This window comes from Schistocerca americana, chromosome 7 (assembly GCF_021461395.2).
Source record: "Schistocerca americana isolate TAMUIC-IGC-003095 chromosome 7, iqSchAmer2.1, whole genome shotgun sequence".
NCBI classification, from domain to species: Eukaryota; Metazoa; Arthropoda; class Insecta; order Orthoptera; family Acrididae; genus Schistocerca; species Schistocerca americana.
This window is the reverse complement of record NC_060125.1, coordinates 289,917,499-290,205,856: the sequence shown is the minus strand read 5'-3', so window position 1 is coordinate 290,205,856 and position 288,358 is coordinate 289,917,499. Positions and strand designations below refer to the sequence as shown.

Genomic DNA, 288,358 nt, shown 5'->3' with positions numbered 1-288,358 from the left:
CGTATCCCAGGGCATTATTCGCCATCAGTTCGATCGACTGCATGCCAGAGTCGGCGCCCGCATTGGTGCCGTGGAACATAGGCCAAGTACTAACACTGGTGCTTCAGCATGGATCGATAACTGTCAGCACAGAATTGCTTATGCTATTGATTTGTAAATGTAATCATTTCATGTATTTTAAATGTACTGTTGCCGCAATAAATGCTGAGTAAACTGGAAAACTATAAAAACGCCTACTTATTTTTACTCCTACTGTGTATAATCGTTCATATGATGGTTATAAAGCAAAACTGGTAGCAAGAATATAGAAAGTATCGACAGCTGAATGTGCTGCATTTCATGAAATTTAAGAAAAGAAAAGGTTTCTGCTGATGTCTGAGAATACACACTTCACCTTACTTTTCTTTTGTTTTAGGCAAACGTGTACCGATTCTCCATATCATGGCCACGAATTTTACCAAACGGGGATACCGATGTTATTAACCAGGCAGGCATCGACTACTATAACAATGTCATCAATCTGCTTTTAGAAAATGAGATTCAGCCGCTGGTGAGTAGTTCAGTTTCTTTTAACATTAATCAAGAAGGAAAAATATCAAATGACGCCTAGTTGCAATATACAGTTACCCTGATTTGACACTGTTTTGAAAAACTGAGTGTGATATCAGAGCGAGAAGACATACTCTGATTTGAAGAGTAAGAACGAACATTTCCTAGAAGTATGCCTTGAATGTTTGCTTGTGGTGCAACTGAATAATACTGAAATGCACTTTTTTGTGATGAAATCGAGTTATGTTGTGATGGGATCTGTTTATGGCACTTTTAGACCAATGGCATCATTAAACAAGATAATAGAGTTGCTTACTACTAGCTTCATTTACTTGCAAAACACATCAAAAAAAGTTTTGCATCACCCTGGTTCCCAGAACTCCTGAAGATAGGCATTGACTGTGGATATTTTATCACAGACACAGTCCCTTTGACTGTTTAGAGATGTCACTAAACCCGCCAAAAGATGTAAAGAACCATGCATGAGCAGCGCCCATTAGACGGAGGAGGACCGACAGCCGATCAGTTCCAGTCATTGCACCAGGAAGGAGGTACTCAGCTCGTGCCTAGACGGCCAATATCGCAGTTCGATCGCGTCCGCATTGTTACTTTGTGCCATGAAGGGCTCTCAACAAAGGAAATGTCCACGCGTCTCGGAGTGAACCAAACCGATGTTGTTCGGACATGAGGGAGATACAGAGAGACACGAACTGTCGATGACATGCCTCGCTCAGGCCGCCCAAGGGTTACCTACGGATTATGGCTCAGAGGAACACTGTCAGCAACGCCACCATATTGAATAATGCTTTTCGTGCAGCCACAGGACGTCATGTTACGACTCAAAATGTGCGCAATAGGCTGCGCGGAGTACAACTTCACTCCCGACGTCCATGGCGAGGTCCATCTTTGCAACCACGATACCACGGAGTGCGGTACAAATGGGCCCAACACCATACTGAATGGACCGCTCAGGATTGGCATCACGTTCTTTTCAACGATGAGTGTCACATGTGCTTTCAACCAGACAATCGTTGGAGACGTGTTTAGAGGCAACCCGGTCAGACTGAATGACTTAGACACACTGTCCAGCGAATGCAGCAAGGTCTAGGTTCCCTACTGTTTTCGGGTGGCATTATGTGGGGTCGACGTACGCTGCTAGTGATCATGGATGACGGCGTAGCGGCTGTACTCTACGTGAATCCCATCCTCCGACCGATAGTGCAACCATATCGGCAGCATTTTGGTGAGACATTCGTCTTCATGGTCGACAGTTCGCTCCCTCATCGTGCACATCTTGTGAATGACTTTCTTCAGGACAACGACATCGCTGGACTAGAGTAGCCAGCAAGCATGTTCTCCAGACATGAACCCTATTGAACACGCCTGGGATGGATTGAAAAGGGCTGACCCCCAACCACTCTGAGGGATCTATGCCAAATCGCCTTTGAGGAGTGGACCAACAGTATCTTGATGAACTTGTGGGCAGTATGTCAGGACGAATACAGGCATGCATCAAAGCAAGAGGACGGGATACTGGGTATTAGAGGTACCGGTATGTACAACAACCTGGACCGCTACCTCTGAAGGTCTCTGTATAGTGGTACGACATGCAATGTGTGGGTTTTATGAACAATAAAAAGAGCTAAAATGATGTTTATGTTGATATCAATTCCAATTTTCTGTACAAGTTTCGTAAGTCACAGAATCGAGGTGATGCAAAACTTTTTTGATGTGTGTATATAGGTTCCACAAGGGATTCTCGACCGTCATGTAACTACACTCCTGGAAATGGAAAAAAGAACACATTGACACCGGTGTGTCAGACCCACCATACTTGCTCCGGACACTGCGAGAGGGCTGTACAAGCAATGATCACACGCACGGCACAGCGGACACACCAGGAACCGCGGTGTTGGCCGTCGAATGGCGCTAGCTGCGCAGCATTTGTGCACCGCCGCCGTCAGTGTCAGCCAGTTTGCCGTGGCATACGGAGCTCCATCGCAGTCTTTAACACTGGTAGCATGCCGCGACAGCATGGACGTGAACCGTATGTGCAGTTGACGGACTTTGAGCGAGGGCGTATAGTGGGCATGCGGGAGGCCGGGTGGAAGTACCGCCGAATTGCTCAACACGTGGGGCGTGAGGTCTCCACAGTACATCGATGTTGTCGCCAGTGGTCGGCGGAAGGTGCACGTGCCCGTCGACCTGGGACCGGACCGCAGCAATGCACGGATGCACGCCAAGACCGTAGGATCCTACGCAGTGCCTTAGGGGACCGCACCGCCACTTCCCAGCAAATTAGGGACACTGTTGCTCCTGGGGTATCGGCGAGGACCATTCGCAACCGTCTCCATGAAGCTGGGCTACGGTCCCGCACACCGTTAGGCCGTCTTCCGCTCACGCCCCAACATCGTGCAGCCCGCCTCCAGTGGTGTCGCGACAGACGTGAATGGAGGGACGAATGGAGACGTGTCGTCTTCAGCGATGAGAGTCGCTTCTGCCTTGGTGCCAATGATGGTCGTATGCGTGTTTGGCGCCGTGCAGGTGAGCGCCACAATCAGGACTGCATACGACCGAGGCACACAGGGCCAACACCCGGCATCATGGTGTGGGGAGCGCTCTCCTACACTGGCCGTACACCACCGGTGATCGTCGAGGGGACACTGAATAGTGCACGATACATCCAAACCGTCATCGAACCCATCGTTCTACCATTCCTAGACCGGCAAGGGAACTTGCTGTTCCAACAGGACAATGCACTTCCGCATGTATCCCGTGCCACCCAACATGCTCTAGAAGGTGTAAGTCAACTACCCTGGGCAGCAAGATCTCCGGATCTGTCCCCAATTGAGCATGTTTGGGACTGGGTGAAGCGTCGTCTCACGCGGTCTGCACGTCCAGCACGAACGCTGGTCCAACTGAGGCGCCAGGTATAAATGGCATGGCAAGCCGTTCCACAGGACTACATCCAGCATCTGTACGATCGTCTCCATGGGAGAATAGCAGCCTGCATTGCTGCGAAAGGTGGATATACACTGTACTAGTGCCGACATTGTGCATGCTCTGTTGCCTGTGTCTATGTGCCTGTGGTTCTGTCAGTGTGATCATGTGATGTATCTGACCCCAGGAATGTGCCAATAAAGTTTCCCCTTCCTTGGACAATGAATTCACGGTGTTCTTATTTCAATTTCCAGGAGTGTATTTGTTAATAGTACTGTGTCCAAGGGTTCGGCCTGCAAAACTTAGAAAATTAACAGAGTGTTAGCACTATGGAATAATTCAAAATTAGGAAAGTTATACGTCTAGTCGGATGATTTAGAAAAACGTTGCATTTTCCTAGAGATGAAAAAAAAAGCCATTCGGGGTTTTCGTCACATGGAGCACTTCCAACTAACCGCTGTGGAGGTGGGAGGATGAGGTGGACAGAGATATACTGGTCGTGAGGCGATGATGTGGGAGATGGGGGAGTGGCGGACACAGAGTAGAAGGAAGTATGCACAATATATTTGTCGAGTGCATACGCGAGCGAAGCCACGGGGATTGGGCCAGTTCTGTCAATAAATGTCTTTAGACAGCTGTTAGATTTGCATACTTGGACACTCTTCAGCTTCACTTTACCAGTACTTGGGTATTTTTCACTTCTATTGGCCACATCTGAACATTCAGTATGTTAATGACGCAAGGCCGTAGAGATAAATGTAGGCCATGTACCTTTTCCTTGCAGGTGACAATGTATCACTGGGATCTTCCTCAAGCGCTGCAGTATATTGGCGGATGGCCAAATTCCATTCTAGCGGACTACTTTGTCGAATACGCGCGGGTGCTCTTCGAGAACTTTGGCGACAGGGTAAGTCTAATAAGATAAAACTACGAAATGACAATTTATTTCATTATGATATGAATTGTTTTCTGAAGGAATTTATTGATAATATACATGAAACAATTATAGTTTATGCTCCAGTTACGCCATTTATCCCTTATCTACCACTCTTTTTGACGGATACGCTACCATTATGGTGTGTAATGCGTCTTTTGTATCATCTCTGTGCAAATCACTGGCGGATTCTTGCACCAGCAGCGTAGTGAATCAAATAAAAACATCTTCCTGTTGTAGTCTCCCGTGGTTTTCTACTGAGACACAGAGTCATTTTCGACGATTTTCCTACCTAGTTGTTTAGCTGGTATTTCTATAAGATGTAATCGGCGAAACGTACTGAAAAAAACCTGTATTTTCATTAATAAAAGTCTGTTGAGTGTGCAGGATCGATAAAGGTATTCAAGTGGAAATTGACAGGCAGTCTCTTAATATTGATACATAAAGTACTAGTTTCAGATCGCTTAAATATTTGTTTGGATGTATGTATGTCACTAATCAAGAGTGACGGTTTGCGGAAGTTTCCTATGTGTGAACAACTTGAGATACAATGTCACTGAGAAACTGGTTAGAGTTGTTGCGAGAATATTTAACCCATAAATCTAACTTACTACAGTTTGTGGTGTGACAGAGTGTAATCGACATAGTCACAAAATAGCCGAGGAAAAACTGTGTACAAGCTCCTTGAAAGAACTGTCAAAAGCAGTTGAGAGCAAAAAGGATATCTCACACTTTTAGCTTGCTTAGAAACAGTAAGTGAGGAACACATAATTGACAACAACTTTAGGCTGCCTCCACACAGCATGCATTTACATCTAGAAACAATGTTAAAACCATACTACATTTCAGTTGTAGATCCAACTTCACAAAATCGAAGGAATAATGAACTTTAACAACTATTCGCTGTCTAGGTCGTTAGATATGAGTCAAAGGCACAACTGGGAAAGAGTTGCGGAAGTCATCAGTTTACATTCACGTGAAATGATTTGGGAAATCCACAGAAAATCAAAAACAGGATGGTCAGATGATTGTAATTCCCACTGGAAATTATAACAGTAGCATAAACAGGCTTGAAATGATGCGTTGTTACTATACTGCTTTCTCGAATAAGCTTTCTGGAGTCGTCATTTGGCATTTTGCCAAGGCCAAGGAGTTAAACGGCATAATCCGTAGTTAACATAATAAAAATAACAACGCGAATGACTAGACGTACTGTTAATGATACACAGAAGACAGATGTCACATTTTCGAAGTTTGAACTGTGGAACGATTCAAGATTACAGTAATGACATGGATGAAAAACTGCAGACATTTCGAGCAATATGTAAAACAGCTGACAGCACACTTAGAATTAAGCGTTATGAATGATGAAATGTCGACTATCGTGGTGTATTAGTACACCACGTGTGTGGAAACTGAAAAGTCGCGAGTTCGAATTCCGGTCAGACCACGGAATATTTCATTTGGCCTTAAAATTAGCCTTCACTTCTCAACGATGCGATGATTCGCCGGAAACGACACTTTGTGTGCATTCCACGTTAAATTTGCAGGTACCCCGTCTGCGGTAGGACTCCTGGGGTAGACTCAAAGACTTATACCAAGCCGTTGAGCCAAACGGAATAATCATCGTCGTCATTATTATTGCTATTATCATTATTACTATTATTATTACTAACCACGCTGAAATAACTGAATGCAGAAACATATGAAAAAAGAAAAAAAAGAGAATAAGAGATGAGACACTACCTTAACGAAATTTTGAAATGGAATAGCGACATGAATCGATCAAGGAAACGATGGATACAGATTTCCCTAGTGTCCCATCTGAAGATCAGAATATGTACGTTTCCACCTTTCCCATTCAAATTAAACTAATCCTAGAGACAGGAGCTATAGTTACATCACTCCCAACTATAGCGAGTGAAAACGGCTCGATAGTCACTGCCACCTATGGCTCACGACAACCTCAATTACAGAGACGAGTGGAAAGACGTAACAGTGAACTGAAATAATTGAAAAGACAGTATATACTGGAAGAGAAATTATTAATGAAACTGGAAATAGAGTTCTGTGAACGTATCAGCAGACAAGTAAAGAACATTCAATGGTTTAAAGTCCTTTTTTTGTTTGAGTCATTAGTCTTTTGACTGGTTTAACATGGCCCGCCACCAATTCCTCTCCTGTGCCAATCTCTTCGTCTCAGAGCAGCACTTGCAACTTATTAGCTTAGCTTCATAATTATTTGCAGAATGTATTCCAATCTCTGTCTTAATGTACAGTACTTACCCTCTACAGCTCCCTCTAGTGCCATAGTACCGATTCCGTGGTGTCTGAACTGATGTCCTACTATCCTCACCCTTCTTCTCGTCAGTGTTTTCCACGTAGTCCTTTCCTACCGAGTCTGCCCCTTCGTCTTGTCAGTGCTTTTCGTATATTCCTTTTGTCGCCGAGTCTACGGAGAACCTCCTCTTTCATTACTTTATCAGTCAACCTAATTTTCAACATTCTCCTGTAGCTCAACAGCTTCTCTTCTGAAATAGTACATGTTTCACAACCGTACAATGTTGTGCTGCAAATATACATTCTCAGAAATTTCTTCGTATCTGTAGTACTAGTAGGCTTCTCTTGGCCAGGACTAATATTTTTGCTGGTGCTAGTTTGCCTTTTATGTCCTTCCTGATCCGTCCGTCATGAGTTATTTTGGTGCCCATGAAGCAGAACTCGTTAACTTCATCTACCTCGTAATCTCCAATTCTAATGTTAAGTTTCTTGCTGTTGTGATTTCTGCTAGTCCTCATTACTTCCATTTTTCTTCAGTTTACTCTCAATGCACATTCTATACTTATTAGAGTGTTCATTCCATTCAGCAGATGCTGTATTTCTTCTTCACTTTCTCCACTGCAAATGTCATCAGCAAATCTTGTCATTGATATCCTTTCATCGTGAATTTTAATTAAATTCTTGAAGCTTTATATATTTCCGTTATTTCTGCTTCGACGTACAGATTGAAAAGTTGGGTCAAAAGTCTACATTCCTCTCTTACATCTTTTCAATCCGAGCACTTTGTTCTTGGTGCCGGCCGCAGTGGCCGAGCGGTTCTAGGCCTTTCAGTCTGGAACAACGCGACTGATGGCCTCAGATGTTAAGTCCCATAGTGCTCAGAACCATTTGAACCATTTTTTGTGCTTGGTCTTACACTATTATCGTTCCCTCTCATATGTTACCCGGCTTTCCCTATAGCTTAACCATGTTTTTCTCAGAATTTCGAATATCTAATATCATTTTACACTTTCCATCGCTTTTTCCAGGTCGATAAATCCTACGAAAGTGTGTTTATTTGTCTTTAGTCTTGCTTCAGTATCCAACGGTAAGTCAGAATTGCTTTTCTGGTGCCTTTACCTTTCTTGTAGTCAAACTGATCGTCATCTAACACATCTTCAGTTTTCTTTTCCGTTCTTCTGTATATTATTCTTGTCTGCAACTTGGATGCATGAGCTGTAAAGCTGATTGTGCGGTAAGTCTCGCACTTGTCGGCTCTTGCAATCTTGGTAATTCTGTGGATTATGGTGTTCTGGAAGTCAGATGTTATATCGCCAGATTTAAAAATTCTACACATCAACGTGAATAGTCGTTTTGTTGCCACTTCCGCACAATGATTTTAGAAATGTTATCTATCCTTTCTGCCTTATTTAATCTTTAGTTTTCGAAAGCTCTTTTAAATTCTAACTCTAAAACTGTAACCCTTGTCTCTTCTTTATCGACTACTATTTCTTCTTCTATCATGTCATTAGACAAGGCTTCTTCCTCATAGAGGCCTTCAGTGTACTTCTTCCACGTATCCGCACTCCCCCCTGCATTTAACAGTAGGTATCCCATTGTATCTTAATGTTACCACCTTTCCATTTAATTTCACAAAAGGCCGTTAACTTTTCTGTTTGCTGAGACAATCCTTACAACAATCATTTCTTTTCTGAATTCTTCATATTTTTCATGCAGCAATTTCGCCTTAGTTTCCCCGTACTTACAATTTATTTCGTTCCTAAATGGTTTGTCGGTTGATAAAGGGAGGGGGGAGGAGGGGCGGAGAGAACTGACCAAACTGGTAGGTCATCGATCCCCATTCCTAAATGACTTATACTTTTGTATTCCTGAGTTTCCAAGAACATTTTGGTACTTCCTTCTTTCACCGACGAACTGTGTTTCTACTGTTACCCATGGTTTCTTCTTAGTTTACTGCTGGAAAAAAAAAAAAGAAATTTGTACACCTTGTAAGAAGTTTCCAACTCACTCAAGATTTATTGTTGCAGCACTGTATACGGAGTACATAAAATGATTACTTTTATAGATCACTAGCACAAGCGGTTCTGAGGTACCACTTATCGACCCATGCTGAAACACAATATTAGTACGCAGTTTAACTTCCACGGGCGACACTGCACAAGCTGACTGTGGCATCTCGTCGATCATACAGAGGGGATATTATCGTGGGATACCTAATGTCACACCTGCTCGACCAGTTCACGTAATTGTATACCAGTTGTTGGCTGACGGGTTGCAAGAGCCTCTTCACGTCCCATCACATCACACATGCGTTCGATTGGAGAGAAGTCCGGAGAATGTGGTGGCTAGGGAAGTTGCTGCACTTGTTGCACAGCACGTTAAGTCGAAAGGGCAGTGTGTGCGCGAGCAGCACCTTCCTGTTGCAAGAACGACAAAATAACGGGTCTAACAACATTTACAATTACCAACCACTGGTTAGCATCCCCTCCACAAACAACAAATCTGAACGAGGTTTGTAGCTTATAGTACTCCAGACCACAACGCTTGGGGTGATGCCATTGTCTCTACGAGACAGCCCTCAGTGGATCTACGTCGAACGCACAAATGACCATCACTTGTGTGCAGGCAGAATCTGCTTCCATCGCTGAAGACCACGACACGCCATTACAAGTCACTCTCTGGCGGAACGAGTCGAGCCGTGCCCATCGATGCTGTGGCTCGATGGAAGACGGGCTAGAAGTCGGCGTAGTCCACTGCTAGTAATCGGTTCGCAACAGCTGGTGTTGACACGTCTGGGCTCATAAGCACTCTTATCTGTGTTGTGGCAGCTGTATGATCTGCCACTGATCTCGTTGCAATAAGACGATCCTGGCTTGTGTCCGTGCGGCGCGAACGTCCAGAACGTCGTCCACGGGTGTGAGAATGAAGACGTGACCACTGATACCAGCATCGTTGCACAACTGGCGCAGCATGTCCAACTTGTGTAGCAGTTCTCCTAAAGGATCATTCCGCCACTCTGGAGGCGACAATTTGGCCTCTTTCAAATTCTCTCGGTTGTAGGAAGTACGAGTGCATTTCCATGGCATGGTCACCTGCTTTCTTTACACTGAGCCTTCTGACTGTGAGTATTCCCCACTAGGCGGTAGACGCAGATGGCAATCTGGTAGCTATGCTGCTACGATACCTGTTGGCGGACAATTTCGAAACCATTATCAATACATCTACCATTCCTCTGGTGACATATTTCGTCATCGGATCACAATCTGTGCCGTCTTTCCAGATGCACATTTTTTTGCGGCAGTGTATTTTATTACTAAGTTCACGTTAACTTCCGCACTCACTGCCCCGTAACCAGTTCACCGAAGGGAACTATATTCTGTCTAATTCTGACATGATTAGTGGTTCGTAAGAGACCCTGACGCACACGGCAATCTGTGTCATAAAATATGGAAGCTTTATGGAGTAGGAAAAGCTTCATTATAGGAATCAAGAAGTATTCCGCAAACAGTGGTATTGCGAACCAGCTCACTCAGTTCAGTCACGAGGAAAATGAAATAGGTCTTTGTACAGGATATCCGAAAGTAATGTATATAGTCTTTCAAACTGCATATCTCTTTAATTATAAGAGATAGAAATAAAAAAATTTGGGTGTCATATGCAATAAGGTGTGGCTTAAGATAGTATATGCTTAAAATGACCATCTTCCACCACAATGAACCGTCAATAACGACTTAGAACAAGCACCATACCTTTTATTGTTTAGTATCTGCACAGGCGTTACATGGCTGTTACATTACATTGTCCGTGTTGGTACTTCGCGGGCCATGGGTTACCCACACCGACAGAGGCTCGATAATAATCGGGGAACAGAGTACCGCGAGAGGAAACATAACTTCACTGTGCAAGTCATTCCAAGAACAGCTTCACTCATCATATAAATGTAAACATTGGGATAAATGTGCGCTCTTATTACCTATTGCGGATTTCAACAACTGACAATAATTAAAGCAGTGGCATATAAGGAGACATGCCAAGTTCCACAGATACTTGAAATTCCTCACATCAGTTAAAGAATGTAAAGTAGAAGACATCATAAGAAAAGAATGTGTCAGCAATGAGCTTAAAATATTTGCAATAAGAGAAACAGTCGACACAGATAAGCAGACCTAGGAACAACATGTAGACAGAATGCAACAACATAATCCCAAAAAAGGTTTTGCTATGTATACCACAGAGATAAGGAACATAGATCGAACCGGAACCGTTGAAGCTAAGATGCTGAATCCGGAACAGCTTCCTCGGAGCTAATCCATGAATGCAGATGATGATGATGGTGGTGGTGATGATCTCTGAAGTATCGTAAGAGGCAGCTCCGTGAAGTTGTTTGCGGATTGTGCAAGTGTTAACCACAAGGTTGACCAAGGCGTGATAAACTTTCATAGGTACACAATGTGCTGATGGCATGCAGTCCAAAACTCGGCCCGTCTCGGCATTACTCGGTACATCTGGGTTTTGTTCGGTCTTTCTCGGTATAGCGCGATATTTCTTTTAGCAGTTCGATGCTACTCTTTGCTCCAACATTTTGTGAGACTTATGGTGATCGGCACGACTTTCTCCTATTGTGCACAATCGTGGTGTGACTCCAGTTTATCCTTCGCTGTTTGGTCATCGTATAAAGAAAATTCATAGATCCAGTGGTTGTTGGCGCAAAAGGAGACACTCCAGCTATCTATCTTCACAATCGTTTACAAATGAATTGGAGCCACAGAGGACGAGAACTCTCAGTACCTGTTATACACAGTATAATCGGCGAGTACCGAAAAAAGCCACATTACAACTCCATGTAGAAGATTTACTTGACGTGAAAGAGCTAAAAATTATAAAGATCGATAGATGACTTGTACGAGATTCATGGCACTGTGCATCAAGAACAACTTTGAATTAAATATGCAGGCCCGGAACACGTGATAGAATTGGTGGCGCAGACAGTAAATTTTCTGATGTGGCACACATTATGACATCGTCATTTGCAACAGATTCTGATGGAGCTGAACGCAGAGTATGGAGACGTTATATATTACAACAAGTCATTAAACATGCATGGAACGAGTTTTCGATTAGATCCCCTACTATTATTGAATTTCTGATGAGAGGAAAAAGTAAGATCAAAAATTACAAAGTTCGGACTTCATTCGAAACCTTGAATTTTAAATATAGTTGACTGAGACTTCGCTCAGTAAGGCATTGCAAGGTGAGGAACAACACGATTCTGATTTCATCGGTGAAGTGGAAAATCACATTTTGGATGGGACAACTACTAACTAGAAACACTGCCCATTTCTCTAAGTAGAAACTCTTTCTACTTCCCTAAGCTCGGTGGCATTAAGGAAAATGTGAATTTTGAATAATCCACTGTGGCTTTGAATTAATTAGAGGACTAGATTTCCACACCCTCGATGAAACTGCAAATCAATTTTTGTGCTGTTTTAGAGACCATTCGCCATTTCAGTTGGAAGTGCCGCTGTACATCTTGCACATGGAATCGGTCGATCTGCAATGTAATTCCCGTTTAAAAGACAAATCCTTTTACGTTAACACTGTCCAGGATTTGTACATTGTTTTCGTTGGTAAGTGTTTTCACGTCTCTACAGTGAGACCTAAAAGCGTGATATAAGTTCTTTGATGGTTAAATTACTGTACTAAAATATTGTTTTGTTTATGATCTACACTCCTGGAAATTGAAATAAGAACACCGTGAATTCATTGTCCCAGGAAGGGGAAACTTTATTGACACATTCCTGGGGTCAGACACATCACATGATCACACTGACAGAACCACAGGCACATAGACACAGGCAACAGAGCATGCACAATGTCGCCACTAGTACAGTGTATATCCACCTTTCGCAGCAATGCAGGCTGCTATTCTCCCATGGAGACGATCGTAGAGATGCTGGATGTAGTCCTGTGGAACGGCTTGCCATGCCATTTCCACCTGGCGCCTCAGTTGGACCAGCGTTCGTGCTGGACCTGCAGACCGCGTGAGACGACGCTTCATCCAGTCCCAAACATGCTCAATGGGGGACAGATCCGGAGATCTTGCTGGCCAGGGTAGTTGACTTACACCTTCTAGAGCACGTTGGGTGGCACGGGATACATGCGGACGTGCATTATCCTGTTGGAACAGCAAGTACCCTTGCCGGTCTAGGAATGGTAAAACGATGGGTTCGATGACGGTTTGGATGTACCGTGCACTATTCAGTGTCCCCTCGACGATCACCAGTGGTGTACGGCCAGTGTAGGAGATCGCTCCCCACACCATGATGCCGGGTGTTGGCCCTGTGTGCCTCGGTCGTATGCAGTCCTGATTGTGGCGCTCACCTGCACGGCGCTAAACACGCATACGACCATCATTGGCACCAAGGCAGAAGCGACTCTCATCGCTGAAGACGACACGTCTCCATTCGTCCCTCCATTCACGCCTGTCGCGACACCACTGGAGGCGGGCTGCACGATGTTGGGGCGTGAGCGGAAGACGGCCTAACGGTGTGCGGGACCGTAGCCCAGCTTCATGGAGACGGTTGCGAATGGTCCTCGCCGATACCCCAGGAGCAACAGTGTCCCTAATTTGCTGGGAAGTGGCGGTGCGGTCCCCTACGGCACTGCGTAGGATCCTACGGTCTTGGCGTGCATCCGTGCGTCGCTGCGGTCCGGTCCCAGGTCGACGGGCACGTGCACCTTCCGCCGACCACTGGCGACAACATCGATGTACTGTGGAGACCTCACGCCCCACATGTTGAGCAATTCGGCGGTACGTCCACCCGGCCTCCCGCATGCCCACTATACGCCCTCGCTCAAAGTCCGTCAACTGCACATACGGTTCACGTCCACGCTGTCGCGGCATGCTACCAGTGTTAAAGACTGCGATGGAGCTCCGTATGCCACGGCAAACTGGCTGACACTGACGGCGGCGGTGCACAAATGCTGCGCAGCTAGCGCCATTCGACGGCCAACACCGCGGTTCCTGGTGTGTCCGCTGTGCCGTGCGTGTGATCATTGCTTGTACAGCCCTCTCGCAGTGTCCGGAGCAAGTATGGTGGGTCTGACACACCGGTGTCAATGTGTTCTTTTTTCCATTTCCAGGAGTGTATTTTGCTGACAAATATGAAGTACTGAAGAAAGCCACACGCCTCGTGGAGCACTTTCGCAGTATCACCTTCTTCTCCATCCACCCACGCAGACAATCTGGCATGATAGAGGTGGACGCCAGAAAGCTGTAGAGAAGTGTAAGAACACCTACTGAACACCCGAGGTTGTTGCAAGTACTGGCAGTGGAACTCAAATGAGTTGGTCATAAATATGTGGAAAGAAAAAACACTATTCGATTGCACTACAGGCTGTGCATTGCTGGAACCAGTAGCAAAATCTTACTATAGCTATGACTATCCGCCGAGAGCGACTTTGTGGAGAACGATCATACGAAGTAAGTTGTAGGAAAAGCGGATACCAATCGGAGATTAAGTCGAAAAACCCTAGGAAACGTAACTACGGGAGTGCCTCACAGAGCACTTGATAGACCGATTCTTGGATGTTAAACGTCAATTTGTAGCTCTTAACAGGTGGGATTAATGGAATGGACGCAGAAGATACAGAAAACGGGTACGTTTATTGAGCGGAGACGTTACAGAGGTGTCCAAGAAACGCCCGTAGCAGCCACTACAAGCAGAGAGGCATACGCAAACGGAAAAGCTCATTTTTGCAATTTAGAGCATGCGTCCCAAGCGAAGTCAGGAAACACGCTAATGTAGTCGAAACAAATCTCGTTTAATGATTGTATTCGGAAAACCAGAGAAATTATAACAAATTGTACGACGGCTTACCGAAAGTCGTTCAGAATTTTTTCTTCTCTCATCTTACAAGTCGCATTTGCATCCAGCGTCCTCAGCTATTTATATCTATTCCAATCTCTTCTTTCCCTACGGTTTTTACCCTCCACAGTTTCCACAAATACTATGGCAATCATTTGTTGGTTTCGTAACACGTGTCCTATGTTCATTCATTTCAGTGTTTTCCTCAAATTTTTGTCCTTTCCGATTCCATTTTTTATCAAAGTGGCCAGAATAATTGCCAACATCTCCTTCGTTTCGATTCTCTTCTTTTCTGATTCTCCCATAGACCATGCTGTGCTATGCAATGCTGCTACGCAATGCTGTGCTTCATACGCACATTCTGAAAAATTTCTTGCTCACATAAAGGACTATGTTATACTGTAGTAGATTTCTTTTGGTCAGGAATGTACTCTCGGCTTTTACAATTATGATTTTTGTATCGTCCCTGCTTCGTTCGTCATGGCTTACTTTGTTTCTACGACGACAGAATTTCTTCACTTCCTCTAATACGTGGTCCCGAATTTTCATGTTAAGCTTATCGATAGCCTCATTTCTGCTACTACCAAACAGTGTGTGGTCATTAGACTGCTCACTCGATTCAACAGATCGAGCAGTTCTTCCTCTCGCTGTGAAAAGTAATGCTATCAGCCAATACTATAACTGATGTCCTTTCGTACTGAATTTTGATCTCATTTTCCTCATTCCTGAAACTTTCTTTTGCGGCCTACAAAACAGTTGTCAATGGGACAGGAAAGGGTGATATCAGAGGTACCTTCCACCACGTACGATATGGTGTCTCGCAGATGTTCGGTTAAAAATTGAGAAAACGTATAAACATTGTGTATGTGAATATTCAAGGCGTGTCTGGTAATAGGACTTGTCACACTGTTTATGACTTGCCGTTCAGGTGAAGTTCTGGATAACATTCAACGAGCCTCCGGCGATTGTGAGCGGTTACGCCAACCAGGGCGGGGCTGCACCCAGCCAGCCCGCTCCAGGCATCGGAGACTACCTGGCGGCCCACACGCTCATCAAGGCGCATGCGCGGGTCTATCACATGTACCAAGAGCAATACAAGGCCTTGCAGCAAGGTGAGTTGCGCAGAAGATACTTTGTGATATGTTCTGCTGCGTCGTCATCCACTTACTACCGTCTTGTAGAGTTTTTTTAATACTTCTATTAGATTGGTGCACAAGCTCGCAGCGTTATGTTTTGCAAGTGAGTATTCCTATTGCTTTGGGTTTATTTATCGATTGTCATTTTTTATTTACAGTTCACTGTTGTTAGCTGAGTTTAGATATTATAATTTTGTCATTTAGAGATAGTGAGTGGAGTTGTGGACACTAGAAAATGGAGTGCTAAGTGGAGAAATAGGAACATTTCCGACGTATTCTTCTGTTTGAGTTCAGGAAGGGGGAGACAGCAGCGGAGGTGGTCAGAAACATTTGCACCGTGTATGGGGAAAATCCCAGTGCATAGAAAAATCCTCCATTAAAGGAGGATTGTTTGGACATTAGCGACCCTTCACGTTCAGGAAGACCTACGGGTTTGACAAACATCTTTTAAAAGCATTAATCCACAATAATTCACGTCGGTGTACTCGATAACTGGCAAATGTGATGAACTGTGTTCATTCCATCATGGCGCGACATTTGCATGTAGTGGGGACTGTTCAGAAATCGAGTGTGTGGGTACCGCATGCTCTAGACCGAAATCACAAACATCAGCGAGTGGCCATATGTGCATCTCTGCTTGGACATCATGAACTAGCTCTTGAACAAGACTGACGACTCCAGTCCTGTATCGTTACTGGCAATGAGGAATGATGTCTTTACGTTAACGTAAGGGAAATAAAGGAATGGATGAGCCAAAACAATGCAGCAAAGACCTGCACATAAAGACCTGCGCGCATTCACAAAAGATAATGCTATGTGTCTGGTGGAACAGCGACGATATGGTCTACTACGAACTGCTTTCCTGGTGTGTAACCATCACTGTTGACATTTGTTGTCAACAACTGAGACGTCTTACAGAGGCAGTCCAAGAACAACGAATAGAAAGACTGCGTCAAATGATGATATTACACGATAACGCCCACCCGCGTTCTGCTGTAGGGACAAAAAGCACTGTACAGGAGTTGGGTTGGGAAGTCATTCCGCACTCACCTTATTCACCTGATCTTGCGCCTTCAGATTTTAACCTTTTCCGTTATCTATCGTTAAATATTCACGGAACTTCATTTCGGGATGAAAATGCACTCCGAACACCGGCCGACGAGTGCTTCGACTCAAAGTCACGTAATTTAAGTAGTCGCAGAATCGAAAAGCTACCCAAATTCTGGCAGACTCTTTTGAATATTGTAGAAGAATAAGTTGATGATTAAAGACTCTGTTATGTGCATGTGTTGTGTTTATTAAACTTGCGGAGAAACGCTACGAACTTATCCGTCAAGCCAATAAGTTAACAATTGCGGTGTGTGTGAGGAAGGCCGCAGTGCCAACTGCTGTCTTACAAACCTCCCAAATAACTGAACGTACCAAAAACGCAGTCAGCAGTTGGCACCTAATGGGATACGCTTATGGTTACGGTCGTGAAGTACTTCAGATTCGGGGTCAAATAATAATTCGTACACATTAAATATGTCTACCATCTGAGCACGAACTGTTATTTACTGTCTGTCTAACACAAAGTTTTGATTTTTAAAATGGCTTCCATTCCGGCGCAATCACGTAATTTAAACAACAAATCTGCAGATGTACAAGATAGAAAACACGGTAAATATGTTACAAAGTTAATAATGAAACCATGTAGATTACTTCTAAATTATAATATGTAAAATAGAATGACGTCACAGCAGAAAAAGAAAGCAATGGGTCATCATCACAACTGAGAAAATTTCATTGTCAGTGACGTTGTCTACAATCAACAATGTGGTATTTTTTTGTGTTTGATAGTAGAAGACTGTTTCCTTCTTATGACAGAGCGGTATTGTATTTCACATATTTTAGTTATGACGAGATAAAGGATAACGTGTTTTTTTCAGTCTTTGATAGTGAAATACATGTTAAAATTTCGATTTAATTTGTGTCGGTCCCCTTTTAACTTTTAAGCTTATTTTCATTATTATCTGTCTTGAGAATGTGAAGACGACCTGTGACGGGTAACATCAAGTAAGGTTTATAATTGGGTTGTCAGTGTTGTGAGTGGTTTGAAACTCTCACTCACGCAAAATTTCAGGTGACGGTAATGGACACTTTTTTCTCCATTCCTTGCTATATCAGACTGCGATAGAATGATTTGTTTTACTTCTAGCTCTTTCATTGTCTTGTTTTCTCGAAATGGATGTTCTTACGTCCTTTTCTCCACATAACCAAATATTACTTTAATGTTCGATGGCTTTTCGTGGATGGGTGTCACTTCAACAACGAGCTATAGGTCGCAACTTTACGTGGAGTTACATGCTAATCATCATTATTACGTTCAAGATGTTCTTTCGAAGATTTTGTTAAAATAATAACTGGGTGGATTTCTTTTCTGCCGAATGTTCATCGTCTCTAGTGCTATTAGCTTCGCTTTGAGAAGTACTGTTTCCACCACTGCCACTAGTACTACAAAATTAAACACAGTTAATCGCGTTATCGTCTATAAAATAGTTTTCTTCATCCACTTTCCTATCCAATGTAACTTCAGTTGAGCATTCAAGTGTCTGAATAATCTACCAAAAACATTGTGGACTGGCGTGTTAACGCCCCCACTTCCCATCCCTCCACCTCCAAGACTGTAAGCATTGTTACGTACAAAATCAAGAGCAACACAATCGCACGCCATCGCAGATGTGGCTGTAAATGTGAGATGAGTCTGTGTACAAATACTTCAATACAAATTCCTAGTCGAGCCGAAAGGTGTCCCTTATTAGAGATGACGAGAAGCAGCACATACAAAAGATATTACAAAACTTTCCAATAATAATACTAATTACAATGAAGTGACTACCCCTAGCTGCATACAGGCGTTAATATAATTCAACCGGGGCAGCTGAAAAAGTGTGCCCCGACCGGGACCCGAACCTGGGGTCTCCTGCTTACATGGCAGATGCTCTATCCACCTTTTTCTTTTCTCTTTTTTGCGTTTTGTTCGTTGTTGATCTTTGTGTTTGGTTGTTGCAGACGTCACACGACATCAGTTCAAGTTCGTTGTTGGTCCTTTCACTCAGTTTTTTAGTATAGAGGCCAACCAGCTCTCTGATCGAACACGCTGAGCTGCTGTGCCGGCGCTTACTGCCGATTCCCGTGAGTTCGGGCGCTGTTTGTACATCCGCACAGAACATGATATTTAGATTTAGATTTAGATTTACTTTCATTCCAATTGATCAGTAGTGAGGAGGTCCTCCAATTATAACTAAACAAATAAACTAATGTACCATTCCACAGGTCCCAAGTGGAATGATCGTCATTTTTTAATGAACACTATAAGAAAGAGTCATTTTACAAATACTAATGCACTGAATTTAAAATAAAAAAGTTTTTTTATTTATTTATAAGGTAATAAACATGTAATACAACTATCATAATACTTATTTACAATGAACACACTACTGCACTGAAATGGTGCAGAAGTTAGATTGTACTTACACCCACCCACCCACTCATACTCCCACCCACCCACCCACCCACCCACCCATACACACACACACACACACACACACACACCCACACACACACACACACACACACACACACACACACACACACAAACACACACACACATTTTCAATGAACACATTACTGCACTGAAATTGTACAGAAGTTATATTGTACTTATATACAAATCAGTTGGTTTCACTGAGAAATTCATCAATGTAGTAGAAGGAGTTGGCCACCAATAAATTCTTTAGGGTTCTCTTAAACTGAACTTCATTGGTTGTTAAGCTTTTTATGGCTGCTGGCAAGTTATCGAAAATGTGTGTTCCTGAATAATGCACACCTTTTTGTACAAGACTAAGTGACTTTAAATCCTTGTGAAGATTATTCTTATTTCTAGTATTGATTCCATGAATTGAGCTGTTGGTTTGAAAAAGTGATATATTTTTAATGACAGATTTATTTAAGGAATAAATATATTGGGAAGCAGTAGTTAGTATCCCTGGTTCCCTAAACAGGCTTCTGGAGGATGTTCTTGAGATCACACCACATATAACTCTCACTGCACGTTTTTGTGCCTGGAAAACTTTAGCTTGGCTTGATGAATTACCCCAAAAAATAATCCCATATGACATTATGGAATGAAAGTAAGCATAGTACGCCAGATGTTTCATTTTTATATCTCCTATGTCTGACAAAATTTGCATTGCAAACAGAGATTTGTTAAGGCGCTTCAGCAGTTCTGTGGTGTGCTCCTCCCAGTTGAATTTATTATCAAGCTGTAATCCCAAGAATTTAACACTGTCCACTTCTTCTATCTTCTGGTCATCGTATGTAAGACATATACTTGTGGGACACCCCTTACAAGTTCTGAACTGCATGTAGTGTGTTTTTTCAAAGTTTAGTGACAAAGAATTGGCTAGGAACCAGTGATTAATGTCCACAAGTATTTTATTGGCTGATATTTCTAAGACTACACTTGATTTACTATTTATTGCAATGTTCGTATCATCGGCAAACAAAACGAACTTGGCATCTGGTAATGTTACTGATGAAAGGTTATTGACACACACAAGAAAAAGTAAGGGCCCTAAAATGGAACCTTGTGGAACCCCACATGTAATTAGTTCCCAGTTGGATGATGCCTGATAGCTTGATACATGTCTCTTTCCAAATAACACCCTTTGTTTCCTGCCAGAGATATAAGATTTGAACCATTTTGCATCATTTCCTGTTACACTATAATATTATAATTTACTTAAAAGGATATTGTGATTTACACAGTCAAATGTCTTTGACAGATCACAAAATATACCAGTTGCCTGCAATTTTTTGTCTAATAAATTAAGCACATTTTCACTGTAAGTGCAGATATCCTTCTCAATATCAGAACCTTTTAGAAAACCAAACTGTGACTTTGACAGTATGTTATTTGAGATAAGATGGTTATAAAGCCGACTGTAGATAACCATTTCGAAAATTTTTGAGAATTCTGGCAACAGTGAAATTGGACGGAAATTTTATGCTATTTCTTTATCTCCCTTCTTAAATAGTGGCTTAACTTCAGCATATTTCAGCCATTCAGGAAATATTCCACTGATAAACGATTGGTTACACAGATAGCTTAATATGTTACTTAGTTCAGAATCACATTTTTAAATTAACTTTGTTGATATTTCATCATACCCACTAGATGTTTTTGATTTTAAAGATTTTATGATGAACATTATTTCTGTTGGGATAGTGAGGGTCAAATTCATATTATGGAAGTTACTTGAAATGTCTGGTCTGAGGTATTCCATAGGAGCATCTACCGAACCTGACAACCCCATCTTTTCAGTAACAGTTATAAAATGTTTGTTAAAAAGTTCTGCAACACTATACATATCTGTCACCAATGTATCATTTACTCTTAATGCTATTTGTTCCTCCTCATGTCTGGTTCTACCGGTCTCCTCCTTCACTTTATCCCATATTGTCTTTATTTTGTTATCTGATGTGACTATCTTTTCCTTGTAATATATTTGCTTTGACATCCGTATTACAGTCTTTAATATTTTGCAGTATTTCTTATAATGTGCTATAGCATCAACATTGGAAATGTTTCGGATTGACAGATACAGTTTTCTTTTTGTTTTACAAGATACCCCTATTCCTCGAGTAATCCATGGCTTCTTTGTAGACTTTGCTCTGGCCTTGGTAAGTTTTGGGGGAAAGCAGTGTTCAAATAAGGTAAGCACTTTGTTAACAAAAGTGTTATATTTTTCAATCATGTCATGAGCACTGTAAACATCAGTCCAGTGAATGTCTCTGAGGAATGTCCTAAAAGAATCAATTTTTGGCTTACTGATTACCCTCTTGAGCTCAGATTTAACAGATTTTATATCCTGTTCAATATTAACATTTAACAGAAGGAACTGCATGTCATGGTCTGAGAGGCCATTGACTATTGGTTTTGTGATATAATTTTGTTCATTGGACTTTTCTATAAAGATATTATCAATGGCTGTTCGTGAGCAAGTGGCTATCCTAGTGGGGAACTTTACAGTTGGAATTAAGTTGAATGATAGTGTTACTAACTCAAATAAGTTCTTATTGGGAGAGTCTTTAAGGAAATTTACATTGAAATCATCAGCAACTACTATTTCTTTGTTTTTGGTTGTTAAATGGGCCAGTGCGGCTTCAAGGTGGTTTACAAACAGATTAAAGTTACCTGCAGGTGCTCGATATACACTTAATATTATGAAAGATTTTTTGTGAAATTCTAATTCTGTTGCACATGCTTCCATATGCTGTTCTAGGCAAAATTTATGAATGTCTATGTTCTTAAATTTATGACAGTTCCTGATGAATGTGGCAACTCCTCGTTTCTCCATTACTAATCTACAAAAGTGAGATGCTAACCTAAACTGTGTAGCACTTATCTGATACAAAGGGAAGGTTTGTATCAGATCTAACCTCTCTTAAAATTTGCTTTCTTTCTGTCCTCCCTACCCTAAAAATCGGTCTTTTCTGAACCCTATAACCACTGGTATTTTACCACTCTTGACAGTGCCTCCCCCCTTTAACTTTCCTGCTATTTCCCCAGCCAATTTACCCTTCCCCTTCCTGTTGAGGTGAAGGCCATGCCTAGTATAATCCCACCTACTGAGAGAATCAACAGGAACCACACCAATGTGTGACCCTGCACCCGACATGAGCAGCCGTTCCAGCTCCAAATTAACTCTCTTGACAGAAGAGTTCAAATGAGGTCGGTCATAGCGCCCAAGAACAGATACAAACTCAACACTAGACATCATTGCGGCCGGAAAAATATCCTGCAAGAACGGGACCAACGACGGCTAAAAAGTATTGTTCAACGTGACAGAAGTACAACCCTTCCGCAGGTTGCTGCAGATTTCAATGATGGACCACTAACAAGCGTCAGCTTGCGAACCACTCAACGAAACATTATCGATATGGGCTTCCGGAGCCGAAAGCCCACTCGTGTACCCTTGATGACAGCACTACACAAAGTTTTACGCCTCGCCTGGGCCCGTCAACACCGACATCGGACTGTTGACGACTGGAAACATGTTGTCTGGTCGCACGAGTCTCGTTTCAAATTGTATCGAGTGGATGGACGTGTACGGGTATGGAGACAACCTCATGAATCCATGGGCTATGCGTGTCAGTAGGGGACTGTTCAAGCTGGTGGAAGCTCTGTAATGGTGTGGGGCATGGAATGATATGGACCCCCTGATACGTCTAGATACAACTCTGACAGGTGAGGCGTACGTAAGCATCCTGTATGATCACCTGCATCCATTCATGCCCATTGTGCGTTCCGACGAACTTGGGCAATTCGAGCAGGACAGTGCGACACATCACCTGTCCAGAATTGCTACAGAGCGCCTCTGGGAACACTGCTCTGTGTTTAAACGCTTCCGCTGGCCACCAAACTCCCCAGACATGAACATTATTGAACTTATATTGGATGTCTAGCAACGCGCTGTTCGGAAGAGATCTCCACCTCTCGTACTTTTATGGATTTATGGACACCCCTGCAGGATTCATGGTCTCAGTTCCCTCCAGCACTATTCCAGACATTAGTCGACTGTATGCCACGTCTTGTTGAGGCACTTCTGCTTGCTCGCTGGGGCCCTACTCGATACTCGATATTAGGCAGGTATACCAGTTTCTTTGGCTCTTCAGTGTATAAATTCTTCAACCACTTTTTTTGAGGGGGGGGGGGGGGAGGGTGCGAGAAGAGACCATGTCATTTCACAATTGTATGTGATACGATACGATATGAATGCGTGGTTACTGTTCTTTAGGACATGTCCGAAAAAGCAGACACCATGTGAAATCCACAGCTGCGATACACATTACGTAAATTGAAGGTGGCGCTAGGTGGAAATGTGGACCAGCCGAAGGGTGTAGCGAGATAGTCCGCGCAATTGCAGTGAATAGTGTGTCAGGTGGCGCAGATGTTAACGCAACTACCTAGTAAGCAGAACATCTCGGATTCTAAACGCGGTGTGGTACCCATTTTCACACGTCATCACTGCATAAAATCCCGATGCAGCTGACATCATGAATTACTTCCCTTTACTTGCCCCTCTCTTTCCCCCTCGCCCCCCTTCCACCTCCTTCAATTCACCTGTCTTGATCTTCACAGCTTACCCACGAGACCTTCCCCCTCCTCCCCGCAAACCCTCCCTTCCCATCCATGCCTGATGGCCATATAACCTTACATATTCTGTTTCGAAGGCTGAACAACATTTTCAGTTTACAACTACTTCTAAGAAAAATTTTGTATGGTAGTTGACCTTCAGCTTTCACCAGTCTATCTCACGCTGATCTCAGTCATTGTTAGGACGCAAATGAGGAGCACTGTCTCATGTGTATTAAAAGTATAATAACCAGCTATATTCATTTTGTTAAAATGTCTGGAACGATAAAACGTACGTGTTTGTTGTTACAGGATACGTGGGCATCACGCTTAATTGTGACTGGTACGAACCAGTGACCAACTCAACTGAAGACGTAGAAGCAGCCGAGCGCGGCATTCAGTTCATGGTATTGTTCATTTTACACAGTTTGTACTCTAATTTGAGCGTCTCGTGATTGCTTCTGGTCTGAGATGCTATCTAATGTTCGGAACACGTAAGTCAGTTACCACTGAAACGTCCCCTTAGAAAAATTAATGAATTGCTGTGCTGGTAAACACCTTAAGTTATTTGATTTTCAAACAACTGAGGAAAACTGAACGTACTCAGACATTTCTCTCTTTACTTATTCTGATCGTCACTAAACTGACACACAATATTTTTAGCGCAACGCAATCTGACTTTCAATAATCCCTACAAAAGAATGGTCCTGACTAACAATAACCTATACCTCTCATGAATCACTTACCTCACAAAAATCTTCGTTACTCGAACTACTGCAATACAGCGAGCGCCAATACTGCCAGCTAAAGAAAGGATTCTAACTACTGAAGGCACAAACTACTGATAGGCATAGTTAGGGAATGAGAGATTTTGATAGAGAACAAACAATGTATTTACCTCAATAGTGTTCAAAAGTCATAATATATATATCAGTTCATGATGTCCAATATTACAAATTTACTCTTTCTGATGGACACACGTCCAGATCGTCCGCTCTCAAAATTCTGCCATCTCTCTCCCCACATCCACCACTGCTGGCGGCTCACCTCCAAATGCCCAACGCTATGTGCTGTTCACATCTAACTGCCCAACACTACAATAGCGAATATTCCAACAATGCCAACCAGCCACAGACTGCACACAGCACAGCCAGTGATTTTCACATAGAGTGCTACGTGACACTACCAATATAAAAACCTAAACAGCCTAATCACATAGCCCCCATGCTCCCCACACAAAAATTTTACAAATTGTTGTGGGCAGTGGCCAATACAGATATGAAAAAAATTTAATAATTACAATAAGAAAGATATCAAATGCACACACTTATTGATGCAATGTTGGTCAAAAGCATAAATTGTTCTCATAAAGATAGCCCTGATCATTGATCAGAATAGCAATTGCAGTTTTTTTTCAAAGTCTGAGCAGCAAAAGACAATGCACACGGAAGTAGTGGATTTCTATACAGTCTTGAAGAAGTAGTGTTGTCCTCCCAACGGAAAGACAATGCTGACTCTTGACATGCAGACAAGTAATGGGCCATAACAGAGCAAACCCAGGTAATGGGCCACAACAGAGCAAACCCACAGTAGAGTCAGTCGAAGTTTTGAAGAATATTGGTAGGTAGGTCATCACAGAGCAGACCCCTCTGTAGTCCTGGTAGAAATTATGGTACTGGTGGGCCACCAGAGGTGCACACCCACTGTAGTTCTTGTAGAGATGGCTAGCAGCCATCCGTTGTGACTGTGAAGGTGCACAGTCACCATTGAAGAGTCTTGCAGATAATATAGCAAGTCCATGAACCACCACTTGTGCACTCACAAAATTTTTTTTGAAATGTTCTTAGAACCAGCAATGCTGTTAACCAGTCCCTTGCTGAATTATCAACACACATGCGACCACTAACAGTCGTCTTTTTTCACATATTGTGCATATACTATGACCAACAGAAATGTGTGCAGTGAAATGAATGCTTACAAGTTACTTAATTTGATGAACTGGTGTCAATTACAATTTTATAACATGAGAATACAATAACAAAGGTACAAAATACATCATTAAAGAACATAACAATATAGATAACATTTGTAGTAATATGGGCTTTACAAAAGAATCGAAATAACAGATGCATCAGTGTTACAGGAATTATGACATAAGTACATACATAAAAGATCAGAACAACTTTTGAAACATCAACTTCACACATGAGCATTAAAAGAAAACAGAATAAATAATGTCTAAACATCTTTACAAAGTAAATAAAATATTATTAGAAAATTTCTACAACAAACTCTTATCAGCTAAACCCATAAAAACAGGAAAAACACAAATACACCAGAGTACACAAACAGATAGCGGAATAACACAAAAGGAAAGGACAGGGTTTATTTTCAGTGTAACATTTGGTACTGCAGTCCAACCCAAAACTTCATTCCATAGATCTTTCCTCTTATTTCAACATGTGTTTCCACCAAAAAAATCCTATCCAAGCATGCTTTCTGTATTTATATGTTCACTTAGTTCTTACCTTATTATTTATTTTCCATTATCTTACCTCATCATTTATTTTCAAGAAAATCTTAGCTAAACCTGTCGTCCCTAAAACCTACTGTTTGGTTCATATCCTCTTTCAAAATAATTATTTCTCATTGTACAATACACATTATGGCCCAAATCTTTTTCATATAATGCATTCTTTCCCTATTCTCCATAGTTAGTTTCTTATATTGTATCCCCCCCTCTTAAGCTAACTTAAATCTACTGAGCTCAGATATATATACCAACGGATGAGGCAATGCAGCAGCACATAACAAATTAACACAAACAGCAATGACAAAAAAATGCAAATTGGCAAAGCAAGCAGCAGTATATCTAAATTAACAAAGCAATTGCAATATTACAACTAATATAAAGCACTGTGCAGCAAACAAGAAAAATAAATCAGTAGTAAAACTGGCTTAACAGAGTAATACAAAGTGAAATTTAGTAGCACTATGCCTGGCAAACAGCAGCAGCAAATGCAATAACTTATACCTAAATATGACATAGCTCAAGCAGAAAAAATAGTATACTAAAGACAACAATGCAGATAAGGGAAACGTCTATTCACATCTTAGTGTCTATGTCATTAAAGTGGGGCACCACAACTTATTCTACAAAAAAAATTACCAAGTACTTGAATAGAAAATTATGTATGCAGTTACTGTTATTAGTCCCTTCTTATTGTTCTTTCCTTTCCAAGTGCTCCGTTTTCGAAAAATGTGGATCATAAAATTATTATTTAATAGATCTGTTGACAGAAAGTATTCACATTAGCAAATGCATTTAATTTTATTTTATAAAACCAATGCTGCGACACAGCTAGAAACCAGATATCAAATGAAATAAGCAACTATGTAAAGCAAAGCATAAAAATATCATTCAATAGTCATGTGGCATTTCATAAGTTAGTAGAAATTCTCTCAACTCTCGTAGAAAGACACTTGTCATAATCAGGTGTGCAGATGTAAGAATATTTCCCATCAGTTTATAAGCATTTCAGTAAGTAGCACAAAGTATGCGCTCCACAATATAATTATATGTTTCCAAGTAATGAACATGTCGTATTTGCGATGCTTTCTGTAAAAGAATGTCAATAGCGAGGTTAATGACCTCTTTTTGCTCCACCTAATGGCTTTTTCTCCAGGCAACTGGCCCAGGTGGGTGCCCACAATGCATTACGTCAATGTCACTTAGCTTTCTTACCGGAATATTTATGACAGCAGTTTGCACTACAGTGACAGTCTGATATAAAAAAAAAAATCACAGGTCGAGAATTTGCATTACAAATGTGTAGAAACAAAATCCTATAAATATAACAGTGTCCAAAAAATTTTCGGTGGCATTTTGATACATTCACGCATGTACACACATTTCATAACTCTTAAAGTACGATTCTTGGTTTCCAACGTCGTTTTTCACAAACCAGAGTCCCCAACTTCTATTCATTTTTCATATACGTGTAAACACGTAATCACATTCCTCGTATACGGTAGCATCATCTTATTGATCATAAAAATACCTCAACAGCTTAATACACATCGTCATTGTAATAATAACATCATAAAACCACAGCCAAATCTCAAAAACGTCGTAGCTTTCTGCAATAATTTCAAAACCTAAAAAAATTTTCTCTGCTCATTTCAATAGTGTCATCTACCTCAAACGTACTTTAAAAATCATGATCCCATACCAAATACATCATTCAAAGCTCACATAGTATCACAAAGGTTCCGAAAAAAATATTAACAGTTCACAAAGTACAGACAAAATACAATTTCATAAGTGTGAAGTCCCCCCATGAACCATGGACCTTGCCGTTGGTGGGGAGGCTTGCGTGCCTCAGCGATACAGATAGCCGTACCGTAGGTGCAACCACAACGGAGGGGTATCTGTTGAGAGGCCAGACAAACGTGTGGTTCCTGAAGAGGGGCAGCAGCCTTTTCAGTAGTTGCACGGGCAACAGTCTGGATGATTGACTGATCTGGCCTTGTAACAATAACCAAAACGGCCTTGCTGTGCTGGTACTGCGAACGGCTGAAAGCAAGGGGAAACTACAGCCGTAATTTTTCCCAAGGGCATGCAGCTTTACTGTATGATTACATGATGATGGCGTCCTCTTGGGTAAAATATTCTGGAGGTAAAATAGTCCCCCATTCGGATCTCCGGGCGGGGACTACTCAAGAGGATGTCGTTATCAGGAGAAAGAAAACTGGCGTTCTACGGATCGGAGCGTGGAATGTCAGATCCCTTAATCGGGCAGGTAGGTTAGAAAATTTAAAAAGGGAAATGGATAGGTTGAAGTTAGATATAGTGGGAATTAGTGAACTTCGGTGGCAGGAGGAACAAGACTTCTGGTCAGGTGACTACAGGGTTATAAACACAAAATCAAATAGGGGTAATGCGGGAGTAGGTTTAATAATGAATAGGAAAATAGGAATGCGGGTAAGCTACTACAAACAGCATAGTGAACGCATTATTGTGGCCAAGATAGATACGAAGCCCACACCTACTACAGTAGTACAAGTTTGTATGCCTACTAGCTCTGCAGATGACGAAGAAATTGAAGAAATGTATGATGAAATAAAAGAAATTATTCAGATTGTGAAGGGAGACGAAAATTTAATAGTCATGGGTGACTGGAATTCGAGTGTAGGAAAAGGGAGAGAAGGAAACATAGTAGGTGAATATGGATTGGGGGACAGAAATGAAAGAGGAAGCCGCCTGGTAGAATTTTGCACAGAGCACAACATAATCATAGCTAACACTTGGTTTAAGAATCATGAAAGAAGGTTGTATACATGGAAGAACCCTGGAGATACTAAAAGGTATCAGATAGATTATATAATGGTAAGACAGAGATTTAGGAACCAGGTTTTAAATTGTAAGACATTTCCAGGGGCAGATGTGGACTCTGACCACAATCTATTGGTTATGACCTGTAGATTAAAACTGAAGAAACTACAAAAAGGCGGGAATTTAAGGAGATGGGATCTGGATAAACTAAAAGGACCAGAGGTTGTACAGAGATTCAGGGAGAGCATAAGGGAGCAATTGACAGGAATGGGGGAAATAAATACAGCAGAAGAATAATGGGTAGCTTTGAGGGATGAAGTAGTGACAGCAGCAGAGGATCAAGTAGGTAAAAAGACGAGGGCTAGTAGAAATCCTTGGGTAACAGAAGAAATATTGAATTTAATTGATGAAAGGAGAAAATATAAAAATGCAGTAAGTGAAACAGGCAAAAAGGAATACAAACGTCTCAAAAATGAGATCGACAGGAAGTGCAAAATGGCTAAGCAGAGATGGCTAGAGGACAAATGTAAGGATGTAGAGGCCTATCTCACTAGGGGTAAGATAGATACCGCCTACAGGAAAGTTAAAGAGACCTTTGGAGATAAGAGAACGACTTGTATGAATATCAAGAGCTCAGATGGAAACCCAGTTCTAAGCAAAGAAGGGAAAGCAGATAGGTGGAAGGAGTATATAGATGGTCTATACAAGGGCGATGTACTCGAGGACAATATTATGGAAATGGAGGAGAATGTAGAGGAAGATGAAAGGGGAGATATGATACTGCGTGAAGAGTTTGACAGAGCACTGAAAGACCTGAGTCGAAACAAGGCCCCGGGAGTAGACAATATTCCATTGGAACTACTGACGGCCGTGGGAGAGCCAGTCCTGACAAAACTCTATCATCTGGTGAGCAAGATGTATGAAACAGGCGAAATACCCTCAGACTTCAAGAATAATATAATAATTCCAATCCCAAAGAAAGCAGGTGTTGACAGATGTGAAAATTACCGAACTATCAGCTTAATAAGTCACAGCTGCAAAATACTAACACGAATTCTTTACAGACGAATGGAAAAACTAGTAGAAGCCGACCTCGGGGAAGATCAGTTTGGATTCCGTAGAAACACTGGAACACGTGAGGCAATACTGACCTTACGACTTATCTTAGAAGAAAGATTAAGGAAAGGCAAACCTACGTTTCTAGCATTTGTAGACTTAGAGAAAGCTTTTGACAATGTTGACTGGAATACTCTCTTTCAAATTCTAAAGGTGGCAGGGGTAAAATACAGGGAGCGAAAGGCTATTTACAATTTGTACAGAAACCAGATGGCAGTTATAAGAGTCGAGGGGCATGAAAGGGAAGCAGTGGTTGGGAAGGGAGTGAGACAGGGTTGTAGCCTCTCCCCGATGTTGTTCAATCTGTATATTGAGCAAGGAGTAAAGGAAACAAAAGAAAAATTCGGAGTAGGTATTAAAATTCATAGAGAAGAAATAAAAACTTTGAGGTTCGCTGATGATATTGTAATTCTGTCAGAGACAGCAAAGGACTTGGAAGAGCAGTTGAATGGAATGGACAGTGTCTTGAAAGGAGGATATAAGATGAACATCAACAAAAGCAAAACAAGGATAATGGAATGTAGTCTAATTAAGTCGGGTGATGCTGAGGGAATTAGATTAGGAAATGAGGCACTTAAAGTAGTAAAGGAGTTTTGCTATTTGCGGAGCAAAATAACTGATGATGGTCGAAGTAGAGAGGATATAAAATGTAGGCTGGCAATGGCAAGGAAAGCGTTTCTGAAGAAGAGAAATTTGTTAACATCCAGTATTGATTTAAGTGTCAGGAAGTCATTTCTGAAAGTATTCGTATGGAGTGTAGCCATGTATGGAAGTGAAACATGGACGATAAATAGTTTGGACAAGAAGAGAATAGAAGCTTTCGAAATGTGGTGCTACAGAAGAATGCTAAAGATTAGATGGGTAGATCACATAACTAATGAGGAAGTATTGAATAGGATTGGGGAGAAGAGAAGTTTGTGGCACAAATTGACCAGAAGAAGGGATCGGTTGGTAGGACATGTTCTGAGGCATCAAGGGATCACCAATTTAGTATTGGAGGGCAGCGTGGAGGGTAAAAATCGTAGAGGGAGACCAAGAGATGAATACACTAAGCAGATTTAGAAGGATGTAGGTTGCAGTAGGTACTGGGAGATGAAAAAGCTTGCACAGGATAGAGTAGCATGGAGAGCTGCATCAAACCAGTCTCAGCACTGAAGACCACAACAACAACAAGTGTGAAGTTATACAATTGTGTAATTACATAAACATGTGTCACTGATGCAGTAAAAAATTCCTTATCTCTCTCAGTTAAACGATCAGATAGCTGTGTAATTTATGTGTTAGAAAAATATGATACCGATGTGTAAAGTTGTATAAGCAAATACCATATTAGCTAGGGCTCCTTGTGCTTGCCAAGCACATGGTACACAAAGTAAGCGTGTACCCCCCTGAGGATTAATGTAAGTATACCCTGAGGTCTTACAGATTACAGCAATTGAATCAAATGAATCACAGAAAATCTTTGTATCTTTGTAATTCAAAAATCTTTAAAAATAAATGTTTTAAGTACAAAATTAATCACTCAGATACGTGTACTGTAGCGCTAAACTGTGCGTCTTGTTGTAAGACAATCTCTGTTATTACTTAAGGGTAAAAAATGTGCCAAGTGTAATTATCGTCGTTGGTAAGCAAAGTTCTGTAGAAGTCAATGTACTTCCTTCGTAATAAACAAAAGTGAAATGCTATGCGTATACATATCATAGTCATTACGTACATTACCGTGCTCAAGGAAGTACTATGGTGTAACGTATTGCTGTGCTACGGGAAAGGCTGTCTCACTGAAGTGACACCACAAAAGTTACTACTAAATCATGTTTTACTTTCCAGAATAATTCAGAAAAACTGTGCAGATATAAAACAGATACAGCGCAAAAGCAATAATATAAATTGTGTCACTCATTAGTAGCGTCGTGATATAATCGTGTACCTGTCAAATAACTAACCACTGTGTCATCTGGTATCTCTCAGAAAGTACTTTAAATCCATAACGTATTTTCAAATAAACCAAAATGTTGCATTAAAGTCCTCATTAGCAGTAGCAGTAAATGTTCTAAGTATGTGAGCCTTATAGTCGTTACGTAATCGTGCAACTAACAAGCAAGAATGTACAAATAACAACACAATGCCGTCTGTTCACTATAACAATGCATTACTATAACAATGCAATTACTGTTTAAATAAGTTCTCTTGGTTCTTGACTGGTTAGTTAACTTACAACATTGTTGCATGATAACAGTTTCTAAGCCTGACAAAGCGTACTAGTAGCCTGAAATAAAAATTTTATGGCAGAGACTAAGTTAAAAAGCAGATTATCTCTCAATAAACGGTCTTACATATGAAATGTGGTGCAATCTTTAACTCTTCCTAGTACGCAGAGTTTCAACTTCAACGCAATTATCATGTTGTATACGTCAGTAAGGAATGCTAAAATTTTTCTCAGGGTTAGCGTCTATGTTATTTTTCTCAGAGCCAGCCGGTGCACGTGGCTGCCTGTGGTGCGAGTCATTGTCTGTTTCTTTGTTGGCGCGCGTCGTTATTAGGATTAGGAGTCCTAACTTCTGCAATTTCACCTTGTCGAGAGGGCCCTGCCCTGTTTGAACCACGCCAATTTTGATGAAATTCAGGTCTGTCGTTATGTCGGTAGTTTACATAGTTTCTTTTTTGTCGGTAATGTGGAGGAGAATTTCTCCCGGAATCGTAACTGCGCGGTGGACCGTTGCGTCTGAAGTTATTCTGTCTCCCTTGATAATAATTATTTTGGTTCCCATATTGTCTGTTTCTCTGATTGTCTCTGTGATAGTCATTACCACGGAGTGGTGATCTTTCTCTGTAATTATTACTACTCTGCCAACGGTTGTCATACGGGTGGTGTCTATTTTGGTCACGATTTATGTTGTAAGAATAGCCTTGTCGTGCCCAGGTATTATTTCTTTCATCGCGGAATTGTGACGGATGTGACCTGTAATTGTTGTGTTCCTGTTTTCGCGTCCCGCGATTGTCAGTGACAATTTCCAATTCTTGTAACAGTCCCTGAAAAGCTTCAGTGTCGTCTTTGCAACATCCTGCCAAAATAATATGTTGTAAATGTTCAGGAAATTTGATTAAGCAAATGCGGATGAGTTCTGAGGGGCTGTATGGGTTTGACAGGTACTGATTCTTGTGCAACATGTCTTCAAAATATTTCACAAGACTGGAAAATTACGATTGTTCTAAATGTTTCATCATTATGATGCTATGTTTTACACGGTCTTGAATAGCTTGAGACCAATATGCTGAGAGGAAGGCACGATAAAATTCTCCTTCACTGTGACAATCGTGAACGACCGATCGCATTCTTACAGCTGGTTCATTCTCTAAATAGCCACACATAAATTCTAATCTGTGCTCTAATGACCAGTTGGGAGGAAAACAATGAGAGAACTGATGAAGCCACACTTGTGGATGAATGTCGTTGCCGGAATTCTTAAATGTTTTGAATTTACGTGTAGTAATAAACAGCTTATAGTCAAAATCATCATATCGGCGAGTCGCATGTCGGTCATTGTTTCTTCGTTTCGGCGTTTCCATCTCAAAATTCGGTGTACTTTGCCAATTGCTTTCATAATTTCCGAAGTGCCCTGTGTTATTATTTTGTGGCTGTTCCGTATTTCCATGTCCCTCTCCCCGTATTGGAGCGCGAGTGTCCTCTGAAATATGTAATTCTTGAATTACTTGTGCCAACTGATCTTGTACTTCCCGGATTTTTCTTTTGTAGTGTGTATTGATTTGATTTTGAATGGCTTCAAATGGCTCTGAGCACTATGGGACTCAACTGCTGTGGTCATCAGTCCCCTAGAACTTAGAACTACTTAAACCTGACCAACCTAAGGACATCACACACACACATGCCAGAGGCAGGATTCGAACCTGCGACCGTAGCAGCAGCGCGGCTCCGGACTGGAGTGCCTAGAACCGCACGTCCACCGTGGCCGGCGATTTGATTTTGATTTTGTTTGAATTTTCTGATTTGTTCATACTCTTCTGTGTCAGTGAAGGCTACGGGTCTTGTGTCATTCAGATCATCATCTACCTTTGTAGATAAGTTAGTGAACTGATCTGAAAGTTCGGCTTCTTTCTCCGATAGTGAACTTATTTCCTCAATATGTTGTTCTGAACCAAGTTTCAGTGAGTCCATTTGTGTTGAAATCGCAACTACTGTGTCCTTTACGTTTTCCTGAGTTTTTGCAAGTTGCGTAACCGAATCGGTAGATACAACTGATTCAATTTTAGCTTGCAAGGTGTCGTGATTTTCATGAACAATAGTTTGCGGTTTTTTATGGCTGCTTTGTGATTCTGTAATGCATTTTCATGCCGCGAAAAAAATAGGTTGAAAATGGTCACAAATTTGTGTTTTTACGTCATTACAGACTTTTTGACATTTCGATTCGATGTTATGTAACTCAGTAGTTAAATCTTCACATGTTTGTTCAAGCGTGGTGTCTAACTTTTGAAAATTTTGTTCCATTGTGTCTAACTTTTGAAGATTCTGTTCCATTGTGTCTAACTTTTGAAGCCTTTGTCCCATTTGTTGTATTAATTGTAATAACAGTGCACTGGTGTCTGAAACATGTTCCTCAGTGCTATTCGGCAGTGCATTTGAACCGGCAATATTCGCACTCTGAAAAGCAGAAAATGTGTCTTGATTTATTTGAGAAAACGGTGAGGAAGCAAAACCTGAATCTACAGTATTTGCAAGATTGTGTCATGTCATTTCGGAATCCTGAGGCGAGCTGTTGCTGACCGATCGATCGATAATGCTTCACTGTTCACTAATTTTTTCACTGTCTACACCATTATTTGTTATTTGCCGCCCGCTCCATTTCCCTATGCACAATTACCAAATTACTACTTTGAATGTCTGTTAATTCATAATACAGTGGTGCTAATATGCTACGCTCGTCGTCACTATCATTTCTCAATTTACTTTGGAGCCTAGTTTTACGTTTTTCACACGCCATTATTCTCACAATATTTCACACGATAACATAGAAAAGCACAATTTGAAGAGCAAAATAAGAAAAAACATTAACATAGCACTGAAAATAATATCTAATTAATAGCAAGCACAGCTGCGAAATACTTGGTGCCGATATACGTGCATGCCACATCTGTTTTACTGTACAACAATGAAAAACTACAACTACAAAGAAGATTCTCTCTACAATCACGCGCTAGCAATAAACAATAGCTACACTAATTACACAAACTACAAGAAAAAATCAGAAGATTCCAGTGAGGTATCCTCCGCTAAGGGTCAACATATCAAACGTCCCCTTAGAAAAATTAATGAATTGCTGTGCTGGTAAACCCCTTACGTTATTTGATTTTCAAACAACTGAGCAAAACTGAACGTACTCAGACATTTCTCTCTTTACTTATTCTGATCGTCACTAAACTGACACACAATATTTTTAGCGCAACGCAATCTGACTTTCAATAATCCCTACAAAAGAATGGTCCTGACTAACAATAACTTATACCTCTCATGAATCACTTACCTCACAAAAATCTTCGTTACTCGAACTACTGCAATACAGCGAGCGCCAATACTGCCAGTTAAAGAAAGGATTCTAAGTACTGAAGGCACAAACTACTGATAGGCATAGTTTGCGAATGAGAGATTTTGATAGAGAACAAACAATGTATTTACCTCAATAGTGTTCAAAAGTCATAATATATATATATATCAGTTCATGATGTCTAATATTACAAATTTACTCTTTCTGATGGACACACGTCCAGATCGTCCGCTCTCAAAATTCTGCCATCTCTCTCCCCACATCCACCACTGCTGGCGGCTCACCTCTAACTGCCCAACGCTACGCGCTGTTCACATCCAACTGCCCAACACTACAATAGCGAATATTCCGACAATGAGACCAGCCACAGATAGCACACAGCACAGCCAGTGATTTTCACATAGAGTGCTACGTGGCGTTACCAATATGAAAACCTAAACAGCCTACTCACACCACCGTTCTCGGATAACTTGCAGGAAGTTTATCAGTCAGTTTTCAGAATATCTACAAATTCCGTGGAGTATTTTTTCACGATTGTCCTGGGTATGCAGGACTATATGTGCTTTGCAGAAACTGTACAAAAATTAAAAAGAAAAATTATCTCCGGAATGAACCAAGTTCTCTGGAAAGAAACTCCATTTTGAACATCCGCACTGCCTTGGATTATATGATCTGTAGAACACAGTATAACGGTACATCTTCTGCATGTTGAACCCTCTGAAAATTTAGGCACTGCATGAAAGTGGTTGCAGATGTAAGCGGTACAAGTGGTTTACGTTATTGATACTTCCCCACATTATTTCCTAAGTAGGAAAGTCAAACAATGGTGCCATTCCATTTCTCGCAACATATGCGAGATTTGAGGAGATAAGGTTCCTAGCAAATGGCTTTGTAAGTACTTAAGTGCCACCAAAAGGCTTTAGAACCTGAATTAAGAACCTGGATGAAGAAACCTATACGTTGCTGGCACTGCACGATTATTGGGCATGACCCCTACTCCGATGGTTTTGCCGGCTCGTGTTCTTGAACCGGAATTGACAATGTCACCATGCATCAGCGCTATATACTATGATATTACTTGTCATTTAAAAATAAAAACCACATGTAACAGAGCTCGGGCAACAGATTGTTGCAATGTAGAATGTTGCCGTGGTACATTCAATGAAATTGCCTGACATTTTCAAATGATTCAGATGGCTGTAAGCACTAAGGGACTTAGCATCTGAGGTCATCTGTCCCCTAGACTTAGAACTACTTAAACCTAACCTAAGGACATCACACACATCCAAGCCCGAGGTAGGATTCGAACCTCCGACCGTAGCAGCAGCGCGGTTCCGGACTGAAGCGCCTAGTACCGCTCGGCCACAGTGGCCGGCGCCTGACATTTTCACGCATTGTTAGAGCACATTAAAAATGAACGTGATTTTCTAAATGCTTGAAAGCATCATCTTTCCAGCCGTGATCAGGGTGAAATTAATTATGCAAAACAGATTTTCTAAAAGCAAATTGAATTCGATATTTTTATTGCAGTTATTACGAAAATCAATTTTGAAGTGATTTTGTAGAAGTTTAGAAATTAGTAGATGAATGATATTTTGCGCTGGAAAATCTTCTGTTACTAAGTTGTTGGGTTCAAAGTTTCATGTTTATCACACCCTTAATCAACGTTGTTTTGAATGAGACAGGTTTCGAAGCTTCAATATAAAACGGTATTTGTAACAGAGGTATCGAATGTACACTATTTACAACTTCTTACAAAAATTGTAGTCTATCAGACGAATCTGCAGATTATTCGCAAATAGTAGGTGAATAAAATTTTGTTTTCCACATTCTTGCGGTATCGAGCTATTGCGTATTAAGTTTCATGTTCAGCACGCGTTTACTCTGCGGAATGTAAGAATCCAAACTCTACATTTTTTCATACCACAATTTTCCCGTCCAGCTTTCATTAAAATTATCTAGTATTGTCTACCTCGATTGGATAATCAAACACAGTTTTTAGGTGGCTAAAACCATGGTAGTTCTAATGAGCCAGTTTGGAGAGTTTTCTATAACAGAATCTTTTGCAAAACTAGATGGAAAATAGCGCATTAATAATTTTTTTATAAATCTTCGACTTTTCACTTAATTTATTCAGTATCGGAAAGTGTTTCATAAGTAAAAGTTCATATTTGAGTACCTTGTCTGCATGCCATGTTTCACATTCTTCATAGCCTTATTCCCTGAGATATAAGAATCCAAATTTTGAAATATTTCGGGCGCCGATTTTTTCGGGTGATTTTATCGAAGAGTTTCTTGTTGAACATGACTGGTAAAACTCTTTTCATTACTTTTCATAAGAGAACGCTTACCGTGGAGCACGTACGCCAAATTTCATTTCTTCCAACAAAATATTGGCCAAGATATAGTGTAATGTAATAAAATAAAAATTATTTGTAACTCTTTTTCTTTGCTATCAGTGTAATATAATAAAATGAATATGAGCCGTGACTTATATAAAAAAGAAACACACATTAATGCATTGGCTCAGCATAAAAGAGAAATAACTAAAGTGGGAATATTATTAACAGTGTAAAATGTAGTTTAATTTTGCCCGACGTGTATAAGCACTCAATAACCTAGCTCAGTTCTCAGGGTAGTTACGTAATTGTCGATAATTAATTGTCCTTTTCTTATTTACCCGACACTACTGATATTATTCCAGGCTCATGAGAAGTTGTGTGCTTATTGCACCAGAGAATATTGGCCAAGTCTGTTCGATGTACACTACTGCAATACATAACTTAACGTTGTGGTTTCGTCTCGATTCCCCAATATAAGATAACACGAGTAGCATCTACAAATGAATTCCTATAATGGAACTGGAATCCTGTGACCAGACCTTTTCAGCCTGGGATGTTATCTCGTTATATAAAGAAAATCTGTAAGTAAAATTGTTAAATTATTAGTAGCTGCCTCCGGTCTCGTGGGATCCGAAGTAAAGTTAGTTGTCCTAACCGACGGCAAGTCTCGTAGATGAGCTAAAAGAAAAATGTTAAAGATTTTTCTCACATGGCGCCTAACAATGAAAATTCTTTGTTAAGGCCCATATCTACCTAAGGCCATCCAAGTATCAGACTACCAATTGATTGACCACATACAGAAATTCTTTTGACAAAATAACCATTACATTTTTCGGGTTTCAAGTACAACTTACATTATCAGCTAGTACAACAACATGAGCTTTACAAAAGAACGTCCTCTTAGGTCCGAATCCAAGCAGATATGATAAGTGACAAACAAAGGAAATATAGTTCATGCATATAAGCGCAAGAGTCCATGGAATAACATGTCCATTGTAGTTCTATCTCTTCTTCTTTGGCGTACTTGTAGATTAATGTTTAGTTTACTTTTTTTTTAACCCAAGTCCACCCAGGACAAACAGTACAATATAACAGCTCAAAGTCGCCAGAAATTCACGCACGCTCTGCGCATAGTCGTGTATGGGGTGAAAAAAGTGACTAATCTTGGCCAGTGTTGCTCTGACGAATGTCAAACATTGTCAGTATTCATCGGGGACATGTGCGAATGTTTCACAAAAAAATTTGCAGGCAACCACTTTTCACTGAAAAGTAGATTTCCTGGTTTTCCACTAGGCGGCCATGGCAGCACCTCCAGAGGTCGTTTGTCCCGAAAACCTACTTGTTTCCGTAATACATCTGACTGAAAATATATCCCCAGATATACTGCTACCAGACGGTATTTAGGCCGGCGCACGGTCATTCATCGGCAGCAGACTCCGAGCCAGGACTCCAGTCTTGACATCCAGCCCACGCGTACGCCACCTTCGCTGCCGCCGATCAAACGCTGCCGCTATAGAAAACACCCTGACGGATCTGTCTTCGTGGTTGTGGATGTTTTAAACTTGGTTCACATTTTTCCTCTAGTCATTGACTGTAGACTATTGTAAGGGAACTTTAAGTCTGTGTCCAGAAGGAGGAACTAAAATCATTTGCTGAACTTACTCTGCATTTTGTGTGCTCAAATTGTTTGGTCCTAAACTACAGCCTTCAGCCAATGCCTTTCACTTCTCAATTTTGTATTATTAGTCATCAGAGTGAACAAACAATGTTTATTGGTGTTTTAATAATCATTTTAAAGAATCCTTGACATTCATTGTGTCGCCCATGGTGTATACTTTATTGGCGATGGGGACGGGATGATTAAAAACATCGTCTGTGCACCAACAGCAACATCTAGGGTGTTGGCTGTGCTCTTGGATTGGAAAATCGTGGCAAGGTTAGGTTAGTCCAGATTTCAGGCGGTAAGAGCTGATGGGAGGGTTTTGGGCCGTCATTATGTGGAATGGACTGGGTCCTCTGGTCCAACTGAACCGACAATTAACTGGAAATGTTCATGTTTGGCTACTGGGAGACTGCTTTCTACCATTTATGGACTTCATGTTGCCCAAAAAAAGATGGAATGTTTATGAATGACAATGCACCGTGTCACCGGACTACAGGTGTTCGTGATTGATTTGAAGGACATTCTGGACAGTTTGAGAGAATAATTTGGCCACCCAGATCGACCGACATGAATCTCATCGAACATTTATGGACGTAATCAAGAGGTCAGTTCCTGCACAAAATCCTGCACCGGGAACACTTCCGCAGTTATTGACGGCTATCGAGGTAGGGGACTCGCTGAGTCCATGTCACGTCGAGTTGCTACACCAGGACATGCAAAAGAGGTCCGACACGATATGAATAAGTATCCCATGATTTTTAGTGACAGTGGTAAAGCCGAAAAACGCCATTTGTATATGTCATGACTGCAGAAACACCATAACAACCTAGTCCTTGGTGGACTCCTACTCAGTTCCTTAGTTGGAGAACATCTTCACCCGCTTCATGTGTGGAAATTTTTTGCTGAAATTGACCACAAAGATGCGTGTCTTTAGCTACACGTGTAAGCCGAATCCCAGCGGAAGCTAGCAACCTATACTCCATTTGGACTTACTAGTGCAACCGACTGCCATTCGGAGTAGCGAGCGCTCCAGCCATTTTCTAAAGATATCTCAAACACTTCATTCTTGAAATCCCACATACAGCAAGCTACACAGTCAACAACCTCGTAGCAGACAAAAGTGCTGAGTATATGCCAACCAAGAGATAGTTTCTTTAATATTTCGTAAAGCAAATTTTAGCTGCAAAAAGGAAAAGCGAAGCTTCTTTGTAGCACAGGTCGAAATTTCGGGCTTGTCCTCAATGCTGCACCCATTAACTCCTGTACATGGAGGCAGTACAAAAATTGTCCATACCAGAAGGTACTGGCCAATTCAAGTCGTTACTAATTCAATTGAACTGTTACTAGACAAGAATACCACAGGCAGCACAATCTCTCAAGCTTCACATAACTTTCTCTAGCAAAACAGTGGCACTGGATGCCAGCACGCGACGTGGCTTTCGGAGAACTTAAGCAGGCCCTCCTCCACCCCATTTGTGACACCTCCTACGACCCAACCCAATGACGCCAAATTCAGTAGGAGGCACTGACCGTGATCTTCGACATCAAAAAATTTCGTGATTATTTATATGGTAGAAAATTCCAATTGCTGATTGATCATAAGCCGTTGCTATTCATTTTGAAGGCATCACCATCGACACCCATCAATCTGTTCGCTGTCTACAGCGGTGGGCACTGTTTCTATCTGCACTTATATCTTCGACCTCAAAAAAATCATGATTATATTTATGGTACAAAATTCACATTTTTGTTTGATCATAAGCCGTTGTTGCTCTTTTTCAAGGCCTCTGCGTCCATATGCGCATCTATAACAGTGGGGACTACTTCTATCTACATATAATTATGAAATCCAATTCCACTGCACCACAACACAGGCTAATGGCGAACTTCTGTCAGGATTACCCAAAATTTGATGAAGTGCCAGAAGTATGTTTCCGATAAGACAACGAGGCAGAAGCAGTAGTACCCAGCCTTCCACTGGATGCGATGCTGGTGGGATGTCTTCCTCAAGGAACTCCTTCGTTGTGTCTCCGATCGGAGACACACGAACACAGGACACTGGCGCAAAGACAGAGCTTGCCACACTCCACGCCACCCTGCGCCTGCGTGGCGAGAACCACCATACAGGGACGCTTATTCCAACGTCACAACGACAGCGAGTGCTGGACTTGGTTGGGGGGAGGGGGGTTGATTCTAACAAAGAGACTGGCTCGTCAGCATATATACCGGCGTGATCTTGATGTTGCCATCATGCATATGGTTGTGAAATGCACAGCCTGCTAGAGGAAGAAGGCCAAGCAATGGTCGAGACTACACATACATTTTGCCGGACCATTCTGGGCCATACCTTGCTCTTGGCCATCCATGCAGTCTGACGAACATCTCGTCCAGTCACACCATCCAGTCTCTGGCAATTTATTTTTCAGTAGAAGGACTTCTAAAGACCTTGGTAACATTATAGGCCACAGTTCAAAAAATGGTTCAAGTGGCTCTAAGCACTATGGGTCTTAACATCTGAGGTCATCAGTCCCCTAGACTTTGAAGTACTTAAACCTAACTAACCTAAGGACACACACATCCATGCCCGAGGCAGGATTCGAACCTGAGACCGTAGCAGCAGCGCGATTCCGGATTGAAGCGCCTAGAACCGCTCGGCCACAACGGCCGGCGCCACAGTTCGCTTCAGTTGAATTTACTTCATTTGGCGTAAAGAATGACATCGCAATAACACATACTTAAGTTTACATCTGACTGCCATTATACTCTTCAAAATCATTTCTTGTTCTCATGGGCTCTAACAGTGGTTCCCTGTAACAGTAATTAAACTCCTCTACTGGGTCATGTCCGAAGTCATCCTGACGAACGGCATCGTTTCCTGAAAACATATAAAGCAACTGTAGTCCCAATGGAGGCAAAAATCCCTCACATGAAGCTTTACCTTCTGTTCCATTTCCAGAGATGGATACCCAGGAGGGGCCACAACGAATCAAACAAGGTCGTCTCAACTAAAATCGTCAAATAGTTCCGTGGACCAGCCTGAATCTACAGAACCAAAGCTGATGTAAGTTGGTGTAATTCCATATCCCTCCCTACACCATCTTCTCCCCTTCCGGGCAGGGGGCCGAGGAAGGGATAATAGGTCGCAACGTTACGTGTGCAAGATTGTCCCAGCATCAGGTGTTGCCCTCCTGCCAGACGACGCATGTCTAAGGAACCCAGTTTTTTTTTTACAAAACACGTTACAGGAAACAGATCCCAAGACATCTTACTGCTGGATAGTGTACAGGGTGGCGCATAGCCATCCACTGATAGCTGACCCTGAGCCAGGACTCCATTTCGGACATCTAGCCCACGCCGACAGCCACTGCCGTTATAGACAACACCCCAGATCACCACGACGCCACTGACGGATCTGTTTTCGTGGCGTTCACTTGACAGTTTTGTATATTAGTCGTCAGAGTAGACCTAGAGTGTTTCAAGGTTTCGTTAATAAATGTTTTGAATAATCTTTGACATTGTTTGTGTCACCTACGGCAAATTCTTCAGAAACATTTACGAAATCTCTAGGTTTGTAAACTGTTCACATGCAGTCATGGTTAAATTATACCGAGCGTGGAAAAACGACGCAGTCCACACATCGCCGAGCGATTGTGGTGCACCGCTGGCTGTAGATGCCTGAGGTGAACGACTGCTGGAGTTATGTGTACAGGCAAGTAGACTGCAACTGTTGAGCAACTGACCGTCCACCTCAACCAAGGGGCTACAAACGGTTTCTCTTGAACGGCTATTCAGAGAATATTGCTGCATATTGGTCTCCGCAGCAGGCGCCTGGGTCGGGCACCCTCGCTGGCAGTTGTTCATCAGCGACGATGACTGGAAGTAGCACGCCAGTATCGCAACTGGAAATCCATTGAGCGACGACTGGTGGCCCTTTCAGAAGACAGACTGCCATTGGCGTGTACGGCGAGAACGCCTCAAAGCAAGCACCCTGCAACAATCCAGGTCGTATGAGGAAACGTTGTGGCCTAGGGAGTGTTTCGTGCATCCCCTGTATGATCTCGTCATTCTGGAGGCCACAATGGATTAACTTGTCAATTGCATGATGGCATGTACCAGCATCATAGTGCGTTGTCACACAGTTTGCAGTGCACGTGCATGGTTCGGAAAGCACCAGGATAAGTTAACCGTATTCCGCCAGCCACCAATCTCCGCAGATGTAAACCCAGTCGAGAATCTTTTGGATTACCTCGATCGGGTTGTTCTGGCCGTGGATCTTCAGCCGAGAAACCTTAGTGCAGGTGGCCACGGCACTGGAGTTGGCTTGGCTACCTTCCTGAGTGGCACTGTTCGTTTTCTTCCACCTAGCTCAACGGTCCGCACAGCAAAAGATGGCTATTCAGGCTTTTGACTGGTAGTCTCATTAATGTGAACTGTCATCTACCTTTGATTCAACTGACCTATCTACGTCACTGTTTTCCGGTGCTAACGCCATCTGTATGTCAGAGTCAAAACCTTCAGCATTTACTCTACGTCATTCCCTATTGCTGGGTCAGTACTACTTTCCATATCGAAATTCATAACTACCTCTATGTCAACATACAAATTTCAGTTTTGCCACTCTCTTTCCTGTCTTGCTATTACATAAATACAGTCCAATAAAATTTTTCGTAACATTTTGGAATTAATTTTTGCCATTTTGCTAATTCGCCTTTTCGGACTTTCTCAAACTGTGGATAACTTATTTCGCAATGGAAACCTTCACAAATCTATTGTCTACAATGTTCTGTCATCGCCATGTGCGGCCGAACCTCAAAGCCCTTTTACTATTAGTAAGTATAACTGTTCCACTGCAAGGTGTTGTCCACGTATCTCCAAATACATTTAGGTTTTAAAACCATCCACTGAAGCGCTTCTTGCTTGACGTTTTCCATAACAAGGTTAGCTACTATGGAAAACAAACGACTGAAGTTATTGTTTATTAAATAAAAAAATGGCTCTGAGCACTATGGGACTTAACTTCTGAGGTCATCAGTCCCCTAGAACTTAGAACTACTTACACCTAACTAACCTAAGGACATCACACACGGTCGCGCGGTTCCAGATTGTAGCGCTTAGAACCGCTCGGTCACTCTGGCCGGATTAAATAAAAGTTAGGTGGAGGTAAGTACATGTTTCAATAAATGTAAGATGTCCTTCTCCTACTTAGTTCCCACAAGCTGAAGTGAATCCACCGGAGGTATTCGTGTGAACAGAGAGACAACATCGAAACTCACTAACACGTCGGTTGATTCAATACGCGAAGTCTTCAGACTCTGTATAAAATCTTCTGAGTTTCGAATATGACTTTCATATTTTCCTCCGAGCGTGGAGTAGTGTTTAGGCGGCCACTATAAGTACACAGTTTCGACCAGCAAGTGATTGTCATCGGACCAAAATCCCATTCTGCAGTCCGTGACATAGCGACCTCGCTGCATTGTCAGCGTAAGTGTACTCACACTACTTCACCGGTTGCAGCATATGCTGTTAGTGCGATGACGACCAGTGATTGATGGCGTGTACGGAGTCACACAGTACAAACTGATATCACCTGAAGGTGTCAAGAAGCAAGCACTCTCTACGTCAGGTTCCACTCAGTTCCTATTAATCATTTTTGTCGCCCATAAACCGGAACCTATTTAGGCTTCCTCCACAGAACCTCCAATGGGTCCACTCCTTCCACCTACAGCCAGGTTAGTTGAACAGAGGACGCTGCTTTCGCCAAAGAGATGTGGATTATTACGACTTTCGGTGATAAATGCGGCATGCAGCAAAACTTGGCCAGCTACGATTCATTACAACTGAAGACATAAAGACTGTATATGAGTCCGCGATCATTTTATTTTTAGCACTTTTATTTTCACAAGTCCGTCTTGATCATATAGGTTTCTTTACACTTTATGATCAGTTTCGCCTTATCTCCATCTTCAGATCGTTAAAATATTTTGATACAAATCATCGTCAAGTCAAACATGTTTAACTTGACGATTATATATGTCAGAATATTTTAACGATCTGAAGATGGCGATAAGTCGAAACCGGTCATAAAGTGTAAAGAAATCTATGCGATCAAGACGAACTCGTGAAAATAAAAGTACGATTCATAAGTTCACCATTAACAGGTACTTACATTCACTGCCCTCTGACGCTTGCCTTCAGTTGCTGCCGTTGTTATAAACGCGTGACTGTAAGGCAGTAGCCGCTGAGTTTGTAAGTGATATTCAAATGAGAGCCTATCTCACAGGCTGTAAGACGCGGTAGTCTACAGTGAAGTGTAGATTAGAAAGTTATCTTCCAAAGTTTTAGGTTAGAAAAGCATTTAGGTGTTGCTGACTAAAGCAGTCACACCAGGTTACTGCATTTGTAATTGTGGTAGGACTGATTTAAGCTGTGCGGTAACGTATGCTTTCAATTTTTTATTTAGTAAACCACATGTTGTTGTTGTGGTCTTCAGTGCTGAGACTGGTTTGATGCAGCTCTCCATGCTACTCTAGCCTGTGCAAGCCTCTTCATCTCCCAGTACCTACTGCAATCTACATCCTTCTGAATCTGCTTAGTGTGTTCATCTCTTGGTCTCCCTCTACGATTTTTACCCTTCACGCTGCCCTCCAATGCTAAATTTGTGATCCCTTGATGCCTCAGAACATGTCCTACGAACCGGTCCCTTCTTCTAGTCAAGTTGTGCCACAAACTTCTCTTCTCCCCAATCCTATTCAATACCTCCTCATTAGTTACGTTATCTACCCACCCAATCTTCAACATTTTTGTGCAACACCACATTTCGAAAGTTTCTATTCTCTTCTTGTCCAAACTATTTATCGTCCATGTTTCACTTCCATACATGGCTACACTCCATACAAATACATTCAGAAACGACTTCCTGACACTTAAATCTATACTCGATGTTAACAAATTTCTCTTCTTCAGAAACGCTTTCCTTACCATTGCCAGTCTACAATATTTTATATCCTCTCTACTTCGACCATCATCAGTTATTTTGCTCCGCAAATAGCAAAACTCATTTACTGCTTTAAGTGTCTCATTTCCTAATCTAATCCCCTCAGCATCACCCGACTTAATTCGACTACATTCCATTATCCTCGTTTTGCTGTTGTTGATGTTCATCTTATATCGTCCTTTCAAGACAGTGTCCATTCCGTTCAACTGCCCCTCCAAGTCCTTTGCTGTCTCTGACAGAATTACAATGTCATCGGCGAACCTCAAAGTTTTTATTTCTTCTCCATGGATTTTAATACCTACTCCGAATTTTACTTTTGTTTCCTTTACTGCTTGCTCAATATACAGATTGAATAACATCGGGGAGAGGCTACAACCCTGTCTCACTCCCTTCCCAACCACTGCTTCCCTTTCATGCCCCACGCTCTTATAACTGCCATCTGGTTTCTGTATTTTACCCCTTCCGCCTTTAGAATTTGAAAGAGAGTATTCCAGTCAACATTGTCAAAACCTCTAAGTCTATAAATGCTAGAAATGTAGGTTTGCCTTTCCATACTCTTTCTTCTAAGATAAATCGTAAGGTCAGTATTTCCTCACGTGTTCCAACATTTCTACTTAATCCAAACTGATCTTCCCCGAGGTCGGCTTCTACCAGTTTTCCATCAGTCTGTAAAGAATTCGCGTTAGTATTTTGCAGCTGTGACTTATTAAACTGATAGTTCAGTAATTTTCACATCTGTCAACACCTGCTTTCTTTGCGATTGGAATTATTATATTCTTCTTGAAGTCTGAGGGTATTTCGCCTGTCTCGTACATCTTGCTCACCAGATGGTAGAGTTTTGTCAGGACTGGCTCTCCCAAGGCCGTCAGTAGTTCTAATGGAATGTTGTCTACTCCCAGGGCCCTGTTTCGACTCAGGTCTTTCAGTGCTCTTGTCAAACTCTTCACGCAGTATCATATCTCCCCTTTCATCTTCCTCTACATTCTCCTCCATTTCCATAATATTGTCCTCGAGTACATCGCCCTTGTATAGACCATCTATATACTCCTTCCACCTATCTGCTTTCCCTTCTTTGCTTAGAACTGGGTTTCCATCTGAGATCTTGATGTTCATACAAGTGGTTCTCTTATCTCCAAAGGTCTCTTTAATTTTCCTGTAGGCAGTATCTATCTTAACCCTAGTGAGATAAGCATCTACATCCTTACATTTGTCCTCTAGCCATGCCAGCTTAGCCATTTTACACTTCCTGTCGATCTCATTTTTGAGACGTTTGTATTCCTTTTTGCCTGCTTCATTTACTGCATTATATAATTTATCCTTTCATCAATTAAATTCAATATTTCTTCTGTTACCCAAGGATTTCTACTAGCCCTCGTCATTTTTACCTACTTGATCGTCTGCTACCTTCACTACTTCAACCATCAGAGCTACCCATTCTTGTTCTACTGTATTTCTTCCCCCATTCCTGTCAATTGTTCCCTTATGTTCTCCCTGAAACTCTGTACAACCGCTGGTGTAGTCAGTTTATCCAGGTCCCATCTCCTTAAATTCCCACCTTTTTGCAATTTCTTCAGTTTTAATCTACAGTTCATAGCCAATAGATTGTGGTCAGAGTCCACATCTGCTCCTGGAAATTTCTTACAATTTAAAACCTGGTTCCTAAATCTCTGTCTTACCATTATATAATCTATCCGATACCTTTTAATATCTCCAGGATTCTTCCATGTATGCAACCTTCTTTTATGGTTCTTGAACCAAGTGTTAGCTATAATTGAGTTATGCTCTGTGCAAAATTCTACCAGACGGCTTCTTCTTTCATTTCTTACTCCCAATCCATATTCACCTACTATGTTTCCTTCTCTCCCTTTTCCTACTCTCGAATTCCAGTCACCCATGACTATTAAATTTTCGTCTCCCTTCACTACCTGAATAATTTCTTTTATCTCATCATACATTTCGTCAATTTCTTCGTCATCTGCAGAGCTAGTTGGCACCTAAACTTGTACTACTGTAGTAGGCATGGGCTTCGTGTCTATCTTGGCCACAATAATACGTTCACTATGCTGTTTGTAGTAGCTTACCGGCACTCCTATTTTTTTTCATTATTAAACCTATTCCTGCATTACCCCTATTTGATTTTGTATTTATAACCCTGTATTCACCTGATCAGAAGTCTTGTTCCTCCTGCCACCGAACTTCACTAATTCCCACTATATCTAACTTTAACCTATTCATTTCCCTTTTTAAATTTTCTAACCTACCTGCCCAATTAAGGGATCTGACATTCCACGGTCCGATCCGTAGAATGCCAGTTTTCTTTCTCCTGATAACGACGTCCTCTTGAGTAGTCCGCTCCCGGAGATCGGAATGGGGGACTATTTTTACCTCCGGAATATTTTACCCAGAAGGACGCCATCATTGTTTAACCATACAGTAAAGCTGCATGCCCTCGGGAAAAATTACTGCTGTAGTTTCCCCTTGCTTTCAGCCGTTCGCTGTACCAGCACAGCAAGGCCTTTTTGGTTAATGTTACATGGCCAGATCAGTCAATCAGGCAGACTGTTGCCCCTGCTACTGAAGAGGCTGCTGCCCCTCTTCAGGAACCATACGTTTGTCTGGCCTCTCAACAGATACCCCTCTGTTGTGGTTGCACCTACGGTACGGTTATCTGTATCGTTGAGGCACGCAAGCCTCCCCACCAGCTGCAGGGTCCATGGTTCGTGGTGGTGGTGGGGGGGGGGGGGGGCTGGAGACGGGAGGGGGGAGGGGGGAGGTAGTAAACTACATAAATACTCAGTTAACACAATTGCGTTAAAATGATTTTAGCTCTCGCAACACCAAGAGGAGAGGTGCACATTACGCCCATGTATCGGGTGATCAAAAAGTCAGTATAAATTTGAAAACTGAATAAATCATATAATAATGTAGATAGAGAGGTACAAATTGACACACATGCTTTGAATGACATGGTGTTTTATTAGAACAAAAAAAAAAAATACGAAAGTTCAAAAAATGTCCGACAGATGGCGCTTCATCTGATCAGAATAGCAATCATTAGCATAACAAAGTAAGACAAAGCAAAGGTGATGTTCTTTACAGGAAATGCTCAATATGTCCACCATCATTCCTCAACAATAGCTGTAGTCGAGGATATAATGTTGTGAACAGCACTGTAAAACATGTCCGGAGTTATGGTGAGGCATTGGCGTCGGATGTTGTATTTCAGCATCCCTAGAGATGTCGGTCGATCACGATACACTTGCGATTTCAGGTAACCCCAAAGCCAATAATCGCACGGACTGAGGTCTGGGGACCTGGGAGGCCAAGCATGACGAAAGTGGCGGGTAAGCACAAGATCATCACCAAACGACGCGCGCAAGAGATCTTTCACGCGTCTAGCAATATGGGGTGGAGCGCCATCCTGCATAAATATCGTACGTTCCAGCAGGTCTTTATCAGCCAGGCTGGGGATGATGCGATTCTGTACCATATCGGCGTACCTCTCACCCGTCACTGTAGCAGTTTTGCTGTCCAACGTCATCAGTCGGACATTTTGTGAACTTTGCTTTTTTCTGGTTCTAATAAAACCCCATGTCATTCCAAGCACGCGTGTCATTTTTTGCCTCTCTATCTACATTATTCCGTGATTTATTATAAAGTTTTCAAATTTATACTGACTTTTTGATCACTCGGTACATTACGCCCACCTTTTGAAAAAAATTGTGATGTACTCATGTACTTTATATTTTAAAATTATGAGAAAGTATTCATTGTGTTTATCAATTTATTATACCAGATTCTGTAATTATATTGAATTTTTCAGTGCAACGTAAATTATAGTACTAAATGTGACATTCATTTTTTCAAATCCACGATCCTTCTTAGACATCCATATATCTTAAAACAAAGTGTCGTGAGTAAACTCAACGATAGTTAACGAAATTCGTACTCTTTTAAACCTTCTTGTGGTGGTCATAAAGAGCCCCTCCCCTCCGCGTACACACTGCAGAACATGCGTTGGTACTGCTAGGACTCCGTTAAAAGATATTTTCAGTTTCTGGACCCTATTCGTGCTTCAGTACCGTATAAAGAGGGTGTTGTTAATGAAAGTTAAAATCATATAACGAATTTTTTTTGTGATGGTGTAATATATTCACCCCACCCCCCTCTTCTCGGTAATACGCTTAATGAAAAATACATTGCTATTGCTAAGTTTAATTTTGAGTCGACCACCTGTATATCCAGAATAACAGCGAAGATTTAATGACAAGACAACGGTTCCTCATAGACGTCAAACGAAAGAGATAGTAACAGGCAATTTAAACTCACAGTAATTGAGCAACGCCGGCCGAAGTGGCCGAGCGGTTAAAGGCGCTACAGTCTGGAACCGCACGACCGCTACGGTCGCAGGTTCGAATCCTGCCTCGGGCATGGATGTGTGTGATGCCCTTAGGTTAGTTAGGTTTAAGTAGTTCTAAGTTCTAGGGGACTTATGACCACAGCAGTTGAGTCCCATAGTGCTCAGAGCCATAATTGCGCAACACTAAAGAACAAAAGCGTTACCAATCAGAAATATTACTATCAGATAATGGCTTTATAGTATAATGAAGAGAAAGGCTAATAGAATTCCACTTTACAAAATATACTATGAATACACCAACACTTATATTATGGCAAGCAGAGGATTGCAGTTTTTGCCAGTGGACGCGGTGAATCAAATAAAATTATCCCATAGAATACGCTGGAATTTCAGCCTCAGTTAATAAAGGCCGTAGCCCTGTTATACACAGTGAAATAATCAGAATTACAACGACGCCTAGCCGGCCAGTGTGGCCGAGCGGTTCTAGGCGCTATAGTCTGGAACCGCGCGACCGCTACGGTCGCAGGTTCGAATCCTGCCTCGGGCATGGATGCGTGTGATGTCCTTACGTTAGTTAGGTTTAAGTAGTTCTAAATTCTAGGGGACTGATGACCACTGCAGTTAAGTCCCATAGTGCTCAAAGCCATTTGAACCATTTCTTGTGTTCCGGTTTTCCCACAGCATGTTTCAGTGTTGTACGATGCTGTGCTCCAAAGGAACAGTCTCAGAAATTTCTCCCTCAAGTTAACGCCTATTTTTGATACTAACAGACTTCTCTTAGCAAGGAATGCCCTTTTTCCCAGTGCTAGTCTGCTTTTGATGTCCTCCTTGCTCCTTCCGTTATTTTCTTGCCTAGGTAGTAGAATTCTTTCATCTACTTCATGGCAATCAATCCTGATTTTAAATTTCTCGCTGTCCTCATGTACGATACTTCTTATTACTTTCTCTTTCTTAGATTTACTCTTAATCCATATTATGTACTCATTAGACTGTTTATTCCATTCGGCAACCATGCAATTCTTCCTCACTTTCACTCAGAATAAAATTGTCATCAGCGAATCGTACCATTAATACACTTTCACCATGAATTTTAATTCCACTCTTAACCTTTCTTTCATTTCCCATCGTTCCTTCTTCGGTGTACAGATTGAACAGTAGGATCGAAAGACTGCATCCCTGTCTTCAACCCTTTTCAATACTAGCACTTAGTCCTTGTCATCCACTCTTATTATTCCCGCTTGTTTCTTGTACATGTTGCACACTACTGGCCATTAAAATTGCTACATCAAGAAGAAATGCAGATGATAAACGGGTATTCATTGAACGAATATATTATACTAGAACTGACATGGGATTACATTTTCACGCAATTTCGGTGGACAGATCCTGAGAAATCAGTACCCAGAACAACCACCTCTGGCCGTAATACGGGCCTTGATACGCCTGGGCATTGAGTCAAACAGAGCTTGGATGGCGTGTACAGGTACAGCTGCCAATGCAACTTCAACACAATACCACAGTTCACCAAGAGTTGTGACTGGCGTATTGTGACGAGCCAGTTGCTCGGCCACCATTGACCAGACGTTTTCAATTGGTGAGAGATCTGGAGAATGTGCTGGCTAGGGCAGCAGTCGGACATTTTCTGTATCCAGAAAGGCCCGTACAGGTCCTGCAACATGCGGTCGTGCATTATCCTGCTGAAATGTAGGGTATCGCAGCAATCGAATGAAGGGTAGAGCCACGGGTCGTAACACATCTGAAATGTAACGTCTATTGTTCAAAGCACTGTCAATGCGAACAAGAGGTGTCCGAGACGTGTAGCCAATAGCACCCCATACCATCACGCCGGGTGATACGCCAGTATGGCGATGACGAATACACGCTTCCCATGTGCGTTCACCGCGATGTCGCCAAACACGGATGCGACCATCATGATGCTGTCAATGGAACCTGGATTCATCCGAAAAAAATGATGTTTTGCCATTCGTGTACCCAGGTTCGTCGTTGAGCACACCATCCCAGGAGCTCCTGCCTGTGATGCAGCTTCAAGGGTAACCGCAGCCACGGTCTCCGAGCCGACAGTCCATGCTGCTGCAAAATTCGTCGAACTGTTTGTGCGGAAGGTCTTCCAAACGTCCGCATCTGTTGACTCAGGGATCGAGACGTGGCTGCACGATCCGTTACAGGCATGCGGATAAGTTGCCTGTCATCTCGACTGCTAGTGATACGAGGCCGTTGGGAAACAGCACAGCGTTCCGTATTACCCTCCTGAACCCACCGGTTCCATATTCTGCTAACACTCATTGGATCTCGACCAACGCGAGCAGCAATGTCGCGACACGATAAACCGCAATCGCGATAGGCTAAAATCCGACCTTTATCAAAGTTGTAAACGTGATGGTACACATTTCTCCTCCGTACACGAGGCTTCACAACAACGTTTCACCAGGCAACGCCGGTCAAATGCTGTTGGTGTATGAGAAATCGGTTGGAAACTTTTCTCATGTCAGCACGTTGTAGGTGTCACCACCGGTGTCAGCCTTGTGTCAATGCTCTGAAAAGCCAATCATTTACATATCACAGCATCTTCTTCCTGTCGGTTAAATTTCGCGTCTGTAGCACGTCATCTTCGTGGTGTAGCAATTTTAATGGCCAGTAGTGTATATTACCCGTCTCTCCCTATAGCTTATCCCTATTTTTCTCGGACATCTTGCACCATTTATCATAAAAAAGTACAAAAATCACATTGCATCACGAATCTCTATCCACAGTAGAGAGGGAATGTGAAAAAGAACCATACAAACTTGAAAATTCGTACGGACAAGTGCATACGATTCAACGTATTTTGCTGACTATAAGACGCCCTTTTTCCATAAAAAAAAATTGTCTCAAAAATTCAGGTACGTCTTATAAGCGAAATTAATATAAAAATGAGCAATGTTGGATTTAAAATTCTCTCTAATCTTACAAAAGGACGTATATTCGATGTCGCGGGAAACCTACATATAACTGGCAGCATTGGATTCAACTGGCAGCAGCAGTGCAGCGATGCGACGAACATGAGCTGCGGTGATTCTCAAGCTTGGTAACTCTGTCTTCCTCCAGCCTCCCACCACAAACCCGGAAAACTGTCTAGCCTATGATGCGTCACTGCAGTCTACGATGCCGGTGAACTTGAATTGAAAGTGATTTGTGTTATGGGTAACAGTACAACATTTTTGTTAGTAGCTAGTTTCGTAGCGGAAAAAATGAGAGGTGTTCATATGATGCAGGCTATAAATTGAAAGTAACAGCATATGCAGAAGAACATGGAAACAGAGCGGCTGTGCGGTATTTACGCCCTGCAACAGAGAAAAAAACCAATTACGATTGGCGGGCTAATAAAGAAGAACTGAAAAAAATGAGGCAGACTAAATGTGCAAATAGAGGACTGAATGCAAACTGGCCAAAACTAGAAGATGGCGTATTGTAATAGATTCAACGACACCGTGAAAATGGAACTTGAATTAGTATAAAAGTGATTCAAATACACGCTCGTAAGCTAGTGCTACAGTGGAAACAGGCTTTAAGGATGCAGTTTGTTGGTGCTACCTGTTTATGAGGCATCATGGATTTAGCATGCAAACCTAACCCAAAATCTCTCAGAAAATGCCACGAGACTATGGAGAGAAAATATTATCTTTCCATCACTTTATTATTCAACATCTAAAGAGAACTGGTGTGGAATTAAGCCAATAGCGAATACTGACGAAACTCGTCTGAGGTTTTTTGTGCCCTGTAACAGACCCGTTGCCATGAAAAGTGTTACAATCGTAATTATAAAAACAAGTGGACATGAAAAAATGTAATATACTGTTGCCCAGTTGTGCTGAAGGTACTAAACGTAATCCAATTATCATTTTCAAGCGCAAAACAATGCCAAAACCGTCTGAGATGCCGCCAGATGTTGTTGCTCACATACATGACAAGGGTAGGACGGACGAAAGTGGTATGAAATTATGGTTTGACAGAGTGTAGGAGAGAAGGAAAGGTGCTTTATTGAAGAAGAATTCTCTTCTTGTGCTAGATAGACATTTGAAAAATTCTGTGAAAGAGAAATTGAGACGGGGAAGTACAGAGATTGCTGTTATTCCGGGAGGAGGTACTTAACAACTGAAACCTCTTGATGTCTCCAAAAATCAACCGTTGAAAATGTTTATGAGAGAGGAATGGAACAAATGGATGATGGGTGAAACCCAACATGAAGTCACGCCGAATGGAGCTATAAAACGATCTACAATCAAACAATTGTGTCAGTGGATAAAACAGCCGTGTTCTAGATTGAGAGAAGACATTATTGTTAAATCTTTCAAGAAGTGGGGCGTAAGTAACGCTCTCCATGGTTATCAAGAACATCTTAAGTATGAAGATGTCAGCGAAGACGACTAAGAGGAAGAATAAGAAGAGGAGAAGAAGAAGAAAGTTCAGACAACTATTTTCAGGGATTTTAAAAGTCATGTCGGTTTTATAAACTAAGATTTTTTTTTTATTTTGGCTTTGCAATGTAATAATAACAATGGTAATTTTTTCTAAATTGCTTAAAAATTAAGGTGCCTCTTATAGTCTGTAGTATCTTGTAGCCCGTAAAATACGGTACATACTTGGCCTTGGTGTCATCTTGAAGGAAAACAAATCAAGTTTTGATCCACGTGGTACGCTAGTACAGAATCGCGCAACCGGGATCGCTAACGGTAGTTACAGCAAAGATGGCTACTCTTACCAGTCCCGGGTGTGCTTGCAGTGTATTTTGGTTCTAAGAGTCTATATGTGACAACTCTATATCGTCATTTGCGTACAGAGTAAGCTAAAGATCCATGCAATACGCATACTACTTATGAGTGGCGTGAGTGTTACATTGAAAGTGGATGCTTGTTAAGACAACACTGATCCTCAGGTCGTCCCCATGCATCCGACGACATTGTAGACAAGTGAGACGAAGCTTTATGAATAGTCGTACAAAACAGACCCATGGTGTTTCTCGAGACCTGGGCGTGCCCTCTACGACTGTTTGGCTTGTACTAAGAAAACACTTGCGTCTCCAACATCCGTGGTTTCCTGAAGAATGTCCGCTTTCCATGAAAGTGGAAGGGACGAGGTGCGCCAATCGCATGACCCCGCATTCACAGGGCTTGACACCCCTTGACATTTTCTTCTGGAAATTCACCAACGAGACCATATTTATTCCACACCTATAGGTTTCTTTACCAGGACTCGAAGCTAGAATCTACGACACCAGAGTGGTGCAGCGAGTTTGGCAAGAAATCGACTTCAGATGGGATGAGAACAGCGTAGCCAGTTGAAGTCACGTTGAACTTGTTTAGGTATTCGGTAAAAGAAAAAGATGTATTTTGATTTTGCTCCAAAATAAATCATTATACGTTTTCAAAGTTGTAAAGTCCTTTTTGATACATCCAGTTTATCGTCATAAGCCAATGCTAAATTTAAGTATGCTGTACATTAATTTCAGGATTACTTACATAAAGATCTTTGGCAAGTCTCGTAAGCTACAACGCTCTTCTAATTTGTTCCAACATCACTACGTAAAATGTGCCTACAATTAGGATATACAACACGATCATTCATCCATAACATCTGTTCTTGATGAACGTCGCCTGTCATACTTGTAGTCAGTGAAGGGCTACAGTGTTAGTTAAGAAGCAAAAACACATTAAAGTATATACAGAATTCTCGACCACACTAGAGACAGCTCACGCGGCGTGGTCGTTGTGAATTTAATAAGGATTCTGTGTGTATGTCTGTTCATCCCATCCCACAGATGGGACATTACGCGCACCCCATCTACAGTGAGGAGGGCGACTACCCTCCTGTGATGCGGCAGAGGGTGGACGCCAACAGCGCCGCAGAGGGGAGGCCACGCTCCAGGCTGCCTTCTTTCACCAGTGAGGAAGTCGCCTACATCAGGGGTGAGTGTCCACTTGGTAGCCACGACCAAACTCCCTGTTCTTACAAGGCGACCGCGCCTACCCGTTATTACCGATTTCGTTCAAGTTTATTGTACGTGCAGAGCTTGACTGCAAATGAAAGTGAGAGAAGTGGGAGCTCCAGATAGCCAAGCATTTAAAAAAAGCAGACCACTTACGTCCAAGCTATTTACACGCAGCGTTCGTCGCAGCGGAAAGAATGCAGAGCGATAATCCGAGGGTCACGGGTTCGAGTCACTATGCTGAAACTCTTGTTATTTTCTATTTTTAAGTTATTTTCACTTAAGATGAATCGAATAAAAGCTCAGTATATTGTAAACATTAATATTTTCATAAATAGCATGAGAAGGAAAAGGAAAAGAAAATCTGTGATTGTAAATAAATTTCCGGGAAACGGTGGTCTTTACGGCATCCACGCGATTATGATGATAACATTCCACGAAGGGATACTAATTAAAGCGAATTAGACCTTGTATTCTGTTAGTTTCATTTTGATTTTAAAGCAGTCCTCGGCAGCTAATGCAAATATGTGATATGTATTTGTATTCCAAGGTAATTTGATCAAGAAGCTGCTCTTGTCTCATCCAGAGTGACAAGGGAATCATTTTCCGAGTAGACTGCATCGAAACACATTAAATTGTACATCACCGATATCCTCGCCAAAATTTGGCGAAATGATACGTTATACGCGGTTTGCTGCCAATTGTCTCATGAAACAGACCTATTCTTGAATATAAACCAATGTATTTTTTTTTCTATAGGAACTTTAAAATGATCATGAACTTGGTAAAAATGCGACGTTTATAAAGTGTGCTAGATCTCTTGAAAATTACTATTTTCCCTGGTGTTACGATGAATATCACCCCAGTAGGTGTAAATCTTCAGCTACAAAATAATGGAAGTATATAATTTTATGTACTGTAATTTCATACACGCCTTACAATCCCTTCTTGGAAATTTATTTGCAATCGCAAAATTCTTTCGCCTTTGTTTCCATGGCTTGTATGAAAACATTAATGAATAAGATACACTGAGCATTATTTCGATTATTTGAAGTGCAAGTAATGTAAAATTCGAAAAAAAACCATTTCATAAGAACTGGAGCCTACGACTCTCGGATCAACGTTCTACATCCTTTTCACTGCTGCAACCGCTGCCGATGAACAGTACTAACATACATGGTTCTTTCCTCGCCCGCCCCAACACTATTTTTTTTCTGACCGTTAGGCATGTGGTGCTCCCATTTCTGTCGCTTTCACTTCTGACCAAGCCATGCACACGAGGTGTGGCTGTAAAATAACGGGACAATATACTCCGCTCCTCTGCCCCTACAAAGCTGCGTGCGAATTTTCCACCGATGAAAACAGTGCTGGATATGACATTAGGGGAACAGATAAAAGTCACATGGTGCTATGTCAGGCGAATAAGGTGAATAGTCTAACAATGAGCTGGTGTATTTCGCTTTTCCAGGGATTTTAGCACATAATTTGAATATAGCTTAGGGTACTGTATACACTTCATTTCGTCAAAATCGGCCCCGGAAAAAGAAGCTATCCCTTATTGTTATGAAAATGTATGTATATCACACATCTTCTCTGAAACCACTCCAGCGATTTCAGTTAAATATGGCACACGTATCACTTATTGTCTGGAAAGAATTGCTGTTGGGGCAGGAAAGACCCACCTAAGAAAGGGTGGATGTTGGGGTGGGAAAGCAGTGTAGGCCATGACTCACGAATGCCCAGATTTTATTCATCCAGTATTTGAGACGAGAGCACCTAGTGACTGACACGAACTTCAGAATGTGTATAGTATAAGATACTTATTGGTTTGAAGAATATTACGAGAAATAGGAAAAATAAATACTCTTTGACTTTTCAGCTTCCTCACATTTAGGAAATTGTTTTTATTGCTTTCTATGTGGCACATTATACGGTTCAAAGTATTGAATACAATGAATAATATAATACCTACAACTCAGTTATAGCTTGCATACCCTGAGGTCGAGATGACCCTGGCCTTGAGTTACATCCCACACTTCTACGAAGTAGATCAAGTAGCACATATTTTCCATTCTCCTAAGTTTTATATCCACATTATCCATGCACTGCTTGTATTTTTAATGCAAATCATTGCAAGGCTTGTTGTATCCATGTTATTATCCACATAGTAGCCCACATCTCACCCTTACTTCCATCTGTCTGTAACCCAGATCTTCGATTACTTGTCAAGTGTGTAAACCTTTCAAGTGATTTTTTTTAGCATGTAAACCACTTTTGAAGATTGACTTTCTCTAATTTTTATGTTGCATGTAACGTTCTATTACTGTCTTTGTTATGTACTTGGTCTTTTTAAGGTTTTAGGCAACTTTCTGCCTATTATGGAAACAACATTGACAAATTTTATATCAGCTTTACAAACTGTAATAACAAATTTTTTATTCAGCACTTAGGTAAATTCGCACATTGGCATAAGACCTTAATGAGATGTATCATGCCTTACCACAGCTTACGTTATTATTATGTTAACAACTTTAATATATCTGTTAAAACTCTTTTCACATTATCTAACATTGGTATGTAGTTAGTATTGCTATCTTTCTGCCTCTGGTGTGAAATGTTGACCACTGATAATTGTAGCTCCGTCTCTGTTGCTACATTACATATTATTATATAAGAGACTGTAGCCACCTGGTGGTACTCTGAAGCATTATCTAGTTCTTCTGACATCTCTCCAGCAGTAGCGAACTGGTTGTCAATATACACACATTCGACAGCAGGGGATGTGCTCTATCTGATGTATTTAATAACTTTGTGCGTTGCTGATACAGTTATGGCTTTTAGTTTAGTGTCCTTTCTGTGAGGTAAACGTTGTAGTAGTCTATGACTGTGGAGTTACCATAAACATTTGAGCGGCTTCTTTTACGAAATGTTGTTAATTCCACAGGTTATTTCCATGTTTTCAATACCAGATGGCAATGTGCCACATGAAGGGCTTTATAATTCACATAACTGAGTTAAAGTTTTATAGAATTTATAAACCTTCTAATACATTGGTAACACAGCTCTGAAGATGACAATATAGCATTTCAGAATCTAGTAATCAGAATATGTATCAACTGTGACCTGTGTGGTGAAACTTCTATTTTATAAGCCTATTTACATTGGTATAGAGGTCACTCTCCATCCGAGAATATCAGGTAATTACTATCTTCAGTATGTTTAATCCATACTACCACATTATTTAACAGCATGATTCATTGATGCACGCTCCTTTCCGTGCTCCTCTGTATGCCCTGCTCAGTAGAAACATTAGCATGGCGATGCGTTGTGCATTCAGACAGCTTTAGAGGGGGGGAGAGTGTGGAGCACATCGTGAGCCATTCTTACGCATGAGGGCAGCCGATGTTATAGTACATACAGCAGTTTACTTACTCAGCATCACACATCATTGCAAAGTTATTGTTATGCTAGGGCATTCAAAGATAACAGGTAGTGTAGATAATAGTAAGAGTGACAGCCAATGTTGTGGCTGTTATTGGTGTTAAGGTGGCCTGGCTAACTATGAACACTCCAAATATTTAGCAAATAAAACAACGACAATTTTATTTACAACTAGCTGTTACCCCTGGCTGCACTCACATATCAGAAGTTCTATTATACGGAGTGATGGTGAGTGATTAAGCTAGTGCACATGCAATAACGTCAGCTGAGTAAGCATAGCTTGTGATGTGCTCTCCACTCTCGCCTCTACCAAGCTGTCCCTACGCATGATCATGTGCAGCATCACTGCCCAGCAGAGGGAACGAGCAGAAACGTGTATCTGTGCATCGTGCTATTGAAGTGGCTGCACATTATACAACATGTACATTAAGCAACAAATGAAACATACTAAAGAATATATAAGAATTCTATTCATTAGTTTGAATCGCATCATGTAGCATGTATCATATAGCATGTATTGACAGCATTTCCACGAAAAGTTAAAAAGTCAAAGAGTAAATATTTTTTTAGAACAGTGTTACTCCCTAATTTGCGTAATAATCTTCAAAACAATAACTATCTTGTACTACACACTGTTTAAAGTAGCTTGTTTTTCGTCAAGTTTCAAACCATCTCGTTACCAAAATTTCGTCGATATCAGTTCAGAGGGTTAGTAAAAATCAATTTAAATATATTGCATTAATGGGAAGTTCCCATGTACAGTATCTCAGTGCTTATCTCCGGAACTATGGGTCGTACAAAGACATAATTTTGCAAGTACATTCAGTGGTATATGTGAACACTGTCTGCAGTATTTGTTGCGAATGCAGTTAGTAATAAAGAAGTAATAAATTTAAACTTATGCCTAATGCGAAAATGAACAGCGAAAATGAGCAGCGAAAATGTAGTAAGCGATAAACATTTTTCCTGTCATCATTTTGTGGGGGGGTTTGTGAGCAAGAAAACGTTTCGTAAGGGGAATCATAAGTGAAGTTCGTTCAAAGTCACTAACTGCTATCCTTCTCAAATACTGGGTGAATAAAATCTGAGTATCCACGTGTCGTGGAGTACACTTCTTTTCCACCCTCATCCTACCTCTTTGATAGGTACCTGGTTCTTACCCCAATGGCGAGTGTTTCCAGACAGTCTGTAGTATGTGTACCACCTTTGGTTGAAATCTGTCTAATGGTTTCGGAGGAGATGTGGGACATGCATAGACTTTTATCAAATGTATGGCTATCTTTTCTGATCTTATGTCCGATTTTAATGAAATAAACCTTAAACGCTGCTTCAAGCTATACTGAAGTTACCTGCGAAAGACCCATGAAAATTCGACTAGCATTTTGGAGATTAACCTATTCAAATAGACGGACAGACAGACGAGAAGGTTTGAGTAAGACTCTGCATCACGATTTCTTTTTCCTGTGATCAGATTTTGATGAACTAATGCCCGTGAGCTCCTTCTTCTGCTGAGATGTGAAAGACGTGGGCGATGCACAGCGCTCCGTCAGCGGGAGGATCGACACATAACGTCGATATGGTAGATTGTGAGTTGTTATATGGAAAACGCGTTTCTGTTTCTATGAGTATGTTTGAATTTTTCCTTTTGTATGCATGAGGAATGTGTGCTGAAAGATTGACCACGTCTTCCACTGGCGGGTGCTCCACAGTATAGAATCCTTCAGCCAGTTTTATGTTTTTATTTTCTCGTGGTTCTCCACTTGCAGTTTGATGTTAAATGACAGAAGGTAAAGAACTTGTACAGTTAATGGAGAAAATTTAGGTTTACGTATAAACTTCACCTATGCGAAAAATGTAAGCAAGCTTTCACGGCCTAGGTCCCTTGCATTGTGTTTAAGTAATGAAAAACTGCCATTCAGAGGAACAATACCTTCGGATGTCTTTAGAAATTATTCTTTCATAACGGATTAATGATAACGTCATCTATGGTCATCTATGAATATTTCTGTTAATTGGTACAGACTGAAAAATGTTTTAGGTTTGAAACATAAAACACGTAACGACGAAGTCAATAAAGATCAGAATTTATTTAACCTGAGATGGAAAAGAGGAAGTAGTCGTTGGCAAATTATATATGCCTTTCAGTTTTCAAAATTACTTGGCACAGGAAAGTTCAGTTTCATTGCATCTTCTTAGAGACTAATAGTCTGCTGGTAATTATACTTCCACTTCGTTTTAAGTAGGTTCGTAACGACGGTAGGTCTTCATCATCTTGGAAACCTGGTTGCCATATAACTCTACGGGTCCACGTGCTCTTCTAACAAGATAGTGAAATATTACGTACGATAGTCATCAAGTTGTACAGGTCCCTTTCCGATGGATTTAGAAATACATTACCAGGACTAAAAACTAATGGCAACATAACGGCTTGGGAGTAAGGTGTTAATAACTTTTGCGGTATGTTGTGCATTATCAGTCACAATGGATTTCTGTCGTACTTGTGTTACAGGTCTTCTTGTATTATAAGATACTGGTACATCTTGAAGAAACTGTGAAGGTAATACTTTTCAGGAACGTCCGACTTCTTCGGTCTCAATCACTACTCGACGCTGCTCGCTACATCCGGAGAGACTGGCAGCGTTCCGTCCAAGGAACACGACTCAGGCGTCATCAGCTACGGTGACGACTCTTATCCTCAAGGATCCGCTAGCTTTGTCAGGGTAATTCCACACTTATTCTAATCAAAATGTTGTTCCACATTTTGCTTTCATGTTTAGAATAGGAATATATTCTTGGTTTTACGAAGTCTCGACATAAAAATGTTTACTATCATGGAAGACATGCAATAACTGTTTAAATAACTTACGGCTGGATAATGTTATCGACAGTTGCCGTTATTTCGACGCGTGAAGTAGGTACAAATCACCGTGATCTTGCTTCCTATAAGCAGCATGTTTCAACCCACCACCGTCCTTTCTCCGGCCCGATATATCATAGTGAGGTGAATATGTAGATGGGATGAACTGAGATGTACTAAAAATCTGTAGAAATTGTCACCACCACGTAGCCAAAGACTAAAAGTGTCATCAAAATGTTTGAAAAAGGAAACCAGGTAAGTTTCAATGCCGCCAGCTCCGGGGAACTTTTTCTCGAAATACTCCATAAAAATATTGGCAAGATTAGGAAACAGAGGAGAGAGTGCCACATCCCAACTCCACCTGTCCGCTCGTAGTACAGGTAATTGTATAAATAGTTATTGCAAATCAATACGTATCCAGTCATGTCAGCTCAACATCAAACCAAAATCAGATAACGGTAATGAATCCGACAGGCAAATGCAGTGAAGAGAAAGACTACATCAAAACTTCGTATAACATAAGAGTCATTCCATGGCAATCTGTAATCTACGTATCAGTTCAGCCCGATTCCTAATGTCGTTTGGAAACTAACCTATCAGTATTCAGAACAGTGTAACAAGGTGCTGATCAGCATAGCGTTTTGCTGCAAGGTACATCGGTACATCTGTATTGCTGACAATACGCCTATGAGGAACATTCTTACGAATCTTCAGCAGTATCATCCAGTGGTGGAGCGGCACAGTAAGAGACTCTTGATAGTATCTTGCGACAAATGTAATTTCTTCAGGAGGTTGTCAGTTTTCCTCTCCACTTTCTCACGTCAGCATTGAGTCTGTAATTCGATGAATTGGATAATAAACAATAACATATTCTGAACATAAAATAGCTTATCTAGACCAACCGTAGCACTGCCCTTGTTCGCAGGCAAGACAAGCGTTTCAGATCTACGCTTAGAGAACGTAAAACAGGTTGATTGGTGCTGTAATATTTCTCTTGGACGAATGTATCCTCCTCATATCACGAAGAACGTCTCGTTGAGTATTTGACACGCCGGGAGAAGCTCAAGTTTCACATGAAATGGTTAACTGCAACCTAAAGCTCTACTTGTTTACAAAAACTGCGGCAAGTGACACTGCAATAGTGTTAAAGCAAAGGACTTTCTGATATATTAGCACGGTTCAGTTATTTTGATAATAATATGAAAATTATTTAATTAATTCGTTTATTAGTATGAGACAGGTAAAATTCTTTCTTTTATTTTCAATAAAAAGAAATTAGGAATAGCGTTTAGCAGCCCGTTGATGAAAATCTGATGAGAGACAGACCTTGGGTGGTGAGAGTATTCCACCTTATTTCTTCTAAAGGAACTGTCTCAGGTTTCATTCATCTCCATCAGTTTAAGGAAACGACAGAATGTCCTCATAACCGGTAGTAGGAAATAACCCAGATCTCCAGGAATGCGAGTCAACTGCATGTCATCGAGGTAAGCTCACCGGAAGAAAAATTAGTCACTTCGATACAAGCGCACACATAAATCATTAAGTCTTTACAGATGGCGCAACAATCGTGTCACGTGCTGAACCGTGCAGACACTCCCTCTACGTGAGCGTAAGGCAGTAACATCAATGCGACATTTAAGTTTCGAGCGGACATCATAACTTTACATGGGAAAATTTAAGGAGATGACAGTGTACCAAAGAAAGGGGAATTGTTTTTGGCCGTGTCTATGACCATATGGGTTGTCAACTATGGCGGACTGTTCATGTTGTTTACAAGCTGTGGAATAAAACACCTGGCCACGGTACACAACGTCAGGACTGTGTTCGGAAGAAGATCCTGACTGAGAGACGCGTTTCACAGCATATGAATCAAAATTGCTTCCAAACCCGACAGAAATTGCTGCCAGTAGTAAATGAAGGTCCATACCAAAGTGTTCACGAGAGAACATTGAGTTGGGTGCCGCATTCAATGAAGAACTAGAGTCGGTCACATCGTCAAAAACCATTGCTCACCCAGGCACATAAAGGCGACAACTGCTAAGTTCTTCTTGGTGGGAGAATATGTGAGTGGTTTTTTGGACACTTCCCCGCCTTACATCATCTTGATTGTCCTGGAGAATCACCCAACTTGAACCCCATAGTATGTCTCTGGAACGTGCTGGATAAAACATGAGCATTGGTCTCAAGACTTAGCTTGAATATGAACAGTTGCAGCAATTTTATTATCCTTCATATGTCAATGAAAGAGTCATTGTACTGTAGTTAAATATGAACATCTCGGCAATTTGTTGGAGTTGCGTGATCAGATCATCAACGACTGGCCTAGCCCGAGTGTCACCATGGCTGACAGTGCTGGCCGTAATGTGCGATCTCCAGATAGTGCACGATCTGTGTCACGACATCTGGACATTCCATGGCCCACCGTTTGAAAAATGCTGCAAACAATTGTAAAATAATATTTCTAGTATGGTGACAGGCTGACTTGGAAGCAGATGGTCATCTCACTGAGCAATGATTGTAACATGGAACGTAAACATGAAACGAAAGTGAGAAATATTAACCTGTCATGTAGAAATTAAAATGTGTTTCATTCAGCGGTTTATTCGTCATTTCTCTTTCATATGTTCTTAAAAATATTTCGACGTAGTTTAATTGTGCTACGAGCACTCGTTTTTCAAAAAGCAAAATATTAATTACAACAATGCTGTATATAATAGATGTCAAGTGGTCAAGATTTTGGCAGGTTAAACGAGCTCATAAATAAGCAGCACCAATTGTTATGATTTTGTGTGTTTGTGTGGATGTTATATGTATAAATTTCAAAAAAGTTACACCTTCCAAGTACAACGTATATCAAACACAAAAGTAAAACAAAATATAGCTGTAAATTGGTTCTGAAGTTATTCATCCGTTCGAAGACTTTTAGGATTATTTTCCATCCAATTTTCCTGACTGTACGTATGTGCAGTTCCTCTCCGATGTGCATTCTGCCCTATTTCCTGTACCTGCCCCGCCTACTACTTTTGAAGAAGGAATTCTACAACTCCTACAACAATTCAACGATTCCATACCTTACTCTAAATATGTCTTTTAATCGCAACTCGAACGACATATTAGTAATACAGTATGTTATGGGTATTAGTGCAGATATTGTGATGATTGGTACCTTAATGTGTACCCACTTCCTTGTATTAGCTGTTTTTTCTCTGTGTCCAACAGTATTCCCGCAAACAACTCTCATGATTTACTGCTTGCTGTTTTCAGCAGGGTCGTATCTGCTCCACTATGTGGACTACGTCTCTAAGGTATACATTAAACGTTTTGTCTCCACGTATCCACACTTGTTCACCTGACCCGCTGCCCAGGGGAAAATAAAGGATTAATGGTTTGGTCTCGCCACACGTACTTGCAGGTACTCACCAACCTAAAAACGTAATATTCCTAATATCTCTAATTATTAGTCTGGGAACGAAGCAAATGTTGTACAGTACAAAGTTCCCAGATAGCAATAAAAATTTCGGCACTTACATCTCTAACACACTGGTCGTCTAGATGCTCTAGACTTTTCAAAGGTTACCGTTCATTGCTTCATAAACGAGTTTCATTCAATTTACATTAACCAAGGTTTTTTCTAATGTGTGGCAACGTATAGAAGCATGCGGTTTATTTTTAAATTCACGTGCACTCGTTGTTAGCACACGACAGAAATAGCAGCCCTGTGAGGCACACAGAACTCTAGCGGCAGTGGCGAGAGTGGGAAGTGGTTTTGATGGAGACGTTTCTATCACAGGCTCAGCATGTAATCATTCGTTTTCTCTATTAGCGTTGTGTGAAGCCGACTGAAATCCATCGTCAGTTGAGTGAGACATGGGCTGATAGTGATAAGAGTGTTCGTGGGTGTGGAAATTCAGGGAAGGCAGAACATCGTGTGACAACAAACCAAAACCATATCGACCACGTAGCAGCCGGTCTGACGAAATGATCGACTCACTGGAATCGCCGAATGAGTGTAGAACTCATCCACAAGAAAGTTTCCACTTCCGCGTGATCTGCGCGCACAATTCATCATAAGGATCTGAAAAGAGAATGGTGTCCATGGGCTGAGTACGACGAATACTGACGAAGAATGAGACCGCTGTGGTTATGGCATACTGTCACACAATATTGACGCGTCGTGATGGCGTGAATCAGACTTTCTTTTCATGGATTATAAAAATGAATGAGCCATCGATGGCGTTTTCCAATCCTGAAACGAAGCATCAGTCAGAGTAATAGCACACATGCGTGCGCACACACACACACACACACACACACACACACACGCACACACACACACTCTGTCACGAAGAAAAATTCGGGTTAGCTCCAAAGGTGGAAAAATGGTGATAGCCACCTTCTTCGACAGGCTTGGGGTAACCCCAAGTCGCTGTATTCCAAACAGCACTACGGTACATCCCGCCGAGACGTCTTAAGGTATAAGCTCATTCCAGTATTGCCTAAAAAACGGTCGTAAAACGCTGCACATGATGCGTTCCACCAAAAAGCCGCCCCAGCGCGTCGGGCGAACGCGGCGCTGCAGTTTCTTCGTGACAAATTTGAATAATTTTTCATGCTTGCCACTCACCTGACCTGGCTTATAGGGATTTTTTCCTCTTTCCAAAGATGATGACACTCTCCGTGGTCGCACATTCAAGAACCGTGCCGCTATTCAATCAGCGATTTTCCAGTGGTCAAACCAGACACGTAAAAAACCGTTCACAGCGACTATGGAACAATGGCGTCGACGTTGTGAAAAATGTGTACGGCTATGCTACGTCGGGAACTGATCTTAGTTGCATGGTTTTCGTGTGATTAGTACTTGAGACCAAAACTCGTAGGTATTAAACGGAGATGCACCTGGTATATCTTCATTTGTTCAGGTACACACAGGGGACTATTTGTTGTAGACGACGTATTTCTTAACTTCATATAGAGAGCCTCATACTTCATATTTTAATAGTTAAGTGTTACACAGAATAAACAGCGAGGTGGTGGTTTTCACGGAACTGCTCCAGTAAACAGTCGCACGGTGTATTTTTACAGAGCAGAGAATATCTGACAGTAGCGCAGACGTACTGAAGCGCAGTAGGTTGTCTGTCATTAGGGAAAGCGGAAACTACTTACTCTAACTTTCCAGGTCAGTTACACGTTCTAGACTGCACTATTTCTTGTTCTTAAGCTGATGGCTATGTTATAGAGAGAATTCCCCTACAAGATAGTGCGACTGACAGTAACAACTGCTTCTCTGCTCCTGTTATTGCTTCTACTAAATAGCGCGATTTTCCTGACCTCTTGAACGTTAACGATATATATCTTTCTCTCACTCCAACAGGTAATCCCATGGGGTTTCCGCAAACTTCTCAACTGGATTGCAGCTGAATACCCAGGATACCCCATAATCGTGACAGAGAACGGCTACCCAGACTGGGGCGGTCTGGATGACAAAAATCGCACCAGCTACTACACGGTGAGTTGGCTTCACATCTATCATTACGTTCCTGTAACGTCTGACGGTGTAGTTGCAAACAAGAAGAACGGGTCTGCTGAAATTTTTCACATACAAATAACACTGTGACTGTCAGTACTCCAGAATTCATTTTAAAATACGACGTTGCTACTACCTGTATAAACATTTTAGCGGATTGACCCAAGAATTAAACTATTAACATTATACTAACGAGTTTTAGGGTATGTTTGCCGTATGCGCAACTAAATAAATGCAATTTACGTTTTACTACACACCACTGAAGAGTCTTCGGTGGCTTGAAACACGTACAAATTTTGACTTAAATACAGATATTTTAAATTATATAGTGCGCCATTGTATTTGTAAGATTCAAACATTCCTGTCCCTGGTTCTTTCTTGCCCAATGTATGCGTTCTGTTACTTACAATATGTTACTTAATCTGATAGCTGCTCTGCTTGTGACACTTCTTCTGCATACACCATTAGCAATTTCTGTCAGCAAAGGGTTCGAAAGTCGAACATACTTGGCCACCAGTTATCATGTTTGTTTTCTCTAATCTAGCCAATTGTAGAATGTTTTGATGTGATACCTATGGTTGAAGGTTTTATATTTATGTTTTGATGTATGATACACCTATTTCTTCCCTTTGGCTAGATTTGGCAATCAGATGTTTATTTGGATTGGATAATTTTTCAGTTGCTTTCTCTCTATGCCTTTTCCCATATGGAATTTCCCTTGCGTTAACGATAACTTAAATGTAATTATTCATTCTGGCAATTTCCATATCTTACTCTATGTTTGCTTGGTGATGGATATGTTCTTTTAGTTGTACAGTAAGCGTGAAGTAAATGAATAGTCGTCTATTCCAACACTTCAAAGATTCTTTACGTCAGAGTTTAAAATCCCTGCTCGTAATTTCTACAGACAGTGCGCTGCAGCTTTGGCAACTATGTTTGTCTGTGCTTGCTCCTTAGAATTTCCCTCTCTCGGGTAATGAATTGTTTAAATTTACTGGGAGTACATCGTTGTTTAGTATGTTATGTAGGGACCTTCCTCATTAGAGTGTTTTTGACTTTTGTGTTAACTTACACAAATGTGACTTAGTTAGCCTTGTATTCGTATTTTGTGAGCGTGTAGCGGGCGTATGTAAATGTTGTCTTTGTGTATGATCTCTTGTGCTGAATATTTACCGATGTATTTTTGTCCTGTATTTCATAGTTCCGCCTACCTACTGTGTTCCATACTCATTATTGACTAGTTATGATTTTTCTGTTTGCGTCTTCTCTCATAATTTCTGTTGTTGAATTAAGTCATATATATTCTAGTATACGACATGTGTCTAATTGTAGCGTTGCTTAGATATAGAGGATGATAGCATTTGAAGCGTAAAATCGTGTCTGTGGTAGTGGTTTCTCAATAGGTTTGTATGTTGAATGGGAATTTGTTACTTCTCTTTTCCTTTTTTTGTGTTTCATTTTTTTGTTGCACCATGTGTTTTTCGTAAATTTTGAGTGATTTTTGGTCATGTGGTGTCTTGGGTATTTCCTGCAGTTTATTACTTCTTTCACTTGTATATTGTGTTGATATGTTTGTGAGTGACTGCAGAATGATGGTGCTTGTGGGTTTTTCAGTTTAATATAGTGTTTCATTTTGTCAGTAAGTATGTGTACAATGGTCTTAAGGTTTCTTTTAAATTTGTTTGCAACTCAGTTGGTGAACTTCGTTGACATGACGTATACCTTGTCTATTCTGATGCACTAGTCTTTGGATGTCATTAGAGTTTCATTGCTGTTATCATTAAGATCACATTTTTAAAATCTGTCTTTGTTTTCAGATTGTCATGGTAGCTATTTGTATGTGATTTTGTCATCATTACGTCACTACTGCGCTTTTTTATTTTGTCACGTATTTTTTTATTCATTCTCTTGAGAACCCCACATTATCTCTTAGTTGTTTTGCTTGTCTCCCTGTGTTGAAATGTGTACCGTTTCTAGAGTCAGTTTTCCACATTTTAATTATTTATTATGCCACTGCGTTTCATTTCTTTTTCATCCAACACACATACACCTTTTCATCTAGTTTTGCTTTAGTGAATCTTATTAAGAATGGGTGAAAATGATGTCCCAGGAATGTTCATTTTGTATGGTGATATGATGCTCGCTTATTTTCAGTTGCTTGTGTCTTAATCTCATTTTAAAATCGCTGTACAGGATGAGTCACTAACTATTGCCAACTGATAGTAGCTGAAACGTTTGTGGGACAAATGTTGTATGGGACAACGGGGGCCCTAATATGACGTTGGTTTGTTGTTGCTAGGTGAGGTTGCGTCTGAGATATGAAGGTGAACTTTGTTTTTTTAAATGGGATGCTATAGTTTGGTACTTATTTTCTAATAGAGGCTATAGAAAGGAACCCATTGATGTGTAACAGTAAGGTCTTTGAAGGTCAACGAAGATCCCAAAGGTGGCATGAACGTCCATTTATAGAAGCTGTTCGAAGTGATGACCATTACTATCAATCCAGTGATGTAATCTTCTTGTCACGGATTGAGTGGTATTCGTCTCACTTCGGCACTTATCGAAGAACAAGGTCTGAAATTTTTTTCTGGTACATTGCAGAATTAGTAAATATTCGACGAATACGGCTTATCCATCTGACATGTAAACACCATTCGAAGGTTTCACAATACAACTCTAATAGGAACGGTAAGACCAGTATCGTCGAATCAAGAAAATGTGAATGATGTATTCCTTCGAAGAACAAGTCGATAGGATTCTCTTTTGCGGAGAATGCCAACGAAATTCATTGAGAGCTAGAGACTTATACGCTGAAAGATATCCTCAACTTACTCACCCTACACGTGGTACATTTAAATATGTGTATGATAAATTGAGAACAATTGTATCTTTAACGCATCGAAAACATATCCGGTAAAGGAAAGTTACTAACGAGGAAACGGAAATTGGTGCTCTTTGCCCTGTGGTTCGAGATCATTGTATTAGTTCGTCTCAAATCGCAAGGGAACCTGGTATAAGCCAGAGTAGTGTTGTTCGTGTTGTGCATCGCCATAAATATCATCCTTACTATGTCAGTCTCCACCGAGAATTATCTGGTACGAACTGTATGCGTCGCATTGTATTCTACCGATGGGCTCAACTCCAGATTCAGGGGGATTTAATTTGATTTTATTTACTGAGGAGGCTACATTCACGAACCATGGAAATGTTAATTTGCGTAACATGCATTACTGGGTAATTGTAAATCCGTGTTGGCTGCGGCAAGTTGCACACCAAAAACCGTCATCGGTGAATGTATGGTGTGGGAGGACAGAATTATGGGCTACTATTTCAACAAAGGAAATCTTAATGGTAGGAAGTACACTACGTTCCTGTACGAAACATTAGGTCTCCTATTGGAAGAAGTAATTTTAGCAGCAAGGAACGGAATGTGGTATCAACACGATGGGTGTCCGGCATATGTTTCGCTTATGGCTAGAAATGAGTTGCAGAGACAATTCCCAAATCGTTGGATTGGATGCAGAGGGGATGTGTCGTGACCGGCTCGTTCGCCAGACTTGACGTCCCCTGACATTGTTTATAAAGGCATTCCGACTACACCTGAAGATATGCGAGAGAGAATTGTCAGAGCATGTGATTCGATAAGTGGCAATGTGATAAGGAATATAACTCAATCCATGATAAGAAAATTGCACCACTGGATTGATACCAATGGTCATCACTTCGAACACCTTCTGTAAATGGATGTTCATGCCAACTTTGTGACGTTCGTTGACATTCAAAGACCTTACCGTTACACGTCACTGGATTCGTCTCGATAGCCGCTATCAGAAAATCAGTACCAAACTATAGCATTCCATTTTAAAAACAAAGTTGACCTTCATATCTCCGACGCGACCACACCTAGCAACAAAAAACCAACGTCGTATTATGGCCCCCGGTGTCCATGCAATTTTTGTCCCACAAACGTTTAAGCTCCTATCACACTTTTGGAGTTATTCTAGGTAGAAATAGTTTGTGACTCATCCTGTATAATGCGTCCACTGCTGTGAATGCTGAACCTTAAAAATAAATTATTAAAAACAAAGTGGGTTCACTTCTGTTACTCTGCTTATAGCAAACTGCTTGGTTCTCGATGTAGGTACTGTTTTCACAGAGTGTTCCAGCAGTTTTGTTGGTTATATTCATTTTAATATTTGAATCGCTGACACTCTGGAGCTGCTAAGATGCCGAAAAGTAATATTTTCAGTTACTGAAAAATCAAAAACTGTACATTATGACACAAAATAGTAGTACATTGAAATATTCTGTTTTTCACCCGTATCATTTAAGGTTAATAAATTGATTTATTCTACTTTGTGCTCGAGATACTTTAATATTAAGATTCAGAAATAAAAAATAATTAAGTGTGTGTGTTTGTGAGTGTGTTGCGTTGGATGTGTCGTAGGGCATATTTTGCGCTAATGTAACATGTTTCAATTAATCCAAGTTTTGAAGGAAGTGCCTATGAATGAGTAAAATTTGAGAAGTGTCCAAATGCCAATCAAGGAGATTATCTGCATTGAGGTGTTCATTCCTAGTTGCTCATTACCTCACGTTATTCCGTAGAAAATTTGTTTGATAGCAGATTAATTGTAAAAGTAATTAGTACCACATCAGATATGTATTCTGATTGCCAAAAGATACCTAAATGACTGTTTTCATCAGTAAGCTTACAGTAATTTGCTTTATGTGACAATGGAGGTCTTTTGTTGTAACAGGTATATGAAAACATCAGCCCAACTAAGTCAAGCTTCATCATAGACTTCACAGTCGTATTTGGAAACAAATTTTACGTGCAATAACGAAAACATTCTAGAAACACTACAGCTTTTCGCGAAAAGTATGAAATAGTACATAATTAATACATGTGAATATTTTTAACACGAGTTTTTAACTCAGGTGTCTGTGCAGTGCCTGATGTTATAACAGGCGGACAAGTTTAAAAAATGAAAAGCAGAGGAATAAGTAAAGAGTACTTTCGTGGGAAACGTTCAAGACTTTACATAAATGCACGTTCTTTGTACTTAGAAAAAAGAGAATGGAAGCATGCTATTGCCATATTCCTGTGCAGAAAAGAATTTACTGTGTACTTATTCTGTTCTTGGTCTAGATTTTCTCACAACCCTAAGACAATGCCAACGACTTCCATCCGATAAAAATATTCCTTCTTCAAAGGGTAATAAAGAAACCTAACACAGCTCTGTATACTCGCTTTCTTAGACGTACCTAAAGGTGTTTTCCGGCACCTTTATTGATATCATAATATACAAAAAAGGATTGAGTGATAATTTGATTTATTCTGTCACACGCATGGATGCATCGAGTGACATCTGAGTATCAAAACTGATCTGTTGTCTGTTTCTGTCTCTTTCTTCTGAATGTTATAATGTCAATAACTCGATCTTTTTAAGAGGGATTAGTAACTCTTGTTGACATATAACATGCACGCACCATCATGAGGAAATTACCTGAAAAGTCTCTCAACACCATCTAATAAGACCGGAAGCATGCTACTTCAGATTCAGAATCCAGTGCGTTACACACTGCTTGAACGCCATATAGCTGTTATATTTTATTAGCCGTGTTTGTCCGTGAGAGAAATTGGCTGCAATATGAAAACATAAATCAGTTTTGGGTAATTATGCAAATAAAACTTAAAAATATTTTCATAATTCGTCATTTTTCGATAAGATAGAAACATAATGGCAAAGAGTAACCTTTGAAACACTTAACCTTTCAGAGTTACCTAGCAGAAATGTTGAAAGCAATCAATACTGATGGCAATAACGTAATTGGTTACACGGCTTGGAGTCTACTTGGCAACCTGGAATGGTCCTCTGGCTTTACGTAAGTACTAAAATGTCTTTAATACGGATTAATAGTAATCCTATTATGAAAGTTTTTTGTTTATCGTCCATTGCTACTCGGTTTATGTTGTCCGAAATAAGAAGGCGAGTTTACGATGGTGCTCATCAACTCAGAGTAGCTGGCTGTACCATAACTGTTCATACTCTACTTTATGGAACTGAGGTATACGTTTTCACAAAGCAGAAGGTAGGAATCTCCCACATAACAGAAAAGGGACTTTTCAGAAGAATAGCAGGGCACACATGAAGAATCAGGAAAAGAAATGGGAAACGGGGGCAGATATACAAAATATGAGAAGTCTCTTACAGGACTATACAATAAAATACTGGGCGGAAAAAAGTGAAAGACCATTAGGACGCACGCATAGACTCGTTTATTATTACGGAACACTCTTTTAACACATGTATTATGAGTTATTTGCATAGGTGCTGTCGATAGCCAAACAGTTAAACAGGGTGGTTTTGGTCGTGCTTCTTAGGGCTTGTGGGTCTCTAGAGGCGTATCTAGGATCTCCGACCATCACATTCACACCACAGCAACACAGCAGTATTTTATTTTACAGAAACTGGTAATCTTTGTCATAGAATGCTGATAATGGAGACTCGGGTGCGAGAACTGAAACTTCCAGTTAATGTAGAGAAATATGTGTAATGAAGATAAATTGAGAAAAAAAGTCAATGATGAGTATCAATAAATACTGAAGATCTCAGAAGTGTCACTGAAGACAAACCCCTTGCAAGAGGTGAAATATTTTATGTACTTTGGATTATTGATAGGGGAAAACGGAAAGGAAGTTTCGTGATGGAAAATTGAATCTGTGTGAAGTAAAGGTAGTAGAATATTATGAGTAAAAAATATTTTGAGAAGATGAAAAGTATTTTGCATCAAAAATTTTAATAGAATTAATAAAAATAGTTGCGAATTGTTTGATCTAGAAAGCAATATTTTAGAGCTCTGAACATTGGAGAGACAAATAGAAATAAAAAAATACTTGGACAGATTTTAAGTATGGATTTTGAGAAAAATGGAAAATGTGAAGTTTGTGTGAAGTCTTAGAGAATACAACGTTTGACATATCAAGTAACCTAGTAGGCTCTATAATGACACTAGTGTTTTCCTAAAAATAGGGAAAGGTACGAAACGGTAGGAAACGCTTTTTTCAAAGACAAGGCTGAAGAGGTTATCCTCTTTCCACTATCCAATACACGCTGAAGCGACAAAGAAACTGGTATAGGTATGCGTATTCAAATACAGAGATATGTAAACACGCAGAAGACGGCGATGAGGTGGGGATTTTTCCGTACGACGATTTCACGAGTGTACCGTGAATATCAGGAATAGAAGTGCAACCCTTCAGCAAATTGCCGCATATTTCTATGCTGGGCAATCTACAAGTGTCCGCGTGCGAACCATTCAACGAAATATCATCGATATGGGCTTTCGGAGCCGAAGGCCCACTCGTGTACCCTAGATGACAGCACGACACAAAGCTTTACGCCTCACCTGAACCATTCAACACTGACATTGTACTGTTGATGACTGAAAACATGTTGGACAGTCGGACGAGTCTCATTTAAAATTATATCGAACTGATGGACGTGTGCGGGTATGGAGACAACCCCATAAATCCGTGGACCCTGCATATCAGCAGGGGACTGTTCAATCCGCTGGAGCCCCTGTAATGGTGTGGGGCGCACGCAGTTGGAGTGATGTGGGACCCCTGATATGTCTAGATACGATTTATGGTGTCAGTTCCCTCCAGCATAACTTCAAACAATAGTCGAATCCATGCCATGTCGTCTTGCGCACTTTTGTGTGCTCGCGGGGGCGCTACGCGATATTAGTCAGGTGTACCAGTTTCTTTGGCTCTTCAGTGTATAACACAGAACAAATCCAAATATCAGACATCTGGACTTCATTTTGTCTTTGGTAAAGATGATTCAGAACTATAAGAAGTTCTGTAAAGACAAGTGTTATACAATGGTAACATTAAGCTACTATGGAACTTTTTTTAAATGAAAATGTATATATAGAATGCAACTCAGCAATGTATTTTCTAGTGTTTTTATTTTGAACACCTCATGGTCCACTGTTTGTAAACACCGCTGGTTTTCCTACCAACAGTCTACGTGCCGGCTGACACATAGCAGAGATTACCACTGTCGGTCTCTGTTTAACCCTCGTTGGCTATTGTAGCCTAGAATTGTTGATTACCCACTTCCTACATTTTAATAACAAAAGCTGTTAGAGGCATACATTTTAAACTTGTGTCGTACAGAGTGCAACTGTATGTAGCAGCTCCCTAGACAACCGAAAACCGGTCGGTTGACCCGTCACACACCATTCCAGGAGATTTGGTGATAAAAGAAAACTTTAGTCACCGCCCTGGGTGTGGCATAAAAATTCCAACAATATTTTCACAACACGAGTGGCTTTGAAATTTAAATTTAGGTGTTTGGTGGTCAGTCTCTCCAACCAGATTGTAGCGCTCTCTCTCTTGGCCATGAATGGTCACAAAAAAGTCGTCGGCGATTTTTGGTTTATGGCAATGCAGTACGTCGCCATAATTTGCCGTCGTCTCCAAATACAGACGAACGGCACTGGGTTTGTCTTGAAAACAATAAAGTGAAAGCTTGGTTGCTACCGGGAAATAGGAACTCTTTTAAATTTAAGTCTGGGGCAATATTTTTTTTAAAAAAAATTAATGCCTGAAGTTTGTAAAGTGTATTCGTTTCTGTGTGTACTGAGTAAAGTCGCAGATTTACTCTGCTCATGCAATTTACCTGGTTCGTTATCGATCAACTTGTGATTTCAGTTGGTTAGATCGCAAGATAATTTTCCCAAAATGAGCAGTGACTTGCGCGTACTGATTCTACGCGTGACAACTGCAGAGGCACGACTTTCGCGTACAAGGTGTATTTGGAGGAGAAGCATCAAGAGTACAGTTACTCCTGTTGGCCAACAAATAATACTGTATCTTTACAAAATCCGTCCAGACTCCTCTTAGTGGACATTTGTACTGGGTTTGCGCATTCTTCTCCTGTACGAATCTGGTAGGGACTCTTTCGATGCGATATCTGAATGCCTGTGAAGGAGTGCCAGGCCATTCTTTCTCAAGAACCGGAATCAGAGAATGTGATGTTGGAGGTGATGCTGGACGTTGGGGTTCGAACTCATCCAAAAATTGTTCCGTTGGATTCAAGTTGACGCTCTGAGCAGGCCAGTCCATTTCGGGAATGTTTCCGATAAAACATTGCCTCACAGATGCTGCTTTATGACAGGCTACATTATCATGCTGATGTCATCATTGTCTCGGAACTGATCTTATATATACACCTATATGACTGCCTGCATTTGACGCTTTGGGTTCAGCCAACAGGTTCAAGAAAACTTGAATCTTCCACGTTAGCTTAGATTTCCCCTGTTTCATTTCGATAACTAAATAATTTGTTTGACGGAGAAAGGTAGCTACTGGAAATTTGTGAGAATATCTTGCCACAGAAAATAACGTCTTTAATTTAAGGACAGTTATTCCAACTCGTGTATCGTACCTTACTTTACACAATATACAGAGTTGTATAATTTATTCATGTCCTTTGACATTCAGCGTTTTCTTAAGTTCGAAAAGGGGACCACGTCCTAACCACTAGATGCAGCCCCGTACGGCAACAGCATCTCTTCCATAGGTCGGCGTTGGCTTAATACGTGATAGCTTGTAACGTTTTCAAGGCATTCACCCAACCTAAACCCTTCTATTGGATTGTCGCAGATATAGCGTGATGCATCACTCGAAATAACTCGTGTCCAGTCATCCACTGTCCAGTGGCGTCGCTTTTCATATGGCCTCAAATATCACTTGGCATTGACTACAGAAATGTACCGCTTATGAGGAAATGTTCGATCATTGTACGTCACGCCTTTCAACTCCCTAGGCACACTCACTGTACTAGATGCACATCTGGGAGCACTTTAGAAGCTTCGAGTGATTTATTCGGATAATAAATTCGATTTTTTAAATCACGTAGGACAAGAAGAACTACTTAGCTAAGATTGCTACAAATCACCTTCCGCAACGCTCAGTCGTCCCTGTCCGTCAGCACACGAGGTTTACCTGGCGTTGGTTTACTGTAGTTCTACCTTTGCGTTTACACGTCACAGGCACGTCACCTACAGACGACATGGGAAGCTTTAGGAGAGCTGCTATGTCCCTGACGGATCTGCTAGTCAGGTGACACCCAAAGATTAATCTGCGTTCGAAGTCACTGCCAGAGCCATTCTGCTAAGTCCTAGCTATTGGTCCCGAATCATATAGGAACATAAACTGTTAATCATAGATATTTAGCAAGCGGGCAACGTTTTACCAAGTGTCATCGAAATCGTGGAGGGAAAAAACGTCACTTTCAGCGAGAAAATTGTGTATCACTTCACTGACGTGTGGACAGGTGTTAAGTAGTTTTACTGAGGTTGGCTGGTTAGTGGATATGGGGGAGGTGATCAGACAGTGAGGTCATCGGTCCCTTCGGATGAGTGAAGAATGGGGAAAGAAATCGGCCATGTCCTTTCAAAGAAACCATCCAGGCATTTTCCTCAAGCGATTTAGGGATATGACGGAAAACCTATATCAAGATGACCGGACGCGGATTTGAACCCTCGTCCTTTCGAATGCGATCCCAGTATGCTAACTACTGCGCCACCTCGCTAGATAATTTACTAAGGTAAGGATGGAAATGTAGCCCCGAAATCAGGCGAATCTTTGAAATACAATCTTCAAAAACAGCAAAAGGCATACGCAAAATACAGAAAGCGTTTTTTTAATAGAAATAGGGGTCAACGAATTATTTTATAAGCAGTTACTGAACACAAACTGAACTTTTAGTAAGATGATCCAGTATACAATCTGTGGGAACGCACAAACAAGCTAACATTTCAAATGGTTCAAATAGCTCTGAGCACTATGGGACTTAACTTCTAAGGTCATCAGTCCCCTAGAACTTAGAACTACTTAAAGCTAACTAACCTAAGGACATCACACACATCCATGCCCGAGGCAGGATTCGAACCTGCGACCGTAGCGGTAGCGCGGCTAACATTTCAGACGAACTGTATTGAAGCCACACGCAGGCGAAGCTATTGCATAGGAATCTCATGGACCTTAGGGACTTAACTGCCAGCAATCACATTGTGAGAGAAAGACATGTATGACTTCTGAGATGGAAACTAAGTCAGAATATGTTTCATTCATGCAAATGTTTGTGTTTTGCGTCATAGTGAAGAAAACTGTAACAGATTTTATTGTTTACTATCAATATCGGAATAATGTAATTGCTTATTGTGGTATTTACTGTAACGATGGAAACAATGTGTTACTGCACATTGTCGATAAACAGTGATTATAAATGAAAATGTAATGGCAAACTAATGACGATGCATTACTCACATAAAGCGGGAAAGAACTGAGGTTATTTTATACACTACGTTGTCTGCAAACAAAAGGTGACTCACTTTACAAAACAGGTAACCTGAGAAGTTACCAATACATGAAAGCTCGTTGGAAAACCACTATCCTGAGGATTACGAAACACATTAGAAATATTACAAATAGAAAAAGGCCACACGAATTGTGAAAGGCACTTCCATAGCATCCCGAAAGCAGCCACTGTCTTGCTAGTCTGGCCCTACTAATAGGAGAACCGTGAACATCTGTTACGAGATACCAGTGAGAGAGAACACCACACAGGAGGCAAACGAAGTTGTTGCTTGCAGATATGGTTGGTGGAAGGTTTAAAACGGTGAGCGGTGAAACAAAATGAGAGTATAGGTAATCTAAATACTAACCAGGAAGAAAACCAGTACATATAAACACAAAACACGACAATGTGTAGCTACCACATTCATCAATGTTATAGAAACAAAATCAGACAAGTTAACAACATTAGTTGTAAGAAGAAATGCTTCAAAACAGACGAAATACAGAAACAACCTAACTTTAGCGGTAAGCTGAAGTATGTCGTAAGTAGTTAAAATATTTATACTTTACAAATAGCAATAGGACAGGATATGACATACATGGTGAGGACTATCCTATTGACTTAGTCCTGATGTGCCTTCTAACCACCCATATAATCACAAGACCGTTGCCTTTACGTCCTTTTTTGGCACCTTAATTAAGACGTTATCGGTTTACAAGCCACGCCATTTCGTTATCATACGTTACAATCACCGACTGCCGGTGTTGGCATGATGTTCTACTTATACATGGTGTTACAAAAAGGTATGGCCAAACTTTCAGGAAACATTCCTCACACACAACGAAAGAAAATATGTTACGTGGACATGTGTCCGGAAACGCTTACATTCCATGTTATAGCTCATTTTATTACTTCTCTTCTAATCACATTAATCATGGACTGGAAACACACAGCAACAGAACGTACCAGCGTGACTTCAAACACTATGTTACAGGAAATATTCAAAATGTCCTCCGTTAGCGAGGATACATGCATCCACCCTCCGTCGCATGGAATCCCTGATGCGCTGATGCAGCCCTGGAGAATGGCGTATTATATCACAGCCGTCCACAATACGAGCACGAAGAGTCTCTACGTTTGGTACCAGAGTTGTGTAGACAAGAGCTTTCAAATGCCCCCATAAATGAAAGTCAAGAGGTTTGAGGTCAGGAGAGCGTGGAGGCCATGGAATTGGTCCGCCTCTACCAATCCATTGGTCGCCAAATCTGTTGTTGAGAAGCGTACGAACACTTCGACTGAAATGTGCAGGAGCTCCATCGTGCATGAACCACATGTTGTGTCGTACTTGTAAAGGCACGTGTTCTAGCAGCACAGGTAGAGTATCCGTATGAAATCATAACGTGCTCCATTAAGCGTAGGTGGAAGAACATGGAGCCCAATCAAGACATCACCAACAATGCCTGCCCAAACGTTCACAGAAAATCTGTGTTGATGACGTGATTGCACAATGGCGTGCGGATTCTCGTCAGCCCACACATGTTGAATGTGAAAATTTACAATTTGATCACGTTGGAATGAAGCCTCATCCGTAAAGAGAACATTTGCACTGAAATGAGGATTGACACACTGTTGCATGAACCATTCGCAGAAGTGTACCCATGGAGGCCAATCAGCTGCTGATAGTGCCTGCACACGCTGTACATGGTACGGAAACAACTGGTTCTCCCGTAGCACTCTCCATACAGTGACGTGGTCAACGTTACCTTTCACAGCAGCAACTTCTCTGACGCTGACATTAGGGTTATCGTCAACTGCACGAAGAATTGCCTCGTCCATTGCAGGTGTCCTCGTCGTTCTAGGTCTTCCCCAGTCGCGAGTCATAGGCTGGAATGTTCCGTGCTCCCTAAGACGCCGATCAATTGCTTCGAACGTCTTCCTGTCGGGACACCTTCGTTCTGGAAATCTGTCTCGATACAAACTTACCGCGCCACGGCTATTGCCCCGTGCTAATCCATACATCAAATGGGCGTCTGCCAACTCCGCATTTGTAAACATTGCACTGACTGCAAAACCACGTTCGTGATGAACACTAACCTGTTGATGCTACGTTCTGATGTGCTTGATGCTAGTACTGTAGAGCAATGAGTCGCATGTCAACACAAGCACCGAAGTCAACATTACCTTCCATCAATTGGGCCAACTGGTGGTGAATCGAGGAAGTACAGTACATACTGACGAAACTAAAATGAGCTCTAACATGAAAATTAAGCGTTTCCGAACACATGTCCACATAACATCTTTTCTTTATTTGTGTGTGAGGAATGTTTCCTGAAAGTTTGGCCGTACCTTTTTGTAACACCCTGTGTAGAAGCAGCGTCTGGAACCTTCTAGAGAGGGACGGAGTGGCGCATGCGCGAAAAAACAAGTTGGGCAGCTCCCAGCGGCTCCGCCCCGCCGCGGGACCGAGTGACGTCACGTGGCACGAGGGGCCGACGCCACGTTTGAAACTATCGCTTCCACGTTCGTACATGCGTCCAGTCTACATCTTTGCTTTCGCTCAGTGTCCAAAGCCAACTCCCAAGCCCTGCTAAGTGTGTACCCCTGGTCTCCTTTGAAATTGTTGCTGGTTATCCTAATTGCGACCGCTCCTATGATAACAGAGTCACAGGACGTTGGTGCCCGGGACAAAACTCTCGTCTTGTCAATTTGCATTTTATGCTCGTCTTCCAGGCAATGTTCAGCACGACTGACTTCTCAAGTTCCCTTTCTTTAATTCGTCGTGAATGTTCTTCACAACGTTCGCCAGCAGTGTGAATAGTTGGCCCATGTAATGCTACCACAGGGGACACCATACACGCCTGAAATTCGAAGACATATGTTGTCTTTAACTGGACGTCTAATATCTCTTGTCCTGAAGACTGGCCGGAACACTGGTGTCAGTCCATGTCTCCTCAGTACGCGTCTCGTCTTGCTAGTAGTTGCTTTGCAGTGTGGAAGGCATGCACCTGACTTGGCCTATATGCATTATCTCTCTATAGGTGGCACGGTTTATTACACAGTACCTGTCCACTTCTATTGTGACTAGTGTGCACGGAACTAATTGCACAGTATTTTGACATGTGAGTCAGGGATCATAAAAACTTATGCGTAGTGACTTATTCTCTGCTGTTCCACAATACATAAGTAGTATTCATTTGTCTTTCCTTTTGTGCCATAACATGATTAGCAGCCTCAATATTAACAATAGCACCTTACTGATATGTCACAGATACAGAATTAATAGAAACGAATACCAATATACTAAAAAATATTAGCAGTAGGGTAAAACGTTGTTAAAGAAGTACTCTTGCTGCTCATATAGACGACTAGAAAGGTACGCCTACAGTGTCATCCGAATTGGATTTTATAATCATTGATTATATCTTAGGTATATCTCTTCCTTTTCTGTTTCTTACAATGCCTCTTTAACCTTCTAAAACGTTACCTGAGACACATTTCCACCTTCTCTTTATTATCAAAAGAACGATTTTAATCGATTTTTTCATAATGATTTGTACCTTTAATTGTAACTTATTTGTTGCATAAAATTATCTACATTTTTTTCAGAGGTTAGATGTAAATTATTCGACTGTTCGAAGTAGAACAAATTAACCACTTACACAGATTATAATTCAGAGTATTTGAGAAGTAGTACGTTATTCAGTGTATGCTGAAGGCCTTTTGTAATAAGTTGAAACATGAAAGTGTCAATACAATGTGGAGTGCTTAATTCTTATGGAAATCAATCACGATGTTCTTATTTTTATTTTCCAGCATTAAATTCGGCCTGTATCAGGTCGACTTCAACGACACTGAGCGACCCAGGACAGCGAAGGACTCGGTGCAGACTATATCTCAGATCTACTCTAACAAGGAGTTGCCCATAGAGTACTTCCCATGATAACATGTACATGGCTTTTATATGCTTCAAAAGACAATGTAATGCAACAGCAAAGATTAAAAGGCATAAACTTTGTACATGATTGTGGGTCTACGGCACACAACTCATATTCTATATAAATAAAATAAAAATAAATAAACTATCGTTTCATTTGTCTAATCAAGTGTCTACTTATGACATGGTCCTGGCGGTGCTTCGGCAAGGAGTGAGTTACATGTGCAGCTTAGTATGGTTTACTGGAAGGTATATAATGATTTCTGTTCCAAATGACCCATGATCAGAATAAAAATAATGTAAGACTTTTCCGTTAGTGCTAGATGGAGGAGTGATGATGTTCTACTATAGTTTCCCCTATGTTCCTCTAACAGGAGGAGGAGGACAAGGAGATTAGAGTTTAATGTCCCGTCGACAGCGAGCTCATAAGCGATTATCTGCAAGTGAGCTCGGTGTATACTCTGAAAATGCATAGGCAATCTAGTTTTGCACACCCAATATTTTTAAAGCTTTCGATTAGCTTAGTCTACCAACGAGAACCAATGAAGAAGGTAGAAATGAGGAAGTCGTTTAGGGCACGTATTTATGGGAATGTGAACTGGAACGCGTCTCATTGGGGAAGCTCACAGCAATAAATTAGATTCACAGCTGCACTAGCTGCTCCTGATGCAAGAAAAGGGCTAGTTGCTGTAATTTATCAGCCGCGATACAGTTTCTGTAGCACACGTCAAAATTAGCTGCCAGTTAGTAACATATTCCGTTAAATAATCTGTCATTATTCACTCATGCAGCCCATAGTTAAAGTTCGACGAAAGTTATTAATTACCCCAAGTCATTTCAAATATCTCGCTGAAAACAAGGTGGAGTTGCGTAAGAAGCTACGAGCAACGTATTCATTCACTGGTTGCTGTTTCATTGAAACTAAATCATTATTCACGGAGTCCATAAGATGTTTGCAAAATAAGAGTTACTGAATTTTTCTGTTACGTGAAGAACAGACTCTTAGTTTTTCGTGTGGAAATATTTCGAATTAGAACATCAAATTCTTTCAAATTAATGGGAAATCCAGGTTTTCCCAATCAATTGGTAGTCAGTCATGATAATGCAGATAATCGACATGTTTAGCAACGTTTGTAACCTGGAACATAAAAGTGGTATGCAATTAGCAAATGTTACCTTTTCATGTGGAAGTTAAAATGAGTTTATTTCAAAACTTCGTTGTCTTAAGATAACTCGTTTCTCGTTGCAGCCCTCTCAAGTAGCGATGGCGTAGTTACAACCACAGCGTATTAAAATTTCTTTCTAAAAATTGTTTGGCATTATTTTGCTTGCTTCCTCTGGCATGTGTTATTTAGTTTCCAGAATATCATTAGCCCTACTCCATCACTTAGTCTGCTGTGTAGTCCCCAGTTATGTCATTATGTTAATCGCAAATCTCATTCCGTCTTTCTTCCGTTCATTCTCATTTTACATTGTGCTCTCAGTAAACCGTGCTTTTCTTTCAGCAGGTTCAGTGCTTCTTCCTCACTTTCACAGTGGATAGCGAAGTTTTCAGTAAATTTATAGTTATTAACCTTTTACATGAATTTTAGTTTCATCTCCGAATCTTCCATTCATTTCTTTCGTTGCTTCACCTGTGTACGCAATGAACAGTATAAGAGGAAAGCTGTACCTCTGCTCTGCTCTCTTTAATACGAACAATTACCTAATGGTCTTCCATTCCTATTGTGTCCCATTAGTTCTTGCTCACATTGTCTTTCTCCGTGGCGTATCCCATTTTTTTCTGTGGATTTATAAAGTCTGCCATCTGTTTACAATGGCGAATGATTTCCCTATGTTGACGTATCCTAACAAAGATTTTTTGGTTTTTTAAAGTATTACTTCAATTGTCAAAGGTAATGTTGGAATTGCCTGTGTAGTGTCTTGACCTTCCTTAAAGGCATCGTCGTGCATCAGACCCTCAATTTTCTTATCCCTTCTGTTCCACATTATCTTGGTTAGAAACACTAGAAACTCTAAGTTAGGCAGCTTACTGTACGATAATGTTCGTACTTATCTGTCCCCGCTATCTTCGGGATTGCGTGGATGGTATTCTTCCATAATGACTACAACAATCGTTTGGTTAGCACTCACTCCTACGATTTTACAAATTCCGTTTTGCTATGTTTGATATCAAATCTTCCTTAGTTGTGTCAGCCTCTAATACCGGTTTACCTATGTCCCACTAATTCTTCTTCTGTCACTGTGACAGAGAGATCCTCTCCATGGGAGAAGTTCATAATATACGCTTCTTACACAGCCATGATCCCTCAATTTAACGTGCGTTGGACTGCCATTGGAGCCCTGGTGTGTGGTTAGCGCTTTTGAGTAGTAATTAAAAAGTCGTGGGTACCGGGTTTGGACCCAGCCACTGATTACCTGCTATGTAAAACTCATCAGTAACGGTGGCCGAAGACTTCCATCATAACAAGGTTAGTCAACCTCGTTCTGCCAAAGCCCTTGTCGAAGAGGGCGGATGAGCATAGAATTTCAGGACACTCTCTTGCGCTTGATGTGGGAAACTGTATTTGAAAGGCGGAAGAATCAGCAATGATCAACGAAATGAGCACGAATAAGGCAATGGAATCCCACCACATTAAAGACACAGAGCGTGTGGCCTGAAACTGAAAAAGTTCCATAATGATCTGTCCATAGGCAAAACACTCTGGCTTGACACTTTTTTCGGATTCCCGGGATGGGCCTTCCAAGGGAGAGGTGACCACGAGAAAAAGATGGAATAACCAACGAACGGATAACGTTCTACGAGTCGGAGCATGGAATGTCAGAAGTTTGAACGTGGTAGGGAAGCTATACAATATGAAAAGGGCAATACTAAGGCTGAATCTAAGGACGATAAGGGTCAGTGATATGAAATTGAGAGAAGATACGGACTTCTGGCTGGAAAATGTTGTACTGGGAGTGGGACTCGATATGAAAAGGAAAGAAGAGCAGAGAATGAGTTAAAGTAAAGTTAAGAGCTCATTGATAGTGTTGTTCTCATCAGATTTAACAGAAAAATCTATACTTCACGTATTAATGCCGATAAGCAGAATATGAAGAGATAGAGGAAGTACTTGAGGATACAGGACAGATGAATCAGTAAGGAAAAGGAGATGAAAATCTACACTACTGGCTACACCACGAAGATGACGTGCTACAGACGCGAAATTTAACCGACAGGAAGAAGATGCTGTGATATGCATATGATTAGCTTTTCAGAGCATTCACACAATGTAGACGCCGGTGGCGACACCTACAACGTGCTGACATGAGGATAGTATCCAACCGATTTCTCATACACAAACAGCAGTTGACAGGCGTTGCCTGGTGAAACGTTGTTGTGATGCCTCGTGTAAGGAGGAGAAATGCGTACCATCACGTTTCCGACTTTGATAAAGGTCGGATTCCAGCCTATCGCAATGGCGGTTTATCATATCGCGACATTGCTGCTCGCGTTCGCCGAGATTCAATGACTGTTAGCAGAATATGGAATTGGTGGGTTAAGGAGGGTAATACGGAACGCCGTGCTGGACCCCAATGGCCTCGTATTACTAGCAGTCAAGATGACAGGCATCTTATCCGCATGGCTGTAACGGATCGTGCAGTCACGTCTCGATCCATGAGTCAACAAAATGGTTCAAATGGCTCTGAGCACTATGGGACTTAACATCTGTGGTCATCAGTCCCCTAGAACTTAGAACTACTTAAACCTAACTAACCTAAAGACATCACACACATCCATGCACGAGGCAGGATTCGAACCTGCGACCGTAGCAGTCGCGCGGTTCCGGACTGAGCGCCTAGAACCGCTAGACCACCGCGGCCGGCCCTGAGTCAACAGATGGGGACGTTTGCAAGTCAACAACCATCTGCACGAACAGTTCGACGACGTTTGCAGCAGCATGGACTATCAGACCATGGCTGCGGCTACCATTGACGGGCAGACAGGAGCGCCTGCGATGGTGTATTCAACGACGAACCTGGATGCACGAACGGCAAAACGTCATTTTTTTCAGATGAATCCAGGTTCTGTTTACAGCATCATGATGGTCGCATCCGTGTTTGGCGACATCGCGGTGAACGGACATTGGAAGCGTGTATTCGTCATCGCCATACTGGCGTATCATCCGGCGTGATGGTATGGGATGCCATTGGTTACACGTCTCGGTCACCTCTCGTTCGCATTGACGGCACTTTGATCAGTGGACGTTACATTTCAGATGTGCTACGACCCGTGGCTCTACCCTTCATTCGATCCCTGCGAAACCCTACATTTCAGCAGGATAATGAACGACCGCATGTCGCAGGTCCTGTACGGGCCTTTCTGGATACAGAAAATGTTCTACTGCTGCCCTGGCCAGCACATTCTCCAGATCTCTCACCAATTGAAAACGTCTGGTCAATGGTGGCCGAGACTGATGACCTCAGATGTTAAGTCCAATAGTGCTCAGAGCCAATGGTGGCCGAGCGACTTGCTCGTCACAATACGCCAGTCACTACTCTTGATGAACTGCGGTATCGTGTTGAAGCTGCATGGGCAACTGTACCTGTACACGGCATCCAAACTCTGTTTGATTCAATGACCAGGCGTATCAAGGCCGTTATTACGGCCAGAGGTGCTTGTTCTGGGTACTGATTTCTCCGGATTTATGCAACCAAATTGGATGAAAATGTAATCACATGTTAGTTCCAGTATAATATATTTGTCCAACGAATACCCGTTTATAATCTGCATTCCATCTTGGTGTAGCAATTTTAATGGCCAGTAGTGTAATAATCATGGGGGATTGGAATGCAGTTGTACGGGGAGGAATAGAACAAAGGGCTACGTTCTGCAATGAATTGCAGTTAGTAATACCGAATGCTCTGTTCAAGAATCACATGAACGGGAGTCATAATCAAACAGAGATTCCGAAGTCAGATGTTGGACTGTAAGATGTACGTAGGAGCAGACGTAGACTCAGATCATAAATTAGTAATGATAAAAAGAATTTTAAGAAAATCGTACGGAAGCGGCAGTATGGAAGGAAATGGGACACTGAAGTAATGAGGAATAATGAGACGCAATGGATCTGGATAATGAGATTGGGAATACCACAGTAAGTAGCTAATTTGAGGAGGAGTGGAAATCTCTGAAAAGGGCACTTACAGATGATGGACAGCCAGACGTAGGTACAAGGGAGGTATCTCCGAAGAAAACTTGGGTAGCAGAAGAAATACTTTAGGAAGCACAAAAAAACTTGAGGGTTAGAAATGGTTCAAATGACTCTGAGCACTATGGGAGTTAACATCGGAGGTTATCCGTCCCCTAGAACTACTTAAACCTAGCTAACCTAAGGACATCACACACATCCATGCACGAAGCAGGGTTCGAACCTGCGACCGTAGCGATCGCGCGGTTCTAGACTGAAGCGTCTAGAACCGCTCGGCCTCACCGGCCGGCGGTTGAGGGTTAGAGAAAAATACAGCACTATAAACGAAATAAACAGGAAATTCAGGGAGATGAGGTGAAAAGTCTACAGGAAAAATGTGAAGAAATGGAAAACGAGTGATCGTGAGAAAGACTGACTTAACATATAGAAAAGTCAACACAACATTTGGTAAATATAAATGTAAGGGTGGTAACCTTAAGGAAGTACACACTGAAGGCCACTTTGAAGGGGGGAGATCTTGTCTGATGACTTGACAGAAGAGGAAACTGCAGTCGATAAGAAAGACGTAGGGAATATGATATTACATATACGTCTACATACATAGTCGTCAAGCCACCGTATGGTGCGTGACAGAGGTTACTTTGTGACACTATTAGCCACTTTCGCTTTTGCTCCACTTACAAACTGAGCGAGGGAAAAACTATTGTCTATATGCTTCCGTACGACCCCACTCTCTCTAATCTTATCTTCGTGGTCCTTACGCGAAATATACGTTTGCAGCAGCAGAATCGTTCAGCAGTCAGCCTGAAATGCCGATTTTCTAAATTTTCTCAATATTATTCCTCGAAAAGAACGTCGCCGTTCCTCCAGGGATTCCCATTTGAGTCCCTGAAGCACTTGCGTGAGGTTCGAACCTGCCGGTAAAAAACTAACAGTCCTCCTTTCAATTCCTTCGATATATTACTCTAATCCGACCTGGTGCGGTTGCCAAATCCTCGATCAGTACTCAAGTAATGGGTCACACTAGTGTCCTGTATGCAGTCTCCTTTCCTGATGATCCACACTTTCCTAAAATTCTCTCAATAAACCGAAGTCGACCATTTGCCTTCCCCGCTACAATTCTTACATGCTCATTCTATTTTATATTTCTTTACAACGTTACGCCTACATGTTTAATCGACGTAACTGTCTCAATCAGGTCACGCTTAATGCTGTACTCGAACATTATGAGATTGTTTTTGCGACTCATCTGCATTAACTTCGCGCTAGCGAAACTGTGAACATTCGTCTGCTGTGTTGTTTCCGAACTACTTTCATTGTTGATATGAGTTGCGTGAGGGACAGATTGGCCTGAAGTTAACGCAATGTTGGTGATACAGCGGTCCCACATAACAGAATTTAAAAGAGTTCTAGAACGTTATCAATTAGAGCAGAAGGGTTGTTAACCATTGCATCGAAATTTCTAAAATTATTGGGGAACTGAGAAGCAAATGACTATTGAAGTTGGTGTGTAGAATCCATGTGACTGGCGATGTATCTTTAGACATTCGGAAAAATATCATCCATACAACTCCGAAGATAGCAAGGGCAGTTAGGTGCGAAACGAAGAGCACACTCGGCTTTACACATGGCAATTAGGTTCGACACCAATAGCACACTCAGCTTATAATATGCATCCAAGCCATAGACGAGAATAATGTACAGAAGAAGAAGAAGGGACAAGAAAATTGGGGAAATGTTAAATGCGATCAGTTTGTCTTTAGGAAAGGTAAAGGTACTAGAGATGCAATTCTGACTTGGCGCTTCAGAGTGGAAGCAAGTCTGAAGAAAAATCAACATAAGCTGGCTTTTCACAGGTGGTCACTTCAATGTGACTGGAGAGTGTACATCAAAGTGCATGAGTGGAGATATGTATGTTGCTCTCCTGAATGATGGTCCAGTGTTAATCACTGTGCTACACTGCGATGTCCATTAAAGCTGTTTAACGCATGTAAAATAGATTCTAATATGACCACGAATGAAACAACAGGTTTACAGTTACCAGTCACTTTTTGTTATCTTCACGATGCGTTTCAAAGATTTGAACCTCCATCATTAGGTGGATTTACGTTTGTTAGTATGACGTATGTGTGTGATACTGTCTAGTGGAGACACAAAACTCTACTTCAGAACATGGTTTTGAGGTTTTTTTAACAAAAACTAAACGGATGTCTGAGTTAAAAGTAAAATAAGTGAAATGGAATACATCCAGTGGCCACAGGTTCCTTTCACTGTCGAACTTGACTGTAGACTGTAAGGAAGGAGAGGCACATTGCGAAACGTCTCTGTTTGATTCGTTTCATAGTATTTTACTTGTATTTCGTGGTGTCACGTTCGGTTGGTTGTGATTTACTTTTGTACTTCGTGTTTGCCCCACTCAGTGATACAGTAATCGTCTAGTCCTCTGTTCATCGCCTACATTTTTTCCTCCGAAATTTCCTTTCTCTCTTTATCATCTGTATGAATGGCTGAGTGAGTGTATTTGTTGATTCTGTCTTATGTTAGCAGTACAGCATCTGGCTGTCTGCTGTGGCATCACCAGTGTAGCCAACGCAGTTTTCTCTGTCAAGGCAAAGAGATTTGCGCCCCTTCGGTAGTCATTCGACAGTAATTAAATTTGTGGCGGTAAGGACCACTCCGGCCTCTTCCGGCTACCTGGGGGACATTCGTTCCAGGCCGAGCGTGCTCTCGTCACTGTGGATTGGATCTTTACCGACTAAATACAGTACTCTTAAGAGCGACTAGTGAGTGTGTTAATGTGTGAGGGTGGGCAGCTATTGTAATTAATGTAAACGTTTGAGCTGCTAATTCATTTTCAGATGCGGTAGTCGAATTTCTCAGAGTGTAATCACGAGTATATTTTTCTGTATGTAGTAAGTTTTTCCGGTCTTCGTTTTGTGTAGGCAGAACACGTGGTGTAGAAAGTTCGTTACTCCAGCACAGGTTTAAAATTCAGTTCTCTGACTAGTCGTTTAAGTTGAATGTATGTGTGAACTTTCCTCGTGTTTATGTCTTTTATTTATTTTACTTTTCATTTCGTTTCAATTTTAAGCTGGCGTAGCTTTTTTCGTACCACGTGATGGTAATTTCGTCGTGTGTAATTTCAGTATCATCTTGAATAATTTTATTCTTAACTCCTTGTGGTGTTTTATTGCTTTTTCTGTCTATACGGTTCGCATTTGTACTCTTGCAGTTTTCACGAGTCTTTGCTATTTTGCTTTGTTCATGAATATTCACGACCTTTGCGGGTGTTTCACGTCAGAGTACCTTAGTTTTATGTGCAAGGTGATGCAGACAAATTCCTTGGTCGGAAACTGTTCCATAGTATTCTTATTCACAATAATTTAATCAGAGCCGTAGGGATGAACCTCTGAGTCTTTGACTTATTGTGATGGACTAAAATCCTTTTATCTCTTATCGTGCGTGTGTGAATCCTGTATGTTTGTGAGTTTTTCAAGATCAAGACCTAAGATCTCCTTTTCATCTTTATTTAATAATCTATGTTAAACTGTGATGACTGTTTTTCAGACAAATCCTTCCCCTTTTGTAAGATTATTTTTAAGACATCCCACCTGGAGTTCCTGAAGCACAAAATCCAGGCCGTGTATTTGTATACTTTTGTCTCATTATGTTATTCTTTTTATTGAGGCTAAAACTTCAGCTTTCTCTGAATTATTTGATTTAACGTTGGTATTAAATTGTTTCCATTTGCTCAATCCATTTACTCACTTGGATCTTTTTGTTAATATTAACACTTTAGCTATACTTACCAAGTCAGCTGTTAACTCAGTTCTTATATTAAATTTTCCCAGTTTTAATTAAACTGGGTGGAGACCCAAAAAATTATGTGGCACTCGAAACTTACAGTGGCCCCCAGAGTTCCACTCTGGCTAACTTTTCCCAGTTTCTGTTTGCAAATCACTTTCCAGATAACCATTCACCCATTACAACCATTTAACTGTAGCCAGCTGCAATGCTACTAGCCCCCATTATTCTTGCAAATCCCTACTCCGGCTACAAATAGCCATTCTCAGTGCACCCTCGTTGCTCTTCAATAGACTCGCGGCAGCCCATGTTACCACAGGCTCTAAAAGATGTGTAGGCTGAAGGACCTGCGTCCTTCTGCCTATACTTGTGTGAGAGCGTGTGGTTACATTGACTGCCGCGAGTCTATTGAAGAGCAACGAGGGTGCACTGACGATGACTATTTGTAGCCGGGATCGGGATTTGCAAGGGTAATGGGGAGTAATGGGATTGCGGCCGGCTCCTTCCTTTATGGTCTCTATGCACAAAGGTTCGTGATGGAATATAAGTTCGCTAGTGTAAGTAACCAGTAACCTGTGACCACTGTAGATCTTCCATTCTTTTTTTTTACAGTCCTGTTGACCAACTAGGATCAAGTCGACAGCTTCAGTCCCTCTTCTTCCTTTGTCGTTGTTTCCTATTTTTCCAGTATTCCCTCATTTTCTCCCTATGAAGTCTCTTCCTATCTTCTGTCCATGTTGTTCCCGATTTTTTTTTTCTGCTTTGAAAGCCTTCCAAATTTAGTACATTATTTTTAAAACGGTTCCTTTCTGCTATTTCTGATTCTTTGACGTTATTTATTTCTAGATCTTTCCTTACTTCTGTAATCCAGGCTATTGTCGACTTCTTCTTCCAGAAATATAGGAGTATTTGTTTTGTTTGTTTTGTTAGTCTATTTTCACCCATTCGGTAGAGATGTCCGAAAAAGGTTAATTTTCGTTTGGCCATTACTTATACTATTTTGCTTTATTGTTATCGTTAGACACGTTTAGTTTTTGCCAAAAAAAAAGAAACAAAAAGAAACAAACGAAACCGTGTTCTGAAATAATTCTTCGCTTGCTCCATTAGACAGCGTCAGAAGTTACTTCAAAAATCGTAACACAACACACACAAATGTCATACTAACAGATGTAAATCCACCTGATGGTGGATATTAAAACCTTTCAAACGTGTCGTGGAGATAAATAAACAATGACTGGTAACAGTAAATTTGTGTTTCATTCGATGTCAATAACAGTCATGGTAAAGCCTAACATAGAATGTTCGCATTTAAAGCTAATATGACAAATTACTTTTATTTTGGCACAACTTTCCGGATCTGTATGTCTTCTTCAAAAATCAACTCTATATGCAGATAATTGGTAGCAATAAAACAACTACCGTTTTTTAAATGATTTTGTGATACCTCAAGCTGAAGTTTTCTTTATTGAATGTACAATTCCACAATATCGGCTTTAGGCATTTTTCAAGTAGCAAAAACGGAAGCATTATATGTTTGTGAATTACTATTACTTGTGAATATGACATGATGACAGGTCAACAATGGTATGTTATGTCATGTATGTCTTTACTCCTATGACTGCATGTTCCATAACGCCCTTTACCAAGGTGGGTGGATTATTTTATTTCCATCTGAAAAAAATTACAATGAAAACCAAAATACATTAGTTCGTAAATTATGACAACAATATAGTTTTTAGAGAGATCTAGATGTGTAATTAGTGTCCACAAATGAAAAAATCTTTCAACACACTCTTAGCAATAGCAATGCATTTTCAGTGACGTGTACAAACGACTTTATGACAACCACAAAAAGTAAACAAATGCAAATTTCGTTCATTATTGTTGACTTTTACTCTGAAGATACTTTTTAAAGAGATATTTATGTGTAGGTAAAACCCTGAACCTGAAAGTATTGAATACGACATTCATTGGGAAAGTGACATCTGCTAATGAGAATTAAATTTTTGGGTTAAGGTTAACTGAAAAATTTAATACAGTTATGGGATATGTTAGAAATATTCATTAAAAGCAATACATGTTTTTTTTCAAAATGTTAATATATAAAGTAACTGATTAGATTAAAATAATTTCAAACGGTGGACATAAAGTTATCTCCCTCCCCTAGCTATTGGTATTGCTTGGGTTAATTTTTATCAATACGATAATTCTTCCCATCACGCCTTACATGATAAGATGTGTCCAGACAGAATGGTTAGCCAACTCTCATTTTCTACAGTTAAAACCTAACTCTTATTTTTATTTTATATTACATTTTTTTGCGTGCTACCAGTTTCTAAATACAATTTATACCATGGAATAAAAGCTATTTCCCAGGAAAAATGGTTATAGATTGTATTTAAAACTTGCTTTACTTCTTTCAGATATATTATGTTACAGGACAGATGATAAAAATGTTTGTTGCTGCTTGCTAAACTTCTTGATGAATCACCAACAACATTTATAACAGGTAATAAAGGTAATTTTTACTATAGTGTTATATGTATGAACATCAGCATTCTTCTCAAATTGTGATAGATTATTTATGACGAATTTCATTAGCAAATGTATAAATTACGTTGTTTTTGTTAAAGGTCCTAAGTCTTTGAACAGTTACCTACATGACGACGGCCGCTGAAAGCCACATGTGATTCTTACTGCTTGATTTTATGGAATCACTACTTTCTTTCTGAGTGATCAGTTGCCACAGAAAAATATTCCATAACACATTATTGAGTGGAAATATGCAAAATAAGTAAAGAGGTTGATCCACCTGTTTCCAGGACTAGCAATTACAAGAAGAGCAGAAGTATGTGAGTTTTATTGTTTGAGAAATTTAGTCAAATGCTTTTTCCATTTCACGATTTCATCAACATGTATGCCAAAAATATGGAGCAATTATTGATTCTTGTTCTTGCTCTACATCACTTGTTGTTGTGACTATTTCTTGTTATAGAGAGGACCACTTCCTTTAAAGGACATCAAAACTGTTATTCAGGGTCAACGATTAACAATAGTAATACATCCTTGAGGCCTCACGTTTTGATGTACGTATGGATATTTTCCCTTAGAACTTCTATTGTGTTTAGTTTTGATTATGTGACCATGTCAATCGTCAGTCTATACCATTCTTTTAAAGTTTTGCAGCAGATGCACCTTTAGACGGGACACTTGTTCTGAAACAGGGTGGTGTTTTCCTTTTCAGAAATAAATAATTTTTACAACTGTAGTGATTTTTTCATTGGCAAGTCTAAGGTGATTCACATAGATAAGGAGCAGGAGCAGTTCAAATCATATGAAAGAACGAACAGTTTTTGCTGCAAAACTGAATTTTTTATTTTATTTATCCTCCAATGATGCGTTTCGTCTTATACAATGCATCTCCAGACTGGCTGGGAAAATATGACGTTAAACACATAGGATACCGCACATACAAATGTCCCATCAGGAAACCGCCGTGGTCAGAATGGAAACGCCTTATAATTGGTCCAAGTGTTTCCCAAGCAGTACAAATTAACATAGGAGCTTGTCTCTATACTATGTTGGTTAATCTTGAAATCATCACGTCAGGCTTAAGATATGTAAGCAGTGCTACTGTGAACAACTGCCGTAGTCCTTGGTGTTTTATCATTTCATTTTCCCCATGACGATTTTCTTGATTAGCAAAAGTTTGGAATAGTGTAACAGATCTTCGCCTGTCTTAATAGATTGTAGGTAACTCGCAGGGTACGTAGAAAGGATACCCTTCATGACAGATATCACTGTCAGAAAACACTGGATTTGATATCAAAAACACAAGAAGAATGTATTCAGAATAACTAAACGATACGATGCCAGTCTTACCTCACAAAATAAATTACGAGTAACGTAAGACACGACCGCTCCTGCGCCTGAGATTCCATCACCACCAAACAACGAGTGGTATGCGGGATGCCTCAACGTAGGCGCAGTGAAGTCAGAGCACATCAAAATAAACTCCACGTCTCGAAACACGTCTTCCGCCTGGAATATCATTGACTGTAGTAGAATTTGTAATGTTTTCAAACGTTTTCTGCCATTCTAAATAATTCACCTTTACTGTACAGATGAACGAACGTGTTGCACGAGTTGTGAACGCGGTCCTCGATTCTGTGTTTTTTTGTGAATCGCTTGCTCACCTGTAAGTCGTGAAGTACTGGGGGATTCTTATTTCGGGTGCAAACTGTTGCTCTTTTAGAGAAAGAGATTGGATATTTGTGGATCTGAGAGAAATTATCTGAAGTACTTTATTATGGAGGTGAAAACCATGTCATTAATGCTGCTGATGGAGAAGACTTTTTAGACGATTTTTTCTCTTAAACAGGTCACCTAACGTTTTTTTTCTCTGGGATTGTATTCTGCTCATCATTCACTACAATCTGCTACTCAAGCAGACTGAAGCTTCCTACGAAATTCACCTCCCCCATCAGTGACAGTAACCTTTCCGTGTAGTGTCGCCGGAAGTAGTATCGTTCATAGTACTATCTTGCAGTAGTTCGAGCGCTGCTATCTTCTTTCAGCTGGTGGAGATGTGGATATCGTCTTTAGCGTTTTGGATGCCACACAATAAAAATATATACTTCGAAGTGTTACCGCTCAATGGTGCGAACTCATATTTCAATTCTGAATAAATAGGTCAGTTCGTAATGCAAATGTTGAATTCCGCGTTCTTTATGTCTACTGATACAATCCAGTGTATTGTATTATGGTAGAAGAAATTTAGAAATGAACGTGTGTCATTTACTTGACGACGGCGCCGTTTTCCAGGTGCAAGAATATCGTAATCTGGTGACACAATTTCAAAGTAAAAATAAATATTCCAATATTAAAGACAGGATAGCAAGGTATAGGTTAACGATAGGTAAAGGTAGGTAAATATGGTATATAATGACATTCTCTTTTCAAATACATCGCGCACGAATCACCCCATTACGGCGCAGATAACATGGAGGTTACCCAAAATAATAAGGATATTTCTCAAATAAGGGGAAAAGAAATCGAACGAGTACATCTTCACTTTTCGCATATGATGGTTCAGTAGTGAGTTTATGGCGGGATATTGTAACAGTTGTTTACTATTGTTGTAACAATTCTCACGTCACCAAGTGTGACCTCACGATCGCCACGAGGAGTTCACGTTAGAATATAGGATGTGCCAATAAATAAAGGGAATTTTAGTTTTTGGAAAGAATTTCATTCACCTACATCAATCCTACCCGCCCATGGTACTCCCCATTATATATCATGGATTGATGCCCGTGCTTTCCCTGAAATTTCTTTATATTTGGCAATAGAAAAAGACGCATAGCTTTATGTATGTCGAATATGTGCTGAGTCATCATTACAGTAACTGTTTTGGCCAATAATTCACGAAAAAGCAGTTATGTGTGAAAACGTGTATTATTGTGGTGCAAAAGCTTTGAGGTGAATAGTCAAAGGTCCGACTGTTTTTGCCGGATTCCTGCAAGGAAGCAGTATTGAACTTGTAAGTAGCTCATCTTATTGATCCTTCAATCTTTCACCTAGAATAATGGTGCTCTATGCCATTAAAATCGAATAACACAGTAAACATGACCTTCACATTAGATCGCACTTACGGATCATTGTCCTGTCTTCCACTGGGACGATTGAGCCTTAATTTCGATGTCATACCCGTAACTCATGTTTACTCATTTCATAACTAGTTTCAGCAATTTTTTATCGTTTCTAAATCCTGAACAACTTGCTTTCGTCGCAAAATTTGTCCGAAACTCAACACTTCCGGAACAAGTGATGCTGTCATACTTTTCATTCACATAACGTCCTATAAACATTTCACAGTATGAGCTATTCGCTATGCCACCATCCTCAGCGACGTCTGTGGTTGTGATACGGTCTTTTTTAATTATCCGTTTTTTTTTATTTTTTTACACAGTTCCATTTCTTGATGAGATGGGATGTATAGGACAAATCTTCCAGAAACGAAATAGCATACGAACCATGAGCAGCATTCTGGAAATGTTTGTGGTCGGCCAAAGACGTTCACTAACCCCTTGAAAAAGAAAGAATATACGGAAGACTCAGCACTTTTGAGCACACGAAGATCAACAGGTTGATGCATATAAGGAAAGAGGAGCATAAAAAGAATAGATGGAGGGAACGGGAATGAATTAGCTACTGACTAATACGCTTTACAATCAAAAAACCTTGGGAATGACTTTCAAAAGACCCTGAGACTGTCAGTCACAGGCGGTCACTATAATAAACTATGCAGATCGGCACTGGAGGTTTGCTATACTTGATAATAATTTCACTCGGAAACAAAAAAAGCGTTGAATCTTCAGGTTTTCGCGGCGCAAAGACTGCTCCATTAAATTTCGGGAATGCAGCCGCATAAATTCTGCTTCTTCTTCTAATATTTCGGCTGTATATCTTTCAGCCATCTTCAGAGAGAGCCGTACGACTGACGCTCCAGCGCTCGCTCCATCCTTTTAAACTCGCGGACCGCGCCACTGCGCATGCGGCCACAGATGAACAAGGCGCCAGTGATGTTGATCGGCGGCAAAGACGTAACATATGCATGAGTTACGTCTGTGGCTGCGCATTCGATCCATGCTGGGAGATCGATGTATTACTGGGAGCTGAACTGTAGCGACGTCTTTGTAAGTTCAATATTGAAAGTGCCGGATTCCATGATCTATCTAATGTGAAACCGCTGTCTCTATTAATTAAATTCTTCGCCAAGCGGATTTCAATGGCCTCTTTTACTACGGAGTCCCAGAAAGATGACACAGAAGTCAGAATTTCGACATTTTCATATACCATAGAGTGACCTGAATCAATACAATGCTCTGCCACGGCCGATTTACTGGGTTGTAAGAGCCGAGTGTACCTGCGATGTTCCGTACACCTCTCTTGGACTGTACGATTCGTTTGTCCGATATATGAAAGGCCACATTCACATGGTATTTTGTAAACTCCAGGTTTGCGGAGTAGTAAGTCATCTTTAACGGAACCCAGGAGTGCAGCCGTCTTCGCCGGTGGACGAAAAATCACTTTTACTTTATGTTTAGTGAGGATCCGTCCTATTTTGGATGAAAGGCTTCCCACATACGGCAGGACAGCCATGGATTTAAATGTTTCCTCGTCATCTTCTGCATTCCTTACGGACACCTTAGGTTTTATTTGTAGTGCCTTACGTATCTGTTGTGGAGAATACCCGTTGTCCTCAAAAACTCTCTTCAAATGTAAAAGTTCGTCTTTTAAACTACTTTCATCAGATATGACGTGTGCTCGGTGTACCAAAGTTCTTAGAACACTACTCGTCTGCGAAGGATGGTGACAGCTATTTGCATGTAAATATAAGTCCGTATGGGTCGGTTTCCGATATACTGCATGACCCAGAGTGCCATCTTCTTTACGCCGAACCAAGACATCCAAAAATGGAAGACATCCCTCGTTTTCCACTTCCATTGTAAACTGAATTTGTCCATGGATGGAATTCAGATGGTTTAAGAAGTCCTGCAATTTGTCCTCGCCATGGGGCCACACTACAAAGGTGTCGTCAACGTACCTCCAAAAAACTGTAGGCTTCAAACTAGCAGACTCCAGGGCCTTCTCCTCGAAATCCTCCATAAATAAATTGGCCACCAAGGGTGACAAAGGACTACCCATGGCAACACCGTCAGTCTGTTCAAAAAAGTCGTTATTAAATAAAAAGTATGTGGAGGTCATCACATGGTGAAACAAAGCTAAAATCTCCTTATCAAAACTTTTTCCAATGAGATCTAAAGATTCAGAGAGAGGTACCTTAGTAAATAGCGACACTACATCAAAGCTGACTAATAGATCAGAGGTGTTCAGTTTCAAAGATTTTAATTTGCCAATGAAATCTGCAGAGTTCCTTATATGATGATCACATTTTCCCACAAGCGGCCTCAATAGTGACGCCAGGTGCTTGGCACAATCATAGTTGGGAGAACCAATATTGCTCACGATAGGACGTAGAGGAACGTCTTTCTTATGGATCTTTGGGAGACCATAAAGCCTTGGAGGCACTGCACCACTTGGTTTCAGTCTTCGTATGACTTCCGGTGGAAATGGGGAGGCATTCAAAAGCGACGCCGTCTTCCTTACCACCTTGTTGGTGGGGTCCTTACCGATCTTCCGGTACATACTATCATTCAGTAAGCTGTATATCTTATCATGGTAGTCGTCACGGGACATTAAAACAGTGGCATTACCTTTATCAGCAGGGAGAACCACCGTTTCGGTATCTTGGCGGAGCATACGTAGTGCAGTCCTCTCTGCCACTGATATATTGCTTCTTTGGGGGCGAGCCTTCATAACAGCTCGACAAGTTTCGCGTCTTATTTCATCTGCAGAATCCGTAGAGAGTGGTCGGACAGCTTCTTCAACGGCACTGATGAATGCAGGTATAGGCAAAACCTTTGGCGTGGGTGCAAAATTCAGTCCTTTGCTTAAGACCATCATCGTAGCGTCGTCCAAATCTCTATCCGTCATATTAATGACAGAGCGTCGAATGATACTTTCTTGCTGTGGAGATGGCTCAAGTCGGCTGAACTTTGCAGTCTGTCTTGATGTCGCTACCTCACGAGCCCAGTCTGATTTGGCCCATGTTGTACCCTCTATCCAGTTCCAAGAGTCCCTGGGTAACTCCACAGACATCTTCAGGTGCAGACGATACAGTTCTTGAGAAACAAGATCCAGCTTCCTTCGTGTAAATCGGATCCTCTCCTTAACGATAGCAGAACCAGCTTTAAATAAAATCTTATTCATGGAAGTCGATTTTATAAAATGTACTAACCTGGCAAACCTCGGAATTATGCCATGGTCACGGCACCTCAGTAAAAAACTTAAAGAGCTCAATAATCTCGCTCTCAAATGTCGTAGCTTGTCCAGTCGTCGAAAACATAAAATCATCTCCTCCCCGAAGAGGTACTTGATGTGAATCTTCAGGTTTTCGCGGCGCAAAGACTGCTCCATTAAATTTCGGGAATGCAGCCGCATAAATTCTGCTTCTTCTTCTAATATTTCGGCTGTATATCTTTAAAAGGATGGAGCGAGCGCTGGAGCGTCAGTCGTACGGCTCTCTCTGAAGATGGCTGAAAGATATACAGCCGAAATATTAGAAGAAGAAGCAGAATTTATGCGGCTGCATTCCCGAAATTTAATGGAGCAGTCTTTGCGCCGCGAAAACCTGAAGATTCACATCAAGTACCTCTTCGGGGAGGAGATGATTTTATGTTTTCGACGACTGGACAAGCTACGACATTTGAGAGCGAGATTATTGAGCTCTTTAAGTTTTTTACTGAGGTGCCGTGACCATGGCATAATTCCGAGGTTTGCCAGGTTAGTACATTTTATAAAATCGACTTCCATGAATAAGATTTTATTTAAAGCTGGTTCTGCTATCGTTAAGGAGAGGATCCGATTTACACGAAGGAAGCTGGATCTTGTTTCTCAAGAACTGTATCGTCTGCACCTGAAGATGTCTGTGGAGTTACCCAGGGACTCTTGGAACTGGATAGAGGGTACAACATGGGCCAAATCAGACTGGGCTCGTGAGGTAGCGACATCAAGACAGACTGCAAAGTTCAGCCGACTTGAGCCATCTCCACAGCAAGAAAGTATCATTCGACGCTCTGTCATTAATATGACGGATAGAGATTTGGACGACGCTACGATGATGGTCTTAAGCAAAGGACTGAATTTTGCACCCACGCCAAAGGTTTTGCCTATACCTGCATTCATCAGTGCCGTTGAAGAAGCTGTCCGACCACTCTCTACGGATTCTGCAGATGAAATAAGACGCGAAACTTGTCGAGCTGTTATGAAGGCTCGCCCCCAAAGAAGCAATATATCAGTGGCAGAGAGGACTGCACTACGTATGCTCCGCCAAGATACCGAAACGGTGGTTCTCCCTGCTGATAAAGGTAATGCCACTGTTTTAATGTCCCGTGACGACTACCATGATAAGATATACAGCTTACTGAATGATAGTATGTACCGGAAGATCGGTAAGGACCCCACCAACAAGGTGGTAAGGAAGACGGCGTCGCTTTTGAATGCCTCCCCATTTCCACCGGAAGTCATACGAAGACTGAAACCAAGTGGTGCAGTGCCTCCAAGGCTTTATGGTCTCCCAAAGATCCATAAGAAAGACGTTCCTCTACGTCCTATCGTGAGCAATATTGGTTCTCCCAACTATGATTGTGCCAAGCACCTGGCGTCACTATTGAGGCCGCTTGTGGGAAAATGTGATCATCATATAAGGAACTCTGCAGATTTCATTGGCAAATTAAAATCTTTGAAACTGAACACCTCTGATCTATTAGTCAGCTTTGATGTAGTGTCGCTATTTACTAAGGTACCTCTCTCTGAATCTTTAGATCTCATTGGAAAAAGTTTTGATAAGGAGATTTTAGCTTTGTTTCACCATGTGATGACCTCCACATACTTTTTATTTAATAACGACTTTTTTGAACAGACTGACGGTGTTGCCATGGGTAGTCCTTTGTCACCCTTGGTGGCCAATTTATTTATGGAGGATTTCGAGGAGAAGGCCCTGGAGTCTGCTAGTTTGAAGCCTACAGTTTTTTGGAGGTACGTTGACGACACCTTTGTAGTGTGGCCCCATGGCGAGGACAAATTGCAGGACTTCTTAAACCATCTGAATTCCATCCATGGACAAATTCAGTTTACAATGGAAGTGGAAAACGAGGGATGTCTTCCATTTTTGGATGTCTTGGTTCGGCGTAAAGAAGATGGCACTCTGGGTCATGCAGTATATCGGAAACCGACCCATACGGACTTATATTTACATGCAAATAGCTGTCACCATCCTTCGCAGACGAGTAGTGTTCTAAGAACTTTGGTACACCGAGCACACGTCATATCTGATGAAAGTAGTTTAAAAGACGAACTTTTACATTTGAAGAGAGTTTTTGAGGACAACGGGTATTCTCCACAACAGATACGTAAGGCACTACAAATAAAACCTAAGGTGTCCGTAAGGAATGCAGAAGATGACGAGGAAACATTTAAATCCATGGCTGTCCTGCCGTATGTGGGAAGCCTTTCATCCAAAATAGGACGGATCCTCACTAAACATAAAGTAAAAGTGATTTTTCGTCCACCGGCGAAGACGGCTGCACTCCTGGGTTCCGTTAAAGATGACTTACTACTCCGCAAACCTGGAGTTTACAAAATACCATGTGAATGTGGCCTTTCATATATCGGACAAACGAATCGTACAGTCCAAGAGAGGTGTACGGAACATCGCAGGTACACTCGGCTCTTACAACCCAGTAAATCGGCCGTGGCAGAGCATTGTATTGATTCAGGTCACTCTATGGTATATGAAAATGTCGAAATTCTGACTTCTGTGTCATCTTTCTGGGACTCCGTAGTAAAAGAGGCCATTGAAATCCGCTTGGCGAAGAATTTAATTAATAGAGACAGCGGTTTCACATTAGATAGATCATGGAATCCGGCACTTTCAATATTGAACTTACAAAGACGTCGCTACAGTTCAGCTCCCAGTAATACATCGATCTCCCAGCATGGATCGAATGCGCAGCCACAGACGTAACTCATGCATATGTTACGTCTTTGCCGCCGATCAACATCACTGGCGCCTTGTTCATCTGTGGCCGCATGCGCAGTGGCGCGGTCCGCGAGTTTAAAAGGATGGAGCGAAATATTAGAAGAAGAAGCAGAATTTATGCGGCTGCATTCCCGAAATTTAATGGAGCAAAAAAAGCGTTGTTTCGGAACGGAAGTGGAAATGCGCAATATTTCTCGCTATAAAACGGCAACGGTAGTGTATGACAACAATCCGACAATATCCAAGTGCTACGCTACTCACCAAGCGGCTGTATGTCGTAACGGAATATTAGTTAGTTTGCAGTGAAACGAATGCTCAGTCGCCCCTTCCCCTGCCCCCTGCCAGCCGCGGTGGCCGTGCGTTTCTGGCGCTGCAGTCCGGAACCGCGGGACTGCTACGGTCGCAGGTTCGAATCTTGCCTCGGGCATGGATGTGTGTGATGTCCTTAGGTTGGTTAGGGTTAAGTAGCTCTACGTTCTAGGGGACTGATGACCTACGATGTAAAGTCCCATAGTGCTCAGAGCCATTTGAACCATTTGAACCTGCCCCATCCCCCATTCTCGATCCCCTACGGAAACGGTAAGAAAAGCCACGGGACAAAGCCATCTTGATGATACGACGTAACAGTGAACGGTACTTACATTATAATTATTAATAAATCGTGATTTACATATATTTAGCTAGATGTTAAAACGGTCGAATGAGTGGGGAGATCAGTTACAGATAAAAAAAGTGATGATATTATATTACGAAGACAACACCAGGCGATCATTGTACAAAACATTTGGAGGGTGTCACAACAATTTATTAAAGTTTCTATATGCAAAAACTACGCAGAAGAATGTACAGAATACCCTCTGAAGTTGTTCGACACAGGACTTAAGTTCTCCATGACAGTGTGAACCTCCAACTTCGCAATCGAAAGCTTCCGCATACACGTTTCGGAAGTATTACCTCATGCACCATACAATCCATAGGACAGACGTGGTAGCGACAACCTAAGCTTATTCGTCATTTCTCTTTTCTGGAAGAGATTTTTCTCTGTCGTACATGAGCAATGAATGAGGAAGATTTTTGGGTGGAGTAGTAAATCTTCCCACGCGTAGTATTTAGGCGACTAAAATGCCGGTGACTGCCTCCTAGTACTGCAAAAAGTGACTAAAGTAAATAAATGTAACGATAAATAGAAAATTACGTTCATTACACGAGATGATTATTATAATTCGCCATGAGCTGTCCTCGAAATGTTTTATTTCCCAAAACTGGTTTTCGTATTTATAACTCACTATCAGTGGCATCTGATGGAGAGGAAAAACAAGTATGTGTACCGATTTCCACAAAATGATAACTGTATTATATAGCAGTAATATGAATCTACTTTACACTATTCACTTTTATAATAATGACATGGTTGTAATTTAATAAGATAGGATCTGAAATATGTCTTATAATTAATGAGGAGGTATTGAATAGAACTGGGGAGAAGAGGAGTTTGTGGCACAACTTGACTAGAAGAAGGGATAGGTTGGTAGGACATGTTCTGAGGCATCAAGGGATCACCAATTTAGTATCGGAGGGCAGAGTGGAGGGTAAAAATCGTAGAGGGAGACCAAGAGATGAATACACTAAGCAGCTTCAGAAGGATGTAGTCTGCAGTACGTACTGGGAGATGAAGGAGCTTGCACAGGATAGAGTAGCATGGAGAGCTGCATCAAACCAGTCTCAGGACTGAAGACCACAACAACAACAACAACATATACAGGTTGTAATGTATGTTACTGCTGCGAAATTTTAAGGAGTGACAATTCTTGGTAATGTTTGACGTAAATGCCATATAGAGTAGACTGGAACTTACAGGTCAAGAGTCCACATTACTTGTCTCTGTTATTTGTAACAACATATTTATATAGGTCTGTGACATGCATTCATATAATTATGTAAATTAAAATTTTTGACATTTGGCATGTGGAGGCAGAATACACAAAAGATGTAAGATTGGAAAATAATTCAACATATAACGTCAAATTATACAATTTTACTCTCAGGACCTAGAGTCCAAAATAAAGTTATTCACTTAAAACACTGATGAAATTTTTTATTTACAGCGTACTACGTAACTCTTTGTCAATTATGGTGCGCGGCTGTTTTGTGATATGGGTGTATATTTCAAGTTCTTCTAGAACATGTAATAATCTACCCTTTTCTCCCTTGTGGAGAATGGTGATGGTTTTGTTAATGTCATATACAGAATGCCTGTATTTTCTTACATGAGCACTGAATGTTAAGGGACGGGTTTCACTAACATTAGTATGTCCTCTAAATTCAGTAAGTTTCTCCCTCTTTCGACAACATAAAAAGTATGATGGCAGGTTAGTTGATTCCTTTCGTTCCACCCAAAATTTTGACATACGCTACCTGATCAGTAGTATTTTGACATCTATTAGTAGACATTAATGTGAAGTGTGTCTAAACTTCGATTTTATGACAGCTCCAAGTCTGCTGTGGACAATTTCAACGTGTGTCTGAATGTCTTTGGATGAATCGTTCTTCCTCAAGAGCGAGCCGAAGCCAGAAGAAGCAGAGTATTGAGCGAAGTGGACATTCTAATTAATCCAAAAACAATTCCATTGCGGTCAGGTCAGGAGCCCATTTCAGGAATATTGTTGACAAACCGTTGCCGTAGAGCGGCTGCTTGATGGCATGGTGTACTGTTATGCTGGTACCAACAGTCATCGTCTCAGAACTGTCCTTCTACTGTGCACAGTACACAATGCTATAGAACGTGTTTATAACCTTCCGAAATTCTTCGCATGAACACTGTAAGAAGGCTATACCCTAAGAAAAAAAAAAGCCGTAACACGACTTCCTTCGTACTTCACTGTTGGCACTATACATTCTGGCTGGTGACATTCTCTAATCATTCGCCAAACCGACGCCCTTCCATCGGACAGAAACAGGGTATAGCGCGATTCGTGACTCCAAACCACTCGTCTCTAGTCATCCAACGACCTGTGGCTATTTACATCACCTCAATCGTCGCTTAGCGTTGAATAAAGTACAAGGTGTTGCTCGTCCTTTGTCCCTCATTCCTTCTAATTCTTTAAGTACAGTCATAGTGCTGGCTGCATTGCTGGTACCAATTTTCAATTCACGAGTGATTTCTTCCGATGATTACACCTTCTGTAAGGCTCGACTTGCCCTGAGTAAATCTTGCTTACTCTTGCTTTAGTTGTAATTGTTACTTGGTTTTCACATTTAACAGTAACTTCACTAACAGTCGACTGGGAAAGCTTTGGCAGTGTGTAGATGTCCATGTGAATCCATCCCTCAGATGACATCTAATGACTAATCCTCATTCGAGGTCAGTAAACTCTCCTGACAGCCCCTTTCTGCTGTTACTGCTTCTTCACTAACAACTTCTCCGCCTTCATTTATTCTGGCGAGTCAGCCTCCCGCTTCATCTAGTCGCCGTTCCGCATTACTTAGGGCTCTACGAATACTTTTGGTCAGATAATGTGTACTCTCTGTTGTTTAGAGGAATGTCAGTACGACATGGAGTCACAATTGAAAAAAAAAAAAACTTTCCATAATATTTCTTTGCGTAACGGCATTTTAACACTAAGAAAATAAACAACTCGAAAGAGGCGTTGCAACAGCCATTATAAAACCCTCAGTAATTACAACAACGCAAAATGACACACCATTTATCAAAAAATTTTAAGTTTGTGCAAATGACTTTCAGGAAAGATAAACAGTAAGAGAATCATTGTTAACAAGCTTCCAAGTTTCTAAACAGTAACTCACAAAAGAGCTGAAAACAAATGGTGTGTTAACACAAGGCTACTAATAAATCACTCGATCCTTTCAAATCCAAAACAAACATAAAGTAACATTAAAACCAGATAGCAACAAATCGTTACGCCAGAAGGTCCTACAAGACCCTTACAACACTGACAAAAGAACTCTAGTCTGCGCAACTCGTCATTGTAATTACTGTAGCAATCTAAAGGAAAACATACAGTTTGAACACTTGGGCCGTTAACTGAAAGCACACAATCCCGGCTTGAAGTATTACAAGTAATGTTGATGCACATACATATCTACGACAAATTTAACAGTTATTGAAGAAAGATAAGCAATGTTATGCCCGAAAACCTAAACAAAATTAAGGAAGCAGAAATAAGTATCGTGCTGCCTCCGATGACGTAAACCTGCGACAATGATGACAGAGGGAAGCAATGATTCTTCAGCTGTCGTATGACCACGGTTTCGTTTGTACGCTAATTCTTCGCTGCAAATAAACATTGGCACCATGGCATCTTCAACCAAGGCAACCAAACAGGAAGGTGTTTACTCTGAAGACCAAATTCGCGACCAAACAAGCCGAGGGAAGCAACATTTCTTCAGCTGCCATACGATCGCCGTCTCCACAGCCATCGATAATACGACTTGTCGGCCCTCTGTCTACCGAGAGTGATCTCGTGACCCGAAGGTCAGACTATCACTGACTCCAGGAAAGAAAGACGATGCTTTTATGCGAGCCCGCCGAGCGACTCTGCACCTACAAGGGAGACGCTGGCCAACCAGTCACTTGGGAACGCCGACCAACGAAGTTTCGTGAGCGGCAGGAATCGATTCTAACACACGTACGGCTCAAGAACTTCTGACGATATTGTAAGGTACTCGCGTCTTCACTCCATCCAATATTTTCGATAAATTTTTCTTCGTTTGTTTATTTAGCAGTTTTTAATTCGCTTGACATACTTCGGAAGTGGTAAAATAACCAAAAATTTCTGGGAGAATTGCTTCATCATAATGTGGCATCAGGACGAAATACCACAGATAATGTGCAGGACTTGGTGGTGAGAGCCCGGCAGGATGTGTCAGTCCAGACAGGATGTGTGATAGAGGCGATAGTACTGTTAGTGAACACTTTAGCAGTTGCAGGAATTCCTAACCAAAAGTTTCTGGGAGAATTGCTTTATCATAATGTGGCATCAGGACGAAATAACACAGGTAATGTGCAGGACTTGGCGGTGAGAGCCCGGCGGGATGTGTCAGTTAAAAAAAAAAAATGGCTCTGAGCACTATGGAATTCAACTGCTGAGGTCATAAGTCACCTAGAACTTAGAACTACTTAAATCTAACTAACCTAAGGATATCACACACATCCATGCCCGAGGCAGGATTCGAACCTGCGACCGTAGCGGTCGTGCGATTCCAGACTGCAGCGCCTTTAACCGCTCGGCCACTCCGGCCGGCTGTGTCAGTTCAGACAGGATGTGTAATAGAGGCGAGAGTACTGTTAGTGAACACTTTAGCAGTTGCAAGAATTCCAGTCTACGGTAAACAGACAGCTAAGGTACTACTCTGTGGAGACGGAAAATGTTACACCATGAATACTTTGACCAAACATTACAACAATAGTACTCTTTTTTCAGAACTCCAAAAATATGGAAATGGCATGGGGAGTGCTCAGGACTGTATGGAGGATGTGTAAGGGCTTCCCAGCGAAACTTCAGCGAATTACTCGAAACAAACTTGGCAACGTGAGGGACTTACACGTCCTCCGGTTTTGGAAATTCAGGAATGTTTCGTCACTACTTTCCCATCATTTTACTTCGTATTCGAAAATGTGTTGTTGCTGAAACACGATTTACTTCATGCATGAAACTATACAGCCAAAGATGGCCAAAGTACCGGAAGACATTTTATACACTGACGGAGAAAAAAATCTCAAGAAATAATTAATATAGAGTAATGAAATTTCCTGAGTACATTTGCCTAAGTAAGATATTTAATTGATTAACGCTGCACAACCACAGGTTACTGTGCGCCTGAGAGAACCCACTGCAAATTTGAAATGCTGGTACATTAATAACCGGTGGAACAGCCAGAATGTTGAATGCAAGCATGCAAATGCATATGCATTGTTTTGTACATGTGCCGGATGTAATTTGTGGGATAGAGTTCCATGCCTGTTGCACTTGGTCAGTCAATACTGGGACGATTAATACAGGTTGTGGATAACGCTGGATGGTGACCCCTGCTCCACTGGAGGCAAGTATGGTGATCGATCAGGCCAAAGCAACATGTAGGTACTCCGTAGAGCATGTTGGATTACAACAGCGCTGTGTGCGGGAGGATTACGCTGTTGGAAAACATTTCCTAGAAAGCTCTTCGTGCATAGCTGCACAACAGGCCGAATGACCAATTTTACGTACAAATTTGCAGTCAGATTGATTGGGGTAACGACGAGAGTGCTCCTTCTGACATACGGATTCACACTGAATACCATAACTATAGGTGTAGGTCCAGTGTTTCTAGCACGTATAGAGGTTGGCAGCAGGCCCTCGACTGGCCTCTTTCCATCCACAACATGGTCATCAGTTGCACCGAAGGGAAACCAGCTCTAATTAGAAAACAAAACAATTCTCTACCCTCCCCTCCAACAAGCCCCCGCGCGACACCACTGGCGCCACTAGTAATCATAGTTTGGGGTCAGTGGAATGCGCTCTAAAGGGCGTCTTCCTCGTAACCGTCCTTGAAGAAACCGGTTGGTTGTGATGCAAAGTGATGCTCACATTCCTGCTGGAGATGCAGTACGATGCGCACCGATATACGCAGAACACGATTGTATCACCTTTCGCTAGTGCCAGGTGCCATCTTGAGCGTGGGTTTTTTGCGACCGTACACTCTTGCGACCATCGCAGCCAGGAATCGTGTACAGAGGCTACATTCTGCCAAGTCTTGCACAATATCGCAGAAGGAACATGCAGCTTCTCGTAGCCCTGTTAGACGACCTCGGTCAAGGTCGTGGGTGCTGATAATGACATCTTTGTTCCCTTAAAGGCGTCTTGACTAACAAGAACTTAGCACTCCAGTATCAGTGGTAACCAACGCTCCAGACCGTTACAGGGTGTGCTTAAAGCAAATCTCATATGCATGCTGTTAGTGGCGCTTCTACAGTAGTTGGTATAAGAATAGATTTCAGATGTAGAAACGCGCCTACCGATTTTCGTTTACATCGCGTAACTCCTTAGTGTTGCGACTTTTTTTTTTCGTCCGTGTATTTTCTGTGTGAACTCACAAACTTCGTGTTGGCTATTGTTCAGATTGTCTGTATTGTAACTCTGCCGTTCTTTTACATATATTCCATGAGGGGTTTTGTTTTTGACGGTATCGACTCATTCACAAGAGGCTGTAACATTCATACAGTTAATAATACTTACCTGCATAGTACCTCCTTAAGCATTGTACAGTAAGTTGCACAGTCTTCAACAAGTTTCATTTTCACTAGGTTTCCGTGAGACCGAAAAAACTGAGAGATGAACGCACAGGATTCGAGCCGAAGTTGAAAGATTTCCTTGTGACACACACTCCCTAATCTGTACAGGCGTTCGACGTAACATTTCAGAACATTTTTCTGTAATATGCTATTTAGTCGTGCACTCTTTCACATTATTTAGCGTTTTATTTTTTCGGTAATTATTTTATATGTGAACTGTCTAATCAGTATTCTCTGAACTAAGGACTGACTTGTTCCACAGGAACATCGAGAAGTTCATAAATCAATCAATAAATAAAATGTATATATCATTGAGCGTTACAAAGAAATGAAAAGAGTAGTATGATAAATCTGGCTGGAAGATCCTAGAGGGTTGTTCAGCAGCTTAGTGGAATGGACAAGTTTTTTTGCTCATATCGAAGCTCTTCGCAATTTGTTGGTATTGTGAAGCCAATGCTACTTTCTGACGCAAATAACTGCAGTAAACTCGTGTTGAGTGCAGCGCGTGTTGTTGATGGAGAGGTTGAAGTCACGAGTCGGTGAATAGCCTACTCGTAGTATCAGGAGAGCCGCCAAGCCTAACAGCACAATACTACGGACGGAGCTCTATAAAAGGTGTCGCATATTGTCACTCAACGAGACAATGCAATTGCGAATTTAACACAATCCATTAAATATAAGCTTTATCACTTGTCAGGTGAAAACGGCTACTTCCGTATCGAGCACCACTTGTGTTCTAGTTTCGGCATATGGGACAGCTCGTATCCTATTTCACGAGATTTCGGGAGAACTGCGAGATGTCGGTAACTTGCTGCTACGATATTTTGGCGCAGAGTCTTCTGGTTATCTTCAGGCGTGTATTGGCGAACGTAAACTATGCTCCCATCTTCCAGACCTACCAGCGCATGCACGGCATACCCGAATATTGCTGCGCAAGCGTTACTTGTGCGAATACACTTCAACTATAGCACAATGCGCTGCTCTGAGCGTCCTCTCTGAGTTCGTCTTATCGATATCAAATAGATTATGATGGAGTTTGAGTATTCCCTTTATAAGATTTTACGGACTCGTATTGAATCTTTAAAGCATCTACCTTGTGCAGCTTTAAGTCATCCATGACCAATCACAGGAACATCGAGATTTTGCTGGAGGACGAAAGACGACTTTAAACATATGTTTTTTGTAGCACTCTGTTTTCGCGGAAACATATCCAGTATATGGCAGGTAATTCTGTCGTCTTGAAGACCTCATCCATGTTTGGTCGTTCATGCACTTTAGTGTATCTGTTGAGACGAGTATCCATTTTATAGTAACGCAATTTCGAATTGTTCCAGTTCAACCAGCAGGTTATCGGCATCTGAGATGGTGTGGGCTAGGTGAGTGAAGATATTGAAAACGCCCACTGTCTGAGCCGGCTGGGGGCAAGTTAGCCTGTAAACAAAGATGCACGGAATGTCCGAGTCTGGCATCGCTTCTACATTTAAAAATCGGAAAATTCCTTCACCATCTCCATCAAAAAGTTACGTTATCGTGTGGAATTACATTGTTGAAGTACTCATGAGTTCAGGTCATCAATGTAGTGCCAACGTAACGCCAAAATGCTGTCAGCTTTAAAACTGCTGAGTCGAGGCTCTCCACTCCCATAAATATTCCATATAAAAATTGACCATCACGGGAGGCAAGCGAATCCTCATGATGGTCGGTGAGATGTGGCGAGTCTAGCAAACATACTGCTGTAAAGAGGGAAACTACATAAAAAGTTACCAATAAAGAGGCATTTTTCCAGATTAAGTGAATTAAATCTGCAGATAAAACCAGTAGCATTACATGTATGGTGGTAGACGCTTGGCTACAGTACATTTAGGTAAAGACGCCAGGTACTTGGCTAAATCATTGATAGCTGCTCCAGTATTCCGAGATGTTAAAGCCCGCTGCACAATATTATTGTGACATGCTGGAAAATACTATCCAGCTGATTCAATACAAATACTTACGGTAATATATGTATAACGACACTTCCCACACACCACACGGGGGCGAGCCACGTGGGGAGTAGAAACACTGTATTCCGCTTACATAAAAACAACAGCTTCATTGACACTATACACAGAAACGAATCACTAGTGCGGCCGACGTAGTATCTGGATTACCACCATTGAACTCATTAACGTACTTTACTCGCGGCATCCGCACCTTAAAGTACCTTCATCCGTTTTCTGTTCTATAATGTCCAGTTCTCTTATCATTATGAGGGCTGCCTCTCCATAAACATATATTACTTTGCATTTGTGCGCAATTCTTCAGCATTCGGCAGGGCTCCTGAAGATTTTGCTCTGGTACAAATGTTAGACGAGAGCGAATGCCCTCTTCGAAGGAGACGACAGACTCCAATTTTTATGTCCACCGCAACGAAATCCTCTTCTGTGGCAATCTTTTCATCTCAGAGTACCAATTGCAACCTACTTCCTCAGTTATTTGCTCGATGTATTCCAACCTCTGTCTTCCCCTACAGTTTTTACCGTCTGTAGCTCCTACTATTGCCATGGAACTTATTCCCTGACGTCTTAACAGACGTGCTATCATCATGCCCTTGTCCTTGTCAGTGTTTTCCGTATATTTTTTTCCTCGCCGATTCTCCGGACAACCTCGTTGCTTACCTTATCAGTCCGCCTAATTTTCAAAAATCTTATGTAGCACTACGTCTCAAATGATTCGATTCTCTTCTGTTCCGGTTTTTCCACAGTCCATGTTTCACTACCATACAATGCTGTGCCCCAAATGTACATTCTCAGAAATTTCTTCCTCAAATTAAGTCCTTTGTATAATACCAGTGGACTTCTAGTGACCAGGAATACCCACTTTATCTGTGCTTGTCTGCTTTTTATGTCCGACAGAGTACGACCATCAGTGTTATTTTGCTTCCACGGTAGCGGAATTGCTGCACTTCCACTACTTCGTGATCACCAGTTTTGATATTAAGTTTATCATTTTCCCATTTTTGATACTTATCATAACTTTTGTCTTTTTCTATTTTACTCTCAGTGCATATTCTGTACACATTAGACTCATTAGACTCATTCCATTCAACACATCTAGCCAATCTCCTTCACTTTCACTGAGGATAGCAATATCATCAGTGGGTCTTGTCACTGATATTCCTTTCAGCTTGAATTTTAATCCTGCTCTTGAAACTTTCTTTTATTTGCGACATTGCTTCTTCGACGTATAGATTCAACAGCATGGGCGAAAGAATACATCCCTTTCGTACTCCATTTCCAATCCGAGCATTTCATTCTTGGTCTTCCAGTCTTATAGTTACTTCTTGGTTCTTGTAACCTGCGTATTACCCGTCATTCCCTGTAGCTTATCCTACTCCTCTTAGAATTTTGAGCACCTTGCACAGTTTCACATTGTCGAACGCTTTTTCCAAGTGGACAAATCCTATGAACGTGTCTTGATTTTGCTTCAGTCTTACTTTCATTATCAACCTAAACGTGTGAGAACTACCTCTTTTGTGCCTTTACCTTTCCCGAAGCTAATATGTAGGTCAACTAACCGATCACAAACTTTCTTTTCCATTATTATGTATATTATCCTTGTTAGCAGCTTGGATACACGAGCTGTTAGACTGATTGTGCGATAATTACCACACTTGACGGTTCTTGTAATCCTCGAAATTGTGTGAATGATCTTTTTCTGAAAGTTAGATGATATGACTCCAGATCATACATTCTACACACCAAAATGAATAATGGTTTTGTTGCCATTGCCTCCAATAATTTTAGGAATTCCGAATAAATGTTATGTATCCCTTGAGCCTTCTTACATCTTAAGTAGTTCAAAGCACTTTTAAGTTCTGATTCTACTAGTCTTCCATGTCAACTCCTGATGCTTCTTCTACCACGTCATCAAACAAGTCGTCCCCCTTACGGAAGCCTTCACTGCTTCATCTATATCCCCTCTGTCTTCTGCATTTAACAGTGGAATTTACATTGCACTATTAATGTTACTGTCTTTGCTTTTAAGTTCACCGAAGGTTGTTCTGACTTTTCTCTATCTTGCGTCTGTTCTTCCGACAGTCATTTCGCTTTAGATTTCTTCACATTTTTCATGCAGCCATTTGGCCTTAGCTTCCCTGCACTTCCTATTTATTTCACTCTTAAGTGACTTCCATTTCTGTATTCCCGAATCTCCTTGAAGATTCTTTTTACTTTCTTCGTTCACCAGATGCTGTACTTCTTCTGTTACCCATGGTTTATTTCGCAATTATCTTCCTTGTATCCACGCTTTCTTTCCAGTTTACGTGATTGCCATTTTTAGAGATGTCCATGGCTACTGAGGCATTCATTATGTCAGTATGTGTAGCCTTAAAGAACTGCAAGCTTATCTCTTCATTTCTTAGTACTTCCTTATCCCATTTCGTGGCTCACTGATTCTTCCTCACTGTTGGTTACAACTAAATTCCGATCTGAGTCTACGTTTGGGCATGTCTCATCTGATTTCGAAATCTCTGCCTGTTCACGGTGTAATCCGACTGGAAGCTTCCCCTGTCTCCCAGCCTTATCCAAGTATACCTCCACCTCTTGTGATTCTTGAACAGAATATTCGCTATTACTAGCTCAAACGTATTGCGGAACTCAGTCTCTCAACTCTCTAATTCCCACTCCTTTTTTGATTCATCAGTCTTCTGACTGGTTTTATGCGGCTCGCCACGAATTCCTCTCCTGTGCCAACCTCTTCATCTCAGAGTACCTCTTACGACCTATGTCCTCAATTACTTACTGGATGTAGTCAAATCTCTGCCTTCCTCTACAGTTTTAGCCCTCTACAGCTCCCTGTAGTACCATGGAAGTCATTCCCTGATGTCTTAACAGATGTCCTATCATCCTGTCCCTTCTCCTGGTCAGTGTTTTCCACGTCTTTCTTTCCAATTTTCAATGTTTGTCTGCAGTACTATATCTCAAATGCTTCGATTCTCTTCTGTTTTTCCCATAGTCCATGTTTCACGACCACTCAATGTTGTGCAACTAACGTATATTCTCAGAAATTTCTTCCTCAAATTAAGGCTTCTGTTTGATACTAGTAGACCTGTCTGCACCAGAAATGCCTGCTTTCCAAGTGCTAGTATGGTTTTGATGTCCTGCTTGCTCTGTCCATCATCGGTTATTTTGCTGCCTAGGTAGAAGAATTCCTCAACTTCACCTAAGTTCTTCGCTGTTATCATTTATGCCGCTTCTCATTACGTTCCTCTTTCTTCGATTTACTCTCATTCCATACTCTATACTCATTAGACTGTTCATTCCATTCAGTAGATCATGTAGTTCTTCTTCACTTTCACTCATGATAGCAATGTCACCAGCGAATCATATCACTGATATCATTTCACCTTGAATTTTGATCCCACTCCTCACTCTTTCTTTAGTTTCCATAATTGTTTCTTCAGTGTACAGATTGAACAGTAGAGGCGAAAGACCACATCCCTGTCTTACACCCTGTTTAAACCGAGCACTACGTTCTTGATCGTCCACTCTTATTATTCCCCATTATCTCTTGTACATATTGTATATTATCGGTTTTTCCTTGTAGCTTACCTTTATTTTTCTCATAATTCGAACAACTTGCATCATTTTACAATGTCGAACTGTTTCTCCAGGCCCACAAATCCTATGAATGTGCTTTGCTTTTTCTTTAGTCCTGCTTCCATTATCAACCGCAACTCAGAATCTCTGGTGCCTTTACCTTTCATAACGTGAAACCGATAGCAACTAACGCATACTGAAGTTTCTTTCCCATTCTTATTTATATTATTCTTGTCAGCAAATTGGATGCAGGAGCTGTTAAGCTGATCCTCCGATAAATCTCGCTTTTTTCAGCTCTTGCAATCTTCAGAATTGTGTGAATGATATTTTTCCGAGTCAGATGGTATGTCGCCAGACGCATCAACGCAAACCAACGTGAATAGTCTTTTTGTTGACACTTCCCCCCAATGATTTTAGAAACTTCGATGGAATGCTATCTATCACTTCTGCCTTATTTGGTCTTAATTCCCCCAAAGCTCTCTTAAATTCTGATTCTAATACTGGATTCCCTAACACATCTGCTTTTTAATTAACCGAAGGTTATTTTGACTTTCCTATATGATGAATCAGACCTTCCGACAATCTTTTCTTTCTCGATATCTTCACATTTTTCATGCATCCATTTCGTCTTAGCTTCCCTGCATTTCCTATTTATTCAATACCAATTCGATTCTACACAGAGTACGCGAAAGAACTTGCCCCCCTTCTAACAGCCGTGTACCGCAAGTCTCTAGAGGAACGGAAGGACCCAAATGATTGGAAAAGAGCACAGGTAGTCCCAGTCTTCAAGAAGGGTCGTCGAGCAGATGCGCAAAACTATAGACCTATATCTCTGATGTCGATCTGTTGTAGAATTTTAGAACACGTTTTCTGCTCGAGTATCATGTCGTTTTTGGAAACCCAGAATCTACTCTGTAGGAATCAACATGGATTCCGGAAACAGCGATCGTGTGAGAACCAACTCGCTTTATTTGTTCATGAGACCCAGAAAATATTAGATACAGGCTCCCAAGTAGATGCCATTTTCCTTGACTTCCGGAAGGCGTTCGATACAGTTCCGCACTGTCGCCTGATAAACAAAGTAAGAGCCTACGAAATATCAGACAAGCTGTGTGGCTGGATTGAAGAGTTTTTAGCAAAAAGAACAGAGCAAGTTGTTATCAATGGAGAGACGTCTACAGACGTTAAAGTAACCTCTGGCGTGCCACAGGGGAGTGTTATGGGACCATTGCTTTTCACAATATATATAAATGAACTAGTAGATAGTGTCGGAAGTTCCATGCGGCTTTTCGCGGATGATGCTGTAGTATACAGAAAAGTTGCAGCATTAGAAAATTGTAGCGAAATGCAGGAAAATCTGCAGCGGATAGGCACTTGGTGCAGGGAGTGGCAACTGACCCTTAACATAGACAAATGTAATGTATTGCGAATACATAGAAAGAAGGATCCTTTATTGTATGATTATATGATAGCGGAACAATCACTGGTAGCAGTTACTTCTCTAAAATATCTGGGAGTATGCGTGCGGAACGATTTGAAGTGGAATGATCATATAAAATTAATTGTTGGTGAGGCGGGTACCAGGTTGAGATTCATTGGGAGAGTCCTTAGAAAATGTAGTCCATCAACAAAGGAGGTGGCTAGGTGGCTTACAAAACACTCGTTCGACCTATACTTGAGTTTTGCTCATCATTGTGGGATCCGTACCAGATCTGGTTGGCGGAGGAGGTAGAGAAGATCCAAAGAAGAGCGGCACGTTTCGTCACAGGGTTATTTGGTAACTGTGATAGCGTTACGGAGATGTTTAGCAAACTCAAGTGGCAGGCTCTGCAAGAGAGGCGCTCTGCATCGCGGTGTAGCTTGCTGTCCAGGTTTCGAGAGGGTGCGTTTCTGGATGAGGTATCGAATGTATTGCTTCCCCCTACTTATACCTCCCGAGGAGATCACGAATGTAAAATTAGAGAGATTCGAGCGCGCACGGAGGCTTTCAGACAGTCGTTCTTCTCGCGAACCATACGCGACTGGAACAGAAAAGGGAGGTAATGTCAGGGGCACGTAAAGTGCCCTCCGCCACACACCGTTGGGTGGCTTGCGGAGTATAAATGTAGATGTAGTAGATTTGATTCCTCAGCGACTTGTATTTCTGTATTCCTGATTTTCCCTGGACATTTTTTTACTGCCGTCTCCCATCGATGAACTTAAGTATTTCTTCTGTTAGCCGTGGTTACTTTGCAGTTACCTTTTTTGTACCTACGTTTTTATTTTCAGTTTCTGTGATTGCCCTTTTTAGAGATGTCCATTCCTCTTCAACTGTACTGCCTACTGAGGTGTTCCTTATTGCTGCATCTACATCTTTAGTGAACTTCAAGTGTATTTCGTAATTCCTTATTACTTCTGTATCCCTCTTCTTTGCGTATTGTTTCTTCTTGACTAATCTCTTAAACTTCAGCCTCTCTTCATCACTACTACATTGTGATCTGTGTCTACATCTGATTCTTGGTACGCCTTACAGTCCAATATCTGATTTCAGAATCTTTGTCTGACCATAATGTAATTTAACTGAAATTTTCCCTTATCACCCGGCCTTTTCCAAATAAACATTCTCCTCTCGTGATTCTTGAACAAAGTATTTGCTATTACTAGCTAAAATTTATTACAGAAAATTAGTCTTTGTCCTCTCCCATTTCATGTCCCAAGCTCTTATTCTCCAGTAACATTTTATTCTGCTTCTTCCACTACAACTGTATTCCAGTCCCCTATGACTATTAGACTTTTATCTCTCTGTATATACTATACTACCCTTTCAATATCATCCTATACTTTCTCTATCTTTTTATATTCAGTTTGCGCCATCGACATGTATACCTGAACTATCGTTGTCGGTGTCTGTTTGTTGTCGATTCTGATAAGAACAGTCCTCTCTATCCTACCTCCCTATTCATAAATAATCCTACTCCTGTTGTGTCATTTTCTGCTGCTGTTGATATCACCCTATACTCATCTGACCTACTGTATCTAGACTGAGCCTTTGCATTTCCCTTCTCAAATTTACTACTACCCTACCACGTTCAAGCTTCTCACATTCCACGTCCCGACTCGTAGAGTGCTATCACTTCTTTGATTACTCAATCTTTTTCTCACAGTGATCTCCCCCTAACCAGTCCCTTCTCGGAGATCCTAAAGGGGGATTATTACGGAATCTTTTGGCAATGGAGAGATCATAATGACACTTATTCATTTACAGGCCACTTGTCCTGTGGACACACGTTATTTTTCTTTAATGCAGTGGTTTGATGGTTCAAATGGCTCTGAGCACTATGGGACTTAAAATCTGAGGTCATCAGTCCCCTAGAACTGAAACCTAACTAACCTAAGGACATCACACACACCCACGCCCGAGGCAGGATTCGAACCTGCGACCGCAGCAGTAGCGCGGTTCTTGACTGAAGCGCCTAGAACCGCTTGGCCAACGCTGTCGACTGCATTGGTTTCCATTGCCTTTTGAATACTCATGCCGTTGATCATAGCTGATTCTTACGCTTTTAGGGGCAGCGTCCCACTCCAAGGACAAGAGGGGGCCCTTAACCGCTGTCGGCTCCTCTGCATTCTTTGACAAGGCCGATGGACCAATGAGCCTTCGGTCGCCAATGTTCATTATTTATGAAAATTTAAGCGGTGGCGGCCATTGAACCTGGGACCGATAACGTTTTGATTACTGTCCCTAGACCATGGTGCAAGTCCACTACCAAGCCTAGATTCTACCGTACCGCTTTCTCTTATTTCTTCCCTTACGACCGAATTCCAGTTCCTCATGACTATTAGATTTAGATCTCCCTTGAGGTACTGAATTATCCGTTCAGTAGCCTCATATGCTTTCTCAGGCTCTTCGCCTACTGCTTGCGACTCCGACATGTATACCTGAAGTGTTGTTGTCGGGGTTGACGTGCTGTCGATTCCGATGAGAACACTCCTGCCACTACCTGTTCACAGTAGCTCACTCTCTTCCCAAACTTCGTATTTGTAACGAATACTACTACCGTGATACCATTTTCTGCTACTGTAAATATTACCCTACACCTGTGTGATCAGAAACGCTTGTCTTCTTTCCATTAACTTCACTGACCCCCACTATGACCTTCACTATGTCTAGACTGAGTCTCTACAACTCCCTTTTCAGATTTCCTATCATTTCGACAGGTTGATAATCTGACATGATCATTAGTCAAAAACGCAACTCCTACAGAAGTAGTGGCGATCAAACAAGTGTAAGAGTAAATCATGCACCTCATGTCAGCACGGAAAGAGGCACGTCATAAGTAGATTTCCGAGTCAAACTGATACTGGAATTTGTCCTAATCGGGGCGTCATTTGTATGGTTTTATTGAACAGGTATTACAGAATCAAGGCACGTTACTCAAATTTCTTTTGTATTTTAATGAGAAAGCAGTTTTAAAACAATGTTAAAGAACAACAATGTTGACATCCACCTCCAGAGAAAGCAGCTAGGGATACCAAGGATATTTACGGAATTTGTGGTTTGGGGAATCGGGAAATGAACTTTCACTGTGGTTCGTTTATTTGCCAGAAGTAAAAATTATATTGATCTCAACATTACTCATTTTTTATTCGAGGTAGAAACAAGTGCATGGTATTAGGGGCAGTCAGTTGCCCCAGTGCAAGCATGGAATTCTTCCACTCAAAAGTAACCACCACACGCGACATGACATTTATCCCACTGGGAGATGAGGCGATCAAATCCTGTTTCGTAGATCGCGCCCGGCCGCTAACGGATCCACCACCACGCCAACTCTTGCACTTCCTCGTCCGGCTAAAACGATATCCACGGACGTATTTCTTCAGATGGCTAAATAGGTGAAAACCGCATGGTAAAGCATCCGGGCTGTACCAACGGCGTTTTAGTGTTTTCCAATCGACTCGCTGAAGGATAGCGTTCTTTCGAATGGCCATTTGTGGGCCGGCGTTATCGTGCAATAGGATGACGCCATCCGATAGCATTCCTGGGCGATTTGACTTTATGGTGTGTCACTTTTCTTGCAAAGTGTCTTCGTAGCGCTTCGCATTTATTGCGGTTTCATGACCGATGAATTCGAAGAACAGAGCGCCTCTGCAGTCGAAGAGGAGGGTTAGTATGACCTTACTGGAACTTGTGTGAACAGCTTTGGATTTCTTTGTCGGGAGGGATGTGTGATGTTTCCACTGTTGGATTTACCGTTAGTGGTAGGACTGTCGGAATGTTGTCGAACGGAATCATCCCGTTGCACGATAACGCATGCCCCAGCATTGGCAACTGGACGGATGCTATGATTCACCGACTTGGGCAGGAACACACTGCAGCATCCTCCGAACAGCCGGCATCTTTGACAGTGTGATTTTCACATCTTTGGCTACCTGAAAAATGAAAGTCCTGGAGATCAGTTTGAGTTGGACGAGAAACTGCGAGGGTAAATGCGGTTGCGGTTGCGTCAGCGGACCACCGCCTTCTATCAAACATGAACTGATTGTCATGTCTCCAAGGTGGATAAATATCTCAAAGCATGTAGAGATTACATTTAAATGGACTTATTTCATGGTGCTGTTATCGCGGATGTTACGTTTTTATTTGACTGCCCCTTAAAAGTACCGTTAAAAACAAATGAAATCAAGAATTGTCAAGCTACAGTACCTTCAATCGAAACCTGGCAGTTTCAGTTGCACCCGGAGTCGCAAGTAGATCTTCTTCTCTGCGAGATTGAAAGGATAGTTGACAATACAGTAAGTGCTCCATAACCACAGTTGGTGGTATCGACAGGGAATTGGAATTTCTGCAGCTTATTCATAGATGTTCCAACTCCAGAAGGATGACGAACGAGTGACCGGTCGATCCAGTTCTGTTCGTACCCAGGTGGGAGGGTTTCCGTAGAGGGAGACCAGGCACAGTTATTTCGCAGTCGAGAAATACGCAAATATTTTCTTGCTTTAGCTGCCGTTATTTGCAAGGCGGAAGTGGTATTGAGGAAACTTCTTCTAGACCTCAACCTTGTAACAGGCGGAACATGCCCTTATAAAGGATAGCAGTCCCACTGAGCCTGATTTGTTCTCTCCACGTCTGCAGCTAGTTGACGACTAATTTCTGGCGGCGCTATGCCAGCGAGCTGGTAAAACTTTATAACAGGCGTTGATTTCGAACAGCCTGTAATATGCCTATGCATTTCGCTTAGCACATTTCGTTTAGCGCCTTGTCAACTATGTCCTTGTGCTTAGAGTTGTATCACATTGGCCAGACATCTTGTGCAGCACCGTAATATGCTGCTGGTGCTATCGGTCTCACGGCTTGCGTCAGAAGCGCCACGTGCTACCACTGATCTTGCGAAGGATATTGTTTTTGGTTTCCACCTTCCGTCTCGTATTCTCACAATGTTTCCTTGTTAGGAGTACGATCCATAGTGACCCTCAGGTATTTTGGGTGTGTCGTGTTTACTAATTGTATTCTTTGCCATATGTTGCTACGTTTTCGACGTGGCCGCAGCCTGGTCTAAACGTAACGTTTTGTTCCAGCCTTGCATGATCATGCAAGACTGACGCAAATCGCGCAGCTAGACTATTCAAACGTTCACTCACTCTTTTGTTCAGTCTTTCGCTCTGTCGTTCCGAAATCGTCATCGAGGAAGAAATGTTTTTAGTGAGGACAGCTGCAGTATTTGCTCTTAAACCGAATAAGAAAGTAAAGTCAGCATGTCGTTTACGATGGTCCCGCAATCCCGGAATTGGTTACTAAACATAAAGATATTCTCCCATCTAAATCTTATCTGAGAACTACTTCAGAAACCTGAAGGTTGGCGCAATTGCGTACGTATTGTCGTAAAAATTTACTGTGAACTGTTTATGCTTGTAACCCCAGAAACTGAAAAAGAAGATGATGGCAGCTGTTAGCCCCCCCCCCCCCCCCCCCCAGAGACTCACCGCAACGTTAACGTTTTTAGCGAGTGGCTGGAGATACAAGAACCTGGAATTTAAAACTTTTTGAGCCTCATCATACTAGAAACTGTGACCGTGTGGGTGCTATTCTGTCATTCTGCGCAACGGATTAATCTGAGATGTACCCTTTACCCTGTGGCTCCTGCAAGATGCAATTTCCACCCCCACACTACTACAGAAGTCAGACAGACGCTCCTAACGTTCTAAAGAGAAATGCCTGAATAACTTTCAGCAATAAATATCTTCTGGAGTCGTCCGCTGTAAGGAAATGACACAAAAATTCACAAAATTTCTTACGTAACTAGTGGGATACTTGGGTACAGGAATAGTGCTAGTTAGTGTAGGAAAAACATGAAACTTCCGAAAATTATTATTTATTTTGCAAAAATTCTGAGAAATCACAATGGCACGTTTAGTTATGAACTGAACAAGTTATTTCCAGGTTATTTTCGGAATGTAAAGTTACCTCTTAAGGATAGGATTCGCTAATGAAATTTCTATACAAAGTTTAAGATTGTTATTGACTTGGCAGAATGGCTGAGAGCTGCGCCTACTCAACTTGAAAAATTATCCGTTAGAGTGTTGCTAGGTATGGTCGAGGCTGTCGCATGTGAAATGCAGTGAAGTGTACTGTTGTGGAGGAAATATGGGGCTCGCAAGAGCTGTAGCACATAACCTGCAATGACTCCTGTCTGCGCCGCTTGCTGCTGACAAATAAGATAACTCTCGTTCTATCTGGATAGACCTTCGCCAATCAAACTCTCCCTACGCCTTGATGAAGTCAAGGTCTCCTATTCGCCCCTAGTCTAACTATTGGCGTGGTACACCGGTCAGATAACCAGTCCACCGCTGTGCCACTCGAAAATTCGCTCGCAGGCGTTCAACTATAACTCTGTCCGTTCACACCACACAATAAGTGTGGCGGCCAACACAGTGAACAACGCTTAATCACAAGGACTCAATACAGAGTTGCACTCTGATTCGCTCTCGACAGAGTTGCTTTCCCAGTGAAGTACTGAGGAGAGACTTGCCCCTCGCTCTTTGAGTACACGTACAAGCGCACACGCTCTCGTTACATGTTCTCGCTCCAAGAGCGACAACAGAACGGCCCCTCTCCACACCAGACATGAAGGGGTATATCTTTCGGTCTCTTCCATTTCTCCTTCAGCTCAAGGCGTCAGGAATATCTTCCGCCAATCAGCATTGCTCTTCTAAAACGGGAGAATGGCGTTTCGTTTAAGGCGACCAATCTGGAAATCTGTAGGATCGGCGTTTGGCGTTTGCTGTCTCCCTATGAAAACCTCTGAAATTGCATGCTATGTCTGTATAGAATGCGTAGGCTGGGCGCTCCCACACAATGTAGCGGAATTTGCTTTTAAGCCGAACACAGGGTCGTTCTGCCTTTCACTCGGGCAAACGCTGTCTGCTCTACGGGCGGTCGCCGGCTGACGGAGATAGGTTGAATCATCCTCTGAAGGGACCGGCCTCCTGGCGCGCGGTTTGCTCTTCCAAACTAAAAGCCCCTGCGACCGTCGTGTCTTGAATGCGTGTGTGTACGTCAGCCTCGAGTTTTTCAATCTCGGTGCGCACTTGCGATTTACTAGTTGTTTGCATATCGTTTACATGAATTCATACAACATTGACTTTATCTTATCGAGTTTGGCTTCGAATGAAGCGTCTTTATGTGCGGAATATGATTGTGAGGGCGGAATATGTAAGCAGTGAAGGTCGGGAGACCACGACATCTTACAAAACCTGTGAAGGTATATACAGTGTTCTGAAAAAGGAATATGTACAAATGTTTCGCGTTTTAAAAGAAAAGATTTTAATAAAAATAAATGGAGATTGTACAAAAAAAAATTTCACAACAACACTTTAAGATTTTAAATAAAATATTAAGTAAACATTAACTGCTTCAAAAATTAAGACATATAGAAATAAGTAATAAGATATGTAGAAAATATTGTGTGGGTATTTTAGGATATACATAATTCTAGATATCATTCCCAAGATTAGCTAAGTTCTTAGATATTCCTGGTAAGCTCGAGGCATTATCTACATTTATTAAATTTGTGTTTGAAGTAGTAATAGGCTGAACTGGATCACTGGGTTGTGGATAATCCATCGTACTAGTGGGAAAATATGCCTCATAATTGTAAGGAAAGCTGAGGTGAATTAAACTCAGGTGGAAGGACCAGCATGGTTAACAACTGCAAAATCTTATGCAAATGCTTCCAGTTCAACTTCGAACATTACATTATTAACTAGCTAAAGCGCAAATAATTTGGTTCCCTTTAACTACATCAGATCATGTAATTTATGCCCCGTATTTTTCTCGTAAGCATCAGATCCATCATCAGGACTAAAAGTTTTCATTTTGTCTCCACGTAGTGTAAGTACTGAGCCGTGGGGCCATTGAATTAGTAGCCTGTTCTGTCTGGCGCCACTGGCTCGGGTGGAGTATCGACTATCGCTCTTGCGGTTCCATTGCCAATATCTATGAGGAATAGTTGGTATCTGTGGGTTATGTCCTTAGAAAGTCTTTGCTTGCCGATACATATACGGGGTTCGCTGGCCCGAGAGGGAGGCACGATGTTTGGGGACTGGCGGTAGCGCTGACACAAGACGTGTTCACGAGGTCCTAGCGCCCGAAGCCACGAGCTGCACAAGGAGGGCCTGCGCAGAGCGAAGATACCGGAGTACTTCACTGGGGTCAACCTCGACTACAAGCAGCAGGCCGACATACCGTCGGCTGGTTGGCAACATTCGTGTTGGACGACCGCTCGTTGCCTGGCTGCCCTCTTCTACCATCGGCACCACTCGGCAACCGCTGCGACGCGCCGTGGATCCATGGAACTGCTTGCTGATAAAGAGGAGTAATATTCTGTAATCCTCGTGGTGATTTGTTTCATTGCCTACCAGCCCTCATTATTTTCAGGTTTGTACCCGACCTCAGAGTTTTGCTCGGTCAGCTCTTTGGTAGGAATATAGGCAGTAGTATATTACTAAGAGACAATTTGTCGCTTGAATCTTTGTCCTGCTATTATATTGCCTTTCCTTTCTGGTTTGTACCCGATCATTAATGTGGTAATTAACCAGCTCTTGGTCGTAAATACAGCCGGAAAGATTGTACCAAGGCACAGGTTTTCATTAAACAAAAGAGGGGCCTTGTGGTTAGCTTCAGCTGGTAACCGGTTCAGCTCCTTGACTGTAATTGCATTTCTGAGTCATTAGTTATAATCTGAACTACCTGTTGTACTAACCTGTTCGTTACTGTGTTTGAAAGACCGGGTCATTATTGGCGTATTTTAGCTGGATCTTGTGGTTCCATCGAGTGAGTTCTCTTGTAATAAGCGCACAAGTAATGTTTTAAGACATTCTTTCAGAGCGGTCTTAATAACTGACAATCAGTTTTATTTTGAAAATATTAACAGACAACAGTCACCAGAGCTTTAGGCAAAATAAAGTTGTCAGAAGGGACGGGTGGGGATCCAGTCGCACCTTGGTTACCGATTGAAATTAAGGGGTTGATTGCTTTGAAGTAACCCTTATCATTGTCATATTGTTTGCTAATCTGTTTGACCTTTAAGCACAGGTGCGCATCTTAACCCCGAACCTTTCGACATGCAGCTTTCAAATTAAAAGTTTAGCCTCAGTTTTAATTCAATCACTCTAGTCATCAATGGTGCTTATATAGTTTTCATGCGCTGCAGAAGGGCATTTAATAAGACAATCTGTGTCCAGCGCGGTAGTAAACACCGCTGTTTCACCGGATAAAGGGCGGGTTGAAGGACAGGCGGTCTTGTAATCAATCTAATATTGTTTGCCGTTTTGCAACGCACAACTTCAGATTTCTTTTTCAGAGATTAAAAGCTTATTCAGCTTAAGATTTAAGGTTAAAAAAATTCTGCAAATTGTTCATTTTGTTAAAGAAAATTTTATGGTTAAATGCTTCAATTATTTGTAAAACACAGTTTATATATTGTTTAATAAACAGGTTGTGTCAAAAGAAAGTTATATTAGTGGGTCCTCCTTCCACGTTTTCCATTAGTGCCAGTAAGTTCCATGTATCAGGTACTTCTGTAGATATATCATTGCTTTTAAACTGGTTTCTCTTCCGTTTGGTCGAAAACTTGTCACTATACTGTGATCTGTCACTGCTTGATATAATTTTTATTGCAATTTCCGCTCTTCCCTCTCGTGGTGTTAGGGACAGAGTTAATAGAACCTCTATTTGCGACTCCTCTTCATATACGAATACTTGTTCATCTGCCTCCTAAATGAAATACTAAAAACCGTTTATTTCTATTTATGACACAAAATATAAACGAAAATGATTCAGCCTTTGTTCTTTTCCATCTACATAGAGCGGAAAACAATCGACGGGCATAGCTGAAGAATTCAAAACGAAATGACAATTTCTCCAATGTCTTGGTGTAGTTGACGGAATCGCACTACTAGGGCATAAAGGATCATAGTTCTCCAATTACAAAAACATTCTTGGCATTGCGCTTATGGCAATTGCCAGTGCTATTTGTGAATTCATCTACTGTGATGCTGGCACAAATGGCTGGATTTCGGATAGATGAACCACTGCAAACACAAAGTCTTATCATAAACGGAGGCAAGGTATTTTGAAGACTCCTAAAGCAGAGAAAGGTTCAAATAGTCATCAAATACTACTTCCCCCACGTGTTTGTCGGTGATGAAGTCTTTGGACTGCGATCAGATTTTCTTAAACCACATCCTAGAACCAGCTTAAACCGAGACACTCAAATTATTAACTTTCATTTTTGAAGAGCTCGACGGTTCGTTGAAAACAAACATTTGGAATTTTGCAAACTGCCGTAATTTTGATGTAAGAAACGTTGAAGGATAAGGACAGTGTGCTGTGTATTGCACAATTTTAGAAGAAGACTGTGTTCTGAAACTATTTATCCCCTGACATAACCGATGCAGAAAAAAAAGAGGTGGTTCTCCGGTATTCGGAGCGAGATGCAGCCCCGAAATTACACATCCTCAACTTGGCATACGTGAACTAATTCTAGAAAGCACAAAAATAGTGAAGGATAGCTTTAAAATGTGCTCCACGAATGAAGAATCAGAAACCTGGCAAGACAAAGCCATTGCGTAATTTGGAGCGTGCATGAAACAGTGAAATTCAAACTGGCGTTTATACCGTAATATTGTACTTACTACTCTTTCACTGTGCTTCTGATCCCGGCGGAGGTTCGAGTCCTCCCTCGGGCATGGGTGTGTGTGTTTGTCCATAGGTTAATTTAGGTTAAGTAGGGTGTAAGCTTAGGGACTGATGACCTTAGCAAATAAGTCCCATAAGATTTCACACAAATTTGAACATTTTGAAATACCCTTTCAAATATTTGATAATTATTTGACTCCATTGCGCTGTTTACATTGCACAGTATTTCCTTTAGTTAAAAATACAGTAAGAACCTCACAATAACTTACAGATGTTTATAATCCACATACAATTTGTAAGACCGCCCCGGTAGCTGAGTTGTCAGTGCGGCGGTCTATTACGCCAAGTAATAGACCGGCTGGGTCGGAGATTTTCTCCGCCCAGGAACTGGGTGTTCTCCTCATTATCATTTCATCATCATCAATGGAAGGTAATTCTGTATTACGAAAAGTAAAATTCTTTTTTATTACTTCTTTTCATAATCTTCTATGTTTGACTGTGATCTAGCCGGTTGTTGATCTTCGACCTCCAAGCAGGAAAGTAAATTAAAGTATCACAAAGAAGGTTTATAAATTTCCTCCCGTTCTAGATCCAGATCTCATGGACGCTTTTATTTTTGCACTCTTTTTTTGGTAAACTGTTCGAAATGAGTTGATCTTTTTTAGTGACAAATTCATTTGTTACTTTACGATCCAATTTCTTGTACTTACTTACCAAGGAGTCGTATGCATGGATTTTCTTGTCTCGGTTACTGTAAATCTTAGGTTTACTTGTCAGCGACAAGGAAAACTTTGATACAGCTCTATGGATTTCTTAAAAAAATTCATGAGTCTAATTTCGTAAACCAGCCATTTTGTTTCACTACTACACACACTAAAACACTTGGAACCTATAGCGCCGCCGAGAGTAGACTGATGGTTGTGTTAAGTTTGAGCGAAAGGACTGACGTGCGTCTGCATGCACAGACGTGTCGGTAGTCTTGCATGCACACATTAAGATCCAGCCGATCAGTTTTTTGAGACTTTGTCAAACTTCATTTAGTTTGTGCAAGACTATCGAACTTCCATTCTTTCGTAACATTCTATTTTACAAATCTTTCATGATGGTGCAACATTGACGACAAAACGTTGCGTGTAGACCAGATGAAATGCCAACAGTTGTTTTAGCTGGACTTAGGAGAAGTTGATTGTTAGAAAAACGCCCAGCTCTCTCAATGCATCTGTCATTTGGGCTTCGACATCTTTACAAGATTACTCTTGACTGGCTAAAGCCAAATCATCGGCATAAACGAATAGCTGATTTCTCTCGTGGTGCCCCTACATAGATACTAGGTTTAGAAAGTCAAGTACTGAACGGGTCATAGGCACTTCATAATCAATTCAGTCGTCAACATAGTAACTTTGAGGTGTCCGACAGTGTAGTTCCATTTTTTTCTGCTCGATATTTGATCGACGCAATAGTCTTCTTTAAGGACTGCGAGTCGTTTTATTTTGCATACTTCCTGCCTTGACTCCAACCAGACTGTGAGGCAGTGCTGATGGTGCGTCAATATTTGTACTCACATGACTACACACTTCGTTGCTCAGTTGCGGCTGGCTTGTTTTTGGAGCCTGAAGTGGTAGTCAATGAAATGTACGTTCTCTCAGTGTTTTCATTTTGATGCACGAGATGTCGAAGGAGATCTTAACAAAATGTTTTACCGGATCCTAAACTTACTTTAGATTACACCTTCGCTCTAGGTTTTAAGGTTTTCGAGGTCTTATTTTGGAACTCCTTAATTCCGCCGTCACAGGAGTACGAGGTGCAGTAATAAAGTTAATGAGACTGGTTTTCTTTGCAAGATGTGACAACTCTACAGGCTTGCGTAGGCACAATATCTTTGACCCTGGTATATAAGCTGTTTAGAGTCCAAGCGGCACATCGATGCAACTGCTCAGTCATGAGTTATGCTGTAGTAAGTTAACACATGTTTGTGTCTCTCGTCACGGATAAGGGACCGCATAATATTACGCAACGGTATGCCATTTATTTCTGCACTACATTGGATGAAAACGCGACGACAACTTACGGTAAGCTTCAGTAGGCTTTTGGAGAGGAGGTTATGTCAAGAGCTCAAGTTTTTCGTTAGCATAATATGTTTAGTGAAGGCAGAACGAATGTTGAAGATGAAGACCACAGTGGACGATCATAAACCTCACGGACGGATGTGAACTTGGTCAGGGTATGTGAAGTCGTACGATCAGATCAAAGATTATCCATTAAAATGATTGCAGAAGAACTTAACATCAATCGAGAAACGGTTCGTCTAATAATAACTGAAGATCTTGGTATGAGAAAGATTTGAGCAAAAATGGTCCCCAAAAATCTCACACCACAACAGGAAGAAACACGTAAAAATGTGGCAGTCGATCGGTTAGAACAAACGGAAATCAATCCATAATTGTTGAGCCGTGTTATCACTGGTAACGAAAGTGGGTTTTTTCAGTACGATCTAGAGACAAGACGCCAAAGTTCACAGTGGTGCTCAAAGGGATCACCCAGACCAAAAAAAGCTCGCATGTCAAAGTCAAAAGTGAAATGCATGCTTGTGTGCTTCTTTGATTCCAAGGGAATTGTTCATAAAGAGTGGGCGCCTCCTGGACAAACAGTTAACCAATATTACCACAAAGAAATTTTAGAAAGACTTCGTAAAAGAGTTCTTCGTATCCGTGCTGAAACTGGATTCTGCATCACGATAATGTGCTATCCCATACTGCTCTGTCAGCACAGCAATTTTTAACCTCAAAACAAATTTCAGTACTACCACAGCCACCTTATTCACCAGATATCGCTCAGTGCGACTTTTTTTTATTTTCAAGAGTCAAAACGGTGGTCAAGGGACACCATTTTCAAACAACACAGGATGTCCAAAAAGCTGTGGCGAGGGTCTTGGAGGATATTACAGAAGATGAGTTCCAGAAATGTTACCATCAATGGCAGAAGCGCTGGAAAAAGTGTGTGCAATCAGAAGGGAACTACTTTGAAGGAGACCACACTAAATTTGACTAAAACGGTAAGCAACATTTTTTTTCACATGAGTCTCATTACTTTATGGACGCACCTCGTATGTACCTCGATACTGGTCTCGTCGTATCTCATAACTCTGCTCTGCACAGTGCTCGAGATCATCGTACACGTTACATTGCCATGATTACACACCGCACACATTTCACCTTTTTTTTCAAAAGCATGCGCAACCGTGAATATCAACAATATTAACTTCCGGTCATGTACAACAGATTTTACACTAATACGGTTTCTGCGTATAAAGTGGAATGTTAATCCTTCTTGGGAATTTACAGCTTCATTTTCACTTACTCACTAACGAATTGAACTGTCACAGCTAAACTGTCAAACAATGGCTTGTATAGTTGCTAATGAAGTCTGTGATATTCAATAAAGTGCAGGGATCTACGTAAAAAGCTTCGTTCGGCTAGATATTCGTAACATACCGAAATGGTTCATCAATGTTGAAAGAAGTACAATGAAGCTTCCTGTTTTTTATTTGAATTTCTTTACATTTTTTGTAGGATTTTATCTTTTTTTCAGGTAACATTTCTGCGTGATGCCAGTCCCCGTGACCGGACACGTCTAACCACTGTGACTCATTGATGTCTGAATACATCTTGGAGATTAATTTCTCAGAGATGCCACAGATATAAAAATTATCGTTAGTAATCCGTCAAAGTCTAAGATGAGCACAGAGAAGCTCATTATCAAAATATTGTGTGCTATCGTCCAAAGCTATCAAAGCAGTCTTGTGGAGTGAGATACCATTCATAACGATTTTTCTCATAGATTGAGAGATGAAATACAGCACTCTTGACGTATTTCGATAGATGTCGGTTACTTATCTCCACCGGTTCCCATACTTTTTATTGTTCGGGACGAAATAACGCTTGTCGGTGGTGTAGTGGTGAATTCTTACCGACGGCCGTTGCGGTCGAGGGGCTCTAGGCGCTTCAGTCTGGAACCGCGAGACCGCTACGGTCGCAGGTTCGAATCCTGCCTCGGGCATGGATGTGTGTGATGTCCTTAGGTTAGTTAGGTCTAAGTAGTTCTAAGTTCTAGGGGATTGATGACCTCAGATGTTAAGTCCCATAGTGCCCAGAGACCTTTTAATTCTTACCTTTACTCCTAGATGGGACCGAGATGATACTATAAAGGTATAGTGATACCTCATAACATCGTGTCGGACCTCCTACTGCCCGGCGTACTGCAACAGGTCGACGTGGTATGGACTCTGTAAGTCGTTGTAAGGAAAACTGAACCATGTTTGTGTCTGTAGCCGTCCATAACTGATATAATGTCGTTGGTGCAGGATTTTGTGCTCCCGATTAGATACCATAAATGTTCGATGGGATTCATGTCGAGCAATCTGGCTGGTCAAATCATTCACCCAGATTGTCTAGAACATTACTCAAACAAATAGCGAACAACTGTGGCCCAATGACATGGCGCATTGTCATCCACAAAAATTCAGTCGTTGTTTGGGTACATGAAGCCCCTGAGTGGCTTCAAATGGTTTCCAGGTAGCCGAACATAGACAGAGGGCCCAATCCACTACACGTATACTCAGCCCACACGATTATGGAACCACCACCAGCTTGCACAGAGCCTTGTTGACGTCTTGGGTCCATGGCTACGTGCGATATGCGCCACAATTCGAACTCCGCCATCAGCAAATGCCAACTGAAATAGGGACTCATCATACCAGTCGTCCAGAGTCCAAACGATGTGGTCACGAACCAGGAGAGGTACTGCAAGGATGTCATGCAGTTAGTAAAGGCACTCGCGTCGGTCGTCAACTGCCATAGCCCACTAACTCCAAATTTCGCCTGATTGTCCTGAGGGCTAAGATCGTCGCACATCCCACATTGATTTCCTCGGTTATTTCACGCAGTGTTGCTTTCCTGCAGCACTGACAAATCTATGCTAACGTCGTTGCTCTCGGTCGTTAGGTGAAGGACATCGGCCACCATGTTGTCTGTGGTGAGAGTTAATGACAGATATTATTCTGGGCACACTGGCGATATTCTGGATTTCAGAATATTGAATTCTCTAACGATTTCCGAAATAAGAAGTCCCATGCGTCTAGCTCCATCTACCCTTACACTTTCAAAGTCTGTCAATACCTCTTCATTTACATACATTCAAAAATTCCTGTCGTTAATTCCTGTGAACTCGGGTTAATTCCTGTTAATTCATGTCGTGTGGCTGTAATTACGTCACAAACATTTTCACGTGAATTATCTGAGTACAAATGTCGCCTCCACAAATGCACTGCCATTTTATACCTTGTGTAGGCGACACTATCGCCGTATTTATACGTGCTAATTGCTATCCGATTACATTCGTCACCTGAGTGTTTAAGATATTACACTGAAGAGGAACTGGTACACCTGCCTAATATAATGTAGGGACCAAGCGAGCACGCAGAAATGCCGCAACACGACATAGCATGGACTCTACCACTGTCTGAAGTAGTGCTGGAGGGAACTGACATCATGAATCCTGCAGCGCTGTCCATAAATCCTTAGAAGTACGAAGGGTTGAGACATCTTCTGAACAGTACGTCGCAGGGCATTCCAGATATGCTCAATAATGTCTATGTCTAGGGAGTTTGGTGGCCAGCGGAAGTGTTTAAACTCAGAAGAGTCACCATGGAGCCACTATGTAGCTATTCTGGACATGTGTGGTGTCGCATTGTCCTACTGGTATTACCCAACCCCGTCGGAATGTAGAATGGACATGAATGGATACAGGTGATCAGGATTCCTACGTACGTGTCACCTGTCAGAGTCGTTTCTAGACGTATCAGAGATCCCCTGTCACTCCAACTGCACACGACCCACACCATTACAGAGCCTCCACCTGCTTGAACAGTGCCGGCCGGTGTGGCCGAGCGGTACTAGGCGCTTCAGTCTGGAACCGCGCAAGCGCTACGGTCGCAGGTTCGAATCCTGCCTTGGGCATGGATGTGTGTGATGTCCTTAGGTTAGTTAGGTTTAAGTAGTTCTAGGGGACTTATGACCTCAGATGTTGAGTCCCATAGTGCTCAGAGCCATTTGAACCATTTTTGAACCTGATGAAATATAACGGACCGTGAAAATAGGGTACAGCCTCCTGCCACAAAACATCTGAAATGTAACACCTGCTGTGTTTTGTACCCAATGGCACCTCCCATCAGCACTCGAAGTGCTGGGCCCACATAATGAAGGCAGTTTGGTAGCGGTCATTATCTTTCTAGCCTCCGGATACAATGTAAGTCCAAAATGATGCTACACGCAGATCCGCGACTACTCTCAACATACAACGTGGTACCGCTAATGAGCCCATTATTGCCGATGGGTGCACCAATGTCCACTGAGTGACTACAGGCGGCTTCTTCAGATTAATAACATTTTATTCTCCGTCGGATACATGTCTGTTGGCCTGTATGGCGTGAAACGTCTCGTTGGAAACGTCCTGCAGTAGTTATGGTGTTGAAAATATTTTAGTGGCATTTGCTTGGTGCTCTCGCCTTATGGGAAGGCACAATGGATCAACAAAAGTACGCATCTATCCTTGGAGACTATGTCCGCGCCTTTGGGCAGTTTGCCTTTCCTCGGCACGCTTTGGTGTACTAGCAGGACAAAGAAGCGTGTCACATAGCTCGCAGTGTGTTTGTGTGGTTTGAAGAAAACCAGGATGAATTTCCCATACTTCCCTGGCCACCAACCTTCCCGCAGTTAAACCCGATTGGTGAAGTGTGAGACCACCTCGATCGGGTTGTACTCACTGGAGATCCTCAGCCGAGAAACCTAGCGCCGCTGGCCAAGGCACTGGAGTCGGGAAGGCCCCACATCCCTGACGGCAACTTCCACAACCTCACTGACCATCTTCATGTACGCCTCGCAGCTGTCCTTGCCGCAAGAGGTCGTTATTCAAACTTTGGCAGGCGGTCACATTAATGTTTCTGGACAATGTATTTGAGCCGTGGTGGTCCCGTCTTATGCGTTGGTTTAAACCTTGACTGTTAATCTGCGTTTGGTTTCCCACGGTTATTGCGGTTATGCCGTGGTTCTTGCTCTTTCTACGTGTGGCAGCAGCGGTGTGTATCGATATTCGCACCTTGTACTATCTTTGGTCTGGCGCTTATAGTTTCCGGCTAGGCCGTGTGCGGCAGTCGGTCGGTTGGTGTGTATCAGCCAGGAAATCTCCGCACGGCGCATTGGGCCGGGCCCGATGGCGGTCTCTACGCAGTGTCGGAGTGCGTGGGAGCGCTTCCGATTGCTATCAGGTTCTTGGCTCACCGACCCAAGACATCAAAGTTGAGTTGTGATTTAAATACCGAAGCCAGTCTGTTCACATTGTGCCGTTGGTATTCATGGTTGGCTGTTGGGGATTTCCCGTGAGCAACAGCGAGTGTTCGATTTGCCGAAAGTTTGGCCACCGGTGGAGTTTAACTGTATTTTCGTTATTTGAAGTCCAAGTGCACCAGCCGAATTTTCCGTTAGCGTTCGGGTTACCTGCCCTGGCCGCTGAGGTAAAATTCAGGCAGTGTCCTTTCCACACCGTGTTGTCCCTGTCCAACACGTGTGTGTAGTTTTGACAGCTTATGCATCTTGGTTGTGGGCGGCTACGCCTTTTACGTTTTGGCATTGGAGTTCCTTGTGTACCTGTCGGGTGGAAAGCAAGTCGTCTTGTCGGTGGGTCCATTGACTGTTTCTTGGTTGGGTTGCTGGAGGATCGGATATAGTTGGGCCAACTACCTGTCTCCCCTAAGCGAACTTTAATATTTCAAGTGCAGAGCGACCACAGGAAACTTCTGAACGCCACTGGCTGTACTGCCTTTTCTTATTGGTGTTTGATTTTGTGTTTTAATGGCTTATAGCCGATAGTTTGAATTTGTACGCTTTTAGTTGGGTTTTAAATAATGCGCTTTCAGCCGTTTTAAAATTGAAAGTTCCTTACTTGTCAAGTCTTAGATTGTTTGGGCCTTCAGTCTCATTTGAAATATTATTTAAGGTTAAAACCTGGCGCTTTCTGCCTTTTGAAAATTTATTGTAGTTGTGTTTTAAATCATGGGTCTTCAGCCGTTTTAAAAATCAAACAGATTGTGCCCTTAGGCCATAAGATTGTGTGACATATTCAGTCGATAGTTAAGCTCCGAAATTTGCGCTGTAACGTTTGGGTAACTAAATAAAGTTATATGTGTTCGAGTGTAACTGACGGCCGCTCACTTTTGGCCCCTTTCCGCAATTCCAATTACCTGTTCTGCGGATTTAACCAGGCGTTTCAGTATTACAAACAAACAACATCCAAAAGCAGTTTCCGAATAACAAATCCGCTATATAATCGCTCCTTACATACAGAATGCAGATGGCGTTACTCCTACATAAACTGTGCAGTTGCCTGGAAATGCTGATCATTGGTACATTGAAGTATGTAGTACATTTCATGCTGTTTCCATTTGTATTGCATGCCGCCTTCATCATGTTACAGTTTTTATAGCTAATAGTATATCATTGCGTGACTCGCAGTAGTTAGAGGAAAGAGACTCACTTCCTAGTGTCTCTGCCTCAGGTGTCGGTAAAAAACGCTACGGTCGCAGGTTCGAATCCTGCCTTGGGCATGGATGTGTGTGATGTCCTTAGGTTAGTTAGGTTTAAGTAGTTCTACGATCTAGGGGACTGATGACCTCAGCTGTTAAGTCCCATAGTGCTCAGAGCCATCAGAACATTTTTTTGTTTGGACTGTCCCCTGCTGACATGCAGGGTCCATGGATACATGAGGTTCTGTCCATACCCGTACACCTCCATCCGCTGGATACAATTTGAAACGAGAATCGTCCGACAAGGCAATATGTTTCCAGTCACCAACAGTTCAGTGTCGATGTTGACAGGCCCAGGAGAGGCGTAAAGCTTTGTATTGTGCAGCTATAGAGGCTACACGAGTGGGCTTTCGGCTCCGAAAGCCCCTATCGATTATGTTTCCTTGAATGGTTCGCACGCTGACACTTGTTGATGCCCAGCATTCAAACCTGCCACAATTTTCCGTCATGTTGAACGATTCTCTTCAGTCGTCGTTGGTCCCGTTCCTGCAGAATCTTTTTTCGGTCGCAGCGATATCGGAAATGTGATGTTTTACCGGATTACTGATATTCATGGTACGCCTGTGAAACGGTCGTATGGCAAAATCTCCACTTCATCTCGGAGATTCTGTGTCCCATCGCGTGTGTGCTGAGTGTAACACCTTTTTCAAACTCCTTTAAATCTTGATAATCTGCGATTGTAGCAGCAGTAATCGATCTAAAAACTGCGCTAGACACTTGTTGTCTTATACAGGCGTTGCTGACCGCAGCGCCGTATTCTACCTGTTTACATATCTCTGTTCAAAAACGGTTCAAATGGCTCTGAGCACTATGGGTCTAAACTTCTGAGGTCATCAGCCCCTAGAACTTAGAACTACTTACACCTAACTAACCTAAGGACATCACACACATCCATGCCCGAGGCAGGATTCGAACCTGGGACTGTAGCGGTCACGCGGTTCCAGACTGTACCGCCTAGAACCGCTCGGTCATTCCAGCCGGCACATATCTCTGTATTTGAATATGAATGCCTATATCAGTTTCTTTGGCGCTTCAGTGATCCACGCGCTATACTAACTTTCATAGAAGCCATGTCCACAGGAATGTAATGAATATTTATTGCTGAAAGTTAATGGATCACATGTTTGCAGAGTTCTGGCTAATACAACTTATGCACTGCTGGCTCGGTACAGAGATGATGCTGTTGTCTTCTGCGACAAGTGCATACTGCACTGAGAGGCATTGCGCTCAGACGTAAGTGAGCGAGCTGATGAGGAGGCGGGTGGAAACCCTCCTGGGCGTGTCTGCACGAGCGTCTCTCATTCGTCGTTGTTTCTGGCACCGACTGTGTTTACTTGTGTTTCCGTCACGAGGTACTAACCTTCCCTTGGCACGTTACTCTTTGGAAGACACCATACTTAACATCCAACAAACATTAACCAAACGTAATAACGTAACATTGATGGGGTACCCAAAACATTAGGATAAAAAAATATATAGACGACAAGCTAAATAGGTTTTTTTGCGGTAAGGAGGAATACTTCGTTTCTATTGGCATAGATAACTTACCATTTATAGCAACTGGAGGCTAGAGAAAGTGTTCAAGGACAAGACTACGAGCTTCAGTGCATTCATTAAAATGGCGCATAAAATTGGGATGTAATAATACCCTCTTGTGTGTAATGGAATAGGCAGCGAGGACCACGGCGAACAGTTCCTTTTCAGCTTGGTTTCAAAACTCAGGTGCATATTCGAAGCGCGTTTTAGTATCATATTGCGATGCTTCACAGTCCTGTGGCAAAATTTCCGCTAACGGACAAGTACAAACTCCAAGAAACTGGCACAAGATATCTGATGAATACCGAGTGACATAGACGAGTTACACTGAGTGCCCCAAATTAAGGTCTAATTAGTTCTCGCACAGTTCCAGACGATGATATTACAGAAAAGCGATCCTGTTGAGGAGGGCGTGGTGCATCGATTTTCATCAGTTATATACTCGTACACACACACACACACACACACACACACACACACACACACACGCACACGAACGTTGTTCAGATTGTCTTCTACATCGTTTGTGTATATCGGGAACAGCAAAGGGCCTATAACATTTCCTTGGGGAACGCCAGATGTTACCTTTGTTTTACTGGATGACTTTCCGTCAGTTACTACGAACTGTGACTTTTCTAACAGAAGATCACGAATCCAGTCATACAACTGAGATGATACTCCGTAGGCAGGCATTATGATTAGAAGTTGCTTGTGAGGAACGGTGTCAGAGGCCTTCTGGAAAATTAAAAATATGCAATCAGTTTCACGTCCCTGTGGTGTAGCACTTATTACTTCGTGAGAAAAATGATGTAATCGTGTTTCACAAGAAAGACATCCGTGTTGGCTGTTTGTCAATTTTTGGTAATTGAAAATGTTCGAATAGAGCGTATTTTCCCAAATTGTTCTGCAGATCGATGTCAGCGAATAGGTCTGTAATTAAGTGGATCACCTGTATTGCCTTTACTGCCTGAGGCGCGACTTCTGCAACTTTTTACTCTTCGGGTACGGATCTTTCTACACTTGAGCTGTTTATAAGAATGATAACGATGGAGCTATTGTATGACCATACTCGGAAAGGAACCTGACTGTAATACAAACTCGACCGAAGGCCTTGCGTTTCGTGTTTTAAACTACATCGAGGGTATTTATTTCTATGTTACTTATGGTTGCAGTTGCTCTTGATTCGAATTCTGGAATATTTATTTCGTCTTCTTTTCTGAAGAAATTTCGGAAAATGTGTTCAGTAACTCTGCTTTAATAGTACTATGATCAAGAATGTCACCATTGTTATAGCGCAGTGAAGGTACTGGCAGCACCTTCCCGCTGGTATACTTTACATACGACAGTGAGATTTGGAGAGAGCGTGTAAACTATTAAATAGATCTCGCTTTGAAGTTCGTGCTAAATTTCAAGCTCTGTAAAACTTCGCCAGTCTTGGAGATTTTACGTTGTTTTAAATTTGGCATGCTGTTTTTTTTTTTTTTGCTTCTGCAAGAGTGTTCTGATCCGTTTTGTATACCATAGGGGATCAGTACCATCTCTTATTTGTTCGGTATTTATCGCTCAATTTCCGTTGATACTATTTTGATCGTACGGTATTCCGTCTAGCTACAACGACCTTGTTGTAATTTAACCCTGTATCTGCCATGGTGCTTGTTAACGATTATTTGTTTCTTAGAGTTTACGTACGTTTTCGCAATCATTAACACTTCGATTGGGCTTCTGAATTAACTGTTCAAAGTAATATTCTGAGAAAACATTTAGTACGACTTTGGATGACGTTGTATCCTGTTGTGGACTTTAAACATGTATTTTCGCCAACGTATCTAGGGCAGACTGAAATCGACACCAACTATAATTGTATGAGTGGGATACCAAATGGAAATGAGACTCAAGTTTTCTATGAACTGTTGGACAACTCTGTCTTGTGAGTATCAGGTCGGTAAAAGGAACCAATTATTAATTTATTACGGTTGCCAAGTATAACCTTCCTGTGTGTAGTGGACCCCTCATCTATTTAGCAGAACCCAGAAACCGATCATCCTTTACTGCAAGGCGAGGATTCTGCAATATACACAGTCACAGAACAAACTGAGCCTCTGATTCAGATCCTCCACTCGACTCTGTCCCAAACGACCGAAGGCGTTTCTGTCGACAGTGCTACACATGGTGAGATCTGCCTTCATCTCACAAGCAAGACTGGCCGTCCTTGCCACTTCAGCTAGCCATCCCAAATCAGAGAGAATCTCTTCTGAATCAAAGCGACACACATCCTTAGCACTAACACGAGACGCCACCTGCAGTTGACTGCACCATGTGCTCTTCATGGCAAAACGGAACCATCTGTTCCACATCACGATTGACTCCTTCCGGTAGGCACAGAGCCTGCACACTGGATTTCTTCCCCTCATTCGCAGCCATATCTCCTTATGTTCATCACGTACCTAATGCTGGATGTCCCATCTACCAGTAATCCCATCCTCCAGCCGTAAGGCTTCCTCTGGAAGAGGTTGAGCGACTTCATCTGGCTCATGGACTTCGTCAGCCACAGATAGGACACGAAAACTATTCATCAGATGAACTGGGAAGAAACTATCACCCGATAACCTCCCACCTAGCCCCCCCCCCCCCCCCCCCCCCAAGCAGAAGGTTTTTCACTGCTGGCCGCAACTTGGTACGACCTCCCATTCGACCACAGGTGAAGATTGAACCTCAGTGTGTGGGTATAACCTAGGGCAGCCATAGTAGCGAACCCATCGTGGTACACGTGGGCCGCCCTGGATGTCCCTGAGATACTCCCCACGCCCTCTCTTGCCCCCAGCGATGCCCATTGACCTCAGCCTCAGGCTGCGTTACCAGAACCAACACTGCTTGGAGATGTGAGCGAACGGTCACGAACTCAGTTCACATTTGAACGCAGCAGTGACAGATACTATTTATACTAAAGATGACCTGATAAATACTCAGAAACGTTAATATAAAGGCTGAAGAATACTTACGAAATTTAAGATAAGTCGTTTCTTTTAAGAAGCTGTGTCAACTCACGTACTCTGATGCACTGCCGCTACTATGAGAGGTACCATTCGATTGAGGGATCTAACTACTACAAGTGGCTCTTCAAACACAAAAACGACTGATGTAATGGGAACATTGACACAGCTGACCTCTGGGCTCAAAACTGTTTGGCTCCATTGCTTCCACGAGTTAATTATGCCTGGGGTTAAGTACTGCGATAACAATACGCCCCGTGCTGTATTCTTCGAATGTTCATATCACAGATAAGTTGATTGATGCTTTTCGATTAATCTTCTCTGACAGTCTACAACACGTACAAAATATGCAGTGTGATCAAATATTTGACCAGAAATTTAACGGCTGTCAGTAGCGTGAGCGACCCATTTTTTTCATAATTTTCAATCCACAGTAGTAAAATTTCCCATTTAAATTATACTCATTACGAAACTATGGTCTGTGCTTTTATTTGACTTTGCGAGTACCATATGTTAAATGCATGATGCCTAATTGTTACAATGACTAATGGTCCATCTTAAAAGCATGAACTATAAACAGTGGTATTCTCCGATGTGGACTCATCACAGACGATTCTCGTTTTTCGCGGCACTCGGATCAAAACCGCCGTGACGAGCACTTGTCAGGTTGGTTCTTATAAGCAGTTAACGTACATGTGCTTCACACACAGTGCTCGTTCAAGATGTTACAAGTCATTAAACATTTGTTTCCGCCCATTGGTTCCTTAGGTAAAAATAGTGTAATCAGCGTATTACATTCACCTTAAAATTTTTGGATGTTCTGTAGTCACACAAAGGTAACAACTTCATATTCGACAATACATACATAAGACTGCTGTTAATCGTAGCCAACAGCATGTGTTTCTCATACATAGAGAACAAGGTAACTCGGTCCCTGTGAATCAAAAGTTTCACCCCAGAAGCACTGCTTGTTTATTGTCTGTCACTAATGCTGTAAGCAGCCACTCAGAGAGAAAGCGAGACCGCTGCCGTTACCGGCGGTGGCACGTACTCGCAACAGGTATGCAGCGCTCCGCGACAGACCGGAGTGACGTCGTCCTCCGCCACCTCACGTCACGTGGCATGATCCCGTGGTGTCTGGAGCGCGATAAAGCTGCCTCCACAGCGACCACAAAGCAGTGCCGTACTCATTCCACTTTCTTATAGCACACGCATCGGCTACCCTCTTGTTGGCAACCTACGCTGTGAGCTCGAACTAAATTTTGTGTTTGGCTGCGGCTAGATTTCTTTGAGAAAAACAATGGACTTTGGGCTTTTTCATGAACTTGTAGTGTTTCCGTGTTCTTTCTTTGAGGAATCGCAGCGAACCAGGAGTTAGTGTTATATTCAGCTTTGTACCGCTCTTGTAACTAGCCGTTTTTTGAATATAAAGGGAACAGAGGGATCGTTCCAACAACTCTGAAATATTGGATTTCCATACGAACATACTAAATGGGCTCCTTAGCGAAAAAATCTTCCGCTGCATGGCTTAATGCTACATTGATGTACCTAGCAGAGGTCGACATCCTGTTGATGATTTCTATAGGTCTTCTGCAAAATGTTAACTATATCTTTGACTGCTTATGAGTCAGGAGTGTAAGCACTGACCTGAAGTGGAATAATGTGTTGTTGGCTTCTTCCTGTATACAGTACGCTTTTGGTAGGATGAATGTCAGCTGTTCTGTTAGAAATTTGATGTCATTTGGAAGCATAAATTTTCCATAGGCAACAGAAGGAGCGCAGCAAAGGTCCTCACATTCTCTTTCACAATTGAACTGCGTCACCTAGAAGGGTCACAAGCGCACGAACATGTTCTTGAAGTACTTGTATATAAAAAAAAACGGTGACATGAGTTACTTTGCATGCACGGCTGCGCGTCTCAACATGAAAAAATTTGAATGATGACCTGTTCGAGGTCTACTATTGGTACAAACCCCAGTAGTTAAAATAACTACGCTATATGACCAATGAACATGTTTCTGCTGACCTGATAGTGTTACACAGCTATTCAGGCTTCAGAGTGCTGGTGTGGGATAGCAATGAAGTAATCAAAGCAAATAGGAACAGAACAATGCGCACATAAGACTAAAGACACTTTTTCATTTTCAACCTACCTTTTCCTTTCAAGCAGGGAGAGTCTGGTAGGAAAACGCACTTAATGTACTTTTTACTTAAAAAAATTTATTTCAAAACAAATGAAAAATCTTTCAAAGTGTTCTTTATCTAATAGTCCAACATTATAAAATCTATGAAAACTGAAATCTAACTCCACGTTGTTTATTTTAGCGATATTTTAAAAGTTTACATTTGCGCAGTCTTTGCCGTCTTGTTGGGTAACGCTGAGCAGGATGGCGGTTAAGTCTGTGTAGTCGGTAAGTTTTAACAATGATCACACAAATAAAGTCCTGATGCTGCATAATCAGAACACGCCAAATGCCACCATTGTTGACAATGCCCACACTGGACCTAACGATCTTTAAAGTTTTCACTGTAACCAGTGCAATAAAATTCTTCTTCTTTTTTTATCTTCACGTCTCAGTTGGCATGTGGATTTGATCTGGCAGACATATTCTCCATGTTCTTGTCACCCTCACCCCGCACATTTTTAATCCACCATAATTTTAAATGACAAGCTTTATTGTATTTCAGACTTTTAGAATAGACTTGCCTTTTTTCAACTTTGCATTTCGGCAGGTAGTGAGAATAGACTTGCCTTTTTTCAACTTTGCATTTCGGCAGGTAGTGAATATGAAAGAAACTTAGTGGTTATTTTCTTCTTTGCATTGTCTTTAGTCTTATCAGGAACTCTTGAATAAACAAACTTCGTTTCCAGGTTTTGGATAGCTTTGAATGTCTCACTGCTGTTATTTTCAAATTTATCTTGTTTCCCTGTAAGTTTATCTTAGTCTTACCAGGAATTTCAGCACTAGCTAATCTTTGTGATAGACCTTCTTGAAGGGATGGATTCATTAAACTTCCGTTTAGAAACTTTTTGACTTTTTTGTCTCAATTACTTGGAAACGGAGTGCTGGTGTGGGATAGGAATGAAGTGATCAAAGCAAAACGGAACAGAACAATGCGCATGTAAGACTAAAGACACTTTTTCACTTTCAACCTATCTTTCTTGGACCGTAATAAACAGGGCTTTATCCGTTTCTCCAGGGGTTTCATCTCTGCTGGAATGAGAAATCTCTGGTATGTTTTCATCAGTGCCTACAGGTACACCAGATCAGTCATCAGGATTAAAGACAGCTGGATTGTCCTCTGCTTCTTCGTCTCCAGTGTAATATGGCATGCGATCAGGAGCAGGAGGATGTTTCCCAGTCGTTGAAGAAGGGACCCAGTCTTGCTGAGGAAACACATCTGGATTGAATGAGTATATTCCAGTTACCTGAAACCCCTTAATAGCTTTCTCAATAACTGAGACCCTGTTGTGTGCTCATCTAAATGTTGCACTAATGTTCGATTGCATCAGAGCAAGTACTGGATTGGTCAACCATCCATTTCTCCACCTCTACCAAGTATGGAGTCTTCATAGGACCAAAAATACTCATGACCAGATGTTGTATTGTATGACTATTATGTGACCGCACAAAAACCCACTGCCGTAAAATTTTCCCTACAAAAGTTCACAATTGGTTCAAAAGGCTCTGGGCACTATGGGACTTAACTTATGAGGTCATCAGTCCCCTAGAACGTAGAACTACTTAAACCTACCTAACCTAAGGATATCACGCACATCCATGCCCGAGGCAGGTTTCGAACCTACGACCGTAGCGGTCTCGCGGTTCCAGACTGTAACGCCTAGAACCGATCGGCCATCCCGGCCGACAAAAGTTCACAGGCAACGGACGTAGATAAGTAGTTTGATTATCAAGTACTAACAAATCTGGCTCTGTTTCACATGGTTTTGTATGATGAGAAAAGTGCTTCAGCCAATCAGCAATGAAATTAGGGCCGCACGGGGTAGCCGCGCGCTTTAAGGCACCTTGTCACGGCCCGTGCGGCTCTCCCCGTCGGAGGTTCGAGTCCTCCCTCGATCATGGGTGTATGTGATGTCCATAGCGTAAGTTAGTTTAAATTAGATTAAGTAGTGTGTAGGCTTAGGGACCGATGATCTGAGCAGTTTGGTCCCATAAGACCTAACCACAAATTTCCAATTTCCAAAGAAATCAGGAGTTTTATAGCCACTATCACAAATAAGTGGCAATGTTCCAGCGGGTGCTTCAGAATCAAGTTCCTGTCTCACCATCTTCCTGGCAAAACTCGTGGTTGGGGATACGCAGGATGTTTCAAACCTTTTGAGTCAAATTGAAACAGACGATAGTGGGTCTACATCCGATTGAGATAGGGAACCAATGTGGGAAATGCTTTATGGACATAAAAAGAATGAGATTAGTAGTAATTGTCGAAAGTGACGACGGCCATTCTCAATCCATGCATGGCAACGACGCATGAAGTTCTGCTGCACTCTCACAAAGATCTGTGGTGTCTGGTGTACCATGAGATAAGCAGCTTGGACCCTAATAAGCAGGTATTTATCCGTTTCTACAGAGGTTTCTTACACCGATGTCTTGACGAAACCCAGCGGATAAAGTCCAGAGATGTGAGATCCGGCGATCGCGCTGGCCATGAGACAGAACCTCCAAATCCAACAATGAGGGTACGTGCTATTCATGTGCTCGCGGACATTGACCTCGAAGAAGACAGGTGCTACGTCGCGTTGAAACCACATCCTTTTGCGGACAACAGGGTGTACAGTGTCCAAAAACTATGGCAGCATATCTCGCAGGAACACCATGTGAGGACCAATCAAAGCAAATAAGATCCCATTAGGTGAACGTGGACAATGTCCGCACATGAGTTGACAGAGTATCGTCACTGGTGGCTACGATGTGCGTGTAGGGGGATTGTCCTCACTCCAAACATGGCATCTTGCATTACGGGTGAATGAAGCGTTATCCGTGAACAATAAAAACTGTACGAATTTCGGCTCTGCGGATATGTGCTGGATAATCCATTGTCAGAAATTAACACAGGGCTCAAAATTCGTTGGCCCGAGTGCTGACAAACTTTATGGCAGTAGTGTAATACTTGCTCCACCAGTACTCTCCAGACTGTGTCCTTCGAAGTGTGCATTTCATGGGCAAGTTGACGGTTGCTTATTGCTGGACCACAAGGTCCAACACGAACTCCTCAAAGTCTGGTGTTCGAAGATGTCTTTGGCGGGAACTTTGGTCGGTTGTGTGCCATGAATGACCCTCTTCTCGTATGCTAAGTTGGCATGATGAACGTCTTCCAGTTACGCTGGCGCCTGAAATAGGAAAGCCTTCTCTGTACATTCGTACTGCTTTACTGCTAGTACGTCCTGCCGCACCGTACGTTAATGGCATGTCCGCCAACTCTCGTGGCGAGTGTCACTCCTATCTTGCGCTGTACACAGCAATACACCTCACCATGGACACATCACAAGCTGTCTGAAGGAACAGACAACTGACATCAGAGGTAGTGGTGTACGCCAGGCACAGGCTAATGCGTCGGTGCGATGCACGCGGTTTTATGTGACACACTTGCTGCGCGGTAAGATGAATACAGTAAGTCTGTTTGGTGGCCAGGGGGGTACGCTGTCACCCATCACCTGTTCCAGTATGTAATAGAAAACCGGGATCTTTGAGAGAGTGAGGCATAACTGCATGCGCCGTTACCACACATGCGTTAAGACTGGCGGTCGTCAATTTCAACAATTACTATGAGCTACATTGCAGTTATGTGATGCAGTTCCTGTATGTTCATAACACAATAAATAAGCCTTTCCGATCACTGGTTCTCAGTCTCAGTACAATCTGTTGTGGACCTTCCGTCACCAGTTTCAGTTTGACCCAGAGCTTTGTGTCACTCTGTACAAATACCTAAAGTAATAAAACAAGCAACAGTACCAACATTTTGGCCTATTTCTCCTGAAGGCAACTTACAGACCCTTTCTTCAACCTACTGGTTTAATTACTTTCGGTGTTCAGTTGAAACTGTTGATGGCCCCTTTTCAATACAGTCAAAGATATTATGAGGAGGAAAATTTTAAGTTGTTAGAAAACGTTTAACTTGTATTTTATTAAAGACGGTTGCCATTCCCTTACTATAACTTTCCGGATTTCTGAAGGACAGCCTATGTCTTTCAAAAACTCTTTGTCCCAATCTTTTCCATTCATTTCTTTTCGCTATTTGATCGGCGACTCAGCCCATTGTCTTTTGCAAATTGATAAGCAAGTTGCGTGATTTTCTGATCTGCCGAACAGAAAACCATGCATCCAGATCACTATATACTTAGCTTACATCTACTTCTTCGTGTTGCACGCTGTCAATTTCTCGGCCCAATACTGGGTTATGTAAAAAGCATCGGGATTGCTTAGCCAAATGTCGTCTAGAGAGGAACGTGCAGGACAATTTCGGCATATCAGAAGATGGTACAGGTTTTGTATTTCTCCGCAGTCGCACTTAATGTCAGCGGATTCTAACAGACCCAAATTTATGAGATTAGTTTTTACAGGGGTTAGACACCAGTTTTAATACGGCTCAACGGATAGCCGACAGGGGATTCATCCATGGACTATTGGAGGAACCGACAAATTATTATTTTGCTTACCGTATAGTGCATGACTCTCACCAGATATCATTTTGAATTGCTTGTTGTGTTCATGAGCTGCTCTACGATACTTCTGACTGCTGAAACTTGAAGCTTGATAGGTCTTTCCAGTTGAGTGGGATTGATGTATCCCATGACTAGCCTACAGGAATCATTAAGCGAATCATTAAGCGTATGTCCATCTCTTTTGCATGCGCCGATCTAGACCAGACAGGGCACGCGTACTTAGGTACGGAAAAGTTTTTCTTACACTTCATTAGAAAACATTTTCTTGAACCTCCCAAGAGGAGTAGAGACATTCCTCTGGAAAAAAAACAGGTTACTACACTTATTATCGAATAACACGTCGGCACTAACACCAGGGCGAAAAATCTGTAATTTAAAATCTTTCCTTTTTACGACAATCTCAAAAAGGCGACTCCCTCGTGCTAAAATATTTCGCAACTTGCCCATTGCTTTCACAATTTTCAAGTCTAGCACACCTCATTTAGTATTTCCTTAGCGAAAATTAACTTTTTCTTGATTTTTCTGATGTATTTGCCATTAGTACACCTGTAATAGGAATAGTTTAAATTATACATTGGTTAAAATTTAACACCACCATAAAAATCATAGCCTCATATCTCACTTTCCTTTACAAGCCCTATATTGCGGCATATTTAAACTGGTAGGAAGCGGGTGAAGTGAGTGATTCTGGGCACATTAAATCCTAAATACATAATTTAACACTTGATATTGAAACATTAATTAAAGGGTATTTGACCAAAACAATACAGGATGAATCAAGATGGAAAAGTTACTATGTGGCTTGTAACAATATTGAAGCAATTATTACATAACTCATTAGTCAAAAGATTAATTACAGTGTTGAAGTACAGATCCAAGAAACATTTTTTCCCCAACACTCACGGCCGTACAATTCTGTCTCTAGGCTAACTGACCATTAAGAAGTTTTAAATACTATGCCTTGACAACTAATCATTTTGAGATACAAGTCAGTACAAGAAAAAGTTGATATAAAGCAGCTACGGCGCTGCTACCTCCCACGGCTCCTCTGCCAGCATCAGAGGTAGGTATCACAGTAACAAAATAAAAAAAAGTAATTCATTTATGACGTAATCATGTTCATGAAAAGTCTGGTAAGTAACGGTTACCCTTTACAAAGGCTAATGGCCAGTTTCAGAACCAGAAGAAAGAACTTCCAAGACAAATAACCATCGTAAAGACAAAAGTTGATTTTGCTTATGCAGTGTAAACCTAAGCAGGGCTCAACTTTAAAAGTGTCGCAAGTTACTTCAAGCAATCTGTGCAATAGACAGAGGTACATAATAGCCACTTACAGTAACGGCCTAACGGCCCTTTATGTAAGGAGGTGAAAGTTTTAATTGTAGCCACTAACTAAACTGGGATCCGGACACTGCTGACCTCTAGCAGAGAGATATCAGAGGTAATTTTCAGTTATGTAATCCCTTATTCAGAGTAACAGCCAACTGCCAGTTTTAAGTTTTAGAAAAGAAGTGACTCAATGTCGTAAATAACACAGGATTGGTTACGGCCATAAAGTAACATCTTACTGTTAATTGCGTGGTTAGTAAGTATTCAGTAGATAACCGCAGCAGCAGAAGATAAAGAAATTTTAGGCGTTATTTACAAAATTTAAAGGGCACAACAGTATAGGAACAGATAGACTGGAGGAAAACGCGCATCATGCAAGCAAGAAGTGACGTCGACAGTAAACACATTTAATAATAATGATGGTATGGTCCTCCGTAAGAAAACAGGGCCCTGAGACTCACACAGTTAAATCACGTAAATCAGCTAGTAATTTACCTTAAAACTTACCTAAACACCATCCTCAACATACTAGATTTTTTTATTCGTGTCAGAAGCACCATGGATACAGGAATATAAAAAAATGAATAACACACAGAAAAAAAATTAATTACAGGCATATGAAAATATATGTAAATATATATACAAATATATGTGCACAGAAACAGAATGTTATATGCATTTGGCCCATAAGCGGGCTACGTCGACGGCATTTGGGGTTGCCAACACCAGATCCTCTAAAGTGCAGTGTGAAGGACATTCAGGGCAGTTATACATGTGCTGGGTCGTCTGCACCTCTTCACAGTCGGAGAGATTAGATGTAGTAGAATATCCTCACTTCAGAAGGTTATCTCTTGACCGTGCAGTGTTGGTGCGTAGCCTGTTTACTGATCTCCAGACCACCCAGTCCTCATCGTAACCTGGTGCCAATTCTTCCTTTGGTTCCATCCAGTGCCCTTCTCCCGACCGCTTCCATCTCTCCACCCTAGATCCAGGGTGGTCGCTAAAATCTTCGGTTGCTCTGAGAAAGCTGCGTCTAGATTTCAAGCGTTTGGTGGCTGGCTGAGTTTTGTGGAGGGGGTGGCTGTCTGCCATCTCAGCCCTCGCTCTTTCACTATAGGCTGCCGCTTCTCTTCGCACTGCAGGAGGTGCAATCCCAGCATGATGGTAGAGCTTGTCTGTTGGCGTCGGTTTCAGACATCCAGTGACGAGCCTGCAGGTCTCGTTCAGAGCAGTGTCGACCTGTTTAGCGTGGGTAGAGTTGTACCAGACACTGCTTGCATATTCGCCTGCTGGGAAGCAAACTGCTAGTGCTGTGGTCCTCACTACCTCTGGCTTTGCGCCCCAGCAGGAGTTCGTTATTTTCCGAAGAATATTATTTCTGCCGCTCACCTTCATTTTGGTGTTAATACAGTTCTGTTTATACGTCAGAGCCCTGTCTAGGGTTACTCCTAGGTATTTGGGGTTAACGCAGTGTTCGAGGAGTGTGTCTTTCCAGAAGACACGCAGCTTACGGGATGCCTGCTTGTTGCGGAGATGGAAGGCGCAAACTTGTGTTTTGCTAGGGTTCGGCTTGAGTTGATTGTCGGCGTAGTACTGACAGAGCATGTCTAGCGCATCCGTGAGCTTTGTCTCAACGTCCTCAAAGGAGTCACCCTGTACGGCCATAGCGCGGTCATCGGCATAGATATAGTTTTCCGTACCAGCTGGCAGTGGTTGATCGTTGGTGTATATGTTAAAAAGTAAGGGTGCCAGTATGCTGCCCTGAGGGAGACCATTTTTCTGGGCCCGCCACCTGCTATGCATCCCTTGGAATTCCACAGAGAACCTACGGTTCTCTAACAGACTTCTAACTGTGGATGTGAATTTAAAGTCCCTGGTAATGGCATACAGCTTCTTCATTAGCAGACGTAAGTTGACGGTGTCATATGCGGCTGTCACGTCTATAAAGGCGACACCGGTTATTTTCCGGTTCTCATAGCCGTCTTCAATCAGCTGCGTGAGGTTAATTACCTGAGATGTAGTGCTTTTCCCTGGGCGGAAACCTGCTTGTTGGGGGATTAGGAAGGGTTCTATGGCACTGGAGAGGCGATCCTGGAGTATTCTTTCAAAGATTTTAAAGATATGGCAGAGAAGTGATACGGGTCGGAAATTTCTGGGGTCATCAGCATTTTTGCCTGGTTTTAAAATGGCAATAACTTTAGCCTTCCTCCAGATTGTGGGAATCTGACCTGTTTCCATGCAATTGTTAAACAGTTTCAGTAGTCATTGTTTAACGTTGGGACCAAAGTGTTTAACCTGTTCAACAAAAATCCCGTCCAGGCCCGGGGCCTTCCTTAGCTTGCATTTCGCTATGGCTTTGTCCAGATTTGCCAATGTGAGAGGGGTGGCCAGAGTTGAATTTTCTTGGTGTTCAATCCTGTCTATTTTGGTCTCCGACTTCCTGATTTTGGTGTCGGGTTTCCCATTCTTGAGAAGCTGGTGGGCTGTTTGGTCGGCTGTGATGGGAGCATGTCCTGGAGAGAGAGTCGTGTCATTGTTGAGACGTTTAAGGAGTGTCCAGGCTTTCTGACTGCTCCTTTTCATGTCCAATTCCTCTATTGTCGTCAGCCATTTTAGCTAGTGACTCGGTTAGCTGCTCGCCCGCAGTGATAGTTTCCGCGGATAGAGGGTTTGCGTCAAACAGTGTCAGGTATTGCTGCAACTGATCCTCTAATTCTGGCGTAAGGCCTTCAACATAATTGCTTCTGCATCCTCTAGGGATCGATTGCTTGGAACACCACTGCACAGCCTTCACGAAATTGACATAGAATCTTGGTTCAGGTGGTAGATTGTTTACAGAATCTTCCATGAGGTTTTGAAAGGTTGACCATTCTGCTTTCTTAAAATTGTACCTACGGCGAGAAGGTACGCTATGGGGTTTAACAACAGATGTGATCTGGCACATTATTGGACGGTGCTGGGTGTTTGCTATTGGTGAGCAAACTCCTTTAGAGCATTGGGACGTTACTTGATGGCTAACGAAGATGAGGTCCGGGTTATAACCTCTCCCCCATCTGCCACTGTTGTAGGAAGCAGGCAGTTTGTCATGTATCAGTTTTAGGTTGTTTAGCTCGGTCCAGCAGATCACAGCCGTGCCATTGTCGTCGTCTTCTTGGTAGCCCCACTGCGTACTGTGGCTGTTGAAATCACCGATTACAAAATTAATTCTGTCTTTATTAAAATTGTTTACGTTGGAGCTGGGAAAGTCCACAGTTGGTGGTTTGTACACTGATGTAACAGTGCAGTCACTAAGTTCAATGGTTATTAGCACTTCAGTATCATTGATGTCGTTTATACTGCTTGAAAGGATCTGTATGTTTGGCCTGGTAAAGATTGCGCTGCCGTACTGTCGGTGTGGCCTTTCAGCTACTAGTCGCATGCCGTTTATCTTGGGTCTTTTGAGTGTGCTATCTCTGTGAGTTTCTTGTAGACACAGGACGTCACATTTCTCTTTCTGACAGAGGTCTTGTAGTAGACGTTCTTTGCATGCAGACAGGCCTTCAATATTTACAGAGATAATCGTCAGTGCTGGGCCTGATAAGGTCCTTTCTGTAGGATTGTCATGTTGCTTCTGGAGTGAAAGGATCAGCCGGTGTACAACCGCCCAGGGGACGCCCGAGTATGTGTATTGCGTTCACATACTCTTCGTGGAGGCTCCTTTCTTGTCCCCCATACTAGATTAAATACTAGATTAAATAATAGTACATGGTACAAAAGCATTCACCTTTTGCAATAGCGGCGGTTGTAATAAACAGCGGCGAACATACAATCAGCAAGACCACTCGTTTAAGACCGTCACAGAAAATGTTTCAGTTAGTAGTCTACTTACAAACAATAACAAATGTAACCTCACTTCATATTTCGTTTTGTATCCTGCTCCCTTTTTAGATTAAGAATCTATACGTATATTACTGATAGCAGAAAATAGTCTTTATTGCCGAATCACGTATGAGGCATAGAACACCAGCATTTGCAGTGGTAATAATGAATACTGCATAATTTTTCGCGTTGTTCTCAGCTCTCAAATTAAACTGTTTGAATCGTACAAGTCTTAGCGATGTCAGAACGATTTATATCAATTGGTAATTAGGCCATTAAGCCTTGAAGTTCAGTGAGTACGCTTCTTTTAGCAGAATGATGCACCTTATTCGTCAGGTGCTTATTGAGAGTTATTCTTGATTGACAGTTCTGAATATGTGGTGATGTTGCTAACTGATATGGGATACATATATAGCGTAGGTGATTCTGCTAACTGAAATATTGTCACCATTTTCTCATAATTTGCACAAGCATTCTTATTTAACTGAGAATACATTGTATACAATTTGGTCTGAAGTCTGAGTGCTTTCCTTGCCCTAATGAGAAGACTTTCTGTACTTAGTTCGTCTCATGTAATGGTGAATGCATAGCGCCATTTCTTATGCTACAGGAGTCTAAAGTGTGATACTGACATGTAAACTTATGATCCACACTGCTGGCCATCCAAAATGCAACAACAAGAAGGACCGAAGATATCACAGCCAAATTGATCAGGAAGACAAAATATTGTACAAAGATGACTGAAATACAGCCCCATGTGAAGTAAGGAAGATGATGAACTCAGTATTAGGTGTTGCCGCCATTGCTGGCTCTAACCGCTGCTACCCTTCTCGACACTGAATTAATGGATTTTTTGTTGGGTTATAGCATTCCATATAGCTCCCATGATGCTTCCACACATTGCCAAAGTTGATGTTGTGTAGCAGCGGGTGGCACATTCCGGGACAGTCGTTCTGCAGTCAGGCATCAGACGTTTTTGACAGGCGAGAGATCGAGGGAACAGGTCATCAGTTCCCTTGAACTTAGAACTACTTAAACTTAACCAACCTAAGGACATCACACACATCCATGCCAGTGGCAGGATGCGAACCTGCGACCGTAGTGGTCGCGCGGTACCAGACTGAAGCGCCTAGAACCGCTCGGCCACAACGGCCGGCTGCGTCCGACGTCCGGCATTCGGTACACAGGAGCCAAATTCTCATTCGGCGGTGACCACCAAACATGGCACTTAAGAGCCAATAGACAACAGAGGTTACGCTCTCCCTCCACCGCAATGACGTTTAAAATAAAGTTCCCTCTCCTTCTTCCTTAAGTGACCTATGAAACGAACTATCTTCTTAAAATTATGACGTAAAGGCATGCGCAGTGAACAGTAACAACAAAATATAGGGGACACTGCATAGCTGGAACGCACCAGTAGACCCAGAAAAAGGCCGCTGAAACCGTGGCCGAAACGTGGGTTTTTCTCCTGCAATAGTTTTATACATTATGACGCGGTACCATGCCCAGAATACTTTTTAGTCAGTGAAATGTTCAAGTAGTCTGTAAGTTTATATGTTTGGTTTGTATTTAGTACATGGCTAAGGAACTTCATTTTGGTCAGAGTTTGAGCTGTTATTTTAGGTTACTTACCATTAATATTGAGCTATTATTCATTGTACTTGACATATATATGAAGAAGTAAATAATATAATAAATGCTTTGTAAGTTGAATAAAAATCTCTCGGTGTACATGCCGCGTCAATTCAGGATAAAACTCCAAGCTTTCGACCACTACCTCCATGGTCGTCGTCAGGGCTAAAACTGACTGTCGTGAACTAGCGAGGTTCCCACTTTTATATGCCAAGGACGGCTTCTGATTGGCTGGAATACGTCATAGCAACAGCGATATGGCGCGTAGTGAAGTGGTGCCCTCTACTTCCACAGATGTAGTTTCTATCCTGCGTTGCTTACAGCGCCATCCCTTGAATCAGGAAGTAAAGTGCGGGAAGTTGTAAGTTGTTTACTAACGGGTTTTGTCGGTTGTGCAACTGATGTGTTAAATCTACCTGAATATTTTTGCCTTATACAAAGTTGTAGTCCATAATAAACGCATGTACATACAAAATATTTTTAAGATCTTGGAATGATAATATTGATTAAGGATGTAATGTTTCCACTTTCTCCTTCTATAATAGTGTTGTATCATGTAATGTAACACAAAGCTTTGTATGTTGTTAGTAGGTTGTTAGTTATCTACTGATGTGTTAATTTTTCTTAAATATTTTTATTTTGAACAATGTTTTAAGCAGCTGTCGTCACCTTCTCGAAGTAAAATAAGGCAATTACGGTTGACGCAAATATTCAGGATGAGTTTCTTGTAAGACTTCTAACAATAAAGTTGAATTTCATCGCTGAACGTACGCATTGCGAGCATATTGCCTGTTCTACTTCAAATTTTCTATTCTTCACCCAATTTTCTATGAATAAGAAATATTTTTTCCAGCTGTTATACATGTGGTAGAGAATCTTTGCAGCGTCAAAAACTCCTGTTTCAATCTGCCACTGCTGTCGCGTTTCTTCTTTCCTCATCACGAATCTAGGGGTGACAGGTATTATCAAAATACAACCCGCTTTCACTGATTATGAACTCTACTACTGCAGCCGCATATCCAGGGCTACGTTCGTTGGGAGAGGGGAAGGAGGGCGGCGAGCATAGTGTAGCACTTCCCTACTCTCTCTCCATAACCCCCTCCCAAAACTCGAAATTTAACTTTCCGTTATCACCAGATGCCTACCATTATATAGTAATAACAACAAAGGATATAACATATTTTAATACAATATTAACAATAATAGTAATTTGTTTACATCAGTCGTTAGTAAGTTAACTAAAACTCTAAAGAAATGGAGGAAGGTACAGTTTTTGAAGTGCATTTTCTGAGAGTTTGGAAACTGCAAGTGTCATGCAGTTGATTTTAGAACTATAGTTGTAACACTTACAGACAACTTTCACAACATAAAAATTTACACCATATACAATCAATGCGTGCATTCACCACTATCAGTTTTTCACGCGCCACTACGACTGTGAACCCAGGTCTATAATTACAGCTAAGCGTACACTTGCATGCGAGAAACTGCTATTTTTTTCGTTCGTCTCCACGTTCGGTAATACAGATCTTCTGTTACCTTTTCCTTACGCAACTTCCTGTGGTCTGCTCATCTTATCGAACCTTGTAGGACTTATTGGCGTCACCAGGGACGACCAGCACGTGGAAGCGCGCCTTTTGTGGACTGCAATACGTATCTTGTAATTTTTTAGAATTCCTGGGCATTTTACAGATCGTTAGCATTCATGCTGCATATCGTACTAAAATTATCTGAGACATTTGGATACTGATATATGTGCGAATATAAACCATTTTACGAAAGGTTTTTTGGCATCATGGCCCACTTGACACCACTGTCCCGTCCCCTCTTACACTCACTCTCCCCCATGCCCCCCCTCCACCCCCCCCCCCCCCGTCCCCTTCCAGATATCTGTTGGATCCGCTCTTGTTCTACTTCAGATCTTATTGTGAACGAGGATAACTCTCAGTTTATCTTTAAATAAAAGGTATGTAATGGAAGATTCCTGGCGACCTTCAACATACTGGTCAATTTATTTATTTATTTATTTATTTATTTATGCATTTATTTTACCTGGCAAGATTAGGGCCTTCAGGCCCTCTCTTACACCTAACCAGGCATACTCAGATTGAACGAATTTCAGTATCTACAGAACATTAAGGACATATAACGTGTTATACAGAATTAATGTTAAAGCAAAAAAATAGAGATTATAACAGTAGTACAATGATAATTATAACAATCAAAAAATAATTATAACAATCAAGAATAATAATAATAATAATAATAGTAATGACTATGTATATGAAAGTAAACATATTTTTCTTTTATGATTGTCAGTCCTATTGCTAGTTGGGAATTTTCTGGTTATGTTCTTGCAGCTTGTGAGTTATTCTCATCGAGCAGAGACATAAGACGATAGAATGGGGTGAAAGAGGTATAGAAGAGGTAGAAAGGTTAGAGGAAGAGAAATTTTACTGATATCATATGGTGCAACCTAACCACGGACACGTGATTCAACCGCCAAATGTTTTGTGTGCAATATACACAACATCTCGAAGCGACTGACCACTCAGACAACACTAGTTAAATGCTACATTGCTGTACAGTCATACTGAAAGGGTTATAGAAGTTACGATACTGTGGCACAAATCTTCGCTTCCTTCAGTTATCTCGTATCTTACAGCACCTGGAGATATCACGCCTTAAGAAAACCACTTTGCTGTTAACATTGCTTACCGTTTGATCTACAATAAAGTGCCTTATCAGAACTCGTAAAGTCTGTTGTCCATGTGAGCCTATCTTAGGATTTTATCTGAGTGTCTGACCTTCATTTATCTGTATGACTTGTTTGCCTAACACTCCCATTTTAAAACTCTTGCTACCATCAACGCAGTACTTTACAAGGTGCGATCGACTGCGCTCAGGAGTTGTACAATGATTCTATACTTTTCCCACGCTTCAAAAGCACTACTATAGCCCATTTCTGGAATTTAGCTGAGTTCTTCACCTTTGAGTTTCCATTACATTTGAGAGACAGAGCGATCAATACTTCAGCTTTAAACATACGGGAACGTGCTGAAAAGTAATGCCTCTGAACTTTTATTCTGTTCTCAGTATCGATTGAGGTACTGTATCTCATGCATTTCACTCGGCCGACTTTCCTGCTTTGCTGACGCAAGTTACAATCCTCTGACACTAGAGGGCTCCGAAGTGTAGCTTGTAGTATTCGGTAGGAGAGTAACAGTCTGCTGTTATCGAGTTTCCAAAACCTTATTTGAAATCCATCGAAGAATGAGGCGATGATTGTATCGACATCAATAACGTGCGATGTTGGGTTGTTCGTGCTTCAAATGACCCTGAAAATAAGACAGCATCTATGCAGTTCCGCCACGAAGTATCACCGACGGCAAAAGTTTCAAGACCATACCATCAGCAAACGTAGTCAAGCTCACAGTGTTTTGCTTTGTTCAAGGTGTGGTGCATTTGGAATTCATGAGTAAAGTTACCAACATAACTCTCACAAGGTACTGCGAGACCCTCAGAAAACTGAAACTACCAATTCGAAGAGTTCGTCCACCCTGAACCACCCTCTACTTCAGCATGACAATACCAGATCACACACGATTCTTGCAACACCTGCAACAATTGTGCACCGTGGGTTCATTGTTATCGATCAGCCTCCATACAGTACCAACGGCCAAATCCGATTTTCATCTTTTTTTGAACATAAAGAACACCGTCGAAGATTTCAAAAAAATGGTTCAAATGGCTCTGAGCACTATGGGACTCAACTGCTGAGGTCATTAGTCCCCTAGAACTTAGAACTAGTTAAACCTAACTAACCTAAGGACATCACAAACATCCATGCCCGAGGCAGGATTCGAACCTGCGACCGTAGCGGTCTTGCGGTTCCAGACTGCAGCGCCTTTAACCGCACGGCCACTTCGGCCGGCTTCGAAGATTTCACTTTGATAATAACGAAGTGGTGCAAGCGAAGGTGAGGTTGCGGTTCCGTCAATAAAGTCACGGTCTCGTCTCTCGGCAGTCTGGGTGACTATGCTCGGAAATAAATACGTAGACACGAAGGGTGAGGAGCTAGCCTCTTAATAACTATTTTTTTAAAAAACCTTTAAGAGTTTTGACTTGAAAAATTCGGATGCATTAATTTCAGTATACCGCAGTAATTGTAAAAAGAAGTAACGTGTGGCTACATATCTTCAATCGAGAAGACAGGTGATGCTAACCATGTGTGTGGTTGTCTGAATCTCTTTGGTTATAAGCTACATGCAGGCGCGCAGTATCTCTTATCTGGCATTTTGTAGCAGACCACCATGACAGAAAATAGTTTAACACTCCTCTTTTTCTTGTGTCTTAGTGCTGCAGGGTCGGCTTGGTGATTACGAATTTTGCATCGTCAATTTAACGGGTGGCCGAAAGCTACTCCTGTCGCCACCCTGTTACCATCCATCCCGACCCTCCTTCTCCCAGGACAGAACGGGTGTTCATCAACTATCTGCGTGCACAGTCATTCATGCGAAACTGTGCGAAAGTGTTCTAAATGTTTGCGAATCGTGTAAATGATGAGGATTTTTGGTACCAGCCTGGTATTCACCTAGTGGTATGCGGAAAACCGCCCAAAATCCACAACCCTCATTAATACGCTGGACAGATTCTATTTGGGCCCGGTGCATCAGCCCATCTCGGAAGCTGCGCCGCCATCCACGGAGTTTAATATTGACCTTGGTATCGAAGAAGACACTGACAGTCTCAAACTGAACTCATACTCTTCCCAACATTCGTTGGGATCGCTGGATTCTGTGTAGGTGCCGAGTGACGATGTTTTTTTCGGATTTAACCAAAAATAAAGAGATGAGAGCAATTACAGCTTACCCGTTCACAAAGATTGTCTACGACATCCACTAACGAGCCAAAACATGTTGATCACTATCCATGGCGAAACGGATCGCATCTGCTGGGGTGGCGGGCATATGATCGGGTAAAGCAGTATGTAAGCATAGCGGAGACAAATGAGGAATCATTTCGACGACGATACAAGTCTCCAATGGGAAAGTTTGCAGACTTAAGGGGCTTTGACAAAGGGCTGCTCTTGTCCTCATACGCCACCATCCAAGCGAATGGCTGACTGAAACATGCACTATGTGATTGCCGCAGGCCGGCGGGGACAGTATTATAATATCGAGAACATTCACCAGGGCTTCCATGGGATCCATGGCAGTAACTGAAGGCACCTCGATGCCAGTGCACTACGTGAACGTCATTTCATAACGCCGGCGTCCCTTTATGCTTGATGTTTTTCCCGATGCCATGATGAGGCGATATTCGTGCTAGAGTGCTTTGAGGGGTATGATAGTGAACTCTTTGCGTCCACATTCGGCTTATCTGCACCCAATGAAACACATCTAGGACGGAGGTCCTACAACTACTACAAACCATTGACTCATAATTTACTGAAAGTGCGTGGCCCGTGCTTAGACAGACGTCTGGAAAGCTACCAAAGATTTTCCGAATATATGCCACCCAGAATGGCTGCTACATTACGTTCCAAAGTGAAAACAAACACGTTGTGTAGCAGATGGAATAATGTCTGGACTCATTAGTGTATGTTTAGCATCCCCCAACGTTGAGAATTTTCGAAGCAAGGAAACCTGTGACTGAAATTACTACAAATTGTTCTATTGTGTACGAATGCAGCAGCGCCTTCTGGGCGGGTTTGTTTGGAGTAATCAGGTTGGCTCTGAGCACTATGGGACTCAAGTGCTGTGGTCATTAGTCCCCTAGAACTTAGAACTACTTAAACCTAACTAACCTAAGGACATCACACACACCCATGCCCGAGGCAGGATTCGAACCTGCGACAGTAGCAGCAGCGCGGCTCCGGACTGGAGCGCCTAGAACCGCACGGCCACCGCGGCCGGCGGGAGTAATCAGGGAGGTAGATGAAAGTTTCATGGTATATCGCTAACGTGCTTGAGCTACTACTAGGTCTTATTGACGCCAAACGGCGCCTTACGACTAAACTACTCCACTAAATGTGAGTGAGTGGTTGGCGTTAATGAACATGGTTAACTCTGAAATTAAGATCTGCTGGGTTGTTAGGCCGCGTCATATTTCTTCTAAATGATAGACATTTTGACCACTATGCTGGGATCTTATACCCTGTGGCGTCCACTGTTGACTGAACGCTGGCAGAGACCATTATCGTCTTCTCTTATAAAGGAAAGTTTTCCTGTGCATGTGCTTTGGGATTATTGGGTAAAATTCTTGTGGTCACTACTGGTGGGCCATCGTCATTGAATAGTACGTGAAGTATTTCCGCGCTAATGCTGCAGAAGGAGGTTATTGGCTAAATCTCTTCTGGTTGCTGTTGGTGGGCCTTCGTCATTGGGTAGAACAGGTGTTTTCCCGCACTTATGCTGGAGAAGAGGTATTGGTTAAAATTTATCCTGTTGCAATTGGTGGGTGATCATCATTGGCTAGAAGCGAAATGTGTAGAGCAAGAGAGAGGAATAATTATTCAAAGTATCGTTATCCAAAGAGGTAGCTTCCAGGGCGACGTTTGCATCGTTCACACGCTGAAGCCGCATATTCATTTCCTTGATGTTGGGAAGCTGCGATGCCAGACGGCTACAGGTTACATGCGTATTTAGAAATGCGAAACGCTTCTCGGACTTTTTTCCATAAATGTTGGTTTCCTTAGTTAGCATACGTACGTTATTGGAACCACTATCAAGGCGACAGTTCTCGTGATGTTCCGATGCTGCCAAATTTAAACTTTCTTTCAACCGTGTGTGGCGTTCATGTTCCTTAATACATTCTTTACCAGTCCCCCATTCGGATCTCCGGCAGGGGACTGCGATGGAGGAGGTGACAATGAGAAAAAGAGTGAATAACCAACGTGAGGATAACGTTCTACAAGTCAGGAGGTGAAATATCAGCAGTTTGAACGTTACACGGACGGTAGAAAACCTGAAAAGGGAAAAGCTGAGGCTCAATGTAGATACAATGGGCGTCAATGAAGTGAAATGGAAAGAAGACAAGGATTTCTGTTCATACGAATATAGTGTAATATCAACTGCAGCAGACTATTGTATAAAAGTAGTAAGATTCGTTACGAATTAGAAGGTACGACAGGGAGTGAATTACTGTGAACAGTTCAGTGATACGAATGTTGTCATCAGATTCGACAGCAAGCTGACACCAACAAAAATAGATCAGATATGCATTCCGACGTCGCAAACAGAAGGAGAACAGAGAGAGATAAAGTATATGAAGGTACTGTAAAGCTGATTCACTACGGTAAGGGAAATGAAAATCTATTAGTCCTGGGGGTTTGGAATGCGGTTGTAAGAGAAGGAATAGAGAGATAACGGAAGAATGTGGGACTGATACTAGGAATGAGTATCGAGGAAGAGTCACTCAGGTCAGCAATAAATTTCAGCTAGTAATACCGAATACTCTGTTCAAGAATCACAAGAGGAAGAGATACACGTGGAAAAGACCGAGAGATACAGGAAGACTAGAAATAGATTACATCACAATCAGGCAGAGAATGGACTCTAAGATGCACCGAAGGACAGATATAGACTTAAATTACAATTTAGTGATGATTAAGAGTAGCCTGAAGTTAAAGAAACTAATCAGGAAGAATCAGTACGTCAAGTACTACAGATACAATTGAAGTTCTCTGAACCTATAGATACTGCGATAATGAAGAGCTCAGAAGAAATACTTTAGTTGATTGATGAAAGAAGAGCGTACAAAAATGTTCAGAAAAATTCAGGAATACAGGAAAACGAATCACATACGAATGAAATACATAGGAAGTTTGGGAAACTAAAGCTAAACGGCTACATGACAAATGTGATCAAATTGAAAAAGAAGTGACTGTCGAAACACTGCCTCAGCATACAGAAAAATCAAAACAACATTCATTTAAATTAAAGAAAGGGCGGAACATTAAGAGTACAATGGAAATTCCACTTTTAAAGTCAGAGAACCGGTTGAATAGCTGGCAAGACCGCATTGAAGACTTCTATGAGGACGAGGTCTTATCTGCTTATTTGATAGAAGAAGAAACAGGCGTCAACTGCAGAAAGACGTAAGATCTAACAAGACGGAAGGGGTAGATAAATTTCAAGCGGAATTTCTAAAATCATCGACATAAATGGCAACAAAACGATTATTAACTTTTGTGTGTAATGTATGCGACTGGAGGTATACCATACGACTTTTGGAAAAACATCATCCACGCAATTACCAAGATTGCAAGAGCAGAAAGTATAAGAATTATCGCTCAGTCAGCATATCAGCTCATGCATCACAGCTACTGACAAGAATGATATACAGAAGACTTGAAAGAAAAGCTAAGGATCTATTACTTGACAAACAATTTGGTTTTAAGTAAAAGCGCGAGAGGAGTGGTTGTCATGTTGTTGATAATGGAAGGAAGACTGAAGAAAAATCAAGATATGTTCATGTGATTTGTCGACCTGGAAAATGCATTTGACAACGTAAAATGGTGCACGATGATCGAAATTCAAAGAAGAAAAGGGGTAAGCCATAGGAAAAGACGGGTAATGTACAATATGTACAATAACCAAGAGGGAACAATAAGAGTGGAAGACCAACGACGAGGTGCTAGGGTTATAAAGGGCGTAAGACAGGGACTTAGTCTTCTCCCCTACTGTGTCTTCCCCCCTACTCTTCAATCTACAATTGGGAGAAACTATAACGAAAATAAAAGAAAGGTTCAAGAGTCGGATTAAAATACAAGGTGAAAGAATATTAATGACTGGAATCGCTGATGGTATTGCTAACGTCAGTGAAACTGAAGAAAAATTATAGAATGTATGAAACAGTATGAAAAATTATTGAGTACAGAAACTGGAATGAAAGTATATTGAAAAAAGTAATGAGAAACACCAGAAACAGAATGGCGTGAAACGTAACCTCAGAATTGATCACGAAGTAGGTGAAGTTAAGGAATTCTGCTACCTAGGCAACAAAATATCCTATGTCAGACGGAGGAAGGAGGACATAAAAGCAGTCTATCATTGGTAAAAAGGGCATTCCTGGCCAACAGAAGCCTACTAGTATCAAACATAGGACCTAATTTGATGAAGAAATTTCTGAGAATGTACGTCTGGAGCACAGCAGTGCACAGTAGCGAAACATGAACTGTGGAGAAACCGGAACAGAAAAGAACTGAGGTGTTAGAGATGTGATGTTATAGACGAATGTTGAAAAGTAGGTCGACTGATAAGATAAGGAATGAGGACGTTCACCACAGAATCGACGTAGAAAGGAACATATGGAAAACACTAACAACAGAATTTGACGGAATAATGGGCCATCTGTTAAGACTGTAGGGGCTCTAAAGGACCCAACTGTGTTGAGAAAGAAAAGGTTATATATGGTTGGTGGTAGCATGTTTTTTCCTGTTATAATTAGTTTATCTTGTAGCGAAACTGAAGTATGTAAGTTCAGTGAGGTAGTGTGTGTTGAGGTCATACTTGACAAATGGAATAAATTAATGATTGGTTCCTTTTATGGATCCCCGACCCCACGACTCAAACGATGCAGTTTCTGAACAGCTCAATGAATACCTGAGTATCATGACAATCGTCTGCGAAAGTACATGTCCAAAACCGGTGATAGATGAAAACATCTTTAGAAACTGGACTCAAAGTATTTAGAGCAATTAGTTCCCGACATATTCGAAGCATAAATGATTGTGAGAACATCCTCTCAGCAACAAATAACCCAGACCAAATTGCAAGCATCGCGACGGATACAGGGATTAGTGATCACATGGTCTTTGTAGCGAGATTGACCAACGCAAGTTCGTTTTGTATTACCTCAGAGTAGGGGAGTAAGTGTCACGAGTATGACAAGCGAGTTGTGGTGACAATTATCATAACAAAGGCGTTTATTAATACGGTGAGATCTTCTCGCGAAATTTCAATCACCGACATTCTCCTCTGAATGCAAAAATATTTTATTATCGCCATTCTATTTAGGGAGCAATGATCATCGTAATAAAATAACAAAAGTCAGAGTTCGTACAGAAAGATTTAAGTATTAACTTTTTCCACGCGCCGTTAAAGAGTGGAGAGGTAGAGAAATTGTCTGAAGGTAATTCGAAGAATCCTCAGCCAGACACTTAAGTGTGAATTGCAAAGAAGTCACGTAGATGTAGATGCAAATGTAGAACATTGGTGGTGGCGCTCCGTTTCCCATAAACTTCAACCAGCCTATAAACTGCAGACTGGGAAGTGTTCTGTATCCTGAACAAAAGACAATTGGCAGTTGCAAAATTATTCAATGACAAGTGGAAAACTGGTAGATGCGCTACGATGGGAGTGCTTAAGAGCATGTCAGTTACCACATGGCAATAGTTCCCTTGGATGTAAAGTGTGTGTGAGAATCGGCCGACAGCATCTCCTAGCGGTGGCATGAATGTGTATAGTGATGTACGCCTTTCAGCTGCAACCATATTTGGATACAGTCTGGTGTCTCCGAGGTATGAACCACTGATCACCACTCCCCAGGAACCTGTGTACCGAGTGATATCCAAGCTACAATGAAGCCCCTCTCATGAAGGATCACATCGAAGTCTCTAGTCTGAAATCAAGCAATGAAGAACCTCATCCTATGGAGGTACTTGCCTAAACATTTTCCAAAGTTTTCAGGAGACATCATCATAAATCTCATTGGACATTTAAGACTATTCTTCTCAAAAATCGGATTATTTAGTAGCAAATTTAATAGCTGTTTCATTACCCTGTATTTTCCAATACCAAAACCAAACACAGACACGATGAAATCTTTCTTTGAATTTTTTCTTTTATAATGGCAAGTTAAATTTTGTCTAACACTTGTAAGCTTCATGTCTAACGGAGCTACCCCTTGTGAGCGTCGTCTTTGAAAAGACCCATAGTCCACAAATACCTTCATTCATTCATGTGGGTAGCCAAAATCCGTGCTAGTTCCATCCCATCCTGGAAGACCATGATGCTGCACAGTCCGGCTACAGCGCAGTATTGTAGTGTGACGTGGACTGTGGAAAACCAGAACAGAAGAGAATCGAAGCATATGAGATTTGGTGCTACTGAAGAATCACGATTGTAAACATGACAGCAGAAAAGGAAATAAATTTTCAAAATATAGAGTATTCAGTTAACAGGTTGCATAAGTTTGATGTAAAAACCTTGACCAGGATTCAATAGTAGTAAGCGTATACTCTTCAGAAGGAAGTCACCTATAATGTTTTTGAACATATTGAACCGTGGCAGCGTTCATTTTGGCACGCATGCCACTCCACTGACGCCACAAACTATTTGGGCTGCTGATATTGATCCTAGTCAAATGTCGGAGGCTAGAGTCTTTGGTTGAGAAGTGTGTTGTAGGTTTTTGGCGAGTGGTAGCACTAACAATTGGCTGGAGGGCTCGTGGCTGTCAAGTTCCTGATTCTGCGGGTCTCCCGCTCTCCGGTACGAGCCTCGGGATCCTGCGAGTGGTTAAATCGATCGAAAGCAAGCTTTGATGGCTGGATTAAGGATTGACAGCGGCGATTTGCATAAAGAGCAGCAGACGACGTGCGCATCCTGGTCAGAAAGTTCCAGGCCACTTCTGCAAGCTTAAATTTTACAACACATAGGGATCACCTGAATGGATTGGAGGCAATATTACCCTTGCTTGGAATTCTTTAAGTCATGGCTCCTTCACACCTAAGAGGAGTTACGTGTCGTTTTTTTTATCGGTATTTGTTATCGTAAGACTACACCTGTGTTAATGTGGAATTAGACCTGACGTATTAACGCACCTCCGGGTGATTGTGTGGGTGGTCATCGATCAGTATAACTGATATTAATTTGTTGTTCCAGGCCACAATCCGGTCACGTGTATGAAAATTCTCTCTTGCAAATTGAATTAATGAATTGAAATTGAAACGTAATCTGTGTCGAAGGCATGGCACCTGTTTTAGACGGGTATACCCTAGTGATTGGATTTGCAGGCGCTGATATTTCACCTTGTTAATTTTCAAGCCATTATAAGGAGTGTTAAACTTATAACTTGTATGTTTAGTCAATTCCGGAATAAGTTAACATTGCCTACATCCTAGACATTGTGCTGGGCATATTACTGCTCACCTCGCTTGTGTGTGGCAGGGTAGTTCTGGCCGGACACTTCCGTCGTAGCACGACATCTAGGTTGGCCCACAATCAGGCACCTCTACCAGCTGCCTCGTATTGGCTCAAGTTAAGTAAAATAGATTGTTTGATATATGCCACAGCGGAGTGTCTCCTATTAATGCCGGAACTGTACAGCTATTCAGCATTGTGAATTCAGTAAGGACATAAGCTTTAAAGCCTGTTCTGCAAGCACGTAGTTCCTTGTCATAGTATTTGTGATTTGTATTACAAAATAAACTTCTAAAATACTTATTACTTGAGAACACTGAAAAGGAGTACATGGAATAAAACTGATACTTACATAAATTACATGACGTTAAAATTGTAAACACACATGACGAGCTAAGGAAATCAAGTCAAACAGTGGCACTATGGAAAAAAGGGCCTTCATGGAAACAGTAAAACTTGTTACAGAGGTACAGTTTTTGAAAGACACTGGTGCGAACGTGAGGGTACCAGTAAACACGGCGTAGAGTACGCTACTTACTGGGCGCTAATAGCGTGATAAACGCTCAGCTGTGAGAAATACGCAACTAGTACAATACTGCATCGATACGAAACATATTTAGTTGTTTTAATAAAACAGGATGTATAAAAGATACAAAAGGAATAAAATAATTTTGTTAAAAATAACTACCACAATTTGTAGCAAAAATGAATAAAATGGTAATTACATATATGTACTGAGAATAAAGAACGTAGGCCCTACTGAACAGCATTTTTATCCAAATGCTACATCAAACAAAAAAAAAAAAACAAAAAAACGAAAAAGCAAAAATATTCTTTACACAAAATCTTGAAAGTTTGGTGGTCTGATAAGAAATAAGGAGATTCTCCGTGGAATCGGCGAGGAAAGGTATATCACGTAGAGAGGAAGACAGAAAATGAAAAACAGCCACCGAATAATTGAGGACTTCTATTGCGATTGCTACTCTCATACGAAAAGTTTGGCACAGGAGAGGAATCCGTGGTAGCCCACAGGAAACCAGGCAGTAGACTGATGACTCAAAAGTATACTATAGAGCTGAAACTTCCTGGCAGATTAAAACTGTGCGCCGGACCGAGACTCCTCGCAGGAGAGCTTCTGCAAAATTTGGAAGGTAGGAGACGAGGTACTGGCAGAAGTACAGCTGTGAGGACGGGGCATGAGTCGTGCTAGGGTTGCTCAGGTTGGTAGAGCACTTACCCGCGAAAGGCAAAGGTCCCGAGATCGAGTCTCGGTCCGGCACACAGTTTTAACCTGCCAGGAAGTTTGATATCAGCGCACACTCAACTGCAGAGTGAAAATCTTATTCTGGATACTATAGAGCTGTTTCTTTTGTATTGAAGCTTATGCCTATGTTCTGTTAAAGAATTTTGACACCTCACAACTCGTGATTAATCAGGTCATTTTCAAAATATTTCAAGTTTCATTATTTTCTGTCTATGTAATCTTCTTATTCAGGTATAGTTCTAGAACATAAAATTTTAAATATTCTCAATCCCTATTAATTATTAACGTTCTACTTCATTTAATTTTAGATCTGAAGTTGAAGAAGATTAAAAGTAATGAAAACTACTTATCAAGTGTGGCAATTTGCAACAGAGACTGTTACTATCAAAATACATATGTGACATACGTTAACCACAGACATTCAATTCAGGTTAAACTGTTATTATACTGTAAATACAGGACACACTTCATGTGGATGTATAATTATTAGATGAAAACTACACTCCTGGAAATTGAAATAAGAACACCGTGAATTCATTGTCCCAGGAAGGGGAAACTTTATTGACACATTCCTGGGGTCAGATACATCACATGATCACACTGACAGAACCACAGGCACATAGACACAGGCAACAGAGCATGCACAATGTCGGCACTAGTACAGTGTATATCCACCTTTCGCAGCAATGCAGGCTGCTATTCTCCCATGGGGACGATCGTAGAGATGCTGGATGTAGTCCTGTGGAACGGCTTGCATGCCATTTCCACCTGGCGCCTCAGTTGGACCAACGTTCGTGCTGGACGTGCAGACCGCGTGAGACGACGCTTCATCCAGTCCCAAACATGCTCAATGGGGGACAGATCCGGAGATCTTGCTGGCCAGGGTAGTTGACTTACACCTTCTAGAGCACGTTGGGTGGCACGGGATACATGCGGACGTGCATTGTCCTGTTGGAACAGCAAGTTCCCTTGCCGGTCTAGGAATGGTAGAACGATGGGTTCGATGACGGTTTGGATGTACCGTCCCCTCGACGATCACCAGTGGTGTACGGCCAGTGTAGGAGATCGCTCCCCACACCATGATGCCGGGTGTTGGCCCTGTGTGCCTCGGTCGTATGCAGTCCTGATTGTGGCGCTCACCTGCACGGCGCCAAACACGCATACGACCATCATTGGCACCAAGGCAGAAGCGACTCTCATCGCTGAAGACGACACGTCTCCATTCGTCCCTCCATTCACGCCTGTCGCGACACCACTGGAGGCGGGCTGCACGATGTTGGGGCGTGAGCGGAAGACGGCCTCACGGTGTGCGGGACCGTAGCCCAGCTTCATGGAGACGGTTGCGAATGGTCCTCGCCGATACCCCAGGAGCAACAGTGTCCCTAATTTGCTGGGAAGTGGCGGTGCGGTCCCCTACGGCACTGCGTAGGATCCTACGGTCTTGGCGTGCATCCGTGCGTCGCTGCGGTCCGGTCCCAGGTCGACGGGCACGTGCACCTTCCGCCGACCACTGGCGACAACATCGATGTACTGTGGAGACCTCAGGCCCCACGTGTTGAGCAATTCGGCGGTACGTCCACCCGGCCTCCCGCATGCCCACTATACGCCCTCGCTCAAAGTCCGTCAACTGCACATACGGTCCACGTCCACGCTGTCGCGGCATGCTACCAGTGTTAAAGACTGCGATGGAGCTCCGTATGCCACGGCAAACTGGCTGACACTGAAGGCGGCGGTGCACAAATGCTGCGCAGCTAGCGCCATTCGACGGCCAACACCGCGGTTCCTGGTGTGTCCGCTGTGCCGTGCGTGTGATCATTGCTTGTACAGCCCTCTCGCAGTGTCCGGAGCAAGTATGTTGGGTCTGACACACCGGTGTCAATGTGTTCTTTTTTCCATTTCCAGGAGTGTATTTGGTCGTGGTGGTCTAGAAGGTAGACCGCTGCACTCCAGCCTCTAGTAGGTGCAGGGACTTCTCATTCTAGTCCAGTATAAAAAGTGAAACATACATTTGTTGTAGTGACCTTGTCCCGGGAAAGAGGCGTTTGAAGTTATAAAGCGAATATCTGTACCTTCATGCGTTCGTTTGACATGTAACTCTGGCACTTTTATGTTCTTATGTCGAACATCAGAACTTAACTTCTCTGATCAGTAGTCAACTGTCAAAACATCGTTTGATACATTGTGTTACTTATACAGAAATTCAGTCTCACCGTGTGATTCACAGCACAAAAAAATCAAAGGCTAACTTTTTGGAAATCCAGTAATTTTCACCCAGAAAGAAGCAGAATTTTCAAATTCCGCTAAATATACTCTGTAATGGCGCAAAATCGTGGAGACCTGTTACATCACCCTCAGGTTCGGTGAGGCTTGTGCCAGCGATCTATCGACACATGCAAAAAAAGGGCCATAGCTCAGAAAATCATGTGAGGTTTACGGTGGGTTAGTGATATCACACTGGCACCACGTTTTGCAACGAATTCTGCCCAATATCACCATGGGCGTGTCACACGATGGAAGAGTCGTCACCCCTCATCTCTCATCTACACCTCACCCATGCTGTTGACCCTTCCTCGATGGAGGTCAAAGTCACCTTGTCCACCGAAGCCACACTGCAGTAGGAGGTGGCAGAAACGTCCTCAGTGTAAACGCCCCCTTCCTTGGGGTTTCTCATTTACACTCATTTCCTGTTGGGAAACCATACTTCGCAGTGCAGTGTGCAACAGAACGAAATTTTTAACTACCTTTGACACTGTACAGCCATTCATCGAAGGCTAGGCGCCTGCGTGCAGGCAAGCCTTAGATACATCCCGGAATCTGCGCGCACACAAACAGGCGCTATAGAAACAGCGTAATACTGTACCACTCAGCCGTAGAGTGTCGGCAATGTCGCCTGCGCGCAGTCGGTCAAGGATTGTCTCTATGGAGGTGCATATTTTTTTAAAATAATTAATAAAGGTGTGCAGATGGAACTGAGGGTGTTACGGAACTGTGGGGGCTGCTTCGGATCTAGTTCAAAATTCGTCCATTGGTTTTGAACGGTCTCTAGTAGTTCCGATCTGTACATCAGAGCAGAAATTGCAGTCGTGCTACATTCCAGAGGGATAAGATAAGGTGCAGTGTTGTTGCAGCGCCACAATGGCCTTAGAGAATGGTTGGGTGGTGAAGGGGGGCGGGGGGGGGGGGGGGGGAAGATAGTCAGCCGTATCAGTGGCTGACAACAACGGCGTTACTCTTGCACGTCGCACTACATATTAGCGTTTTCGACTGCGAACGCCCCAGTGGGAGCTGTGGTTTGATTATTGCTCCTTATACCACCTCTTGAGTCCTTTTCGTGTCGATACTGAGCAATGGTGTGCCTGAAAATTTCTCCTCAAGTACCAGTCAGGGAACCGTCTGATTTAAACGCAGGGTATCACTGTTTCGACCTCCATTGAGATAAGAAGTACATATGGCGTTTCTGGCCAGGATCCCCCACCTAGGGAATTTGGCCGCCTGGTGCCTACGTATGCCTTCCTCTTTAAACTAATTATCTGTACTTTCGTTGTTAAAATCTACAGTTTCCGTTCTCTTCTTCCACTTTCGTCTTATTTAAAAATTTTACCCTCTCCATCAACGAAGCATCAGCCATTTGATGGGGTGTATGAGAATCTTCCAAATTACAGACATCAATTGCAAACAGAATTAAAATTTCCGTCTGTGGCATTTCCAATTTTTTAGTTGGGAAACATTTACTGGTAGAAGCGGAATTGGTATGCGCGGAACAAGAGAATTAAATGGTAATCCTATAATTTTAGCCCCATTGTGACGCGTAAGTGTATAATTTGGCTCAAAGGTACCTTCAGCCTTCCGCTGGGACGTCAATTTCGGGTCGGCGAAGCTTCAAATAGCATGGGGTCGACAAAAGAAAAAAGGACAGAGGTCAGAAGATCATATGAGGTGTATGGTGCGTTAATGCCGTAACATCGTTACCAAATTTCCTCTCAATTCTGCACAATGACACTGTGGACGTGACACGTGACTGAAGTCCATCACATCCCACTCTCCCCTTTAACAACATCTCACCCCTTGTACTGATGCCTTTTGGAGAGAAGGTAAGTAGCTCACGGCCTTGTGGTCAGTGTTGCTGCCTCTCGATATCCGAGCTGCGAGTTCAATCCCCCGCCTGGTCGGGAATTTTCTTCTCTCGGAACTGGTTGTATATGTTGTCCTCATCAGCTTGTCATCACTATTAACGCTTAAGTCGTCGAAATGGCGGCGCACAAACCATTTCAGATGAGGATAGTTCGAGGTTCTACGTAGACCTTCTCACCTGAAATAGGTAGAAATAGGCCTTCATCAACCAACATGCTACTGAGACTATATTACACATCCAAATACAATATATCATTTCCCTCTACATATAGCAAATTATTTTCACCAAACTCATTGTATTAGAAATTCATTTTTTTTATTTTTATTTGACATTTGCATTATATAAATTATATTCTCATCAACTAGGCAGAAACAAATTATATACAACCATTTTTACAATTGTTAAGCATTCAATTCGCTGTAAGCTTAGAGAAATCTTTAAATATTATGTTCTTTATATTATTTTATAAAAAGCATTAACAACTGTATATCAATAAGACCGTAATAATGAGAAGTCTTTGCTCTAAGATTTAGAAGCCTCCGATCCACCTTACATTTGAAGGTGGTGGGTTACTCGTACTGTTAATGAAATAAATAAATATCAAAGAATTGCCACATTCGCACGGAATACTGTGAACACCTGCCTTTCAGAGTTCTATGTCGTTATTGACAGATCCCCTCGGCCGGCGGTGGTGGCCGTGCGGTTCTAGGCACTTCAGTCCGGAACCGCGTAACTGCTACGGTCGCAGGTTCGAATCCTGCCTCGGGCATGGATTTGTGTGTGATGTCCTTAGGTTAGTTAGGTTTAAATAGTTCTAAGTTCTAGGGGACTAATGACGTCAGATGTTGAGTCCCATTGTGCTCAGAGCGCCGGCCGTGGTGGTCTAGCGGTTCTAGGCGCTCAGTCCGGAGCTGCGCGAATGCTACGGTCGCAGGTCCGAATCCTGCCTCGGGCATAGATGTGTGTGATGTCCTTAGGTTAGTTAGGTTTAAGTAGTTTTAAGTTCTAGGGGACTGATGACCATAGATGTTAAGTCCCATAGTGCTCAGAGCCATTTGAACCATTTTGTGCTCAGAGCCATTTGAACCCCCCCAACAGCGACAAAATTTTTACTCCTAGGAAAAAAAATCGTTAGTGTTGGGATCGGCTAAATACGATCTATAGCTGCTACAGGCAGGCGTTTACAGGCTTCCGTGCGAATGAGGCAAATCTTACGAGTATATAGGGCAAACGACGCGTACTGTGTAAGATCGCACTATTGAACAACAGCGGCACACGCCTCCTTCAGCCTAGTTAGTCCGCCATCGCCGAGGATTGTATTTCCACTGGCCATGTAATGAATTACAGTGAGACAAAAACTGTCTAACGTCTAACTTTTGAAGTTCTATTGTTAATGAATCCTAGAGATGCGACTGACAGTGAATCTTCTGTTAATCGAGACGGCGGTTTTCAATTGAACTCGGCATGGAATCCAGTCGTTGAAAAACTTCGTGTCCTCCGTAGGTGGCGTAGCTCTGTGATCGCATCGCGGGGAGACAGTCGAATTGCTATCGATGCGGCGAGTTTTCACCACGGAGGGCGCGCGGCACAGCAGAATCGAACGCACTCAAGTAGCACATCCATGTGGCGGCGGGGCCTCAGATACCAGAGCTCAGAGCATTTTTGCCAGTATCACCTGAAGATGGCCTGAAGACTCTGTGCCGAAATACTGTGGCAGGATGTTACAGACATCCGGCGGTTTCCCGAAATTATGTGGAACAATAAGTACGCTGGGAAAGTTTTAAATCACAAAATATGTTATTGCTTAAAAGAATGTGGGAACCAGTTACTTCAATCCTCATTCCACCTTCCTTACAAAATACGTCGGCATGAAAACATATTTGCTCTTTATGGGCTAGAAGAGAGTAGCAGAGTGCCAGTGGCAGTAGAATAGACAGGAGATAGTGGCACTTGGAGAGAAAGAGAGAGGAGACAGTGATTGTGTGTGAGAAATAGTGGCAGTGAAGGAGAAAGAGAGGTGGACGAAGACAGTAGCACTACGATCCAGAGAGACAGGCGGTATTGATGGTCAGTGAGAGACAGAGGCAATGGAAACAAAAGAGAGAATCGAAACCAAAAATATAGATGAGTGACGACCATACGTAGGGTAGGGGGTGTAGACCCTCCAACCTGGCGAACTTTAGCAGAATGGTACACGGAAGGGCGTATTTTCGACAGAAATTTTAAACATGTAGGTAAAGAGGAACTTGGCGTCGGTGGGGAGGCTTGTTTGCTTCAGGAGCAGCAGCCTTTTCAATATTCTAAGGGGCAACAGTCTTGATGACTGACTGATCTGGCCTTGTAACGTCAACCAAAACAGCTTTACTTTGTCGGTACTGTGAACAGCTGAAAGAAGGGGAAACTATAGCCATACCTTTTCCAGAGAGGATGCACCTCTAATGCATGGTTAAATGATGATATCGTCCTCTTAGGTAAAATATCCCGGAGGCACAACAGTCCTCCATTCGGGTCTATGGGCGGGACTACTCTGGAGGATGTCGTTGTCAGGAGAAACAAAACTGGCGTTCTAGGTATCGCACAGTGGAATGTCAGATTCCTTAATCGGTCAGGCAGATTAGAAAATTTAGAAAGGGAAACGGATCGGTTAAAGTTATATATAGCGGTAACTAGCGAAGTTAGGTGGCAGGAGGAACAGGACTTCTAGTCAGGTGAATATTGGGCAATAAATACAAAATCAGATAGGGGTAATACAGGAGTAGGTTTAATAATAAGTAAGAAAATAGGAGCACTATGGAGCTACTACAAAAAGCTTAGTGAATCTATTATTGTAACCAAGATAGGCATGAAGCCCACACCCACCACAGTATACAAGATCATTTGACAACTACCTGTGCAGACGATGATGAGACTCAAGAAATTTATGATGAGATAAAACAAATTATTCAGAAACTTAAGGGAGACGAGAATTTAATGGTCATGGGGTCACGAATTCGATTGTAGGGAAAGGAAGAGAAAGAAAAATAATAAGTGAATATGGCCTCGGGGTGTGTGTGGGGGGGGGGGGGGGGGGGGAGGGAATCAAAGACGAAGCTGCCTGGTAGAATTTTGGGCAGAGTATAATTTAATCATCGTCAAAACTTGGTTTAACAGGCTTCAAACTGATTAAATAATGGTAAGATAGAGGTTTCGGAATCAGATTTAAAGTTGTAAGACTTTTCCAGGGGCAGATGTGGACTCTGACCACAATTTATTGGTTACGAACTGTACATAAAAACCGAATAAATTTCAAATATGTAGGAAATTAAGAAAATGGGACCTGGATAAACTGAAAGAAACAGAGGTTTTTGAGTGTTTCAGGAGTATTACAGAAAAATTTGTCAATAGTTCCCCAATACTGCTTCTGAAACTCTCAAAAATCTCTGTTTCTTTCAGTTTACCCAGTTCCATCTCCTCTATTTGCTACATTTTTGCAATTTCTTCAGTTTTTATGTACATTTCGTAACCAACAGTGGAAGGGAATACCGTAGAAGAAGATTGGGAAGCTTTGAGAGATGAAATAGTCAAGACAACAGAGGATCAAATAGGCAAAAAGACTAGGTCTAGCAGAAATCGTAGGGTAGCACGTAAGATATTGAGTTTAACTTATGAAAGGAGAATATTTAAAAATGCAGCATATGAAGCGGTGGAAAGAGAAAACAAACGTCTATGGAATGAGACTGACAGGGAGCGCAAAATGGCTAAGCAAGAACGAATAGACGACAAATGTAAGGATTTAGATGCATTTATCTCTAGGTCAAGGATAAATACTGTCTACAGGACGATCAAAGAGGCCTTCGGAGAAAAGAAAGCAGCAGCATGAATATCAAGAGCTCAGATGGAAAACCACTCTTAAGCAAAGAAGGGAAGACCGGAACGTGGAAAGAGTATACGGAAGGTCTATACGAGGGAGACGTACTTGAGGGCAGTATTATACATGAAGATGGTATGGGAGCTATGATACTGCGAGAAACACTAAGTAGAACACTGAAAGCCTTAAGTCGAAACAAGGCCCCAGGAGTAGACAACTTTCCGATAGACCTACTGATAGCCTTGGGAAGCATTTGTAGACTTAGACAAAGCAATACCTACCCTACAACTCCTCTGAGAAGATAAGGTCAAGGAAAGACAGATCTTCGTCTATAGTACTTGTAGACTTAGAGAAGGCTTTTGATAATGTTGACTGGAATACTCTCTTTGAAATTCTGAAGGTAGCAGGGTTACAGTACAGGGACCGAAAGGCTTTTTACAGCTAGTGTAGAAACCAGATGACTGTCGTAAGGGTTGAATGGCATGAGAGGGTTGCAGTGGTTGAAAAGGGAGTGAGACAGGGTTGTAGCCTATCCCCAAAGTTATTCAGTCTGTACATTGAGCAAGCAATAAAGCAAACAAAAGAAAAATTTGGAGGAGAGATTAAAGTCCGGAAGAAGTAATAAAAATCTGTGAGGTTTGCCAGTGACATTGTAATTCTGTCAGGGACAGCAAAGTGCTTGGAACGGTAGCTGAACGAATGGACAGTGTCTTGAAAGGAGGATATAACATGAACATTAGCAAAATCAAAATGAGGATAATGGAATGTAGTCGTATTAAATCATGTACTGCTGAGGGAATTAAATTAGGAAACGAGACACTTAAAGTGGTAGGTACGTTTTGTTATTTTGGCAGCTAAATAACTGAAAATTGCCGGGTTAAAGAGGATATAAAATGTAGACTGGCAATGGCAAGAAAAGCGTTTCTGAAGAAGAAAAATTGATTAACATCGAGTATAGTTTTAAGTGTCAGGAAGTCATTTCTGAAAGTATTTGTATGGAGTGTAGCCATGTGTGGAAGTGAAACATGGACGATAAATAGTTTGGACAAGAAGAGAGCAGAAGCTTTTGAAATGTGGTGCTACAGAAGTGTGAAGTGTAGCCATGTATGGAAGTGAAACATAGACGATACACAGTCTAGACAAGAAGAGACTATAAGCTTTTGAATCGTGGGGCTACAAAAGAGTACTGAAGATTAGTTGGGTAGAATATGTAACTATAGAGTTGGAGAACAAAGAAATTTGTAGCACAACCTGACTAGAAAGAAAGGTCGATTGGTAGGACATATTCTCAGACTTCAAAGGATCAGCAATTAAGTACTGGAGGGAAGTTTTGGAGGTAGGGAGTGAGGGTAAAAATCACAGAGAGAGACCAAGAGATGAATACAGTAAGCATTTCAGAAAGATGTAAGTAGTAGTAGTTAATTGGAGATAATGAGGCTTGCACAGGGTAGAGAAGCGTGGAGAGCTGCATCAAACCAGTTTCCGGACTGAAGACCACAAAAAAAAGGTAGAAATATAAGGTAGACTACCAGAATTTTTGAGATGCCGTGAAATGGTGGAAACAATGTAGTGGAAAGGGAGACAAAATGAGACAGCGTAAGAGTGACAGAGGAGACAGAGGCAGTAAGATACACCGTAAACGTGGGTAAAATTGAGGACTGCACCAGCCGGTTCCTCACTTATCTATCAGAGTCCTGTAAACAAGAACTTATTCGCCGTTTTTGTGCTCCGACAAAAGCATTTTACAGCTGGTACTAGTGCTGCCGTGGTCGTCAGTTAGCGTCTTTGATTAGTAAGGGAAACTTCATCGGTCCCGGGCTCGAAATCCACCACCGCTTGAAGTTTGACTAATAATCAGCGTTGGGGGCTGAAGACTTCCGGCATAAGAAGTCAACCCCCATCGTGCCAACTCCTTTGTCAAAGAGGGCGGAGGAGCGGACAGAGGCCAGTGTCTTGTCCTTGTTGTGGGGAAGTGCCCCTAAAGTTGGAAGAATCAGCAATTATTAACGGCATGAGGATCCAGAAGGCAATGGAATCCACTACATGAAAGACACATAACTTGTATCCACATGACACGTGGCCTCTTGTGTCATGTGTCTCTCCATTGGAAAAAGATCCCGGAATAGTCCTCCTTTCGGATCTCCACCAGGGGATTGCCAAGGGGGAGGTGATAATGAGAAAAAGGTTCAATAACCAAAGAAAGGATAGGATTCTACGAGTCGGGGTGTGGAATGTCAAAAGCTTGAACGTAGTAGGTCAGCTTGAAAATCTGAGAAGGAAAATGCTAAGGATCAAGCTAGTTATAGTAGGAGCCAGTGAAGTGAAGTGAAAAGAAGAAAAAGATTTCTGGTCAGACGAGGATAGGATGATATAAACAGCAGCAGAAAATGATATAACGGGAGTGGGATTGATTGTGAATAGGAGGGTAGAGCAGAGAGTGTGTTAGTGTGAACAGTTCAGTGATAGTGTCGTTCTGACAGCAAACCAACGCCGACAACGATGTCGCAATTGGAGGAGGATATAAATTATAGGAGGATACTAAACGAATAATATAGTATGTAAAGGGAGATTAAAATCTAATAGTCATCGGGGACGGGAATGCAGTTGAAGGGGAAGTAGTAAGAGAAAAGGTTACATGTGAATATGGACTTGGGACAAGAAATGAGAGAGGAGAAAGACTAACTTAGTTCTGTAACAGATTTCACCCAGCAGTGTTCATGAATCACAAGAGGAGGAGGTATACTAGGAAAAGACCGGGTGATACGGGAAGATTTCAGTTAGATTACGTCATGGTCAGACAGAGATTCCGTAATCAGATACTGGAATGTAAGGCTTACCTAGGAGCAGATGCAGAACCAGATCACAATGTACTAGCGACAAGAGTATGCTGAAGTTTAAGAGATTAGCCAGGACGAATCAATGTGCAAAGAAGTGGTATACGGAAGTACTAAGGAATGATGAGATATGCTTGAATTTCTCTAACGCTATAGATACAGCAACAAGTAATAGCTCATTAGGCAGTAGAGTTGCAGAGGAATGGACATCTCAGAAATGGACAATCACGGAAATTGGAAAGAAAAAATCGGTACAAAGAAGGTAACTGAGAAGAAACCATGGGTAACAAAAGAAATACTTCAGTTGATCGATGAAAGAAGAAAGTACAAAAATGTTCATTGCAATTCAGGAAGACATAAATACTAATCGCTGAGGAACGAAATAAATAAGAAGTGCAGGAAGTTAAGACGAAATTGCTGCATGAAAAATGAGAAGAAGTCGAAAAGGAAGCGATTGTCGGATGGACTGACTCAGCATATAAGTACTCGTAAAAACGACCTTCGGTGACATTAAAAGCAAGGGTGGTAACATGAAGATTGCATCGGGAATTCCACAGTTAAATGCAGAGGAGAGAGCGACCTCTGTGAAGGGAAAGTTGTTTCTGATGTGATGAAACCGAAGTCGATTTGGAAGAGATGGGGGATCCAGTATTAGAATCAGAATTTAAGACAGCTTTGGAGATCAAATAAGGCAAAAGGGATACATAACATTCCATCAGAATTTCTAATTTCATTGGAGAAAGTGACAACAAACCGACTATTCAATTTGGTGTGTACAACGGATGAGTCTGGCGACATACCATCTTACTTTCCAAAAAATATCATCAACTCCTAAGAGTGCAAAAGATGAGAAGAACGAGAATTACCGCACAATCAGCTTAACAGCTCATGCGTCCAATTTGCTGACAAGAATAGCATACGGAAGAACTGAGGATGTTTTAGAAAACAATGATTTCGGGTTTAGGAAAGGTAATGGCACAAGAGAATAAATTCTAACGTTGCGGTTGATAATGGAAGGAAGACTAAAGAAAAATCAAGACACTCTCAAAGGATTTGTCGATCTGGAAAAGCCGTTCGAAAATGTAAAATGGCGCAAGATATTCGAAATTCAGAAAAAATAGATGTAAGCTATAGGGAGAGATGGGTGATATATAATATGCACAGGAGCCAAGAGGGAATAATAAGAGTGGAGGACCAAGAACGAAGTGCTCTAATTAAAAACGGTGTAAGATACGGATCTATTCTTTCGCCCCTACTGTTCAATCTGTACATCGAAGAAGCAGTCATAGAATTCAAAGATAGGTTCAGGTGTAGAATTAAAATTCAGGGGGAGAGGATATCACTGATACGATTCGCTGATGACATTGCTATCCTGAGTCAAAGTGAAGAAGAACTACATGATCTGGTGAATGGAATGAACAGTTTAATGAGTACAGAGCGTGGATTGAGATTGATTCGAAGAAAGACGAAAGTAATGAGAAGCAGCGGAAATGAGAACTGCCAGAAACTTAACATCAGCATTGATGGTCACGAAGTAGATGAAGTTAAGGAATTCTGCTACCTAGGCAGCAAAATAACTAATGACGGAAGGAGCAAGGAGGACATCACAAGCAGACTAGCACTGGCAAGAAGAGCATTCCTGCCCGAGAGAAGTCTACTAGTATCAAACATAGGTCTTAAATGGCTCTGAGCACTATGGGACTCAACTGCTGAGGTCATTAGTCCCCTAGAACTTAGAACTAGTGAAACCTAACTAACCTAAGGACATCACAAACATCCATGCCCGAGGCAGGATTCGAACCTGCGACCGTAGCGGTCTTGCGGAAACATAGGTCTTAATTTGATGAAGAAATTTCTGTGAAATTGGCAGTGAAACATGGAGAGTGGGGAAACCGAAACTACAGAAAATGGAAGCATTTGAGATATGATGCTACATACGAATGTTGAAAATTTGGTGAGTGATAAGGTAAGCAATGAGGATGTTCTGCGCAGAATCGGAGAGGAACGGAATATGTGGAAAACACTGACAAGGTGAAGTAACAGGATTATAGGACATCTGTTAAGACATCAGGGAAGGACTTCCATGGTACTAGACGGAGCTGGAGGGGGAAAAACTGTAGTGTAAGACACAGATTGTAATGTATGCAGCAAATAATTGAGGGCGTAGGTTTCAAGCGTTACTCTGTGATGGAGAGGTTGTCACAGGAGAGGAATTCTTCGCCGGCCGCATGATACGAGTCAGAAAACTGACGAGTCAAAAAAGAAAAAAAAGTTATTATGCATGCTTGAGTCGTCAGCCCTGTGGTTGTTTTGTTGTACTTCTGAATTCATGTGGCTTACCAGCTATCCGTTTGGACGTAACCGCTGCATTCTACTTCAATGAGTACTTACGTCTAAGCCTGCCCCTCAAATTCTTTCCTTCCACTTTGTAACAGCCGAGGATCTCAGCAACGGCTCATATCGCAATACGTCTACAAACATTCTAGCTCATCGAATATTATTTTTACTGGCCAGTTATTTCTCGCTGGTTTCTTGTAGAATATGTTCACTACATATCTGCCTAGTTTAGCCCTTTTACAGCAATCTCTTGCTACACTAAAATTCTGTCAGGTTCCTCAATTGGCCATGTCTGAGACACATGCAGAAATGCTATCCAAACACACCTGTTCCATTAACTTTTCCCTGGTCTCAAGATTTATGCTTTTGGATATCGGCAGCTGCTTTCCTTTATAGATGTCTCTTGTACCTTGTTCAACCCTTTTTTTCTTTTTGGCATGTATTCCTTTATCCGTCCTTCTTCGAAGGTGACAAAATTTGTCTTCGTCTTCGATAGTTTCACGTTCAACATATGGCCATTTACAATGTCTATTTGCTGCTCACATCCTTCCATTTGCTTTTGTGTATGTGGACTGTTCAGCCATCATCTAGAGTACATTCAGTTTTACTACCCTCCCGACTCAGTTCTTGTTCACATTCAGCAACCACTGCCATGCCATCAGTACATGCAAAAAGGTTTGCAGCTATCCTTTAGAAATGTTTTTTTTTCTAAAATAATAAACATTTCTCATTACATACAAAGATTTCCTTCATGGTGTTAGTTATGACTTTGAGACAAGTGGAATATTCTTAGTGCACATTTACCTCGGTCTTCTAACGTCCTCAAATTAGTAATCAGGGATAACTAGAATGGTAAGAGTCATGCAAATATAAAAGTAGATGTTTCAAATGGCTCTTCGCACTATGGGACTTAACTTCTGAGCTCATCAGTCCCCTAGAACTTAGTACTTAAACCTAACTAACCTAAGGACATCACACACATCCATGCCCGAGGCGGGATTCGAACCTGCGACCGTAGCGGTCGCGTGGTTCCAGACTGTAGCGCCGAGAAGCGCTCGGCCACCCGGGGCGGCCTATAAAAGTAGACATTACATCTACATTAACCCAGTACTGGGGACTAAGCTTTGAGAATGGGAAACATCAGTCTTATAGAAGATTCGAGAATGTTATAACACTCCCGCTACAGGGAACGGTTGCTGCAAGAAAACCCACTATCGTATTGGCTTCCTGCCATCCTTGTTATGCAGCTGGAGCAAAGAAAAAGATGCGATTCACATGTCCTGTGTCTGTCGGGAGAGATACGATACCGGAATTCAACTAGTGCAATACATGGCCAACACAGGTGGACACCAGTCGAATGGCTTGAAAGGCAAGCCATAGTTGAGAAGAGAGTGGAACAGGGTTATACCCTGTCTAAGATGTTATTTGATCTGTACACCGAGAAAGTGCTACCACATGTCGCGGGCTGAAGATAGTTTACCCACGAATACCAAAAACTATTTCAAACTTATCTAATGTTGTATGCATCCTATAGATCTGAAGCGGGCGGTCCGCTTTCGCGACATACGAACAACTGAGGTGAATAGGAGAGGATTCTTACATTATTTTGCGATAAGAAAAGATGCTATCTCAAACTTAAGAAATTAAATATATTATGTAATTACTAGCGCTATTGCAAACTCTGTCATTAAAAAATCGAAAAACCCGAAACTTGTAAACACTTGACGCTGTCACTTGAATGTTGCTAAACGATACGGCAACGATAATTATCGACATGAGCAGCTGGCAGTTCACTACGTAGTATGGGACTTATAAAGGACGTGATAGCGTTTAGTTGTAACGCAGACGCCATGTTGTCTAAACGAGCGGTGTTGCTGCTAGCTGCGTGCTTGGCCTCCGTGGTAGAAGCCGCGCCGGGGGCAGTGGCAGCCGCCTCCCGCCGCCCCCGACTCCGCCTCCCGCGCGCTGACGCCGTCAACCAGTTCCCTGACGGCTTCATGCTGGGGGCGGCCACGGCCTCGTACCAGATCGAGGGCGGATGGGACGCCGACGGTGAGTGGCGGACGTTCTACGGGCAGCCAGTGGTAACGTGAGCGGGATGGAGGGAGAGGTCACTTAATTTCATTGTACCGGCCGTAAAAGCTCCTTAAGATCGCCGTACGACGGAGTTTTCCCTTTCTTATCACCACGTACTTGTAACATACCTGTTTCAGCCACCTATATGTACATATACAGCATGTCTCAAAGATTTTGGGTCAAGGCGTAACAGGTGCTATTGGCTTCTACATCTACATATATGCTCCGCAAGCCACCCAACGGTGTGTGGCGGAAGGAACTTTACGTGCCACTGTCATTACCTCCCTTTCCTGTTTCAGTCGCGTATGGTTTGCGGGAAGAACGACTGCCAGAATGCCTCCGTGAGCGCTCGACTCTCTAATTTTACATTCGTGATCTCCTCGGCAGGTATAAGTAGGGGGAAGCAATATATTCCATACCTCATCCAGAAACGCACCCTCTCGAAATCTGGACAGCAAGCTACAGCGCGGTGCAGAGCGCATCTCTTGCAGTGTCAGCCACTTTATTTTGCTAAACATCTCCGTAACGCTATCACGCTTACCAAATAACCCTGTGACGAAACGAGCTGCTCTTATTTGGATCTTCTCTATCTCCTCCATCAACCCGACCTGGTACGGATCCCACACTGATGAGCAATACTCAAGTATAGGTCGAACGAATGTTTTGTAAGCCACCTCCTTTGTTGATGGACTGCATTTTCTAAGGACTCTCCCAATGAATCTCAACCTGGTATCCGCCTTACCAACAATTAATTTTATATGATCATTCCACTTCAAATCGTTCCGCACGCACACTCCCAGATATTTTACTGAAGTAACCGCTACCAGTGTTTGTTCCGCTATCATATAATCATAAAGTAAAGGATCCTTCTTTCTATGTATTCGCAATACATTACATTTATCTATATTAAAGGTCAATTGCCACTCCCTGCACCAAGTGCCTATCCGCTGCAGATCTTCCTGCATTTCGCTGCAATTTTCTAATGCTACAGCTTCTCTGTATACTACAGCATCATCCGCGAAAAGCCGCATGGAACTTCCGACACTCTCTACTAGGTCATTTATATATATTTTGAAAAGCAATGTTGTTAAGAAAAGACACTACGTGCACCACCTAACAACAACATAGCTCATAGTAATCGTTCAAAGAGACGACCGCTAGTCTCTGGCGTTTGTGAGGGATGTGCTGCCATAATTCTTGGAGATTGTATCCCTTGTTGTCAGCGAAAGGATGTGTCTCTAAACCACTATACACCTGAACAACACGTACCCTCATCGTTGGTTTGGAAGGGGAGGTCCTGTCCAATGACCAGTGCGATAGCAGGATCTCACACATCTGTACTTTCTCCTGTGGGGCTACGTCAAGACGCTGCCGTATGAAGTCCCCGAGAAACATATAAAGACCTGCTTGCTAGAGTCCCTGCTGCCTGTCTCCTAGTGCAACAGGCACCAAGAATCTTTGAGAGAGTGCGGCAGAACTTCTTGCGCTGTTGCCATGCATGACTGAATGCACTGAGAATGGCGGTCATCACTTTGAACAATTACTGTGAGTCACGTCGTTCTTATGCGAGGAATGCGGGGTATACCTCGCATAAGAACGACGTCCATAACACAATAATGACGCATTTCCGACCATTGGTTCCCTGCCTCAATATAATGGGTTGTGGAGCCACTACCGCTCATTTCAGGTTTTATCCAAAAGGTACAGTAAACAGCGGAGAGTATCTTTTACCAGTGTTACCTATACACGTCCCAGGTCAGTTTGTGTATTGAGGGAAGGAACAATTATTGTCCCTGTGCCTCTGTACGTGCCCTAATCTTATTCTTAAGATTCCTGCTAGAGATACGCCATGGCAGGGGCACAGTGTCGCCCAGTTTACATGGAATAGAGATTCTCTACATTTACCCAGAAGGATTTCGGGAGGGCTACGTTGTATTTCTTCCAAGGATCCCAATTTGAGTTCTCTGAACATTATGTTACACTCTATTCTGGGCTATTCGCACCTGTTACGATCCTAGGAGCACATATCTGAATGACTACGATGTCTGCTACTCAATAAAAACAAGGTCACATTAGCGTTTTGTGTGTGGTTCGCTATATGAATGCATTGCATTTTCCCACGACCGTTGCTACGGATCTTTCATTTTCCTAATGCTGATTTCATGTGACTGGCTCATTTCATACCGCTTTCTGGTATTGTCCCTAAATTACTGTAGCAGTAGGTGAGAGTGGTGGTTCCACTTTGAGAGTTCTGCGCAGCAATATACCAAAAGACGATGTTTTTACTGTGAGGATTAAAAACGAAACTCATTAAAGAGAGGAACATTCAGCTAGCCTTACAACTTTGTTATCATAATTTATCATAACTCCAGCTCACAATCATTAAAGAAAAGAAAAACAAAGAAACTTACACAAGTGGCTTATTTACAAAAATTTAAACTATGACAATAGCTAATTGGTTGGACCAGAATTAAAAGAATTAGCCTTGAAATGGTAGGTTCACAGCATAATATACATCCCTTTAAAACAACGTCTTTATTAAGGGTGCAAAAACTGCTTACGGCAGCAATAATCTGACAACATTCAAAGAATCTTTTTCCTACCATATAAAACGTACAAGACTAAAAATTGACACTCTCAAACAATTGGTCTTCTCATATCAGATAAAAATATAATCTACCAGTAAAAATTACTTTTAATCTTTTTTAAATTGTTCCAAAATGGCCGCTGTTCAACGGGAGTATAGCAGCGGTTCCCTTATATCTGGTGTAGTTTTAAACTATTTAATGAAATGGTTACTTTATTGGCAAAATACGTATTTCAAATTATGAATTTAGATTTTTAGACTGTTTACATATTGTAACATATTTTAACTGCAAAGCTGTTCGACAGAATAACCTGATTATGCTTGATTCTGTGGACATACTCCAAAAATTTCAAAGCTTTACGTTATTTAGTTTTTGAGTCATAAGAGAAACGGATCAAGGAAATGTGAAGTACGGGAAACGAGCGATGAACATTGCTGATACATATTTCATACCTTTGTTGTACATATAATGTAGGTGTAGAGAAGAGCATCAACTTCACTCATATACAGATAATTAAATACTTTAACATATGCAGTATTCTGTCCTGCATTTTTCTGTGACGTATTCTTCCATAAGTATGTTATAAATAGCTTCCACCTGGGTGCCAGACTGGGACTCGAAGATGGGACCTTTGCGTTCCGCGGATAGTTGCTCAAATGACTGGGCTATCCAAGCACCACTCACGGCCCGCCGTCACAGCCTTATTTCTGGTGGTAACTCATTTCCTGCCGTCCAAACTTCACAGAGATTCTGTATATCCGGGGAACTCGCACTCCAAGATCAAAGGATCTTATGCGACTTCTCTGTCATAGGTTAGGAAATTGTTTCCACAACGAGTTTTCACTGTGTAGGGGAATGGGCACTGACTTAAAACTTCTTTTAAGATTAAAACTATGTGCCGGACCACTATTCGGACCTGGAACTACAGCTTGAGAGATTGTTTCGAGAATGATTTTTCACTCTGCACCGGAGTATGCACTGACTTGAAACTTCCCGGCAGATAAAAACGAGCACTTGATCGCAAAAGACACGAAGGCTCCACGTTTGAATCACGATCGGGCACACGGTTTTGGTCTACCAATGCACACTCCGCTGCAGACTAAAATTTAATTCTGGAAGTGTCATCTGTTTTTGTCCAGCTTATCTGTAGGTCATCCTTGGTTGTAAGGCAAATGCTGGAAATTAAAGTCCCGTAGCAAATATTGCAAAATTGTGCTTTCTCTTCCCCTAAACCAGTATGTGAAGAAACCATGATTCTATAAGAACTCAAAGAGCATGTTCCGTCTTGAGGGGTGGAAAACGAGAATTATAATAAAAGCCGAATGGCCACGACCATTGAAACACATTCATTCCACAAATTTATCTGGGTTTACTAAATTTGTTTTGGTATCTGCATTGTGTTTATGTTCTTGTCTTGTAACTGGACGGACCAATTATTATGCTGCTCCAACAGAGAGAGAACTTCGTGAATAGCACATGCACAAAGGACTCCACTAATCTGTCGTTTCACCACTTACAGGCAAGGGCGAGAACATATGGGACCGTATGTTGCACGAACATCCGGAATATGCCAAGGGCGAGAACGGGGACGTTGCCTGTGATTCTTACCACAAATACGCCGAGGACGTGCAAGCAGTCAAGAATCTGAACGTGAGTATGGAAAAAGAGTTCTTTTATTATTATGACTACAGTTAGTAACGTGAACAGTGCAGGACACTGTTTATGATCAGCGCTGAAAACTTTCGCCACATTATTTCGCCAGCACTACTTTATGCAGCTTTGAGTGAATTAATAAGCTTTGCTTTAGTAGGATCTGAACGAATGAAACCTCCGTTTTAAGTTCTTGGTAATGTAATCACATACGGTAAGCGACAGTCATCTAAAACCTGTAGCCTTGTCTCACTACAACGACGAAACCTAATAACTTTAAGACTGTCGAAAATCATGTTGTACTATCATCAATTGTTTTGAAAATCTTTATTATTGTTACTAATATCGGTTGCTACTAATCATTATCAGCCAATAGCTGTTCTTGGTCAAATGTTTGAGAGGAAAGAAAAAAAAGACTACCTATGAATTATGCAACGGATTTTCGTACAGAAACGAAGATTGGTTTATGAACAGATTGGGTGTACCAAACTGACCAGCAGTGATTGGAGTGAAATTTCGTAGCCAAACGACAAATGGATAAATGAGGTATCAATCTGACCAGAGTGAGGGGCAGTTTTCTCAAAAAAAAAAAAAAAAAAAAAAAAAAAAAAGTAATTATGGACGTAATCAGGATAATTAAGAAAAATCTATCAGACAAATATATTTTAGTACTTTTTAAAATTCTAAGTTGAACATTGAACATTGAATCTTCGTCCGACACCTCGTGTGCTTTCTCTTATCTATATTCTCTAAATAGTAATACTGTTGAATACCGATCGATATTTAAATATATTGTGATTCATACTTCCTGAACAAGACATGAAATAAAAAAAACAAAAATACAGTCATATGTTTTGTGAAATAATTTATCTAAAAGTAGGAAAGATTATAGAAACATTCGACGTGCCTTTGAATGATAATCGAAACCATAGCAGCAAATGACGTGCCTACTGAGAACTTAAGGTTCTATGTTAGAAGCACCTAAATTTAAACAATACTAGAGGATAGGTGTCTAGTGGATTATGTAGACCATAAAATCGGCTGTTGGGTCGATTTGACATATCATAATGGCTTTCACATGTTTCTGTCATCTATGCCCGAAGTTGTAAAAAAAGTTCAAACAAATTTTCAGTCTCAAACTTTTTCAATAGAAAATCCTTCGAACATCAGGAAAAAACATATACTTGGCGTAAGATGTAAGGTTTCTTTTACAAATGCTGTCGAAATGGTTGTTCTTGCTGAAAGACTTTTCGCGATAAAAATATAAATATGAAAATGGGAACCGTAAATCACAGAGCAGTTCCAGACGAACTGCGGATTCTACTTTGCGCTCTTTCTATCCAGCTAACATAAGAGGGTTCCAATTGATACGGTTCTTTGTTCACGATTTTCAAAATTTAAGTATTTGATTTTGCAAACCAGTCACATTTTTGCTTCGATGTTCGGATTGCTGCATGTGATTTCGAGAATTATTCAAAGGCCAGTCAAATTTATCTCTATCTATTTTCTTTCTTACGTTCGATAACTTATTTCACAAAACAGTTCTTAGATTATTTATTCTAGATTCATGGATTAACTATTTTTTTATTTACAGTATGTGAAGAATCCAAGACACAGAATTTTAACATTTTACAGACAATCCAATATGTCAGCAATATTTTTGTATACAGCACCCAACCTATGGGCACTTATATTAAGGCGTTTAACGGTAATGTTCTAACGGTTAAAATGTCTCCAGAACATAGATACGGTGTACTAATTTAGGATTCATATGTTTCATTTTGTAAACAATACGTAAACCGTATGTATTGAACACTGTTGTCCAGTTCATAGTCTTGTCTTTCTTACTGTGAGGGAACTCGTGTACGTATCCACACAGAAGTGTAATCGAAAATCTTTTTGTACCTGATGATCATTAAAAGCAATAGAAACTTCAAACAATAACAAAAATTTTCAATCATAACTGCCAGCTGTGGTCAACGACAGCTTTTATTTCCACGAAAAGGCGGCTGTGTCTCTCCAGTTTACGAGATGCTTACAAACGAAAGACGTGCGTTGTATTCCTTTGCAGATACACGGACCAGGCATATTGATGTTACCACTTCCTATGTTCGAGTATCCGTAGCTCGTGGTATACGGGCTAGCGTTGCTGCCTCTGGATCACGAGGTCCCGGGTTCCAATCGTGGCCGAGTTGGGGATTTTCTCTGCCCTGGGTATGGGTGTTTGTGTTGTCCTCATCATTTCATCATCATCAACATTTGTGAGAGTGACTAGAGTGGGCTGTGAAAAGAAAATGGACTGTGTTAACATTGGGACTTTGTACAGGCACTGGTAACCGCGCAGTCGAGCACCCCACAAACCAAACATCAGCATCATCATCATCTCATCATCATCATCATCATCATCATCATCATCCTATGTTGTTCGACGTCAACGTGCAATAACCACTGATAGAAGACAGATGGCAGCGCTAACCTTGAAGGGTATATGTCGGTGGAAGTGGTAAACAATACATTCGTTGTCCTAATGCGGAAACGAGGCGAGTTATATGACGTCCAGAAGGTTTTCATACGCAATGGAAACATTTCCGAAACGGCTAAGTTCGTAAACTGTTTACGTGTCACCGTACTTAAGGAATACGGTGCATGGGAAAATGGAGCTACCCGGAAACTGTGCCGACGCGACTGTAGCGAGCCATGGACCACGCTGGGGTGAGCGGCGTCTGCGAAGATGTTTACAGGCTGATGGATGTGCAGCTGTTGAGCAACTGACCGGCTAGATGAACCAAGGGGCTATCAACAGCGTCTCCTCAACGACTACTCAGTGGACGTTGTTGTGTAAGGCTTTTGCAGCAGGCGCCTGCTTCTTGCACCCATACTGATTACTGTTCATCAGCGACGAACGCAACTGGACGTCCATTGAGTGGCAGTAGGTGGCCTTTTCTGATGAATTATGTTTTATGTGCCATCGGACATATTGCCGTTAGAGTGTATGGCGTGAAACGTCCGAAAGCAAAACCGTGCTGCAGTCGTCGAAAGCATCCAGGATGGAGGGCTGGATGTTACTGTCTGGCCGGCCGAAGTGGTCGTGCGGTTCTAGGCGCTACAGTTTGGAACCGCGTGACCGCTACGGTCGCAGGTTCGAATCCTGCCTTGACATAGATGTGTGTGATGTCCTTAGGTTAGCTAGGTTTAAGTAGTTCTAAGTTCTAGGGGACTGATGACCACAGCAGTTAGCAGTTAAGTCCCGTAGTGCTCAGAGCCATTTGAACCGTTACTGTCTGGGGAATGTTATCGTGAAATTCCCTGGGTTGTCTCGTCGTTCTTGGCTCAGTGGATCAACATAATATGCATCTACTCTTGGGGATCATATTCATCCCTACCTGCGGTTTGTTTTTCCTCGGCATGAAGGCATCTGTCAGCAGAACAATCGAATATGTCACTGTGGTGTGCGTACTGTAAGACCTTCGGTACACACACCAAGTCAGACGATAGAAATGCCACTTGCACGCTTAGAGTAGCAGATTGACAGTGACCAACTTTAAACAGAACTTGATTAATTTCCACACACATTTATTAAAATAATAAAAATCATAGACCTTACTTAACTTGATTCTGGATGCTGTTTACAATTGACAATCTGAAGTTCCTTTGGTCTTGCTACGTTAATCTTATTCTCACATATCTCTGATACTTGACAAAGTGTCTATTCATTTATCTTCATGTCTATGTACAGGAATATGATAATCTTATTAGACGCAGACTGAAACTTGACTATAGACTGGTACAGACAAATGCAGACTGGTGCAGACTGATACAGACTAACGCAGACTGACTAATCGGAGGTCTGTACACTCGTTATAATACCTCGAGCGTTCAGGTATCACTGTGCGAGTGTGATCCGCGAGGATAAAAGGTTCTACGTTAGCAACAATCTCAATGTCTGCGTTACATATTAATACGTGGATCGGCGGAAGCAGAATTTGGTCCGTCTCTAAGACAGCGTCATCTCGTAGTGCGGAGACGGACGAGCGCTGCGCCTGCGCTGTTGTGCTTAGCGGGGCGAGCTCTAGTGGGAAAGTTGTGTACGCGCTGACTACGTGGAACTATGTACACAACAACACCTTTCTTAGTTCGAATATAATAAGCTTTCTTGGGACTAAGAAACTTATGTCCACGAGTCGGCATTGTTTTAAAAAGCATCGCTCGTGCGAAACTCAGCTTGCTTTTTTCTCACATGATATACTACGAACAACGGATGAAGGGCAACAGGCAAATGCCATATTTCTAGATTTCCTGAAGGTGTTTGACACGGAGCTTCATTGCAGGCTGTTAACTAAGATACAAGCATACGTAAATGGTTCCCAGATATGTGAGTGGCTCGAAGACGTTTTTAAGTAGCAGAACACAGTATGTTGTCTTCGACGGCGAGTGTTCATCAGAGACAAATGTGTCGTCAGGAGTGCCCAGGGAAGCGTGATAGGGCCGCTGTTGTTATCTATGTACACAAATGATTTGGCGGGCAAGGTGTTCAGCAATCTGCGGTTGTTTGCTGATGGTGCTGTGGTTTACGGTAAGGTGTCGAAGTTGAGTGACAGTAGGAATATACAAGGTGACTTAGACAAAATTTCTAATTGGTGCGATGAATGCACCTAGCTATAAATGTCGAAAAATGTAAGTTAAATGTTCAAATGTGTGTGAATTACTACGGGACCAAAGTGTTAAGCTCATCGGGCCTTAAGCTAACATACTACTTAATGTATCTTAAACTACGCAAAGTGCAACACACACATACATGCACGAGGGAGGACTCGAACCACCGATGGGGGACCCTTGCGAACCGGTACAAGGCGCCTAAGACCACGCGGTTACCCCGCGCGACAAATGTACGTTAATGCGGATGAATATGAAGAACAAACCTGTAACATTCGCATATAGTATTACTAGTGTCCTGATTGAAATAGTAATTTCGTTTAAACGTCTGAGAATAATGTTACAAAGCGATGTGAAATGCAACGAGCATGTGACAACTGTGGCAGGGATGGCGAATGGCCGCGCGGACTGGCCGCGCGGTTAGAGGCGCCATGTAACTAATTGCAGCGACCCTTCCCGCCGGAGGTTCAAGTTCTCCGTCGGACATGGGTGTCTGTGTTGGTCTTAACATATGTTAGTTAAGTAGTGTGTAAGTCTATGGACCGACGACCACAGCAGTTTGGTCCCCTAGGAATTCACACACATTTGAACATTTTTTGATGGCGAATGGTCGACTTCGGTTTATTGGGAGAATTTTTGGAAGAGTGATTCACCTGGAAAAAGAGGCCGCATATAGGACGCCGATGCCACCTATTTTTGAGTACTTTTCGAATGATTAGATCCGTACCAGGTCGCTTTGAAGGAAGACAATGAAGTGATTCAGAAGTGGGCTGTTAGATTTATTCACGGTAGTTTCGAACAACAGATAAGTCTTACTGAGATGCTTCAGGAACTCAAGTGGGTATCCCTGGAGGGATGGCGACGTTCTCTTCAACAAACGCTATTGAGAAAATTTAGAGAACCGGTATTTGAAGCTGACTGCCAGGCATCGCATAAGGACCACATAGATAAGATATGAGAAATCACTGCTCATATGGAGGCATATAGACGGTCGTCTTTCGAGTGGAACATGAAAAGAAATGACCAGTAGTGGTACAGGGTACCCTCTTCCAAGCAGCGTATGGTGGTTTGCCTACTATCTATGTAGATGTAGGCAATCGGTGACTTGCCCGTCGATGGGGATGAAATGATGATGATTAGGACAACACAACACGCAGTCCCTGAACGGAGAAAATCTCCGACCCAGCCGGGAATCGAACCCGTGCACTTAGGATTGACATTCTGTCGCTCTGACCACTTTTTTTTTAATCTCATTTTGTTCGCTTTTGCTCGTTGCATCTGCTCAGGGCGGACGTCTTAAGACATCCGTTTAAGTTCGTTGATGATCGATTAACTCAGTTTTTTTATTACAGAGGGCACGAACCCTCTGACCGAACACGCTGAGCTACCGTGCCGGCAACCACTCAGCTACCAGGGGCGGACGTCATACTTCGTTTGTATGTGACTTACCCTCTCGCTGTGTGTTCTACACCTATCAGTAAGCGTTGTACAGGACACCAATTAAATACCTCTGGCCGTCAGTGAGAGACAGTCGGTATGTATCGCATATCAGCGGGTAGCATTGTTTATAATTGGCAGGCGTGGTACACAGTCGTAAGTACCATATATTACCAGCATGATGTTATCACCGTAGATAGGCGAGGTATGCCGTCGGTATGCATTGAATACTCCCACAATACATTTTACACCGTCGGCGGGCGTTTAACACACACGGCAGACACTGTATAGCGTCGGCATGCGTTTTATACCGTCGGCAGGCGGTACGCACACATCGGGAGACAAACATTGCCCTAACGAAATATCACCGCCCATAGGCATTGTACACCATTGGTGGGCATATATCGTTGTATACAGGCGTCACGCATTTTACACTGTCGTCAGCATTGCATACCATTCACATGCATCAAATTCCATTACTAAGCGTTTTACACATTTGGTAGGTGATGTACATCGTCGGTAGGCGTTCTGTATCGTCAGGATTCACTATACACCAAGAGGAGGAGTTCTATAACGTCAGAATGCCTTCTACGCTTTTGGCAGGCATTGTAGACAATCGTCAGGAATTGTAGCCGACGGCATGTGGTGAAAATTTTCGGTAGGCTTCGCATACTCTCAGTAAGTATATATACAGTCCATAGGTTTTGTAAACCGTAGCGTACTTTTGCCATGCATCTTACACCCAATGTTGGCGTTACACACTAACGGTAGGCAGTATACACAGTCTGTAGTCGTTGAGCATTTTCAGTTAGTGTTGAATGAGATCGGTAGCTGTTGAGCCATACAGGTAGGCAGTGTATGCCGTAGCTACGCACTGTACACCGGCGTTGTAGAACATCGACAGGCGTTGTAAAACTTCGGCCGATTCAGTACACGTTTGGCAGACGTACAAGATAAGTATGGGTTTTTCCCCGTTGTTACTCATCGTATACTGTCAGTATGCTTTGTACCCGTTTAGAAAGCGATGTAATTCACAGGTAGGCAACGTAAATCATCTACAGCTGGTTTATACTCCCTGCAATAAGCACTGTACATTGACAGTAAGTGTCGCATGAATGACGAAACCTTAAGTCTAATGAGCAAATGTGAAAAATATTTGTAGGATGGCCTCAGTGTTTATCGTTTGTGGCACGTAGAAATTGCTGGTGTTCAGTCACAATCCGAGTGTAGTGATGTCATCAGCTGAAAAAAAGTGTCTGAGTAGCGAGTCGAAAATAAGGCGTAAAGACAAAAGAGTCCACTTGACACTTAGAATTTGTGGAGAGTCCTCCTACCCTTTCTACGTAGTAAATGGATGATGCAAGATAATGTGTGTAACTATTTTACATGCATTCATATTTCTCTGATTTTTGCTGTGATGTGATGGATATGACTTTTTGGAACACTAAGAGCAGGAAAGGAAAGGAAGATTACTGTCGGGTAAGAACAGATCTTGCCTCACTATTTATGTAGCATCTCTCATTCGAGGTGATCGAATGTACTGGTGGCAATCTCATACTTACTCTTCATGCCCACCACGTCGCGCAAAGCTCCTACTTCACCTTTCTTAAGCAGCTGTTCCAATTTGGTTAAGTTCCTACAGATGTAAAAATCACTCCAGAATGGATTTCAAGACAATTTTTTTTTTTGGCGATTTAAACCACAGATATACTGCTCTTGGCCACAAATGTTCAAATGTGTGTGAATTCCTAAGGGACCAAACTGCTTCGGTCATCGGTCCCTAGACTTACACACTACTTAAACTAACTTATGCTAAAAACAACACATACGTCCATGCCCGAGGGAGGACTCGAACCTCCGGCGGGAGTGGCCGCGCAGTCCGTGGCATTACGCCTCAAACCATGCGGCCGCTCCGCGCGGCTGACCACAAATCTTGGTGTGAACCACACTCCTACAAAAACGAAGAATTTTGTTCTGCTCTTACCAGACAGTACAAGCAACTTGACCTAGCGAAGGTACCTTCAGCGATTACTGTTGATATAATTAATATAGATTCTTGTTATTACCGTAGTAGTTTTCAATTCCCCCCCCCCCCCCAATGAACCATGGACTTTGCCCTTGGTGGGGTTGGTAGCGTGCTTCAATGATACAGACACATCGGCGTGATGTCTATTGAGAGGCCAGAAAAACGTGTGTTTCCTGAAGAGAGGCACAAGCCTGTTCAGTAGTTGTAGGTTCTGCAGTCTGGATGACTGGCTGATATTACCTTTTAACATCAACTACAATGGCCTCCTTGCTAGCACTGCGAATGGCTGAAAGTGAGGGGAAATTACAGCCGTAATATTTCCCGAGAGCATGCAGCTCTATTGATTGGTTAAATGCTGACGCGCCCTCTTAGGTAAACTCTTCGAGAGGCGGTCCCCATTTGGATCTCCGGGCGGGGCTACTCAGGAAGATATCGTCATAGGAAGAAACAAAACTAGCCTTCTACGGATCGGAGTGTGGTATGTTCGATCCCCTATTGATGGGTGGGTACGAAAATGTAAAAATGGAAACGGTTGTGTTGAAGCTAGATATAGTGGGAATGAGTGAAGTTCGGTGACAGGAGAAACAGGACATCTGTACAGGCTAATATGGGATTGTTTAACTGAAATAAAATGGGGGTGAGGCAGAAGTAGGTTTAACAATCAATAAGAAAAAATGAATGCAGGTAAACTAGTATGAACAGTATAGCGAATGTATTATCGAAGCCAAGATAGACACAATACCCCCAGCGACCACAGTAGTATAAGGTTGAATACCAGATGAAGACAGTGAAGGAATGAGTGACGAGACAAACGAAATTATTCAGATAGCTAAGAGAGATGAAAATTCAATTGAAATGGGGGACTGGCATCGATAATAAGAAAAAGAAGAGAAGCAAAAGGTGTAGCGGAGTATATTTTATTCATTCCTAAATCTTGGTTTATGTAATCTGAAAGAACGTTGTATATGTGGAAGAGACTTGGTGACACTGGAAAGTTTCAGATGATTATATAATAGTAAGATGGGGAAATTTACAAACACACGAGGAAATACAGACACTACGACTTATCTTAGAAGATAAGTTAAAGAAAGGATAATCGATGCCTGTCACATTTGTAAGTTTAATGTTTTTGACAGTGTTGACTGATGTACTCTCTTTGAAATTTTGAAGTTATCAGGGGTACAATGCAGAGACCGAAAGACTATTTACAACTTATGCAGAAATCAGGCGGAAGTAAAAGAGTCGTGGGGTATGAAAGGGAAGCAGTTGTTGAGAAGGGAGTGAGACAAGATCGAAGCCTACCTCCGATGTTATTGTATCTACTAACTGAACATACAGTAAAGGGAACCAAGAAAAGATTAGGGGTTTGAATTGAAGTCCAAGGACAAGAAATAAAAACATTGACATTCTCCCAGTTACACTATAATTTTGTCAGAGACAGCAAAGGACTTGGAGGAAAAGTTGAACGGGATGGACAGTGTCGTGAAAGGAGACTATAAGACTAGCATCAATAATAGCAAAACAAGGATAACAGAATGCAGAAGAACTAAATCAGGTGGTGCTGAGGGAACTAGGTTAGAAAACGAGGCACCAAAGTAGAAGACGAGTTTTATTATTTGGGCAGCAAAATATCTGATGACAGTCAAAGTGGAGAGGATATAAGATGCAGACTGGTAATGGCGAGACAACTTTTCCGAACAGGAGAAATTTGCTAACACTGAATATAGATTATGTACTAGCAGTCTTTTCTTAAAGTATGTGTATGGAGTGTAGCCATGTATGAAATAGAAACATGGACGATAAGCAGCTCAGACTAGAAGAGAACAGAAGTTTCTGAAATGTGGAGCTATAGAAGAATGGTAAGGATAGACCATATACCTAATAAGCTGTTACTTATTAGCTTTGGGGAGAAAAGAAATTTGTGGCATAACCAGACTAGATGAAGGAATCGGTTGATAGAACACATTCTGAGACATTAAGGGATCACCGATTTAGTTTTGGAGGGAAATGTGAGGATAAATATGGCAGAGGGAGACCAATAGATAAACACAGTAAGCAGATTCAGAAGGATGTAAGCTGCAGTAGTCATCCAGAGCTGAAGAGACTTACACAGGATAGACTAACTTGTTGAGTTGCATGAAGCCAGTTTTCAGATTGAAGACCATAACAACAAGTCTGAAGCCATTATCAAGTACAAAAATGCCGGGTATAACTAGACTTCATTAAGTGAAGTCATCGACAAGATCTATAAAACTGGATGTCCCAGCGTGTGGATAAGTATGTATTATTACGCTGGGACACCCTGTTAAGTCGATGTTGACAATGACCTCACTTAACAGAGTCAGATTATACCGAACTTTGTTGTACTTAGGTAACTGCGTAACGCCGAAATCATGACAGTAGCGTAAAACAAATAAGTTTGTTCAGTCAAATGGTATAAACATCAGTAAAGCAATGGTACTTCATTGTGCTGATGTAAATGCCTCTTCTAATATTTTAAGAGGAATTGTTGTCTTAATATGTTTTAACAAGCCTCTTCGATTTTTGGCCATTGACGACAGTTAATGGCGCTAGTCTAAATCAAGAACACGAGCCACAAAGAAAGTTATAATGTACTCCAAAAATAACTGCTGTCATAACAAAATATTGTCCACGCCGTCTACGCCATGTATCCACAGGCATTCGTGTGACGTCATGCGTTGTGACAAATCATTTCATAAACTCTTATCTCACTGTTCCACAGATAAATGAAGTCGTTTGAATTATTCGAAGGGACACCACGTAATCGCATTTCTCAAAAATGGATTACGGGCAACTGTATGAACATGAACATCCTCTCCTGTCGCATCTCTAATGTATTTCACTAACATCTGTAGCTCATTAGCAAGGGTAGTCCTCTGCCGTAGTTTGTGTTAGAAGCTCTGCCTGGCGGTCTCCTTCGTTCAAAAAACTACATTTATTCAAACAATAATTGCGATTCTCGACGTTTTCCCGGCGTAATGAGTACTACATGAAGTTTACTGCTTGCAGCCGGGTGACATAGACTTTTGATTACGATATTACGGCTGGCAAATATTCAGCCGTCATCAGAAGAATGTGTTACACTGTACATTGCTTTATACCAAATGTTGGTGCGGGGAAGCATGCTCATTAGTTGCCATTACATGAGCGCCCTATGCCGAATTATGCGTGCTCTTCGAATATTTCTCCATCTACGGCGCGCAGGCGTACGCGCGATGATGATTCGGCATACGTGCCCTTTATCGGAAAGCGGGTCTGCAAGGTTAAAATGCAAGTGTGAAATTAATAAAATGTTTTCTTCCTGAAGCTATTAAAAAAAATTACCGGGTCCCACACACTGTTAAGTTAAAATCCTCCAGAGTTGACAAAAGGGTAGATGGATGGGAAAGTAAACCAGCCGTATTCATCTCAAGTGAATTATCCCGACATTCATTTTAATTATCGTTACCACTACCAATCAGTATAACAGCGGGAAAACCTATTTCATACCTAGAAGAGTGCTTGGGAATGTGAAAATTGGTACATAATACTGCAAGACGTCAACAGACGGGATGATTGAAAGCTGTGTGGTCGAAGCGATAACAGGCCGGGAAATAACGCGCGCTTATCTGAACGTTTCGACGCGTTACGAGAGCGGTCGATAGTTGCACGCTTCGTACCATTCGTGAGAATGCCCCGCTGAGCTGGCGAGGTGTCCGACAGGCTGGCACGAGCCCAGTTTTTGTGATCAGTGTCTCCCGGTTTGTGGTTGTCTGACCAGTGCTACTGTAAAGCAGAAGGTTCTTTGTGATAAATGAGGGAAATTTAACAAGCAAAGTAACTAAAAAGGCATTTTCTTGAATGTATGGTTTTGACAGTGCTATGCTGTCGTCATCGGATCTACAAAAGGATGATAGTAAAATAGTTTACAACCGTGTATTACAAACCGATAAATTGTCATGTTACATAACCTATTGAATTTAACATAAGCTCATACTCTAAAAACTTTTACCACGGATTGACCATTAGTGCTGCAAGTCGCTTCACACTGCATAAGCATTTTCCATGATCATGAAGATCAGTACACGTAGGCATGCCAGTGACGTATTACTCACAAACATAAGCATAAATATAGTGCACCTATCACAAGTGTTCATGATCGTCACCAGCTGGCAAGTGACATAGAAGCGGTGTAAACACAATGACAACCATGTACGTACACTAGGTAGCCCTAGTACGGTTGACTGGATTCTTGTGTTGCATGTAGCGTAAAACCTTGACACATAATTCCATATAATTGATAATACTTCATAAAGGACCCATTTTTATTTACATTATGTCCGCCCCGATAGCTGAGTGGTCAGCGTGACGGATTGCTCTCCTATGGGCCCGAATTCGATTCCCGGCTGGGTCGGGGTTTTCCCCGCTCAGGGACTGGGTGTTGTGCTGTCTTCATCATTTCATCCTCATCCGGCACGCAAGTCGCCCAATGTGGCGTCGAATGTAATAAGACCTGCACCAAGGCGGCCGGACGCCAATGACGCCAAATGATCATTTCCATTTACATTATTATCCAAGAGATATAGAAATTGTACTTATAATCTCTGTATTTGCATAGATGGCTACGCCATGTCCCTGGAGAAGGATAAGTGTTATATCCCGCGACGACCGGAAGTGTGGCCAAGTTTACTTCCTGTAGCTGGGCGATATCGACGTACGACGCCCACATCATCTCTCGCAGTAGATGAATTTTCACGCGGTAGCTACTATTCGGTATGTTTCGAATCGTGCCCCGCCATGGAGGGAAGTTCCATCAGCGGAGGGTGAAGAGGGGCGAAGCAGCGCAGAGTCTCGCCATACGCCACCTGACGGCTTTATTGTTGTCGCCATTAGGTCCCCGTCTGCAGTAACTGCAGTAAGACATTTCCAGGGGCAGATGTGGACTCTGACCACAATCTATTGGTTATGCACTATAGATTAAAACTGAAGAAATTGCAAAAAGGTGGGAATTTAAGAAGATGGGACCATGACTAAACCGGAGGTTGTAGAGAGCTTCAGGAAGGGCATAAGGGAACAATTGACAGGAATGAGGGAAAGAAATATAGTAGAAGAAGAATGGGTAGCTCTTAGGGATGAAGTAGTGAAGGCAGCAGACGATCAAGTAGGTAAAAAGACGAGGGTTGGTAGAAATCCTTGGGTAACAGAAGAAATATTGAATTTAATTGATGAAAGGAGAAAATATAAAAATGCAGTAAATGAAGCAGGTAGAAAGAGTACAACCGTCTCAAGAATGAGATCGACAGGAAGTGCAAAACTGGTAAGCAGGGATGCCTGGAGGACAAATGTAAGGATGTAGAGGCTTATCTAATTAGGGGTAAGATAGATAATGCCTACAGGAAAATTAAAGAGACCTTTGGAGATAAGAGAACCACTGGCATGAACATCAAGAGTTCAGATGGAAATCCAGATCTAAGCAAAGAAGGGAAAGCAGAAAGGTGGAAGGAGTATATAGAGGATCTATACAAGGGCGATGTACTTGAGGACAATTTTATGGAAATGGAAGAGGATGTAGATGAAGCTGAAATGGGAGATACGATACTGCGTGAAGAGTTTGACAGAGCGCTGAAAGACCTCAGTCTAAACAAGGCCCCCGGAGTACACAACATTCCATTAGAACTACTGACGGCCGTGGGGCAGCCAGTCATGACAAAACTCTACCATCTGATGAACAACATGTATGAGACAGGCGAAATACCCTCAGACTTCAAGAAGAATATAATAATTCCAATCCCAAAGAAAGCAGGTGTTGACAGATGTGAAAATTACCGAACTATCAGTTTACTAAGTCACAGCTGCAAAATACTAACGAGAATTCTTTATAGACGAATGGAAAAACTGGTAGAAGTCGACCTCGGGGAAGATCAGTTTGGATTCCATAGAAATATTGGAACACGTGAGGCAATACTGACCTTACGCCTTGTCTTAGAAGAAAGATTAAGGAAAGGCAAACCTACGTTTCTAGCATTTGTAGACTTAGAGAAAGCTTTTGACAATGTTGACTGGAATACTCTCTTTCAAATTCTAAAGGTGGCAGGGGTAAATTACAGGGAGCGAAAGGCTATTTACAATTTGTACAGAAACCAGATGGTAGTTATAAGAGTCGAGGGACACGAAAGGGAAGCAGTAGTTGCAAAGGGAGTGAGACAGGGTTGTAGCCTCTCTCCGATGTTATTCAATCTGCATATTGAGCAAGCAGTAAAGCAAACAAAAGGAAAATTCGGAGTAGGTATTAAAATCCATGGAGAAGAAATAAAAACTTTGAGGTTCGCCGATGACATTGTAATTCTGTCAGAGACAGCAAAGGACTTGGAAGAGCAGTTGAACGGAATATACAGTGTCTTGAAAGAAGGGTATAAGATGAACATCAACAAAAGCAAAACGAACATAATGTAATGTAGTCGAATTAAGTCGGGTGATGCTGAGGGAATTAGATTAGGAAATGAGACACTTAAAGTAGTAAAGGAGTTTTGCTATCTGGGGAGCAAAATAACCGATGATGGTCGAGGTAGAGAGGATATAAAGTGTTGACAGGCAATGGAAAGGAAAGCGTTTCTGAAGAAGAGGAATTTGTTCATATCGAGCATAGATTTAAGTGTCAGGAAGTCGTTTCTGAAAATATTTATGTGGAGTTTAGCCATGTATGGAAGTGAAACATGGACGATAAATAGTTTGGACAAGAAGAGAATAGAAGTTTTCGAAATGTGGTGCTACAGAAGAATGCTGAAGATTAGATGGGTAGATCACGTAACTAATGAGGAGGTATTGAATAGCATAGGGGAGAAGAGGAGTTTGTGGCACAACTTGACAAGAAGAAGGGACCGGTTGGTAGGACATGTTCTGAGGCATCAAGGGATCACAAATTTAGCATTGGAGGGCAGCGTGGAGGGTAAAAATCTTATAGGAAGACCAAGAGATGAATACAGTAAGCAGATGCAGAAGGATGTAGGTTGCAGTAAGTACTGGGAGATGAAGAAACTTGCACAGGATGGAGTAGCATGGAGAGCTGCATCCAACCAGTCTCAGGACTGAAGACCGCAACAAAAACAACTGCAGTAACTCAGTCCCCAGAGTGTAGTTCGTGCCATCGTCGACATCGTCACTTACGCCATCAGCGGTGCTGTCGGTGTGGCGTTCTGACGTTCCTCCTTGTTCGTAAAAGAGGAGGAAGTCTCGGTGGCAGTCATAATGGTGGAGGCCGTTGGTTCAGGGGCACCCAGGGGAACCGGCACAGTAGGTACCGGCACAGCCAGAGCCGACGTTACGTTGTCGTCGTTCTTGTCGTCGCGCAGGTTCTCCGAGGCCTCGTCGTATTGGACGGCCTCGGAGCCTCAGGGGAAGTTAGTTTTGTCGGTCCGAGGCTCTACGTCGCCTCCTCTTGCGTCTTTTGGGTGAAAATTGTTTGCATGTCCGTCCCAGAAGACGGTCTTGGAAGATGGCCTTCGCATATCATTGACCGGGATGGGATCATAAGTCGTCGCTATTGGTAGTGGCGCCGGAGTATGGTCGATTTGTGAGCGTGACGAGTCGACCGCGGCGGTATCCGTAGCAACTTGAAAGGTTATCAATGCGTGATCCGACGGACGACGGTCGATAAGAGGAGAAGAGACGCCGATGCGTAAGTGGTCGGTAAAACAGAGTCGGAGGCGCTACAATAGCGGCTGGCAGTTGCGTGATGCGTGGGTAACACTCAGTTCTGAGGTGGCTTTCTTTGGAGCACTCGGAACAGGTATAGGGTTGGCCGTCGTGTACGATGATCTCGCGGCACCCGCTGATTTGCGGTTTAGATAGAACGTGGCAGCGGAGATTGATGGTGATCTGTCGTACACCGTTAAGAACGCGGGAACTGCACCCAGAGTTCGGCGGTGTGGCCATGTACAGTACCACGGGGGCGGAAGGCCGCGATAACGTCTTCCGCTAGGAGCTCGAAACGGTGATCGAAAACTCATATGGTGTGCATGCCCAAGTCTGCGTGGTCGACAGTGACCGCATGGACACTGCCGTCGGCGCGGCGAAAGCATAATCCATGTTTGGTGGCACAGAGCATTCTTTCGCACACCATGTCATTGACGAATCTGACGTTCACCGTGCTGCTTAAGATTGACGAATGGATGGCCAAAATGTCGGAAGCTGGGATCTTAGTTACGTTGCGCACGAGCCGTTCCATATCCAAGGTCTATGGTCGGGTGTAGTTATTGCAGAAGGTGACTAGTAGTGTGTGTTTTTTTGCCGCGCGGGATTAGCCGAGCCGTCTAAGGCGCTGCAATCATGGACTTTGCGGCTGGTCCCGGCGGAGGTTCGAGTCCTCCCTCGGGCATGGGTGTGTGTGTTTGTCCTTAGGATAATTTAGGTTAAGTAGTGTGTAAGCTTAGGGACTGATGACCTTAGCAGTTAAGTCCCATAATATTTCACACAGATTTGAACATTTTGAACAGTGTGGGTTTTCTGGAACAGTGGCCATGGTTCTAGTACACGTAAGTTATGGCCGCTCAAGGTAAACAGCAGCGTCCGCACTGCACAGCTGGTTAAGCCCGACGGCCGGCTCAACTTTCCAAGCATGACTCATGACCCGTCCTCACAGCCTTACTTCCGGCAGAAACTCATCTCCTACCTTCCATACTTCACAGACGTTCTCCGGCAAAACTTGCGGATATAGCACTCCAGGAAGAAAGGATACTGCGGAGACATAGCCATCGCGAAGACCCCGATTTCGAGTCTCCGTCTGCCAAACAGTTTTAATCTATGTTTCAAATCTTGGCCAGTTCCGAATCGGGGTGTACTACGCATGTATACTGCCATTGTTAACTAGGATTTATTTTGCTATTTCAGCTGTGCATGGCAGCTACACGAAACGGAATTTACTGTGGGGGAGACACTTGCTCCTACGTGGCGTCACGGAACCTCTGTGTAACGCTATACATAAATTTAGAATAATTGATTGTAGGAAAACATTATATCAATATATGTTTACTTCTTTCAGTAAGCAAATGCTGCGTGATTTGATTTGTGTCAATTTCAGACCAGTGGCAGGACAAAAATAACTAGAGACTGTTTTATTTGATTTTTTGCTGTCTCACTTTTCCAATCTTGGGTAGATCTTTTCACATATATTTACAAACTTCATGTTCACGTTTCATTCTTTGTCTGTATCTACTATTTTCCACTTCTACTGCTCATACCGTCACCAAGGTAACTATTCATGGACAAGGGTGCCCATACGACAATTTTTAGGGGGAGGAGGGGGGGGGGGCTAGACCTGGGGGTCCAGTCACATTAATGTGACCACCGCCTATGTTTGATGTCAGGCGGGAGCACTAGCAGTGGAAGTAAATAAAGTGTGTCAGGGGGTTGCGGGAAACAGTGGTCTATTTCGCTATGCGTGTTAGACACCCAAAATGGCATGAACATTAGGCTTCGGGTCGTGGCTGGAAGCATTTCCGGAAGTACTAAGTCTGTAAACTGTTTTCATGCTGCTGTGGTTAAAGTGTACTGCGCATGGTAAATCGCGTTATCCAAAACCAGTGGCGAGGCCACAGTGGTGGACCTCGGGCCGTAGGGGTGAACGACGGCAAACAGATTTGCAACCGTCGGGAAACTGACCTCTGAGAGGAACCAACTGTGTCTCCTCAAGAACTTTTCAGCAAACGTTGCTGTATATGGGCTCCCGCAGTACGTGTCTGCTTCACGCACCCTCACCGACTGCTGTACATCGGCGACGAAGGATGGGATTTGCGGCGGGTGGCCTTTTCAGGTGACTCACGTTTTATGCTCGATCGGGCAGATGATCGTTGTCATGTACGACGTGAAACGTCTGAGAGCAAACGTGTGAAAGCAGGTACCCCATGCGTTATCGTCTGGGACAGACAGGTTGATCTTGTCATTCTGGGAGGTTCAGTGGATCCACACAACAAGTACGCATCTATCTCTATAGACCATGTCCATTCATACACGCAGTTTGGACAGCTGGCCAAGGCACTGGAGTCGGCATGGCAGCACATCGATGGCTCTCGGTCTTCCACCATAACCGAGTCCATCAACATGACGTAGCAAATATGAGGTAGCCAAGAAGGTGGAAGCGTGGGTTCTACTATGCCAAGACTGCTTGGTAGCTACAACAGGAAAACACAATTAATTAGCAGGAGTACAAGATAAGAAAGGATTTATTACTTTATTGTAGTCCATGACCGGTTGGTTGACGATTATAGAAGACGCGACTAGATTAAGCGTCTGTAGAATGACACAATTTACAAGTCACAAATCTCAATTAACCTCTAGTTGGGCGCTGTGGCCGAGCGGTTCTAGGCGCTTTAGTCTGGAACCGTGCTGCTGCTACGGTCGCAGGTTCGAATCTTGCCACGGGCATGGATTTGTGTGATGTCCTTAGGTTAGTTGGGTTTAACCCTAGGACGCCCAAGCCTTTTTTTTCTATCTTGGATGCCTAAGGGGGGGATTCAGCGGGCTCACAGGTATTAAATAAGTTTACAGAAGAAAAATTACGACTTTCAAAATAGTTTATGTATTTTAACTAAGGCATCGGTTTATAAATGTTGTTAATTGTTATAATTATAGGATTGAGTGAATAAAAAATTGGCATATTACAATACAAAATACAGATGTGTTCATATAGAATAAACTACTCTGAGTCCTCAACTTCAAAGCAAGAGATAAACTTCACAATTTTTTCTGAATGTGTGTTACACACATGTTTATCATACTGTCCACAATACTGTTTTGGTTCAGTTAGATTGTTGTACTTCTGCTTCTTTGTTTTAGATTCTCATACAGAAATATGGCACCGACCTGTCCCTGCAGGAGGCTGACGTGCTTCTGTTGTCACTTCCTTGATTTTCTTTTGTAGAATAGTCTCCATTGATTGAACAATTTGGTTACATAACCCTCTTGCATTGGCACTTCTTTCTTCTACCTGCAATTTCACTAGTTCCATCCCAGCTTACAGAAGCTAAAGTTTCCATTTGTTGTGTTTCTTTCCATTCCATCTTGGATGTTCCTGGATGAATATGGTGGTTGCGTTGATAGCACAAATGTCGATGAGAGAGTAAGATACAGATGGAGGCAACCTCTTTGTTCCCCTCTTGCAGGTGTACATACGCACCATTTGATCAATGGTATCAATTCCACCTTTAGAGGAATTATAATATGCATTTATTTCGGTTGTATTCATCTCTCCTCCAACAGTGCCTTTATCTTGGTGCATTGTTGACAACATCAGTAAGTTTTTACTTGGTTTCGTTTTCACTGTGTATGACACCAAAATTACTGGAGGTCTACGTGTTGATGGGTCTGTGGAACATTGATGAATATACCTCTCGATTTGACGTGTTCTTCATTATGTCTGGAATATGCTTCCTGTTTGACTGGAGAGTTCCTACTGTAGTAACTTTGTAATCTTCGTGTAACTCTTCCGCCAAATCCACCGTTGTGTAGTATCGGTCTAGAGTAATATTTCGACCAGTATTTTTCACAGGTGCTACCAGACGTTTGATGACAGCTGCTGAACTCCGTTCTTCTTTCGACCAATTCTGAACATTAACTGCATAGGGTTCCATATTCAAGACGTATCTGTCAACTGCATCGGACATCATGCGTATAATGATGCCATACTTGCCCAGTTTGTCCTCCATAAATACTTTGAAGGGGCAGTGCCCTCTAAAGCAGCTGAGCATCTCATCAATGGTGAGGTGTACCCCTGGTTTATACAATAGTGGAAACCTATCATTCACTTTGTTGAAAATATCACGGATTGCTGTGACCTTGTTTGCTTCCCTTCTTAGCTGGCGGGTACTTTTGTCATCAAACCTTATGATTGCAATAAGTTCCTTGAAACGTTCTCTTGCCATAATACCCTTGTAAACTGGCCGACCAATTATGTCTGACGAAAGATCGTGTACACTGACAGAAGTGTCCTTATTTGCTCCCATAAGTATCAGGATTCCTATAAAGGCGTACAATTCTTTCTCATTAGTCAAAGTAACGTTTCACCTAACTGCCTCTTCATTTGAATGTTTTACTATAACATCCACGATGTCAGGCGTAAGAAGTAACTTCAAGGCTTCTCCAGACGAATGGTAAACACCAGCTGGAGTTACTCCTGCCTGCTCTCTTACTGTATTAGCAACAGACCTCCGAGAAATTCTAGGCTGTGTGGTTACGTACCTTCTTCCAGACTTGGCCACAATAACATCCTGATGGTCACTGCCTGAAGCTGCGCTATCTTCTCTAACATCCACATCACTTTCCCGATCTGAATCATACTCCATAACACCATCCTCATAGTCACTTTCACTCCCTGAGTCAGAATCTTCATCTAAAATTCCATTCAGAACTCTTTCTAAAGACGAGTCACATATTCTTTTAGTCATTTCTAAGTCTGGGTGTGAACAGTAGGGAACTGCACTAACTCACTGCAAGTTTACAAGATAAATAACAGCTGACTGACATCAACAATCACTAGCTCTGAAAGTAAACCGATTGTTGTGAATATCAAGAATACCAACCAACAAGAAACTAACTATCATTGTTGTAGACATGAGAAATACGAAATCCTACTAAGGGAAATTTTCTATAGCATGGAATCCTAAGGGAGGTGGGGTTTGTAGGACCCATAATAAGTTTATTTACTTTTTCTTTCAAAGCAGGAATTTTCTATAAACTATATTGACACTAACGTTTCATAAATAGCCAACAAACAATAACTGAAAGGGAATAGGCCTATGTAGTATGAATGTTACTTGGGCAAAAGCAGGGGACATAAAAAAATTGTGGGTTCAACGAACCCCCCTCCCCCCCTTAGGCGTCCTATGGTGTAGCTCTAAGTCTAGGGGACTGATGACCTCAGATATTAAGCCCCATAGTGCTTAGAGCTATTCGAACCATTCGAATTAATCTTTCGTAATCTTGAATTACAGTAGACAACATTCCATTAGAACTACTGACAGCCTTGGGAGAACCAGTCCTGACAAAACTCTACAATCTGGTGAGGAAGATGTATGAGACAGGCGAAATACCCTCAGACTTCAAGAAGAATATAATAATTCCAATCCCAAAGAAAGCAGGTGTTGACAGATGTGGAAATTACCAAACTATCAGTTTAATAAGTCACAGCTGCAAAATGCTAACACGAATTCTTTACAGACGAATGGAAAAACTGGTAGAAGCCGACATCGGGGAAGATCAAATTGGATTCCGTAGAAATATTGGAACACGTGAGGCAATACTGACCTAACGCCTTATCTTAGAAGAAAGACTAAGGAAAGGCAAACCTACGTTTCTAGCATTTGTAGACTTAGAGAAAGCTTTTGACAATGTTGACTGGAATACTTTCTTTCAAATTCTAAAGGTGGCGGGGGTAAAATACAGGGAGCGAAAGGCTATTTACAATTTCTACAGAAACCAGATGGCAATTATAAGAGTCGAGGGACATGGAAGGGAAGCAATGGTTGGGAAGGGAGTGAGACAGGGTTGTAGCCTCTCCCCCATGTTATTAAATGTGTATATTGAGCAAGCAGTAAACGAAACAAAAGAAAAATTCGGAGATGGTATTAAAATCCATGGAGACGAAATAAAAATTTTGAGGTTCGCTGATGACATTGTAATTCTGTCAGAGACAGAAAAGCACTTGGATGAGCAGTTGGATGGAATGGACAGTATCTTGAAAGGAGGATATAAGATGAACATTAACAAAAGCAGAACGAGGATAATGGAATGTAGTTGAATTTAGTCGGGTGATGCTGAGGGCATTAGATTAGGAAATGCGACACTTAAAGTAGTAAAGGAATTTTGCTATTTGAGGAGCAAAATAACTGATGATGGTCGAAGTAGAGAGGATATAAAATGTAGACTGGCAATGGCAAGGAAAGCGTTTTTGAAGAAGAGAAATTTGTTAACATCGAGTATAGATTTAAGTGTCAGGAAGTCGTTTCTGAAAGTATTTGTATGGAGTGTAGCCATGAATGGAAGTGAAACATGGACGATAAATAGTTTGGACAGGTAGAGAATAGAAGCTTTGAAATGTGGCGCTACAGAAGAGTGCTGAAGATTACATGGGTAGATCACATAACTAATGAGGAGTAATTGAATAGAATTGGGGAGAAGAGGAGTTTGTGGCACAACTTGACGAGAAGAAGGGACCGGTTGTTAGGACGTGTTCTGAGGCATCAAGGGATCACAAATTTAGTATTGGAGGGCAGCGTGGAGGGTAAAAATCGTAGAGGGAGACCAAGAGATGAATACACTAATCAGATTCAGAAAGATGTAGGTTGCAGTAGGTACTGGGAGATGAAGAAACTTGCACAGGATAGGGTAGCATGCAGAGCTGCGTCAAACCAGTCTCAGGACTGAAGACCACAACAACAACAATCTTGAACGTCGAATCTGGTGAATTTGAAGAAGAGACTCTACGGCAGCAATGACTGAGCTGCAGACGATGACTAACATCGGCGCTGGCTGACTACTAAGCGCGGCTACGAACTGTAGACTAGCACAACTGCACTTCACTCCTGCTACACATGAAGTGGCCTAGCGGCGCCTCGTGGAGAGCACAAGTACTGCGACTGGCTGTGTACTCTGTGGCTAGCACAGACGTTCTTCTGTTCCGTTTATCGAGAGAATCGCATCCGACGGATCGATCTCTCAGGCGGCGGTGTGGTCGTATGACTGACGACATCACCCACGTCTCTGTCGGTACCTTGCATAACCACATTTACTATCTTCCCGTACGTCTCGCAGCGGTCCGTGTCGCAAAATATGGTTATTCTGGCGCTTAACAAGTGGTCACGTTAATGTGACTGGGCACTGTATTTTGGAAGACGTTGGTGACATGTAAGTAGCCATAAAAAAGTTCCCTTTGCGACTCTGCTAAAAACCTGCGTAATACCGGCTTTAAAATCATTATCTTGACAGAAAATCACGTGACTATATTATATTTTTTTTCTTCTCCTCAGAGCTGGACGGAGAGAGAAGACACTCCTCCATTTTGTATCCTTGGTCCTGGATACCAGGACCCACTTATCTATACGGTCTTCTCGTAAGAGTTTACAATAAACTTCTTTTCTCACGTATCACGAGATATTTTTTCATGCTCCGATCGGTGCGAGATGGACTGGAAACCACAATGAAAATTAAAAATATTGCATGTACAACATTTAACTTTACTTTCTAGCTAACATACTACCTAGTCGCCGCTCCGACTTAGACATTTTTCCTAGTGTGATACCAACTTTGCAATAATCTCGTCTTAGAATGCAGCCTCCTGTACTTTCTTCCAATTCCCTGCGCTGTTCCGGAGCTTGTTGTCTGAGCCAAAATGCTGTCCTCCTAGCCAGTCGTTCATGTGAACCAAGAAATGGAACTCAGAGGGAGTCAAGTCCAGGATGTATGGTTGGTGATCAAACACTTCCCATCGAAAACGCTGCACGAGTGTCTTTGTTGGACCTGCAGTTTGCAGCTGAGCATTGCCCCTGAAGAAAGACACACATGTTAAGTTTTGTGGGCTGCATGGAAAAGACAGAGTTCGGCATGAAGAGATAGAATGATAGTACTTGCTGGGAGGAAGGTTTATCTGTTTAGCAAGAGTAATAGAAAGCAGATTTCGGACTACCTAACAGATCAAAACTACAAATTTCTATTCCGACACTGACAATGTTGAGTGTTTATGGAAAAAGTTCAAGGCAATCGTAAAACGCGTTTTAGACAGGTACGTGCCGAGTAAAACTGTGAAGGACGGTAAAAAACCACCGTGGTTCAACAACAAATTTAGGAAACTACTGCGAAAGCAAAGAGAGCTTCACTCCAAGTGTAAACGCAGCCAAAACCTCTCAGACAAACAGAAGCTAAACGATGTCAAAGTTAGCGTAAGGAGGGCTATGCGCGAAGCGTTCAGTGAATTCGAAAGTAAAATTCTATGTACCGACTTGACAGAAAATCCTAGGAAGTTCTGGTCTTACGTTAAATCAGTAAGTGGCTCGAAAAAGCATATCCAGACACTCCGGAATGATGATGGCATTGAAACAGAGGATGACACGCGTAAAGCTGAAATACTAAACACCTTTTTCCAAAGCTGTTTCACAGAGGAAGACCGCACTGCAGTTCCTTCTCTAAATCCTCGCAAAAACGAAAAAATGGCTGACATCGAAATAAGTGTCCAAGGAATAGAAAAGCAACTGGAATCACTCAACAGAGGAAAGTCCACTGGACCTGACGAGATACCAATTCGATTCTACACAGGGTACGCGAAAGAACTTGCCCCCCTTCTAACAGCCGTGTACCGCAAGTCTCTAGAGGAACGGAACGTTCCAAATGATTGGAAAAGAGCACAGGAAGTCCCAGTCTTCAAGAAGGGTCGTCGAGCAGATGCGCAAAACTATAGACCTATATCTCTGACGTCGATCTGTTGTAGAATTTTCGAACATGTTTTTTGCTCGTGTATCATGTCGTTTTTGGAAACCCAGAATCTACTCTGTAGGAATCAACATGGATTCCGGAAACAGCGATCGTGTGAGACCCAACTTGCTTTATTTGTTCATGTTGTTGTTGTTGTTGTGGTCTTCAGTCCTGAGACTGGTTTGATGCAGTTCTCCATGCTACTCTATCCTGTGCAAGCTTCTTCATCTCCCAGTACCTACTGCAACCTACATCCTTTTGAATCTGCTTAGTGTATTCATCTCTGGGACTCCCCCTACGATTTTTACCCTCCACGCTGCCCTCCAATACTAAATTGGCGATCCCTTGATGCCTCATAACATGTCCTACCAACCAATCCCTTCTTCTCGTCAAGTTGTGCCACAAACTTCCCTTCTCCCTAATCCTATTCAACACTTCCTCATTAGTTATGTGATCTACCCATCTAATCTTCAGCATTCTTCTGTAGCACCACATTTCGAAAGCTTCTATTCTCTTCTTGTCCAAACTATTTACCGTCCATGTTTCACTTCCATACATGGCTACATTCCATACAAATACTTTCAGAAATGACTTCCTGACACTTAAATCTATACTCGATGTAAACAAATTTCTCTTCTTCAGAAACGCTTTCCTTGCCATTGCCAGTCTACATTTTATATCCTCTCTACTTCGATCATCATCAGTTATTTTGCTCCCTAAATAGCAAAACTCCTTTACTACTGTAAGTGTCTCATTTCCTAATCTAATACCCTCAACATCACCCGACTTAATTCGACTACATTCCATTATCCTTGTTTTGCTTTTGTTTATGTTCATCTTATATCCTCCCTTCAAGACACCATCCATTCCGTTCAACTGCTCATCCAAGTCCTTTGCTGTCTCTGACAGAATTACAATGTCATCGGCGAACCTCAAAGTTTTTATTTCTTCTCCATGGATTTTAATACCTACTCCGAATTGTTCATGAGACCCAGAAAATAATAGATACAGGCTCCCAGGTAGATGCTATTTTCCTTGACTTCCGGAAGGCGTTCGATACAGTTCCGCACTGTCGCCTGATTAACAAAGTAAGAGCCTACGGAATATCAGAACAGCTGTGTGGCTGGATTGAAGAGTTTTTAGCAAACAGAACACAGCATGTTGTTATCAATGGGGAGACGTCTACAGACGTTAAAGTAACCTCTGGCGTGTCACAGGGGAGTGTTAAGGGACCAATGCTTTTCACAATATATATAAATGACCTAGTAGATAGTGTCGGAAGTTCCATGCGGCTTTTCGCGGATGATGCTGTAGTATACAGAGAAGTTGCAGCATCAGAAAATTGTAGCGAAATGCAGGAAAATCTGCAGCGGATAGGCACTTGGTGCAGGGAGTGGCAACTGACCCTTAACGTAGACAAATGTAGTGTATTGCGAATACATAGAAAGAAGGATCCTTTATTATATGATTATATGATAGCGGAACAAACACTGGTAGCAGTTACTTCTGTAAAATATCTGGGAGTATGCGTGCGGAACGAATGAAGTGAAATGATCATATAAAATAAATTGTTGGTAAGGCGGGTGCCAGGTTGAGATTCATTGGGAGAGCCCTTAGAAAATGTAGTCCAACAACAAAGGAGGTGGCTTACAAAGCACTCGTTCGACCTATACTTGAGTATTGCTCATCAGTGTGGGATCCGTACCAGATCGGGTTGACGGAATAGGTAGAGAAGATCCAAAGAAGAGCGGCGCGTTTCGTCACAGGGTTATTTGGTAACCGTGATAGCGTTACGGAGATGTTTAGCAAACTCAAGTGGCAGACTCTGCAAGAGAGGCGCTCTGCATCGCGGTGTAGCTTGCCGTCCAGGTTTCGAGGGGGTTCGTTTCTGGATGAGGTATCGAATATATTGCTTCCCCCTACTTATACCTCCTGAGGAGATCACGAATGTAAAATTAGAGAGATTCGAGCACGTACGGAGGCTTTCAGACAGTCGTTCTTCCACGAACCATACGCAACTGGAACAGAAAAGAGCGTTAAAGACCGTGGCACGTAAAGTGCTCTCTGCCACACACTGTTGGGTGGCTTGCGGAGTATAAATGTAGATGTAGATGTTGAGATTCTATTATTCTAACTCTCTCTAAGTGCTCGCTGTGCGCTCGGGACTGGAGTGTGCGACGTGATGCGATCGATGGGCATGTCAGAGACATTCCACTGCACATGTCCACAAAGCTTAATCGGATTTTCACTTGTGAATTTCTCGACTGAAAAGAGCTTGAAAAAAAATTGCTTTTGTGTTTTCGGTTATTCATTATCAATTACTTTTGTTAACATCCTTCGGTAATAACAAATTTTCTTTTACGCATTCGCGGTTATTCACGTTTCACTTCCATACAATACTTGCTTCCAGACATACATTTCCATATTGCTGTCTAATACCAGTTGAGATCTTTTAAAAAACAAAATTTCTCTTGCTTGTTTCAATCCATTTCTGATATTTTCCTTACTTTTGGTTTACGATGTAATATTTCTACCTAGATACGAGAATTCATCTACTTGTTCCACTACTAATCAGGCTGTAACTTGTATAATTGCACATATGTTTATATGTGGTACCTTAATATGTACGCACATCAGTGCGTTGGTTGTTTTATCTCTGCTTCGAACAGTCTTCCCACAAACGTAACTGCATCACTACATGGACTACCCCTGTCAGGATAGACTATTGTTTTGCGCCCACGCATTCAAACTGCAGCCTCTGACCTGCTGCCCATTGGAAAATAAACATTAATGGCCTAGTCTTGGCACATGTGGTTGGAGGTCCTACCCCACTTAAAAGCATACGATTTGTATTAACTGTAATTAGCAATCTTCAAATGACCTAAATACTGATAGAATGTTGTTCAATACATCGTCGTCAGTCACCAACAGAAATATCTTGACTCATACCCTTTCACCCTGTGTAGGATGTATGAAAAACGGCTTTTCAACTTTGGAAACACATTTTGTTTCATTTATTTAACCTACATGGATTCCGGGTCATTTTATAGAAAAATACATCGAATTTTTGCCAAATTCCTAAACAGGTTAAAAGTGAATTCCGTTGATTATGTGTCACACATCCCATCTGATGTCGATTTTTTTACCAAACTCGCTACAGCGTGTCGGGTATAACTTGTGCAATTGTGGAATAGATTCTAACTCCGAGTTCTGATAGAGAAGCTGGTAAGGTTGGAACAAACAATGTAACGCTGACGATTCCCCAAAAGAAAACGTCAGGAGGTGTCAGGACCAGTAAATGTGGGGACCATGCAATTGCCACACCGCAGTCCATCTACATACGTGGAAAATGGACATTTAGGAGATGCCTTACCAAACTGTCAAACCCTGATCTACCTTCCTTCAAGATGGAGAAGATGACACCAAGTCTGCATGTCTTATGAATAAATTTGTACGAATTTTCAAAGCTGTAAAGTCCTTTTTGATACATGATATATTTTCTATTTTAGTTGTTCACATGCACCCATCGCAGCAGCTGAGCTCGTTACAAAGCCCGGTTGCGGGACAGGGTTTGAGGGAGTGGGAGGATAGATCCCTTGGAGTAACGAGGGGGGGTCCATATGCCAGCCAGCATTTAGGCGATTTTCCACATGCACCAGGCTCTTAAAAAGTCCCACCTCAGTTACACGAATAGCAGAAACTTTGAAACATAACATTTCACCAGGCTACGTGCAGTAGTGGTACACCAAGTACCTGAGGCGTATAGGAGAGGAAGAAAAAACTAAGAATTCGTGACTCCCTTCCTTGAGGTGTCAGAGATCCTAGGCAAGCTGCCACCAAGATACGTCCGATGTTTTATAGTTACACAGATGGTGAAGGTAATTAGAAGTGAGAGGATACTGGTACTGTTCTACGTATTTTGAGAGAGGCCTTCACTCGTTTCGTATCTCGTTTTAAAGAGTGGGTAGACGTTTCATTTCTCTACAGTAATAGCCACTTCGTCTTTGTACTGAGCGAGACTTATACTCTCTATTGGCATGTAGATATAGGCTTTCCAAAGTTGAATAATGAAAATGCTGGGTTAGTTCCTTTGCAAAGGACACTGGCGTTTGCCTTTCTCAACCCAGCAAAATTCGCGCTTCGTCTCTAAAGATGTTTTTGGTGGTGGTACAGTAAGTAACAATTTTCTTGAAACTTCGTGGCAGATGAAACTCTGTCCCGGACCGAGAATCGAACCTGGGACCGTTGCCTTTCGCGGGCAAGTACTCTACTTCCCCTGGCAAATCTGAACTGTGTACAGGACCGAGTTCCGAATTCTAAACCTTTGTCTTTTCCGGGCAAATGCTCTAGATCTCCGAGGCGGTAGGTAAGCCATGCCTCTGCAATAACTTTTCCTCCAGGAGCGCTAGTACTGCAAGTTCCGGACAAGAGCGTCTCTGAAGTTTAGAAGGTAGGAGATGAGGTACTGGCGGAAGTAAAGCTGTGAGAATGGATCAATGAGTCATGCTTGCGTAGCTCTATCGGTAGAGAACTTGCCAACGAAAAGCAAAGGTTCCGAATTCGAATCTCGATCCGGCACACAGTTTTGATCCTCCAGGAAGTTTCATAACATCGAGCACTTCGATTCAGAGTGAAAATTTCGTTCTGAAACAAACATCTTTTCTTTCTAAATCGATCTTTTGTTCCTCAGCACCAGTTGCTGTGGCTTTACAGAATATCGGTGAACAATTAATATTTTGTTAGAACCCAATAACCTGGTAACAATGTAGCTTTCTGTAGTTTAGCTAAATTACAGTTTCCGACCGTTTTCAGACATGGTAGAACCCCCACAAATGTGACGCAGAATGTCCATATGAATTGTATGTTGAAGGAAAATATAAAACTATATTCATACCTCAGTAAGTAAAAGTATTAAAGTGGCAGTGGAATTTGAATACATATGTATAAAAAATTTTCGAAAAAATAATAAACGTAATTAATTTTTAATTTGTGCTTTACAGTATTTACGAATATAAGTGATTAATGCTAGCTTCCACAAAACCACTATTCAAAAATTTTTGTTCCAGGCAAATGTGTATCGTTTCTCTATTTCCTGGGCTCGAATTCTACCAAACGGAGATACAGATATAATTAACCAGGCAGGTCTGGACTACTACAACAATCTCATCAATCTGCTGCTGGAAAATGGGGTCCAGCCACTGGTGAGTAGTCCAGCTTCAAGACTGCAGTAATACCGCTTAGTAATTAGTTCTCATACATAATATGTGCACTTTGTACCTGCCAGACATCCGTCATCTCTGCTGTTAGAAATGAACATTTGCGTGCGGTAATTATTAGGCTGTTATAAAATATACCCATGGGAGTGCTGCTCCGGGCTGTAAAGTTGCAAATTCCCGTATGATGAGCTTCACAACTGAATATTTCTTCAGATTTTTCTTGAGTAATAAATAACTGATTTTTAATATTGTTGTGCCAGAGGTTCGAGGTATTCTCAAACTAGCATTGACAATAGTTTCAAGAAATCAACATTAAAAACGTTATTTCACGCTCACGCGAGTTCAAGAAAATTAAGCATGTTGTATTTTCAATCAAATCGTTCATCGTCACGTTGAATTTTTGTAGCAAGCAAACAATCTTAGTGGGGGCCTTAAGTACCATTTACAAACAATTCTGGACGAAGATGGTTGATAGTCTTTTAATTATTTACATTTTTCTTGGAGGGTGCAGCACAATTTTCGGATAGATATTTCTTTTGAACTATACACCTAAATAACACGCATTTCACTGCCATAAAAGCACAGCTTCAGTTCAACACACAGTAATAAAAATATATGTTTTACCAATATTTATTTTGTAGGCTTCAAAAGCAGTTGACATGGGGACCGTCTAGCTTTGCTTGACTAGCGCTGAAATTATCGATACATTCGTTGGCCACATAGGAAGGTCCACGTTATTAACAACTTGAACGATAACCTCAGGGAGAAGATTTGTGCCCGGTACGTTTCTTTTGCAGGTAACGATGTACCACTGGGATCTTCCCCAAGCACTGCAGTACATTGGCGGCTGGCCGAACCCCATTCTGGCAGACTATTTCGTCGAGTACGCTCGGGTTCTCTTCGAGAACTTTGGCGATAGGGTGAGTCTTACAAAACGAAACTGTCAGATAACTGTTTCATCCATTATGGTATCCCTTTTGAGGGTAGCGACTGCTAGTCTACATGAAAATATACAGTCTGAAAATTTTACATTAAGCGCTTTGTTTTGCGGTGATTTCACCACTATTATCAAGTTAAGTGTATCTTTCGTATCATCACTCTTAATGGAAATCATTGATGAATTTTTATAGCAGAATGCCATCTAGCACCTGACGAGGGTGTTGACGCTGAAAAAGTAGTGGAAACAAAGCGTGCTTATGGTACGTTCCTGAAATTATTTACCAATTCTTGCAGCCGAGACTGTACAACTACCCACCCAGTCAAGTTCAGTGTTACTTTAAGTTAGATAACTAATTGAAACGTTTCTTCAAGGTGACCCTGTTTTCAGCTAATGTGAATATAAGATTTCATAGTGAAATTTACTGAAGGAGTCTGCATTCTCATGTACAGAACTCTTGTGACTGATGCAGAATCAGTAAGACTCAAAACAGGAAACTGAAAAGCAGTCTCTTGAAAACGCTCAGTGTTGTGGTTTCAGAGCATTCTCACGTACACATCTTTGTTTTGATATAGCGAACATGGGAGAAAACTCGGTAATGGCCAAAAGTGGCATTGCGAAAGGTTACAGGAAAAGCCCTTCCGTGTGAATATGTTCTAAGACGGTACCATAGACCTATTGGTTAGAGTTGTTCTGGGAATAATTGGACAGACGCTATGCTCATTGCCACTCGATTTCACAGAACAAAGTTAATTCAGAAATGAAACCTGTCACGGCCTCTGGAGTACCATAGCGAAATCGAAATAAAGACAACGAAGCTGGGTGCAGAACAGAGTAAATTCTCTTACAAAAATGTCCAAAATCAAAATTCTTCTTTCCGTCTCTCTCCAGATGAGGGGCCAAATGATTATAGTCGCATTTTTATGTCTGCTGAAGAGCAGTAGGCGTGATGTACTTAAGAGCTAACATAATTTGCAGAAAATTCAGACTACCGTTTGATTATATACAACGCGAACCGACAGCAAAACTGTATTACACATCGGATTTATGCGCAATTCGATAAAGGAAAAGCAATATGTAAGTTCAACGTCCCTTTGGCCTCTAGGTTTAGACAGATAACACGGGTTCGTCCGAAAAAGGGCTTGAGTGCTTGACGTAATGCATGGAAAATAAACAGAGGTGCTCTTCTAGTACACAACTTAATCTTTTTAGGCACGAAATAGTTGACAAATGATACGTAACGACTTTTATAGTATACGATTCATTAACGCGACCAAGCATAATGGAATCGTAGCTGTACATTTTGTCAAGCCAACAGATTAAAATGGCATAATTCGTGACAAAAGTACTTAAATCGACGGGTAAAACTCTTGGAAGGACAGGAGGGCTGCACAAAAGCAGTGAAGATGCTCATAATGAGTTGAATGTACATGCTATTAACGATGCTATTAAGCAGTGGAACAATAGCTGAACACAGAGATGGACGAGAAATAAAAAAAATTAAAAAAATAAGTGATAACGTAGTAGAAGAAATCACGAACTACAATGCAAAAGCAGTCAGACACATAACACGACCTAGGACACAGTGGACATAAAGTCTGGAAGTCGGAGCTAGGAGATACGAATGCCTTACACACAATACAGTGAGAGGCTACTTTTTAAATTGCATGCGAACAGATTGCAAACATTTGAAAGTCACATAAATTGCTCTGTTTCCGCATTACGACGACTGTACTGTACTGTTTGCCTCCCCCCCCCCCCCAACATGCCTTATATAATCTGCGCAGCTAGCGCTGCCACCTGTTGTCTGAGAGCGGTTATTGCACGTTGACGTCGGAAAAAGCTGTGGTCACGTTAAAGTGATAGGACCACGTAGTTCAGTAGTTCTTACACGATGGCGAGGAATCAGGTTTTTTTTTTTCCTTTACTGAATTTCGATTCCCCCCGAAGGGGGCGGGCTGGCAGCAGCTTATTGCGCTGATCTGCAGTCTACAGACTTTTTAAAACGTAAGAAGAAGGTAAGAAACAATAAAGCAGGCGATAAAACGGTGTAAAACGGCGGAAAATTGTTGAAAGTTAAAACATAAAGGGAAGGGTTGGCAAAGCGAATAAAATACTCAGGAAGCAGACAGGTAACATAATAGACAGACAAGTAAGAAAAATGGCGACAGTCTGGTTTCTGTTCGCAAGAGATATAAAAGTCACACCCAGCGACAGTATGATGTCCGTTCGCAACACTTCGAAAAAGACACACAACACTGAGCACTCACAGTAAACACTGCACCAAAATGTCGGCACAAAGAGGACACACCATAGCCAAGGGCAGATGGGGGAGAGGGGGGGGGGGTGGACCTGGACGGTAAGGACTCATAAGGGGGGGGGGGGGGCAGGGGCAGGGCAGACGCGAGAGGGAATGGGAAAAGGCAGAGGAGGGAAGTGCAAGAGGACTCCTGGGCGAGATGGGGGCGCGGTATCAGGCGACAATGTTTCCTATCAAACGATAAAGTTCGTAATGAAGTAACGGGCTTCGGAACAACAACTGAAGTCATACATGGTGTCCAGCAAAGTAGTCCCTAATTTCTAAAATTAAATATCTCGAAAACTAAGATCGATAGAGGAGCGTAACAGACGATACGTTTATTGTGAAAGCTGCAGGAATTTTATACAGAACTTATACTGAAGTTCCGAAATAGTTCGAAAAGTTACTAACAGATGGCGCTGTAATCGCAATACGTAGTGCCCATAAATAGTGCGCGCAGCTAAGAGAGATCAGTTCCACTGTTCAAACATGAAAGCAGTTTAGTGTACCGAAGCAAGAGGTTGAACTCGTGTATTCCATTGAACAATGTGTTTACTGTGCGGAAACAAGGCGCAGTTTGTAAACATGATTTAATGTTCCAAAAGCGCCCAATGCGGAAACCATTCACGAGCTCCTCGCCAAATTCCAACGGACAGACAGCGTGGCTGATTTTCTAGCGAGGAATGTTGGCTCTGGGCAAACCGTAGCTCCCCTGAAAATGTTGCCACGGTTTCTGGAATCATTCAGCAAATTCCAGTGCAATCCATCCGAAGAATAAACAGGAGCAGAGACTAGGTTGAAGCTTTCGAGAACGCAGAAAATACTAAGACAGGGCGTACACATATTCCTAATCAAAATTCAAAGCCACCAGTGCATACCTATACCAGACGTGCAACAGTGGGTTGACTTTGAGAACCAGGTATTCATATTGACTTATAATGAAGGATTTGATCTTAGTTTCATCTGGTTGGCAGATGAATCATAGTGCCACCTGAATGGGGTCGTGAATAAAAAAAAAAAAAAAAAAAAAAAACCTGGCGATTTTGGAGTTCCCAAAATCTCCATTTGTGTGAAGCGAAACCATGGCATTCTCCCAAGGTTACTGGTACCATTGCGGTAGGCATCAGAGGTATTACTGGCTCCTCCTTCATGCGAGAGACGATCACTAGTGAACAATACGTTTTAATTTTGTAAAAATTTGTCACCACGTATCTAGCGTTGTAGGAAGATGCAAGTTGGGGTGGGTCACATCGCCCTGAACAGCTGTCTTGCTTTCTTGATAAATACATCGGGAATAGAGTCATTGCGTTGAATCATTGCAAATCTACTGCACAGGGATGTCCTGACCTACACATTCGCCTAATCTAACTCCTCATCAGTACTTTTTGTGGGCGAATTGAAAGACACTGTCTACCGAAACCACGAGCTTGAATCGGCAATCCGTGTGGTATTTGATTCTATTTCCGTTGAGACTCTATACTATTTGATGGCAAATTGCATTATTTTCTTGTGCCACCTCCGTGTTGCGATTGGTGGACATTTAACAAGGATTATGATGTTACTGCAAAGATTGCTTGCAGAGGACGAGTTTAATCATGCACGCTGATACTGTTCGAGCTGCACAGCGTACAGCGTCCTCCATTAGTAGCTTTCCGAAATAATCCGAAACTTCTACATAGCTTCTTTATAAAAGGGTTTTATCATTTACAGTAAACATACCTTTTGTTGGGCCCGTCTATCAATCTGAGTTTTTGATATATTTTAAAGTCAGAAACTCCTTCACTGCACACCCAGAACAACTTTATGGATTACAAAGGTCAATTAATGATCACATACTTCTTTATTAAAATTGATTTCCGATTTCGACTTTGCAATTCGATCTAAAATTAAGGAAAAAATAAACGAAAACACATAAATAGTTTTAAAAAGCACGAAAAGGGAGTTATTAAAGGTGCGAATAAAGTGAACAAATAACCTAATGATAATAGCAGCGAGACGTAGGGGTGCGGTTAGTCCAAATGGTTCAAATGGCTCTGAGCGCTATGGGTCTTAACTTCTGAGTTCATCAGTCCCCTAGAACTTAGAACTACTTAAATCTAACTAACGCAAGGAAATTACACACATCCATGACCGAGGCAGTATTCGAACCTGCGACCGTAGCGGTCACACGGTTATAGACGGTAGCGCCTAGAACGTCCGGTTAGTACACAGAAGAAAAAGCTCATAGAATGCATGTTTATCGACGAGATGAAATTATACAATGGCCGGCGCATTGCACTGATTGGATCGTTTAGTCTATGGTAAGCCACGGAAAGATATGATATTCTACTATGGTTAGTAGCATATCGTCTGTAGTTCAGAACTTTTCGTCTACTTCAAGGTTAATAGTTCGGAAGAACCTCTGACATAGCCGACAAAATCTGTTGTAAAACAATGGAACATGTTTTATGTTAGTATATTATGAACATATTGGAAAACGAGAATCTCCTCAATAGGAGCAACGTTGATACAGCAAACCGAGGTCTTACGAAACCAAGCTCCATCTCTTCATCCATGGAATCTACGGCGTTGTGAATAATGGCGTCCAGGTTGAAAGCAAGTTTCTTCATTTCCGAAAGCTGTTCGATAAAATTCTGCAATATTTATTAGAGTGTAAAATACAAGGTTACGTTGTACTGAACTGTCTTTATGACCGGCTTGATAACATCCTAGAAGGAGGCCTCAGAACATCTTTCTTAACAGGACGTTATCGGCTAAAGCAAAATTACCTGTAGGTGGACCTGAAGAGATTCCCACGTAAACGTTTAGATTTAATAAGTGCATTAAATCTACTGAAATAAAATCAATAGACCAATGGGGAAGAAATCAGTGAAAAACTCCGGAAGGCCCAACGGTGTCATCCTGAGACCACAGGCGTCACGGGATGCGGATATGCAGGGGCATGTGGTCAGCACACCGCTCTGCCGGCCGTATGTCAGTTTACAAGACCGGAGTCGTTCCTTCTGAATCAGGCAGCTCCTCAGTTTGCCTCATAAGGGCTGAGTGCACCCCACTTGCCAATAGTTCTCGGCAGACTGGATGGTCACCCATCCAAGTGATAGCCCAGCCCGACAGGGCTTAACTTTGGTCATCTGACGGGAGCCAGTGTTATCACTGCGGCAATGTCGTTGGCAAGAAATCAGTGAAGAAGACATAAAACGAAACCGTTCAGATGTGCTGAACCTATAGTGTAAGAAACATGTAGTGACAAAAGAAGCTAACCCAAGGCTGAACAGGAACCGAGATTCTCTCATATCACAAGCATTCACCAAACTAATGTTCCATTAAAACTACAGCACGTACACTTGATCCTGATTTTTTAAATGAAATTTGTTTACAAAGAATAAACTTTACTATAGCAGATAAGTGTAATTGGCCGCACTACATTTTTCCGTGAAGAGATTAAAATATACTTCCGTCTCACCCATTTCTTAAGTAAAGTAATGCTGTCTGGTGCTGTCTACATGAACAAAATGTTCGTTTAAGACATCACTGTCATCTAAGGCGTACACATGTTAAAATAATGTTCTGCAGTATTTTTTAAAGATTTAAAACCACGTACTTCCACGTACACAGCGAAAAGAAAAGATTGTACAGCTGGAAAGAGGACGTCGATTTTGATCCAATGACAGCGTATGCCACCTGGGGGGTAGTAGATGTACTGATAATGGTTTCATCGTCATTTGGCCTCAAACACCGTAGTGGCATAGCAACCAGTACGCCATCTGTGTATACCCTTTAATAGGCCAGAAGGCTCAGAGTGTTGTAACGTGTGAAGCAAACAGGCGACCACGCCACGAAGACGCACTCGTTCTTCCTACAGGCAATTGAACGAAATTGGAAGGGTAAAAATTGTGCTGTTCCGAGTTTAGGGATGGTAATTTGAGTATTGCCGTACAAGCTGGCCTTGCTGCTACAGACGTACAACGATGTTGGTATCAGTGTTCGCGCAAAATTCTCACACCCCTAGACGAGATTGTGCAGGGCGTGCAGAAACTTCCCTGCCCAGCACAGGGCCCGGGCAGGCCGGAGTAGCCGTGCGGTTCTAGGCACTACAGTCTGGAACCGAGCGACCGCTACGGTCGCAGGTTCTAATCCTGCCTCGGGCATGGATGTGTGTGATGTCCTTAGGTTAGTTAGGTTTAATTAGTTCTAAGTTCTAGGCGACTAATGTCCTCAGAAGTTAAGTCGCATAGTGCTCAGAGCCATTTGAACCATTTGAACGGGGCCCGCTCTTGTCTCCAATCGAGCAAGTGTGGGATACGATGGGCGTCTCACAGAACTACGATAACAAGTCGATCAGGTGTGACATAATGTATCAATAATCTCGACCTGCACGATCGACTGGATGCCAGAGTCAGCTCGTGCATTCCCACCCATGGAAGCTATACCACGTACCAATACGGGTGTTTCAACTAGGGTCGATACCTAGTACCTCAGAGCCTCTCGTGCCACTGATTTGCGTGTGTAATCATTTCATCTACTCCATATGCACTGTTACAATAATAAATCTTGAGTGAACTGGAAACTTCTAAAAAGGCGAATTGCTTTTCTTCTGGCAGTTTAACTTCGACGGAAATATGGGTATTTGGAGAATATTGAAAAAAATGCAACGTATTGTAAATAGCAATAGGAAACATGGGTATCTGAAAAATATCGGTAAAAATATGCAACACATTTTAAATAACATTGGTAAGTGGTCATATGATCCGGCTGTCTGTTCCATCTTAGTGCATTTAGTTGTGCTTCAAAAGTATCACCTGTCGCAGAGTAATAATAATGTGTGGTTCAATGGTCGGGCGTAACGTTTTTCAGTTGTACGCCACTTCAACGAGTTGTGTGTCTCTACGCCATTCCGCCAGGTGTGGCCGAGAGGTTCTAGGCGCTTCAGTCTGTAACCGCGTGACCTCTGCGGTCGCAGGTTCGAATCCTGCCTCGGGCATGGGTGTGTGTGATGTCCATATGTTAGTTACGTTTAAGTAGTTCTAAGTTCTAGGGGACTGATGACATCAGATGTTAAGTCCCATAGTGGTGAAAGGCATTTGAACCACTTTTTACGCCATTTATCGAACCGAGGAGAGGGGCTCTAGAGCTTAAGTGGATTCCGAAACACACGCCATAGCTGGTGACTCCTCATATTGCTGAGAGCTAGATTAAACGCAGAATGAAAATTTCCGTTATGTGGTCAGGCTACGAACCCGCGACCTCTCGCTTTCCTGACACGCTCTCTATTGCTGTACGACCAGGAACAATTGTATTAGGGTAAGCGACTGTCGTTCGCTGCCGACTCCTCCCTCCCTCCCCCCCCCCCCCCCCGTCCACTTCCCCACAGAGATGCTAAAGATGCTACTCCTACATACACGTGGAAAAATCTCTAGCAGCAGTGTTCAGAAATCACACGTGGAAACACCAGTGACATTGACAGCGATAGCGTAAAGATTAAGGTGACTACTGACGCTAAGCGAGAAATCCGCGCTCAAAGCCGGGTGTGTCATAAATTTCTAATTGTCACGAGATAATCCTCATGTTTACGCCTGCCACTGAAGCTGTGACTTATCGTGCAGGTGAAGTTCTGGATAACTTTCAACGAGCCTGCTGTGTTCGTGAGTGGCTACGCCAGCCAGGGAGGGCAGGCCCCCAGCCAACCTGCTCCAGGTATCGGCGATTACCTGTCGGCCCACACGGTCATCAAGGCGCATGCACGCGTCTACCACCTGTACCAAGAGCAATACAAGGCCACGCAGCAAGGTAAGTTCTGCAGGAGAGACTACACTGATGGCCATAGAAGTTGCAACACTGCATTTCTTCTTATTGTGGGTGGACAGTAGAGTACGTGTTATCACCAGACGACCATAACTATGGGTTCTTTGATTGGTCTGGGAGATGGATCATCTGAACTACGAGGGTTGTCCAGAAAGAAAGTTCCAATCGGTCGCTAAATGGAAACCACAGTTGAAATTAGAAACATTTTATTTGCAAGAGTTAGCTACACTTTCCAGCTACTTCTCCACATAGTCGCCGCTACGACTTAGACATCTGTCGGAGCGTTTTACCAAATTTCCTACACCATCGTCATAGAAGGCAGCCTCCTGTGCTTTCCGATACTTCTCTAGCTGGTCTATAGCGCGTAGCCTGCGCCCAAGTATTGCCTTCGTATCCAGCGTTTCCTGTGAACAGAGATGATAATCAGGACGAGCCAATTAGGGCTGCATTGTGGGTGATCGAACACTTCCCATCGAAAAGGCTGCAGGAGGGTCTTCACTGCCCCTGCAGAGTACAGATGAGAATTGCTGTGAAGAAGGAAGTGCGTGGCAGTTATGTTAGGCGGGCTGCATTCATTAAGGCCAAGCTTCTTAGCGGGCCCTCCTACATGGCGGGAGACATCGTTGTTCTAGGCACCTTTACTCGCTCACAGTGTGCTCACAACGGAAAAGAGCGTCTTGATGCGATCGGCAGACGTACTAGAGACACTAACCAACACATCTGTGCAAAGCTTCATCGGATCTTCACTGTGGTCTCCACTTCGCGACCGATCGGAACTTATTTCTGGACAACCCTGGTACAACGTATGAAATTTTAGTTCATTTCATTACATGGATGAATAAAAAGGTTCACTTAACTTGATACAATCCTTTGCCACAGGAGTGCCTCATAATTTACAAGTACCATAGACAATTGAAGCATTGCTGGATGCACTAATCTTGAAGTACAATTTTCAACTATTACAAAAATACGTTTCCACCTGAGACTTCTATAACACTTTAATCCTAACCGACGATGTTGCCAGCTTTAATTGAGGTCACAAACTGGGGCACAGAGCTTCCTTGCCTGACTCTGTATTGACCTAAATGCAAGAGCAGTGCTGTGCCGAGAAAGAGGGCGTGTCTTCTTCGTTGCGGATTGCAGCGCGGCATCGCTAATGTCTGTGGTATCGACGTGCCGTTTCCGGTTCTGACGTGGCACCAATACCATAATAGGTATACATGATTTAATTGGGAGTACACAGGACGCGACGTTTAACACCTGTAGTAACAACAGTGCTAACCAGGATGGACATCGAGTCAAAATGAGCTTGTACAATATATACGCCGGTAGGTCATGCCATGTTGTCTGAATACTATTCCACAGTCAGTGTGCCAGTCTTTCAACTACCCATGACCACCTGTTTTCAGTGAGTGATGGCCCTGGAGAACGTGATGATTAGGCGAACAACCGAACTTGGGAAAGCCTCAGATCCCGGTGTCACTCACCCAGAATTCTTCTTTTGCACTGCAACAAACATATGAAAAAGTGGCTGGCCGAATTCTTCACAAACATTCTGCGAATGGGCAACATACCGCATGACATGAAACGAGCGAAAGCTGTAGCCTTACCGAAACCAAGTAGAGCAAATGTAATACAGAAAGTTATCGACCCATAACTTTACTTAATCTGTTGTATAAGCTACTGGAAAGAATCTTGTGCACTATAATCTGTCACAAGATGTTCGAATACATGCCTGTTGAACAGGCAGAATTCATACCTAACCACAGCTGCACAGGTCCTCACCCTAACAACCCTCATAGAAGTCGAGTAACAGAATCGAGAGACATCATCAGTACTACTGATTGCTCTGAAAGCTGCATATGATACTGCATGAGCACAAAAGTGTCACACTGAATGTTCTGCAACTCATTCCAAGCCTAACACTTGTCAGTAACCGATTTTTCGAAGTACTAATGGGCAAAAAGATGAGGTTACAGAAGAAGCAAAGCAATGGGCTACCGCAAGGACGTGTTCCGATCCCTCTGCCGTTCACTTTGTACATATCCAAAATGCCTAGAAAAACATCAAGGATGTTTGACTATTGGGAGAGGGCAGAGAGATGTTGAAGTTACGCTTCAAGACATATATCCCATAGGTGCGCGACTGGAGAGAGATCTGGTAATCGAACAGGCCAAGGCAGCATATCGACGGCCTGTTGGCGAGCGCTATCCTGTCGGAAAGAACCCCCTGGAATGCTGTTCATGAATGACACCAGAACTGATCAAGTCACCAGATTGACTTTCGATGTGTTACTGTAGCGCCGACTGCTGCTCAAATTGCTGCTGCAGATGCAGTACGATGCGCCAAACCCACACGCCGAACGCCATAGTTCCCAACTACATAGTACCTTGTGACTGTCCCAAATGTAATCCTCTTGAGATTGTACATTCTTCTGACCACTGCTGCCGGCAATCATGCACACTGGCTACATTTGTGCCAAGTCTTTCTGCAATACTGCAGAAGAAATATCGAGCTACTCGTATACTACTACACGATCTCATTCAAACTCCTTGAGGTGTTCCTAATGGCGTCTTTGTCGGGTTAAAGCCAATCTTGAGTAACATCAACTCTTCGTGCCAGTTTGAGATTTGTTATGATCGGTAATTATGGTACTGCAATTTTAATGTTTAGTAGTTCTGTGACGTGCTGTTATTAATTTACATTCATCTTGCAAAGCAGTTTGATCACCTGGATATTACCACTTGTTTAATGCTTGAGGAAAATTATGCTAAAAAAAATAAAACAAGCTGAAAACACACTTACACAATGCACCTAAAACCCACTTCCTCGCCATCCCCATCCCAATATCCCAGTAGTGTAACAAGGTGATTTCTGGCTGAGATATCAATGTTATCCTCAAGGTAACAGATAAAAGAAGAATGCCAAGAATGCCCTGACTCTCCAGGCACATGGCAGGGTTCCATACCTTGGGCAGTTGTGAATACTGAAAGTCAATCATCTGCTGTGAGAGGCCTAGCCAAGATAAATCTAGGACAAGGCTCCCTTGTCGGCCAACAGAAATTCTACTCCCTTATCACACACCACTTTATGTAATTTCTGTAAGACTCTGTAGTGAAAGGAAGAAGCAGAGTTATCCTCCTCAGAAAACAGTCGTATAAAATACAAGGTATGTACATTGATGGTACGGTGAGCTACACTATGGGACAGTAATATGTACACTTACAGATACCTTGTAAACAAGGTATAAACGGAGAGTGCATTGGCATAGTTGTCATTTGTACTTGTGTTATCAGTGTGTGAAGGTGTACAACGAGATTATAGCCGCACCACAGGAATTAACAGACTCTGAACGCGAAATAGTAGGAGGAGCTAGGTGTTTGGGTCCTTCCATTTCGGAAATAGTTGGGAATTTAATATTCCAAGTTCCATAGTGTCAAGAGTGTACCGAGAATACCAAATTTCAGACATTACCTCTCACCATGTACAATTCAGTGGTGAGCAATTCAGTGGTCTACGGCTTTCATTTAACGACCAAGAGCAGCGGCGTTTGCGTGGAGTTGTCAGTCTAACACACAAGCAACATGACTTGAAATATCCGCAGAAATCAATGTGGGACTTAACGACGAACGTATCCCTTGGGACAGACCTGCGAAATGTGGTGTTAATGGGCAAGGGCAGCAGGTGACCGACGTGAGTGCCTTGGCTAGCAGCACAATACTGACTGCAGCGCCTCTCTTGGGCTCATAACCATATTGGAAAACCATGGTCTGGTCAAATGAGTCCTGATTTAAGTTGGAAAGACCTGATGGCAGGGTTTGAGTGGGGATGCAAAAAATGGCTCTGATCACTATGCGACTTAACTTCTGAGGTCATCAGTCGCCTAGAACTTAGAACTAATTAAACCTAACTAACCTAAGGACATCACACACATCCATGCCCGAGGCAGGATTCGAACCTGCGACCGTAGCGGTCGCTCGGGTCCAGACTGTAGCGCCTGGAACCGCACGGCCATCCCGGCCAGCTGGGGATGCAGACCCCACGAAACCATGTACCCAAGTGGTCATCAAGGCACTGTGTGAGATAGTGGTGATTGCACAATGGTGTGGGCTGTGTTTAGGTAAAATGAACTGGTTCCTCTGGTCCAAGTGACTCGATCATTCACTGGAAATGGTTATAGAGTCTTAAGCATGGCTGCAGCAGAAACTGTGCAAATGGAATAGAACCAGCTTTCAGTTGCGGAAGGTAGTAGTCAAAAGCTCTTCGCCCAGGTTTCAACTCATATAAATGGGCTTTCTTCAGAAGTGTTATTACGTTTTACACGCTGACCATAATGTGCCAGCAATCCGCCACTGGTCACACAAGCCACATGGTTGTTCTTAAGATAGTCTGTTTCCATTATGACTAAGCCTATTGAAAGGACATCATAGTCAGCGTATAAAACATAAGAAGAATTTTGAAGAAGACACATTTATATACGTTGAAACGTAGGTCAAAAGCTTTTGACTATTAACTTCCACAGTTAGTGGCTGTTTTTATTCCATATATAGGAAGTGGTTATGTTCAGTTACTTGGAGACATTTGCAGCCATCCATGATATTCATATACCCAAACAACGATGGAATATTTATGAATAACAACGCACCATGTTACCAGGCCGCAATTATTGGTTGGTTTGAAGAACGTTCTGTACAGTATACGAGAATGATTTCGCCACACAGGTCGCTTGGCATGAATCCCCTCGAACATTTATGGGACGTAATGGAGAGATCAGTTTATACACAAAAGTCCTGCACCAGCAACACATTCGCAATTGTTGACGGCAGAGGCAGCATGGGTAAATATTTGTGCAGGGGACTTCAAACGTCTTGTTGAGTCCAAGACATGTGGAGTTGCTGCACTCTACAGGGAAAAAGGAGGTACAACACTATAACGATACCATGAGGTATCCCACGACTTTTGTTGTTGCCTCAGTGTACTAAAAGTAATGATGCGATTTTTGCTGTAAGCACTTCCACCTTCCACTGCTATTTGCTATAAGTTTTCCGATTTTCCCATAATAACCACGCCTCTATTCCAAGAGATGTGTAAAGTGTGATTTTAAATGTTGAACCATTGCTGCAGCAGACTATTTCAACAAAATACACTGATAAACAAGTACCACATTATGATATTTTAACAAATATTACGTATATTAAGTAACACAATTCTGAAATGCAGCAAAAAATGTGCCCCGTGTTATGGATCTGTGATACCACTATAAGACTGTCCCTAGTAGATTCACAAATCGTAAATGTACGCTACAAGTAATTACCGCCTCCACAGGAGAGATAATACACTTTTATTTAAAAACGCGAGGGGGGACCACATCCTGTTGTCCCAGCTCTCTGCCGCTGCCTTTACAACGCCGCTCTTCATTGCAGCCGCCTATACTCGCGAGGGCGTAAAAAGGTCAACAACAAGTTCTGGCTCTGTTACCAGCTTCCAAGTGCGAAGAACTGACAGCTGCAGCCAATAAAAGTGGCCGACTACAGATCTGTCAGAACACTAAGGCTATCCCATTGAGCCGTTTAGAAAATCAGGTGACGTTATTGGTGAGGTGATAGCGCGAAGCTGCATTGAAGCTCTTGAGTTGGGTTGTTTGGGGGAAGAGACCAAACAGCGTTGTCATCGGTCTCATCGGATTAGGGAAGGACGGGGAAGGAAGTCGGCCATGCCCTGTGAAAGGAACAATCCCGGCATTTGGAGCGATTTAGGGAAATCACGGAAAACTTAGATCAGGATGGCCGGACAGGGGGTTGAACAGTCGTCCTCCCGAATTAGAGATCAGTGTGCTAACCACTGCGCCATCTCACTCGGTTGTAGCTGTTGAGTTAGAGTGCTGTTGATAACCAGCCCAACACTTAGCATAGGATAGGAAATGGTAGAGAAATTCACTTTATAAAAAAAGGTATGTGAAGCAATGATACAAGTACAAGAAAGGTTAAAGAGTGGATTAGAATTCAAGGTGAAAGGACATCAATGATAAGATTCGCTAATGACATTGCTATAAGCGAAAGTGTAGGAGAATTACGGGATATGTTGTATGGAATGGTCTGATAACTAGAGATTATGGACTAAGGGTAAATCGATGAACAAGGTGAGGTAGCGGAAATGACAACAGCGAGAATGTTAACACAAAAATGGGAAATCACGAAGGAGACAATATTATGGAATTCTGCTACCTATGTAGCAAAGTAGCCCACGATGTACGAAACAAGAATGACATTAAAAGTATACTGCCACTGGCAGAAAGGGCGTCTCTGACCAGGAGAAGTCTGTTAGTACCAAATATAGGCACTGAGGAAGAAATTTCTGAGACTGTGCGTTTGGAGCACAGAACTGGGCGATAATTGAACATGGAGTATGGTAAAATCAGAACAGAAGAGAATCTAAGCATTTGAGACGTGGTGGTACAGGTGAATGTTGAAAATTAAGTGGACCGATAAAGTAATCAACGAGGCGGTTCTCCGCAGAACCGTCGAGGAAATAAATACATGAAAAACACTTACATGAAGAAGTGACTGGATTATAGGACATAAGACGTAAGGGAATACATGCCCTAGTACTAGAGGGAGCATTAGAGAAAGACAGATACTGGAATACATCCAGCCAATAATTATATACATAAGTTTCAAGTGCTACTCTGAGATGAAAAGTTTTCCATAGGAAATGAATTCCATTTGGGCCACAGCAAAGAAGTTCGAAGACTGAGGACACAAAAAACATGTGTAGCAGTCCCTGGTGTCCATACGGGGAAGCAGGCTGAAGAGAGTACAGCGCTGGCACTCGTGATTTTGTGATACACATTCCACAGCCACAGATCCCCACCAGTCTCTGGCCACGACGAAAAGCGGCAGGTCTATGACACGTGGTGAGATCACCCCCTTTGTGTGTTATGAGAGGAGGAAAACTCCTCTCCCTCCACTGAACCAATAAGAATCAAGTCTCCTGCTCTCTCCCCCTGCCCCCTCTTAGCTCTAGAGCCCCGTTGTTTCTTCCCTGTCCGTTGCAGTTAGAGGAAGGAACAGCAGCACCAGAGTTATCCTATGGAAAAACTGTTTGAGACCAGGGTATTTCATTCTTAAGTCACTTACATTTCTGTATTCCAGTCCATTCCCGAACAATTTTGTTCTTCCTTGTTCCATCGATCACTTAAAGTACATCTTCTGTTATCGTATGTTCCTTTGCAGTTACCTTCTTTGTAGTTATACTTGTCTTTCGAACTTCTGCAAGTGGCCTGTCTAGAGACACCCATTCCTCTTTCACTGGATTGCCTGTTGTGGCATTCATTATCAGGTATCTACCGGGTGATCAAAAAGTTAGTATAAAACTGAAAACTTAATAAACCACGGAATAATGTAGATAGAGAAGTAAAAATTGACATACGTGCTTGGACCGACATAGGGTTTTCTTTGAACAAAAAAAAAAGTTTTTCTAGACGCGTGAAAGATCTCATGCGCGCCTCGTTTGGTGATGATCGTGTGCTCAGCCGCCACTTCCGTCATGCTTGGCCTCCCAGGTCTCCAGACCTCAGTCCGTGAGATTATTGGCTTTGGGGTTACCTGAAGTCGCAAGTGTATCGTAATCGACCGACATCTCTAGGGATGTTGAAAGACAACATCCGACGCCAATGTCTCACCATAACTCCGGACATGCTTTACAGTCTGTTCAACTGCTCTTCCAAGTCCTTTGCTGTCTCTGACAGAATTACAATTTCATCGGCGAACCTTAAAGTTTTTATTTCTTCTCCATGGATTTAAATACCTACTCCAAATTTTTCTTTAGTTTCCTTTTCTGCTTGCTCAATATACAGATTGAATAACATCGGGGAGAGGCTACAACCCTGTCTCACTCCCTTCCCAACCACTGCTTCCCTTTCGTGTCCCTTGACTCTTATAACTGCCATCTGGTTTCTGTACAAATTGTAAATAGCTTTTCGCTCCCTGTATTTTACCCCTATCACCTTCAAAATTTGAAAGAGAGTATTCCAGTCAACATCAAAAGCTTTCTCTAAGTCTACAAACGCTAGGAACGTAGGTTTGCCTTTCCTTAATCTAGCTTCTAAGATGAGTCGTAGGGTCAGTAGTTCGTTTGTTTTCACATCTGTCCGCACCTGCTGTCTTTGGGATTGGTATTATTATATTCTTCTTGATGTCTGAAGGTATTTCGCCTGTCTCATACATCTTGCTCACCAGATGGTAGAGTTTTGTCAGGAATGACTCTCCCAAGGCTGCCAGTAGTTCTAATGGAATGATGTCTACTGCCGGAGCTTTGTTGCGACTCAGGTCTTTCAGTGCTCTGTCAAACTCTTCACGCAGTATCATATCTTCCATTTCATCTTCATCTACACCGTCTTCCATTTCCATAATATTGTCCTCAAGAACATCGCCCTTGTATAGACCCACTATATACTCCTTCCACCTTTCTGCTTTCCCTCCTTTGCATAGAACTGGGTTTCCATCTGAGCTCTTGATATTCATACAAGTGGCTCTCTTTTCTCCAAAGGGCTCTTTAATTTTCCTGTACGCAGTATCTATCTTACCCCTAGTGAGATAAGCCTCTACATCCTTACATTTGTCCTCTAGCCATTCCTGCTTAGCCATTTTGCACTTCCTGTCGATCTCATTTTTGAGACGTAATCCAGCTGAAATTGTCCCTTGTTTCCAGACCTTTTCAAAGCATACCTTTCCCTCCCCTGATTCTGGGACAGTTTACTCGTCTTTACTGCCTGAAATTAGTTGTAGAAGTCTAGCAGACTTTCATTTCTCTCATTGCTACTATCAAACCCGTTTACTCCAGTGACTCCTCCTTCTATTCGTTCCATTATTACAGTAATTGATTTTCATCTCCCCTTCCATAGTGAATTACACATCAGACAACCTCATACCCTTTTTTTATCTCTACATCTTCTGACTGTGACATTTTTGTTGGCGTTGGTTGCTTTTGATTGTGATGAGAAGTATCCTAGCACTTTTCAGACTCTTGCTTTCCTCTTGCCATGTCGTGTTACCCTTTCGTTGGTCTTTTAATCCTTTGGTCATGGTTAACTTCCCTTGCCAGTTGCCTCCCTGCCCCTCCCTCCGCCTCCGCCCTCTTCCCCCCCCCCCCCCCCCCCCAAAAAAAGATCCGAATCAGTGAGTAATCCTGAATCTTTTGCGGTTGGAGAGATCACCAAGTTACTTATTCAGTTATAGATATCATGTCATTGTGATCAAATTTTATGTGCCTGTAATGATACGGTTTCCATTGCCTTCTGCATCGTCGTGTCATTGATTGTCGGAGACTCTCCTAACTTTCAGAGTCAGTTTAGCACTTCAAGGGCAATAGTGTACGAACGCCGAGATGGTTTGTTTCAACAGCTGGTACTCGTACTCCTTCTACGTGACCACGACGTAGACTCAAAGTTTTTATTTCAAGTACTGAACATTACGTCTACGAAAACAACAGTATTTACTAAAGTCAGAGTTAAACTGAGTATTTGATCATATTACAGCCGTATTAGCCATGCACTCTTTTTCAAGCACTGATCATAGTATCCCACTTCGATCGGAGTCATAATTTCGGGCTACGAATGACGATGATATTCGCAGCTGTGGAGCGATAGGCAGTCGCATTCGATTTGCTAGATTAATGAAGTGAGCGATAAAACTTCGTATTTTTCTTATTTCAGGTTACGTGGGCATCACGCTGAACAGCGACTGGAACGAACCAGCCAGCAACTCAACCGAAGACATCGAAGCAGCTGAACGCGCCCGCCAGTTCCAGGTATTGTTCACTTTCAACGAAAAGTCCTCTCAGAGAAGCGTCTCTTAATTCTATACCTGTCAGAGACGCCGCGTTACTTCAGACTTGGTCTTTCGAACGGGAGTCAGTGGCGAGCAAACTGCTGCTATTACTCCACCTTTTTTTTTTTTTCTTCCTCAGGCAAGGAAGTTCTCATTCAGACGTCTCATGTGTATGGCAAGTCCATTCCATTGTCGTACCATTATTCCACGCAAGTCCATTTCCATTGTAACTATCGACCAGCTTCTGAAAATATGTTTTAATCATCCTGAACCAGTATCACTACCTAAGAATTTTAAAAGCTTGTCATTTATACGAAGACAGTAACTTGTTCTCGAAAGAACAGTTACTGTTGATGACCGTGTAGCTTTTCCCTGGAATAGGTGATCACTAACTGACAACCTCAGCTGCCGACAGGTGTTATTGATATACCTCGATGTGGACAGCTGAAAATGTCTGCCCCGACCGGGACTCGAACCCGGGATCTCCTGCTTACATGGCAGACGCTCTATCCATCTGAGCCATCGAGGACACAGATGGATAGCGCGACTGCAGGGACTTATCCCTTGCACGCTTCCCGTGAGACTCACATTCCCAACTGTCCACAATTCTACATATGTTTTGTACCTTATAGACATTTGCCCACCCACTCATCACTCGCGCACGCTTTGGCGATTCCCGTAAGAGTTTGGGCAACCTGTGCGCATTCGCACAGACGAAGGTCAATGGCTGGGTAGCTTTTAACTGTATATACGAAGACAGTGGGTGGGCAAATGTCTATAATGTGCAATACATATGTAGAATTGTGGACAGTTGGGAATGTGAGTCTCACGGGAAGCGTGCAAGGGATAAGTCCCTGCAGTCGCACTATTCATCTGTGTCCTCGGTGGCTCAGATGGATAGAGCGTCTGCCATGTAAGCAGGAGATCCCGGGTTCGAGTCCCGGTCGGGGCTCACATTTTCAGCTGTCCACATCGAGGTATATCAACAACACCCGTCGGCAGCTGAGGTTGTCAGTTAGTCATCATTTAGCTTGTCATTTGTCTCCGTAATACCAATCACGTTAAAATTAAGGCATTACGACTTGTTAACACAACGATTACCAACGTAACTGGGCTCTTTGGAATCTGGTGTAACTCTACATTTCCTGTGTATCGTAGAGTTAGAATCCATAGGCACGCCATTAATGAGGGTGGTGACGTAAGCGGCACATCAAGTGATACCTCCCCACCTCATTTTTCAAATTTAGAAGGCAAATTACACATAAATGCTGATACGTTACGTATCTAAAAAGAAACAGAGACTTTTTGAATAATCCACTGTCTATAACACGTGATGATATTTTATTTATTTGTTTGTTTCAGGAAGATAGTGGATCATAACCCCGCAGCTACTGTTAATATATGGCTAAACTCGAGTTTTTAAATACTATTCACGTTTAGTTATGATATCATGTGAGTAAAAATTAGACGTTACAGATGTACAACACAGTTTCTATATGAGGTTGAACGTCTATTTTGTGTCAGGACCAGTAACGCAATTCTGTACTGTGAAACAAATTATTCTTTACTTATCTGCGGACTATGCAAGTGAATCACTCAAACTATAATTCAGCCCAACCTAGGAGTAGGTTTTCCGTTTGCTAGTTTTGCTATTCTTAATAATTAGCAACCAATGCTGTGCTATGGCAATAAAGTCATGAAATGTTCAATTGACTTTTTTATTAGAGCATGTTACGCGTTTCGAGATTACACCCATCTTCAGACATCACAAACTTCAACTTTAGTAGAGCATGTTACGCGTTTCGGGATTGCACCCATCTTAAGACATCACAAACTTCAACACCTTCCTAACCAACCAGGCGTACAGCCTTGACCACTCAAATAAAGTGTCGAATAACAAATGACTGCGAGACAAGCGTGTAAATCGTACACTATGGCGGTGGACAGAATTGTAGTGGCATTCAGTGCAATTGTGACATCGTTAACCCACCTTACAGCTCACATAGAATTCTAAGTTCCGGCCTTTTTTCTTAGTACGTGTCGGCACCTTGCTATCTGAAGCGTCTCCGAGCCCGAGGATGATATTTCAGGGATCCACGCTTTTGCAGTATTACAGAGGAAGGCAGTAGGCGCCTTTGAGCCAAATTTCAAACCTCTGTGACGTAGTGACCCTTCAGTTGTGTCCCACAGAATACATCCAGAAAATGAATTGATCGCAAGGCACAGTACAGCTGTAGATAAACTGTGGCACCAATACACGTGGTAATGTATAGTGCATGTGTCTCCTTGCTCCTCAGGTTGGACTCTATGCTCACCCCATCTTCACCGAGGAGGGCGACTACCCTCCAGTGATGCGGGAGCGTGTGGACGCCAACAGCGCCGCAGAGGGAAGGCCCCGCTCCAGGCTGCCTTCTTTCACCAGTGACGAAGTCGCCTACATCAGGGGTTAGTTACTTAATTACCTAGTTACATGTTCCACAGATAACTAGAACGAATTTTTTTGTCCAAAAAATATGCAATGAGTAGATTCACAGAATGTGCGTAGATGATCAGTTTCGGTTAATGGTTACATGCTGCCCGTTTACGTGTCCCACCATGGCATACTGGCCTAAATTTAGCGCTAGTGAACTGATTGTTTTTGAGTCACACTCGTGCAAGTACACGCAGCACTAGCTTTTTTTACAGGATATTAATTCCTAAATAACAACTGGATCATGGAAGAGGGGGACTTCACCTGAGGAAATGATACTTGGTTAGATTTAATACTTGCTGTGCCAACTGTTACATATTGCATGTTTTTGGGAAAAAGATCATACATTTTAGTTGATGCATATTGAACTAGTTGATGAGCCACCGGGAGTTTAAAGGATGAGTAATAAGGGTCATTACTTTCTTCTACTGCTGAATGTGTGGATATTGCTGATCTGCTCTAATTGTGGTGGATTACTTACGAGGAATTTCTATTAGCGAATATTTTTGTTCTGAAGATGCAGTTAAAATGTCCCACTTCTTGCAGAGGTACCTACAAGTTCACTGCAGGTCAAGAAGATATATAACTTTTACTGGTCGCTCTTTTGCAATCAATACTTCGTTTCTAAGCGACAAGTTTGTCCACGAAATTACTCCATAAGACGTTACTGAATGGAAATGTACAATATACGTGAGATTCTTGAACTGATTGTTTCCAATACGAAGAATAAAAGTGGGTAAACGTAATTGTTTGAGTGTAGCAGTAATTTTTATCTTACAGTTCAACTTTTCATCAGTATGTAAGTCAAAAATTATAAAAATTCTACACTTTTTACTGATTCTTGTACATGTGGTACATCGATTGCTTGTATGACTCTAAATATAGTGTAGAACTGTATAAAATATTTTTTCTCAGATTTTAAGAAGAGTTCATTTCAGGAGAAACTCTTGCAATTACTTGAAGAAAAAGTGCTCAAGAATTACTTCTGTTACTTCCTCTCTAATGGGATTTATTGTAATACCAGTACAATTTGCAGAAAATGCTAATCCTTCCTGATGACTTTTCAGTGTAATGTCATTTGCATGTATAAGGAAAAAGAGAAGACCGAAAATTAAAACCTGTGGGACTCTCTTCGCGATTCCTCCTTCGTCTTCCAACATTGACTCAATTATACAGCACAGTTTGGTAATCCCCACCAAGCTACGTGTTCTCAGCACACATATCCCCCTGCAGGTCCGGGGTAAGAATAGGCCCGAGGTATTCCTGCCTGTCGTACGAGGCGACTAACAGGAGTTTCAACCGTTTCGGCCTTCCGTGTGATGGTCCCCCTTGGGGTTTGACCTCCATTTTTCAAAATTCTACAGAAGTACGAGCCTTTTGGGGAAGGACACCTTACGTGGTGTACCACTGGTCCTAAGTGCACTAAGACCTTGGCACTCAGCATTGCACCGGCGTTGTAACCATACCCACTATTCCTCAAATTGGGCCTAAACGCCTGATGGGTTGTCCAAGTTACGCCCATAGTGCATCTCCATCTGCACCAGCGATCGTGATGGACTTTCCATGGCACCAGAAATCCAGCACAGTAGCCAGCCCGTTGTGGTGGGGTCGTCATGTACCCTCTAGGTTGTAGCCCCCTGACAACACAGGGATCGTACTGCCGATACCTGAGCTGCACCCTCCCCACGTCGGCCAAGGAGTAGATGCCCGTCTCCTTGGGGCATCAGGATTCCCGGCAATGGTCATCCTGCCAGGTGGCCCTTGCTGCGGCTGGGTGGCGCCCGTGGGGAGAGCCCCTGGTCGGAGTGGGTGGTATCGGGGCGGACGTTTCGCAGATGAAACGTCAACACGTATCAGGTCGCTCTGCGGCCGAGTCTTTCAAAAGGAAAGGTACTGTCTCTGGTTCTAGTTCTCGTTCTCCTGCCCTTTCCCCCTTGGCCACTCCCTGGGAGGAGGGACAGGCCCGCCGGCTTGGGGCGAAGTACTTCCCCCGCTATTTGGTCTGTTCTCGAACTGATGGGGGGACATTCGCCACCTCCAAGCCCATGTTCTTTGTTCAGCACATTGAGGACATCTTCGGCGAAATCGAGGCTCTCAGCAAGATGCGTTCAGGGTCCGTTCTTATCAAGACCACCTACGCCACACAGTCGGTGGCGCTCCAGGCGTGCGACCGCCTAGGGGACATCCTAGTATCCATTGTCCCACATCTGGCACTAAATAGGACGCAGGGGGTTATTTTTCATCGTGACCTCCTGCTACAATCTGATGAGGAGCTCAGGGTCAACCTGGAGCGCCGAGGCGTGCATTTTGTCCGGCGAGTCCAGCACGGCCCCAAAGACCATCGCATCGACACCGGGGCCTTTATCCTCGCCTTCGAGGGGGACATTCTCCCAGAGAAGGTAAAGGTGATGTGCTACCGGTGTGACGTGCGACCTTATGTCCCGCCTCCTATGCGCTGTTTTAGGTGTTTGCGCTTTGGGCACATGTCGTCACGGTGTGAGGCTGAGCCCCTTTGTGGCGATTGTGGACGTCCTCTTCGTGAGGAACATACATGCACCCCACCACCTCGGTGCATTAATTGTCCTGGCGTCCACTCGCCTAGATCCTCAGACTGCCCCGCATATCAGAAGGAGAAGAAGATACAAGAAATCCAAACTTTGGATCGGCTCTCTTATTCTGAGGCCAGGAAAAAGTATAACCGCCTCCATCCCGTGCCATTGACCACTTCGTTTGCCTCAGTTGTGTCCACTCCTTCCGCAGTATCCTCACCCCTATCCTGTCCCCCCTCCGCCTCCTCCGCCCATCAGGGGGCTCTGCCTCCGCCTCCCAAATCCCTCCCTTCCAAATCCTCCCCCCCCCCCGTGGCCCCCGCCCCCTCTGCCCCAGGGGCCAACCCTTCCTCCTCCTCCTCTCCCCACGCCACCTGAGAAGCAATCCTCTTCTCAGGTGTCCATCGGGGAAACGTTCCGGACCCCAGCTTCCGAGGTCCGGCGTTCCAAAACGGACCCCGCGCGTGAGGACCTTCTTCGGGTCCAGCCCACCATCCCTGTGCCTCCTCGGCCTTCCAAGAAGGCCTCCAAGATGAAGTCTCTGTCCCCCTCTCCACCCCAGCGCGTTTCGTCTGACGCTCCATCCGTGAGTCGCTGCTCCCGGCCGTCCTCAGTTTCGCCGGGACGCTCTGCTGCCAGGCGCTCAGCTGGCCTTTCGTCAGCAAATGATGCTGCCCCTCCTACACAACCAGGGACAGCGGCCGCAGCTGGCGACGAGTCGATGGATCCGGATCCGCCTCCCGTCGGTTGTAGCGTTGTTCCCTCGCAACCTGGCCCTCCGCGGCCGTCGAGGTGACCAGCTCTTCCCCCGTCTCGTTCCCCCAACTTTTTGACTAGAAATGGCGTTGTTTCATTGGAACATAAGAGGTATTCGATCTAATCGGGAGGAATTACAACTGCTCCTCCGCCTGCACTGTCTGCTCGTCCTTGGTCTCCAGGAAACCAAGTTGCGCCCGACTGACCGTATTGCCTTTACCCACTATACCTCGGAGCGGTATGACCTCACCCCTGTGGACGGTATCCCAGTTCATGGTGGGGTCATGTTGCTCGTTCGGGACGATGTCTGTTACCATCCCATCCCATTGACCACCCCACTCCAAGCAATAGCTGTCGGCACTACTTTTTCTGCTTTTACTTTTTCAGTTTGTACCATCTACACTCCACCGTCATCTGCTGTTAGTCGGGCTGACATGATGCACCTGATCGTTCAGCTTCCCCCGCCGTTCTTATTGTTTGGCGACTTCAATGCCCATCATCCCCTTTGGGGCTCTCCTGCATCCTGTCAAAGAGGCTCACTCTTGGCGGATGTCTTCAACCATCTCAATCTTGTCTGCCTCAATACCGACGCCCCGACTTTCCTCTTGGACTCTACTCATACCTACTCCCACTTGGACCTCTCGATCTGTTCTACCACTCTTGCCCGTCGGTTCGAGTGGTATGTCCTTTCTGACACCTATTCGAGCGACCACTTCCCCTGTGTCGTTCGTCTCCTGCACCACACCCCATCCCCACGTCCTTCGAGCTGGAACATACTGAAAGCTGACTGGGGACTTTACTCGTCCCTGGCGACCTTTCCGGACCACGATTTTCCCAGTTGTGACAGTCAGGTCGAGTACCTCACGGCTGTTATCATCAATGCTGCCGAACGTTCCATTCCTCGTACTACTTCTTCTTCACGTCGCGTTTCCGTCCCCTGGTGGAACGAGGCTTGTAGGGACGCTATCCGTGCTCGACGACGTGCTTTACGCACCTTTCGCCGCCATCCTACGTTGGCGAATTGTATTGAATACAAACGACTCCGAGCGCAATGCCGTAGAGTCATCAAAGACAGCAAAAAAGCTTGTTGGGCCTCCTTCACCAGCTCCTTTAACAGTTTTACTCCCTCTTCCGTCGTTTGGGGTAGCCTGCGCCGGCTGTCGGGCATTAAGGCCCACTCCTCGGTACCTGGCCTGACCTCAGGTAATGAGGTCCTTGTTGATCCTGTGGCTGTCTCCAACGCCTTTGGCCGCTTTTTCGCGGAGGTTTCAAGCTCCGCCCATTACCCCCCTGCCTTTCTTCCCAGGAAAGAGGCAGAAGAGGCTCGGCGACCTTCCTTCCACTCGCTGAATCTGGAAACTTATAATGTCCCCTTTACTATGCGGGAACTCGAACGTGCGCTTGCACTGTCCCGATCCTCTGCTCCGGGGCCAGATGCCATTCACGTTCAGATGCTGGCACACCTTTCTCCGGCGGGCAAAAGCTTCCTTCTTCGTACCTACAATCGCGTCTGGACCGAAGGTCAAGTCCCCATGCGTTGGCGTGACGCCGTTGTTGTTCCTATACCCAAACCCGGGAAGGATAGACACCTTCCTTCTAGTTACCGCCCCATTTCTCTTACAAGCTGTGTCTGTAAGGTGATGGAGCGCATGGTTAATGCTCGGTTAGTCTGGATTCTTGAATCTCGACGGCTACTTACTAATGTCCAATGCGGCTTTCGTCGCCGCCGCTCCGCTGTTGACCACCTTGTGACCTTGTCGACATTCATCATGAACAACTTATTGCGAAGGCGCCAAACGGTAGCCGTGTTTTCGACTTGGAGAAGGCTTATGCGACCTGTTGGAGAGGAGGTATCCTCCGCACTATGCACAGGTGGGGCCTACGCGGTCGCCTGCCCCTTTTTATTGATTCCTTTTTAACGGATCGAAAGTTTAGGGTACGTGTGGGTTCCGTATTGTCCGACGTCTTCCTCCAGGAGAACGGCCTCTGGGCTCCGTCTTGAGCGTAGCCCTTTTTGCCATCGCGATCAATCCAATTATGGATTGCATTCCACCTCATGTCTCCGGATCTCTCTTTGTCGATGACTTCGCGATCTATTGCAGTGCCCAGAGAACATGCCTCCTGGAGCGCTGCCTTCAGCGTTGTCTAGACAGCCTCTACTCATGGAGCATGGCAAATGGCTTCCGGTTCTCTGAAGAGAAGACGGTTTGTATCAACTTTTGGCGATATAAAGCGTTCCATCCGCCATCCTTACATCTCGGTCCCGTTGTTCTCCCATTCGTGGACACAACTAAGTTTCTAGGGCTCACGTTGGACAGGAAACTGTGTTGGTCTCCACATGTCTCTTACTTAGCGGCCCGTTGTACACGTTCCCTTAATGTCCTCAGAGTTCTTAGCGGTTCATCTTGGGGAGCGGATCGCACTGTCCTGCTTCGCTTGTATCGGTCCATAGTCCGATCGAAGCTGGATTATGGGAGCTTCGTCTACTCATCCGCTCGGCCATCCCTCTTACACTGGCTCAACTCCATCCACCATCGGGGGATACGTCTTGCGACCGGAGCCTTCTACACTAGTCCTGTCGAGAGCCTTTATGCTGAAGCTGCCGAGTTACCATTGACCTACCGGCGCGACGTACTGCTGTGTCGGTATGCCTGCCGGCTGTTGTCTATGCCCGACCACCCCTCTTACAAGTCCTTCTTCGCCGATTCTCTCGACCGTCAGTACGGGTTGTATGTGTCTGCCCTGCTGCCCCCCCGGAGTCCGTTTCCGTCGCCTGCTTCGACAATTGGATTTTGTCCTCCCTACCACCTTCAGAGAGGGAGAGAGCCCGACACCACCTTGGCTCCAGGCTCCGGTTCATATTTATCTCGACCTCAGCTCACTCCCGAAGGAGGATACTCCGGCTGCAGTGTATTGCTCACGGTTTGTCGAACTTCGTGCTTGACTTGCCGGTCACACCTTTATTTACACTGATGGCTCCAAAACTGACGATGATGTCGGCTGTGCCTTTGTCGTCGGGGCCGCCACCTTTAAATACCGGCTCCTCGACCAATGTTCCAGCTTTACGGCCGAGCTTTTTGCTCTCCATCAGGCCGTTCAGTATGCCCGCCGCCACCGCCATTCATCGTATGTACTCTGCTCTGACTCACTCAGTGCTCTTCAGAGCCTTGGAGCTCCCTATCCGGTACATCCCTTGATTCAACGGATACAGCAGTCCCTCCATTCTTTCACTGATAATGGTGGTTTTGTCAGCTTTCTGTGGGTTCCCGGACATGTAGGAGTGCCTGGGAATGAGGCTGCGGATGCTGCAGCCAAGGCTGCAGTCCTCCTGCCTCGGCCAGCCTCCCATTGTGTCCCGTCATCTGACGTTCGTGGGGATGTATGTAAGAGGCTTGTGTCGTTGTGGTGGGATGCTTGGTCATCCCTCCAAGCAAACAAGCTCCGGGCAGTAAAACCGCTCCCAACTGCTTGGACAACATCCTCCCGACCATCTTTGCGCGAGGAGGTCGTCTTGACCAGGTTGCGGATTGAGCATTGCCGGTTTAGCCACCGCTACCTGCTCTCCGGTGACCCAGCCCTGCAGTGCCCTTATGGTCAGGCATTAACAGTGCGCCATGTTTTATTGTTGTGTCCCCGTTTTAGTCAATTTCGTGTTGTCCTGTCCCTGCCATCTACTTTACCGGATGTTTTAGCTGATGACGCTCGAGCAGCTGCTCGTATTCTGCGTTTTATAACTTTAACTGGCTTGTCCAAAGACATTTAACCTTTTTACTTACTTTATCTGCATCTTTGTCAGGTACTTCTGGTGTCCCCCCCCATCCCCTTGAGTTTTACCGGATTCCATGTGCTCTACCAACAGTGACTGGGCGCTAATGACCTCAGCAGTTGAGCGCCCTTAAACCCAAAAAAAAAAAAAAAAAAAAAAAAAAATCAGCACACATAGTTTCACTATATGCTAGTGAACGTATTTTGGCATCTTTAAAGGAGAATGTTTCCATTGCGAATAAGTGTTAGCAGGTCTCCAACATACATTATTATCGACTGCATGGCCTGCATGACAGCTTACAGTTCCCAGGTTTGTGCTTGACACGTCATTTACTTCTAGTCCTGCGTTAGCTCTATATCCATTCTCCTGGAGATGCTAGTTCCACAGCATAAAGAAGCAAGATTATTCTGCGGAGTTACTGGAGGCAAACTGGAGTTGGTGGTCTTTACTTATAGAGCCCGAGAGCAGTAATTTAGGCCACATTGACACACTGAACATAGAGGTGTCTTGTGGCAGCTTGGGGCTCAGTTCTAAATATGTAGCTATTGTTACACTCTAGTGTGTCCCAATGGAAGCTATAGAATACAATTGTAATTGTCGTAATTTGCAACAGTTTTCTCATTTCAGGATGCTAAAATGATTTTTTGTCCACCATAGGCTCTCAGAAAATGTTATACAGATGAGATTTATTACTTCACGTAGTACATTCCTAACCGGATCCGGCCTGTGGCCATTTTAAAATGCAGCTGCATCAGAAAAACGTGTCTCGTTGCATTTAAAAAATTACAATGACAGAAATTTCACCGACGTTACTGTATTTGAAAGTAGTCACACGAGGAATCTGGTGAGTAGCGTACTACGTGATGCCACGAAGTTGCCTAGCATAGAAATTTGTAGCAGCAAACCATAGGGAGAACAGTGCTATTTTGATTCAGAAATTGCTTCGAGGCAGTGAATCCACAAATGAGTAAATTAATTTTGTTAAGTTGTTTTCAAATGTGATTTTAGGGCTTGAAATTTCAAGAGGCACAGTGAAGGTAAAACAGAAACAAATACGTTCTAAGCCAATCAATCACAATGTTTCCATGGTCTAACGATTGTTCCGAGCAGAAGCTATAACATTAATATTACATGAAACTTCCTGGGAGATTAAAATTGTGTGCCGGACCGTGACTCGAACTCGGGACCTTTGCCTTTCGTGGGCAAGTGCTCTATCAACTGAGCTACCCAAGCATGACTCACGCCCCGTCCTCACAGATTTACTTCTGCCAGTATCTCGTCTCCTGCCGTCCAAACTCTGTGAGGACGTGGCGTGAGTCGTGCTTGGGTAGCTCAGTTGGTAGAGCACTTGCCTGCGAAAGGCAAAGGTCCCGAGTTCGAGTCTCGGTCCAGCTCACAGTTTTAATCTGCCAGGAAGTTTCATATCAGCGCACGCTCCGCTGCAGACTGAAAATCTCATTCTCTTAATATTACATAATTAAATATATTTTATGAACTATAGTAGTGCTGAATTATAATTGGTACAAAAAGAATACATGTCGATACGCATTCTTCTACATTAATCCGTATCCACATATCTACACATGCTCTCTGGATGAACTTACAATGGTTTCAAACAAAATAAGCCACAAGAGGATACCTCGGTACAAACAGTGAAGGACCCACTACAATGTCTCCCTTCCCCTTCCCTAAAAATTTAAAAATCTCAGATTCTCAAATCGAACTCACCGCGGTCCTGTCACACTGACATAAGTATCTATTTGAAGAGAATAAGAGTATGTTACGGATACTGATTAGTACGACATTCTCCCCAGGTTAATTCCATGACATCTCAAAATTGTTTCACGCTTCAACGCTTTTCACTGGGTACCTGAGAATGAATATACCTCTTGTTTCTAAAAGTAGCACTGCACCTTCAGTTCTGTACTTTCAGTTCGAATAAGCTTTTTTTAAATTTTTTTTCGTGTTACCAGCTCTTGTCAAGAACTTTATATAATATTTGACGTTTCTTCCCGTACTATTTGAGACAGGAATGCTCTACCAGTGTCATCACATATTCTCATAGTCCAATAACTTTGTCGTGTTTCCAGTTACGAAATTATGGGATTGGATCAACGTTAGTGGGTCCTACATCGCAACCATAAGGATCCACACACAGCAGTACAATTATGCACACAGTTTCCAGCCTTTGTATGGGCCCCCATTTTTAAGTGATTTCCACTGTCTGATCAAAAGTATCCGGACACAACTAAGTAATGCGGAATTCAGCACTAGATGTCACGAGCCGCGGGCATGGTCAGTATTATCGGAGACGAGGAAGATCGCAATGTCAGGAGAGGAAGAGTAACAGTAGACGGATCGGTCTGGAGAGCTCATTGATTTCAGACGTTGACTAATCATTGGATAACGCCTGTGCAGCAAGTCCATTAGGAACATTTCTAGCCTTAGGAAGCTGCCCAGGTGGACTGTCAGTAATGTGATCTTGAAGTGGAAACGCGAAACAGCAACCACAGATAAACCAAGATCAGACAGACCTCTGTACGTACCGAGACTGTCGATCTTTGGAGAGGATGACTTAAATGAACCTATTGACTTAAATGAACCTATTCCTCTTACATGTGATCAGAAGAAGGCATCACTCGTGAGTGCCAAGGTGTTACCAGTAGTCCAGATAGGACGAGTGCTACGAAGAGAAAGTTAAAAAGAATGGGGCCCACAGTAGAGCAACTCCTCATGAAACGTATATTTCTGTAGTCAATGTTAAGCGACAGTTCAGTTGATGTAAGGAGCAACACCCCAGGACAGTGAATGACTACTGGAGACGAGTGGTTTGGAGAGATCAGTAACTCTATAGCCTGTAGCAATCCGGTGAAAGGGTCTGGATTTGGCGAATGCCTGCACAAATCAAATTTCCGTCAAGCATAGTGTCAACACCTAAAGCACGAAGAAGTTTCTGTAATGGTATAGGGGTGTTTCTCATGGCTAGCACGCGGTCCCCGTATTGAGTTTAATTACGCGCTAAATGATATGTAAGAATTTTCCCAAGCTGTGTAGTGCATACAGCAGAAGAACAGTTCAGAGAATGTGATGTTGGCATGACTAGACTCCCTGTTTTGCAAAAATTGACATAATTTCCTTGGAGATAGAGTCTACAATCACTGGATTTAAAAAATATTTACTATCGAGACGTATCATAAATGTCTTTTAATGCAGCCTGTTATAAAGCAGCATCTGTGAGTCAATGGTTCCTGGACAATTACCTCCCTGAAATTGGTTGAACTGCCTGGGGCCCTGACATGAACCCCAAGGATCGCTTTTGGGATGACTTGGGACGTCGACTTCCCTCCAGACACCAGCCTCCAACATCATTACCTTCTGTATCTTCCACTCTTGAGGAAGAATGAGTTGCCATTCCTTCACAGACGTTCATACACCTCATTAAAAGTGTCGCTAGCAGAATTCAGGCCATCACAAAGACGGAGAAAGTACACACACCTTTAGTAATATTAACTAACAGGTATCAGTTAATTATCTAGTTGCAAGTTGCATAGATCATTCGAATGAGTCTTTTATAGAAATACATCTAACCATTTCGTAGAAAACGTGAATCAGTTTACCGGATACGTATTATTTTTAGGGTTCCGTTCCCAGTCTGTAGAGACAGAACACTTACAGGACTAGTTTGTTGTCCGCCTGTCTATCAGGCTGTCCGTCTGACTTGACGACACGTTTTCCATGGAATGGGTAGTTGTATCAATTTGACATTTACGTCACATACTAAGGACTACAGTACCGTGGTAGTGTAAAACACTTAAGCTTGAAAGTCAGTGCAGTCATATGACACGGCCATTTATGTCACAGTTTTCACACTCGCAAACTCATTCATCAAAACCTACAGGTTACTTCCCGTTAGCACAGAGCCGTGACACTTGGCTAATAGCTTCAGTAAAGTAAAAAATCGGAAAATTTTTAATTTGTGGTTGTGGTTGTTGTTGTTGTTGTTGTTGTGGTCTTCAGTGCTGAGACTTGTTTGATGCAGCTCTCCATGCTACTCTATCCTGTGCAAGCCTCTTCATCTCCCAATACCTACCGCAACCTACATCCTTCTGAATCTGCTTAATGTATTCATCTATTGGTCTCCCTCTATGGTTTTTACCCTCTACGCTGCCCTCAAATACTAAATTGGTGATCCCTTGATGCCTCAGAACATGTCCTACCAACCGGTCCCTTCTTCTAGTCAAATTGTGCCACAAACTTCTCCACAATTCTATTCAATACTTCTTCATTAGTTATGTGATCTACCCATCTAATCTTCAGCATGCTTCTGTAGCACCACATTTCAAAAGCTTCTGTTCTCTTCTTGTCCATACTATTTATCGTCCATGTTTCACTTCCATACATGGCTACACTCCATACAAATTCTTTCAGAAATGACTTCCTGACACTTAAATCTATACTCGATGTTAACAAATTTCTCTTCTTCAGAAACGCTTTCCTTGCCATTGCCAGTCTACATTTTATATCCTCTCTACTTCGACCATCATCAGTTATTTTGCTCCCCAAATAGCAGAACTCCTTTACTACTTTAAGTGTCTCATTTCCTAATCTAATTCCCTCAGCATCACCCGAATTAATTCGACTACATTCCATTATCCTCGGTTTGCTTTTGTAGATGTTCATCTTATATCCTCCTTTCAAAACACTATCCATTCCGTTCAACTGCTCTTGCAAGTCCTTTGCTGTCTCTAACAGAATTACAATGTCGTCGACGAACCTCAAAGTTCTTTTTTCTTCTCCATGGATTTTAATACCTACTCCGAATTTTCCTTTTGTTTCCTTCACTGCTTGCTCAATATACAGATTGAATAACATCGGGGATAGGCTACAACCCTGTCTCACTCCCTTCCCAACCACTGCTACCCTTTCATGCCCCTCGATTCTTATAACTGACATCTGGTTTCTGTACAAATTGTAAATAGCCTTTCGCTCCCTGTATTTTACCCCTGCCACCTTTAGAATTTGAAAGAGAGTATTCCAGTCAACATTGTCAAAAGCTTTCTCAAAGTCTACAAATGCTAGAAACGTAGGTTTGCCCTTCCTTAATCTAGCTTCTAAGATGAGTCGTAGGGTCAGTATTGCCTCACGTGTTGCAACATTTCTACGGAATCCAAACTGATCTTCCCCGAGGTCGGCTTCTACTAGTTTTTCCATTCTTCTGCAAAGAATTCACGTTAGTATTTTGCAGCTGTGACTTATTAAACTGATAGTTCGGTAATTTTCACGTCTGTCAACACCTGCTTTCTTTGAGATTGGAATTATTATATTCTTCTTGAAGTCTGAATTTGTGGTTATCAGATGAAAAAAGAAATGTATACTCTATGGTCTATCTTCTCTTGCATTAAATACGTACATCTTCTCTTGCTGCATCAACTGAATCATTTAATCATATTTTTGCTGCTACATTTAGAAAGTGACTGTTAAAGCTACTCAAGCCAGTGGATTATCAGTCACAGATTCGTCATTTAGTTTAATTGTGGTATCTTGAACACTGAGTGCTTGACAATCACAGGGACAATATTCCATATAGTATTAATCATATTATCTGCGTTATTTATTTCTGTCAGGACTTGTATACTTATATACACCTCAATGACTTTCCTTAGAATGCTAAAGAATTTTATCGTGAAAGGGACGTAGCGTCAGGCCTTGACTTAAATGAACCTATTCCTCTCACGTCAGATTTTAATTCCCTTATTTACACTAGGCTTACTTGTTTTTTAACCGATATTCTGGATAACGTTTTAGGAAAGCAACTTTCGAATATTGACACAAATTTACTGTGGAACAAACTTAATTTTACATTGACATATCTTCCTATATATAGCTCACTCAGTACCGTCTCTATTATCTCACTCTTAAAGAATTGTATCCTGTTCTCACTAATAAGCCTCACTGCCTTATATGAACCTGGCTCAGGTTGTAAGGTGTCATAATGTATATTTCCATTAAATGTCCGCCATGATCAGATAGTACATTAACAACTGGGTACACAATAATTTTTTCAGCCTCAGCATTGTGTATGAATATGTCATCATTCCATGTCCTACTACTTTGTTGCACACGAGTTGGAAAACTAGATTAAAACACCCAGTTGATGATCTAGTATAGGTTTCCTGCTCGTCTCTCTTAATAAATCTACACTGAAATCCACACAAACCTTTGTTTCTTCTTATCTGATACGTAGCTCAATAAGGCATCTAGATTGTTCAGAAATAGCTGAAAGTTTCCTAAAGGATATCTGTAGGCTGTTACAATTATCAGAGGAGTGTGTTGCAGTAACACTCACGAGCATGTGCTTCTAGGTTCTGACCGAAATAAAAACCATTTATTTCAATATTTCAGACTTTGTGTCCGACTTGTACGTCTGTGACAAACAACTACTACTTTTCTCGCGTTAACTCTACACGAAAGCAATGCTAGAGTGTAATCCCTGATACTGAACTTCTCCATCCCTGTCGTTATAAGGTGTTGAGACAGGCGCAGAACATTTATCTTTTTTTCAGCTCTCTAGTGTTCTGACGAAACAAATTAATTTTAATTTTCTAGGAGCTATTACATATATTATGGTCTTGTTCTGTTCTAACGTCTGTCTCTAACCTGAAGCTAATCAAAGAAATTTGCTCCTTTGACTCCAGAACTATAGAGATTTTGTCTCGTGTGCTTGTAGCCCCCCTTACACTTCCTGCAAGATGCTCGGTTAATCTTCCCTTCCCCTTCCTCTTCCCCTTCCCCACCCCCTCCCCTTCCTATTGAGGCGCAGGCCGTGATTTGTGTATCCACATTTCCGAATTACACCAACGTACATGGCACAGATATGAGACTTCACTTATTTCAGTCATAAGCAATGCGCACAGCTCTTTGTTAAAACGGTTGACAGCTGTGTTAACTCAGAGTTTGTCATGGTGCTGTAAAACCTCGTCAGATCACACACGACTGTTCGCTGTTGCTTCTCCTGTATGCTGCAGATCATCTTTGATGCTATACTCTAAATCGGTAGCCAGGCTGTTTCCTCCTCCTCCTACTCCATCAAAACCTCTGACCCGATGGTTGTGACCCCGTATTTTACGCCTAGCTTTTCCTTAAGCAATTAGTCCACGTCTCTCCCCTGATTGCTGCCTAACATTAAAACTCTTTCCTTTTTACTTTACTTTACTAACGACCTAGCCTTAGAGTCTACTACATCCTACTTACAAGGGAACCTCCCCATCGCACCCTCATCAGATATAGTTATAAGTTTTTCAATGTAATTTCTGAGGTTTTCTCCTTTTGCGTATTACTTCTCACCTACTCCAAAGTTCCCACTATCTCTTTCTCCCTTCAACATATCTAATTCACAATATGCCACTTACAATTCTGCCTGAAGGGCACTAGTCTTTCTTCCCTTTTCCACAGTTTTTTTGTGTGTCTACTACATAATTCACAAATCCGTAGAAGATCCTCATCTGACATCTCATTGGTTTCACCCCAGTGAAACATTAACCCACTACTCTGACACGTTTGTCCCATACCAATTAACCTACGACAAAATCCACAGCTGTCACAAATTATGCTACCCTTACAGCAAATTAAACTATATCAAATAGTACGTCATAAAATGCTGTTCAGGCTAATTCGGACGTAGACTAACATACGACTTGTTGTTCTGAGAGCGCCAGTGGCTGAGTACTGTTGCTCGGATACTTTATCAGGACCACTAAAAGCTAGTGTCACTATGGCACGACAAAAGCATGATGTGAATAACTTACACAGTATTTTGTAGGCTGCCTGTTATTACGGATTTATCTCCCATATGCGTCAGAATTCTTCTTGTATTTTGGAAAACGAGCACATTGTGAAGAGTCATTAATAGTAATACTTTCCAGGAACATCGGATTTCTTCGGTATCAACCATTACACTTCAGTACTCACGGCATCAGGTGACGCTGGAACCATACCGTCAAAGGACCACGATGCTGGCGTCATCAACTACGGCGACGACTCTTACCCCCACGGCGCTTCTAGCTGGCTCAGGGTAAGACATCTTCAACGATGAGTTGTTGTACATTTTACTTCGTTACATGGAAAGTGAGCCCTTCATGTTTCTATGTCTCGACCGATGGATTCTTTGGTGTCATGGAAGACATGTAACAACTGTGATCCTAGTATTCAATTCCCAAAGAAAGTCAGTGGCGAATGTTAAGCGTCCTCTTAGAAAAATTAATGAATTACTGTGCTGATAAACCCTTACATTATTTGATTTTCAGCCGGCCGAAGTGGCCATGCGGTTAAAGGCGCTGCAGTCTGGAACCGCAAGACCGCTACGGTCGCAGGTTCGAATCCTGCCTCGGGCATGGATATTTGTGATGTCCTTAGGTTAGTTAGGTTTAACTAGTTCTAAGTTCTAGGGGACTAATGACCTCAGCAGTTGAGTCCCATAGTGCTCAGAGCCATTTGAGCCATTTGATTTTCAAACAGCTGAGCAGAACTGAACGTACTCAGACGTTTCGCTCTTTCCCTATTCTGATCAACACTAAACTGACACACAATATTTTTAGCGCAACGCAATCTGACTTTCAATAATCCCTACAAAAAATGGCCCTGACTAACGTTAACCTATACCTTTCACAAGTCACTTACCTCACAAAAATCTTCGTTACTCGAACTATTGCGATACAGCGAGCGCCAATACTGCCAGCTAAATAAAAGATTCTAACTACTGGAGGCACTAACTACTGATAGGGACAGTTAGCAAATGAAAGCTTTTCATAGAGAACAAACAACGTATTTACCTTAATAGGGTTCAAAAGTCATATCTATATCAGTCCATGATATCCAATATTACAAATTTACTGTCTCTGTCCAGATCATCCGCTCTCAAAACACCGCCATCTCACTCCCCACATCCACCACTGCTGGCGGCTCACCTCCAACTGCGCAACGCTACGCGCTGTTAACATATAGCTGCCCAACGCTACGATAGCAAACAACAATGCAAACCAGCCACAGCAGATACACACAGCACAGCCAGTGATTTTCATACAGAGCGCTACGTGGCGTTACCAATATAAAAACCTAAACAGCCTACTTACAAATGTCACTCCAGTTGTCTTAAAAAGAATGATTTGCACTAATATTACATTTTCTTGTTGTTTCCTTTTATAACACTATTAAGTTTATTTATTTCTTTATTAATATTGTATATGTATTTATTTAGTTTCGAGAAAAGGAGGATTTTGAGTTAGCGCTAGCATACTGTTTACCGAGATGGGTCAGTATGTAGAAGAAAATTTAGCATGGTTTTTTCAGAAAATATAATTTCAGCATTCACCTTAATCGACTTGGGAAAAACAATAGAAAAATTGTATTTGGATTGAGTGGTAGCAGGCATCGTCTGCGAGTGGAATAGCGACCTTAAGAAATACAGTTTTGGGGTAGCTACAAGCCGCTTACAGTTGTCTTTTTTTTACCAGTCTGTTTCATCAGATGCGAATATCTTCAGAAATGTAGCAGCCAACGGCCACGTGCTAAATTTACCTGTTTATGCAAAGCGGCAGCGTCAGATATTTGTACACAGCCAAACGCTTACAATGTGTGGCTGTGGCTGCTAAATGTGCATCTGCCGAGCGAAACAGGTAATAATGGGGTGTGTGTGTTTCGTGGCTGCTTCACAATTTTATTTCAAATCTTGATTACCGAATGTGGACATCAGTCCTCCTCTCCCGGAATGCGAGTTCATTGTGCAATGTTGAGTTATTTGATCACTACATTCACTATTATGCCCATTTATAGTTGATACAATCGCATAGGCGAAATGATTTTCACTCGCTTTCTCGTATTCACCTGTTTCACAGGTGTATATATATATATATATATATAACAGTTTCTGTCTTCCTTCGAGTGCGTCCTCGATTAGTCAGCTTCTTCCATCTAGCTTTCTTCTGCATTGCTGCCATGCACTTCTACTGTTGTATCGTCACTGTCATTCGGTAGCAACTATTCCTCATAGAGGGCGATCAAAAAGTTTTCATTTGAGGGCGTTGCTGTGGTGTATATGCAATGTATCGCAACTCCGGTGAGGGTGAATAAGCATCGACATGTAGCCAAAGGATCAGTGTGGTATTCGAGTCTTTCCGAGGTGTGTGCAGTCAACTTGGCAGTGTGAACAAGGAGCAACATGCTGCTTTCTTTTCTTAGCTGCCTAAGAACAAACCCCGATAGACAAGCACCAGGCAATGGAGAACGTCTATGGGGCAGCATGTCTGTCGAAATCACCGATGTGGAATGGTACGTCAAGTTCGTTGTTGATCACAACTCGACACAAGACTATGGTCGATCAGAGAGGCTAATGCTAGAATGTCTACTGTCCGTGCACATTGTAAAACAGCTATACAATTGGAATACTATTTTCGCCAAATGCAACTGTCAAACAAAAATAAACTTTACATGGGACTGAGGTGCTTCCTCCGTTCCAGAACGGAATATTTTACTTCCATCTTATTGCCCAGTTGGGAGGGGATGTTCATCATCCATACGCCTTTACAAGGAGCATGGTTTCACTGATGGTGTGGCTCAGCTCGGCCGAAATATGTCTTTAATTCGCCGCTTAAGCAGCGTACCAGGAATGGAGCTTCCACCATTCACAATGCTGCCGACTTTACACAGACTGAAGTTATTCCAGTCGTATGTACGCCTGATGAAAAACTGTGAAAAACCCGAAAGGTATTGTCGGATGACAATGTAACATCGTACTCCTATACATCATTGGCGGTTATATAACTGATTAGATTTACAATTCTCTGTGGCAGCTAGAAGGACCATCAAGTGTTGTTCGTGTTTAGTGTTGTTACCATGCCTGTCAGGGTATGTTCAGGGCGTGAACAGCAACAAACGTCGGATGGACACTGTGAAGGAGACGGAGATGATGCAGACGTTTGTGAGAGAGCCTCAAAAATGCAGACAGTTTGCAATGGTCATCAATATGAATCTCCATTTCATCGGCTTGTCGAACTGTGCAGTATCCATATTTGTCGGGCTTTTGGATGTGGCAATGACCCGACGAAGGAATGCATAGGAATGTGACGGCAGGCACACTCGCCACCACGGTTCCGGACGAACATAACTGAACACCACAAGGATCGCCATATTGGCGCCAAGCACACTGCAGCCCCTTCGCATGTGGACCTTCCTGTCGAAAACAAACAATGACCCAGCAACAATCTGTGTCAACCCGCACCACTAGGCCAGTAGGAGCCTGAGTGAAAAATTATTGTCCCATGAATACGTTGCTTTATCACCACAACACATACTACAGCATTTTGAGTGCTCCCCTGAATGTGAAGCATGGACTGCTGACGATCAGAGCCCATTGACTGGGAAAATTACACATTTATCACAGGGGACAGAAGCAAGGACTCATGTGAAGTTATTCTAGGAGCGCTCTCAACATACAACCTTGAGCAATTGGTTAGAAAACCAACTCGAGGTGGGAACAAATTAGATATCTTGGCGACAAACAGACCCTATCTTTTTGAGGAAGTTAATCTAGAAGAAGGTATTAGCGACCATAAAATCGTTGTGGCTTCTACGTCAGCGGAAGTTGCAAAAAAAAAAAACCGAAGAAATAGCGTAGAGTTTTCTTGTTTGGGAAAGCAAATAAAAGTGCCATTAATGAATATCTTGATAGTCAGCTCCAAGCATTCACCGCGGATACAAAGATATTGAGTTTCTTTCGTCGAAATTTAAAGGTATTATTCACCACGTACTAGAGAAATATGTGCCTAGCAAAAATATAGGGGAGGGAAAGGATCCACCTTGGTTCAACAAACATAGTAGGAAGTTGCTGAGAAAGCAGAGAATTTTGCATAGTGTTTTTAAATTTACTCACTGCCCCACTGACAAACAGAAGTTACGCGAATTGAAAGCATCTGTCAAAAGGTCAATGAAAGATTCTTTTAACGGATTTGAAAGCAATATTTTATCTGCAGATTCTGAAAGTATCCCCAAAATCTATTGGTCTTACGTAAAATCAATGGATGCTACAAATAATTCAATACCTCTTCTTCCTGACAGTACGGGTATTGTAACGGATGATGATAAATTCTAAACCTAGCTTTCAAAACTCGTTTACGGTAGAGGACAGCAACACCATTCCTTCTTTGAATTATCGAACAAATACAAGGATGGCTGACATGATGTTTAGTGTATGTGGGATTGTAAAACAATTAAGATCCTTAGACACCAGGAAGGCCCAGACGGTGTGCCCGTAAGATTATATGTTGACTATGCTACAAATATAGCACCATTCTTACCCATCATCTATCAGAGATCATTGGAACAGGCGAAAGTTCCACGGGACTGGAAGAAGGCCCAGGTCATAGCAATCTATAAAAATGATAGAAAATCGGATGCACATAATTACCGGCTAATTTCACTGACATCGATTTGTTGTAGAATCATGGAACATTTTTTGTGTTCAGATATAATGACATTCCTAGACTCTGAGAAGCTCATCTGCAGAAACCAGCACGGTTTTAGGAAACAGCGGCCATGCGAGACACAGTTGGTCTTCTTTGTGCAAGATATACAACAGGCTCTAGATACCGGCTCCCGGGTTGATGTCATATTCCGAGACTTTCGAAAGGCGTTCGACTCAGTTCCTCACTGTCGCTTGCTCCAAAAGTGCACCCTTACGGTCTATCCGATGACATATGCGGTTGGATAGAACGTTTTCTAGCAGACAGAGAGCAGTATGTCGTCCTGAATTGGGAGACTTCAACAGAAGGAAGCTTAACATCAGGTGTGCCCCAGGGCAGCGTAATAGGTGCGCTGCTTTTTACGATTTACATAAACGATCTGGTTGATTGTATTGACAGCGGCATTAGACTGTTTGCCGATGATGCTATAGTATACAACAAAGTAGTATCACACGAAAGTTGTGAACAAATCAATGAGGATTTGCAGAAAATAAATGTTTGGTGTAATGACTGGCAGTTATCTCTCAATATTAGAAAGTGTAACCTTCTGCGTGTAACAAAGCGAAAATCCCCGTTAATGTACGAGTACAAAATAGATGCACCGTCTTTGGAAGCAGTACTATCCGACAAGTATCTGGGTGTGACTATTCGAAATGATCTCAAATGGAATGATCAGATTACATAAGTAATGGGTAAGGCGAACTCTAGATTGCTGTGTATTGGTAGAATCCTGAAGCGATGCAGTCCTTCAGCAAAGGAAATTACTTACAATACTTTAGTTCGTCCAGTCTTAGAGTATTGTTCTTCTGTATGGGACCCTTACCAGTTGGGTCTGATACAAGAGATTGAGAAGGTCCGAAGAAGAGCGGCAAGATTCGTGACTGGTACATTTAGCCATCGCGAGAGCGTTACAAATGTCATAGAAAGTCTGAAGTGGAACACACTTGCAGACAGACGACGCGCTAATCGGAAGGGGCTGCTCACTAAATTCCAAATTCCTATCTTCGCCGAGGATGTAGAGCTTATATTATTACCATCAACTTTCAAATCGCGCAATGATCACCAGTCAAAGACAAGGGAAATTAGAGCTCATACTGAGACTTTCAACAGTCGTTTTTCCCTCGAGCGATCCGCGAGTCGAACATAGGGGTGCAAATATGACTTGGGCGCGAATAGTGCCCTCTGCCGCACACCGCTTGTTGGCTAGCGGAGTATATATGTAGATGCAGACCTAGATGTATAGTGGTCAGCAATGAATAATGGTACAACAGCACCCCACGTGACCATCGTTGACGAGTATGGCGGCGGCCTGGGGATAGGCCCCATTATTCCAATATTTTGAAGAGCACAGCGGTTGTACTCCTGGCCTCATGGTTTGGGACACCATCGGATATGACTTAAGGTCATGACTGACAACGATTGAGGGAAACATGAAGCCACAGGAGTACGTCATGATATCCCGAGACCTCATGCATTACCTCTCAAGTGACAGTTCCGTGGTGCCATTTCTCAACATGACAATACTCTTCCACACATGGAATGTGTCACTATGATGTGTGTGCGTGTGTGTAATGTTGGGTCAACCCGTGGCTAACGAGATCTCCAGATCCATCCATTACAAAACGCGCGTGGCACCAGCCACCTTGTCGCAGAAGAGGATGCGACGGCTATGTGACACTCTTCTCAACCGAATCAGTGCGTGTATGAAGACCAAGACGGGGTGCCACGTCTTATCGACGAGCGGACTCATAGTTCAATTTTCTTTTAAATTTTTATGGGTGTAGTAATCAAATCATGACACACCCTCACAACATATGCAATTTAATTTCCTCCTCCTCCGGGCCGGCCGGTGTGCCCGAGCGGTTCTAGGCGCTACAGTCTGGACCCGCGCGACCGGCACGGTAGCAGGTTCGAATCCTGCCTCTGGCATGGATGTGTGTGATGTCCTTAGGTTAGTTCGGTTTAAGTAGTTCTAAGTCTAGTGGACTGATGACCTCAGATGTTAAGTCCCATAGTGCTAAGAGTCATTTGAACCATTTTCCTCCCCCGGCTTCTCTTTTTTGTCGGGTGCTATACGTCTTAAATCGTGCAAGTAGGCAGAGGGAAGTGTTTCTTTGATGAACATAGCTACGAATCGTCTCTTGTATTTTACATTCCCTTAGAAGGTCCTGGTTTCTTCCAAATTTTAGTGAATATACGTTCCCCGCAAGAAACAGTAGGGTTTCGTTTTCATTCAGTTGTTCCAGGAAATAGTCGCAAGATATATGGAGTAATGAAAAGTAATACCTCCCTATTTATTATGTGTAATGTTTTAAAGCTATTTGAGTACAATAAACGTTATTAACATTCTACGCCTTTATTCTTCGTGTATGTATGTTTGTAGCCCTCTGCCGCAAGAGAGCTCCAGATTGTAGGGTGTAACATGGCGGTATGTAGCGTAACTATGTGCGTAATATGGGCTCTAATCGAGTATCTAATTCGAAGATTTCACCCACACATGACGCACACTCCCCTTCAGCATTACAGTGCCACACCACACATGGGTACTGCGACATCTGCCACAATCCGACACCTTCGGTTCACTGTCATCGATCATACTCCATACTGCCTACACTTAGGCCCATCCGATTTTCATCTGTTTCCGAAACTTAACATCTCCGAAGGCATCACTTTGACAGCGATGAATTGGCGCAGTGAAAATGAGTTTGTGGCTCCGACAACGAAGTCAAACATTCTACTGTGAAGGCATCAACAAATTGGTCCGTCGTTAGGAGAAATGTGTTCGTCGTCAGGGTGACTTTATTGTGAAAGAAATATGTAGACATGAAGACGAAAATAGTAGAATGTTAATAATGTTTGATTTTGGCAAAAATCTTTTCATATAAAAATTCGGAGGCATTATTTTCCAGCAAGTCTTTGTAGTGTATTTCGTTGGTTGCTTTAATGTAATTGCGTATTGGTAAGAGTGTATACAGAATATCGTGTACCCTTAGGGTATTAGCCAGTTATTTGATTTATCTGTATAGCACTGCGACGTTGGTGTCCCTGTAGGCTGTTGTTGGCTGGGGAGCGATAGGTGTGAGAACAAGAAATATGGTACTTAAAAATGAATGTTCTTGGTTTCAACGTCGCGGCGTATGCGTATGCGGTGGACGCAGCTTTTGTGAAGAAATTGTTTCACCGACCAACCTAATGTGACTGGTTCTCTGTCATGCCTTCATAGCAGCCAACTGGCAGACATACTTTTGAGTATAAAACTAATCACTTCGAATCCTAGTGTCCGTAGCTGGTGGTCTAGTGGATAGCGTTGCTGCCTCTGGATCACGTGGCCCGGGTTAGATTCCTAGCCAGGTTGGGGATTTTATCTGGGCGGGGACTGGGTGTTTCTGTTGTCCTCATCATTTCATCATCGTCATCGTCATCATTCGTGACAGTGGCTGTATTGGATAGTGTAGAAATTGGACTGTGTAAAAATTGGGACTTTGTACGGGCGCTGGTGACAGCCCATTTGAGCGCCCTACAAACCAAACATCATCGTCACCATCCAATCCTAGTTACGTATGCCACGTTTACGTGAGTTACACTTATTCCTCCTAGATATGCCTCATTATTGTACGTATGGTTACATACACATATTCTATATCACTCCTCTTACAATAGTCTCGAAACTAGCGAACCAGACTGACTTCTTACTAGAAGTGACTTTCTTCATTTTTTGAGCGAAAGCTGTTTTAATCCTTTTATTTCTTCAACAGGTAATCCCCTGGGGATTCCGTAAACTTCTGAACTGGATTGCTGTTTCATACCCAGAATACCCAATATTTGTGACGGAGAACGGCTACTCAGACTGGGGTGAGCTGGATGACAAAAATCGTACCAACTATTACACGGTGAGTATGTAACTGTTACTGCGCTTGCGTAATCTCAGATGACATTTCTGCAAGCGTTCACATGAAGATAAGACGTATGGAACTATTGCTCTGTCGCCAGATCTGCTTAAAGGCTGAAGAATTATGTCAATCGTGGATGAATACCTTCCTGATGCACGGCCGTTAAGTTTGGAGGCGTTGTAGTACCAGTTTTTCTATCGTTAAAACCAAATTTCTTCTAATATCTGTGCTAATATGTAAAAATAGTGTGGTGGTGTACATGTGCGGACACATACGTGTGTGTGTGTTTAATTCATTGACACATATACAACTGAGCTGATAGTGGTGAAAGTGGCAAATAGGTCGGGCAGGTGCACAGATATTTTAATTGTAGTAAAACACACTACTGGCCTTTAAAATAGCTACACCACGAAGATGACGTGCTACAGACGCGAAATTTAACCGACAGGAAGAAGATGCTGTGATATGCAAGTGATTAGCTTTTCAGAGCATTCACACAAGGTTGGCGCCGGTGACGACACCTACAACGTGCGGACATGAGGAAACTTGCCAACCGATTTCTCATGCACAAACAGCAGTTGACCGGCGTTGCCTGGTGAAATGTTGTTGTGATGCCTCGTGTAAGGGGGAGAAATGCATACCATCACGTTTCCGAATTTGATAAAGCTCGGATTGTAGTCTATCGCGATTGCGGATTAGCGTATCGCGACATTGCTGCTCCCGTTGGTCGAGATACAGTGAGTGTTAGCAGAATATGGAATCGGTGGGTTCAGGTGGGTAATACGGAACGCCGTGGTGGATCCCAACGACATCGTATCACTAGTAGTCGAGATGACAGGCATCTTATCATCATGGCTGTAACGTATCGCGCAGCCACGTCTCAATCCCTGAGTCAACAGATGGGTACGTTTGCAAGACAACAACCATCTGCACGAACAGTTCGACGACGTTTGCAGTAGCATGGACTATCAGCTCGTAGACCATGGCTGCGGTTACCCTTGACGCTGCATCACAGACAGGAGCGCCTGCGATGGTGTAATCAGCGACGAACCTGGGCGCACTAATGGCAAAACGTCATTTTTTCAGATGAATCCAGTTTCTGTTTACAGCATCATAATGGTCGCAGACGTGTTACGATGCGTGGCTCTACCCTTCATTCGATCCCTGCGAAACCCTAAATTTCAGCAGGATAATGCACGACCGCATGTTGCAAGTCCTGTACGGGCCTTCCTGGATACAGAAAATGTTCATCTGCTGCCCTGGCCAGCACATTCTCCAGATCTCTCACCAATTGAAAACGTCTGGTCAATGGTGGCCGAGCAACTGACTCGTCACAATACGCCAGTCACTACTCTTGATGAACCGTGGTATCGTGTTGAAGCTGCATGGGCAGCTGTACCTGTACACGCCATCCAAGCTCTGTTTGTCTCAATGCCTAGGCGTATCGAGGCCGTTGTTATGGCCAGAGGTAGTTGTTCTGGGTACTGATTTCTCAGGATCTATGCACCCAAATTGCGCGAAAATGTAACACATGTCAATTATAGTACAATATATTTGTCCAATGAATACCCGTTTATCATCTGCATTTCTTCTTGGTGTAGCAATTTTAATGGGTAGTAGTGTAAATTAGTAAGATCGCTGTACAAAAATAAGCCATCACCTTAAAAAAGCGAACAGGTCTTTTCAGTGCACTGTAGGTAGTGTATAACTGGTAGCATGTCTCATTTTGACTCTTAACCGCTTGAGTAAAGCAGAACCATGACGTGGTTTGTATGTGTCATTCGACTGTGTGCTAACAGGACGTTAAAATCGATCTACGTAGAGACATTATAGAATCTCAGAAAATACAGGGTTGCTATAATTAAACGTTACCTACTCGCGAAGGCCCACATTAAAAACAAGTGATCTTACGATAATGAAACGTTCAGTAAACATTTGTAAGAACCTGCGAAAGGGAAGTAACGAATAAACCAAGCAAAGATACACATTTTAATTTCTACATCAGAGGGTAACATCTATGAATTGCGTACAATGTTTACGTTCCTGGTATCAAACGTTGCTCATTGTGATCACTGTCTCCATCCACGACAGGCCCTAAGTCTATACGTATACAATTTCACAAGTGGTTGCAGAACTTCTCGGGCGGTGGACCCTGGAATGTTCGGCTGTCGTGACACAGCTCGTGCACTGTTTGAAGATCGCACGTTGCTTCCAGCATTCTCAGACACAGCAGCAGGAGCTTCTTCAACAACCTGTGGCGCAATTGGCCGTCAGCCTCACCCTGGTGTAGTTCCCATATCGTCAGTGAATTCGAGCTTCCGAATCACGTTTTCCAACGCCGGTGCGGACAGAAGACCTCTCCTTACTCCTTTAATGCGCCTACGCTAACGAAGATCAATAGCGTTATAGCTGTTGGTTTCTTAAAACAGTTTTACGAATGAAGTCCTCCTCACCTGCGACTGCCAGCAACTGCGGTGCGGTCTGATGCTTCTGTTTCAACCCACTATCGCCGTACCAGTAGCGGCTCCTAGTCATGACACTAACACAACTAACAAGTTGCTGTTGTTATGGTTTGATGCAGCTCTCCACGCTACTCTATGCTGTGCATGCTTCTTCATCTCCCAGTACCTAATGCAACCTACATCCTTCTGAATTCATCTCTTGGTCTCCCTCTACGATTTTTGCCTTCACGGTGCCCTCCAGTACTACATTGGTAATCCCTTGATGCCCCAGAACGTGTCCTACCAACCGATCCGTTCTTCTAGTAAAGTTGTGCCACAAATTTCTCTTCTCCCCAGTTCTGTTCAGTACCTCCTCGTTAGTTATGTGAACTACCCCTCTAATCTTCAGCATTCTTCTGTAGCACCACATTCCGAAAACTTCTATTCTCTGCCTGTCTAAACTTTTATCGTCCATGTTCCACATCCATACATGGTTACACTCCATACAAATACTTAAAGAAAAGACTTCCTGACACTTAAATCTGTACTCGATGTTAACAAATTTCTCTTCTTCAGAAACGCTTTCCAGTGCCTGTGTAGATTTTATATCCACTCTACTTCGACCATCGTCAGTTATTATGCTTCCCAAATAGCGAAACTCATTTACTACTTTAAGCGTCTCATTTTCTAATCTAATTCCCTCAGCATCACCCAATTTAATTGGACTACATTCCATTATCCTTGTTTGCTTTTGTTGATGTTCATGCTGTCCATTCCATTCAACTGCTCTTCCAGTTCCTTTACTGTCTCTGACAGAACTACAATGTCATCGGCAAACCTCAGTTTTTATTTCTTCTCCATGGATTTTAATGCCTATTCCAAATTACCCTTACTGCTTTTCTCAATATACAGATTGAACAACATCGGGATAGGCTACAACCCTGTATCCCTCCCTTCCCAACCATTGCTTCCTTTTCATGCCCCGTCGACTCTTAAAAGCTGCCATCTGGTTTCTGTACAAATTGTAAATAGCCTTTTGCTGCCTGTATTTCACCCCTGCCACCTACGGAATTTGGACTGTCAAAAGCTTTCTGTATGTCTAAAAATGCTAGAAACGTAGGCCTGCCTTTCCTTAATCTATCTTCTAAGATAATTCGTAGGGTCATTATTGCCTCAAGTGCTCCAACATTTCAATGTAATCCAAACTGATCTTCCCCGAGGTCGGCTTCTACCAGTTTGTCCATTCGCCTGTAAAGAATTCGTGTTAGTATTTTGCAGCCATGACTTATTAAACTGATAGATCGATAATTTTCACTCCTCTCAACACCTGCTTCCTTTGAGATTGGAATTATTACATTCTTCTTGAAGTCTGAGGGTACTTCGCCTGTCTCACACATCTTGCTCACCAGATAGAAGAGTTTTGTCAGGTCTGGCTCTCCCAAGGCTATCAGTAGTTGTAATGGAATATTGTCTACTCCTGGGGCCTTGTTTCGACTTAGGTCTTTCAGTGCTCTGTCAAATTCTTCGCGCAGTATCATACCTCCCTTTTCATCTTCATCTACCTCCTCTTCCATTTTCACAATATTGCCTAGTACATCGCCCTTGTATAGACCCTCCATATACTCCTTCCAACTTTCTGCTTTCCCGTTTTTACTTAGAACTGGCTTTCCATCTGAGATCTTGATGTTCATACAAGTGGTTCTCTTTCGTCCAAAGGTCTCCTTAATTTTCTTCTAGGCAGTATCTACGGGGTTAAGTAAATTATTATCCGCAAGGAAGTTATAAAATTTTATTGTAATCAAACAGGAATCTCACAAGAACATCATTTATCGACATAGTCTCCTTGCGTTTCAAAGCACTTGGTCCATCGTTGCACAAGCTTCCTGATGCCCTCATAAAAGAAGGTTCTCGGTTGAGCTGCGAGCCAGGAATGCACCGCTTATTCCACTGCTTCATCCGAGGCAAATCTACGGCCCCTTAATGCTGTTTGAGTGGACAAAACAAGTGAGAGTCAGAAGGGGCAAGATCGGGACTATAGGGAGGATAATCCAGTTCTTCTGTTTCTGGAGCGTTTAAGCAGTGTGGGCAGTAGTATGCGGACGTACATTGTCGTGCAACAACACAACACGTTTTGACAGCAATCCACGGGGTTTGCTTCGAATTGCAGGCTTTATCCTGGCAGTAAGCATCTCACTGTCACGTGCACTGTTTATTGTTGTGCTCCTTTCCCGTAATGTTCCAGTACTGGACCTTGTGCGTCCCAAAACACTGAAGGATCAGTTTTCCTGCGGATGCTTAGGTCTTGAACTTTTTTTTGCACGGAAAATTTGGATGTTTCTATTCTATACACTGCCGTTTACTCTCCGGCTCGTTATGATGGGTCTATGTTTCGTCAGCAGGAATGATCCTGTCTGTTGTCCCTTTGTTTCCATAGTGATCCAAATGTTTTTTTCAGATGTCCAAACGCGTTGGTTTGTGCAACTATATGAGTTGTTTTGGGACCCATCTTGCACAAACTTTATGAAACCCAAGTCTGTTGTGGATGATTTCGTAGACAGAACCGTGACTAATTTGCAGACGATGTGCCGCTTCGTCAATAGTTAATCGTCTGTCTAAGAGAATCATTTCACGTGAACGTTGGATGGTTTCTTCATTTGTGGCGATAAACGGACGTCCGGCTCCTTCATCGTGCGTAACACTTGTGCGACCATTTCGGGATTTTTCCATCCTTTCGTAGACACTACGTGGTTGTAAAACACTGTTCCCGTACTGTACCGAAAGTCTTCGATGAATTTCGGTCCCTGATACGCCTTCCGACCACAAAAAACGGATCACTGATCGTTGCTCTTCTTTGGTACAAGTAGACTACGGAGCAGCCATGATTAATTGCACGGCAGTAATAACGAAATTAACCTAGCAGCTTGAAAACTGCAAAGATATAACAAATAAACAGAGCATGCGTCATCAACGTTAAACGACAGTGCTACCAAAATAAACAAAAATATAACTAAATTGCGGATAATAATTGACTTACCCTCCTATCTTACCTCTCGTGATATATGCTTCTACATCCTTGTATTTGTTCTCTAGCTATCCCTGCTATCCACTTTGCACTTACTGTCTATCTCATTTTCTCGTTTCATCAATTAAATTCAATATCTCTTCTGTTACCAATGAATTGCTAGTAGCCCTCGTCTTTTTACCTATTCAGTCCTCTGCTGCGTTCACTATTTCATTTTTCGAAGTTACCCATTCTTCTTCTACTGTATTTCTTTCCCCCGTTCTTGTCAATCGTTCCCTAATGCTCCCTCTGAAACTCTCTACAACCTCTGCTTCTTTCAATTTACCCAGGTCCCATGTCCTTAGAGTCCCAGCTTTTTGCACTTTCTTCAGTTTTAATCTACAGTTCATAACCAACAGATTGTGGTCAGAGTTCACATCTGCCGCTGGAAATGTCTTACAGTTTAAAGCCTGGTTCCTAAATTTTTGTCTTACCGTTATGTAATCTATCTGAAACTTTCCAGTGACTCTAGGCCTCTTCCACGTATACAACCTCCTTTAATGAATCTTAAACCACGTGTTAGCTATGATTAAGCTATTCTCTGTGCATAATTCTATCAGGCGGCTTCCTCTTTCATTCCTTACACCAATTCCATGTTCACCCACTTCCTTCCCTTCTCTTCCTTTTCCTACTATCGAAACTTGTACTGCCGTGGTAGGCGTCGGCCTCGTGTTTATCTTTGCTACAATAATGCGTTCACTATGTTGTTCGTTGTAGCTTACCCGCGCTGCTATTTTTTTTTATTCGTTATTAAACCTACTCCTGCATTACCCCTATATGATTTTGTATTTATAACCCTGTATTCACCTAACCAGAAATCTTGTTCCTCCTGCCACTGAACTTCACTAATTCCAACTATATCTAACTTTAGCCTATCCATTTCCATTTTTAAATTTTCTAACCTACCTGCCCGATTAAGTGATCTGACATTCCACGCTCCGATTCGTAGAATGACAGTTTTCTTTCTCCTGATAACGACATCCCCTTGAGTAATCCCCGCCCAGAGATCCGAATGGGGGACTATTTTACCTCCGGAATATTTTACCCAAGAGGACGCCATCATCATTTAACAATACAGTGAAGTTGCATGCCCTCGGGAAAAATTACGTCTGTAGTTAACCCCTTGCTTTCAGCCGTTCGCAATACCAGCACAGCAAGGTCGTTTTGGTTAATGTTACAAGGCCAGATCAGTCAGACATCCAGACTGTTGCCCCTGCAACTACTGAAAAGGTTGCTGCCCCTCTTCAGGAACCACAAGTTTGTCTGGCCTCTCAACAGATACCCCTCCGTTGTGGTTGCAACTACGGTACGGCTATCAGTATGGCTGAGGCTCGTAAGTCTCCCCACCAACGGCAAGGTCCGTGATTCATGGGGGGCGGGGTGTTACTAACAGGTAACAACGCAAATACTGCACCGCACAGTCTGAACATCATTCCTGTGAAGTTGGATACGGTAAACAGTTTTCTGTCTACACTGGCTTAAGTAGAGGAAATTTAATTATAACCACCCTGCAGATGTTTTGGACACGCCCAGACGACACCGTGAGTGATGCTTTCTAGTTTGTTTTTTGGTGCACCAACGTCAATGTCCAGTGTATGTACAGTGGATGGAGGGAAAAACGGTCATAAACCAACAGAGAATACGAGTGTCACGCCTCGTCTATAAGAAATAATTTCAAATCCGACAGGAATGGTTGCTGCCAGTAAACTCGGGTCTCAACCAGTTTCGGAACGAACATTGTAAACGGCAGTGAGTGACACGGACGGTCGCAGTAGGGTGCCTCGGCATATGCTCTTGCTCGCAGCAGAAACTGCACGTGCTGAGTGTTGGCGCCTGTTACCGTCCGAGGAGTAGCGATTCGTGCTCTGTCCAAATGGGACAACTACTCAATGGGCCGTCTAACGTGCATTCTGTGGAGAGTGCAGTTAAGCGCAGAAGTGGTACTGTGAAATGCATGGCAGCAAGATAATAATAATAATAAAAAAAAACTAAATCGCCTTGCGTTGACGGGGCAAAAGAAAATCAAAAGAATTCAGAGATCTACGTAGTAGTAACTACTACTAAATTATTCATTGTCATAAGGCGTTGCTCGTTTACAGATGGCTACAGGTTACGAACATCAATAAAACAAGCAAGTAACTTTATTTAGTATCCGTACAAAAGGCTTAAGAAGTCCCATTTACAAATACGTACAGCGGTTATTCACATATATTTACAGGTCAAGAATGTCGACTGATTAGACTAATAATTATACTTAGCAACTGCACAAACGGCTTAAGCTTTAATGATAAGTTTCTACTACGGCGAAGCCGTTTCAAGTCATGTAATTTTCTTCTTCTTCTTCTCCTCATCTTTTTCCCAAGGATTAGGCCTTTGTGACATGGTCCCTCTTCATAGCATTTATTACCATCTTTTCTTTGGTCTTTCCACAGTGCTTCCGACTGGGTTGTATCTACTTGCTGTTTTAGTAGTCTTCTTTCACTCAGTCGCTCTCAACAATCTTTTCATTTTTTCTGTAGCTATATTTTATCATTTAGTTTATGGGTTTGCAACTCTTTTCTAATCTCTCGATTTGTAAATCTATCTCGTTTGGAACAGTCTTTTACAGAATTTAGAAATTTTATTTCCGCGGTTTTTATGTGGCTTCTGTCTTCCTCGCTCATTATCCCTGACTCACTTTCATAACGCAGCATCTACATCTACGTGATTACTCTGCTATTCACAATAAAGTGAACCCTGGCACAGGGTTCAATGAACCACCTTCAAGCTGTCTCTCTACCGTTCCACTCTCGAACGGCGCGCGGGATAAAACGAACACTTCCATTTTTCTGTGTGAGCCCTAAGTTCTCTTATTTTATCGTGATGGTCATTTCTCCCTATGTAGGTGGGTTCCAACGGAATGTTTTCGCAATCGGAGGAGAAAATTGGTGATTGAAATTTCATGAGAAGATCCCGTCGCAACGAAAAACGCCTTTGTTTTAATGATTGCCACTCCACGTATCGTGTCTGTGGCATTGTCCCACCTACTTCGTGATAATACAAAACGAGCTGCACTTCTTTGTACTTTTTCGATGTCATCCGTCAGTCCTACCTGTTGCGGATCCCACACCTAACAGCAATACTCCAGAACAAGGCGGAGAAGCGTGGTGTAAGCAATCTGTTTAGTAGACCAGTTGCACCTTCTAAGTGTACTGCCAATGAATCGCAGTGTTTATTTTGCTCTACTCACAACATTACCTATGTAATCGTTGCAATTTAAGTAATCCCAAAGTATTTAGTTGAATTTGCAGCCTTCAGATTTGTGTGACTTATCGTGCAATAGAAATTTAGCGGATTTCTTTTAGTACTCATGTGAACACACTTTTCTTTATTCAGTGTCAATTGCCACTTTTCGTACCATACAGATATCTTCTCTAAATCATTTTGCAATTCGTTTGGGTCAACTGAAGACTTTACAAGACGGTAGACGATAGCATCATCTGCAAACAATCCAAGACGGCTACTGAGATTGTCTCCTACGTCGTTAATATAGATCAGGAACAATAGAGCGCCAATAACACTTCCTTGATGAGCGCCGGATATTATTTCTGTTTTACTGGATGACTTTCCGTCTATTACTACGAACTGTTACCTTTCTGATAGGATATCACTAATCCAGTCGCACAACTGAGGCGATATTCCATAGGCATGCATTTTGGTTAGAAGACGCTTGGGAGAAACGCTGTCGAAAGCCTTCTGGAAATCTAAAAATATGGAATCAATTTGACATCCCCTGTCGATAGCACACGTTACTTCTTGAGTATAAAAAGCTAGTTGTGTTTCGCAAGAACGATATTTTCTGAATCCGTGCTGACTGCATGTCAATAAATGGTTTTTTTCGAGGCACTTAATAATGTTCGAATACAGTATAAGTTCAAAACCCCTATTGCAAATCGACGTTAGTGATATGGGCCTGTAATTCAACGGATTACTTCTACTTCCCTTTTTGGATGTTGGAGTGACTTGAGCAATTTTCCAGTCTTTAGGTACGACCTTTCTATGAGCGAGCGGTTGTATATAATTGCTAAATATGGAGCTATTGTGTCAGAATACTCTGAGAGGAACCTGACTGGTATACAATCTGGACCAGAAGCCTTGCTTTTATTAAGTGATTCGAGCTGCTTTGCGACAGCGAGGATATCTATTTCTGTGTTTCTCATCTTGTCAGTTGTTCTTGACTGTTATGCAAGTATATTTATTTCGTTTTCTTTGGTGAAGGAATTTCGGAAAACCGTGTTTAATAACTCTGCTGTAGTGGTACTGTCATCAGTGACTTCACCGTTGTTATCACTCAATGATAGTATTGACTGCGTCTTGCCACTGGTGTGCTTTTTGTATGACCAGTATCTCTTTGGATTTTCTGTCAGATTTCGAGACAGAGTTTCGTAGTGGAAATTATTGAAAGTATCTCGCATTGAAGTACCCACTATATTTAGAACTTCTGCCACACTTTGCCACTATTGGGGATTTTGCATTCTTTTAAATTTGGCATGCTTTTCTCTCTGCTTCTGCAACAGCGATCTGACTCGTTTTGTGTACCATGGGTGATCAGGTCATCACTTATTAATTCATGTGGTATGTGTCTCTCAATTGCTGTGCATAATATCTCTTTGAAATCATTCCACAGCTTTTCTACGCTTACGTGATGAGATCTGAAGGAATGCTGGCTGATCTTAAAAAGGCGTTAAGAGCATTTTTATCAGCATTATAAAATATTTATATTTAGCGCTTCTTTTTGATGGTTGTTGTACTTGCGGTATTCAGCCTAACAACTTCTGCCTTGTGGTCGTTAATCCCTGTATTCGTCACGATACTCACTATTTCTCCAGGATTATTTGTTGCTAAGAGGTCAAGTATACTTTCGCAACCATTTACGTTTCGAGTGGACCCATGAACTAATTGATCAAAATAATACTCTGAGAAAGCATTCAGTACAATTTCGGATTACGTTTTATGCCCACTGCCGGCTTTACATGTATAATTTTTCCCGCATATCGAGTGTAGGTTATAGTCACCACCGACTATAGTTGTATGAATGGGGTACCTATTTGTAATAAGACACAAGTTTTCTTTCAACTGTTGAGCAACTATATCTTCTGAGTCGGGGGATAGGCAAAAGGACTCCATTAATAGTTTAGTTCGATTGTCAAGTATAACTTTTACCCATACTATTTAGCAAGAACTATCTACTCCAATTTCACAACAAGGCAAGCTACTTCTGACAGCAATAAATACTCCACCACCGATTGTCTTCAACCTATCCTTTCTGAACAGTGTTAGATCGTTAGAGAAAATTTCTGCTGAACTTATTTCTTGCTTTAGCCACCTTTCTGGGATATAGTAGAATTCGAGCTGGGTGTCCTTGCGGGTTTCGTTTTTTAATGTTCGTTTTACCGTTCCGCATATTATATCAGTGTCTCTGTAGTCGTCAAACGATATATTGTATCCAAGTAGCTAAAGTTAGAGACTTGTTTTGTTAGTTTGATATTTATCTTTATTTTTTCTCTTAGTGGGTTTCTGTCTCTGAAAGCCATGAACTTAGGAAATACTCGTAATATAATGAGTTGCGCACCGCTACGACTCATGTAATGCTGTTTGCAATCCATCTTCTGTTTTATCTATAAGCAACAGATTGTCAGGAGTCAGCAGCGTATTAATAAAATCGCTTCGTCCTGGGTTTTTACCATATGCTACAAATATACTTTGTTGTCACTTACGAATGGGGTCGTCTAAATATATATTAAACAGTAGAAAAGAAAGGCTACATCCTTGTCTTACTGCTTGACTTATAATTAATACCTGATGTTCTTTACCTTGGCAAAACTATCTGTGTGGTCAAATACGGCCTGTTTCATGATGATATAATATGTTTTGGGTATCCATGTATTTGTAACATTTCCCATAGTATCTTCCTATCTACCTTGTCGAACGCCTTTTCAAAATCGACTAATCCGATAGATGTCGGAAGGTTATATGTATGCTCTCCGCTTCACCAATATTCTAATTTTTGTGTCCATATTTCTTAACAAGATCTTCCTTTCTTAAACCCATTTTGATCTTCAGATAATTTGGTGGCTGGTGTGGTTTGCAAACGAGCGTTAAGTATCATATCGTATATTTTGTATCATGTGTTCAAGATACTCATTGCTCTGTATATTTTTGTGCTGGATCTACCTCTTTTCTTGAACACCGATGCTATATTTGGTAGTCTCCACAGTTCCAGAATTCTGTTTCCAAGCCAGTACATTTTTATTGAATGCTAATATTGGTATTTCAGTAGCATTCTCTCATATTTTAGTAGTTCCATAGAAATTCCTTCTGACCTGGGGCCTTCTTGCTTTCTTGATACCCTTGATGGGATCTATCCTTTTTTTTCCAACATCTCTCTTCTTCTATCACCAGATTACCACTCCATCCAAGATATTTATAGTATTTCAGCCAGTCATGATTTTCTGTTATATCTTTTTTCGCAGTATATCTCTCTGTCTCGTTCAGGTTTCGAGAAGCCCATGCACATATTTTCTGTTTGGTTGATCAACCCATTTCAGGTTTCTCCATGTGCTTTCATTATCAATAATTATTTGTAAGCCTTTTGTTCAACGTATAAAAGTAAAGAAAACATCTTACAATAGCAGGTTAGCCGCCGCTAATAATTACTTGTAAGTTACAAATAGATTTCTCTACCAGTGACAAAACTTAAGGAAAGGAAGTTTAATATCTTTTACATCATAAGATCTTCACTTAAATACAAATAAAAAGAATTCCGATTCTCTTACCTCACTTTTCATGTAGGATTAAGAACAATATGCCGCCTGGTTTGTTTGTCTTGTTCCCACGGCAGTATCGATGGTGTTATCGGTGCAGAGTAGACTGAAGATCGCGCGTGTTATCTGAAACGTCCTGTCAACAGCTCGGTGCTTTGAGAGCGATTATCACCCCTTCTGAGAATGAAGAGGGTATGGATCGACGAAGGAAAATCACCTGAAAACTTAATTCTTACGAACGTGACTCCAGTTACGCTACTCCTTCTGCTCTTTCTGTTCCGTAGCAGAATTATTGAAAGTGTAAAACGTGGCGGGTAGGAATTACTAGTTCACACCTATATATCTCTATGTAAACGGAAATGATTCGTCCCACACCATTACGATATATCATGCAAAATTAGCCGTGTAACATGAAACTAACTAAATTAGAAAGTCCAGAGCGTTACACCCTGTCGTAAATATCTAAGTTTCATTGATGGAAGAAATTCACTGTTGGATACTGTATGACAAGCTACTTCAAATACTGACATCAGTGTAACGATCCAATAGTAGCAGTTTTACCATTAAGCTTTCTGGCTGAAACAATAATGTTCTGAATATAAGTAACTTTAAAACTCTCCAGTAATAATTGTTCCTGTTGTTTCAGAGCTACCTAGCAGAAATGCTGAAAGCGATCAATGTTGATGGCAACAACGTAATTGGTTACACAGCCTGGAGTCTGCTTGACAACCTTGAGTGGAACGATGGTTACGCGTAAGTAATAGTTCTATTGTTACACGTTTTATTTCTACGGCCTGTTGTTGCAAACTGTGCTTTGTTTGAAGCCAGCCATTGTCTCGTGATGGTGCCTAATATAGGTTCCTTCAAAGGAATAGAAATAAATGCAAAGAAGATACCAGAAAAAAATACAGAAATACGGACAATACTTGTTGTAATTGTTGTGGTCTTCAATTTGAAGACTTGTTTGATGCACCTCTCCACGTACTCTTGAGCAAACCTCTTCACCTCTATATAACTACTGCAACCATCGTCCGCTTGAACCTGACTATTTAAGTCAAGCCTTGTTGCCCAAGTTTCAATCCTTATGCTTCGCTATATTACAAAATTTAATTTTCCTTGATGTGTCCTATCAACAGATTTCTTAGTTTACTTAAGTTTCTTTTCTTACTGCCTCTTCATTAACTATCTAATTTATTCAACAAATCTTCTCCGGTATTCTGTAGCATCACATTGCTAAAAAGTGTGTTTATGACACATGTTTCACTTCTGCAGAAATTACACTCCACACAAATACTCTTAGAAATTAATTCCTAACATTCAAATTTATATTAGCTGTCGAAACGTTATATTTGTCAGTAATGCTTCTCATGCTATTGGCAGCTTACATTTTTAATCCTCTATATCTTGGCCATCTTCGCTCATTTTCTCCCCAAAAAGCTACACTAGCCTACTCCTTTCAGTGTCTTTTGTTTTAGTTTGTGTGTTGAACATACTGTCCTCCGGAGTTTGTCAGTCAGTATCTTGTGGGTAAATCATTTTGGGAGAATACCACAGACGTATCTGCAGGAATACATAATCCAAGAGGCCGATAAGAACTGGGTGACCAAGAGAAGTGTAAAAATCGTAACTCTTTACAAAACCTAACACATGATGAAAGGGCAACACGGCTCCACAAAACAAAGTCATTATAAATTTCGACACTCAGCGGATGCCTCAACATGTCATTCTCATTGTTTCGTAACTCTGTTTAACTTAATTTTATATAATGGTTGGTTCTGAGTTACTTGCCTTCTACAGAAACCCTACGCCAGCAGATAACAGCAATGCTCTGTGACCAATGTCAGTGTTAATTTCTGCTGTCTTTCCTTTTTAACCTTGTGTACTACCTACTGAAGACTAGTTGATTGCAGCAGGGACGCTTCCAGTTTCGTCTAATATTTATGTTGTGAGGTTGTACAAGGCACCAACATCATTCTCTCCTGTAAATGTACGACACACGTGTTAGAATAAAACAGCCATCCTGTCTCTCAGGGCTGGTTATAGTCAGATACACTGCACACTTAGGACATGTTACCGACTTTACTCCGTATAGTCATGAGGAAATACAGCTTCGTAAGCACTAGACATGCATTTTTGTTTTATCTGGAACATAATTTACTAACACTGACGTAAAAGATATGCCACCTCCCTATTGTGACCAAGGTCTTAGAGAGGTTTTCCAATTGAGAATTCCTCTGCCCCACTGTCAGCTCGCCTCTTACATCACTGAAAAGTCATTGACACTACAAGGGTCATTAATCCAACAGACAGTTGTATGTAGACCACGAAGATTATTAAAACATAAAGTATCTCAGGACTACACGTCCAGCTGGGCACTGATACGGCAACATTGCCTAGGTATAGACGTGCACCAAAGCAGAATCATAAAGTTACATGCCATCTACTTACTCAGTACTGTACTAAACATGCCTCATTGCAACGAGTGTTTGAAAATTTGATTCTGTTATTAAATAATCTTCCTTACCACAAACAAGCTACTTCATTTTCCACTGGAATTAATGTGCAAAACTGAACGAGGCATGTCCCGAGGGAAAGACAAGAAGAAAGAAATCTAAAATTATAAACGAGAATGTGATAGTTTATCATCAACTGACTCATTCCTATATCAGAAGCGTCAAACGGCTTTACTCACCACACATGTTTAGTTTCGTGTGTAAGATCGTTTCACTCGAAAGTTATAATTCTGTTTTTGCAAGTGTGTTTCCAACTTTCATCTCCGCCGCTGTGTGTGTGTGTGTGTGTGTGTGTGTGTGTGTGTGTGTGTATGTGTGTGTGTGTGTATGTGTTTTAATAAAAATATTAGCAAAATCGTTGTGATAGTTTTCATTGCTGCGCCCCAAACAGTGTACAAGCAATGGAGGGCCAAAGTCCACTTTTACTGTCACTATCCAGATATTTTAAGACTTAAGCATCCTACAGCATAACCTGTAAGTAGGCCAAGAATGTCACCAACCTAATCATCAGAAAAATTCAGCCAAAATTATTCAATCGCAACAGCCGAACTTGTTATACAAAATCAAGTGGAATTGCTAATAACGCCGCTCATCACTTCAGATTCACTACAAAACAGAAGCTGAATCTCCGGCGCTGAAGCTACAAATCAAAAGAACGTAATGACAAACAAAAGAATCTGAATACTGAGGCTACAACAACGATAATGTAACAAGACGAGCGCACACACACACACACACACACACACACACACACACACACACACACTGTAGTTCGAATGCGATTAGACAATGAGTTTAGTTGTTACTGTACTTCATAATAGTCAAGTTTCAGAGAAATCAACATGCAGTAGTTGTGCAATGCAGCTAATTAGTAGCTAGTTGAAAGTATGAAAACTGATTAGTGTACAGTTATGTAATTTTCGTACTAAGGTGAACAACGGAATTATATTGATGAAATTTTTTTTTGCAATATTCCTGTTGATTTAAGTTACTGGATAGTTTTACATCCAAATAATTACAAACGTAAAGATTAACCCCAAACATTTACGCATGCATATTCGTACGAAATTACAGGCTCACACATTGTACTAAACTATACATATCCGCCTTTATTTCAAATCAGCACGCCACTACTGGAATGATTCTTTGAAATGCGATTCAGCGATCAAAAAATTTTGGTACACAGGTTATTTTGGACTTTTTCACAGTATAAAAAAATTTGCATTGCATTTCTGTTGAACAGAAGTATGATTAGGCAAATAATTCCTACGACGTAAAAGGAAGAAATATCAGTTTAGTGGTAAATGTTAGCTGTTGGGTAACTGTTTACTAATCTAGGACTCTTGCTGGTCCTATAGACGATTCAGAAGATAGATTCAGTAATCCTAGCATCATTTTCGTGTCAAACTATTACTTCCGAGGTATTTATTGACTTCTCTTGTGTCTACGTTTTCCTGTTTACCTGAATAATGTGTGGTAACTATTATTACCTGAACAAAATGCAGTTTGCCATTTCCTTAACAGTGACGTTAACTTTTAGTGACAATTTCTTCGTTGTAAAATTCATCTGCCAGTTTTCAGAGGTGAAATACAAATATTCATTTGCTCGAAATAATATAAGTTAACGACTTCTATGAGGTACATTTAGAATATATGAGGAGTGGTAGCTTATTAACTCTTTGTTCCAAAGTTTATTGCCATTCAGAATAAATATGGAGCAACAATAAACTATCATGTAATTAATTCCAGTGGAAATAAATCGTGTTTTCTTTTTCAGCATTAAATTCGGCCTGTATCAGGTCGACTTCAATGATACCGAGCGTCCCAGGACAGCGAAGGATTCAGTGCAAACTTTAGCTCAGATCTACGCTAACAAGGAGTTACCCATGGAGTACTTCCAGTGACAAAATGTTCTGTATCCTTCGAAAGACATGGCAAGGCGTCAGTAACGAAGAACGTATAAAAGTTGTCCTTGATCCTGAGAGAACAGTGGGCAGTCCATCCTAAATAAAAAAATCAATTAAATTTTTTATTTGTCTTAATTCCTCTGCCTTCTCATAGCATATAGCATATTTCTACTGAATCGTCAAGGAATGCATCATACAAAGACGTGCAGCTCTGGATGGTGTGAAAGCTCACGTGCTAGTCTTTAATGTTTACTGTTTCAAATGTTCCCTGATTTGATAAATATACAGAAATAAATTATAATTATCTGTTATTAAATCTGGAGACAGTAGCAGACTATTTCCCCTATTTGGCTTTAACAGGAAGAAAAAACTGATCGATAAACTACACATGGAGGGACAGATGCATATGAGAAGCAATATTTACCCTGTAAGTATAGAGGACGTTTCCATTAAAGATGACGAAGATGCATACATTACGGCATACGAAACAAGGCGTACAAAGACACCGTAGACCTATTAGTTCCCTATGCACGAAACTAAACAACAAAGCTGCAGCGTATCTTCAGTGAACATATGCAACATTGTACATAGGTTTGTGAGATTCTTTGATACAAGATAAACACAATTTTTTGAGACGAAATGTACGTATGCATAATAAAATTGAACAACTGTATTCAATAAGAAATAAATAATGAAAATTCTAAAGACTTTCCACTAATAAGAGTGCGATAATGTTTGAAAAACCACAACCCACCCGTTTGCGTACAGACAAAAATTTAAAAACATTGACTTACTTAGTATGTCGACAATAAAAAACAAACAGCTTAGAATGTTGTAAGGTCGTACTCGTAACTTAATGCATTGTTGAAAATTTATAATTCAATACAAAAATCATACAGCAGATGTATAAAAACCGTTAGGATTTAGAAACAGAAAAAATGCCAAATTTGTGGACAAACGATTCGGAAATGTAAGAAAATTGGCATGTGTTTATTCATAGATTTCTTACAGTATTGTTTTGAGCTTATCTTTCACATTGGAAAAAACATTTACAATAGTCTAATCTAATCAACTAGAATTTTGTGTGGTCTTAACAGCCTTTTTTAGACATCTGCCTTAGTAATTGTGAATATTAACAACAGTTCAACTGAATAATTTTACTCACTAATGAAATTTCTTACCTACAATCAAATTGAACCTGAAAGTGGTGCTGTTGTTCACAAATACAATACCAATGGTACTGACCGGCCGCCGTGTCATCGTTAGCCCACTGGCGTCACTGAATGCGGATATGCCGGGGCATGTGGCCAGCGCACCGCTCTCCCCGTCGTATGTCAGTTAACGACACCACAGTCGCTACTTCTCCATCAAGTACCTCGTCAGTTCATCTCATAACCGCTGAGTGCACCCCGCTTGCCAACAGCGCTCAGCAGACGTAATGGTCAGCCATCCAAGTGCTAATCCAGCCCGACACCACTTACCTTCGGTGATTCGAAGGGATCCGGTGTTACCACTGGGGCAATGTCGTTGGTATCACAAATATAATACTACCGCATTAACCTCCACTTAATCCAAATTCGACTCAGGCGTGAAATGCTCTGTAATTCCTCCCACACAGCACCAGTGTTACTAAAAGATGATGTAAATGGTATTTCCTTCCACAATGAATTTTTCACTCAGCAGCGGAGTGTGTGTTGGTATGAAACTTCCTGGCAGATTAAAACTGTATGCTAGGCCGAGACTCAAAATCGGGACATTTGCCGTTAAAGGGCAAGTGCTCTACCAACTAAACTACCCAGACACACCCACACCTGTCCTCTGAGGCTTATTTTCGTCCGTTCGAGTCTCGGTCCGGCACAGTTTTAATCCACTCGGAGTTTTTTGGTATCACCTGCAACACATTAATTACTCTTGAGGAACTAGTGATGAGAAATAGCTAGTGAGTTACGGACTTGTGAGTGACATATTGTAGTCAGCCATACGAGCCTACTTTTCTCAAATGACTGTATTGTTCGAATAAATTCCAAAATACACTGAAGCGCCAAAGAAACTGGTATGGACATGCGTCTTTAAATATAGAGATATGTAAACACGCAGAATACGGCGCTGCGGTCGGCAATGCCTGTATAAGACAACAAGAGTCTGGCACAGTTCTTAGATCGGTTACTGTTGATACAATGGCAGGTTATCAAGATTTAAGTGAGTCTGAACAGGTATTATAGTCTGCACACGAGCGATGGGATTCAGAATCTCCGAGGTTGCGATGAATTGGGGAATTTTCCGTACGACCATTTCATAAGTATACTGTGAATATTAGGAATCCGGGAAAACATCAAATCTCCGACATCGCTGCTGCCGGAAAATGATATACGAGAACGAGACCAACGACGACTGAAGAGAATCGTTCAGCGTGACAGAAATGCAACCCCTCCGCAAATTGCTGCAGATTTTAGTGCTGGACAATCAACGAGTGTCAGCGTGCGAACCATTCAACGGGACATCATCGATATGGGCTTTCGGAGTCGAAGGTCCTTTTGTGTACCCTTAATGACTGCACTACACAAAGCTTTACGCCTCGCCTGGGCCCGTCAAGTCCGACACTGGACTGTTGATGTCAGGAAACATGTTGCTTGGTCGGACGAGTATCGTTTCCAGTTGTATCGAGCGGATAGACGTGTACGGGTGTGGAGACAACCTCATGAATCCAGGGACCCTGCATGTCAGCAGGGGACTGTTGAAACTGGTGGAGTCACTGTAATGGCGTAGGGCGTGTTCTGATAGGTGATACGTACATAAGCATCCTATTTGATCGCCTGCATCCATTCATGTTCATTGAGGATTCCGACTGACTTAGGCAATTCTAGCAGGACAAGGCGACACGCGACACGTCCAAAATTTCTACAGAGTGTCTCCAAAAACACTTTCATGAGATTAAATGCTTCCGCCGGCCACCAGACTCCATAGGCATGAACATTATGAAAATGGAAATGAGCGTTTGGCGTCAGTGGCCGGGGGGACCCTTGCGGGGCAGGTCCGGCCGCCTTGTTGCAGGTCTTACTCCATTCAACGCCACATTGGGCGACCTGCGCGCCAGATGGGGATGAAATGATGGTGAAGGCAGCACAACACCCAATCCCTGAGCGGAGAAAATCCCCGACCCAGCCGGGAATCGAACCGCAGCCCGTAGGACGGCAATCCGTCACGCTCCCCACTCAGCTATCGGGCCGGACATGAACATTATGAGGATGCCTAACAACGTACTGCTCAGAAGAGATCTCCACCCCCTCGTACTCTTAAGGATTTATGGACAGCCCTGCAGAATTCACGGTGTCTGTTCCCTCCAGCACTACTTCAGACATTAGTCGAGTCCATGCCACGTTGTGTTGCGGCATTTCTGCGTGCTCGCGGAGGTCCTAAACGATATACGGCACGTGTATGTTTCTCTGGCTCGTCAGTGTGTGTAAATATATACATGATAGAGGGAACATACAGTGCCCCTGAGAGGAAAACAGTCGATGCGTTTGAGGTGTGGTGCTATACAACGTTAAAAATTCTGTGGACCAATAAGCTGAGGAAAAAGGACGTTTTCCGCAGAATCGACGAGAACAGGAATATGTGAAGACATTGACAAGAAGGACAGGGGATACTCTCCATGACACTTGAGGGATATCGGGAGGATACAAAATTGTTTGTGAAGGCCGAGGCTGGAACATACCTAACAAATAATTGAGGACAATGATTGTAAGTGCTGCTCTGAGGCGAAGCTGATGGTACAGGGGAGGTAATGGTAACGTCTCACAACAAACCTTTCACGTGAGTGATTGCGCAAATAAAGTTGATCGTGAAGAGTTAAGGGTTGCCTGATTATTTCACGTGAGTCTTTCTCGTCAACGTTTTCCCCATCCGTCCCGTGTCTGTAGCCATTGTTATTGGCTCAATGTTCTCCTGGTACGTGCAAACTATCTTAATCAAAGTGACGAGAAGATTGTTGATTTGATCGAGACGATATTGGCTTTTCATGACCCGTGGTATGCAAGAGCAGTATTTTTCATGCCCTGGCTTACTTTTTTTATTGTCACATACGCAACACACACATCTTGGCTATACTTAGACGTAACTGGAACGTATACGACCAAAAATAGTTGAAATACATTAGCGTGCAACGTCCATGTGAGTGTGCCACGACAGTTACAGACAAATACCTAAGTTACAAACTCAGATGCTGATAGAACTTAAATACTGGCAAAAGTACACTCAGTGTAATTGAAACCAACCAAGCAAGAGAACAATCAATCAGGGTGAATGTAATCCCACCGATGACACCAACAAAGAGCTAAGTCGTGGTAAACTCTACCATGGCGACTTTGGACCAGAGCCGTTGGGACATCTGAAGTAGTATGAGAAAGATCCCATAGAATAAGTGAAAGAGAAATTCGTGAAGGAGATTATAGGAGGGACTGATTAGATGGTTAAATGGTTGTTTGGTAAATTATTCCGGTAAGTGCGGAATGGAACGTTTCCTGCCGTCCCAGTCTTGTAAACCATGTGATAAATATTTGGAAACCACCTGCCATCGGACGGATTTAATGGCGTAGAACTGGTCACGTGACCCACTACCACTGACGAAGTCGTGGTACTATTGGTGTGTACGCGTTAGTGTGTCTTAGAGAATCAGTACAGTAAGATGGGATGACATGAAGATGACAGAATGGCAGAACTGAGCTCTCGTGTTTGAACGTGCTTCTGAATGAAGTTGTCTGATTTGTTGCTAATCCAAGGCGGATTTTCCAACGTGTATACAGATAATCGTGTACCACTTTCAGTCATTATTCAAAGCATGAGAACCATAGTCGTAATAGGTTCCTAACGTACAGGGACGGGGGACAAATGACATGCCTAGTCAGTGAGAGTCTGTTTCACACCTGACTGTAATTGTTGCTGTAAGTGAATGCGGCCCATCTCAAGCAGTTTCCGAGCGGACACAAAGGGAACTGCAAAGAATGGACATTTGAAGCCGGATATCCCAGAAAACGTAATTGCCCACAGTAGCCAAACAACATGCATTGTGGGATAGAGCACAGAATCCGACTGGAGTTCAGGGTGGAGGTGGCTCTCGCATGTTTTGGGAGAGTATTTTGCTCCATGATGTACGTCCACTCATTCACTTTAACGTGAAGGTGAATCAATATGTTTATTTCAACATTCTCTGTGATCACGGGTTTCCCTTTCTCCTGTAGCTTCATGGTGAGCATGTCGTGGACACTCCACATGGCCAAGGTGACAACAGCTGCGTGTACAGTGCTACACGCGCACATTCCTGACCTGACGAACACTCCGGTACCCCGTCACACCTAGACTAAAAAGCTAATTCACACGCTCTCAGTGCTATATACAGTATCAGCATACACACAATTTGGTAATTCTACGTGGTTTGTTTACAAGAAATCTTGATACGGTATAAATGAAGAAACATGCAAACCCTCTCCCTTGTCGAAGTGAGTCCATTATCAACTTTAGAGGCGGCGTGCACGTGATTAGTGATGTTTCTTAGGGGTAAGCAGTATACTGTCCAGTGTGTTTGTCTTGACTAGTGAGAGGACAATTTATATGCACAAAAGTAGTCACATAACAACATTAAGATATACAAAAAAAACTGAGAAAAGTTTATCAAACTGGTATGGTGACGAAACTCAACGTATTATCAAAAAATATGAAGAGATGCCACTGTGTTGGTCCGTAATATAATTTCTTTACAGAAAAAAAATGTAGCAATAGATGAAATGGTGGCACTTTTACTGCAATTAAAGAACTATGTAGCACCAAAATATCCTCAGCATCTGCAAGACCACAAGGTCCAAGATATGCTGAGTGATCATTAGCTTTCGTCACGCCCGCTTCTTTTCGATCAGCTAAATGTTTCTGGGGCGGCAATATTCCGTAGTACAGAAAATACGCCAGTGTAGTGTTACAGAAGCAATTAAAAATGGATGTCAGATTTAAAAGAACACAAAATCCTCGAGGCTGGCGATCTTTTACAGCTTTTAATAGTTTCCACTGCGAAACTCTGTCTCGAAATCTGACAGAAAATCCAAAGAGACTCTCGTCGATATTCAAAGTACACCGGTGGCAAAACATGACAAATAGTTCCACTGCAGCACAGCAATGGTAATGTTAGCGACGACAGCGCACTAAAGTGGAATTACTGAACACCGTCTTTCGAAATTCTTACACCAGAGTAGCAGCAAATATTTTAGAATTGCGGTCAACAACTGCTTGCATGAGTAACTTAGACGATCGCCTCAGTGTGCGAAGCACCTTAAGTCATTTAATAAAGATAAATCTTTTGCTCCAGGTTGTAAGCCAATTAGTTTCCTTTTGGAATATGCAGATGTAATAGAACCATATTTAGCAATCACATACAACCGCTCGCTCGAAGAATGGATCGTAACTGAGGAACTGAGAGTTGCACAGGTCACAGCAACACACAAGAATGGAAACAGAACAGCAAAACAGAAGTGATATGTGACTTTCCACAAGGAGGTATTACAGCGCCTCTGTCGCTTCTAATCTTTATTAACGATTTAGGAGACAGTTTCAGCGGCCTCTTAGATAGTTTGCAGAGGAAGCTGCGAATAACAATCTAGTAAAATCACCAGCTTATCAAAACCAATTCTAAGATTATTTAGACGAGGTGTATGGAACTGAAAGTGACACGTGAACTCAAACAATAAAAGGTAAGAAATTCACAGAAGTATTTAAAAAAATTAGCTGTATTACGGCTACACCATAAATCACACAAATTTAAAGGCTGTCGAACCAACCATAAACCTAGGCATTGTAGCTACGAAAATCTTATACTGACACCAACTCAAAGCTAATATTGTATGGGAGGCAAACCAAATATTGCGTTTTATCGGCAGAACACTTAGAAGAAACAACAGATCTCCTAAAGAGACTTCCTACACCATGGCTGTCCGTCGTCTATCGGAGTACTGCATCGCGATGTGTGGTTCATCGAGGACAACGAAGAAGTTCAAAGACGGGCAGGTCGTTTTGAATTATCGTGTTTAGGAGAGAGAGCGTCAAGGATATGATAAGCGATTTGGCGTTTCTCGTTGCGGAGACATAATTTCAAGATATTAAAATTTTCAATTTCTTGCTTCAAATGAGAAACCTTTTCGTTGACGCTCACGTACGTAGAGAGAAACGACCAAGTAATAAAACAAGGGAAGTCAGAGCACGTACGATGGTCTTTAGGTGTTCGTTTTCACCACGTGTTATTCGAGAGTGGAATGATGGTGAAATAGTCTCAGAGTACTTCTGGGAAACTACTGCTAAGCACCTATGTGTGAACTGCGTACTAGTGTGTACCGACAGATGCAGATGCCAGAAAAGAAGTTGGCGATTTTATAAAGTTTCTGCTTC

At 42.3% G+C, this 288,358-nt stretch overlaps 2 protein-coding genes and 2 non-coding genes across 4 annotated transcripts in view; 3 read left to right on the top strand and 1 right to left on the bottom strand.

Annotated features, from left to right (window-relative positions):
- The window catches only part of LOC124622240 (myrosinase 1-like), a 108,394-nt gene extending 23,878 nt beyond the window's left edge, over positions 1-84,516 (top strand). Inside the window, exons 3-11 of the mRNA XM_047147894.1 lie at positions 416-550; positions 4,274-4,396; positions 15,500-15,683; positions 24,199-24,293; positions 57,070-57,217; positions 63,250-63,398; positions 68,907-69,041; positions 74,842-74,948; positions 84,251-84,516. Of these exons, the coding sequence (XP_047003850.1) occupies positions 416-550; positions 4,274-4,396; positions 15,500-15,683; positions 24,199-24,293; positions 57,070-57,217; positions 63,250-63,398; positions 68,907-69,041; positions 74,842-74,948; positions 84,251-84,377 (1,203 nt within the window). The 3' untranslated portion in view covers positions 84,378-84,516. The remainder of the gene's footprint in view (positions 1-415; positions 551-4,273; positions 4,397-15,499; positions 15,684-24,198; positions 24,294-57,069; positions 57,218-63,249; positions 63,399-68,906; positions 69,042-74,841; positions 74,949-84,250) is intronic.
- A 100,633-nt stretch (positions 84,517-185,149) lies between these two features.
- Positions 185,150-281,216, top strand: LOC124622882 (myrosinase 1-like). The gene is made up of 11 exons (XM_047148675.1): positions 185,150-185,351; positions 189,483-189,613; positions 219,251-219,385; positions 220,198-220,320; positions 228,240-228,423; positions 238,151-238,245; positions 240,563-240,710; positions 255,729-255,877; positions 264,074-264,208; positions 277,160-277,266; positions 280,804-281,216. The coding sequence occupies exons 1-11, from the start codon at positions 185,150-185,152 to the stop codon at positions 280,928-280,930; spliced, it is 1,536 nt and encodes a 511-aa protein (XP_047004631.1). The 3' UTR covers positions 280,931-281,216.
- Positions 238,721-238,794, bottom strand: Trnat-ugu. The gene has a single exon. It is a non-coding gene; the product is annotated as a tRNA-Thr (tRNA).
- On the top strand, positions 239,144-239,217 carry Trnat-ugu. The gene has a single exon. It is a non-coding gene; the product is annotated as a tRNA-Thr (tRNA).
- Positions 281,217-288,358: the final 7,142 nt, after the last annotated feature.

Excerpts from the sequence above, each read along its gene's own strand:
- LOC124622882 (XM_047148675.1), top strand. The coding sequence starts at position 185,150 with ATGTTGTCTAAACGAGCGGTGTTGCTGCTAGCTGCGTGCTTGGCCTCC. Across the intron at positions 240,711-255,728 it reads CGAAGTCGCCTACATCAGGG|GAACATCGGATTTCTTCGGT; the intron begins GTTAGTTACTTA and ends AATACTTTCCAG. Across the intron at positions 277,267-280,803 it reads GAGTGGAACGATGGTTACGC|CATTAAATTCGGCCTGTATC; the intron begins GTAAGTAATAGT and ends TTTCTTTTTCAG.